This window comes from Rhinolophus hipposideros (genome assembly GCF_964194185.1).
Source record: "Rhinolophus hipposideros genome assembly, chromosome: 9".
Classification (NCBI taxonomy): Eukaryota; Metazoa; Chordata; class Mammalia; order Chiroptera; family Rhinolophidae; genus Rhinolophus; species Rhinolophus hipposideros.
The window spans coordinates 85,443,792-85,687,584 of NC_138055.1; the positions used below are offsets into that span (position 1 = coordinate 85,443,792).

Consider the following 243,793-nt stretch of genomic DNA (forward strand, 5'->3'; position numbering starts at 1 on the left):
CCTTCCTTCCTTCTTTCCTTCCTTCCTTCCTTCCTTCCTTCCTTCCTTCCTTCCTTCCTTCCTTCCTTCCTTCCTTCCTTCTTTCTTTCTTTCTTTCTTTCTTTTTTTTTGCTGTTCTGACTGGGTGTTTTCTGATACCTTGTCTTCCAAATCACTGATTTGATCCTCTGCTTCATCTAGTCTACTAGTGATTCTTTCTAGTGTATTCTTCATTTCAGTTATTGTATTCTTCACTTCAGACTGGTTCTTTTTTATGGTTTCTATGTCCTTTTCTACGCCTTGCTATCTCTTTCTTGAAGTTCTTACTAAGTTTCTTGAGCATCCTTATAATCATTGTTTTAAACTCTGTATCTGATAGGTTGCTTACCTCCATTTTGTTTTGTTCTTTTTCTGGAGTTTTCTTTTGTTCTTTCATTTGTGGCATATTTTTTAGTGTCCTCATTTTTGCTGTCTCTCTGTTTCTATGTGTTAGGTAGATCTGCGTTATCTCTTAGTCTTGGCTTGGTGGCCTTATGTAGTATGGGTCCTGTGGGGCCCTGGCACAGTCTCCCTGGTCACCTGCTCTGGGTGCTCCAGGAGTGTTCCTTGTGTGGGTTGTGTGTGCCCTCCTGTTATAGTTGAGCCATGATTGCTATTGGCGTGTCAGTGGGTGGGATTGATCCTCAGGCTGATTTGCTGTGGGTTTGGCCATGTATACAGCTTACAGGCTGCTGTGGGAGGGGCTTACCCCATTGAGTGGGATTCGCCCCAGCGGGCTCTGGTGCCTTTTGAGATGGCCCTTTGGGTGTGTCACTTGTGAAACTAATTGGGTGGTGCTCTGCTGTGGTCAGAAGCCAACCTCCAGTTATGTTGGTTCTGGGGCCTCTGGGGAGGGACTCCAGTGCAGGTCCAGGTCACTCACTGCCTGTGACCAGCCAGGGACCACGTGGTAGGAGCTACAAAGTGACCTTGGTTTATTCACTGCCTGTGCTAAACCTGGAAGCATGTGGGAGTGGCCATGCTAGGAACCAAGGACATCTGCCACCAGTACCAGGACTGGGGTAGCTCTGCAAAAAGCCAGGACACCCCGAGGCCTGCTGCCACCTGCTGGCTCCCTTATGATTCAGCCACTGATAAAATCTCAAGCGGTCACAAGTTGGGTGAGACAGTCTCATGGAGTCACTAGCATGGGAAGATTATATTCACCAGGTTAATGTAGATTCTGGTTTGGTGCCAGTGCTGAGCCTAGAGCTACTCAGTATAAGTCTCAGAGCACATCGAGGCTAGTCGCTGCCCACCTGGGGCCCACAGACTCCATAGTTTTCCAAAACAGAGTGCAATGTGGGGAGGGTTGGCTCCTGGCCAAAAGTGCTCTGGTGTTGGGGGGAGTTGGGTTGGGCAGGATCCCAGAGCAGCTCACCAGACCAATTAGATTCAGATTTGGCAGTGGGCATTGTGGGGAGGGCTCAATGCAGGAAAGATGGCACTTGCCTGCCAGCTGCATGGCAGAAGGAACCCACACAGGGAAAATGGCAATGTCCTCTAGCCCTCACTATAAAACCGTATACTTCAGGCTGCCCCCTGTGTACTTCTGATATCTCCTGAGTCACTGTCCCTCTGCCGGAGCCCAGAGTTAGTGTCTGCGAGTGAGTGCGGCTGTATGCAGGCTCTTTAAGAGGATTTCTGGGTTTCCTGCAGCCTTCCATCTCACCCAGATGGTTGGAATTCCCACTGTTTTTTACAGCCAAATATTGTACGGTATTGTCTTCCTGGCACCAGTACTCCCGTCTGGGGAGAGTGGTGTGGGGTTGGGATCCCTCACTCCTCTTGGGGAAACCTCCATGGCAAGATATCCCTCCTGATTCTCAACTGTCACTCAGTGGTTTGGGGCCAGTCTGTTTTGTGTCTCTGCCCCTCCTACCAGTCTTGACGTGGTTTCTTATTTATATCCTTAGTTATACAACTTCTATTCAGTCAGACATCAGATGGTTCTCAGGTGGATTCTTCTATAATTTAGTTGTAATTCTAATGTTTCGTGGAAAGAAGCAGACACAGTGTTTATCTACTTCACTGTCCTGGATCTCCTACCCACACTTATTATCTGCCTTTTTGATTATAGCTGTCTTGGTGGGTTTGAAGTGGTATCTCATTGTAGTTTTGATTGGCATTTTCTTGATGGTTCATGAAGTTGAGCATCTTTTTAATGTGTTTGACCATTTATATGGCTTCTTTGGAAAAATGCCTATTTAGATCTTTGGCCTATTTGTAATTGGTTTATTTGTCTTTTTAAAATTGAGTTGTAAAATTTAAAAAATATATTTCATATATAATTTCTTCATAGAGATATGAATTGCAAATATCTTCTTCCATTGTTTGGATTATCTTTTCAATTTCTTGATAGTGTCCTTTGAAGCACAAAAGTTGTAAATTTTGATGAAGTCCAGTTTATCTATTTTTTCCTTTTTTTGCTGTGCTTTTGGTATCATATCTAAGAAATCATTGCTTACCCTAGATCACGAAGATCTCCACCTATGTTTTTTTCTGAGAGTTTTATAGTTTTATCCCTTACATTTAAGAGGGTTTTGATCCATTTTCAATTAATCTTTGTAAATGGTGTGAGATAGAGGTTCTGCTTCATTCATGTGGATATCTAGTTTTTCCAGTACCATTTGTTAAAGAAATTATTCTTCCTTTATTCAATTGTTTAGACACCCTTGTTGAAAATCAATTGACTATAAATGTCAAGATTTGTTCCTGGTTCTCAGTTCTGTTCTATTCATCTGTCTTCCTTGTGACAATACCACACTGTCTTACATACTATGGCTTTATACTAAGTTTTGTAATTGGAAAGTGTGAGTTTTCCAACTTATTTTCTATTTTAAGATTGTTTTGGCTGTTATGGGTCCCTTGACTTTTCATATGAATGCTAGGATCAGCTTGTCAATATATGCAAAGAGGCCAGCTAGGGTTTTGAAAGGAATTACATTGAATCTGTGGATCAACTGGGAAAGTATTGCCTTCCTGACAACATTAAGTCTTTCAATCAATGAACATGGGATGTCTTTCCATTTATTTAGGTCTTCTTTAATTTCTTTTAGCAGTATTTTGTAACTTCCAGTGTATATACTTTGCCCTGTTTTTGTTAAGTTTATTCCTAACCATTTTATTCTTTTTGATGCTATTATAAACTAAACAGTTTTCTTAATTTCATTTTCATATTGCTTATTGCAAGTGTATAGAAATATAACTGACTTTCATATGTTAATCTTATATCTTATAACCTTGCTGAACTCATTTTTTAGTTCTAATAGTTTTTTAGTGGATTCCTTAAGATTTTATTTTATTTTTTTGAGGCTGAAGATGAACAATAATGAATGTCCTTAGGATTTTCTATGTAAAAGATCATGTCCTCTGTGAATAGAGATAGTTATACTTCTTCCTTTCCCACCCGAATGCCTTTTATTTCTCTTCTTGTCTAATTTCCTAACTCACTGCAGTACAGTGTTGAATACAGGTGGTAAGAGTAGACATCCTTGTCTTGTTCCTAGTCTTATGGAGGAAAAATCGGTCTTTTGCTATTGAGTATGATGCCACTGTGGATTTTTTAAATAGATACTCTTGTGTCAAATTGAGCAAGTTCTTTTCTATTTCTAGTTTGTGGAGAGTATTGTTTTGTCGTTTTATTCATGAAAGGGTGTTGGATTTTGTCAAATGCTTTCTGTGTTTTGGCATGTATGGTCATAAGGGATTTTGGTATGTAGTTCCCTTTTGTTGTTAAAATCCTTGTCTGGTTTTAGTTTCAGGGTCATACTGACCTCATCAAATGAGTTGGGAAGTGTTCTCTCCTTTTCTATTTATTTTTTGGAAAACTTTGTAAAGAGTCGGTGTTAATTCTTTAAATATCTGTAGAATTCACCAGTGAACCCATCTGCACCTGGGGGGTTTTCGTAGGTAGTTATAAAATTACTAATTGTTTTAAAACATAGGTTTTATTATTATTCAGGTCTGGTGATGCCATTAGGAGATGATTGCCATTGAAAAAGTTTGTTATAGCTCCCAAGTTTCCACACACACGGGGAAATAATAGGGTTTGTCAGGAGGCAAAGAGAGCTAGGGAAAAACAGCATCAAAAACTTTGTGTTTTTTCTGTGGGATGCAGTGTAAGCAAGTTTCTGTTTAGCTAATCTGAATAATTTCATCAGGCTCTGGGGCATAAGAGTTGTTTCTAGTTGCATAGTGTCTGGACCTAGGGTAGTTAAGGTGGGGGAATAGTGGCCCAGAGTGTAAGAGCCCAACAGAGGAGGTGGTGATGTGTGGGCTTTGGATTTGTTCGTTTGCATATGAAAGGTTCACTCATAGGTGAGTAGTTTTCTATGACTAGGAACTGGCTAATCCTGAAAGGAGCAGTCTCTCCTGGGACCATAAGACTCCAGATTTCAAAGCATCAGAAATACAAAAAATAAATATGATTAATACACAAATTCAATCTCTTTACTTGTTATAGGACTATTCAGAATTTCTATTTCTTCTTGAATTACTTTCAGTAGTTTGTGTCTGTAGAAATTGCTCCATTTCATCTAATTATCTAATTTGTTGACTTTTAGTTGTTCATAGTATTTCCTTATTATCCTTTTTACTTCTCTAATGTTGGCAGTAATGTCCCTGTTTTCACTCATAATTTGAGTAATTTAAGCCTTCTCTCTTTTTTCTTGGTTTTTTTAAAGAACCAACTTCTGGTATTATTGATTTTTCTCTGTTGTTTTTCTATTCTTTATTTTGTTAATTTTCACTGTAATCTTAATTATTTCCCTCTTTTAGCTTGGTTTAAATTTTAGTGTGCTTCTCTTTTTCCAATGTCTTAAGGTGTAAGGTTGGGTTATAGCGTTGGATTTCCCCCCCCCCTTGTCAATAAAAGTGTTTATAGCTGTAAATTCCCCTTTAAGCACTGCTTTCACTGCATCTTATAAATGTTGGTATGTTGGGCTTTCATTTTCATTCATCTCAAAGTATTTTCTAATTTCCCTTGTGATTTATTTTTGGACTGATTTGTTATTTAGAAATGTGCAGTTTAATTATCATCTATTTGTGGTTTTTTTTCTAAAATCTTTCTGTTGTAGTTTTATGATTTCATTCCATTATAGTCAGAAAACATACTTTGTATGATTTGAATCCTTTTTAAGTGTATTGAGACTAATAAAGCATCTATCCTGGAGAATGTTTCATTGTGTCTTTGAGGAGAATGTGTATTCTTCTGCTTTTGGATCAAGTGTTCTATAGATGTTTGTTAGGTGCAGTTGGTTTATAGTGTGCTTCAACTCTTCCATTTCCTTGTCGATTTTCTGCCTCATTCTATCAGTTATTGAAAGTAGAGGATTGAAGTCTCCAACTATTGTTTTTTGTTTTAAAGATTTTATTGGGGAAGGGGAACAGAACTTTATTGGGGAACAGTGTGTACTTCCAGGACTTTTTTCCACATCAAGTTGTTGTTCTTTCAGTCTTAGTTGTGGAGGGTGCAGCTCAGATCCAGGTCCAGTTGCCGTTGCTAGTTGCAGGGGGTGCAGCCCACTATCCCTTGCAGGAGTCGAGGAATTGAACTGGCAACCTTGTGGTTGAGAGGACGTGCTCCAACCAACTCAGCCATCTGGGAGGCAGCTCAGCTCAAGGTGCCGTGTTCAACTTTAGTTGCAGGGAGCATTTGCCGGACTCAAGGAATTGAACTGACAACCTTGTGGTTGACAGCCTGCGCTCCAACCAACTGAGCCATCCAGGAGGCAGCTTAGCTCAAGGTGCTGCGTTCAATCTTAGTTGCAGGGGGCGCTGCCCACCATCCCTTGTGGGACTCCAGGAGTTGGACCGGCAACCTTGTGATTGAGAGCCCACTGGCCCATGTGGGAATCGAACCTGCAGCCTTCAGAGTCAGGAGCATGGAGCTCCAACCACCTGAGCCACCGGGCCGGTCCCTCCAACTATTATTGTTGAATTGTCTGTTTCTTTGTTTAATTCTGTTATTTTTTGTTTTATGTGTTTTGGGGCTCCATTGTTGAGTGCAGAGGTGTGTTTATAACTATTATATCTTCCTGATGAACTGACCTTGTTATCATTATAAAGTGTCCCTCTTTAGCCCTAGGAACATTTTTACTGTTTGTTTTAAAATCTATTTTGTCTGATGTCAGTATTTCAACTCCAGGTTTCTTATTGTTGCCATTTGCATGGTATATCTTCTTCTTTTTTTTTTTTTTACTTCCAACTTATTCGTATCTTTGAATCTAAAATGTGTCTTTTGTAGACAGCATATATTTGGATCTTTTTTTTCTTATCCTGTCTGACAATCTCTTCTTTTTTATTGGATTGTTTAATCCATTTACATTTACTGTTATTATTGAAATAGTTGGGTTTATGTGTGCCATTTAACTTTCTTTCCTGTCTTATGTCTCCTTTGTTCCCCTAGCCTCCTTTGCTGCTTTCTTTTCTAGTGAACATTTTAATTCCTTTAGTGATTTTTTCACTGCAGTTTTTTGAGTTATTTTCTTAAATGTTGCTCTAAGACTCATCAAATATACCTTAGCTTATCAGAATAGGCTTCAGATTTATTCAAACTTAATTACAGTGAGATATAAAAGCTTTACTATCCTACATAGCTCTATTCCCTCTTAGCCCTTTTTGTGCTAGTATTATATTTACTCCCTTTTCTTCTTTCAACTTCTTTAAAAGATATAAAATTATATAAAATAATAATGATAATGTATCTGGGGGTTTGTACCACATATAGAATTGTATATACATACATAATGTATATATATACAATATATACTTATACATGAATATTTTATATAATTTTAGGAATTTTAAAGAAGTTGAGAGAAGAAAGGAAAACAAGTATGCATTTATAGACTTTGTTATATTAACCTTCTTGTTTACCCTTTTCAGTTTTCTTTTTTTTTTTTAATTAAATTTATTGGGGTGACAATTGTTAGTAAATTTACATAGATTTCAGGTGTACAATTCTGTATTACATCGTCTATAAATCCCATTGTGTGTTCACCACCCAGAGTCAGTTCTCCTTCCATCACCATATATTCGATCCCCTTTACCCTCATCACCCACCCAAGTTTTCTTCATTTGTTCCTATGGATGTGAGTTATCATCTGGTGTGATTTCCTTACGCCATTACAGCTTTGGTCCCACCCACATCCTTTCTGGTGTTATTGTCAAGTATGTTATATTTATGTATGTTATAGGCCTAATAATACAATTATATACATATCATTTTATACAATTGCTTTAAAAAATTTAAGAGGAGAAATATGCATTTATTCTCTCTCTTGTAATTACCTACAAAATTACCTTTCCTGGTGCTGTTTTGGTCTTTTTGTGTGTGAAATCAAGTTATTCTCTAGGGTCACGTGCTTTCAGCCTCAACAATTTTCTTTAGTGTTTCTTATAAGGTGAGCTATATTTTTTACACTTGATCTTAGCCAAAAGGCTGAGAAGCGATGAGAGCTATATTTTTTGCATTAAATCTTTGTTGTTGTTGCTGTTTTCAGTTACTAATGTACTATGTCATGCTTGTCAACCTTTCTTCAAACACATAACTTATTATGCCTACCTGATATTCCATGGCCAACATGTGTCTAACCATTCAACTTTTCATTGTTACAAAGAATGCTACCATAAACATCTTTGCATATATGTCTTCCTTAAAAGTATGCAATTAACCTGAGAATATACAGAGGGTGCCAAAAAATGTGTACACATTTTAAGAAAGGAAAAAAACGAATAAAATTGTAATTCTCAGTATGTATTGATAACAAAAAATGAATACAAATCCCGTTTGACTGCTGCAATTATAAGAGGTGCTCAAAGTGGTTCCCATCAATGTAATTTTAATACAGTTTTTTCCTTTCTTAAAACGTGTATACATTTTTTTGGCATCCTCTGTATTTATTTCTAAACCCATTCAGACAATCTAAAATCCCCCTTTATAGACCATTGCCATCTTTTTCCCAAACATAATCACTCTTATTGGCTTGGTGTATGTTCCTTTTCATATCTTTGTCTATTCATTGACACACAGAAAGAGGGAGAGAGAGAGAGAGATGTTTTTCTTTTGTTCGTTTTGATGCTAGTTTTAGTTTTACATCAATGGGATCATCCTGTATGTCCTATATGTCATCTTGTTTTCTTCACTTAACAACATGGCTGGGAGAGCTTTCCATGTCATAATTTGAATGCATTCTTTTCTAAACTGATACATAGCATTCCAGAGTCATTTAACAAACATTTGTCGTGTCCTTACTATGTTGCAAGTCCTGGGGATTAAGAGACTGTCTCATGGAGCTCAATTATTGTCACAGTATGGATGTACCAAAGTGCATCCCCATTTTGATGAAGATATAGGTCTCTTCCCAAAGACAGAGGTTTAGCAGAGAAATTACTGAGTCAAAATATATGGAAGTATAAAAGTATCTTGACACATAATGTAAAATTGCTTTCCAAAAAGGAGGACTAGTTTATATTCTCAAGTGGAATGTATGAGAGTAGTAGCTTGCTAATTTAGTAGATGGAAATTTTGTTTGCATTTTTTATATTGTTACTGAGATCAAATATTTTTTCATGTTTATTAGCCGACTGTATTTTTTTGTAGCTTGTTAAAAAAATTTTGGCCCAACTCTTAATAAGGTTTATTTTTGTGTTTTCTTATTTATTTGCATAAACATTTAATGTATTGTGATATTTTTATTTTGTAGTTTTTGTTGCAAATATTCTTTCCTACTTGTGTTTTGTATCTAATTTTTAATGGCTAATAGACAAAAAGATTTTATTTTTTAAAGGTTTTATTTTAATAAAGTCAAAGCATCCATATTTTTAACATCAAACTTTTTATCCACCTTAAAAAAAATTAGTGTACAGAGTGAGGAAGGATTTAACTTTAATATTTTCTCCCCCAAATTGTCCTCACATAAATTACTGGATGACTCTTTCATTGCCCATTGTATCTGATGCTTTGGAACTCTGTCCCCATTCATCCATGTGAGATCTTTCTCTGTATTTACATTTTTTACTTTCATCTTTGATCCCACTCCCATTTTTTTTTTTATGCTGTATAGCCATCTACCTTAATGTGTTTGATATAGGTCCTCAAATAATATGTGCATTCTTATAAATTGTATATTGTTTGTTTTGTGTGCTTAAAATGTACATTCCACAGATTGTTTTGTTTGTTACTTGATCAGGCTTGCTAGAGTTCTGTGTTTTGTTCATCTTTTCAAATAATCTGTCATTGGTTTATTAGTCTTCTCTGTTTTATTTCTGTCCCTACTTATGTCTTTCCCTTATATCTTTCACTGTGCTTATTCTTCAATAGTCATGATTCTCTCATTGAAGGAATGTGCTAAACATGTTACTATCCTAGGCTGCCATAACTATAACAAAGCACCATGAATGGGGTGGCTTGAAACAGCAGGAATTTATTCTCTCACTGTCCTGGAGGTGAAGTCTGAAATCAAGGTGTGGGCAGGGCCATGCTCCCTTGGAAGGCTCCAGGGAAGACTCCTTTCTATCTTTCGGTGGTTGCTGGTAATCTTTGGTGTTCTTTGGCTTATACTTGCATCACTCCAGTTTCTGCTTCTATCATCACATGGCCATATTCTCTCTGTGTCTGTATCCAAATTTCCTTCTTATAAGGACACCAGTCGTTGGATTAGGGCCCAACAAATCCAGTATGATTTTACTTTAGCAAAAGCCCATTTCCAAAGGTTTTGGCTGGGTATGAATTTTGGGGGGAAAAGAATTCTGAGAGAAACGATTGTCTTTATCTGAGTTTCTGTAACCATTCATTCTGCCTTCTGAAGAGAGAGTAACTGGAGGCTGAGAGTAGTGGTGAAAACACATGCTTGACTCTGACACGTAGATATAGACCTCTGGGTAGGCATCTTCTTGTCATTGAGCCTCAATGTTCTTATCTGGAAAATGGGACCATAATGCTGACCTCAAACTATTGTTGGAAGTTTATGAGATAACATATAGAGAGAGTTTTAAGCACTGTATTTGGCCTATAATAGAAATTTAATAAATTTTAATTCCTTCCCCCAAACCCTCCTTGATATTTCCATTTCCATTGGAAAGTTAAAAACATGGGGTGAGAGAATAAATGCTGCAATTTTCAGGGAATGTGAATGTCTTGACATTTCATTTACAATTCTTTTCCCGCTTATATCGCAGCTATGTTTCTTTAAGTTCTTGCAAGTCAGTAACACAATTTGCAATTAAAACTGGTGTATGAGTATCTAAAATTCAAAGACAACCAGTCAAGGATAACATGCCTCACTCTTTCACCCCTGTCCCTCTGCACTGTAGCCTAAGCCTTTTCCTTTCCCAAACTGTCTCCTTTTGTCATGTGCCCTGGTCTTAGAGTGTAAGCAGGTGGCGAGTAGAGGTAGTCCCCTTTGTGTAGAAACATTCATAGCTTATATTCCAAGAGTTACATAACAAATTTTCACTATTTGTTCCTCTTGTTCTTTCACCCTTCTTTTGCACATTTGTAAAACAGCTGCTACTGTGAATTCTCCCAGTACCCTTGTGAATATTGGGAACCATTCTGTTGTCAAAATCTTTGCAGCTGGTTCCTGGCTAGTATTTTGTAATTCACTCTGAAAAATTTAATAGCCCCTGGTTTTCCATGTCACTTGTGTTTTCTGTCTTCGATATAATTGTGAGTAAAGTTTGAGGCTTGATTGGGCCATCTAATCCCTTTTCCACATGTCTTTGAGAGGCCAGGAATTCAAATCCTTAAGGTTGATAGAAACCAACTATTTCATTCTTTTCTGTTTGTTATTATGACTTTCCTCAAAGATGCCATTATTTATTCCACTTCTAAGCATTGATTTGTCCATGAATTTGTGTGATTTATCCTTCCAGTATATGCAGGCATTTTCTAAATTTTCTTCTTTTTTTTATTTCTTTGTGAATGATTCTTAAAGAGTTTCAGACTATTGAATGGGCACCAGACTTGACTTTCATGGCAAAAGAAGAAAAAAAAAAAAAAAGAAAAAGAAAGGAAGAAAGAAAAAAAGAAGGAAAGAAAGGAAACAAAAAGTTGCCGACTGACATCTTATTGCAAACATTTTACTTTGCCATGAATAATAATGGTAATAAAAGAATACCATTTTCTATCATCGTTTCATAAAAGGAAACTTTAACATCAAAGAAAGCAAGGAAATATCCTGCAATAAAGGGTAGTCCTTTAAGTGGAATGCATTTAAAAAGAAAAACTTGCTACATTGTCCTTTTTCTCTTTTTGCCTGGGAGTGGTGAAAATTTCTACAAAGCCATGTGGGACTGCTGCCTTAAGACCTCCATCCATAGCTTCTTACCAGTTTGCTTTGAGCAATTTCTGTTATCTTTCTTTTGTCAAGGTTGTTCTTGCCTGGCACTGGCCCCTCCTGCTCCAGCAGCATTGAAAGACCTGTCCCTTCGGGAAGGCTTCACTGCCACACAGGAGAGCCTTTATCATCAATTCTGTTAGGCTGGGTGTCAAAGGAGCTGGTGGAAGTGAAAGCCCAGCAGAGGCGGCAGCTGTTAGCTCTGAGGAAACCAAGCAGCTGTTCGCTGTCATTCCAAAGCTGTCTCATCATTTATTGTGCACAAAGGTAGCTTTACAGTTCTTCACCCTTGTTCTTCTCACCCAGGCTACGAGCATCTCATGCCTTTCATCTTGGCGCCAGGACTCAAGGTCTTTGCCATTTGTCTTGCTTTCCTTCAGGGCTTTCTGTAAGTTTTTGTGTCATTGTCTGGAATGTGTTCCAATGTCAAACAAAATGCAGGTGCAAGAGTTGCCACCCTTTGGGTTTTGATCAGATTTTCTTTCTGAATTCCAAGCACAGCCTCTGAAATGGGGAGGAAGACGAAGTGTCTGGTGTGCCTGAGCTTTCCTCTCTACAGCCATTATTTTGTTTCCATGTACCCTTTCTCCCGAGAGCTGTTGGCCTCGTGCTGTCATTCGCTTTTCCTCCAAAGTGCAAGTAATGTGATAAAACTGCTGGCACTAAGGGGTTAGGAATGTAATTTCTTTCCTCCCAGAGGTTTTTATACACAATGAAGTGGAAAGAGAGCTCAGCTTTGGAGGCTGAAAGATTTAATTCCAGCCTTGGCTATACTTGTTGCTATGGGACTTGGACAATTGATATAATTTCTCTGAGACTCTATTTCTTCATTAACAAAATAAGAATGATAATAATATCAATCCTACAGGCTTGATGTAAAAATTAAATGAGATTGTGAGTGGTCAAAATGCTTTATAATCTGAAAAGAGTTTTGATTATTTGTTAGTCTTTCTCTTGGGTTGTAAATAATAAAAACCTACCTGAGCTAACTTGAGTAAGGATACTGGGTTTGACCAATTAAGTCCATCTAAGGCAAGATTGAGAAGTTATGGGAAACCAAGGGATTCTCTTTGTCCAGGTGATCTCTGGTGATCCTTGTAGTGTTCACCAATATCTGGTTCAGCTCTCCTTCACAGACAGAAAGTGAAGTTATATTTCCTAGTGCCTCTTGCTTCTAGGTGGAACTATATGACTGAGTTCTGGCCAATGGATCGTGGAAAGAAGTGACATATCCCTCTTCTAGGCCTGGTTACAAAATGTCCCATGTGATTTTTCATGTTCTCTTTCTTCAGTACTGGGATGGGATGGGATAATGCCAGGGAAATCTTGAAACCATGAGATTGTGGAGACAAGAGATGAGATGAAAGGAGCCTAGTCCTGAGTCACCACCTGGAGAGAGCTGCCCAGCCAAGAATATTACCGTTGGACTTTGCGTGAGGAAGAAATAAACTTGTATTTTGTTAAGTCACTGAGATTTGGGATTGTTTTTTATAACTGTTAGTCCACCCTAGTACAACATATCTTGAGCATACTGCTCCCTGCCCCCTGCTTCATTTATCTCTCTTGCTGCACACCAGCTTTCTCTGCCTTCTTAGTGATCGTGTTGGAAAATGGCCACCAGCAACCGCAACGAAGCTGACTTCTCTTCCATTCAAGACAACAGCTTAATTGCAACTCAAAATGCTTATTTCATAGTTCAAATCCCTTTGAGAGAACTGAGTTAAGTCCAGCTAGTATTGGGTGTTGATCCCTGAACTAATCAATATGTGATATCTGTGAGGAGAAGGAGGAGGAGCTATTTCTATAAAAAATGGTCTTTGGCAGCCAGCTTAAAGCATATTTACCACAGTGCTCCATACTTGCTGTTAACATTTTAAAAAAAGAGAAAAAAGGAACATGGGAAGAGTGGAGACAATTGTTTTCCTTATATACCTCCAAAAGAATGGTTTTTTAGTCATCAGGTAATGATTTACTTCTTGGGGCTGGGTAGCCTTTCCCGATTGCCCTCAATCTATATAGATTTCATGCAGCAATATTGTCCATCCAGTACTGGGAGGCACTGGGTTAGGAGCTGCATATTCTGGCTGGTGGGTCAAAGCAGACATGATGACCATGCTGATGTCAGGGATGAGGATCACTTCCTTGTGCCTTGGTCCTCCACGTGTGATGGGAAGTCCATAAAGTGACTGGGAATGTGCTGCAATAGATGGTAGACAAGAATAGGAGTTTGATTCTGCTGAAAGCACAGAATAAATATCACAAAACAAAAAAGTAGCCACAGAAATATCTGCTTTTCCATGTAAACAACTCTCCATATCATCGTTACATTACACTGCCTAAAAGATAAAAGTTAAGATTCTGAGCATAGCACCCAAGACCCTTTGAAAGCAGCTCTTCCTGCCTGATCTCCCAGTGGGTTTTCTTACATGTTCTATCCATCAGCCTCTAACCAGGTCAAACCATGAAAGGACCTGAAAGGACCATGTTCTCTAAAGCCTAGTTTTAGTGTATGCTTTCCCCTCTACCTGGAATATCCCTTCCCCCTCATGAACAAATAATCCCAGCAGATTTCAGGATTCAGCTCTAGCATACCTCCTGAGATTAACTACAGCCGCAGTTAGATTTAGGCCATGTCTCCTTCATGCTCTATGTTAACACTTAAATATACTTTTTTTTTAATAACATTTTTTCCTCTAATTGCAAGATCAGAAAATGTTAATGCTACAAACTTTGGAAACTCCAAATAAGCACACACACACACACACATACACCACATGTACATAGGCATATAATTTCCCCAAATTTTCAATTTTGTACTTGCTTTTCTCTCTTAACAATGTCATGACGACTTTCTTATTCATCTGCAGTATAATTTTTAAAAATTAAATTGATTGGGCTAACATTGATAAATAACATAAATTTCAGATGTACAACTTTATAATACAGCATCTGTATACTCTGTGTGCCTCCCACCTGAAGTCTAGTTTCTTTCTGTCTACTCTCTTTACCCCGTTAGTTCCCCAGCCCATCCCCGCTTCCCTTCTGGTAACCATTTTGTTGTCTGTTTCTATGAGTTTGGTTTTTTTTGGTTTGTTTGTTCAATTGTTGTTTTTTTGTTTTATATCTTAAATATGAGTGAAATCATACAATTCTTGTCCTTTACCTTCTGACTTACTTTATTTAGCATTATGCTATGAAGAGCCATCCATGTTGTTGCAAATGGCAATGTTTCATCTTTTTTATAGCTGAGTAGTATTTCATTGTGTGTATATATATATATATATATATATATATATATATATATATATATATATACACCACATCTTCTTTATCTAATTATGCGTTGAAGGATACTTAAGTTGTCTCCATGTCTTGGCTATTGTGACTAATGCTGCAATAAATGTAGGGATACATAAATCTTTATGAATAAGTGTTTTCAAATTTTTGGGGTAGCTACCCAGAAGTGGAATTGCTGCGTCATATGGTAGCTCTATGCTTCATTTTTTGAGGAACCTCCGTCCTGTTTTCCACAGTGGCTCCACCAATTTACATCCCCACCAGCAGTGTACGAGGGTTCCCCTTTCTCCACCGCCTCTCCAACACTTATTTCTTGTCTTATAACAGCCATTCTAACAGGTGTGAAGTGCTATCTCATTGTGATTTTTATTTGTATTTCCCTAATAGCTAGTGATGTGGAGCATCTTTTCATATATCTGTTGGCCATTAGTGTATCTTCCTTGGAAAAGTCCCTGTTCAGGTCGACAGCCCATTTTTTAATCAAATTGTTTGTTTTTTTACAATGTAATTTTTAATGAAAATGTAATCGTTTATGGATGTCCCATAATTTATTTAACCAAATTTTTTATTGAATGTTTATGACTTTCTATTTTTTAGTTATAGTACTAAATCATTCTGAGATGAATTATTGGATGTAAATCTTTGCATACCTCTCTTATTATTTCTTTGGGATAAAAAGCTAGAAATAGAGTTGCTGGGTTAAGGGAATGCAAACAAGATCCAAAGGCCAGAAAGCAAAGAGAGTGACTGTCTTAGTTCCCATTCTCAGAAAGAGAAAAACCTTCCCAGGAACCCCTCTTCTGCCTCATGGACAGAATTGCGTCATGTGCATATGCATAAACCAGGTACCATCAAGGGTAGCGAGGTTATGTGTTTGTTTTAGATCACCCAGATGTATCCTATCACAGCTAATACCTCAGAAAAATGACTTTTTGTTATTAAGAATGATTTGTTCTATAGGAACGAAGTTCCTTCCATAGTTACTACAGGGTATTAAAATGTTTAAAAGCCTTTTCTAATTCGACAGGTGAGAAATAGTTCCTTATTGTCATCTTTATTTGTATTTCTTTGACTACTGATGGATGTGAACATTTTTTCAAATATTTATTGGTCACTTTATTTCTTTTATGATTTGCTCAATCATATTTCATATATAACCCAAACACACACATCCTTTAAAAAGTGACTGTGTTTTATTTTCTGAACGCTACAGATCCCAAGGCAATGTCTGCCATATAGTCAGCTCAAAATAAAGGCTTTTAAGATGAATGAATGCTGACATGTACTTACACATGGTTTATGTTTGTTTTGTAGTAATAAGTAAGACTAGGTGGGAGAGCGGTTCACAGTGCAATTGACCTCTAGAGACTGGAAAGTTGTGTGGTATAAACTCAAGGAAGCCTGGGAACAGAATAAGAAGATTTTCCTATGACAAGTCAAGCAGTCGTGTCCAAAACTCAGCTTACATTTCTGTTAGTTCAATGTATTTTCCATTGGCTAGCTTTTAAATCAGTTTTTAACGCCCATTACAGTGCCATATTTCTTTAAGCCGAAAGAGCTTTGATGGACCATGGAGAAAAAAAATCCATTACCTGGAGGAAAAAAAAGCAACCCAGATATTAATTCTAAGATTGTCCATCTGGACAGTGATCCTTATGTTAATGAGTCCCTCTGTAATTCTCACCCAGTTTTATGAGAATGAATTTGCATTTAGGAGAAATTATCATGGTCTCTTAAGGCTAGATTTACATACAGAACTGTGAACAACAGCAAGAAATATATGACTATTGCTGAAGAATATGGTGAGTCATTGGTTTAAATCCTGAGGTTTGTGGGAACTGAATAAGTGTGTGTGTGTGTGTGTGTGTGTGTGTGTGTGTGTGTGTGTGTTCCTGAAAGCTTCTGTTGACAATGGGAGGCTTGGAAGTTTGCCTTATAAACCCAAGAGCTTGAAGTTCTAATGAGGAAAGGGCACAATTTTTTTATTTCACAACTAAAAAGAAAAAAGAAAATTTTTTTTTTAGGGACAAAAATTAAGAACTGCCTTTTATGGAGCCTTGAACAAATAAACTAGGTCTCGTTTTTTATGTGGTTAATAATGTCCATTAAGACAACAATGAATCAGCATCATCTCCAAAATAATGAATAATTGTCCACCCTTTGGTTCATCAATAGCCAACTACCTGGTTATGTTAACATAACCAACCTTCATGTGGAAACAGTTATTTAGATTTATAATTATTGATAATGGCATTAAATTGATTTTTACAATAATTTCTAAATCTGACTAAGAGTTTATGCTGTTGGTCGTTTTTTTTTTTTTTTTTTTTGTCTTTTTTTCCCCCCATAGGGAATGAACACACCAAATCGCTCTTTCTTTGCTTTACTGGGATTTTCCAATAAGTAAACATTGAAATGACTTTTGCATGGAGAAGTGGACCATTCAAGGGCTGTGCAATTGATTATGAAATTCTATAACTGATTGCAAAATTATAGAATCCTCCATCATCTAGACATGAGAGCAATCAATGACAAGCTGATGAGAATTTTGAAGCGAATTACAGTGTTAAGTGTTAAAACTCATTGGCACCCAAATGTGCGTGATGAGATTATAGGAATGTGCTAGTAAGGAAAAGGCCATACGATTCTGCCACAGTTATCCTCTCCCTGCCTCACGCAGACATGAGTCTCTGAGCATGGGTAGTAGGCCCCAGAGCCCACGTCTTGTCCACTCATTTTGTAGTAATGTTCACATGTAGAGTAGTATGTTTGGGCTGAGATTATGAACTGAATGTTTGTGTCTCGCCCCCATTCATATGTTGAAGCCCTAACATCCAGTATTTGGAGATGTCACCTTTGGGAGGTAATTAGGGTTAGGTTAAGTCATGAAGGTGGGCTGTCATGATGGGATTATAAGAAGAGAAAGAGACAACAGAGCTCTGCCTATGTCATATGAAGACACAACGAAAGGCAGCCAGGAAGAGAATTTTCACCAGGAATCACATTGGCCAGCACCTTGACCTTGGACTTAGCCTCCAGAATTGTGAGAAATCAATGTCTGTTGTTTAAGGCACCCAGTTTCTGGTATTTTGTTATGGCATCCTGTGCAGACTAACTCAAACTGAGATCTAGGTGTTGGAGAATTTGATAAACAAATTGGATTTCTCAGGAGTATTATCCCACAACTATACCTTTCCTTGTATTATTATAATTTCTTCCCTCATTTTTATTAGCGATCATATCACACTTCACCAGCAGTCATGAAATATGCAATTTGGCTTCATTACTCATTGCATAAGAATTTGTTAAGCATATAGTGAGCTACCTTGGCCTTATATTTTGGATAGGATACAAAGGTGAATAAATGCCTCTCGCTGCAACAGAGAATCTAATAATACTTTACACTTGAGTTGTAGAAAAAAATAACTGACAACAGGACTGAACTAGGTGCTGTGGGAACCAGGGAGTGAGACTTCCAGAGGGTTCTAGGAAGGCTTTCAAGAGTCTTGAGTTTTACTAAGTAATAAAAATGCATGTGAAAATTAGACTTAACACACTGATGTTATAGAGTGTAGATTATGAAACATATTAAACATACACAAAACACAGGAAATGCTGTAACAGATTTGCGTATATCTACTACCCAAATGTAATACAAGTAAGCTTTATTTAGATCTCCTCTTACTCTTTTTTTTTTTTAAGAAGGAAAATACAATAGTTACAGCTTAAATTCTACCCTTCATCCCTTTGTTGTTTTCCTTACCTGGAAGTAACATCTATCCTGAAATTGATGAGTATCACCATAAGTATGTTGGAACAGTTACTGCGTAGACAAGTATGTATATATAGAATTGTTATATGTATTTTTTAAGTGCACACTACAGTATTCTTCTAGAACTTGCCATCTTCATGTAAGCATATGTTTTTGAGGTTTATTCACCGCTGCATAAGTTGTTACCCTGCTTTTTATGGAGGGGCTATAAATCAGTATTGCAATAAGATTTCTTATACATATCTCATACGCACTTGAAAGGGTATTCTCTAGTTTAGATGCCTAGAAATGGAGCTCTTAAACTTCTTTAAAGAAACTCTCTGACTATATTTTAATCATTTCAGGAAGGTATTGTTCCAACCTAGGAAATTGCTTCATCACTTGAACACAAAGTGCAATGTGAACCTTGCCAGTAACAAAAGAAAATAACACAATTATTTGTTGGAGCCTCCTTTGTGCCAGGCACGCTTACATGTGATTTACGTGAATGTCTTCTTTTGCCGTTTTTGGTTTCACCTGTTCTTTTTCCTTTTTCATTTCAACGTTCTTTACATAACAAAAAGCTTTGTCCCTAGTTAAAGACTTTTCCATTTTAATGAAGTCCAACATCAATTTTTCTTTCATGGATCATGCTTTTTAAAAATTATTATTGTGGTATAAAACACATAATATAAAGTGGATGATCTTAAGCATTTTTAAGTGTGCAATGCAGTAGTGTTAACTATATGCAAATTGTTGTGGAACAGATCTTTAGAACTTTTCCATCTTGCAAAGCTGAAACTCTCTACCCATTGAACAAGAGTGCCCCATTTTCCCCTTCTGGTATCTGCATTCTACTTTCTGCCACTATGCATTTGACTACTTTGGATACAAGTAGAATCATACAGTATTTGTCCTTCTGTAACTGGCTTATTTCACTTAGCATAGCATCCTGAAAGTTCATCCATGTTGTAGTATATGACAGGATTTCCTTCTGTTTAAATGCTGAATATGACATTATATGTAAATACCACATTTTGTTTATCCATTCATCCATCATTGGACATTTGGATTGTTTACACCTCTTAGCTATTGTGAATAACGCCGCCATAAACATGGCTGTGCATGTATTTCTTCAACATCCTGTTTTCAGTTCTTTTGGCTATATACCAGAGGTGGGATGGATGGATCATGTGGTAGTTCTATTTTTACTTTTTTGAGGAACCTCCATATTGTTTTCCATAGCAGCTGAACCACTTTACATTTTCACCAATAGTGCACAATTGTTCCAATTTCTCTACATCCTCATCAGCACTTGTTATTTTCTGTTTTTCATTTGTTTGGTTTTTTTTGATAGTTGCCATCCTAATGGGTGTGAGGTGATATCTCACTGCAGTATTGCTTGGCATTTCCCTCATGATTAGTGACTGACTTTGAGCAGTTTTGCACATGCTTTTTAGTCATTTGCATGTCTTCCTTGGAGAAATGTGTATTCAAGTCTTTGCCCATTTTTTAATTGGGCTATTTATTTATTTCATTGTTGAGCTATTAGGAGTTCTTTATATATTCTGGATATTATCCCCTTATCAGTTACATGGCGTGCAACTATTTCTCCCATTCTGTAGGTTGCCTTTTCACTCTGTTGATTGTTTCCTTTTTGCATAGAAGAAATCCATTGTGTGTGTGTCAGAGTTCTCATTCCGTTGTATCCTAGGCAGTGTTGGATAATGTCAGGTATTTTATTCTTGTCCCTCACATTGTATAGACTCAGAAAGCCTCATGACTTGGGCAGAAATATTTCTAGAGACCAGGACTACTCATTCCCCACCCAGCACTCAGTAGTTCGTTTAAATATGAATCATGTATGCTCTTTTACTCCTACTTTCAACCACATTTTCCGAGATATTTTAAGATAATTGACAAAGTTGTGGGTCTGAAGTTTGGGTTTTGCCCTGATAATCCCCCTTACCCCAAGTCTGGTAGTGAGGAGATGCAGTCAGTCTTATCTTTCATTTCAAAAGCCTCCTGGAAAACATGACTACTTATTTTGTTGTGTTTTTCTAAGTGTGTATGGGAAATGGGGGCAGAGCGTTGGCTGTGACATTACGTACTGTTACTTGGAAGGTCTGGGGTACTCTAAGACAGGGCTAGAGACAAAATTCAAGGAATAGTTGAATCAAAAATGGTTCATCAAAATAGGCCCAAGTGTTATTAATGCCATCAAGGAAAACAGTTGTTTGGACAGAGATGGTAAACAATTCAAATCTGGAAGGTTGAGGTGGTTCTGCTATTATGAAAACCCAGAGTATGCTTTTATAGGTCAACATTCTTCTATGCAAATCATATATCACTCTACAGAACTCATTATTCAAAAATAATATAACAAAATAAAAATTACGTAACAACAAAAAAATATATATACTCCTTCCTTTACCTTTGTCTCAGAGGACTTCCTGTTGACTGAAAGGGTTGAAAGGATAGGTATTCACAAAAGTTTACAGGCATGAATTGAAGCTTAGGTCTTTTCACGGAGGAACCTGTGGCCTGGAATTAGGCCCTGTGTTTATGAATAATGCAGAGATATACCAGGGAAAAGGCAGCATGGTTAGTGGGTCTCAATCTGGCCACACTCCAGGAAGCTCTCTTTTCCTTAACCCAGACCTGGGTTTGTTTACTCACAAGCTAATTAACATTTAAGTCTTAGTGCCCTCATATGAAAATGAGGATAGTAATAATTCCGACTTCACAGGACTGGTGTGACTATTAAAAGAGAGAATGCATTTGAAGTGCCCAGCATATAGGAAGCGCTTGATAAATGCCACCTCTTCTTATGAGTTCTGAATTCTTAAAAGGCTTTTGGTGGAGTGATTTATAATTTAGTAGCTAATTGCATAGTGTCTTATGTAATTTGCTACGTTTCTTCTAAGTTAATTGGTATTTCTTACACATCATAGATCGTATAAAAGAGACAATGTCTTAATAATATCCAACTGCTCCTTTACAGTGTACAAATGTGTCCACAGATGTTCTTTTACACGTCGTTTGAGTCTCCCACTTGTGCAACCTACAATTGTACACGGATGAAGCACTCTACCATATGTGTTAAATGATTGATGGCTCTTCCTCACAAAGATGATTCCCTTCCAGAAGTGAATTCAATGACTGTGAATCGCGGAGCTTCACTTTGAAGAAAGTGAAGAACAGCGTATTGAAAAGAAGAACAGTGTATTTAAAAAGCATCCTAAAAGAAAACTTCTCACTTTGAGAATTGTTAGTCTGCTAGATGAAATAAAAATGATTATGAATCCTTTTCCGTGGAAGCAATCTGATAAAGTTAAAAAGTACCTGTGGCACACTGTTCCTTTTTGAAGAGGAAAACACAATACTGTAATGAATGGTACATGAAGCCTATTGCTAAGCAACAGAAACAGGTCTGGACTCCATAGGAGTAAAAATTCTTCTTTGTTCACTATGATGAAGAATTATTAAATGGAAATGCTTAATAGAATCTTACCTGCAACAATAACGCTCATTATTTTTCAAAGCACTAATCAGCAGTTGATAAATAATTTTCATGGGAATCTCTGACCATAGTTCACACTTCTGTTCTCTGAATGAAAGAGTTCAACAAAAAGACTTTGGATATTCATTTTTGTGGGAGGCATGGATCTGGCATCTGGATTAAAAGCCACCAGTCCTTGTGTTCTAGGTTTAATTCAGGATTATAAAAATTCATCTCAAGTAATTTCAATATTGGTTAATCGTGATGGAAATGTGTTTATCAGCATAATTTAAAACAATGGTCCCCATCCAGCATCACCTGGGAACCTGTTAGAAAGGCAAATTCCAGAGCCCCACCCCACGCCTTCTGAATCAGAAACTCTGTGTGGGGCCTGACGCTAAGCTTTCACCAACCCTCCTGGTGATTCTGATGCTTTTTAAAATCTGAGAATTTAGAAGATCAGGAACTGTGTGGGGTGCATACCATGTTTCCCCGAAAATAAGACCTCACCGGAAAGTAGGCCCTAGCATGATTTTTCAGGATGACATCCCCTGATCATAAGCCCTAATGTGCCTTTTGGAGCAAAGCTTATTATAAGACCCGGTCTTGTTTTCGGGGAAACTCGGTAAAAGTAGATAGTTGAAGAGTGCGGTTCAGTTTGGCATTACTGGAACATTTGGACCTCTGTTGAACTGTTGGCCCATTTTGAACTCAGAAAGTAACCATAGAGCAAAAAACATGTATAATGGATGAGATTCTTCAAGGCAAATTGGAGCCACCTATAAACACATTCCACCAGTTGCATCTGTGATAATCAAGTTTCGAAGAGCTCATTTATCAAGAATACATAGTAATCCCCTGGACCCCCAGATGTTAAGGTGAAATTATGTCCATTGCTTATTACGTGGGAAATTGGTAACTTGAAAAGTTTTAAACAAAATAAAATAAAGTCTAAAAAAATACATGTGCACCTCAATATCATAAACTTGGCATCATTTTGAAAGTTTGAAATCGTGTGTATTAACTCAGGCAAAATGACTGAAAAAGCCACTGCTCAGTCACATATTGAGAATGAAATTTGATAAATGATGTAATTTCATTCGATCATCTACTAGTCTACTCCGTGCCTCCTTTTTTTACCTTTGTGAAATAAAAGGCCATTTCTTAGCGCCTTTCCATTTCCTGAATTCTGCTATTGTATGATTCTCCACATTCTGTGAAATAGTTCATTTTTTTTTTCCAAGGAGATATCATGTGCACTAGCTCACCTGAATTACACAAGAACCCAATCCTTCTGCACAGTAAAAGAAATGTATAACTTTGGAGACCTGAATCTTAGAAAGCATGTAATAATCATTGTATCGGTTTGGCAGAAGGTTTAGACTTCTGGTAATTAACTAACTCGGGCAATGCTGTTTTGAATAATGTCTTGCTGTGCTCGCAGGATGTACATCATAGAATGCTCTTGTTTAGCCAAGCCTGGGTCTCCATGTGCTTCCAAAAGGAACATGGACATTGCCGCCTTCCAGGAGAGAGAGCCGTGAGCTCTGAGTTGCCCTGACCTTATTGTCCTGGGTGAATGTTCCCAGGGAACCTGGTCAATCTGAAGGGATCTTGGTACCCTTGGTATCTGGTATCTTGGTATCTGAAGGGATCAGCAGTAGTTAGGACTTAGGACTTTGCAATAAGACTTGTATTTGAATCTTGATTCTGCCATTTAGCAGGTTGTACCTACTTTATAAGGCTGTGCAAAGATTGAATAAAACTAAAAGAGGTGATATGTGTGAAGAACGTCCACAGTTCCTGGCATGTAGTAAATGTTCAAGAGTTGTTAACTTCAAAACATCGAATTAAAACTGTTGAGGGAAACTGGATAATTTAAATTGTGTCTCAGTGAATATGTTACTTTACCTAAAAACCTGTGTTGTTCTGCATTCTGCTTATTCTTCATATTCAAATGTGTCTTAGGGTTATTCATTTATTGATTTATTGCCTTCTTAATTCAAGAGCTATTTATTGAGCACCTATTTATTATGTGTCAGACTCTCTTACAGACATTGGAAATACAGCCGCCAACAATCAGGAAAGATCCCTGTTTTCATAACAGGCATTTTAATGGGGAGAGACAGAAAATACTCCCCTTCCCAATAAACAACAACAAAAAAACCCCAAACAAATAGAAAGGTAAGAAAATTAACTGGTAGTGATAAATGCTAAGAAAGAATGAAACAGAGTGATGTGATAGAGCCTGGGGAGCAATTTTAGGTCAGGTGTTCAAGGAAAACCTCTCTGGGGAGGTGACACTTAAGATGTTACCTGAACGACAAGGTAGAGCAAAGTTCTGGAATCTGAGAAAGATATGATGGTGATTTAGATGACGGTAGTGGTGGTTAGAATGGAGACATGATTGGGTAAGGAGATGTCGTAGAGATCAAATCAATAGGACTTACTGATGGATTGGATGGAAGGTGTGAGGGAAAGAGAGTCATTCTTTTTTTTTTTTTAAACTGCAATTACATTTTTTACTTTCTTTTTTGTTTTAGGAGGGCTCACCTCACAGTGGCCCATGAGGGGATCGAACCTGCAACCTTGGTGCTACCAGCACCGTGCTCTAACCAACTGAGCTAACCGAGCACCCAGAGAGAGTCATTCTTGACTCCTAGAGTTTTAGGCTTGGTGAGATGTTGGTACCATTCTATAGTAGTGGAGCAGGCTGGGGAGGAGTAGGCTGGGGTACGAAGAATCAGAGTCCAGATTTGGAAAGATTAAGTTTGAGTGGCCTATTGAACTTCAACTGGAGACGTCAAGTAGCCAACCAGATACATGAAGCCAGAGCTAAACATTTGGAAGATATTTTTGTCTTTAGGTAATATTTAATGGAATGGGCTGAATGAGAATATTGATAGAAAAGGAAAGAGTTCTAGGAGTATTTTTTAAATTTTCAGATACTTAACAAAACTTTATAGAAAAAAACACATTCTATCATCTATCTATCTATCTATCTACCTATCTATCTATCTATCTATCTATCTATCTATCTATCTATCTATCTATCTATCTATCTATCATCATCATCTATCATCTATCTAATCGATCTACCTACCTACCTATATCTCCTATAACGCTTATAAAAGTAGCCACATAAAAATGAATTGATAGGAATTTTTGACTTTCTCACATTCTTTAGTATACATAAATGGGGACCAAAAAAGAAATCTGGTTGTAATACATTGGCCTTATATGCATTTAATGACCCATGTTTTTGAGTGTCTACTGCCAGGCATCATATGAGGTACTGTGTGTAAAATGAAATAAATAGGATAGTCATGTTATTTATTGGTCAAACATATTTAATGAGTACATGCTATGTACGTAGTATTAGATCATTTGAGCAGAGACCACAAAAATGGAAAATCGATTCTCTGTTCCCAAGAGAAGGCAGTCTAAAACTGCCACGCAAAAAAGAACAAACCACTCAGAAGTCACAAGGGTAGTAGCTTTCCTTTTCCTTCTGCATATCTGAGGTTCTCAGACCATTAGGAGAAATGTATCTGGACCATGAATTTGGTGAGGTAAGCCACATTCAGTCTTTTCCATTCCCTTCTACTTCTGGGCAAGGGGAGCGCTTCTCTGGTGGAGAGAAGCTTGTTTCAGCCCATCTCATACTTCTAGCTGACTGGTACTCCAAGCATCTCAGCATTCATATTCTCATCATCCGGGGAGAAGAGACATAAAGAATCCATCAGCATCTTTAATGGCTAAGTTCTTTTCCCTACAAAATCAAACAGTCTCCCTTAAAAAGAGTTCTAATGCTTCAATATTAATATACACTATTTGTTCAAAATTCTATATTTCCTGTATAGCTGGTGGATGGATTGGCTATATGCCCACTTATCAGTGCAAATGAGAAGGAAGGGAAGTGCTCTGGTCTGGGATAATGGTTGTATTTGCTTTATTAAGATGCAGCTAAACCTTTGGTGGATTGTTGTCAGAGAGAACAGCCCAACCTCAATTATGCTGAAATAAAAAAAAAAAAATCATTATACTCAGTCGTCATTGTTTAATTTTTAAAAGGACTTTATTAAATAACCCCAAATAAAAGCTTAGTTCATTCAAATACCTGATACATTTACTGACAAGTCATCTGGCAGACCTACGATGACGTAGTTCTTGGAAGGAAACTCTTAGTAAGGTCCATGTGAAATTCTTTTCGTGGTCACTGTGGCTAATTGGTAATGGAAATAGTCAGGGGATTTTGTCGGGGGTGTCAGAATAACTTCTTTGTGCTTTATGATGTCAAACTCTGTGGTCTAAGTCAAATACTTGGCCACATGCTTAAACAGGTTCAAGCTCCTTTTGTTGTTGTTGTTCACTGAGAAACATTGGCCCCTTTCCCTGATAACAGAGCAACTTGCTTCTATGTTGCTTCGTGTAAACAAGAATGAAAGAAATACTAAATTTCTCGTCTCAAAATGTTAAGTTAATCCTCTTTACGTCTGCTATCCAACGTGTATAGATTTCTCTTCAATCAGTGATACAGTCTGTCCGCCCAGTAGCTCTTCAGCAGAGAATTTAGCTATTAAATTTTGCCATTTAAAATACTTAGGTTTGGTTGTTAGCTAGTCCTTGAGAGAGTTTAAATGGCATCCATTTTACTAGTTTCTTTCAATCACTGCATTTAGTTATACCACTCAGTACCTAGATTGGATTATTTTGTGCTTTATATTGGGTTAATATCAGCTATATACATGTAAAGAACATTTTAGTATCCTTTGTGAAGTAACACAGGAAAATCATAGTTTATTAATTGATCTGATGTTCCTTATATAAAGAATTACATGATAAATTCCTGCTCGAAACCAATGTCATTGAAATTTCAGTATCTTTGGATGACTCAGCATATTTTCTTTCTTTAAGAGATGGGAACTACACAACATAATTTTTTTTTTCCTTTTATTGTGAGTGCTGGGAAACAAAGAGCTTATTTCAGCATGTCCTAATATCTTTAGGTATCCTAATACGTTAAATCTTAACTAGTTTCTTATCCATCTTTTAAATGTGTATAGTACAGTTTTATAACAGCTGCAAGTTTTTTTGAAGAAGAATAGGAAAAGTCACCCCCTTAAAGAGGTTTTCTCTGCAGACTCAGTTGAAATCAGCTCCCTTCCCTTAGTCCCCTGACTGTTTTATCTTACCAAAGCACTCTTCCTTCATTGCATTCATAATTATTATTTTTGTTTTCTTGTTGATGTTTGCTTCCTCCTCTAGACTGTAAGCTCCATGAAGTCAGAGAACTTATCTCTCTTTTAGTGTGTTAGCCCTAGCTGATCCTAGCACATAATAAATGCTCAATAAAAACTTATTGATGTAAATTGCAATAATCCTAGTAGTATCAATCACTAAAGTTTTATAGCATAATACTTCAAACATCTAGAAATGTTGTTGGGGTGTTAAATTAGTACATGATAATTTGCATAATAATGTATTTGGCTCTTTTAAAAGATTTGCAATGTAGGTTTTTGTGAACCGTCCCAAGATTTTCACAATAAAAATTATTAACCAAAGATCAAAATGAGATACCAGAAAGCTGAAGGAATCATTAGAATTTATAACTTAGCAAAATTAAAATTAATTGGTACACATTTATTCCAGTAATATTATCCACAGCATAATATATTTATCAAGAGTTCTACAGAAACAAGGGACAGCATGGCTGCATATTCCACGCGTAGTTTTAGGATTTACAGTTGCAGGGGTAGATGTCTATATTTCCTTGGACAAACTCTGTTTTTATCTTTGTTGTGGGGTGAGAAGTACAGGGAAGGGAGGCTGTAGGGGATTCTTGTTGCCTGTCAAGAAAATAGCAAAGATGGAATGGTGTATAAGAAATTAGGTTCAGAGGTCTTCATAGCTTCCTGACAATAGGCAAGTCCTTCACCATCTTCCTTTTCTACTCTTTCTTTCCCTCCCTCCCTCCCTCCTTCCTTTTCTTCCTTTGTTGTCATCTCTCCTTAGTCTCCTCCAATCTGTGACAGCTTCTCAGTCTTTCCTGCTCTTTTATGACCTTGATATTTTTGAATAGCAATTGTCAGATATTTTGTGGAAGGTCTCTTACTCTGGGTTTGTCTGATGTATGCTTATGAAAAGACTGAGATTATGAATTTTGGGGAACAATACCACAGAGGTGATGTGCCCTTCTTGTCACATCATATTGGGGAACATCACTTGCTTTTGATGATGTTAGCCTTGATCACTTGATTTAGGTGGTGTCTGCCAGGTTTCTTTGCTATAATTTGTTTTTCTTTCTATACTCTATTGCTCAGAAGTGTGTGACTTTTCATCCCCAGCTTTTACTGAAGTATACTTGACAAATAAAAATTGTATATCTTTATGGTGTATAATGTGATGTTTTGATATACATATATATTGTGAAATGATTTCCACAACCAAGTTTATGAACACATCCATCATCTCACAGAGTTATCCTTTTTTTTTTTTTTTATGGTGAGAACATTTAAGATCTACTTTCTTAGAAAATTTCAAGTATACAGTATAGTATTGTTAATGATAGTCACCATGCTGAACATTAGATCTGCAAAATTGATTCATCCTGCATCACTTAAACTTTGTGCCCTTTGACCAATGTCTTCCCATTTAACCCACCTCGACCCCCAGACCTTGGCAACCACCATTATACTCTCTGCTTCTGTGTGTTTGACTTTTTAAGATTTTACATATAAGTGAGAGCATACAGTATTTGTCTTCCTGTGTCTGGCTTATTTCACTTAGCATAATGTCTTCCATGTTCATCCATGTTGTAGTGTATGACAGGATTTCCTTTTTTTTTTTTTTCAGGCTTTGCTGTTGTTTTTTAGTTAAGACTGATTAAAGAGCAGTTTAAGGTTCATAGCAAAATCAAACAGAAGGTATAGAGAATTCCCGTATACCATCTGCTACACACATTCATATCTTTCCCATTACAAACCCCCCCCACCTGAATGGTACATTTGTTACAATTAATGAACCTACATTATCACATCATAATCACCCCAAGTCCATAATTATCCTTAGAGTTTACTCTTAGTGTGTGTTCTGGGGATTTGCACAAATGAATAATGATATATATTCATCATTATGCTATCACACAGAGTATTTTCACTGCCCTAAAAATCCTCTGTACACCCTCCCTCTACTCATCTCCTACCACAACCCCCAGGCAACCACTGATCTTTTCACTGTCTCCATAGTTTTGTCTTTTCTAGAATGTCATACCAGTAGGATCATACAGTATGTAGACTTTTCATATTGTTTTCTTTCACTTAGTAATACACATTTAAGGTTTCCCCATATCTTTTCTTGCTTGATAGCTCATGTCTTTTTAGTGATGAATCATATTCCATTGTCTGGATGGACAACAGTATATTTATCCATCACCTACTGAAGGACATCTTGGTTGTTTCCAAGATCTGACAATTATGAATAAAGTTGCTAGAAACATCTGTGTTCAGGCGTTTGTGTGGATATAACTTGTCAACTCCTTTGGATAAATACCAAGGAGCATGACTGCTGGATCATATGATAAGAGTATATACAGATTTTAAAGAAATTGCCAAACTGTCTTCCAAAGTAGCTGTACCATTTCACATTCCCACCAGCAATGAGTAAGTTTCTATTGCTTCATGTCCTCACCAACCTTTGGTGTTGGAGTTCTTGATTTTGGCCATTCTAATAGATATTATTTCCTTCTTTTTTAAGACTGATACATATATTATATATGTATATAATTATAATTAATTAATTATATATGTGTATATATATATATGTATATATAATTTAAAAAGAAGGAAGTAACATCGATTAGAATGGCCAAAATCAAGAACTGCAACACCACAGGAATATATATATATATATATATATATATATATATATATATATATATATATATTTATAAAATGTATCCCTTCATCCATTGATGGACAATTAGGTTGCCCATTGTGTGTAATGCTGCAATGAACATGGGTGTGCAGATATCTCTTTGAGATACTGATTTCATTTTCTTTGTATCTATACCCAGAAGTTGATCATATGATAGTGCTATTTTTAATTTTTTGAGGAATCTCCATATTGCTTTATCAATAGAATTGTTTGACTTTGTTTTTGCTCAGGAGCTTAAGGGTTGTTTTATTTAGTTTCCAAACTTATGGGATTTATGGAAGCTATTTTTCTATTAAAATTTCTGATTTTGTTGTAAAATGGTAGAGTCCATAGGTTGTATGCTGTTGAGATTTTTTTTAATTTATTGGTTTCTTTGTGACTTAATTCACGACCTATTTCTGTGACTATTTCAAGTATGCTAAAAAAGAATCTGTTTTTCTCCACGACTTAATTTCCACATCTATGAAACAGGAAGACCCCAAAATATCCAACTCCTTTGATTTTTGTTTTGAAGGTTGCAAAACCAAAGACTAAATTGAAAGACAGCAAAACACTACACTCATTCTTTTTGCTTTTTGATTCTTTTGCACACTCACAATGGGTATATTTTGATGCAAGTAAACATGGTAAGGGAGAGATCAAAAGGAAAATATCTGTCTTCCTGAAAAGGGATTGGTTACCACTGGGTAACAGGTGCTTAATCCTCTGTGGGGGCATAATTCCAGCCTAGAGAGAGGGACTGGAGAGAGTGGAAGAGTAACCCCCTGCGATAGTGATTCTGCTCTATATTAGATTCCTTCAGGGCTTGCTGACTTTACATATTTATACAGTAAAAATGAACCTTTGGTGTGCTGCTCAGAAGTATCTTTGTATGCTAGGGTGGGTGGTAGTCCTGCAACAGGCTGACCGACAATATTTGGCTAGTCAGTTGGATAGCTAGCCTGGTCACTTAGGAGGCAGCATGAATGCTCATCTAAATTTGCCATAGGAAGAGGACTTTGACGGTGAAGGGCTTTACCTTATCGATTTAAGTCAGATCTTTAATGCCAACCTCTCAGCTCCTGCACTAACTCTTCTCATGCTGTCCCCCGCTCTCTTTTCTTCTGTTCATGAACTCTCATAGAACTCTCTGTTGGCTCCTCACCTACCCCTGGATGTCATCAACATCACTGTCTCCTTCTGGCTTCCAGGAGATCACAAGCCTTTCCAAATACAAGTCATCAAGAAGTGTTTTAAACTAGGTAGTTTTATATGGGTTTTTCTTGTGCTATTTGTTTAACTTTACTATATGTTTGAAAATTATCAAAGTTTACAGTTGGAAAAAATACACGTTTTTTTCTACCCCAAAAGTCAGTAACCTCAGTTGTTGGCAGTATCTGTACTTTATCTGGATGAAGAACAAGAATATTGCTAACATCTGCCCATATATAGAAAAGAAATCTTGTCCAATTCCAGAACAAATGAAGGGGGAGAGAGGAAGAGCATACCTGGAACGTAAAAATATCATCAGTGGGAGGAGGCACAGAATGATTTGACAATATTTTGGCTGTCATTAGAAGAACAGTCTCTTCACCATACAGGGCTGTGTAGTGTACAGTGTACAGGAAATAGAATGAAACCAGAGGGACCTGGTTAGAATTCAGGTTTTGCTGCATATTACCTGTGAGATTTGGGCTAAGACACTTGGCCACTTTGATCCACAGTCTTCACATATGTAAAATGCTAGTTATAATAATAATATTTGCCACCCATACAAAATATTGTCACTACTGGTATAGTAAAATGGTAGATTGGTATAATAACACTTTAAACTGGTTACAAAAATTAGAAGGTTTTGAGGAGTGAGATTTAGAATTACTCTCCATTGATTCACTTACAAAGATATTTTCATCTTCCATTAGAGGTGTTTGTTGTGAAAACCTCTATGGAAATAAGGACACTTAAGGTTTGTTTGTTTGTTTGTTTTTTGTTACTGTCAAGTAATTTTTAGTACATCTATGACTTTCTGTATATATCATCCAATTGACTTAGAAGTGAATCAATAAATGCATTTATCAACTGCCTCATTTCTTAAAGGAATTTGAGGAAGGAGCCTCAATTTGATATTCTTGTATCTGTCTATTTTTGGGTCATGAACTTCTCTTGCCTTCCAAATTAAAAATATGGTCTATTCAGCAGATCTGTCCCCAATATCAGTCACTCTCTCTTTTTAGCATATCTTTCTGTGCTTCAGAAGCTGGAAAACTCCAAATTACATGTCCCAGACACTCTTGATGCTAATGTTCTGCATACAAATTAAGTTTCACCAGTGGCATGCATCAGAATAAGATTTGCACGTTCTATTTTGATGCTGTTGGCAAATACAGCTGTGGAGACCTTGGTTTTTCTGCAGCTGTGTTCCGTGTCCAGTCTTTGTTGTGTCAGTGTTGAGAAGGCTAGAACTATGGAGTAGTGGCAGTTCCTGACTCTATCTTCCTAATTGTGGCCATGAGCCAGTTTGTCAGTGTTGTTGATGGAGTCATGCTTGGATGCCCAGACCTTCTCCAGCCTTTCCAAAGATTGTGAATGTCTCCAATTCCAATGACAAATACCTTTCTGTCTAGAGTAGCTAGCTGATTGCTGCAACTGAATCCTGAATAACTGACTTGTAAACACTTTGTGGGCAGAAATCTTGTTATATAAAGAAATTGAAGTCGGGCCCGGTTGGGAACCCCATAGTGGAGACCTCTCTGCATCCCCAGACTCACCTTTCCTTAACCTAAAGCTTAGTAATAAATTACCCCCTGCAGCTTGAGCCCAGAATGTCCCATCCCAGTTCCCTGTTTTAGAAAATTACCCTGAAGCTTATAATTAATACCCCATGCTTACTGATCACAATCTTTATGGCCTAGCATTCTTTCCAGGTTACTGTCATCACTGCTCCTCGGTTGATGAGCACGTGGGAAAGCCACATTGCCAGAGGGAAGGCTCCATGCAGACCCCCGGAACCATCATGGAGGAAGGCCCAGATTTTCCCTTAAACATCCCAGGCTGGTCTGAGAATGCTAAGGCAGTTTTGGAGGTGTTAACTCGCTGCCTTCTCAGACCACTGGTGCTCTGATAATAAACATTTGTTCTATGATCCAACTCCTGTGTTGGTCTGTTGTGTGGGGTGGCAGGCAGAGTCTTAGCTCCCGCTCCCCACATAAGAACGCAGGACATGGTGAGGCCCAAAAGGAGCACCCACGGAGCCATAGATAGGGGAATCATATCACTACATTCTCACTGGCGGCATCTGCCTCTCTGCAATCCGCTCTTGCTAGCCCCCATCTTCTCTGCTAGCGTAGCCACGGCAGTTATATTAGTGGCCAATGGCTTACAGGTTACAGCTGACGGCCAACTAGCCACAGCTGATGGCCATCTGTTCACAGTTGATGGCCACTTACTACCCGAGCCAGCACCTTTCTATGTGAGGCTGAGAGCCTGGAAACTGCTCTCTTGGGGCTCCGTCCCCACATGGTCTATTGGCTCAGTGCGGACAGCATGAACTCTGGACTCCTTTGGCCTCCAGTTTCAAAATCACCTTGCATTTTATGTGGAGGGAAACAGATGCTAAATAAATGATTAGGTAAAAGTTTTGGTAAGATGATGATACCTACTACAGATAAAAATAAAAGTTGGAAAAGGGGATGCCAGTGCAGGAGATGGCTATTTTTAAATAGAACGGTCACTTAAATTTTAAATAGAATGGTCAGGGAAGGCCTTGCTGATAAAGTGACTTTTCAGACCTATTATTTCAATTGTGTACTAGGCCGTGATGGAGTTACTGTGTTAAAATGCAATTATCCGATTACTTTTTTCCTTAGATAACCCCCTACGTGATGCTAGTATTTTTCAGCTCCAGGTGCCTAGATTGTTTACCCACAGCAACTATGGCGGAAAAGGCTTCAGTCCGACACTTGGCCCCAAATAAAGATGGTTACAGAACTTCCTGTGTTTGCCCTTAACAAAGATGGCGACAACACTTCCTGTTCACGGCTTTCGCCTTTAACAAAGATGGTGCTTATGGTGTAGGTTCCCTAACAGTCTGGATTCCGGTTGCAGGGTTTTTTTTGTTGTTCTTGTTGTTTTTTGGTTAAGATACGTGTTTGCAGACGTAAGTAACAGGAAACCAGAGGCTCCACATTCATCTTTTGTCGGAGGCCCCGCGCCGCGGCGTCTGCGGCCTGTGCTGGGCGTGGCTCCCCCGCACCCCTATCCCGCTCGGACCTCGCGGGCTGGGCCGGGTTGGGGCGGCGGCGGGGGTGCCCGCGGCCCGCTCTCCCCCCGGTCCGCTCTGAAGGTCGTTCCCAGCACCCTCTTTTAAGCGGGTCAGGTTGCCCCGAAAATCCCTTAGTTCGTCCTGTGCGTAATATTACAGGGCTGCAGCTGGCGAGGCAGGAAATACACACACGTTCCAAACGGGCTCTGGCTTCCAAACGTGCACGCCCTGCTCCTCCCCGACACCTGCCGGACCGCCGCGAGGGCTCCGGGGGGGGGGGGGGGGGAGGGGGAGGGCCGAGCAGGGGAGGGGAGGGGAGGGCGGGGGAGGGGAGGGGAGGGGAGGGAAGGGGAGGGGAGGGGAGGGGAGGGCGGGGGAGGGGAGGGGAGGGCGGGGGAGGGGAGGGGAGGGCGGGGGAGGGCCGGGCAGGGGAGGGGAGGGGAGGGCGGGGGCGGGGGAGGGGAGGGGAGGGCGGGGGAGGGGAGGGGAGGGAAGGGGAGGGGAGGGCGGGGGAGGGGAGGGGAGGGCGGGGGAGGGGAGGGGAGGGCGGGGGAGGGCCGGGCAGGGGAGGGGAGGGGAGGGGAGGGCGGGGGAGGGGAGGGGAGGGGAGGGAAGGGGAGGGGAGGGGAGGGCGGGGGAGGGGAGGGGAGGGCGGGGGAGGGGAGGGGAGGGCGGGGGAGGGCGGGCAGCACCGGGCTGCACCCCGCGCGCGGGAGCCCCGTGGCCTCCCCGGTCCCCCCTCCGCCGCGCGTTCCCCCCAGTCCGCCCACGACCTCCCCTCAGCTCCCTGGTTCACTGGTTTTGCCAATGTGCCTTCCAATCGTGCGTGGCTGCTGACCCGGACCCGCGTGTGCACATTTTTCTTTCAAAGAAAAAGAAGCCCATTAAATGTCCCGTACGTGTGTAGCCACCAGTGTCGTGATGGAGACCCTGAATTCTTACCGAGAAGGGATGGAGTCTGTGACTAAAAGGTTTACAGCAGACTGGGCACAAACACTTCAGTGTTTTTGGGAAGGTGATGGCGTATAGGCCTTTTCTCTTAGGGGTAAAAGATCCTTAAATGGATTTAGTATCCGCTGGTGTCTGTCCGCCATGCCCATTGCTGATGAGGTTCTGCAAACGCGCGTGTTCAGAAGCGCACCAGCATCTGCAGGGGTTGGGTAACTGATGAAGGCAGTGTTACAATTAAAAAACCAATATTTTTGCTCAAGTATCTTGAAATGTTGCTCTGTAATCCTTGGATAAAAGTTGCTTCTTAAGCAGGGTCTCTGACCCACTTTCCCCCCCAAATCTCTTTATAGAACAAGATATTGAGCTAAGATCCCATTGTGTGGAAAAGCAAAAACAGAAAAGATGATTCATGTTCAGTGTTATGTTCAGAAACATTTGAAATTAACTCGGCTGGGCTAAACACCATGGCCTGGCCGTCGGCTAAGGTTCAAAGCTATCCATGACCTTAAGGAGCTTGCATGGTAGGACCCTATCTTTAGGGGCTCACCAGTATTCCTGTAACCTGAGCTACAATTTTGTCTCTTTCCAGGGGGAAATGGAGGCTAGAGACAAGCAAGTGCTTCGCTCTCTTCGCTTGGACCTGGGTGCAGAGGTACTGGTGGACGGACTGGTTCTTCAGTATCTTTACCAGGAGGGGGTCCTGACTGAAAACCATGTGCAAGAAATCAAAGCTCAAGCCACAGGCCTCCGGAAAACAATGCTGCTGCTGGATATCCTACCTTCCAGAGGTCCTAAAGCGTTTGATGCATTCCTAGATTCCCTGCAGGAATTTCCCTGGGTAAGGGAGAAGCTGGAGAAGGCAAGAGAAGAAGCCATAACCCATCTGCCTGCAGGTAGGCCCCCAAGTGATCACTTCAAGCCAGCTCCAAAATGGTTGAACTATGGTCTTTGGATTGGAAATTGGGGTTTTAGGCTGGGAGGGGCTCAGCAGTTCCTGAAAGTGGATAAGGAGTTTGGGCTGAAGGCACATGGCGTTAGAGGGACAGGATGAGGAAGTGGAATTAGGAAGTGCAGGGAAGGAAGGAAGAGTGAAGCATAATTGAGAGGGTGAGGAGGGAGGTCACAGGGTACGTTTACAAATGCTTCCAGGGAAATTTGGCAAGTCACTTGGGAGGCATGTTCTCCTCTGAGAGCCAGGTCATATCTCAGCCCTTGGCATCAGGAGCCATTTGGAAAGTGCAGATGGGAAAGCAGGCATTAGGCCTTCTGATGACTGCTTCAAGGGGTGCCAGAGCTGCTGGCTGGGAAAGGTCAGATTTGTGAAGGACAAGGCTTCCTAAAGACAGCCTTTAGGAAGGCCGGCCTTGCACCTGTTCCTACATGGCCAAAGGGGATTGTTTGGAAGGCTGGCTGACTTTGTTTTTATAGGTTATTGATTTAAAGTTGTCCTTTTTTAGTTTGGTTTTATTCAGACACCCAGAGTACTTAATTTTGTAAGGACAGTAATTTGTGGAGGGTCTCATTTTAAGGAAAGTTGCAAGCTATGGAAAAGAGAAACGGTCCTCGTGCCATTAACTTGGCTGATAGCAGGAGGATGTGATATGGAATACTTGTTCCCTCTTAACAGCTCCCATGATGTACACTTTTCACAAATACTGAGCAGCATAGAACTGAACTGACAATTTGAAAGTTGACAGAGTTAGGAAGTCAACATTCTCTGGCGTTTGGATAGCAGTGATAGTTAGAACAACTCCAGGTCAGTGGTCCGACTGTGTTGTTGCTGTTTTTTAAATAACAGTATAACTGGTTAAAAAGCAAATACCAGTAATAAAAGACCACTTTTATTATTTTGGCCTCATGGACCTCATATTCTGAATGATTTTCCAGACCACATGTATTAAGTACTCATGATTAATTCTTCTATTTTTATTAATGACTGAATATCTAATCAGCATGAGATAATCCGTTAACTTAGAAAGGCCTAGTTAAATCCCAGTGGAAAAAGAAAACAATATTTTCATTTCCTAGCATGGCCAAATTACAGGCAAATGTATGTTTTAGGCTTTTTGAAGTACTGAAAATAGCTGGCCTTTTGAGAACCGCTGGAGTTCTCAGGTTTGATTGTCCTTACAAAATTAAATAGGTGTGTGAACTTGGCCAAATTAAAGTATTTAAGAGATTTCTACCACTTTGTTGAAAGCAGAATAAATAACATTGGGGAAAGAATTGGGGAAATGTTAAAAGAAAAATTAGGGTGTCCGATATCTTTTCCTGGTGTTTGACTTAGAAGTTCCTCTTGGCAACACAGAGCTGGAAGCAACAAAACAGACTAACTGAAAACCTGTTCCTACCAAAATATTTAGTTTTATAATCATTTTGGGTGATGGAAATAGTACTGTTGTTTGTTTTTAATCGAGGTGTGACCTCATTGTCATTTCTTCAGATGCATTCAAATAACAAGAAAAAATTATGATGGTTCTTACCAAATGGTGGAAGTTATAGAAGAGTTGGGGGAAAAATAGTGTTTTTTAAAAGTAAACAGAACGAAATAGTATAGAGTGGGGAAAAAATCGAGTGTATCTGTGTTGAAGTTTATAAAAATAATGTTTGTTAATTCTGTGGAAGTGGTCAAATGAAAGCTAGGTTGGCTACGGCACAAATTAAGTACTTTTAATTGTTTGTTGAGTAACACTGATATTGAAAAATATTCTGAAGAGTTTGATTAAAATATGTCTCTATATACCTTCCACAATGACAATTATATAAACTCACTTTTCAAATAGTCATTGTTAATTACTAAACATTTTAAATACGATTACAAAATATAAGTACGGTATGGACAATAATGGTGCGGTGAACACCCGTTTTCCCATCACTCAGTTAAAACAAAAATATTACTATTGTCTTTGACCTTCTGGGTGCTCCTCCGCAATCCTAGCTCACCCTGAATTGGGAGTTTCTCATTCCTTTCTTCACTTTGTGGTTTTCCACCTCATAAAAATCACTTTAAAAATCCATATACGTTATTGAAAATCCACTATACCATAAGTTTTAGCCATATATATATATATATATATACATATATATATATACACACACAGAGGGTACTCAAAAAATATATATACATTTTAAGAAAGGAACAAGTTGTGTTAAAATTACACTGGAGCTAACCACTTTGAGCACCTTTTGTAACTGCAGAAGTCAGACATGACTTGTATTTATCTCTTGTTATCGGTATATATTGAGTATTACAACTTTAACACAGTTTTTTTCCTTTCTTAAAATGTGTATACATTTTTGGGGCACCCTCTGTATGTAAGGGATGGAGGAAATAATATTATTTTAAAGGAGTTTTAGTTAATAGCCTTCTCTTATTTGAGACCTTAAACTTTTAAGTGTTTAATTAATTTGATGGCAGTATTTTAACTCTAAAATATGATTGGGATATAATTGGAAACCTATTTTTTTTTTTTTGAAAGTCCTGGAAAAAATATCAGAGTTGAAATGCCTTCAATTTAATGTCCCTGTGAAAAATGCAAATGGACCCAGAGGCCTATTTCCTAGGACCACAGTGCTTCTTCAGTTTTGTAATAGACTAATTTTAATAAGCTTTGATATGGTCCATTTCAATTTTTGTCAAGGCATTTTTGAATTTTGAAGAACTAGACTGTGGGAAAATGAGGATCTTTTTCCAAGAATGAGCTGATTTTATTTTATTAAAAAGTTTTCTTGTTTTGGTCTTCTCAGGGATTCTTGGTTTCCCTTTTGTTTGTTCTATTTTTGTATTTCTCTTGCAAATTTTGAGCTGCCTCAAAGACCTTATTTGGTGATTGATCCCACTTCTTTTTATTTATATTCTGGATTTAAACCTTTGATTCTCTCGGAATCTGCCTGCATGATTGGTCTCCCTATCTGTTAATTAAAAAAGTCTAAGATGTTAATGGAGAATTGATTTTGTATTTTTCTCACCCTGTAAGGACTCTTATATTTTAAAAGAGGAATTCTGGCAATAAAATGACTTAATCCAGTTTGGCACCATGGAAAGAACACTTGATGTGATGTCCCGTCCCCGCCAAGCTCACCTAGTAGACACTAAGTCAGCTGGAAATCTCTTGGGGCTCCTGTCCAGTCATGCAGGAGAGGAAGACAGTGCTGCGTTTGGTGACGGCAGAGTGTGCCTGCCTGCCTGCCTGCCCATTGCTCATGTGCCCTGGCTGCACTGACAGGCTCGCTGCAGCACCCGAATTATTCTGCATCTAGAAAGGAGGTTTATGGGCGGCCCAGTCTCACCAGCTGGGCCCAGGATTTCCTGTTCCTCTGTGTTGGCCCTGGCTGTAGGACTGGGTCTCTACCATGATTCTCATTTAACAGTCAGCCTGGCAGCCCAGCCGTTAACCCCAGTCTTCCTGTCGGCTTCGGAGTTATTTATTTATTTCTGTCCTGTAGATTCTGTCCCGCTTTGTGTTCTCTTAGCCACCGGCTCGGGTATCTGAGAACACAGCTGTGTATCTCCTGTGTTAGCCTCAGATGCCTCCATTCTTTAGCCTGTCGGAGTGCCTGTCCTGGGGCTGACATTTGCTTCGTCCTTGCCTGGGCTTGAGCTGGTTCTCACTATGGACCCTATGCCTGGACTCCTCAGCTGCCCTCACTGGAGCAGGATGCAGGGCTGGCATGTTTCCCCTCTACCCAGTGGCTCCGGGCTCAGCCTGTGCCTGTTGGAACCAGCGTTGCCTGACCATGTAGAGCCACGTCAGCCACTGACTCGACATGCACGCTGGCTCTCACGTGTATACTGGCTGCATCTTAGGTGACTGAGCAATCACGGCAAACATTTTAGGTATTGGAACAGGTTTATTGGAGAGATTTCTAGCCTGGGGTTTTCCAGTCTTACCGTGGCTTGACCCTGCTCTGCATAGAGGTTCCATGTTGATCTCAGTTTGTGTAGCTTGTGTTCTATGCAGGCACTTCCCCGTGGCTGGATGGAGTTCACGTCGTGGCACCGTGTGTTCTAGAGGGCATGGTAGGTGAGCAAGACCCCTCCTTGTGGTACAGGCAGAGTCTACAGTGAGCCCAGACTCCCGTCTATCTCCAGCATGGTGTCACACACTCCCTGAGGAGCGGCTAGGTGCCAGGCACTGGGTAATAAAGACGTGTGAAGGCCCTGCAGATCAACTGAGGGGTTCGTTTGTTCATTCCCCAATACTGAGTATTGCCCAGGTGCCAGACACGGGGTGCTAGGGATTACAGTAAACACAACCCCTACTCTTAGGAGTTCACTAGAGTCTACAGTCTGATGGGGACAGACAACAGGCACATGAATAAGTAACACAGTCATGTGCTGCGTGACAACCTTTTGGTCAAAGACAGACTGCACATGCCATGGTGGTCGCATAAGCTTATAATGGAGCTGAGAAATTCCTATTGCCTAGTGACATCAGAGCTGTCATGGCGTCATAATGCAGCACATTCCTCAGGTGTTTATGGTGGCGCTGGTGTGAATAAGCCACTGTGCTGCCAGTCCTACAAAAGGATAGCACACACAATTAATTATGTGCAGCACCTAATACTTGATAATGGTAATACATGACTGTGTTACTGGTTTATGTAGTTGCTATACTTTTGTCATTGTAGGGTGTACTGTTTCTACTTATTATCAGTCTGCTGTTACGCCGTGTGCTGTGTTATGCCGGCGGCAGCCTCCTGTCCCGTGTGTACCGCGTCTCTTGGTCACATCATTTTCTCTTGTGCCGGATTTAATCGTGTGTTTTGTACAGGAGCAGGCTGTACAGGCGTGTGGCCGAGGAGCGACAGGATGTACCCCACAGCCCAGCTGTGCAGTCGGCTGCACCGTCTAGGCGTGTGTTCCTGTGCTCTGTGACGTCCGCACAACGACAGAATCGCCTCACAACACATTCCTTGTCACTAAGTGGCGCGTGACTGTGCTATGAAGAAAAACATTGTGTGTGGTGGTGAGGAAGGGCTTCGCATATTATCAGGGACGGTCAGAGAAAGCTTCTCTGATGAGGGGATGTTCAGCAGAGACCTGAATTCTGTGACAGAGTGGATACAAGGAGGAGCATTTCAGATCGTGGGGGCCCCAGGTAACAGGGTGGCTACAGCCCAGGCCCATCTGGGTTAGGAACATTCCTCGTGGATAGGTGAATCACAATACACGTCAGTACAGGTGCAGTTGGAAACATTTGTTGTTGCGTTTCTCCAGATGGGAGATGTGTGCACAACCATTATCTTGGGTGGTTCTTTAAGTGATTTTCGATGATAGGTGGACATGAGATTGAATCACATGGTAAGAGAATTATTTCCTTTTTCTTTCTGTTTTAAGCCTGATAACATCCAGGTGAAAGCCTCTGTTTGGTACAAGTATTTCTGGAACATCTTGCTTGATACTTGCCAGCTTTTCTTTTTAACAGGAAAAGGTCCTCAGGCTTCTAACCTTCTGTGGAGAACAGTATTCAGCTAGAATTTTATTGTTTTGCTTTTTTGTGTGTGTCAATTGAACATGTTCCATTAATGGCAAGTAAAACTGTTTTCTGTTTATGAATTCCTTTAAAAACTCATTTATTTAAGTTAAAATGAGTCAGCATAAACAAAAACACAAAGAAAATAATAATGGTATGAGGAAATGGCAAAAAGCGTGAGGATGCTTTTCATGTATTTTCTCATTTTAAAAGAGTGATAGGAGTTTGGGGCAGGAAACATTGCCCTACTGGCATAGTTGGGGAAGGAAGGCACCAGCTCTAGTTTGGGTAGAAGATAGAGCCATATTCAGGGTATTTTGCTGTTTTGGTCATTCCGTTTATGCAGCATGGCTAGAAACCGGTTAAATTTATGAGTAGAATTTCCAGAATGACTTAATTTCAGGTTGTCTAAATTGCAAACACATTAATTTGCAAATGTAACAAAGCCAACAAAGTGGAGACATATCCTGATATTCCCAGACTTTTAGACTGGGAGGGATTTACAGATCATCTAATTTTTCTGAGAAAACTGAGTCTTCGGGAGATTAAGTCAACACCCATGATCACATAGCTAATTAATGTAATTTGTTGCCAGGACTGGAATTCAGGCCTCCTGACTCTTGATTTAGGACTTTTTCTGCTGTGCAATCTTGGCTTTGGGTTTGGAATGGAATTGTGTTATGCTGCAGTGTTAATAGTTGAAATAAGCTTTTCAAAAAACTGTACTAATGCTTTTTTTTTTTCATTTTAAGAGGAAAATTTTCAAGGGCTTTTAGAGATATTTTGGGATGTGATTTTACTAAAACATTTTATATTTATGAATGCCAATTTTAATCATTTAAAAGGAAAATTTGATAGTTCGGTACTGTGTTTTATCAAAAGTCCTTCCCCCAGCCCTTTCTGCAAGGCTGACATAAAGGAAAAACAGAAGAATTTAATTGAGTATTTATGGGACTGATGAAATAATGCATCTGTTGGCAGCTAATTGCAGCTCTTTCTAGGAATAGCAAACCATGTGACAGGCCTCTCCCCAGCAGGGATACATCCATTTCACTTTAAAAAAGTGGATTTATTGTTCTTTTCTCTTAGATTTTCTCACTGTGACATTTCTTTCCTCCCTCCTGGGGCTGTGCGGGTCACATGATTACATCAGTCACCTTATTGACCATTAAGGTTGATGTAGCTTCAACTCTGGCTTTAAAAAAACTACTGATCCCCAGGTTTTGTTCAGGCCAATACATGCAAAATATGTGGAGGTGGGGTCTGGGCAGTGGTAATAAAGTCACACACACACACACACACACACACGCACGAGCACACACACTCATGCACATGCACAAATGCCTTTCTTTCTAGATTACGTTAAAGGGCAGCCAGTGTCGAGAGCCTTGAGCTCTGACTCGCTGATCAGGCCCATGGCTCCTTTTCCACTTATAGTTCCCCAAGTATGGGCCTCTCAAAGCCGTGCGCTTGCTTGCAGATTTGTTCTTGTTTTGTGGGGAGGGAGAAATGGAGGGTGGAAGAGTGGTAGGAATGGAGATATAGAGAATATATAGTTTTGTTTTAAATCTGTAATCACAAATGTTTTTAATTCTCTGAATTTCTGGAACAGTGTCACTTAAGAATGTTCCAGAATCTTAGACCCCATGCAGGTGTGACTGTACTTCCAACCTTAAAATCCATTAGAACTCTATAGGCTAGATGTGCATAGAATAAGGCTAGATGTGCATAGAACAAAATTGATTGGTGGGTTTTGAATGAGCTGGTGAATTTTGATTGGGGGGTGGTATTAGTATCACTGCCTCTTCACATTGTTTGATAATTATAAACCATCCATAATACTTTGTGCTCTGTAGACCAAACTATGCTGAAATGGAGGCAGAACCTGCCCATGGAGAATGAGTTGGATGCTGTTTTCAGATACAAAGTGAGCTGAAGATGGCTTGAGGATGGATAGGGGGAGAGAGAAAAATGGCCAGTCGGGAAGATTGGGACTGGCTTAGTCTGTCGTTCTGGGTTGGTCAGGCAATCTCTCTGCCGGTGGTTTTTGTTTCTAATTTAAAATGAATTTTAGTCTTTTCTGTGTCTCACAAAGAACCTCAAATAACATCAGTAAAATAATAATCATAATACTTTTGGGGGGCTTCCTCTGTGCCGGGTGCTGCTCCAGTTCCTCGGCATGTAATCCTGAGAGTGGCTTGGCGAGGCAGGTGGCCTTATTACCCTTATTGCACAGATGAGAACACGGAGACACAGAGATGCTAAGTGACTCACTCGAGGCCAGCATGGTGGAGCCCAATTTGGAATCCAGGCACTTAGACTTGTAGCCTGCGAATTCACAGCCTATGAAAATACATTCTCAAAATTCGCTTTTCTCTGCTTCCCAATTCTGATAACCTGTGGCGGCCCCAGAGCCCGTCATTTACCAGCCCCCATTCTTCTTTCCTGTCTTTATTCCACTCTTTAGGAGCTTTTCTCTCTTTCTCTTTCCTGCCTGTTGTTGGAAGCCTAATTCCTGGCTGGTATCTCTCTCTCCATCATCTCTCTCTATCCTTTTTTTTGGCAGGTAAGGTCTAATGTGAGGCCATATGGGGCCAAGGAGCAGAGCCCCCGGGTTGCTCCCCTCCCAACGTACTATCTTGAGAGTAAAAAATGACGAAGTCTTCTCTGCTTTGATCAGGAGGTGGTCACTGTGTTGGCGCTCCTGATACTGGAAGCAGGTCCCACTTTTCGCAGCTTTTAAATCATGCTATCGAAAGCCATCAATTCCTGCAACCAGCTTTTCTGGTGCTGCAGCCTGAGAGTCTAACTGTAGGCTTAGCAAGATAGCTTTCTCTTTCTACGGGTTACAGTTCAAACTTGCAGGCTGCTGTTGTAGCTAGCTGCAGAATGTTTGCCTTTACTTAATTTTAATAGGCAGCTGTGTTTATACTTGCTCCCCAGTTTGAGCAGTAAGGAGTCTAAGTGTATGATTCTTTAGAGGACTTTTCCCCCAGAGAGAAAAAAGAGTACATTGTACTTTTCCAAACAGTAAATTTTAATTGAGGAGGAAATGTAACCTTTAGAAGAAGTTTGGGGCAGGTTTTATTCCTACGCTTTATTTTTGTGAATGTTATAAAAGAAATCTTAACTCCTCATCAGAAGTGCCAAGTTGACAATTCCTGGAAATGTTCATGTTCTATTTATGCTCAGCACCACAGCAGAGAAGTTGGTGACGCTGTTACCAAAATAATACCGCTGAGATGTAGTGAGTGGCAAATGAGAGGCTTGCAGTTTTAGAACCTAAATGTAAGACCTTGAAAACATCTCTCGTTCCACCATTTGTACGTAAGGTATGTGGGTGCTGAGCGGTTATGGTGAAGTTGTCACAGAGAATTCCAGATCAAGCAGAGCACATCTGCTGGGACTTGTCCTGTTATTAGAACTGTAGATTACAGCTTGGAGGGACCACAGAGACCCCCACTTTACAGATACGGAAACTAAGGCATGTAAGTCAGTCTACCAGCATGTATGTAGTCTCTTTGGTTAAAGCAGTAGACTACTTGCTAAGACAAGCAAAAGTAGGCATTTCTCTACTGTGTGCCAGGTAGTTCACAACTTTGAAGTTCCAGGGCTCAGTAAGGGCAGGGCTGAGGATGCACCTTGGGGGCTCTCTGGCCATTGGTGACCATCTCCCGCTGAGCTCCTCCACTCTGACTTCGCTCAAGATTCACAGTCTGATTGGCTTCGTCATGCTCCCTTCCCTTAGGATGGCACAGTCACCTGGAGTGGGGAAGGGACAGTTGCAAAAGGAAGAGGTGGAGGCTGATTAAGAGATGTCCGCTGTACTCTGTCACTCCTGTTCTTTTTATACTGAGCAGCTTCCACACTTGCGGACCTGGGAAGAAGTGCTAGCCCTTTAAGGAAGGACAACGGTCTTCATCTAATAAGCAAGGCCCAGGCTGAAGGTCAGAGATGGTGGCAGAAATGCAGGAGAGCAGCTTTTGGAGCAAGACAGGTCTTCTCAAACCTCTTCAAAATCAGAAGATATTGGGGAAAAATGGATTAAGAATGTTAAAGTAGAGTGGAAGTTAGAGAACTTGGATTGGGTTCTGGCCTTGAGGCGTTACATACATAAATTCACTTTATCCTCATTGGCCTTTGAGGTGGGTACTATTATTATCATTTGCATTTTCCAGGTGGAGGTATTAGATAGATTGCCCAAAGCGACACGACTTGGGTGGTAGCAGAGCGGAGGTGTGAACACGGACACTTCGGTGCTCCAGTCCGTGCTGCCAATCAGTAGGCTCTCCGATTCCTAGTGCCGATTCTTGTTTCTGATTGGAGTCACCTCGGCTAGCGATTGCTTCATTATTTTCTGACCCTTTCTTGCCTTGACTCTCATATTTAGCCAACATTTTTATTGTGTGTCTGAATGGTTTTTGTTTGTTTGTTTGTTTTTTAACAGTTTACCAAATGGGAGATAAAAAAAAAAATCCCAAAGAAGATAAATGTTTTCTAGGAAATGTGATTACATAAAATATTTTGAGTGAGATCGATATGGCAATTTTTGCTCATTGAGCCTTTAAACTTATTTCTTCCCTTTCGTTTTCTTTTTATTCTGAATCAATCGTTTGATGGTGCTATGGACAAATGTGTTTTTTCAGACCTCTCGTATTTGTTTGAGCCTTTTTATTTCTTCATATGCCAGTCGGGATCCATTCAGGAGACCAAAACCACACAGTAATTGGAATAAGAAAAATTTAACGTAAAGAATGATTAGCCAGCAAAAACTATATTTAACTACTAAAGGGGTAAAAGAGGAATACAGAGATAGCAAATGGAAGAAGGTGCGTTTTTCTAGGGCTGAAGGAGAGTGCAGGATGGAGGCACTAAAAGCTTGCAAGAGGCCCCTCCCCACCCCAGACCTCACTGGAAATGAAGTGACCGCACCTGAATACTCCTACACAGCCTGCTGGTGGCTGGTAAACTCGTCAGAGGGTGCAGGCTGGAGCTGGTCTGTAAGAGCAGCCCACTAGGTTGAGAAACTTGGTAGGGAATATAGGTGGACCAGAGCTGATCCTCAGAAAGCAGTTTGCTGAGTGGGAGAGAAATTCCCTGGGGAGTGAGCACCGCTGGGTGTCCCCAATGCCAGAGGCTGTGGCTGCACACTTCAGAGGGGATAAAGCATCCCAAACCAGAATGAAAAGCCCCTTCCTCCGCTGTGGCCTTGTGGTGTCCCTCTTTTGATGAAACTAACACTGAACCATCTGGCAGAAGAGAACTATTTACAGCGTCCAGCCCCAGTATCAAAGTACAGGAAACGGTGAATTTAGAGCTGAGAAATAATACATTGTTAATTGGTGCACCTCATCTGTAATGTGATGATAGTACATAATTCCCAAAGTAGTTCTGAGAACCTCATTTATTCATTCATTCATTTAACCAACACTTATTAATTTATCTACCATTGATAGCTGTTCTGCTAAGGCTCTGAGATTATGGTTGCCATTGTCTATTTTTTTCTTTGCAATTAGACTGTAATCTTCTCTAAGGCAGAGACTATCTTTGTCTCTATACCTGCGGAATGTAGCTAGCTAGCATAGTGCTAGATACTTGTTAGTCTTCACATGTTTATTGAATGAAGGAAGGAAGTAAAAACAGAGTCATATCCTCAAAGAGTTTAAATTGTAATTGGGGAAAGGTAGAGGCAAATAAATAAAATATAATATGGTATTCTGGTTATCTTTTGTTGTGTAACAAGCTGCTCCAAAACTTAGTGGCTTAAAATAACAATCATTTACTTTGCTCATGAATGTGCAGTTTGGTCAGGGCTCAAAAGAGACAGCTCATTTCTGCTCCACCTGCTGTCCCTTGGGGTGGCTGAACTGGAGCGAAAAGGATCCAGTTCCCAGAGAGGTCACTCACGTTTGTGGTACTTGGTGCTGCTCGTTGGTTCCTCTCCACCGAGGCCTTCCTGGAGGTGGCTGGGGTTTCCTCATAGCATAGTGGTTGGGTTTCAGAGTAGAAGCTGCCAGTTTCTTAGCGTCTGGACAGGGACACTGGCCTAGTGTTAATTTTTGCTGTATTGTTTTGGTTAAGCTGTCCCAAGGCCCAGATTCCAAGAGAAGAGATAGAGAGCTCACATTTCTTTGGGAGGTGTGTCCAATCATTTTGGAGCCTGCTAGCACTTATCAAAAGCAATGGTATAAAAATATATATGTTATCATAAATGGGAAATCAGCTGCCATACATGAAAGTGACTTGTAAATTAATAACAAATGTTTATTATTAGTATAACAAAAGAAATAGTTTTAAAAGTAAAATAGCTTTCTTTTTCTGAATATAAAAGCAACCCATATTTATTCTTTAAAAAAAAAGCTCTAAAAAGGTTATCAAGAAAATGGTAATCACTCATAATTTTATTACTCAGAGATAATTATGGTTTATAATAAATGGTGAAATGCGGTATTTGGGTTTTTACCATAGGAAATTCTATTTTAGAAGCTCTCTCTTTTCTGAACTCCAGTCAGTTTTAGAAAGTTATTTACTTGATGCTAGCACTTAAATCCAGAATTTCTTGTGATGTCAAATAAAGAATAAAAATTCAGATCATGTGTATATGTGTGTATATATATATATATATATATATATATATATATATATATTCTTCAGAGAGTACAACTTTCTGAATCAATGTGAAGTAATAGTCTTTTCAAATTATTACCAAGGCTAGTTGCTATTTCAGTTAGCAGAGGTTGGGGGAGGGGAGTATTGGACTTAAATGACCTTCTCCGAATGACTCTTAAGGAACTATGAGGAGTATTTTTCACTCTGCTTGGTTTTTTTTTTTTTCTGTTTATCTTACTGAGTATTCTATTTCAAAGTGTTTCACTAGATTATTATGTAATCTGATTTTTTCAGTGTCTCCTCTTTGTATGCTTTTTTAATATTACGATTCTAAATCTTTTCTCTTTATTGTTTTTCCTAAGCTATTAGATTATATAGGTAATTAAGTCTTTACCTGTGGCATTTTAAAATAAATTTATATCCTTTATATAGACTATATTTGTAAATATGTAAGTGTTCTGGATAGTAGATTAGATTCCCCCCCCCCCCGTACTTAGGAAGGCATTCCTAATGACTTTTTTCACCTAATCAGAGTGTATTTCAAAGAAACTGTTAAAACCTTTGGTAGAATAATCATATCCCATCCCTTTCATTCCTTATTACCAAGGTAAACACCATAAACCATTGTAGGAAATAGGACGTGCTGGGTAAGTCAGTGAAAAGAGCAGAGTATGAGAAACTCTAAAACTTTGCTTCCTGAAAGCATTTATCGAATGGCTGCTATGTGCCAGGAGTTAAACAGGTACAGAAACTAATAAGGTATAATCGCTGCCCTCACAGGTGCTCCAAATAAATGAGGTGATTTATGTAAAGTGCTTAGAACAGAGCCTGGCATATATTAACTGTTCACTGAATGTAGTTGTTGTCCTTATTGTCATTCGATGTAACTGAAGAGTGTGACACAGAGAGACATGTGAAAGGGGCAGTGATGGCTCCACTTGGCCTGTGGTAAGACAGTTTTGGGGAAGGCTTTAAAGAGCATGTGTCTGCCCAATGTTGAGCATTGAAGGGTAAGTAGGAGTTTACTAGGAAGGGGAAAAGGGAAGAGCAGTCTAGGCAGAGGAAAGAGAAAGTTCCACGGCATGGAGGCAATGGCTGTATGCTGTGTGCAACTGGTGTGTGTGGGGTGGGGTGGCAGCTAAGGCGGGGGCTTCAGGCCCAGGACTGCTCAGGGGCCCTGAGTGCCTGTGGAGGTCCAGCACGTGTTGGAGCACGACTGACGGGTTTCGAGAAAGGGGTTGACATGAGCAGACTTGCATTTAGAAAGCTCACTCTGACGGCATATGGATGGGGGAGCGCGCTGAAATGGGGCACGGAGCCCAGTTAGGAAGTTGCTGGAGTAATCCAGATGAAACATTGTGAGGATGAGGCACTGCAGCTGCGGGGAGAGCAAAGGGTTATGGTACCGAGAGATTTCGGAGGAAGGATTAATACTCCATCCTCAACGGGGAGGTATGGCCCTGTGGTGGCGAAAATTGGTTCTGGGGGGTGGCGTACAAAATCTTAACTATGACAATGGTCTGTGGCCTTCCAAAAGGGTCACATTTCATAAACAGGTATGTTGTGGCTTTAACATTTTATAGGTCGGGGTGCAATTAGGGAGAAAGTGTCAAAAAAGTCTTCTTAGGAAGACAAAAATGAAAGTAATGGTGAGAAGCACTAAGTTAAAAGGACTCACTGCTTGATTGAGCCCTGGGCTGAGGGAGAAGGAGGATTGTAGGCTGACGCCCAGATTTCTGGTTTGCAGAGCTATTCCAGTTCACCAAAACAGGGCACACAGGATGTATGGTTGGTGTGCAGGTTATGCTTGTTGAATTTAAGCTAATAATAACTCACATGTATTGAGCACTTATTGTGAGCCAGCCCCGTTAAGTGCTTACATTTACCAATAGTGTGAGGTAGATATTATTATTGGTCCCATTTTTCAGATGAGGAAGCTGAGACTCAGTCCAGAGCCACACAGCATTTTCTTCAGTGAAAATGCTTGGTAAGCATTTGGAGCTTTGGGTCCGGGCGTAGGATGAAGTCCTGCTTCTTCTACCTTTACCTGATGTGTAACCTCTGGTAGATTATTTTGTTTTGTTTTGTTTCCCCTCTAAATTTTAAGTTCTTCATGTTTAAAACAGAGCTGCTTCTTGCTCATCTCCAAGAGTAGTTGTTAAGGTTCAGTGACAGGCTACATGATTGGATCCTTTAAAACAGAAAGTGCTGTGTAACTGTCGGTGGCATTTTTAGCATTAAGTGGTACCCACAGGTACTCGATAAATGCCATTTTCCTCCCTTGCCTCACCGTTTGCCTTTCTGAGTTGCCTTACGCCCTCCCCTGCCCCCGAGGATTGACAGGGCAGAATGAGGGCCTCCCCTCGGCGCCCACCGTTTTTGGCACAACTACGTCCATGTCCTTTGACTCTTCCCCTCTCTTTAATCCCAGAAGATGACTCAGGCAACTTTTATTTCCTTGGTTTTCATGAATGCCCTGCCATCTAAACACAGTGCTTCACTTTTTAAGCTGTGGTCACTTGACTTATGCCCCTTACAGCTGTTTTTGCAGAGGTCATCGGTGACCTCTGGTTAAGTCCGTGGACCTTCTTAAGATTGCCACTTGTTGTCCTGGCAGCGTCTGATATCGGGATCACTCTCTCTTGCATCCTTGGTGTTGCCTCCTTCCTTGGTCGTGTTTTCCTCCTGCCTCTCTGTCTATTGTTTCTCAGCTGCTTCTTACTCTGCTTGCCTTCTGAATCCTTGTCTTCCTCCGAGTTGTGTTAGATCCTTCTTGGGCAGAGCCCACCTGTACCCATGGCTTGATGGCTGCCTCTCTGCTGACTGCTGCTCTATCTCCAGTCCAAATAGAGAGCTTCACTCTGGTCCTCTGTACCTTAACTCAACAAGGCCAAAATAAAACACCTCGTCTTTCACAAACCTCCCCCCCCTCAATTGATATCTCCAGCTCAAATCATATCTTCCTACATATTCTCCTACTCAAATAATCAGAAGAAACTTTTTTTTTCTTTTTTCAAAAAGCCCTTAGCCCAGACGCCTCTTTGTGGAAGCTTTGTGTGACCCCTCATGGCTGGTTGGGAAACTCCTGTGTTTCCAAAGCACCAAGGGCATATTTCTGTTACAGCACATCTATCTATACTATGGTAGAATTTTGTCCTCAAGTAGACTATGAGTTCACTGAGGGCAAGAATTTAGTTTTTTCCTTATATACTCTGAACTTACCAATAAATATTGGTTGAATGAATGAATCTGTGGTGGCCTTATTTGCTCCTCTTGCCTTTCTCTTACTCTCCAAGCATCTTAATTATTTATATCAGTTTGCTATAATAAAATACAATACAATAATAAAATAAGACTAGGTGACTTAAACCATAGCTACTTATATTCTCATAGTTCTGGTGGCTGGAAGGCCAAGATCAAGGTGTCACTGCATTTGGTTTCTTCTATGGCTTCCTTGGCCTCCTGCTGCGTTTTCACAGGGTCATCTGTCTGCGTGTGAACATCCCCAGTGTCTCCCCTGTGTCCTAATCCCCCCCCCCCCCTTTCATAAGGACACCAGTCGGATTGGATTAGTGCTACCCTTATGGCCTCATTTGCACTTAATTACTTTTGTAAGGACCCTCCATGGATCCAAATACAGTCACAGTACAATGTACTGAGCGTTAGGACATCAACATACGAATTTTGAGGAGGCATAATTCAGCCCATAACACTATTATCACTATTTTTTTAAACTTTGTCTTATTTAAAGCTTTTTCTTGAGAGCCAGCAATTAATCACTCCTTCATTTTTGACCTTCCACGAAAGTGATTTTTTGGCATTTTTTAGTGGTTGCTATTTGGTGTTTGCCGAATACCAGCCATTAGCCATTCAAACTTAAAACTGAATTTGTTCTGGTCTCTGTGCAAGGCAATTTCTAACATGTCTGGCTATTTTTATCAGCATTATTAGTAACTGTTTAGTAATGAAATATCACATGGGAAGGTATTTCTTACCTTCCTTATTGTTGAAAGTTCCAGTTGTGGAGGTACAGGTTAGCTACAAGAGTGGGTAGAGCCCAGCTCTGCCCGGGGCCAAATTATTTTAAAGATGAGGGAAATCGTAAGACTAAGGATCCGAGTCCCCTCTGAACTGATATTCACAAAGACTGCACAAAACAAAAGCAAAGTGACAATCTCTGCTCCCACCTCCCCCCAAAAACATGTGCATACCCCATGACTTCTAACACCAGAACTGTCTGCCTCCTGCTAAGAGATTAATTTTGTGCACATAGTAACCTTGGTTCTTAAATTCTGGGCTCCCCCGTGAATCTGCAAGATGATGGGGTTCAGCTTCCTTAGTTTAATCTACCAGGGCTAGGCATTAGCTGATCTCCCCTTTGCCCGTTTATTTCCCGCAAATGCCCTAGAAACTTGGCACCCTGCTTCTTTTTGAAACACCCCACCCCACCCCACTCCTTTAAGCTTTCAGTTCTTTTGCTTGGGTTTCTCTTCCTTCAGGCTCTACTTTTTAACATCTCATGGCCATCCCTTCTTCCTCTTTTATTCACCTTTTGTTCTTCTTTCTTTTCCCAACAGCCTTCTTCTTTCAGAAACAAGCTGAATGGTTTCTAAGCTAGTCTTGAGCTTTTGCTGCCACCCTGCCTTTGGTGTAAAGAAGGGTTTGGCAAACTGTGGTCAGTTCTGTGGGGGTTGAATTGGGTTCACTACCTGTTTTTATAAGGCCTGTGAGCTAAGAATGATTTTTACATTTTTAAAGGGTTGAAACACAAACCAAACGAAAGAAGAAGAATATTTCGTGACGTGAAAATTAAATGAAATTCACATTTCAGTGTCCAAGTAAATAAAGTTTTATTTATAAAGTAAATAAAGTTATATTGTAACACAGCCGTGCTTGTGTACATGTTGTCTATGGCTGCTTTCACACTCTACCGGCTGAGTCGAGGAGTTGCAATAGAGACTTTTATGACCTACAGAGCCTAAAAAATATTTATTATATGGCCTTTTAAAGAGCAAGTCTGGCCATTCTTCGTATAAAGAGTGAGAAAGGCCTGAAAATAGCTTTGCATGGCAGGAATCAGCTTTGTTTATCTTTCTTGGTGCTTAACAGAGTGCTGGATTAAAGCTAATGCTTGGTTCTGAAGTTGTTTTGAGAGTCAGAACTGGAGAGGCCTTTCTTCAGTGCAAACTTCCTGTGAAAGTATGTCATTATCTTTGCCATTTCTTTTGAATTTAATTTTGCCAGAAGAGATTTGTCATACCAGCGCCATTGAACCTTTTCTTTCATTTCTAAAATTGTACAAAAGAGAAAAAGATTAGGTAAACCAAACAGATGAACCTCCTTTGTGCTCTGCACATTCGCACGAGGATTTAATTTCAGCCTATCCTGTATCCTTACTCATGGTTTAGTCTCAGGATTTTTAAGTGTTGGGGCAATGAGATAATGTTAGCATTTGAGTACTAACCACAAAAGAAGTTAAGCAAGGTTTGCAGTTATGGGCCTTTGCTTTGTGTTCCCATCCATTAGGTATTTTGTGTATTTTTTATGCAACCCCCCGTCTTGTCTTTGTTTTCACCTCCTTTGAAGGAAATCATTTATCATTGAACCTCAAACCTCCTGACAAGTAATGACAAGCAAGGGTAAGAATTTCTTCCCCATTCCCCAAGATAACCGCTGTGCTCTTACTGGCTGTTACTCATGGTGCTCTTTCTGGCTGTTGTTCGTGGTGCTCTTTCCGACTGTATTAGGCTTCTCCACTCCCTCAAGCCTTTGCTAACAGTACATTTGGAGTGCTCACCCAGTGCTGTGGACTCTAAAAGGCATCAGAAGGATTACATCAGAAATAGAAGGACTCTTTGTCCTTCAAGGAATTTGTCGTCTATATGGCAGGAGGGGGGTGACGTGCATGTGAATTTCCGAACATTTAGCAGAGAAATACCAGAGAATGGACTTTAACCAGAGCATGCAGCATGGAGGAGTGGTCTTAATGGGGAGGTGGGTGAAGTGGGGTGCTCTGGGGTGACTCCGAGTTGTAGAAGAAGGCAATCACTCAGGATGGGGAAGCCCAGGCCAAGTAGGTGCTGATTTTTCCTCCTAGAACATTAAATCCATTATGGAAAATGGAGCGAGTTTTTCCTGCTAAATCCAGCTCCTCCTCAGGTCATCAGGATTCTCATCAATGACATTTTGTTTTCTGAGTTACCTACCTGCCTTTTACAAAGTAGATTCTTCAATGTGTGGGTTCCATGACGGGGAGGACAGCAAATAGATTGTTTGGCTCAAATGAAGAATCGATGTATTTAAAAAAAAGAAAAAAGGTAAGAGAGGAGATGAGTTGATGGATGCCCTTGGATTTGGGCTTGCTAGGTAGGGGAGTGACGTAAGGACGGTGGCCCGGGGACAGAGGAGAACATCCCTCTAGCTTCCACGCTGGCTTCATCCACTGCCCCATATCTTCCAGATTTTCCCAGGTATTAGTTGAGATACTTTCATTCCATTTCTCATCTCAGCTAAGAAAAGCCTTCCTGAATTGGCTTCAGGTTGGTGCTGCTGCTGCGCCTGAAAGTGATAGGCATTGGGGGAAACTGAGAAGCCTATATTCCAGGGGGTATTTGTAGCTCTGCATGGCATGAAGACACTCGACTCTGCAGTTTCTCTTGTGAGAGAGCTCAACCTGTTCTTTGACGCCTTCTTGGAGTCTTCTTGCCTCCAGGCTGCCCCCAGGTGCCTTGTTCCACTGTCCCCCCCCCCCCCGCCAGGGAATCTGTATCTCCACTTCCTTCCTCCCCTCCTCTGTACCCTATGAAACAAATAACTGTGGGGAGGAACTAACTCTTACCTACCCTCAAGTTCTTCTGGCTGGTCTAATAGTTCTATAGACATGAGACAGATTAGCAAGAGAAAATAACCAAATTTAATACATACATTTGTATGGGAACCCTACGTACATGAGAGTTGGTGTGGAGACAGAGCCAGGAGTGCAGTTTCCAGGCTCTTGGCCTCACGTGGAAAGAGTTGGCTCAGGTAGTAAATGGCCATCAACTGTGACTGGATGGCCATCAGCTGTGGCTAGTTGGCCGTCAGCTGTAATCAGTGAGCCATTGGCCACTAATGTAACTGCTGTGGCTACGCTAGCAGGAAAAATGGGGGCTAGCAAGAAGATAGTGGCTGAGCTAGCAAGAGCAGATTGCAGTTAGCAAGTGAGGTTGGTTGGCAGAGTAGTGGACGGCAGGTTGTGGATAGCGTGGCTCCTGCTTCCTGTGTCTCCAACCCAGCCGCCAGCGAGAATATGGTGGTATGAGTCCCCTATCTATGGCTCCATGGATGTTCCTTTTGGCCTCACCATGTCCTGCGTTCTTATGTGGGGAATGGGACCAGAGACCCCACATGCCACCCCACGTGACAGTTGGGAATCCAACCTACATGGGAGTCAGAAACCCCACATGCAGAGGTTCCGAGGTAGAAAGGAAGACTGAGGTAGGTAGGAGACATTCTGAGCTGGGATGAGGTAATGCACCTTGGGGGCTCAAAGGGTCTTTGTGGAATGATAAGAATAGACATTTAGTAAATAGAAGTTTGTCCTGCCCTATAGGTCGGTCAAAAGAAGTTATCTCTGATAATAGCTTATTATGGGCAAGGCCCCTATTTCAAGTTCTTCTAGGTAGTTAAAGGGAGGGGCAAAAGTATATACTGATCTTGCATCTAAAGTTGCCTTTAGCTCAGAGTAATCTACGTACCACTGAGGCACATCTTGGGCTGGCTCTTTCTGAACCCCCGCATAAGCAAACCAAAAAACTCACAACTCTTCACGCAAGCGCACCTCATGGGCCTGTACATGGAGACTCAGCGGTTGTTGGTCTTTAGGCATGATGGATAGTTCTTTGCAGGGCCATGAGAGCAGTGGTCCTGGATGAACAGGATAAACACAGCTGCTTTGAGGCCACTCAGCTTTGGTAAGCTCCATCCTGATTCATTTCACAAATGGCTTAAATCACTTACGCTGTTCCATTCAATCCACTTAGGACATGAAAGCATAGACATGTTAATTGTTTTAGAACAGTGTTTCACACCTACTATAGACTCCCAGAGCCAGTCAAATGCAGAGTTTGGCTCCAAGGTTGCTGACTGTGGCTGTGTGTACTTGTGGGCAGAAGTGCATCCAGCCAAAGATTCTTTCGACCTTCAAAAGGGACACAAAGGCAGTTTCTCTTTTCACTACAGAAAAGAGCTGCAAATCAGGGGTGCTTTTTAAAAAAGTACTTTTAATTTAAAGAACATTTGAGTAAAAATTGTGTTTCCCACTGGTTCTGTGTCCTTGAACACATTGTTTTGTTTTGTTTTTAGATAACTTTTTACTTTCTAATAAGACAAGAAGTTAAAAAAAAATAGTATAGAGAGTTCCCATGTACCCTTCACTCAGCTTCCCCCAGTGATATCTGACATAACGATAGTACTTTGTTAAAACCAGGAAATTGAGGTTAATGCAATACTATTAAATAAGACCTTATTGGGATATATTTTACGTGTTGGGGGTGTGTATGTGTGTGTGTTTAGTTATGAAATCCTATCACGTGTAGATTTGCATATACTTTTGATTTTTAATGCACACTTATGTTGAAATTATATTGCGCCTTTGTGTGAAAAATTAGTAACAGCAAAATAGCAAACTACAAATTATTCTGGAATCTCTGGATTAAAAGACTTCTGGATTAGGAAGTAGGAGGTCAGATTGTAATTCAGCTCTCCAATTGAAGAAGAAATAAGGGCGCTAAACCAAACAAATCTTGATTGCCCTTTGGTCCAGCTTAAAACCTAAGAGCCTTCCTTGGTTTTATCTTTCCTTGTTCCAGCCCTCCTCCCCGGTGTCTATTGTATTAGCAAGCCTCCTGAAATAGTCCCCAAATCTGTGGGCTTTTCTCCATCCTTTGCCAGGATTACTGCATTAGCCTCCACACCTACTCCCTTTACAATCCACTTTCCACACAGCCACCAAAACCGCCAATTAATAGTACAGACCAGGTTGTTATCCCTTTGCAAAAACCCTCCTCTGATGGCTTCCCGCTGCACTGAGAATAAAATCGGGGCTCCTCCCCAGAGCCCACGAGGCCCCTGTGATCTGAATGAAAGCTCCCCTGCTGCTCTCGTCACATTGCTCCCCTCCCCACTCACAGCTCCAGCCACAGTCAGCCAGGTTAGTGCCTACCGGTGCCTTTTGTTCTAGCTGGTCCCTCTGTCTGGTGTGCCCCGCTCCTGGGTTTGCTCTGTAATTAGCTCCCTCTGGTACTTTCGGTGTCAGGCCTCTGCAGTGCGGCTCCTCACTCAGTCCAAATCAGACACCTCCCGAGTCACCTTCCCTCATACTATCCTGTTTTATTTCTTCCACAGCATTCATTATCTGAGACTATCGTCTGCACTTGATTGGACTTGTTTGTTGCTTGTGCAGGGCCTTACCCTCCTTAGAATGGAGAAGGAAGGCCACCGCCACTGCCTGCTTCACCCTGCGCCCCTGGAGGACAGCACGGTGTCTGCCCCAGGGAAGGCACCAATGAGTATTTACCGAGTATATGTACTCATGGACCCGGTGAGGTTCTTGACATTGAAAAAATTACTTGGTTAAATGGAATAATTTGATGTTTAAAATTGTTAAATCCTTTCCATATTCGGGGCTCTGAGGACAACATTATGATTACATTCCTGTGTGCTACAGGTTCCCTTTTATGTAGGTACGTAGTAATACAAGGTCTTTTTCTGAGGCAGGTCCATTTCATATGAGAAAGGTAAGTCCCCTGGGACCTGGTGACAGTCTCCTCTCTGCCTAAACATGTCAGGCAGACCACCTTCGTCGTTTTGAAGACGTAAATTTGAAATACCTACGTTCATTTCCCCCATTAAATGTGCTATTTTTTACATCAGAGAAGACCACTGAGCAGGATTTGGCTTTCTCGGTTATACAGAAGGTGCAAGAAACTTAGTGTCAAGTGGTTTGACATTTAGCCAAACTAGCTTTTATTATTACCCTAGACACATTTCTTTTCTTTTGAATTTAACATGTAAGTAATGGCTCCCAGATCTGGAAGACACAAACTACAAATGTTCTTACTTAAGTGAAAAGAACACGATTTATGTCTTCTGCTTCATTTCTTAAATTCCTGTTAACTTCCATTTTATAGATTGTCAGAGCCACATACCCAAAATGTCATTGTATTTACTTTTGATTGTGTTACCAGATACTTGTGCCTTTTAAGCAATTTTAGAAATGTGATGCAGTGTAGGGATGTAAGTTCATGTGTTTTTAGATATGGGTTATGGTGATTTAATGACTTACTGCGTTTTAAGGAATGGTTTCTGTGAGAAAGAAATGGTTAGTGTTTCATTCAATATTCTCATCAGAGGTAAATACATTTCCTCTTCTCTAATTAAATGTTGCAGTTCTCTTTTGAAAAATACATGTAGCCATATAGCTTCCAGTGATACAAATGTTGACATTTCGGTTCCTTTTGTTAAGATCTTCTTGTTATTGCTAATGAAGTAATTTTCAAGGGGATATGTACTCATAAAGCTGGGGAGATGATATTTTCGCTTAAAGGCATTTTGCCATTTTCACATTTTTATGCCCCTAGCTTTTAGGGTGTTTTCTTAAGAAGTGGTTTTCTTTCGTTGATTTTTAAAAATTGTGTGCCAGTGGTGAGTGTGAATGCGTATTATGGAAAGTGTGTGATAGCATATGATTAGACATACTTCAAGGTAATAGTTTATCTGAACAAATTACACTCTAAAGCATTTACTACTAAAATTTGTTCTTTTTGTATCATCCCTCCCCACCTCCACCGGTCCACATAATGGTTCTATATTATTTTGGAGAGCCAAACGTGACGTGAAGTAGGTAGTGGCGGACAGAGGGAGTAGGAGGGGTATGAAATGAGCAGGCTGCTTTCCCAGACACCTGTCACTTGTAGGGTCTGAAATAACTGTTGTTGAGGAAAAGTATCTTCACACTGATGAGGATAAAAATGCCTGCCCATTTGGGGGAGCTTTTGTCTTCATAACAGAGCTGCTTTGTACAAACAAAAGGATGTTCTGAAGGAGAGGAAAATTCACAATTGAGTGTTTTTCATTTGGCTAGTAGCATCTGATTGAGAATAATTTCAGAAATTCCTACTGTTGCGTACAATGATTGCTCAGCAGTTGGATCTTTTTACCTGTATAATAGACGTGAACATTTCATTTGTTTTAAGTACCACCCATGTTTTTTAAGTAATGTAATAAATTGTTTTCTGGCCTGCAGGGTAACTGAGTGAAAATATGTGTAATTTGCCCAGTAGCATAATTCTGTGACCTGTATAATCCAGATAGGTGCTGTGGTTTTTGCACGGGATGAATTTCAGGTGACTTTTGTTGGCCTGTAATTTTATTAGTAAGATTGATTCAGGGTACTCGTTTAAAGTCACCTATCTGTCTTCCTCGTGTCCTCTGAATCAAATCTCTGGGCAGAGCAGTCACTGGACATAGGACAAACCCTGAACTTTGTGTATGTTTCATTTTTATAAGTAATTAGGGGAGAGGCACCCTTGTGAGGTGTGATGTTACATGGTAGTTTAAAATAATTTAAAAAAAATTCCTGTATATAACAAACTACTCTAAAACTTGACAGATTAAAACAGCTGTTTTATTTTGCTCATGATTTTGCAGATTAGCAATTCAGAAGGGGCTCAGCTGGGTGGTTTGCCTCTGATCCACGTGGTGGGAGCTGAGCAGTAGGGGCTGGAGGATCGACTTCTAAGATGCTTCTTCACTCCTATGGCTGGTTCCTAGGCTTAGATGGCTGACAGTTGATGTTGGGTAAGTTGCTCCGCTGGGGCTGGTGGTCAGAGCACTGACAGCTGGTCTTTCCATGTGCTTTTGTACTCACAGCATAGCAGCTGGGTATCCAGAGGAAGCATTCCCAAAGCTATGGATAGAAACTTTAAGGCTCAAGGCTTCTTATGACATAGCCCCGTAAGTCCCAGAACCCCACTTCTTAAATAAGTCACTGTGGTGAACCCAGACTCGAGGAGAGAGGAATTATCCACCACCTTTCCCTGGGGGAAGCAGCAAAGGATTGGACTCCATCTTTAATGGCTGGCAGTGGGATCCCATCAGGATAGCATTTATTTAATAGCCATTTATGCTTCTCCCAAGGTTCAAGTGGCTTAAAGTACAGATACTAATACATAGTTTCATGTAAGGAGACCCCATTCCAAGTGGCACAGCCTTCATTGGAACGAAAACTCTGTCGCAATCATGTGACGGATGGGAACTCTGAGAGCGGCGTGACTGTCATCTCAAAATATCTGAAAAGATGTCAGCCCTCTGAGTCATCCTGCAAACTAATTTGTCAGAAGAGTTCAAAGGAATCATAGATCTTACAACTGGAAAGGACCCAAAGGGATTACGTCATTATTATCACCTTCCAAAATGATTTATCGCACGCCACTTAGGTGCCAGGCCTTGGGAGTGCAGAGGAGAATATGACAGAGCTCCGGCCCTGTGTCTTGAGACATAGTTGAGGAAATAGGACTGAGGCATAAGCGATGAATGGAAACCCAGGGACTGTAGACGCGGAGGCTCATAAAAGGACAGGAGATACATGCGCAGGCGAAAGCGGTCGGTGGAGACATCTGGGGCTGGGTTGGGGGCTGGGAAAGGGTGTGAGGAGACAGGCTTCTCACCATACTGAAAACAAAACCCGAGGTGTTGGCCGTGACCTACAGGCCTCCGTGTGACCTGATCCCTGCTTCCTCTCGTCTCCGTTTCTACCTCCTTTTCCTCATTTACTGGCCTCCTTTGTTGACCGTGCATTCGCTCCTTCCTCTGCCTGGCATGCTCTTTCCCCAGATAGTCCCATGGCTTGCTTTCTCACTTCAGTTGACCTTCGTCAAATGTGCCCTCCTCCAGCCGTTTCTGACTACCCGCCCATCTGCTTCCCACCCCTCCTCACGGTTTATCTCTGTGAAGGCAGGGTCATTGTCTGCCTAGTTTAAGGTTTCCAAGCTGGAATTCCTACCCGTTCTCAGGAACTTTTTTCGCTTTCCCGTTCCCGAATCCCTAGAAAAGTTGGTCGGGAAATCGGGAAAATCGGCTCCTTGAATCCAGTAATACCCGCAATGGGAAATTTATTATTCTCAATGTATCTCTTAGACATTTTTCCTATTAATCCCTAGGGTTTCCAGGGTGGGGAGGGGAATTCCCACCCATTCTTGGGAATTTTTTCATTTTTCATTTTCCAAATTCCAAGAAAAGTTGGTCAGGAAATCGGGAAAATCTCCTCCTTGAACCCAGGTGGTTGGTAGTATCGGCCGTCACTTTGTGGAGGATTCATTGTGGAGAACAGAAAACAGTTTATATCTCGGGATTCGGGAATGGGGAGGTGAAACAAATTCCTGAGAACGGGCGGGAATTCCTGCCGGAAACCCTGGCCTAGTTCTTTAGTGCATCCTCAGCACCCAGAACAGTGTCTGGCAAATAGCTGGTGCCCAATAAAAGGTGGCTGAATGAATAAATAAGTGCATGTAGAACCTTGAAACGGGAGGGATTTAGCAACGTGGAGAGAGATGATATTGCTGGCTGCCTGCAAGCTCCAGTGAAAGAGCAGAAAAGCATACGCGATGCATTCCCAGATTATCTGTTTCAACACCCTGACCTCCGGTCCTCATTTTGAAACTTGGGTCCTTCAAACCCCCCTCTCTGTAGCTCCATGTGATTAGCATTCTAATAGGACTTGCATCGGGAGTGATTCATGTGGACCAAAAGAGCTGGGTCATGCCTGGTCTCAGTTGTCAGCGAATTTGCCATTCCTGAAAAGTACCCCGTACTGTACCACTTCTTTGTCTCAGTTCTTGTTCATATTTCTGTCTGGAATATTCTGCGTTTTGTCTTCATCTATTCAAATCTGCATGAATGATCCCTTTCCTCCATTGATTTGATTATCACATAAACCACATTCTTCTTCAACTGGAAATATTTGTGTACACATATACCTTTCCCTTGAACATAAAGTCTTAGAGGGCAGAGCCTGGGTCTAGTTCATCTTTTATTTACTTTTATTTACCATAAATAAAAGTACCATCTTTTATTACCATCTTTCATTTACCATAAGAGAGTCTTACTAAAAAGGTGTTAAATTTAGTTGAATATGAGAAATCAGACTCCTTTAGCTTGTAATGTAAAATGGATATATGTGACCAGAAATCAGAAGAGGCAATACTAAATTCCCAAAGAAATTAAACGATAATGAGGTATCTTCATCAGTGGGTTTTTTTGATTGGTTTGATCTGTTGACCTTCCTCAGATTACATTCATGATTTACAAAGGGACTGTAGAATCAACAACTCATACATTTTTATTTAAGTTATCTATTGCTACATAGCATTCTGTCTCAAAACTTGGTGGCTTAAAACAATAACAGTTTGTTATTCCTCACAATTTTGTGGGTTGGCTAGGATCAGCCGAATGGTTCTTCTGTACCATATGGTGAAGTGTCTAGTGTCACTAATACAGCAAATGCTTTCAGTTGCAGAGCTTGGCTGGGACTGGGAAGTGCAAGAAACCTTCACTCACATGTCTCCTGTTGGCTGTAGACTGTAGCACCTTTCTTCTCTACCATAGGCTACATTTCTTCCAGTATTTAGACCAGCCTCTTTCTAGCACGGTGGCTCAGTTGCTAGTGTATGAATTACGGAAGCTGCCACTTCTCTTGAGACCTAAATCTAGAACTGCCACAGGATAACTTCTCCCATCTTTTGTGAGTCAGAGGGAGTCAAAAGGCCAGACCATATTCAAAGGGAGAAGAAGTAAATTCTGTGTCTTGATGGGATGGGTAGCAGGTACGTGCAGGGATGAGAGGGGTTAATAGTGAAAATGTTTGCAGACAGCATGCTTAGATATTCATCAGTGTTTCTTTTCAATGAAAACTAAATCATCGTTAATTAACTCCCAGGACCTCAAGTATTACTTGAATCCTTTGGTTTTGAATTGAGAATTATTTATAGAGAGAAGTGCTATGTACATTTTGGGCTTAATCGAGCAGCAGTGGGAGATAATCACCGACTGTGTTGCCCTTGTTTTTTGCTTTCCTTGCCTTTAAATTGTTTGTACATGTTCCCCTTGTTTGAGTGGAGGTTGGAATCAGAAGCCAGACGATCTAAAAGGAGGTCCTAGGTTCTTCTCAGGTTCTTGTGTAGCCTAGAGCAAGTGACCCCATCAGCCCAGCAGGTAAGTACAGGCCAAGAAGCAAAAGGAAACAAGCCTGTTGCTCAGGGCTGATATTAAAATGTTAACAGATGGCAGAGGGAAGCCAGAAGTACTCACTCACTTGTTTGCCTTCCATCTTCTCTGTCCTGACTGGTTTCTCTGATGCCATTCTTGCCTCTACAGTTCATTTCCCCACAGCAACCAGAGGGTCTTAAAAATGTCAATTAGATGATGTCATTCCCCAGCTTAAAATACCCCTATGGGTTTCCATTGTACTTGTAATAAAATACGAGCTCCTTATCATAAATGGGCTCCTGTTCTTACCTCTCCACCTCTTCACTTCCTACTGCTGTCTCTTCCCTCTTTATGTTTCCGCCACAATTTATTTCTTTTTGTTCTTGGCACTCCCCGGGTTCCTCCTGCCAGGTTCAGCCCATCTTAGGCCTGTACACTTGCTGTCCCCTCACTCTGGAACATTCTGCCTGTCGATCTCTGTGTCTGGCTCTGCGTTCAAGGCCCAGCCCAGATGACCTCAGAGACGCCTTTCCTGATTGCCCAGACTGCATCAGGCCTCTCGCTCACAACTTTTCTCTTCTGTTCTTTCTAGCATTGTAATCAGTTTCTCAATTTTCTCGTGTATAAAATGGGGTTGATAATAATAGTATGTACTTCATAGAGTTGTTTTGAGGGTTAAATTATAATATTTACAACGGTATGTGGCATGATAAGCTCTTAAATGTTAGCTGTATTATTATCTCTCTTTACTACCTGAAATTGTCCTGCCTATTTATTTGCTTGTTTGTTAATTTTTATCCATCACTGGAGTGCTCTTTGAAAGCAGGGACTTTGTCTTATTCAGTGTCACCTGTCTTCCCATTGTGTTGGCATATATAGTAAATAGATCCTCAACAAGTCTTTTTAAAATGAGTGAATGAAAGGCAGGGATGGTCATCCTGAATGGGCCAGAAAAATCATTGGTAGCATGAAATGAAAGCTTCAGAAAGTTCAATAGATTGTACGAGATTGTTTAGTTGCTCAAAATGAGTTTCAGATTTTTGATCCAGAAGAACTGTATTCCAGGATACTGAAAAAATTTGGGGATCATTTGATAAGTTTTCATTTTATGGAATTTTGAAGAGTGGTAAAATGTTGGCATTATGAAGGTAGGTAAATGCAACCTGATTTTCAATAGTGAAGAAAATGTGTTCAAAAACCGTAGACTGGGAGGGGGCTTTATGCTACTTGTGGGCAGAGTTCTAGAAAGGATGGTTTCTGAATGCTTAGAAGAGTGTTGTTTAGTGGGAAAGTGGGGCATCCTTAGAGAAAAGAGGCCTGAAAAAAGAATTCTTTTTTTCTACTTACTTGGTGGCAGACTGGAGATGAGAATAAAGACCTCCTGATTCTGCTCCAACAGTGTTTTCAAACAGGAATCTTAGAGCTCCTCAAATTCTAAACAAAGTAAAATCTTTTTTGTGTGCTTTTGTTTTGAGGATAAGCTAAAAACAAAACAAAACAAAACAAAACAAAACAAAGCTATTTTTGAAGACAGTTCTCAGTTGGGGAGTATTGACTCCTGGAAATTCATGGGCATAGTCTCAGAGGTCCATGAAATACAATTCCCCCTTGTACTCCTTTAGAAAAGGTCCGTGCAGTATTGTAGGTTGAGAAACTTGGTACTAATATTTTGCCAATTTTTTCTGATTAATCAAACACTCCCTGTTGTCCGTCTACCGAAAACAGCATATGTTCTTCCATTAGACCTGTGCTGTCTAATGCAGCAGCTTCTGTACCACATATGACTGTTAAACAGTGAAAGTGTGACTACTCCAAATTGATATGTCCTGAAGTGGAAAGCACGTAGTGGATTTCAACTTAGTCAAAAAAAAAAAAAAAGGTAAAGTATCTCATCATTATTTGTTTCATTTTGGGTATCTGTTGAACTAATATTTTTGATATATTAAGTTATATAAAATTGTTATTAAAATTAATTCCACCTTTTTATAAAAATGTGGCCACTGGACTACTAGAAAATTGAAAACGACTTATCTGGCTTGCACTAGAACCTGTAGCCTCTCTCAGGAGGAAGGTTGAAGGACTTGGTGAGCCCCTGTGCAGACAGGCACGGCGATGTGACGGCTGCTTTCGCACGTTTGGATGGCTTCCATTCATAAAAGAGATGCTCTCTGTATTTTCTGTATTCTGTATTTCTCCGGAAGTAGAGGAAGACAAATAGATGGAAATGTCAGGTTGATATAAGAAAGACCTTTCTAAACTAGTCATCTAAAGATGGTATGGGCTTCTTCTAGAGGTAGTGAATTCCTATTATTATACATATTTCAAGCAGAGGCTAGATAGCTGCCTCTGGGTTATTTAGAGAGAGTTCAGATGTTTAAAATCAATTCTTCCAATTCTGAGATTCTCATCCTTTGAAGAAAACAGGCAGAGGGTTAATTTTATAGAACATGAAATAAATGGATTCTGGAGCTTACTTCACTCTGTGTGTTCTTTTTCTTTAAACTTTTTAATGACTATTTTTAGTTGAAGAGCTTTGCATTCTTGGTTTCAGAAAGCTGTCTGGTTCTCTAAGCCTAGTGAATTTGGTGAACAGTGTATCAGTTAGGAATATGCTTGGCAACAAGTGGAAAAAACAAACAAAAACACACAACCAAACTGACAATGGCAAAATAAGTAGAGATTTATTTTAATCATAGAACAAGGCTGCAGCTCAGCTGCTTCTGGCATTGGTTCATTGGCTCAAAGGCATCAGGGTGAGTGTCTGATATTGTCTCGGCGTTTCTTTTTCTTGTGGTAGCAAGATGGCTGCAGCTCCCAACACTGTATCTGTAAGGCTGGAAGATAAAGGGAAGAGGCTGTCACTTTTATCAGGAACAGCAGTAGTCTTCTTAGAATGCCCCAGCAGACCTCCACTTTCATTTTATTGGCCAGAATGGTCACACTGCCATTCTTTGTTGTAAGGGAAGCTGCAAAGTGAATGTTGGTTCCTCTGGTCTCTAGAATGGAGGTAATACAGCAAAAGGAGTTTGGGAGTAGTGGTTGTATTTTGAGTTCTTAGCCTAAAGAACAAGGTCTGCCACAAGTAGTGTTAGGTGTGACTGAGGGTACTATGCCCAAATCAAATTCAGGTGCTTTCGAGTCAAGAGAGAACATCATCCAATCCCCTCTTTTTATTTGAAAAAATTCTTTTACCTTCTGGTTTTAGGTGCTACTGACGATTGTTGCCTAGGTTGAATTTTGTTAAACAATACCTTCTTTTCAGAGATGAGAAAGCAGGATAAGAGAAGTTCAAGCCTTTGATTCTTACATAAATTACTTGTAGACGTCTCACTTTAGCCCATTTCACTTCTTTAAGTTCATTAACAAGGAGAGCATATTCCCCCCAATGATAGGGCACATTGAATACAATCAGTCCTATCTTGCATCTTTTTAACATAGATTTGGACATTTGTTTCACTACAAAGAAATTTTGAGTAGGTGTATGTACCGCGTTTCCCCAAAAATAAGACCTAGCCGTACAATCAGCTCTAATACATCTTTTGAAGCAAAAATTAATATAAGACCCAGTATCGTATCATATCATATATCGTCATGTCATGTCATATCCGGTCTTATATTATAGTAAAATAAGACCGGGTCTCATATGAATTTTTGCTCCAAAAGACTCATTAGAGCTGATTGTCCGGCTAGGTCTTATTTTTGGGGAAACACAGTAGCGTACATCTGGTAACGAACAGACTTACTGTTTTAATGTTCATGTCTCCATTAGAGCATTGTATTTCCCTATCAGCGTTTCCTGTGCTTCCCTTAAACCAGTGGCCCCTTGTTGGCAATGTTCAGCTGAGTTTCTCATTGTCATCAGCTGCTGCACATACTCCTTAGATATGCAGTTGCATGTTCTCAAACTGTTCTGTTTTGAAGAAAACAATATTGATTGATTAAAAAAAAAAGAAATCGAACCAGATGCCACCACTGCCTTTAAAGACTCAAGGCCCCCACCCCACTGTATCCCACCCAAGTCCTCCCTTGCAAATTCCTTGTGAGCTACTTTGGGAAGTGATGATGATGGCAGTACTGTGATAATGTTCGTAAGAGCCTGAAAATGGAGGGTTGGAAATGCATAAGAAATCCACATTTTGTTGAAGAGGAGACTTGAGATGAGGCTAGTCTGTTGTAACGGAAAGAATTTGATACACTAAACTGTAAGCGTCCCTTGTAGGTTGAGAAGCTGGAGACATTTGGCGTGCAAACATTTAGCGTGCAAAGAATTTGCATAGGAAAGGAGCTATGTGGCCTGTGCCTCCTCTGTCCTGTCCATTGTTGGGCCTTATAAATACCTCTCTCTCTTAACTCAAATACTTTTCCCTATGAAGTAGGTATTTGCCACATTTTGCAGAGAAGGAAGCCCAGAGAGATGAACTTTTCCAGGGTCTCAAAGCTAATACATCATGGCGCTGTCTATTCAAACCCAGGGCTCACTCTACCACCTGTGATTCTCTTACTGGTTTAACCTGAATGTTTGCAGAGTCAGCGGCTCTAATTGTTTTTCTGGTTAATGTTCTTGAACTGGCAGCAAGTAAATAATTTAGTTAGTTAATGACGCTCAACTTTGTTGGGCTTATTTATTTGAGACATTATTTATTTTGGACAATAAATATAATTTTACATTTAACTACATATATTTGATTTTTCTCAGGTCTTCCTTCCTTCCTTCCTTCCTTCCTTCCTTCCTTCCTTCCTTCCTTCCTTCCTTCCTTCCTTCCTTCCTTTCTTTTTTCCATCAGAGAACCAGGCTTTGCTAGTACTCTTTTCGGAGGGCTGCATCTCTTATCAGGCAGAAATATTATTCAGATGAATACATACCATGACAACTGAAGCATAAAGAAATAGTAGAAAGTTACATTATTTTTTTCCTGCTGTGAATCTTACCAGGTGGAAGTTTGGTTTTCATAGGAGGAAAGAACAGGTAGTGAACTTTCTGAATTGCGCATTTGAGATTAGAATAATAAACAAGACAGTATACTATAGCAGCCTAGTTAACAGAAAGGAATGGAGCTGTTGTTAGAGACTTAGGAAGGTGTGTTATAACTGAAAGAATAATCTTTGGCATGTGGCCATCTCCGTTTCACGATACCATGAAGAAACAGGAACTTTGGAATTATTCTTCTTTATGTTCCATTCCTGGATAATTACCAATTATACTCAGGTTTTGAAAGCTCCTTTTATTTTGTGATTGCATCTCTCAGCAACAGCTCTGATTATCCTGTTATGCAGTTTGTCTCATTTGTGATGCTTAGGTGGGAAAACTTTCAGCTGCGGCAGTTGGGATCACTATGATTGAGCATTTTGTGGTGCTTTCACTTGTTTTGCTGTTGAGCAAGCAGGGTGCAAGACAAGTGAATTCTTTCCAGATGTGCTTTTGAATAACTGGACATATCCCTGGGGCCTCTTCAGGAACAGTACAAGTGACTGTGTATACTCACCCCGTTCTTCCATGCACAGCTTCCTGTGGTCTGTGGAAAGGACTCTGCACTTGGGAGACGATTGCTCAGTTGGTGCTGAGCGAGGAGGCGGGGTGGCCATTCATCCATGCAGCAGATCTCTGGCTCTAGACGCTTTTAAAGCCCAGAAAGTGCTGTCACGTATTTCCACATGGGACAGTATGTTCTGGGAGAAAATGCTTCCATTTCATGCCTAAGACGGTAACAAGGCAAAGGAAAGCGAAACTGCTGTGTGTCTCCTGGGTAGTGAAGCTGTAATGACCCAACTTGACACGGATGGCCTTCCCCCGACATTACTGAGGAGAGGAGGGTACGGGAAATGTGGTTTCTCGACCTACAGTGCCCAGGCCCAGCTCAGTGACAGGCAGCCAGGATAGCTGAGCCAGCAAATCAAAGGGATTGGCTGTCATGTTCAGACATGAAAGACAGGGCACACTCAGCTCTAGATTAATGGCATTCATTAGTGGGAAAGGACTTAATGCAGCTTATAGATGTGCCTACTCATTGCCAGCCATGTTCAGGTGAGAAGTTGGGATCTACCTCAGGGGTCAGGGGTCAGCTCTTGAGGGAGGTTTTCCTGACGATACTCTACTCCTGGAGGAGGGCTCTGAGTTGTTCTCCTGGGCTCTCCCCTAACACAGAACTTCCCTCACTGTATTATGCTTCTGTGTTTCCTTGTTTATCTCCCTCTCTAGACGGTGAACCTTGAGGACAGGGGTAGTGTCATCACTGTTTGAATATTCAGTGCCTAGTACAAATTTGTGTTTAGTAGATGTTTGTTAAATAAATGAAATGGTGATGCTTAGCTTCTTTCTTCTACTTGGTATTCCATCCCTTCCAAGGAAAAAATTATACCAGTTATTCACAATTGGGAATTGGAACAAGTGAAACATGGTAGCATAAACATGAATAGACTTGAAAAGCATAGGCCATTGTAAAACATGTAGGAATTGGGCAGGACATATATGAAGAACATTTCCAAACTTATTTAAGGCACATAAATGAACATTTGAATGAATAGAGAAACATATCATGTTCATTGGTGAGAAGTATCAATATAGTAAATATATCAATGTCACTTTTGTCCACATTAATCTAAAATTTGATGCAATTCAAAAAAATTGCAATGAGATTATTGTTCTGTGGAATTTGATAAAATAATTCTAAAGTTCAGAAAAATACTGTTTGACACTAGTCAAGAATGAAAACCGGGAGATTTTATCTCGTCAACTATGAAAACATTATAAAATAAAGTAAGTAAAAACAAAATAGCATATAAAGTTAGAAAATAGAGGCCAGCATAAACGTAACAAAGACATCTGATAAAAAAGTATAGACTTCATTAACATCGATGCAAAAATTCTTAATAAAATACTAACAAGTTGAATGTAGCAAAATGGAAAAAGGAGAATACATCATTACCAAGTGGGGTTTATCCCAGAAATTCAAGATTGGTTTAGCATTCAAAAGTCAATGTCATTTATTATATTAATTATTTTAACAGAATAAAAGAAATTAGAATGGCATAGCTACAATAGGAAGGTTTGAATATATATGGAAACCTAATACAGGTTCACAGTTGTTTATTTGAAATACTTTTGGCCAGCTATGTTTTAGAATTCAGCAACATCTCATAGTTAAATTCATGTTTATTTCTACAGCAAAACAGATTAAAGTGACACTAAATGGAATAAATAAAGACTAGAAATAGCCTCAACATTAGCTCAGGTCAGGCTTTAAAAAAATAAACAAACAAAAAAAATTCTTTGCTTTCAGAACTTTATGATTTCAGAATCTCAGGTAAAGGATTACAAACTTTTTTATATCAAGGTGGCATTTCAAATCAATGATGAAAGGATTTCTGAAAGGTGTTGGGATTACATAGGATTTAAGAGAAAAAAAGATGAATTTAAGTCCTCACTTTATAGCAGAACTATTTCTGATGAAAGATTTTGCTGTTAAGTTTTTAAATCTATAAAAGTAATAGAATAAATTATATTCCCAATCTTTCTTTATAATCCTGTGGTACTGAAGATCTTTGTAAGCATATCAGTGGAAGAAACTATAGAATTAAAAAAAAAAAAAGTAAAAGAATTAACTACTATATAACAAAGAACACCATCCAATTAAAAACTGATGTTGGCAACATAAGGGTATATATAGCAGCCAAAGAGTTATTACCCATAGTTTATATTGTATATAATGAGCTCTTACAGATTAATAAACAAAAAGATGAATTCTCCAGCACAAAAATGGACCAAGGATATGAAAAGGCAGTTTGCAAGAAAAGAAATACAAAAATGGCTGACTGGACGAAAGGCTTTACACTTAATGCTTAAGAAAATACCGTGACAGGTGTAATTATTTACATTTTGCAATGAGGGGCGTCCAGTTTAGGGAGTTAAGGCAGCCTGTCCTAGGTCACACGCTTGGCAGGGCTTTTGTAACCCAGGACTGTTTGCCTCCACAGCTTAGCTCTTCAGTAGACACTGAGTTACTCCTCTATATTTCAGTACACTTAGGAAAAGAAAATGCAAATGAAAGCAATCTGAAGTTGCCATTTATTTTGTTTATCAGATTGGCAACCATTTAAAAAGAATATTCACTGCCAGGGAAGGTGGGGGTGTGGAGAAGCCTGCGCTCTTCTGTTGCTGGTGGGAGTGTCAGCTGGCAGGATCTTTCTGGAAGGCAATTTGGCAATATGTATCAGAAGCCACATCCTTTGACATAGTATTTCTACTTCTAGGAATTTGTCTGAAAGGACTACTTTGACAAATACTCCCGTGTACAAGGATGTTCAGTATTGTTTCTAAAAGCACAGGGTTGCAAGAAACTTTTATCCATTAATGAAAGATTGGTTAAATCAGTTATGGGAGAATTAAACAGGTAGAGCTATATTCATAATTTTTAAAATATGGTCCCTGATTTATTATTACATGGAAAAATAAAAAAAACAAAGCAGGTTGCAAAACAGTACATGTGGTGCAACTGTATAATTGAGAAACTCAGTGTTTATATCTGTATATGCCAATAAAAAAGTCGGACGTGATGTTGACAGTGGTGTCATTATAAGTGATTTGTGTTCTTCTTTACATTTTTCTGCAGAATTTATTGATTTAATTATTTTGAGTATTTTTATAAGTTTATTGGGGTGACAATTGTTAATAAAATTACATAGATTTCAGGTGTACAATTCTGTATTACATCATCTATAAATCCCATTGTGTGTTCACCACCCAGAGTCAGTTCTCCTTCCATCACCATATATTTGATCCCCCTTACCCTCATCTCCCTTCCCCCACTCCCCTTACCCTCAATAGTTCAGTAACCACTAAACTATTGTCTGTGTCTATATGAGTTTTTGTTTCTCATTTGTTTGTCTTGTTCTTTTGTTGTTTTGGTTTATATACCACATATCAGTGAAATCATAGGGTTCTCTGCTTTTTCAGTCTGACTTATTTCACTTAGCATTATAGTCTCAAGCTCCATCCATTTTGTCACAAATGCTCCTATATCATCTTTTCTTACTGCCAAATAGTATTCCATTGTGTATATATACCACAACTTCTTTATCCATTCATCTGTCGAAGGACATTTTGGATGTTTCCATGTCTTGGCCACCATAAACAAAGCTGCATTGAACATTGGAGTACACGTGTCTTTATGTATAAATGTTTTCAGATTTTTTCGGTAGATACCCAGGAGAGGGATTGCTGGGTCATACGGTAATTCTATTCGTAATTTTTTGAGAAACCACCACACTGCCTTCCATAGCGGCTGCACCAATCTACATTCCCACCAACAGTGTATGAGGGTTCCTTTTTCTCCACAGCCTCTCCAACACTTGTTACTATTTGTCTTGTTGATGATAGCCATTCTGACTGGGGTGAGGTGATATCTCATTGTGGTTTTTATTTGCATTTCTCTGATGATTAGCGATGTTGAGCATTTTTTCATATGTCTATTTGCCATTTGTATGTCCTCTTTGGAGAAATGTCTCTTCAGGTCCTCTGCCCATTTTTCAATTGGGTTGTTTGGTTTTTTGTTGTTGTGTTGCAAGAGTTCCTTGTATACTTTGGATTATAGCCCTTTATCAGAGGCACTGTTTGCAAAAATCTTCTCCCATTCAGTTGGTTGCCTCTTGATTTTGTCGATGGTTTCTTTTGCTATGCAGAAGCTTTTAAGTTTCATATAGTCCCATTCATTTATTTTAGCTTTTACTTCCCTTGCCTTTGGAGTCAAATTCATAAAATGCTCTTTGAACCCAAGGTCCATAAGTTTAGTACCTATGTTTTCTTCTATGCAGTGTATTGTGTCAGGTCTTATGCTTAAGTCTTTGATCTATTTTGAATTAATTTTGGTACATGGTGACAGATAGCAGTCCAGTTTTATTCTTTTGCACGTGGCTATTCTATTCTACCAGCACCATTTATTGAAGAGGCTGTTTTTCCTCCATTTATGTTTTTAGCTTCTTTGTCAAAAATTATCTGTCCATATTTATATGGTTTTATTTCTGGGTTCTCAATTCTATTCCATTGGTCTATGTGTCTGTTTTTCTGCCAATACCATGCTGTTTTGATTATTGTAGCCCTGTAATACAAGCTAAAGTCAGGGAGTGTGATACCTCCAGCATTGTTCCTTTTTCTTAAGATTGCTTTGGCTATTCGGGGTCTTTTGTGGTTCCAAACAAATCTGACGATTTTTTTGGTTCTATTTCTTTAAAAAATGCCATTGGGATTTTGATGTGGATTGCATTAAATCTGTATATTGCTTTGGGTAATATGGCCATTTTAACTATGTTGATTCTTCCAATCCATGAGCACGGAATGTCTTTCCATTTCTTTGTGTCTTCATCAGTTTCTTTCAAAAATCTCTTGAAGTTTTCAGCATATAGTCTTTCACATCCTTGGTTAATTTTATTCCTAGGTATTTTATTCATTTTGCTGCAATTGCAAAAGGAATTGTTTTTTTCATTTCTTTTTCTGACATTTCATTGTTGGTATGTGGGAATGCAATGGACTTTTGTATGTTGATTTTGTAGCCAGCAACTTTAGTGTATTCGTTGATTGTTTCTAATAGCTTTCTGGTGGAGTCTTTAGGGTTTTCTATATATAGCATCATGTCATCTGCAGAGAGTGACAATTTAACTTGTTCATTCCCAATTTGGACGCCTTTTGTTACTTTCTCTTGCCTGATTGCTCTGGCAAGGACTTCCAACACTATGTTGAAAAGCAGAAGTGATAGGGGACAGCCCTGTCATGTTCCTGAACATAGAGCAAAGGGCTTCAGTTTTTCACCATTAATTATGAGATTAGCTGAGGGTTTGTCATATATGGCCTTTATTATGTTGAGGTGTTTTCCTTCTATACCTATTTTATTAAGTGTTTTAATCATAAATGGATATATCTTGTCAAATGCTTTTTCTGCATCAATTGATAATAATGATATGATTTTTGTCCTTTATTTTGTGTATGTGATGTATCATATTGATGGATTTGCAGATGTTGAACTATCCTTGTGCCCTGGGGATGAACCCCACTTGGTAGTGATGAATAATCTTTTTAATGCATTGTTGTATTTGATTTGCTAGAATTTTGTTTAGGATTTTTGCATCAGTATTCATCAGAGATATTGGTCTGTAGTTTTCTTTTTTTGTGTTGTCCTTACCAGGTTTTGGTATCAGGGTAATGTTGGCCTCATAAAATGAGTTAGGGAGTACTGTCTCTTCTTCAATTTTTTGGCAGAGTTTGAGCAGGATTGGTATTAGATCCTCTTGGAAGGTTTGGTAGAATTCACTAGTGAAGCCATCTGGTCCCGGACTTTTACTTTTGGGAAGGTTTTGGATGACTGCTTCAAATTCTTTACTGGTGATTGGTCTGTTTAGATTTTCTAGTTCTTCATGGTTCAGCCTAGGAAGGCTATATGTTTCTAAGACCTTGTCCATTTCTTCTAGGTTATTGAATTTGGTGGCATATAGTCTTTCATAGTATTTTTGCATGATCCTTTGTATTTCTGTGGTGTCCGTGATAACTTCCCCTTTTTCATTCATTTCTGATATTGATAATTAGTGGCTTCTCTCTTTTTATCTTAGTGAGTGTAGCCAAGGGTTTGTCAATTTTGCTAATATTTTCAAAGAACCAGCTCTTTGTCACATTAATTTTTTGTATTGTCTTTTTGTTCTCTATTTCATTTAGTTCTGCTCTGATTTTTGTTATTTCCTTTCTTTTGCTGACCTTGGGTTTCATTCGTTCTTACTTTTCTAGTTCTTTAAGGTGTAACATGAGGTTATTTATTTGAGATTTTTCTTGTTTCTTGAGCTAGGCCTGTAATGATATAAATCCCCCTCTTAAAACTGCTTTTGCTGCATCCCCAAAATTTTGTTAGGATGTATTTTCATTGTCATTTGTTTCTATGTATCTTTTGATCTGTCCTCTAATTTCTTCTTTGACCCAGTCGTTCTTCAGAAGTATGTTGTTTAATCTCCATGTATTGGTGTTTTTTCTTGCTTTCTTTTTGCAGTTGATATCCAGTTTCAAAGCTTTGTGATCAGACATTATGCTGGATACGATTTCAATCTTCTTAAATTTGCTGAGGCTGATTTTATGTCCCAGTGTATGGTCTAACCTTGAGAATGTTCCATGTACACTGGAAAAAAAGGGTAGTCTGATGTTTTAGGATGAAGTACTCTATATATGTCAATTATGTCCATTTCATCTAATGTGTCATTTAGGGCTGCTATTTTGTTATTTATTTTCTGATCTATCCATAGTTGTCAATGATGTATTAAGTCCCCTAGTATAATTGTGTTTCGGTCAATTTCTCCCTTTAGTTCTGTTAGTAGTTGCTTGGTATATTTTGGTGCTCCCTGATTGGGGGCATAAATATTGATGACTGTTATGTCTTCTTGTTGTATAATCCCCTTTACCATTATGAAATGTCCATCTTTGTCTCTTATTACCTTTTTCACCCTGAAGTCTGTTTCATCTGATATCAGTATGGCTACACCTGATTTTCTCTGGATACCATTTGCTTGGAGTGTCAATTTCCACCCTTTCACTTTGCGTCTATGCTTGTCCTTGTAGCTGAGATGTGTCTCTTGGAGACAGCTTATAGTTGGGTTTAGTTTTTTGATCCAATCTGCTACTCTGTGCCTTTTTATTGGTGAGTACAGTCCATTTACATTTAGGGTAATTATTGATATGTGAGGATTTCCTGTCATTCTATCTTTAGTATTCTGGTAAGGCTGCGTCTCCATTGTTTCTTTGCCTTTTTGTTGTTGTCTACTATTTCTGTGTGGTGATATTCTATGATGTTTCCCTTTGTTTCTTCTTTTATTACAGTGTACATTTCAATTCTGGATTTTTTTGACTGCTTACCCTTAAGTTTATGTATAAGATAGTTTGATATTTAGAGTATTCAGTTTTCTTCAGCACGCTTACTTTCTCCATTCCCATATTCCGGTTCAGGCCTTTACTCTCCCCCTTTTTATGTTTTGGTTGCCACAAATTATCCCTGTTGATGGTGGTCGAATAGCCTCCTTTAGTATTTCTTGTAGTGCAGGTTGAGTATTAGAAAATTCCCTCAGCTTCTGTATGTCTGGAAAGGTCTTTATTCCTCCTTCATATCTAAAGGAGATCTTTGCTGGATATATTATTCTTGGCTCATAGTTTCTCTCTTTTAATAGTTTGAATATTTGGTTCTACTCCCTCCTGGCTTGTAGAATTCCTGCTGAAAAATCTGATGATAATCTAATGGGCTTTCCTTTGTAGGTTACTGTCTTCTTTTCCCTGGCTGCCTTGAGGATTCTTTCTTTGTTGTTGATTTTAGACAGATTCAATACAATGTGCCTTGGGGAAGGCCTGTTGGGATTGAGGTAATTAGGTGTTCTATTTGCTTCTTGGATTCGAGGATCCAGTTCTGTCCACAAGTTTGGGCAGTTCTCATTGACAATTTGTTTGAATATATTTTCTGTTCCCTTCTCTCTTTCTTCTCCTTCTGGTATGCCCATTATTCTTATATTGCTCTTTCTGATGGAGTCAGAAAGTTCTTGTAGAGTTCTTTCATTTCTTTTAAGTCTCAAGTCTCTTTCTTCTTCCATCTGTGTAATTTCCAGGTTTCTATCTTCGATGTCACTGATTCTTTCCTCCATCTGGTCAAGTCTACTACCTAAACTGGCTATTTCATTCTTCATTTCTTCTATTGAGTTCTTAATCTCCAGAAATTCTATTTGGTTCTTTTTTAAAATTTCAATCTCTTTTGTAAAATGCTCGTTTTGTTCTTTGATTGTGTTTCTGAGTTCATTAAACTGCCTTTCTGTGTTTTCTTGCATTTCTTGCTTCTCTCTATCATTTAAGTCATGTATTCCCATATCTTTAAGTTTCTTTTCGGGAGACTTTTCACTTTCTTTCTGAGCTGTCTTGTTGCCTTGGTTATTCATGGCAATTACTGATTTATTATTTCTCTTCTTAGACATCTACAGGAGTGGCTTCTGCAACAGGTTGATAGGAAGAGGTCTTTCTTTTGTTTTCCAGTAATTGTTGGTAGAATGTCTCATTTACTCTCCGACCGCAGCCTTTTTTTTTTCTCTCTCACATAGTAGTGCTATGTTTTCTCTGCACTATTCCAGCTTCTCACAGAATGGGTGGATTCCCTGGGAGATGGGTTTTTCCTCTGTTAATAGTTCGCCTGGGTCACAGGGCGCAGTGTCCGTGTGGGTATGCGGAGAGCTTTTGATGTCCCAAAGCTCTTCCTTCCTGCACCAGATTCAGAGCGGTATGTTTCAGCAGTTCTGTTCATTCCTGGAGGGATTCACCCAGATAGGTGGGGCCAGGGGTGGGGTGAGTCATGAGAGGTGGACAAGAGCAATGGCAGCGACCACCAACACAGCAGGTCCTACTTTCATAGCTCCCTCCCCTTTGCCGGAACTAGCTGGCATGTGAATCTGTGTCTGCGGTCCACAGTTCTCAGAACAGCAAATACTCGCTTCTTTTCATCTGACACTGCTACTGTTCTGCTTCTAGCACTGGGCAGGTGGGGACAGGGCGAGCTCTGGGAGAGTTGGGAGGGGGCGGCTAGTCTCAGTGCCTAAGGCTTCCGTTCTCTGCTTGGCAGTGAGGGCTTAAACCACTGTTTTCAGCCTTCTTCCCTCAGTCTTTGCTCCGAGGTCTGCCGTGAGCCTTGGGTTCAGCCGTGTTATGTGCTGCCCCGTCAGCCCTGTGGGCCATAAGCGGAGCCCTAGCAGTCCGAGTTCTTCCCTCTCCCGCAGCTGTGGTAGTTCCGGGATGCAGCGAGCTCGGATCACCGAGCTAGGTTGTGTCCTGCGCCCGCGCAGCTCTGTCTCTACACTTCTCCCTTCCCTCCTCCCCCGCTCGCGCGATTCTCCCACCTTTAGGTGAATTCAGTAGTGGACCTCTTCGTCTTGGCTGTCTGCTGTGCAAGGAGTCCTTTGTGGAGTTATAGTTTTTCAATTTGTTGTAAATTCCAGGGGACATTTACCGAGGTTCACCTCACGCCGCCATTTTGATGACAAGATATTGATTTAATATTAACCGTTCACATATGTGCTGATTTTTTAAAAGTGTTTAGAAGTACACATTATAATTTCCCCATATTGATGGAACATCCCAACTTGAATATTAAGCATAAAATTTGGGGATTTCATCCAGGTTTATATATTTACTTTTGTTAGGAAGTAGTTAGGTACCTCCTGTACTTAGATTTTATGTTTGAGAGTTGACATGGGCATAAGTTCACATGTACACATGATTCTCCACAATTGGTAATCAGAATGAATGAAACATGGGAGCATAGACTTGAATAGAGTTGAAAAATAAAGGCAATTATAAAATATGTAGGAATTGGGAGGGACATATATTTCCAAGAATTGCCAGGCTTCGTTTTCACTGATTGGGTGTAAAGTAATAGTTTGGCAGGTGTTTGGTTTACCATGCAGCCGGTGTGAAATTGACGTGAGTAAACTCAATCAGTATAAGGAAGTCCTTCAAGTTTGCCTGGTCAGTAGATCGACAAGGTCGGGTTATCCGAATGGGCTGACACTCTCTTAATTACAAATGGAATTAAAAGCGGTCTTAACAAATACAGCTAAGGAGTGCTGCCCAAGGGATCTCCTGCTTTAGAAAAGTATTATTTCTGATAGGGAGATAGTCATGTTGGGAGTATCTTAAAAGGCTTGATATAACCTAGAATTTCTTCCACTCAACATTGTTTTATGACAAGAATTTTGGACTAGATACCTAGTATACATTTTGGTTGTGTCTCTGAAGGTTTGGATGTACAGACAGGAGTACCATTTGATTGAACTGGTTGTTTAAGAAATAGATTTTTTAAATTGCTTACCAAATGAAAATAGAAAATACTTGTAGTGAAAATGCTGCTTGTAAATCTTCTGAAGGCTATGCGGGGCAACAGAGCAAGGTGACAATCACCGAGACAATGGTTGGGAATGGACTCTTAGAGACAATGTCTTATGCACTAGTTACTTTGAGTTATCTTTAAAGTGGTTTATTGATCCTGTTCTATTTTGACATTCTCTTTCAAAGGTGTACAAGTTACACTGATAGTATTTTAATAGTGGAATTCTTATGAAGCAGTGAAGAGGGTGCATTTTGGAGTCGGCAGACCTCTGTTAAAATTCAGCTTTACTATACAATAGTTTTTTTTAGCCTTTGGCAAGTTACCCAGTCTCCCTAACTTTCAGTTTCTTCATCTCAAAACTACCACGTTGCAGAGGTTGTTGAGATGATTTTTCTGAAGAGCTTAAGAGCATCTGGCACATAGTCAACGCTCAGGTTGCTCTCATCATATATGGTTCAGTCGCCTTTAGAATACTTTTATAACATGTGGCACAATGGGAAGACTGTGTGCTATTGTCTAACAGACTCAGAGTTGAACCCTGACTGCGTGCCTTAATAGCCCCTTAGTCTTGGGCAAGTCATTTATGCTCTGAACCTTAATTTTCTCCTCCATGAAATGCAGTCAGTAATGGTTACCTTGTCAGATGTCGTGAGGATTAGAGATATTATAACAGACCAAGTGTCAAACTCTTATGTTTCGAACAAAGTAGGTATTTAACAAATGGCTAATACTATCATTGCTATAAAGCTAATAACCATCAAAGAACATCTTAAGGCTTTTTATATTTTCCTTCTTATCTTTGTTTTTACCTTTAGTTGTAATTCTTTAAGAAATTGAGTACACATATCTAAGATGATGCAATGTAAGAAAAGTTTAAGAAGTTATACAAAAATTTACCATAATGCTACATTTGATAAACAAAAAGAATACGAATCTGAAGTGATAGATTATATTAGTAAAGACAAATGTGTACATAGGGCCTGGCTTTGCGGTGCTTGTCAGGGACCCATGTCTTAGGAAGAAGCGTGAAGGGCAGTGGTTTCATTTCTCACCATCACCTCCTCTCACTCACTACACTGAGGCAGTGGATGTCATGGGCTTCTGATCCTGTGCTGGCAGGCCAGCTGGCTGGTCCTCTGGGATGGCTGCTGGAGGTGGCGGTGCTGGCCCTGAGGGGAGGCCCGCTGGCTGGCAAGCATCTGTGATGTTGTGCTGTCAGTTCTGCTGTGGAGGTTGCCTCCCAGGTGGGCTTCATGCACACAAGCTGCGTCTTGCTTCATGTTTGCACAGTATGGTGATTGATGTGATCCATTCATCTGCCCATCCATTCCACTCCCCACCACCAGGTCTCTTTCCCTTCTTTCCATCTATCCTCTAGGTCAGGGGTTTCCAAACTTTTTTCAACGTTTTTCACCAAGGGCCATATGTGGTAAAATACACAAACAGCCGGGCCACTCCCTTGAGGTGAAGTACGTATTGCCTCACCTGGTTTATTTAAGTAAACTAAATATATTTTTGGAATTTGCTGCAGGCCAATTAATAATGTATTGCGGGCCGCAGTAGTCCCGCGGGCCGCAGTTGTCCTGTGGGCCGTAGTTGTCCCGCGGGCCGCAGTTGTCCTGTGGGCCGTAGTTGTCCCATGGGCCGCAGTTGTCCCGCGGGCCGCAGTTGTCCCGCGGGCCGCAGTTTTGACACCCCTGCTCTAGGTACTAGGTATAGCAGAAAAAAAACAGATAAAAATCCTTGCCTCAGGGAGCTTATTATTTTGAGATTCAGAGCATTTTCAAATGCATTATCTCATTTGTTTTTTACAAGTATGTGAATTATGAATTTTTTAGTGCTTTCATTTGTGGATGAGGAAATGGAGATATTTTGAGGTTAAATGAGCTACCCAGGGTGATAGTGTTAAGAATAGAATTCATTTTTTTCATTCTTAGTTTAGTACCCTTTCTATGACACTCTGTATTCTAAATATGTTTTCCATCATCAAAACACTTTTTCATACTATTTTTCTCTTAATACAACAATCATGGGTAGCCAAGGGAATTGGAAAGAACATCAAATGAGTTCAGTGGACCTGCTGTAACTTTTCAGTACATTCCCATTACTTTTTGGGTGAGATTTGAAATCAAAGACATAGTTGCCAAGGCTCTGTGTCATCTGGCTGTGCCACCTTCCCAGCTTTGTTGGGTCCCTCTCCCTCTTATTACCTGTCTTATAGACACGTTGGCTTTCTTTCTTCATTTCATTGTGTTCTTTTCAGCTTCAGGCCTTTGCATATGCTGTTCCCTCTGTTTGGAATGCTGTTCCCCTGCCTGTCCCTCCAGCCCTACCTTCATCAAGCTTTTCTCAACTTACAGATCTCAGCTTGCATGCCACTTGTGAGGGGAGGCCTTCCTCATCCCCCAGCCAAGGCCAGGTCCCTGTGCTGTATGTACTTTCTCACAGCAGCCTGTGGTTTTCTTTCATAGCATACCAACCCGAATTCAAATTCATGGATTTGTTTACTGCCTTTCTCCCATCTTGGAATGGTTAGAAGATAAGCTCCATGAGGACAGGAATCCTGGTTATCTCGTTCCCCCTACTGTTTCCCCAGCTAGCCCTGGGCCTTACATTAGATTTTATTAACATAAACATTTGTGAACAAATGAATGGATGAACACTAGCAGGACAGAAATGAGCATGGCATGAGCACGTTTAAATGCTATGGTTAGTGTAGTTCCATTTCCCTCTAGAATGTGATTCGAGCAATGAAGGCCATTTTTGAAATGGTGTAGGTTTGTCATGTTTTACTGATGTTTAAATAAGAAATGGAGAGCAATGATTAAGATTGGAAAGGTTAGTAAAGTGGCAGCAAAAAGTGACAAAAGGGGAAAACGAAACCCAATACAGAATCTGGGTGAAAAGAAAATAAATCAAGTTATTTGTTTTTGTGTCTCTTTCTCACTAAACTGTGAGCACTTTGAAGTCAAGTACCAGGACTTGTTCGTGTTTATATTCTCAGAGAGTTCTATACCTGGCTCATAGTAACTGTTGAATAAATGTCGAATGAATGATACACCTCTTACCTTTGAAACCGACTTTTTGTGTTCTTTTTAAAAAAAATTTATTAAATTTATTGGGGTGACATTGGTTAATAAAATTATGTAGGTTTCAAGCACACATCATCTATATATTGCATTGTGTGTTCACAATCAGGTTCTCCTTCCATCACCACCATTTATTTAATCACTTTTATCCTTCTCTGCCACACCCCTGCCTCCTCACCCACTGGTAACCACTAAGCTGTTGTCTGTGTCAATGAGTTTTTGTTTGTTTGTTGCTTTTAGTTTTATATCCCACATACAAGTGAAGTCATATGGTTCTCAACCTTTTTCTGTCTGACTTACTTCACTTAGCTTGATAATCTAAAGGCCCATCCATGTTGTTGCAAATGACACTATTTCATCTTTTCTTAGGGCAGAATAGTATTCTACTGTGTATATATACCACATCTTTATCCAGTCATCTATTGAAGGACACTTTGGTTCTTTCTATGTCTTGACTATTGTGAATAATGCTGCAGTGAACAGAAGGGTACATATATCTTCATAGTTAAATGTTTTCATATTTTTTGGGGTATATACCCAGAAGAGGGATTGTTGGGTCATATTTTCTGTGTTTCCCCGAAAATAAGACTTAGCCGGAAAGTCAGCTCTAATGCATCTTTTGGAGCAAAAATTAATATAAAACCGTCTTATTTTACTGTAATATAAGACCGGGTCTTATAATATGTGATATAATATAATGTAATGTAATGTAATGTAATGTAATATAATATAATATAATACCAGGTCTCATATTAATTTTTGCTCCAAAAGACACATTAGAACTGATTGTCCGACTATGTCTTATTTTTTGGGAAACAGGGTAATTCTCTGCTTAATTTTTTGATGAACCTCCATACTGTTTTCCATAGTGGCTATATCAATTTACATTCCCACCAACAGTGTATGAGGGTTCCTTTTTCTCCACAGCTTCTCCAACACTTGTCATTACTTGTCTTATTGATGATAGCCATTCTAACAGGTGTGAGGTGGTATCTCATTGTGGTTTTGATTTGCATTTCCCTAATACCATGTTTCCCCGAAAATAAGACCTAGCCAGACAATCAGCTCTAATGCATCTTTTGAAGCAAAAATTAATATAAGGCCTGGTCTTATTTTACTATAATATAAGACCAGTCTTATATAACATAACAACATAATAGAAGACCAAGTTTTATGTTAATTTTTGCTAATTGTCTGGCTAGGTCTTATTTTCGGGGAAACGGTAGCTAGTGAAGTTGAACATTTTTTCACATATCTGTTGGCCATTTGTTTGCCTTCTTAGGAGAAGTGTCTATTCAGGTCTTCTGCCCATTTTTTAATTGGACTGTTTGTTTTTCTATTGTTGCGTTGTATGAGTTCTTTATGTATTTTGGATATTAGCCCTTTATCAGATATGTTGTTTGCAAATATTTTCTCCCATTTGATTAGTTGCCTCTGTGTTTTGTTGATGGTTTCTTTTGCTGTACAGAAGCTTTTTAGTTTGATGTAGTCCCATTCATTTTCACTTTTACTTCCCTTGCTTTTGGGGTCAAATTTATAAAATCCTCTCTGAACGCAAGGTCCATGAGTTTAGTACCTATGCTTTAATCTGTGCCATTTATTGCTTCAGGTCTTATGTTTAGGTGTTTTATCCATTTTGAGTTAATTTTGGTATATGATGACAGCAGTCTAGTTTCATTCTTTTGCATGTGGCTTTCCAATTCTCACAGCACTACCCTGTTTCTCTGAGAATAAGATCAGCTGGACAATCAGCTCTAACGTGTCTTTTGGAGCAAAATTAATATAAGACCGGATCTTCTATTCTATTATATAAGACCTGGTCTTATAGTAAAATAAGACCAGGTATTGTATTGTATTATATTATATTATATTATATTATATTATATTATATTATATTATATCATATTATATTATGCTATAGTATAGTATAGTATACTAATATTATACCTGGTATTATATTATATTATTATAGTATAGTATAGTATAGTATAGTATGGTAAAATAAGACTGGGTCTTATATGAATTTTTGCTCCAAAAGACGCATTAAAGCTGATTGTCCAACTAGGTCTTATATTCGGGGAAACACAGTATATATTGAAGAGGCTTTCTTTTCTCCATAGTGTGTTTTTGGCTCCATTGTCAAAATTTATCTGCTTATATATGTGGGTTTATTTCTGGTTCTGAATTTTACTCCATTGGTCTGTGTATCTGTTTTCTTGCAATACCATACTGTTTTAATTATTGTCGCTTTGTAGTATATATTAAAGTCAGGGAGTGTGATACATCCAGCCTTGTGCTTTTTTCTTAGGATTCCTTTGGCTATTTGAGGCCTTTTGTGATTCCATACAAATCTGATGATTTTTTGTTCTGTTTCTTTAAAAAATGCCATTGGTATTTTGATGGGGATTGCATTAAATCTGTATATTGCTTTGGGTAATATGGAGATTTTAGCTATGTTGATTCTTCCAATCTATGAACACAGAATGTCTTTCCATTTCGTTGTGTCTTCTTCAATTTCTTTTAATAATGTCTTATAATTTTCAATGTACATAGTCCTTCACATCCTTTGTTAAATTTATTTCTAGGTACTTTATTCTTTTAGTTGCGATTGTAGAAGAAATTTTAAATTTCTTTTTCTAAAATTTCATTGTTAATAATAGGAAAGCAATGGATTTTTGAACATTAATTTTATATCATGCAACTTTACTGTATTTGTTTATTGTTTTTAATAAGTTTTTTGGTGGAATCTTTAGTGTTTTCTATATAAAGAATCATGTGATCTGCAAAAAGTGACAATTTAGCTTCTTCATTTCCAATTTGCATGTCTTTTATTTCTTTCTCTTGCCTGATTGCTCTGGCGAGGACTGCCAGTACTATTAAATGTTGGATAACAGTGGTGAGAGGGGACATCCCTGTCTTGTTCCTGATCTTAGAGGAAGAGCTTTCAGTTTTTCACCATTAAATGTGATATTAGCTGAGGGTTTGTTGTATATGGTCTTCATTATGTTGAGGTATTCTTTTTCTATACCCATTTTTTGAAAGTGTTTTAATCGTAAATTCATGTTCTATCTTGTCAGATGCTTTTTCTGCATCTGTTGATATGATCATATGCTTTTTATCCTCTATTTTGTTTATGTGGTGTTATCACATTGATCAATTTGTATATGTCGAGCCATCGTTATGCCCCTGGAATGAACCCTAGTTGATCATAATGTGTAATCTTTTTAATATATTGTTGTATTCTATTTGATGGTATTTTATTTAGGATTTTTACATCTGTATTCATCAGAGATATCGGTCTGTACTTTTTTTGTGTTATTTTTACCAGGTTTTGGTATCAGGGTAATGTTGGCCTCATAAAATAAGATAGGAAGTACTGCCTCTTCTTCAACTTTTTGGAAGAGTTTGAGGAGGATAGGTATTAAATCGTCTTTGAATGTTTGGTAGAATTCACTAGGGAATCCATCTGGTCCTGGACTTTTGCTTTTGGGGAGGTTTTGGATGATTGTTTCAATTTCCTTACTGTTGATTAGTCTATTTAGATTTTGCAGTTCTTCATGTTTCGTCTAGGAAGGGTGTGTATTTTTAAGAACTTGTCCATTTCTTCTGGGTTATTGATTTGGTGGCATATAGTCTTTCATAGTATTCTTGTATGATCCTTTGTATCTGTGGTATCCATCATAACTTCTCCTCTTTCATTTATGATTTTGCTTATTTGCCTCTTTTCTCTTTTTTCCCTAGTGAGTCCAGTTGGCAGTTTGTCACTTTTATTAGTCCTTTCAAAGAACCAGCTCTTTGTTGCATGAATTTTTTCTACTGTCTTCTTGTTCTTTAGTACTTTGATTCTGCTCTAAGTTTCATTATTTCTTTCCTTCTGCTGACTTTGGTTTCATTTGTTCTTGTTTTAGTTCTTTAAGATGTAACATTAGGCTGCATATTTGGGATATTTCTTATTTCTTGAGATAAGCCTGTAATAATATAAATTTTCCTCACAATACTGCTTTTGCAGTATCCTAATAATTTTGATATAATATATTTTCATTCTCATTTGTTTCTATGTATCTTTTGATCTCTTCTTTTATTTCTTTTTTGGCCCAGTCGTTCTTTAGTAGCATTTTGTTTAATCTCCATGTATTTGTGATTTTTTTCTTGCTTTCTTTTTGCAATTGATCTCCAATTTCAAAGCATTGTGGTCAGAGAATATGCTTGCTGTGATTTCAGTCCTCTAAAATTTTCTAGTTTTGTGTCCCAACATATGATCCATCCTTGAGAATGTTCCATGTGCATTAGAGAAGAATGTGTAGTCTGGTGTTGTGGGATGAAAGGCTCTGTAAACGTCAGTTATGTCCATTTGGTCTAATGTGTCTTTTAAGGGTTATATTTCCTTATTGATTTTCTGTTTGATTGACCTACCCATAGCTGTCAATGGTGTGTTTAGGTCCTCTACTATAATTGTATTTTTTGTCAGTTTCTCCCTTTCGTTCTGTTAGTAGTTGTTTCATATATTTTAGTGCTCCCTGATTGGGATCATATATATTGATAAGTGTTATTATGTCTTCTTGTTGTATTGTCCCTTTTATCATTATGAAATGTCCATCTTTGTCTCTTGTTACCTTTTTTATCCTGAAGTCTGTTTCGTCAGATATAAGCATGGTTGTACCTGTTTTTCTCTGGATGCCATTTGCTTGGAGTATCATTTCCCAACCTTTCCCAATATAAACTTTGAGTTTATATTTATACTTGCAGCTGAGCTATATCTCTTGATGGCAGCATATGGTTGGGTTTTTTTGTTTCATCCAGTGTGCTTCTCTGTGTCTTTTTATTGGTCAGTTCAGTCCATTTACATTTAGGCTGATTATTGCTATATGAGTGTTTCCTATAGCCATTTTATCTTTTGTTTTCTGGTAGCTCGGTGTCTCCATTGTTTGTTATCCTTTGTGTTTCTGTTACAGTTTGGTGGTATTCTATGATTTTTCCCCCCTCTGTTTCCTCTATTTTTATGTTCTGTGTCGTCGTTCTGGGCTTGTGTGTGTGTGTGTGTGTGTGTGTGTGTGTGTGTGTGTGTGTGTTTGAGTGGTTACCATTAAATTTATGTTAAAGAAAGTTTCGTACATACAGTAGTCCTTTTTCTTCAGCATACATCTTATTCTCCAATTCCCTTTTGCACATTCAGCCCTTTACTCCCTCCCCTTTTGTTTTTGTTGTCATACATTATCCCTGTTTATGCTGTGATTTCATTTCTGAGTTGCCGTAGCAAATTGTCTTCCTCTCTTTTTATTTTTTTATGTTTCTTTCTCCTTTACCCTTATGTTTAAGTGTATAGTGCCCTATTCTGTGTAGGGGTTGCCATATCCTGCTTCTGTCTGTTAGTAATCTTACTCATAATTTTGTATCCTTTTGTCTTTTTATTTCAGGTAGGATAGCCTCCTTCAGTATTTATTGTATTATAGGCTTTATAGAAAATTCCGTCAGCTTCTGTATATCTCTAAAGGTCTTTATTCCTCCTTCATATCTAAAGGATAGCTTTTCTGGATATATTATTCTTCGTTGGTAATTTATCTCTTTCAATAGTTTGAATATTTGATTCCACTTTCTCCTGGACTATAGAGTTTCTGCTAAAAAATCTGATGTTAATCTAATGGGCTTTGCTTAGTAGGTTACCATCTTCTTTTCCCTGGCTGTCTTGAGAATTCTTTCTTTGTCATTAATATTTGACAGTTTCAGTATAATGTGCCTTGGAGAAGGCCTTTTAAGATTCAAATAATTAAGTGGTCTGTTTGCTTTTGGATTCGAGGATCCAGTTCTTTCTATAGGTTTGGGAAGTTCTTATTGACGATTTTTTTTAATAGGCCCTCTGTGCCCTCTCTTCTTCATCTGGTATACTCATTATTCTTATATTATTCTTTCTAATGGAGTCAGATAGTTCTTGTAGAGTTCTTTCAATTCTTTTAACTCTCAACTTTCTCTCCTTCCATCTATGTCATTTCCAGATTTCTATCTTTGATATCATTAATTGTTTCCTCCATCTGGTCATCTCTGTTTCCTAAGCTTGATATTTCATTCTTCATGTCTTTTATTGAGTTCTTTAGTTCCAGAATTTCTATTTGATTCTTTTTTAAAATTTCAACCTCTTTGGTAAAGTATTTGTTTTGTTCATTGAATTTATGTCTGAGTTCACTAAACTGTCTATTTGAGTTTTTCTTGCACCTTGTTGAGTTTTTTTCAGAACTGCAATCTTGAATTCTCTGCCATTTAAGTCACATATTTCCATGTCTTTAAGTTTATTTTCTGGAGATTTGTCATGTTCTTACTGAGCTGCCTTGTTACCTTGGTTATTCATAGTATTTAATGGGTTATATCTCTTCCTGGGCATCTGTGGGAGTGAATTCTACAGAAGACTGATATGAAGAGGTCTTTCTTTTGTTTTCTAGTAGGTAGCCCTGGAGCATTTTATTTTCTCTTGCCCTTGTCCGTCTTTTCACAGTGGAAGAATTCCTGGGGAGGTGGGCATCTCCTCTGTGACCAGCTCACCTCTACCTCAGGGCACCACCCATGTGGGACAGTGTGGCAGGTGATGGGGTTCTGAGCCACTGAAACTCCTGTGCTGCCGCTGCAGCCAGAATGAGAGCTGTGTACTTCAGCAGCTCTGGGTGCCCCCGCTGGGATCAGCCACGAAAGGTCAGGGTGTGGTGGGCTAGGAGAGGCCCCTGTCTTTGTTTTACTGTCTTTGTTCTCTTCCAATTAATGGCGACTGCCAGACCACAGCTGCTTTGCCCCTATAGCTTCTCTCTTGTCACTGGAATTGGCTGCAGTGTGCGTTTGCCTCTCAGGAACTGTCTCTCCAGTTGTCAGGAGTACAGATACTCTGCTCTTTAATCTGACACTGCTACCGTTTTTTTGGGGGGAGGCCTGCTGCTAATACTGGGAGGGTATAGGGAAGGCGAGTTCTGGGAGGGTGGGGAAAGGCAGCCAGGTTCCATGGCTTTATTTTCTGCCTGGCAGTGAGAGCTTGTTAGACCACAGTTGTCACACTTTCTTATTTGGTCTTTGCCCTGGTGTCTCTGCCTCAATCAGTGGGTTTAGGCAGGATTGCTGGGGATACAGAGACTGCATCTTCATTCTCAATCCTCCCCTTTCCCGGGACTGCAGTGAGCTCTGGGCTGCATCCCGCAGCCCTGTCTTCACACTTCTTCCTTCCCTCCTCTCTTGTTTGCCCCAATTGGCACACCTTCAGATGTTTCAATGACGGATCTCTCCGACATGTTTATGTGTTGCATGGGGAATCCTTTGTTGAATTATAGCTGTTCAACTTGTAACTTGAAGAGGAGAGATCATGGGGGACCCCTTATGCCACCATGTTTCTGATATCACCCTGGGGATAGTATGATTTATGGAAAGAATATCGGATTTAGAACCGGAGAGACCTAGGTTTTAAAATGCATTGAAAATGAGAATAATTATGCCTATCAAGTGGGCTTGTTGGGAGGGTGGTGTGTGTATATATAAAGTGCTTAGCAAGGATCGGGCACATGTCATACGTCCTCAAAAGATTTTAGCTCCCTTTTTCTTCCTCTCTTCCTTTGGTCTAGTCCCAGAAAGACATTTAAGGAATATGATCCATAAATTGTTAAATAGAGAAAGAGAACCTCAAAGCAGAATCATGGCAGTGGAGCTGTGACGTGAATCAGTACATAGCACTTGTGTTAATGAGAGCAAGCGTGGCGCTGGGCGCTTCAGCAGTAGTGCAGTACATTGGGTAGGGACTGGGCAATGATGTTCCTATTGTGCTCGTCTGTGGTTAGTCTGGTACTTAAAAAGAGAGACCAAACTGATTTCTAAAGTTCTTAGGTTCAAAACTTTTCGTTTTGACCTCTATCATTTATGTTTTCCTCATCTTTATTTATAATGTCACCTAAGCCCAGCTTTTCCTCACATTATTTTTTCTACTAGTTTTATTCTGTTCTCCACAGCAAATTCTCTTTTATTTCCATCAATGCCAATTCAAATAGTTACGATAGGTAGATGGAGGGTGTGTTAGATGGTGATAGGTCCACTGATTCCCTTGAGTTCCACACTGATTTCTTTTTGGATGTGACTAGGTAGGCTAGTTATTCTCCAGTCCGCCAGCTGTCACTCCTTATCTATGATACATAGGACAGAGAATTGTGACCATTTTTTTCTTTTTTCTCTGAGGACAGAGGAAGAACAACTGCTTTCAGAATATAGCGTGACTGACTTAGGATCGACCAATAGGATCTATGTGAGCCGTGTAGTAGGCTTATTATGGTTAAAAGCTAGAAGTCATTTTATAGCCACATCAGTTTAGTTCCCTTTGAGAGCATCTATTTTGGGTCTAAAATATGCAAGGCACTGGAGATATAAAAACAACCAGTTCCTCCAGAGTTGGAACCCAGCAGGGCAGATAGACACGAACAAGCATGTACTGGTCTGCTATGGGCATAGGGACATGTACGAGCAACAAGGAAGCAGTGCGACAGGTCTGAGACAGGTGGGGACGGTGACATAGGGCACCTACTGAAGAATAAATGAGAGTTTGCTATGTGTAGAAGATTGAAGAGGCTATTGTAAGGAGAGGAATCAGTACGTGGAGAGAAGGAGACATGGACTAGCATGGTTTTTCCAGGGAATTCCAAGTAATTAAATATTGCTAGATTGTTAAGTATAAAGGCTGGCAGTGCCAGGGTGGGTTATGGAATCTTTTTCTTTGGAGTCTTAAAAGTCAAAATAAAGCAATCATGTTTGCTTATTATGGTTTGGGTAGTATTTATGCCAGAGGTAGAAACCTATACTAGATGTCTCAGATAAAAGTCAATGACTATTAGGTAAACATTGAAATTGTATTAATTAATTTAAAAGAAAGGACTCAAACTTTGCACTTTTCTATATTTGCTATTCTGGTAGGTACATTTTTCAAGTTACCTGACTAAGGCAGTCTATTGTATGGGATTCTGCTCCCTTCTAGTGAAACAAATGCCTTCATAAAAAGCAGTACAAATTCAGTGTCACCCTTCCCCAATGGGAAGGGTGGTTTCTTCTGGAGCAGAGGTGGTTGCTTGGGAATCAATTTAAGAGTCAGAGAAAATGGAGGGTGGCCTTTTCTTGTCTACTCTTGGCTGCCTAGGAGTGAAGTGGAATGTTGGGTTTTGTATACCTTTAAACTGTTGCCTGTTTCATGGCCTTCCCAGGCCAAGGAACTGGATAGTCAGTTTATAGTTCTAAGAACTGAAGCAGGACTGCTGTGCTTGCAGTTGCATGCTTTTTATGGAACAGGGAATGTTGTTTAGGGAATTTAGGCAGCTGGAACCTGCCGCCTTAGCAATTTGGACTAAGGAAGAATTTCAGAGTGAGAAAATAAAGCTCATTATATAATTTCATTTGGGCATTTAGGAGACTGAGAAGGGAGCGGATGAGGGTATTATGAAGACAAGCAGGAGAGTTTCACAAACAGCTCCTTCTCTACTCGTTTTTTACTATAAGAGCTGGATTTAACTGGGGTGATCACGTGGCCTATTTTGAAAAGGGCAGTCATATTCTTTTGCTATTTCTTAGCTGTTTTGTCAGTTGGAGCAAAACAACAGCTCTGCTCCTTTTTTGCAGGGTTAGAGGAAAAAGGAAGGGCTGGCAGAAGAGTGGGGTGTGGAACTAAAGGAGTGTGGAGAGCCCAAAAGTGTCAGCCTGTGGGGACAAGGACCTGAGGGAGGCCTGCTCGGCTTCAGGGATGCGGCCTGGAGCTCTGGCTTTGTGAAGCTTGTTGACAACCTCATCCTAATTTAGTCTTTTGTGGAATCTTCCATGAGATGCAGTCGCCAACTTCAGTCTTCCTAGAGAATAGAGTCTGCCGACTCTGTTATGACGTCTACCCAGAAGAGCTGGCAAAGCAGGTCCCCTCCTTAGAACCAGGATAACACTGACATGAAATGAAAAATCCTCTCCTTTAAGAAAACATACTGGGTTCCTCCCACCTGCCTCACACCACCCCTACTCCCACCCCCTGCAAAAGAAAACACTCAGCAAAAACTGAAATTGACATCACTGTGAACTTTGGTCATTCTTTTTTTGTCCTTAAAGTGTCAACCTTTTGTTTTATCTTCATAAACAACAGATATCTTATTTCTTTCCAGAAAAATCACAAAAGATAACAGGGACCACATTCAAACAGAATCAAAATCATTAGTAAGTCAGAGTCTGGCTTAAATAAAGAAAAAAGGAAAACAAAAAGAATGTGTCCTTTCGTTGGCTTTAAAATGTGTCTTAAGGGGAAATCATTTAAGTTACTGGTGGTTTCTTTCTTCATCATACTGACTTACGTTAGTAAAGCGGGATTTTGAAAGCATACAGGGTGTTCGGGAATAGAGACTTTTCTGGTTTTGTTCTTTTCCCTTCTTCTCACAGCAAAATATATAAGGATCTAACTGTAGAGTCACTTGACTGACTGACTCTGCCCAATGATCAGGATATAATACCGTGTTTCCCCGAAAACAGGACCTAGCCGGACCATCAGCTCTAACGCGTCCTTTGGAGCAAAAATTAACATAAGACCCGGTCTTATTTTAATATAATATAAGACTGGGTCTTATATAGTATAATATAAGACTGGGTATAATATATAACATAACATAACATGACACAACATAACATAACATAACATAACATAACATAAAATACAACATATAATACAATATAATATAATACAATATAATATAATACAATATAATATAATAAAAATATAATATAACATGTAATATAATACCAGGTCTTATATTAATTTTTGCTCCAAAAGAAGCACTAGAGCTGATTGTCCGGCTAGGTCTTATTTTTGGGGAAACACAGCAAGTGTGGTGCCACAGGGTGGGCAGCTGCCCTGATACAGAACCAGGCTGGCTGTGCGTACTTTCTTCCCATCTCTCTCCAACACTCAAATATGAAGACTGGGCAGTGATAATACAGTCTGTTCTTCAAAAAATGTGTACCCTGCTTATTTCCAACACAGATTCGAGGTTAGTACCCACTAATCATCACAGGATGTGTATGTTCAAAGTATATAACATGTATTATTTAAAACCTAATACAATGTGTTATTTAGGTTTTATTAAATTATCCTGTTTTTTAGGTATACTGATGGGTTAAATTGTCAGAACTACTGAGATTTAGATTATCTAGCTTTTATCGGTATTGAGAATTTCTTTAAAAAAGCTATTAAAATTAAATATCAATATCATATAGATCTTTCAAGGAAATATTATAAAAAGCATCAAGGCTATCTCCTACAGTTGGTGTTTTCTATTATCTTGCTTCTCAGAGTTATGACAATGTCACTGAATTTCAAGAATTCAGAAAGATAAATAAAAACAAAGCTTGTAGTTTTGAAATGGGGAAAGGGAAAGATCATGGAAGTTGCCTTCTGTTTTTAAAATATTCACCCTCATCTTAAACGTAGGAAACACCAATAAAATTATTTTTCATTTATTAAGCAAAGAAACTGAGCTTGTACTTTTGAATCAGTACAAAGACTGTATTTTATAGATAATAATTATTGTAGAGGCTACTAATGACAACTCTCTTGATTTATTGTAGATATGCCTTCAATTATCTTCATTGCCAGTCCCCTTTAATTATAAGAGGGCTTTCATGAAAACATTTTAATCATTTACTTTGAAGTATCTACTTGTGAAGTTTACTGATTTTTTTTTTTAGCATAAAATACAAACATGTTTATTTTAGGGTACAAATTATGAACTAAAACTTTACTGGGGGCATTTTGCTAAAGATACAAAAGTATATAAAAGATAAAATATATTTAACTAATACTGTACACATTTTTACAGCAGAGTATATGACATTTGGATTCAGAGTTTTACTCATCTGTTTAGTAATGATTAAAAAAATGCAGAGGTAGGCAAGGCACTTAATAAATATTTAACTTCTATAAGCTGAAATTAGGTAGATAGTGAAGCAGGAAAATTAGGGTAACTTTTTTATCAACATCTCAATATTTCTCCTTTTCTTTAACATTTCAGTTACGTTTGAAGAAATCCAAGAAATGAGATACTAATTAGCTATGTGAAAAGAATTCTGAGGATTATAAGCTATCGACTATTTTCTAAGGCCTGAAGACTTTCTTTCAAAAAATAATTTGGAGAGGGATTTTTAAATTTGCTAATCTTCCCTAATGTGTGGTTTACCAAAGGTTTTATTTTTAATAAAATTTTTAAAGAAGCTTTCTGAGTCGATTCATTTTTGTTTATAGTTTTTTGTTACTGTGATTAACACATGAAAATAAGATAGAATGGACTATATTGCTGTGAAAGCCATATTCTTAACGCCAGTACCTACCTAGAAAATGTAGGAGTCATAGTCATTTTGAAATTCTCTGGTCATTTTTTTTTAATGCCAGTGTTGACGAATAATATTGTGTGGCTATTATTCTTGTCACAGCAGTTTAGTTATTTTTGTATAACTATGTTTTTTTCCTAACAGAAATGTCTATTTATGATATCAAAAAAAGTATATGTATTTGATAATTTTGTTGTGTAGAATACTTAATACCTGTTAAAAGCTGTTTGACTTTCGGTTTTAAAACAGCTCTGTAGTTTGGTGAGTCCTGCAAAGATTCTGGCTTTCTCTGTGGCCTGCCAGCCAAATAATTTTTGCAGCATTTTTCTTTGCTTTCTTATAAACACTTAAAATTTTTACTTGCTTTTCCGTAAGTCCAACCATTAAATTAGAAAGCACTGAAGTTACTATGAAATTACCCTTTATTTTTTCATCTATCAGGGAGGAATGATAGATTTTGTGTATTCGCTGTGAGTTGTTAAAACAGAAATATTTAAGGCTGCTTTTCTTGTGGAGCTGTATACTTGTCTTATTACAGATGAAATGATTTTGTCTGACTGCCTTGCTTTAAAATAAGTTTTGTTGCTTTCACACTTAGGCAAAGATATTTAATTTTATTTTTGTTGAGAGTATCTTGTAATATACTTCTTCCCATTTCATATTCCTAAGTTTGGGATAAGTATAGAATCCTTTTAGCACTGCACGATAGTGTCTGATTTACTAGAAAGCATGACACATGTAACATAATGAATGGCTAAGGATTATGGAGTCCAGCCTTAAAATTGACCAAGAAAACAAAGTTAAAATATCAAGGAAGGTGCTACTACTAGTGAAAACTTTATTTTCTCTTTAACAGTCTGATATCTCATAGGAAGCCTTGGATCTTATTCTCAGCTATCAAAAACTGTTTAAATATGAAAGTAAAGATAACGTGAAAGTGTAACATATTCTGTACTTAAGGCTCACTGTTCCCAAGGTGTGTGTTTATTAATCTTGGCTTGAATTTACAGATAACATAATATGAGATTAATGAGCAGATAAGGTTGATGGGGTTTAGAAAGAGGAGGCTGATAAAATATTACCCGTAAGCCTTTCTGCTTCTGTTTTTGACTCTCTGGAAATGCTATTAGTTACTCTTTTGTGTTCTTATAGCAGTGGTCAAAGTAAATAGGCTTAGAAATAAAGCATATATTATTTTCTCCTTTGTAAAATAAGGGGGCTGCACCTTACTATTTTTAAGCAGTTTCCAGAGACATGAATCTCCGATTCTGAACTCTTATTACTCAGTAAGTGCTCCACCTTTCCCATCTGCCTGCCTTGCTTTTTTGTTATCTGATTTGCAAGTCAATGTTATGGAAAGTTCTCTATTGTAATGCAAAAAACCTCAGCTTCAGGTCCTTGCTGATATCAACAACCCGAAGACGCTATTCAAACCACCTTGGAAAGAAAAGTCTTTTTAAAAGATGGCAAACTTTGCTTTCATGTTAGCTCCAAATGAATTCTCGAGTAACATCTGGCGGAGCAGGGTAATTCAATCTATTTTAATGCAAAGATTTTCCAAGAAGGCAGGAAACAGTCAAGGGGAAAGCTTTTGGGCATCTGCTGTTTCGTTTCCAGATCCCTTGTGTTAATTTAATGTTTCTAGGGAACCGGGCTCTTATTTTTTTCTCAGAATCCCTTCTCTAGGAACTGGTGAGTGCTGTGGCGCTGTGCAAACAGCAGATAAGCCGAGAGTTTGGCTCGGGGCGCACCTCGGTCCTGTGCAGCCTTGTCTGGGAGGTGGCACGTCACCCTGCAACCCCAAGAGGCACCCGGGGTGTGATCTGCGGGTGACAGGGCAGTTTCCCTTTGTTCCCTACACATTACCAAAGGCGGCACCCGAGTGACAAAGGTATATTTGAAAGACGTGTTTATTTGCATTTGTCCAATTTGGCCTCAGTGAAAGGTAAATATGAAGTGATTGGCTCGTCCTCAGTCCACCAAAACCGGTGAAACTGCCAGTTTCAAGGAAAGCAAACCAAACACGAACCTGAGTGAAATATGAATCTTGCATAAACACTTGGATTTGTGTTTGGGAAAGAGAATACTGGGGAGATCAGCATTCCTTACAATAGCCTGCTGCCCATCTTCCATAAATTAGCAATCACAGGTTGCCAGGAAATTTGCTGTGTGATGAGCAGGTTCCCCTGCTTTTCTTTTCAAGGGGCAAACGGTACACACTAGTAGAGTCAGGTATGAACAAGTTGTGTTCTGCCTCATCCGAGCAGGTTAGTCAGCTCTCTCTCTCTCTGCCATGCTCCTCTTCCCCCTCAGAACCAGAAGGATTCATCCAAACTTCACTTTTGACAAGGAGTCCTGCAGAATCAGACATAAATGGCTGCTCTTTAAAACGGTTTCATTTTTGTGTATTCATAGCTGTTATTCCTGTTTAGAAACTTAGAATGCTAATAATTTATGTTGCTGTGAAAATTGTCCTGCTTACCTAATGTTAAAGTGTAATGAGTTCACGTGGCCTGTAGAATAACAGTAATTTAACTAGTACTCTGATAATGCCGGCGCTCGCGTAGCAGCCCATATAACTCTTACTAAGTTGATGGAATCACAAAATTTTGGAGTTAGAATAGAGTGTAAAGGTCATTTAGGCCAATTTTTCTTGGAATTGTAAGAATGTCTTATAACATTTCTGACTGCTTTTTGAAGCAGTCCGTTGCATTGCTGGAAAGCTCTAATTATTAGAATGTTACTCCTTATATTAAATTGAGTTCTCTGTGTAATTGTCCCTCTTGGTTCTTGTTCTTTCTTAAACAATAGAAACCTAAAATATTCTTATTCATATATTTTAGTGAGTGTGGTATATGCTTGAAGACCATGATAACATAAAAGATTAGATTCATAGTAATGATAACCACATTTTGGGCTCCAAATCCTTGCTTTATACCTTATGAAACTTCTTTTGAACTGCTTAGAAACAATGGCAGAATTTCCCATTTCAGGGTAGTACTTGAGATTAAACAATAAAATGTTATACTGGAAACATTTTTTATTTTAAAAATTCCCTTTGATGATTTCACACTTACATCCTAATTTTCAGTTCTATGTAATAAAAAATGTTCTATGCTTTAAATGAAACCATGAAGCAGAGATGAATGACTTTAACAGACTCAGAAGTGCTAATCTTTTGGTTCTTTTTTGCTTTGTATTAGTTTACTGTTGCTGCTGCAACAAATTACCACAAAGTTAGTGGCTTACAACAACATTCATTTATCATCTCGCCGTTTCTGTGGTCAGAGGTTTGGGCACAGTATCATCTTCTGGGTTTTCTGCTCCGGGCCTCACAAGGCCAATGTCAAGGTGTCAGCAGTCTGGAACTCTTATCTGGAGGTCCTGGGGGAGACTCCACTGCCAGGCTCACTGGCAGAATTCAGTTCCATGTGATTGTAGGACTGAGGTCCTGTTTCCGTGTTAGCTGTCAGCTAGGTGTCTTCCTCAGCTCAAAATTCCTTTGCTCCTCTTCCATCTTCAAAGCCAGCAATGGTGTGTGGAATCCTCATGCTTCAAATATCTCAGCCTTCCCTTACTGTTTTCGTTGGCTTTTAAAGGACTCATGTGATTATGTTGGGCCCACCTGGATAATCCAGGATAGTTTCTCTAAAGTCAACTGATTAGTAACCTTAACTACACGGCAAAGTCCCTTCACAGCAGTACCCAGGTTAGTGCTTGTTTGAATAACCAGGGGACGGTAATCTGTGAGGGAACATCTTTAGAATTCTGCTTACCACACCTTTCTAGGTACAGTTTTCCTGTGATGGTAATAGTTACAAGCCATCATTTTAAAGAGATTTTAAGCATCTTAATTCTCAAAATTTTTTAAGGTAAAATTAAAATTTAAAAGGCCAGGTAACATCAAATATTACTTACAAAGAATTTTTGGAGTTTAATAAAACAAACAATCATCTATAAGTTATTTTATTTAAAAACAAAACTTCTGCATGACAAAATCTTCCCCAATCTTCTTGTTTTGTTTTGGTGTTTCTTGCATCATAATAGGATATCATGAGATAGAAGTCAGTTTATAGAACCATATTATGTATACTACTAACATATTAGTGTACGACTAACAGTTGTATTTTGAAAAGAATTCCCTCTGCAATCTCATTTTAGCCTGGAGAGTTTCTGATATATTCAAATTGAAATCTACTAGAGTCCAATTTTGGAAAAGAAACAAGGTCCCCTTGACCTAGCTGCCACTTACTCATTCCTAGAGTGTTCCTGAATATGCAACTTCTTAGTTCTATGGCACATGTAAACCCCCTCTATACTTCTTGTCGAGCTGCATGGTTCTCACAGCTTGGGGCTGGCAGAGGGCAGGCTTACATTATGTGTCCTAATTTACTATTTATTACTTCTAATTTTTTCCTCCAGAAATTTTAACTAGACAGCTATTCAGAGGCATAGATTATACACAGGAAAACTCCAGTGCTTTGGAACTACTAAAAAGAAAATCAAAGGATAATCATCAGATGTAGCGGTAGAACAGAAAGTATTTGGCTCTTAGGGGAGTTTTATGAATACTCTTTTAGTACTTCCCCATCTTTTTTTCAGTAACTCTAGTGTCTTCCAGTAACTCCAGCAAGTGGGGAGGCCTGATGCGAGAAGTGGGGATCTCATAATCTCAGACCCAGATGTGGTGCCAATGGGAAGTAACTGCTGGTCTGGAGTTATGGGGTGGAGGGATAGGCAGCATGTGTGCTGAGACTAACTCGGCCTCCTCAGCCCTCCGGGTAATGTAATGATCAAATCTTAACCACATATGTTCTGTGATTGTATATGTTTGGAAGATACAACATAGTGAAGGTGCTTCTTTTGCTTTCCCTAATTTATGATATCATTCTCATGTCATGATGATAGTCATGGTCATTTGGTATAGAAGGTTTTAATTATGGCTCAGAGTCTGTGCAGTTAATCAAGTAGAATGATGTAGAGTTCTGTTATTACTGAAGTCTTTATAGCTGGAAGTAAGTGGATCCGTGCCAGGACATTATTAAGTCTCCAATTATTTATTTGTCCATACTCCACCTTATTACCAAAAGATTTTGAGGCAGTTTACACATGTACACACCCACCACCACCACCACCACGACCACCACATAAAATAAATAGATGAAGAAACGTGGCAAAAAGAAAATAAGGCCGGGAGAAAAATAACAAGGCTGGTTATGGTTGGGTTAGTGCAAAGACCATCTAGAATAAAATTCCGGACAAATGCTAGAATTAGGCTATACGTTTGGCTCTGGTTTTTCTAGCAGCCAAAAACAAAATGGGAGAAAAATAATCAGCTACAAGATTTATCACATTCATATGATGATTAGAAGAAGATTGGGATTTTCCTTCCGATAAAAAGGTTAATTTGAATTGCAACAGAAGTCACAAACCATAATTTTGGCAGAAACATAAATGAACAGAACAACAGAATGGAAGAAGTTCGCAGAGTTTCTAGTATTATTCTCTTTTCCTTGGTCCGTGTTCTAATATCCCAGGTCTCTCCTCAGCACACAGAGAGGCCCAAGAAGATTGGCCGTTCTTTTCAGAAGCTAAAGACTTCCCTGAAGTTTCTGTGGGAACGGGAAGCAGAATTTGACCATTTTTTTTGCAGGATGGAAACCTTTTATCATGAAGAGCTTTTCTTTATTTATACTTTTATATAGCTTCAACCCATAAATTAGTGGTGTTCCAAAAGTTCATTTTTAAGTTGCTTGTTTGAAATTAAGAATATATTTTCCCAAAGAAATGATGTTGTTTATGACCTAATTTCAGACTTGCGATGAAACCAAGGTTCAAAGAGGTTAAATCTGAATAAATACAGGTCTACAATTCTGTATTCAAAACCTTTGAGGCCAGAGTTTGCTGACTTTGGATTTCTTTTTTCTTTTTCTTTTTTTTTTTTTATTTTTGAGAACGATAATATTGTGCCTATACCAGCTATTACATAGCACTGCAGTGCGGTCTGGAGCAAGATCCTATAATCAAACACATTAATACTTCTTCAGTGAAACTGATGAATATTCACACTCAGTGGGATAAATAAAAACTATAAATAGCTTCATGTCAGTTCAGGTCGGGTTTTGCCGCCAAATAAATTCAGGCCCAATGAGTTCAGGTCAGGTCAGGTTTTGCTGCCAAATGAGTTATGAAAAAACTGGTTTTCAGAGCGTTTTGGATTTCAAATTAGTGGATCTCTATTATACTTTTTTTAAAAAAATAAAGCCACTGGTATTATAAACCCTAACCACAATGTAATGTTATTTTATGGAAAAATGTGTTGAATTCCAATTAGGGAAGCCAATAAGCCATCACTCTGTTGCAGCCCTGTAGCAAGAGTGAAGCTCCATCTTGGTGGAGTTAGGGCCGACGTGCAGGCCCATGTAACCTAGGAGAGGGCTCTTGGCAGGCAGGTGCTGGTGAAGGCACGGGCCAAGGGCAAGGGACTGGAAGACGCATTAGACAGGGAGGTGGGAGAGCAGAGATGGGGACTTTCTTTCCTGTCTCCTATTATTCATTTCTCTACTTTTTTTTTTTCCTACTTATTTTTTTTTTGTCTCCCTTTCTTTTTAACTTTTCCTTTCCGTCGAATGGTAGGGCAGGGAACAAGTCATTTTCCCTCCCCTCTACTCCCACCCTTTCCCAAAAACTGCCTGTAAAAACAACAGATGGTGCTAGAAATAATACAGGTTTTGAAGGTGGTTAAACCTATATGGATCTATATCTTGCCTCTGTTACCCTCTAGCTGTGTGACCTCAGGTGGTTTGCTCAGCTTGTAAGATGGAAAAACAAATCTGGTCTGCGTCGTAGGCTTGTTAAGAAGACTAGGTTACGTGAAAGTGCCTCTCATGGAATGGGTCTTCAGTAAATAGTAGTATCCTTCAGCATTGTTGTCCCCCTTTGTACCTTCTGCTAAGTCTTCTCCCCGTGACCACTGGCTGAGCAGCACTGAGCCAGGCCCCGGGTGGAGCAGCAGTGCATCTGTGAGAGGACAGGAGAAGCTTCTCGGTTGAAGAGTATGGCAGCTGTGATGGAGAAGTGGTATGCAAAGGCATAAGGCCCCAACGTGTGGGTATTTGTATCTGGCCTGACCCAGGCATCCAGTCCCCCTAGGGGCCTAATCCTGGCAACCCTAGGACTTGGAAGTTTCTGGACGAAGGAACCGTCTTCAAGCTCTTCTGGGAGTTAGGGCAGAACCAGCTATATTTGGGGCTTACCTGAAGCTATTTGTAGCCATGAGGGCTGATATTGCCCCACTGGCCAGGGCCTAACAGGAGTCATGGTAAGCCTTCCAAGAAGCCACTAGAAATTTCACGACTATTTTAGGGCTTTGCCATGGGCCGTGTTTGGTGGTAGCTAGCTCTTCATAGTGACTGTATGCATTATTTCGATAATAGTAAGTGCTTAGTGCATGCCAGGCATTGTTCTGGGAATGTAATGGTTAATGACATTGACAAGACCTGTGCTGTCATGGAAACACATGCTGGTACTATGTTAGAAAATAGTAGGGTGCAGGTGGGCCGGTGTGGGTGAGGGCTCCTTGAGATGGGGTAGTCAGGCCAAGATGACATTGAAGCTGAAACCGGAAGGAGAAGTAGGAGTTAGCCATGCCAGAAGCATCCTAGATAGAGGAAGCCCAGAGGTGGGGCTGACCTTGTATGTCCTCGGATCTGTGTTGTTGGAGCTTCATGACAAAGGGGAGAGGATGGGGTGGAGGGAAAGGCAGGCTGGGGCTAGACCTTGCTGAGCCTTTGAAGACCTGGATACGAGTGTGCATTTCATTCAAAGAACAAGAAGCCCCTGAAGGTTTTTAAGCAGGAAGGGTGTGGGAGGGCCTTGGTTTGCACAAGTCCACGTTGCCTCTCAGGCGGACGCCAGGCAATATTACAGACTGGTATAGTGCTAGTCTCCTTTGGAATAGTCTAGTTTTCCCTTGTTTTCAACTCAGATGTATATAATTTGAAGTCACCTGTCCTTCTTTGTTTTTTAGATTTTCTCTTCAAACCCAATGAACTGTCATCATAATTCAGCTTTTTGTGAAAGATGCATGACCAGTCATCTCTGTAATATTGAGCAATTCTCCTATTACCTGTTTTTTTGTTTGTTTGTTTGTTTCCTACTATGGATTTTGTCTGTTTATCTTCCAACACACCCATCTTTTGCTGCCAGCCTTGGCATGCTTTCTCTTTTAATCCTTTCTTTTTTCTTCTCTCAGTTTTACAATTGTGATAGATTTTTTTTTTTGTATGTTCATCCATTTCTTTTATGACTTTTGGGGCATTATCACTTGGTTACATGGAATTCCTCTATGGAACTCAGTTCAATGGAACAAACCAAACACATCTCCTTGTGCATAGTAGGTACTTAGTGAAGTTTTTGAGAGACATTGAACTTGCTCTCAAGTTATTCCACAAATATAAATCTTGCTTCTTTTGCTTTAAAAAAAAAGCATGAGCATAATTATAGAAAAAGTAGATTCTGAGTTGTTTACCATAACTACTTGCGATAGCATAGGAAGTCACTAAGTACAGATCACAAAAATCTCACCAATCACCTTCGGAAGTTCAGTGCTGGATGGTGTTTATTTCCTCAAAGAGCCGTTACCTACAATGAGGGCAGGCTGTCACCAGCTGATGCCTTGTAAAGCTCAGTTAAAGTCACTATTAACTGAAACCTACATTATGTGTTCTGCCCCATTAAAAACTGTTAAGAAAGGAAGATTGATACTGTATTTGAACAGATAACACGTTAAGAGAAGAACTAAGGAAATAAAACATTTATTTAGTACTTTTTGATAAATTGTTAACTTCTCAATTACTGCTTAAAGGAATCATAGTACCGACTTTTATCAAGGTTTTAGGATAAAGCTTTACAAACTTAATTAGAAATCCTCACCTTTGACTGCTCCTCTCAGGATAGCTCTGGAATTTGAACCTTCTTTCCAAAGCTTTATTCTCACCTTAAGTGTTTTTCATACTATAGTCATGTAAGGGTGTTTGTATACCTGGTTTGCTAGGAATAGTCCTGATTTATGCCTGTTTTCTCAATACCATTCATAAGAGGGCTCCTTTTCACTCCCAGAAATATCCCTGTTTTTATGATAAATTACATGGTCACCCTACTTTACTGTGACCAGATGTGGTTAAGACTTATTAACCGAAATCTTGTCTGCCTCCTTTGGTCTCTGTTCCCTTTTTTCCTTCCCTACATGTGGCAGAAGCCAAAAAAAAAAAAAAAAAAAAAAAAATAGCCAACAGCCAAATGAGTGTGTTTTCTCAATCAATCCTACTGTCATTTTCCCCTTTTATAAAGAATGGCCTCATTTATTTATTCATACATTATAATAGCTGGCATTTATTGACTACATACTGTGTTCCTGACATTGTTCTTTACTAGGATTAACTCCGTTTTCACAACAAACTTACAAAATAATACTATTATTATCTCCACTTTACAAGATTGGATAGACGAATGACTTGTCTTGGGTCACACAACATGGAGCATAGCTTTGAATCCAGTCAGCCTGACTTTACAGCCCATGCTGTTAGCTATCAGTTTATATGTATTGTTTATTAAAATATATGTAGTTGCTGGACCTCATATGAACTGATTGTTAACATCTAATAGTTCATTTGTCAGCTAGCAACTTAACAATATGAAGTTTTATATTCGCTATTGCTGCGTAACAAACTACCCCCACACCTAGTAACGTAACGACAATAAGCATCCATCTCACACAGCTTCTCTTGGTCAGGGATCAGAAGTGCCTTAGCTGGAAAGCCCTAGCTTGGGGTCTCTCATGACACATCAAGATGTTGGCTGTGGGGAGTGGCCGGATGGCTCAGTTGGTTAGAGCACGAGCTCTGAACAACGGGGTTGCTGGTTTGATTCCCACATGGGCCAGTGAGCTGCGCCCTCCACAACTAGATTGAAGACAATGAGCTGCCACTGAGCTTCTGAAGGGGTGGTTGGATGGCTCAGGTGGTTAGAACGCTAGCTCTTAACAACAAGGTTGCCGGTTCAATTCCCACATGGGATGGTGGGCTGTGCCCCCTGCAACTAAGATTGAAAACGGCAACTGGACTTGGAGCTGGGCTGTGCCCTCCACAACTAGATTGAAGGACAACGACTTGGAGCTGATGGGCCCTGGAGAAACACACTATCCCCCAATATTCCCCAATAAAATAAAATAAAAAAATATTCTGCTCTTTAAAAAAAAACAAAAAAAGATGTTGGCTGGGGCTGGAGCCATCTGAGCTCAAGGATCTGCTTCCACGATGGTGCACTCATATGGTGTAAAGGCCTAGAATTAAGATTTTTGATTGTAACGTAAGTGCCTGCCTGAGATTCCTAAGGCTTCCATTTCAAAGATATCCATCTTGAATAAACATATTTCTGGCTGAATAACACAACTACTAGCAAAACAACTAGATAATAAGCTAGGCCACTTCCCTCCCACCCCACTGAACACACACACACACACACCCGTGAACTTCCCCTTTTAGAAAGGGGAAAGCCCTGGGTACCCTAGATAACTGACCACCAGAGTGACCCTGCTACTCCCTTCCCATGCCCTAATTCCTCCTCTTACTCTTTATTAGTCACTAAAGAGTGAACCCATAAAACCCTAGGCGCCCCACCCTCAGACCCTAGTAAAGGCAGAGCCGAGGTCCTCACTTCCTTTCTCTCTCCCACTACGACCACAGTGTGTAGGTCTCGGGCATGCCACGTACGCTCCAGGACTTGTGAGTAATAAATCTTGCTGTTCAAAGTTGCCTGACGGTTTGCTGACGTGCATGCTGTGATCATAAGAACCACAAGGGCCAGTCCAGTGACAACATTGGTTTCAGTCCAGGAAATGTCTGCGGGGGCTCACCACCAGTAACACAGGGGCCCAAGCTGGCACCTCTGGCAGTCCTAGCTGCTAGCACCATTATCAGTAGGCTGAGAGACACAACTCACCTGGTGCTGGCTGTTGGCAGGTCTCACTTGCCCTTTGGGCCTCTCTGTGAGCTGCTTGAGTGTCTTCCGCCATGGAGGCAGCCTTCCCCCACAGCGAACAGTTTAAAGAGCAAGGTGGAAGCCACAGTGTTTTTTATGACAGTCTTGGAAGTCACACTCCTCCTTCATTTCAGCAATATCCTATTGGTTACACAGGCCACCCTGGGTCGGGTGGGGTGGAGTAGGGTGGGAGGGCTACACAGGGGTGTGCAAAAATCATGGGATCATTTTGCAGGCTGGCTATCACAAAAGTACTAATACGAGATGTGATCAGGTAATACGGAGATTGGTTAAATAACAAAAAATTTTTTTTTTAGTTACAGTAAAAGACACATTGCCATTAATCCCCCTGAAAATACTTCCCCTGGCTTCGAACACACTTATTGCTTTATTCTTGCCACTTTCTGAAGCACCTGGAAGTCCTCTTTCATGAGTGTCTTTAGTTTCGCTGCCGTGGCTGCCTCGATGTCCTGAATCATTTTGACTTTGGGGAAGAGCCAGAAGTCACATGGTGCCAGATCCAGTGAATAAGGTGGATGAGGACACACCGTAATGTTTTTATTTGACGGAAATTTCCATATAACAGAAGCAATGTGTGACACGGAGTGTTGTCACGATGGAGGATGATTTATGGCACGCTTTAAAACACACCTTCTCTCAACTGTAGCTCATACTTGACTGACTGCACCGAACAAGTTGAAACTTGTCACATACTATTATTAAGGGGTAACGCGCCGCTTCCTGTACTGAAGATCCCTGCCTTTCCGTTGGATGGCACTCGGCAGCAGCATTCACCATATGTTTTGATCACAATGGAAAGGCTCTATGTCACACATTGCTTCTGGTGTGGCAATTTCTGTCAAAAACATTGTGGTGTGTCCTCATCCTCCTTATTCACTGGATCTGGCACCTTGTGACTTCTGGGTCTTCCCCAGAGTCAAAATGACCATGAAAGGTAAACGTTTTGAATTGATTCAGGACATTGAGGCAGTCAGGACAGCGCAACTAAAGACACTCATGAAAGAGGACTTCCAGAACTGCTTCAGAAAGTGATGAGAATGAGGGGATAAATGTGGTCAAAGCGAGGGGGAGTATTTTGAGGGGGATTAATGGCAATGTGTCTTTTGTAATAATTTTTAAAATTTAAACATTCACTGTAGTTTTTGCTCACACCTTGACACCTTGTTGTATGTTATAAAACAAATAAGTTTTTAAGGCTTAACATTTTGAAACCTGAAAATTAGGTTTTATTTGTAGGACTCTCTTTCATGTTGTGGTTTTCTTTGGAGTCAGTTTGCTCTTACATTCTTTTACCCACAAATTAACAAAGTTTTTTTTTTTTTTTTAAAGTACATCCATATCTGCTGTTTTGCTCAGTTTCCATTGATAACAGATTTTTTTTTAACTTGCATTAAAAACTATGGTTACTATTAATGTGGTACAAACTGAACTGAGAAGGTCTATATACAGATGTGTGGCGACAAAGCAGCAGCTTCTGAACACCTGACAACCATAAACTGGGTGCACACAGGCACCTGCCTGTGAAGAAAGTAATGAGGAAACCTAAACAGGACGCTTTGGCCTTCTGCGGGCCGAGGGAGAAGGCAGGCTGTAACTGCCTGCAGTGTACTTGAACCCTTGAAAGCATCTTTACTTGCCATGTGGGGGCCAGGACTATTTTTGTGAGTCCTATTCCCACTGAACTCCAGTGGCGTGTAAAGCCAGGCTTCTGCTGGAGGTTTCCAGGTTGCATTCTAAAGTCCAGTCATCTTTCATTGATTCTTCCCACGTGCCTGCCTCAAGAGCTCCTAGTCAACAACCATGTATCCTCTCTGGTTGTATGTAGAAAAATGGATGACTGAGTCGATTAGGTTTGTCTAAAATAAGCGGGGACTTTGGGTAGCCGTGAGTCTCCTTTCCCATCTGTTGTATCTCAGGTTCTTCTCAGCAGTGTTCTGGAAGGTTGCGTTCACCTGACATGGGGTGTTAATGACTTGCAATGTTTCTTTCCAAATTTTGAAAGTATAGGGTACCACTACTAAAAGTATGCTAATTTGGGGGACCCCTTTCCTTTGCCCCATTCTCATCAGAGCTTGTGAAGGAGAAAACAATAGGATGTTCAACCAACCTCTCTGTTTCTGTGGGGAAGGAAGGATGAAAAGGAGGCGGAAGGGAAGGGAACATGTACTGGCGAGTGTCATATTCTGATAGTTTTGAAGATTCCTCTGGCTTTGGAGTGGAAACATGGATTATAGGCCATCAAGCCGGGAGCAGGGAGGACAGTCGAGAGGGCATGGCAGTGGTGCAAGCTGAGGGAGGATGTGGCTTGGACGAGAGTAGAAGGGGTACAGATAGCAACGGGTGATGGGACTCAGTGTGTACTGCAGACAGAGCCCACAGGAGCAGGGGCGAGGCCTGAGGAGACATTATGGGGCGTTGGTCCTATTTCAGGTTAGTGGTGTGTTGTGTGATGTGTTGGTTTAGTGATGTGCATCCTTACATTTGTTTTTTTTGCTCAGGAATTAAGGGTATCAGTTAAACATTGCTACTCTTATTATCATGGTTAGATTTGTTTCAAAAGGTATATTACCAAAGATAAAATGAAAACCAGTCTCCATCCTGTGGGCAAACAGTCCAAATGTTTGAAAATAGAATCTGGCTGTGAAATAGAATCTGGATCTATCGGAATGTAAGTTGACCAATGAACAGATTTTTCCCCCTCCCTTGCTATCCTTATTATGTTATTTATCACATACAGATAATTTGGGGGCTTTCTTATAGAAACACTACAGTTTTTAAGGAAATAAACACATATCTCCAAATCAGTAATTAACTATTTCCTGTAGCATACTGAGAAATGTAGCCTATAATTTGACTCATTTCTTTCAGTTACATTTTTTTGCAGTTCTTTTAGTTCATGGAAGCTTTGAATAAAATAATACCATCTCAGTGTTTCAGAGTTTTAAACGCAGTGGAGGGTAAGACATTTGAAATTATTCAAACTGTTTGATTTGTTATTAGTTTGAGTCACATGAAAATTTTATTAATTTTAGATTGGGTAGATCTTAGCCTGATACCACTTTATGTCAGTTTATATTCAAAGGCTTTGTTAAGGTCCTAGAGGTATACAGTTTAACCCCAACTGCTGAATCTTATTACAAGAAAGAACAGTTTGGAACCTTGAGGCTTAGACTATTCACAGCTGACGCTTATGAAATCAAATAAGTTCTCATAATCATTTTGCAGCCATTATTTGTTATGCTTTTTCGGTACCTGATTTCCTCTGAGCTATCCTTATACAGGTTTCCAGGAATTCAAGGGCTAAGAAACATTTTACCAAGAATTTGAAATGCCAAGACATTTAATTTTATGGGAGTGTAGTGTTTATTGATTTTCAAGTTTGAGGAGTAGAAAAGTGGAGAAGTGTATTGTGTTACACAACATGCTTTGTTAGAAATATGTTTACTTTTATTGCACATGATGTAACCAGAATAGGAAAAAAACACAGAAATACTAATTGTTGATACAATTTGCCTCATAGGTCGGTGCGGGGGGAGGGGGCATGGCGGAGGGGAGTATGGCATAAGAAGAGAAAAAAAATCTGTTACCAATTAGAGTAAAAGTTAAAAAGAGTTGCACAGATGAATGACCAATAATAAAACCTTCACCTAGCTTTCCTGAAAATTTGCAAACTTCTTTCATCTTTCTTTGCTTAGGTATTTGGTAAAGGAAAAAAATTCCTCTGCTTCTTTGGATGAAAAACGAACTCCATTATTTTGCTCTCTGAAGCTCATCTTTCATTTTAGTCACCAGAGGATACTGTTTGGCTATTTTGAAATCGTTTCTGTTTTCAACTTGCTCTTTGCCCGCTGAGAGCCTCTTCCCGTCTCATTCTTCTTTTCCTTTGCCCCACTGCTCACTTAGCTCCCACCTCTTTTCCTATAGCCAAGGAAGACTTGTTAACCAAAAATTTCTCTTCTATGAATCAACTGAAAAATCCCTTTGGTACGATTCATTGACAGGCAGCCCACGTCAGTCTGATCCCAGAGAAACAACAGGCTATACAGGAAAACACACAGTTCAACTCAACACAGACAGAAGTGGCCAAAGGAAAATGCGAGAACAACAAAGATTGTTCATTTGATTTCCAGGAATGAAAATGATTGGTAGTCTACTCTTTTCAAAATGAACTGATGCAGAGCTGACCGCCTTGTCAGTTATTTTCTTCTCATGCTGAGCAGTGACAGCTATCCTTGTGGAGTTTTCAAGGTCTGTCTGCTATTGTAGTTATGATGGACTAATCCAGCCCCAAGAGAAATGGGGAATACTAGTCACTTGTCAATCTAGGCCCCAAGAGAAGAACAGCACAAGGGTATGGGTCCAGTTGAAATGGGAAAGGAAAAAAAAAAGAACAGAAGAGAGGATAGGGAAAAACATGATAATGTTGGCCCAAAAATTATAGTTAGGAGAAAACCAGTACCTTACTAATCTGTGTGTTGTTAATCAATTATAAAGGAATTTTTCTCTAAGATTCATGTTCCCTCCAGACCCCTTCCTTTATCTCTCTTTTAGGGTTTCCTTCCCCTTTCCCCCTTTCCTTTGTTTTCTGTCTTCCTTCCGTCTTTCCTCTTTCTTGATCCTCCTTTCTTTTGTTCTTTCTTGAGCTTACTGTGGTAAGATGGTGATCAGAGATGATGAGGAGCAAACCCAGCTTGGTTGATGTCATACAGGGCAGTGGCCCATGAGGGTCTGAGAAAAATGACTTCCTCTGCTTGTGGAGACCACGAATTACATCTGACTTTGCATTCATTCATTCATTTACCCTGGTTTGCCAGGCATTCTGCCAGGAACTGAGAGGACAGTGTAACAGTGGTGACAATGCAGGTATGGTCACCATCTCCCAGGAGCATATATGCTAATGGAGAGACAGGAAAACAAGCATCTGAATAGTACACAGTTACAGGCTGTAAAGAGGGCTATGAAGAAAATAGTGACTCTTTGCAGTGGCAGAGCAGAGGGGGAAGCCGCCTTCCTAGAGCAGACTGGGAAGGCTCCTCGAGGAGGGCCATTTCAGGAGACACCTGAAGCATTTGAGGAAGCCAGTTTTGGGGGGAGCCTAGAGAAGTTTCCTGGTCAGAGGGAGTGTTCGGTGTAGAAGCCCCGAGGGGAAGAGTGGGCAGGAGGTCAGCAGGGCTGCAGCTAGCAGGACCCGAAGGAGTGTCCAAGACGAGACCCAAGTGGGGAGCGGGCCTGGAACTGTCAGGATTTGGGGTTGTGTTCCAGGTGCAGGAGAAAGCCTGTGAAAGGGAGTGTCTTGTGGGGTTTTATTTTTAAAGTCCAAGCTTTTTGATGTTTGGAGAATACGTTTTAAAGGACCAGAATAGAAGCATGGAAATGACAACACATTTTCTATACTACAGGAAAAAAATGGAATATTGGGAAGTTATGGGATTAGGAAGTATGTTGTGAATGGGGAGACATTTTTTCTGGGCTTTTAATTTTGACAAGCAGAGAGTTGGAGAGAAGGCAACTCTAGAGCAAGAGGCAGGCTGATCTAAGTATGGAGGGTGAGAGGTATGAAGAGAGTTTGGAAAAAGGCCAATCTACTTAGTATGACTGGAGGGGAAGGTGTATGTAAGGGGAGGGAAGTGTACCTTTTTGCCTGATACTACAAGGTCTTGAAAGCCAGGCCATATTTTTTGTTATTTGGCATATACAGAGGTTGCCAAAAAAATGTATACACATTTTAAGAAAGGAAAAGTGTATTAAAATTGTAACACTCAATATATACCGATATCAAAAGATGAATACAAGTCACGATTGACTTCTGCAATTACAAGAGGTGCTCAAGGTGGTTACCATCAGCGTCCAGACCCTTGTGATTACGGCAGACTATTGCTTGAGCAATGCTGACCAAAGTGTCCACTTGTATACATTTTTTGGCACCCCCGGTGTATATGGCTAATTGTTTATTTTATTTAGGCATGTTTTATTGGCTATGAGAAGTCTTCCTAATTCTTTTGTAGAAAGATTTGTTAGGTTAGCAGTTCCCATTGTCTATTTTCAGAGAATAAGATGTGTGAGATGTTTGGCTCTCTGTAATCACTGTCGTTTCATATCTCACCACTCGCAATGTACCAAACCAGAGTCTGCACATATAATGGTGGTTCCTCAGCTGGAGCTTACATGTAAGGATTCATGTCTCCCTTGGTTCATTCCTTCACGTGTTGGCCAAGCGTCCACTGAGCAGCAGCACTGTTGCAGGCACTGTTCAGCCTGGGTGAGTGTGAGGGGCTTCTCCTCTCCATGGGTCTCACTGTTTCCTACCAGTTCCTTTAGTGACAGTTGAGGGATGCTGTGCACGGTGGGAAAGTTTTCCCCAAGGTGAGGAAAGCCTCCCTGAGGAATTGACATTTGAGCTGTGATGATCAAGAGGAAGATTGGTTCAAACAGATGGACGTGCAGTGTAGGGCTCTAAGTAGGGATGAGCTCGGGGCATGTGAGAAGCGGAGAGAAAGCCACTGTGGTCAGGGTCCTGGGAACAAGGTGAGAAGAGGTGGGAGGTGAGACCCAGCTGGTCGGTGATGCTCTCGGCTCTGCCTGTACATTGCAGTCCCAGCCGGCTTAGGCCAAACTCCCGACCAGTTAAATCAGAAGCTCTGGTGGAACGCAGGCTTCAGCATTTTTAAAAAGCTCCCCAGGCGACTCTCATGTGAGTTCGGATTTATTCTGATTGTCCTGGGAAGCTTTTGGAGGGGAGGGCACAATCAGATTGTCATTTTTCAGAACACCACTTTGAGGCCCCATGTAATGTAAAGGGTAAGCTGGAGGAGAAAGGTAACGGGTTTCATTGGGAGGACCGGGTAGGAGGCTCTAGCAGTTGGACAAGAGATGATGGTGGCTTAGACTAAGGCGGCAGTGAGTGGGTCAGCACAGAGCCCGGCTGTGAATTACTGCCCAGGGTTGGCGAGAGCTCCCGTTTAGCAGATATTTGACAGGCTGTTTTTGTTTGTTTGGGAGAGGCTGAGTCGGTGTGGTTAAAGAACATGGACTCTGGATTTGAATCCTAGGTCTTCTACTTCCTAGTCTTGGGACTTGAGGCCAGTTAGACCCACAAAATGTGGAACAGAACAGAATGTCTGCCTCAAAGCTTCCCATGAATTAAGTGAGTACAAAGCACTTAGAACAGTGTTTAAGTGTCTAGCAACCCCAGTGAGACCAAAGGAAACATACTCTTGGCTGTTGTTATTACTTTTCTTAGTCCCACCCCATTTTCTAGTTTCTCTTCCTACTTTCTTCTTGCCTAGAATGATTGCTGTATCAGGGGCTTCCACAGAAAGAACAGCAGATTTACTGGCTCAGAAACCAAGATGTCCTGCTGCTTACTGTGACCTTCTTGTTGAAGGAGAGAAATAAACCCTATTTCTTTAGGTTTCTCTGTCATTCCGACAGCCCGGAAGCAGAGAGAAAGTAAGAGCTGTTAGAGAATTTTAAGGTCAGTATGGATAGCAGGTGGAGTGTGAGGGGCAGCCAGTGTTAAGAGGTGACACTGAAGGCACTTGCATGGCTGCAATTTTGAAGGGTCTCGTAAACCATAATACAGATTTAGGATTTTTTTTTTCTGGTGAGTGATTTTAATCAGGGGATCAGACATTTTGGTCAGGATTTTGGCTTAAAAAAGATCATTCTGGTGCTCTGGGAACAGTGACTCGGAAGTGACAAGACTAGAAGTAGGGAGATCTGTTCGAAGGCTATTCTAGCAACCCCAGTGAGTGGTGATCATGGCAGTGGGATGGAGGGGAGTGAGAGAATTCTGGGAATATTATAGGCTGATGAGAATAGGGCTTGATGTTGAGGAAGAGGGAGATGGCGGACGTAAGAGTAACTTCGGAGTTTCGGGTTTGTGTAACTGGATGGTGGTGTTCTTAGCTGACAAAGGGCATAGAGAGGACATGTTTCTTAGTCTTTCTTTGATTGATGGATTTAATAAAATAGACATCTTAGGGTTTCAAATATCACATTTCGTCATGCTTTTTCCATGTCTTCCCTTTTTTTCTTTCATTTTAATTTTTCATAGGAGGAGGGTTTGAGTCTCAATCGCTCAGGAAATTCACCTTCCTGCTAGGAAAAAGCCTGTGGTATCAAACAATTTACTTCCCGACTGTAGAATTTTTGGTATATAGTAATTATTATTATTACTGTTATTATTGTCTGCACAGAGTGGAATAGAGATTGTTATAGTATGTAAAAAATCATTATAGTATCTCTCCTAGTAATTTTTTTGATGCAGCTTTAGGTATGAGGAAATTATCTTCATGGAATTCAACTTTCTGTAAATGTGGTAAAGAAGATAAGTACCTCATATAAATGAAAGGCATCCATCCAATTTTGAATTATTTGGGAAAGAAATCCCCATGGAGAAATGAATTTAAGCGATCAATAAATTACCCCAATTCAGAAATTCAGAAATTGAGATACGGATGAGTGGATATTTTAAATCTTGAGTGTGGTTATACATTGGAAGTGTAAGACGTAGTCTGAGTCCAATCTAGGGAGCAAACAGGCTCAATATTTTTGAAATTATTAATGATTAGATTGTGAGCTTGATATGGTTGAAGATAAACATTTTAACACAAATTGCCTGCTGCTCGGGAGTAAAGGGCTGTTTTGAAGAGTTATTCGGAGAGAGGTCAAGAGGGAATTACTGATTTTCACTTTTGTTTTTAGTGAAGGTTTTTGTTAATAGTAATAATAATAATAATGCCTTATATTTGTATAGCACTTTCTAGGTTACACTGCTCTTTAAAATGCAGGATCCATTTAGCCCTCTGTGAAGTAGACAGGACAAATATTATCATCTCCATTTAGGGACAAGAAAAACGAGATTCAAGAAATTTCCCTCAGGTCCTCTGATCCTGGAGTGGTACTTCTTTTCCCAGTAAATAGCAGTCTTCCCCGTGCGTTGCTGTGATATCCACAGTGCGGCTGTGTTGGGGAGAGGTCTCCATGGGGGGAGGAGATGGTGGAGTGAGGAGGATTCCGGTGTGCTCTCCCAGGATTACATCAGAGGTTTGCAGTATAAAAAGCACAGCTCTGATCACACATGCAAACGGAGACAAAACAGGTGTTGGACTAAGCATGGCCGGCCAGTTCTCATTTGTTTTCTAGTAAAATTTGTTCTTTATTCCCATGTCTTACTCTGGCATTGTTCAGGAAAAGCATTAATTAGTGCCATTGGTTTAAGAAAAAAAAATGTGAAAATTACTTTGCATTGAGAATGTTTTATCTATCGACTTCTTTTCAGTGAATTAGTGAAAGACTGCTGTGTATGATTGTAGCAGAATGTCTTGGTCCAGAATGAGGAACTCCAACCAGAAATCCTTGGAGGCATAGTTCGAGGACCACTGATAAACATTTTGAAAGTGATGAAGTGGATACTCCTTGAAAAGGTAGTTTATTGCCTTCTGTAGAACATTTGTGTAGAATTTTTAATTATTCATATTTGAAAGAATAGCATTATACAAGAAACTTTATTTTTGAGGCAGTGTTGGTAAATATCTTATGAAAAACTCCAAACGTTGGCCTGTTCCACTTGTCATCCTTCATCTTCTGACAGGTTTTAGTGGCCATGTTACAGTCTCTGGTTGCATTTCAGACTTCTTTAGCCCAAGCCGCCCTGGTGCTTCTTGAGATTGTGGGGCCAAGCTTATTGGATCGGCCCTGCCATCCTTATTGGATCGGCCCTGCCATGCTGTCTTGTCCTAAGCCCTCCCCACCCCCTTTACTGTGTCTTTTGCTACACATGATTTACCCAAAAATGTGGATTCAGTCTTTTAACGATGAGGATGTAATAAGAGAATACTCGATGTAATTAAAAGTACTGCTTTTTCTAATTAAAACAAAAGCTAAAGACTCCCAATTGTTACCTTTAATACCACTTTTTTTTTTTGGAGTTGCCTATTGGGCCTATCATCTGATTTAAATGGTTCACTGCCTTTGTCCACTCTGGGACTTTTTTCTGGCTGCTGTCCTGCAATCCCTTTGCTAAGCTTGCAAAGATCTACTGGTTCTTTCCATTAATAGTTCTCATTCTACTTTTGGTCAAGTTTAAAACTGACTATAACGTGCAGCTTGTCCTGGTGAAGGTGGACGTGTCTCACTCTTAGCTATTATGCCCCCCTCTCAGAAGACAGATACTTTCTTTTTTTTCTTTTTCTTTTCTTTCTTTTTTTTTTTTTTAAGATTTTTATTGGGGGAAGGGGAACAGGACTTTATTGGGGAACAGTGTGTACTTCCAGGATTTTTTCGAAGTCAAGTCATTGTCCTTTCAATCTAAGTTGCAGGGGTCACAGCCCATCATCCCTTGCGGGAGTCGAGGAATCGAACCAGCAACCTTGTGGTTGAGCCCACTGGCCCATGTGGGAATCAAACCGCAGCCTTCGGAGTTAGGAACATGGAGCTCCAACTGCCTGAGCCACCCGGCTGGCCACCAGAAGACAGATACTTTCAGTGTAAATGTTACCAACTGTCCTTTGCCGTGGTTAGAGACTCTAGTCTTCTAGAATATAAGCTCTCTGAGGGCAGTGAACTTGTTTTGTTCATCACTGTCTTCCCAGTGCCCACAGCAATGCTGGCACATTGTAAAGGGAGACTGTAAAGGGAAACGAATAGAACTTTCCTGTTGGGGACTCACTGAAGACAGCGGCTCAGCTTAGAGATCTGTGCCTCAGGACCTGTGGTTGCAAGTGACAGACACAGAATGGGTGTGGGCACATTTCCATGATTTGCTCCCTCTCACTTGTACCAGCCCGAGAAAAGGGCCTCATCCATTCTGTCTAGTCCTAGGGAGAAAGCCCATTGCCTGTGTTCTCCAAAATATTAAATCTCACATTCACGATGAATCTGGTTTCTTCGGGTTTATCTACATGTGCCAATCTTCGGCTATATGCAGAAGGTCTCAACCTTTTGGTATAAATCATGTGGTATTTGGCTTTCTCTGACTGATTCATTCCACTTAGCATAATACCCTCTAGGTCTATCCATGTTGTCGCAAATAGCAAGTTTTCATTTCTTTTTTTTATTTTTTATGGCCGAGTAATACTCTACTGTGTGTATGTACCAATCTTCTTTATCCATTTGTCTATCCACAGACACTTAGGTAGCTTCCATATCTTGGCTATTGTAAATAATGCTGCTATGAACATAGGGGTGCCTATGCCTCTTCTAATTCGTATTTTCGGTTTCTTTGGGTAAATACCCAGAAATAGAATTACTGGGTCCTTCTTTGTCTCTTGTTATAGACTTTGTTTTTTAAGTCTATTTTGTCTGATATAAGTATTGCTACTTCGGTTTGTTTTCATTTCCATTTGCCTGAAATATCTTTTTCCATCCCTTTACTTTCAGTCTGTGTGTGTGTTTCTATCTGAAGTTAGTGTCTTGTAGGCAGCATATGTAAGGGTGTTGTTTTCTTATCCATTCAGCCACCCTGTCTTTTGATTGAAGTGTTTAATCCATTTATATTTAAAGTAATTATTAATAGTTATGTAGTTATTGCTATTTTATTATTCATATTTTTTATGTTTTTCTTCTTAAAGAAATCCCTTTAACATTTCTTGTAATACTGGTTTGGTGGTGATGCACTCTTTTTAGCTTTTTCTTTTCTGGGAAGATCTTATTCATTTTATAACTGGAAGTTTATTCCTTTCTACCAACCTCTCCTCTTTCCTTCCCCCCACCCCACCCTTCTGGCCCCAGGCAACCACCATTCAACTCTTTGTTTCAATGAGTTTGACTTTTTTTTTTTTTTTAAGATTCCACATATAACTGATACAAAGCAGTAGTTGTTTTTCTCTGACTGACTTATTTCATTTAACATAATGCCCTTCAGATTCATCCGTGTTGTGGCACATGACAGGATTTCTTTTGTAAGGCTTATAATAAAATATATACTATAAATATATATCATGTTTTATTTATCCATTCATCCATCAACAGACACTTAGGTTGTTTCCATATTTTTACTATTGTGAATAGTGCTACAGTGAATATGGGAGTGCAGATGTCTCTTAAAGACAGTGGTCTCATTTCCTTCAGATGTATATCCAAAAGTGGGAGTACTGGGTCATCTGGTATTTTATTTTTAATTTCTTGAGGAACCCCCATACTGTTTTCTATGGTGGCTGTACCAGCTTACATTACCACCAACAGAGTAAAAATGTTCTCGTTTATTTACAGCCTTGCCAACATTTACTATCTCTTGTCTTTTGGTAATAGACATCTAAACAGGTGTGAGGTGATATCTTATTGTGGTTTTGATTTGCATTATGCTGATGATTAGTGATGTTGAGCATCTTTTCATGTACCTGTTGGCCATTTGTGTGTCTTCTTTCGAAAAATGTCGATTAAGGTCCTTTGCCCATTTTTTAATTGGGATATTTGGTTTGTTTTATTATTGAGTTGTATGAGTTCCTCATATATTTTTGGATATTAACTCCTTATTGAATATAAGGTTTGCAATTTTTTTCTCCATGAAGTGTAGGTTGCCTTTTCATTTTGTTGACAGTTTCCTTTTCTGTGCAGAAACTTTTTAGTATGATGTAGTCCCACTTGTTTATTTTTCCTTTTATTGCTTTTGCTTTTGGTATAAAATCCAATAAACTTATTGCCAAGACCAATGTCAAGGAACTTACCCATTACTTTTCTTCTAGGAGTTTTGGGTCTTAGTTTAAGAGTTTAATCCATTTTGAGTTGATATTTGTATATGCTGTACAATGGTTTCATTCTTTGGCATGGGGCTGACCAGATTTCCTAGCATTATTTATTGAAGAGACTATTCTTTCTGCATTGTATGTTTTTGGCTCCTTTGTCAATAATTAATTTGCCATATATGTATGGGTTTATTTCTGGGCTCTCTGTTCTGTTTCATTGACCTAAGTGTCATAACAATACTATGATATGATCAAAGTATCATACTGTTTTGATCACTATAGTTTAGTAATATAGTCTGAAATCACGAAGTGTGATGCCCCCAGCTTTGTTCTTCATTCTTAAGATTGCTTTGGCTATTCAAGGTCTTTTGTGATTCCATACAAATTTTAGGTATATTTTCTGTTTCTGTGAAAAATGCCATTGGAATTGTGATATGGATTGCATTGAATCTGTAGATCTCTTTGGGTATTATGGACATTTCAACAATATTAATTCTTCTGGTCCATTAATACATATCTTTACATTTATTTGTGTCTTCTTCAGTTTCTTTCATCAAAGTCCTACAGTTTTTTCAGTGTATAGATCTTTCACTTACTTGGTTATATTTATTCCTATGTATTTTATTCTTTTTGATGCTATTTTAACTGGGATTGTTTTCTAAATTTCTCTTTCTGATAGTTGTTAGTGTATAGAAATGCAACTGATTTTTGTATATTGATTTTTGCCTGCTGTGTTATCATTTATTAGTTCTAACAGGTTTTTTGTTTGTTTTGTGTTTTCAGGTTTTGTATTGTATAATATGTCACCTGTAAACAGAGACAATTTTACTTGTTCTTTTCTCATTTTGGATGCTTTTTATTTCTTTTTCTTTCCCAAATGCTCTGGCTGGGACTTCCAGTACTTTGTTGAATAAAATTGGTGAAAGTGGTCATCCTTGCATGTTCCTGATCTTAGAGGAAACACTTTCAGCTTTTCACCATTGAGTATGATGTTAGTTGTGGACTTGTCTACATAGCTTTTATTATGTTGAGATTTCTTCTCTACCCAGTTTGTTGAGAGTTTTTATCATGAAAGGGTGTTGAATTTTGTCAAATTCTTTTTCTGCATCTATTGAGATGTCCGTATCATTTTTATCCTTCATTTTATTAATATGGTGTATCACATTTATTGATTTGCATATGTTGAACCATCCTGCATCCTAGGAATAAATCCCACTTGATCTTGATGTATGATCCATTTAATGTACCGTTGAATTCAGTTTGCTAATGTTTTGGTGAGTTTTCTTACATCTATGTTCATCAGGGATATTGACCTATAGTTGTCTTTTCTTGCAGTGTCCTTGTATGGCTTTGGTATCAAGGTAATTTGGTATCAAGGTTGCCTTGTAAAATCAGTTTGGAAATGTTTCCTCCTCTTCTATATTTTGGAAGAGTTTGAAAGGGATTGGCATTAATTCTCCTTTAAGTGTTTGGTAGAATTCACCAGTGAAATCATCTGGTCCTGGACTTTTCTTTCCTGGCAAGCTTTTGATTACGGATTCAGTCTCCTGCTCGTATTTTGTTTATTTAGGTTTTCTGTTTCTTTGTGATTCATTCTTAGTAGGTTGCATGTTCCTAGGAATTTATCCATTCTCCTAGGTAACCTTGGCATCTAATTGTCATAGTCATTTTTTATGATCCTTAGTGTTTTTATGTTATTGGTTGTAATGTCTTCTCTTTCATTTTTTTTTTTGCAGTTTTACTTTACTTATTTATTTATTTTTTATTAGTTTCAGGTGCACAAAACAATGTAATAGTTAGACATTTATCATTTATATCCCTCACACAGTGACAATGCCCTTCCCCCATCCACTATTCCTCCGACATCGCACACAGCCATTACATTTCCACTCTCTCTATTCCTAATGCTGTACTTCTTGTAACTATATACATATAAAATTGTAGTTGACATTCATTATTGTTCAGCTGCAGCTTCAGCTGTACAGAGCAGTGATCAGGCATCTACATCTTCCCTGAGGTGGTCACCCTAACGAGACAAGTATCCATCGGATATCCTACAAAATCTTTATAACATTATTGATTACATTCCCCAAATTGATTTTCGTAATCCCATGGCAATCTTGTGGTTACTAACTGTGCTTTTTAATCCCCTCACCTTCCCCTTTATCCCCACCCGCCCATCTAGCAACCCTCAGTTTTAACTCTGTCTCTGAGACTGTTTTTGATTAGTTCATTCATTTATTCTTTTCTTTAGAGTGAGATCACATGGTATTTGTCATTCTCTGTCTGACTTATTTCACTTAACATAATGTTCTGTAGGTCCATCCATGTTGTTGCAAATAGTAAGATTTCTTTCTTCTTTATGGCTGCGTAATCCATTGCATAAATGTACCACAGTTTCTTAATCCAGTCGTCTACCGATGGGCATTGTGTATAGTGCTGCAATAAACATAGGGGTGTATAAATTTTTTTCAACTAGAGTTTTGGATTTCTCCAGATAGATACCTACGAGTGGAATTGCTGGATCATACGGTAGTTCCATTTTCAGATTTTTGAGATGCCTCCACACTGTTTTCCATAGTGGCTATACCAATCTGCAAGCCCGCCAACACTGCACAAGGGTTGCCTTTTCTCCACATCCTCGTCAGCACTTGTTGTTTGTTGATTTATTGATGATAGCCATTTTGACTGGGGTGAGGTAGTATCTCATTGTGATTTTTATTTGCATTTCTCTGATGGTTAGTGGGGTTGAGCATTTCTTCATATGTCTGTTTGCCATCTGTTATGTCCTTTTTAGAAAAATGTTTCTTTGTGTCCTCTGCCCATTTTTAAATTGGATTGTTTGTTTTTTTGGAGTTGAGTTGAGTGAGTTTTTTAAAATAAATTTTGCATATTAACCCCTTATCGGATATATCGTTGGCAAATATCTTTTCCCATCTTCTCTTTCATTTTTGATTTTATACATTTGAGTCTTCTCATTTTTCTTAGTTAATCTAGCTAAAGATCTGTTAATTTGTTTATCTTTTTAGTAAACACTGTTTTTCAATTTTATCTTTTCAAGAACGGCTCTTAGTTTCTTTTTTTGTTTTGTTTTGTTATTTAGCCTCCATTTCTGTTCTGATCTTTGTTACTTTTTGATTTTGCATTTGATGTCTTCTTTGACCTGTTGGTTGTTCGGAACATGTTTAATCTCCACATAGTTGTGAATTTTCGTTTTTTTCTTGTAACTGATTTCTAATGTCAGTACCATTGTAGTCAGAAAAGATGATTGATGTAATTTTAGTCTTCTTAAGTTTAGTAAGACTTGTTTTGTAGCTTAACATATGATCTGTCCTGGAGATAGGTCATATCTATCTTTTGAGAAGAATGTGTATTATGTTCTGTTGGATGGAATGTTCTTTTATGTCTGTTAGGTCCTTCTAGTCTAACATATAGTTTAAGTCCAGTGCTTCCTTATTGATATTTTGTCTGGATGATCTATCCATTGTTGAAAGTGGGGTATGATGTCTCGTACTATTAGTATATTGCTGACATTTCTCACTTCAGATATGTTTATATTTGCTTTATATATTTAGGTGCTTCGATGTTGGGTGTTTAAACATTCACAATTGTTATATCCACTTGATGAATTGACTTATCATTATATGGTGACCTTCTTTGTCTTTTATAATTTTTGTCTTAAAGTGTATTTTGTCTGATATAATTATAGCTACTCCATCTTTTGTTTGGTTTACATTTGCATGGAATATCTTTTCTATCCGTTCACTTGTCTACCTGGATCCTTAAAGCTACAGTGAATCTCTTATAGGTAGCATATGGTTAAGTCATTATTTTTTTTAAAATCCATTTGGTCATTCTGTGTCTTTTGTTTGAATAATTTAGTCCATTTACATTTAAAGTAATTATTGATAAATATGGACTTACTACTGCCATTTAAAAAATTACTTTCTGGCAGTTTTATAGTTCCTTTCTTCCTTTCTTGCTTTCTTCCGTTGTGATTTGATGACTTTCTATAGTGATATGTTTAGATTCATTTCTCTTTATTTTTTGTGTATTTACTATAGGCTTTTGCTTAGTACATATGAAATGATAAAGAAACATGGTAAATGTTTAAATTTAAAAAAAATTATTACAGTAAAGGACACATTGCCGTTAGTTCTCAGAATACTCCCCCTCACTTCGAACACACTTATCCCATCGTTCTTGCCTCTTTCTGAAGCAGTTCTGGATGTTCTCTTTCGTGAGTGTCTTTAATTGTGCTGTCATGGCTTCCTGGATATCCTGAATCGATTAAAACATTTACCTTTCATGGTCATTTTGACTTTAGGAAGAGCCAGAAGTCACAGGATACCAGATCCAGTGAATAAGGTGGTTGAGGACACACTGTAATGTTTTTATTTGACAGAAATTTCCGTACCAGAAGCGATGTATGACATGGTTCGTTGTCATGATGGAAGATGAAACCATTTGCCCCTTTCATGTTAATGCATTGTTTGTGATCCATGATTTAGAGCACACTTTAAAACACACCTTCTCTCAACCATAGCTCACACGCGCCTGACTGCACAGACCAAGTTGAACTTGTCACACACTGTTACTAAGGTTCCACGTGCTGCTTTCCATATTGAAGATCCCTGCCTTTCCATTGGAATGCACTTGGCAGCATTCACTGTATGTTGTGATCACAACAGAAAGGCTCCATGTCACACATTCCTACTGGTATGGCAATTTCTGTCAAATGAAAACATTATGATGTGTCCTCATCAATGTTATTTACCGCATCTGCACCGTGTGACTTCTGGCTCTTCCCCAAAGTAAAGGTGATCAGGAAAGATAAACGTTTTGAATCAATTCACGACATTGAGGCAGCCACAACAGCGTAACTAAAGACACTCATGAAAAAGAACATCCAGAACTGCTTCAGAAAGTGGCAAGAATGATGGGATAAGTGTGTTCAAAGTGAGGGGGAGTATTTAATGGCCATATGTGTTTTACTGTAAAATAATTTTTTAAATTTAAACATTTACCATATTATTTGATCACACCTCATAAAACATCTTATATTTATAACAATCTGTTTTAAGCTGATAACAACTTAACTTCAGATGCATCCAAAAGCTCTACATTTTTACACTCCTCCTTCCCTCATATTTTGTGTGTTTTGACGGCACTCTTTACATATTTGTATATTGTATGTCTATTAACAAATTACTGTGGTTATAGTTACCTTTAATACTCTTTTAACCTTTATACTAGTGTTATAAGTGTCTTATCCACCATTGCAACATTAGAGTATTCTGAATTTAACTATGTGTTTACCTTTATCAGTGAATTTTATATTTTCATATGTTTTCCTGTTACTAACTATAATTAACATCCTTTTATTTTCCGCTTGAAGAATGCAGTTTAACTTTTCTTTTAAGGCCAGTCTAGTAGTGATGAACTCCTTCAGCTTTTGTTTGTCTGAAAAACTATTTCTCCTTTAATTCCAAAGGGCAGCCTTGCTGGGTAGAGTGTTCTTGGTTGGCAATTTTTTTTTCTTTCAGTACTTTGAATATATCATTCTACTCCTTTCTGGCCTACAAAATTTCTGCTGAAATATCTGCAGATAGTCTTATGGGGGTTCTCTTGTATGTAACAAGTTGCTTTTATCTTTCTGCTTTTAAGATTCTCTTTTTTTCTTTAATTTTTGATAATTTAATTATAATATGTTTCTGTATGGGTCTCTTTAGATTCATCTTGTTTGGTATATTTTGGGTTTCTTGTGTCTGGATGTCTGTTTCTTTCCTCAGGTTAGGGAAGTTTTCAGCCATTATTTCCTTGAATAAGCTTTCTTCTGTGACCCCTGTAATGTGATTATTGTTCCATTTGATGATGTCCCATGAGTCCTTTAAGGTATCTTTATTCTTTTTCATTGTTTTTGCTCCTCTGATTGGATGAATTCCACTGTTCTATCTTCAAGTTTGCTGACCCTTTCTTTCTGTTTGTTATAATCTGTTACTACCCTGTTTCCCCGAAAATAAGACCTAGCTGGACAATGATGTCCTAATGTGTCTTCTGGAGCAAAAATTAATATAAGAACCAGTGTTATATTGTATTATATTATGTTAAACACTGGGTATTATATTATATTATATTATACCTGGTCTTACATTATAGTAAAATAAGACATATTAATTTTTGCTCCAAAAGACTCATTAGGTCTTATTGTCTGGCTAGGTCTTATTTTCAGGGAAACATGGTAACTTCCTCTACTGAAGTTTTTAGTGTAGTTATTATGTTCCTTTTTAAAAATATATATATTGGGGAAGGGGAACAGTTCTCTATTGGAGAACAGTGTACACTTCCAGGACTTTTTTCCAAGTCAAGTTGCCGTCCCCCCAATCCCAGCCATGGAGGGTGCCATTCAGCCCCAAGCCACCGTCCCCCCAGTCCCAGGTGTGGAGGGCACAGCCCAGTTCCAGGTCTGGTTGCCGTTGCTAGTTGCAGGGGGCGCAGCCCACCATCCTGTGCGGGAGTCGAGCTGGCAACCTTGTGGTTGAGAGGATGCACTCTAACCAACCGAGCCATCTGGGAGTTCAGCGGCAGCTCAGCTCAAGATGCCGTGTTCAATCTTAGTTGCAGGGGGCATGGCCCACTGTCCCCTGTGGGACTTGAGGAATTGAATTGGCAACCTTGTGGCTGAGAGCCCACCAGCCCATGCGGGAACCGAACTGGCAGCCCTCGGAGCCAGGAGCATGGAGCTGCAACCGCGTGAGACACGGGGTCGGCTCAGTTATTATAATCTTAGCTCCATGATTTCTATTTGGTCCTTATTTATATTTTCTATCTCTGTGTTGAAATTCTCTCTTTGTTCATGCATTGCTCTCCTGACATCAGCATTTTTATAACCATATTTTGAACTATCAGGTAAATCACTTATTTACATTTAATTAAGATTGGTTTATGGAAATTTTTCTTATTCTTTGGTTTGTAATCTATTCCCTTGTTTCTTCATTATCCTTGATTTTCTGTGTTGATTTCTGTGACCTAAAACAGCTACCTCTCCAATTTTTGGCAGACTGGTTGATTGTTTTGTCAATCAACCTAGCCTAATCTCCTTGTTGGCTCTCAGACTTTTGTCATTGTCCAAGCTGCCATCTTTGTTCTTAGTGACTCCTAGTTGTTGAGTGTGTGTTAAGATCTGTTGGTATCCCAGAAGAGAGGATTTCAGTCAGCACCTAGATGAAGACTTATTAGAAGCTGAACCCTCAGGCAGTAGCTGGGAAAGTGTGTGGTTAAGCCTCTTCCAGGAAGAAACTGGGAGATAGGGATTTTTGCCTGTTCCTTCTGTGCTGAGGCCAGGTGTATAGCCATGGGCTCCAGCAGCTATTTAAAGCCTACTTCTTTGTTTTCTATAGTCCTGTGGGATTTGTGAATGCAAGCCCCATTGGCTATCAAAGCTGTGTGATCTGGAGGTTGTCTCTTGAGTCATCTGTAAAAGTTGGGGCACTAGATGTGGGGAGAAGTTTATTTCAGGGAAACATTAGTGATTTGGTTTTATTGTTGGAGCCAGAGGGAGAAGGAAGAGGAAATTCCCACTGGCTCTTTTGGACTCCAGGGAGGATTGCAGTCAGCCCCTATATGTATGCTAATTAGAAGCCAAATCCTCAGGCAGCAGTTTATTGCATATGCATTTAAATCCCTTCCAGGGAAAACTAGGATATGGGTATTCTTACCTCCTTCCTCTGCTCTGAGCCCTGGGGGTATAGCTGCAGTGAGTACTCAAGTAGCCATGTTAAGTTCTGTTTCTTCATTTGTTACAGTCCTGTGAGACTCATGAATGCAAGCCCTGTTTGTTATCAGAGCTAAGCAAGCTGAGGGCCCACCTCTCAGGTAGCAGCTACAAAAGCTGGGCTACCAGATGTGTATAAGCTCCTTCCAGAGTGATGCTGGTGACCTGGTTTTATTGTTGGGCTAGGCCAGAGGGAGAAGGTGGGGGAAGTGCCTGCCAGCTCCTCCAGGCTCCGAGATGTATTGCAGTCAGCCCTTCTATGCCTGCTAAATTAGAAGTTGGACCCTCAGGCAACAGCTTGTAAAGTATGCTCTCAGACCCCTTTCTAGGGAAAGACCGGGAGAGGGGAGTTTTTGCCCCCTCCCAATGCACTGAGCTCATGAGGTATACTTGGCGAGTGCTCATGTGCCCTTTAAGAACTGATTCTTTGTTTGCAATAGTCTTACGGGTCTGATGGACACAAGCCCCTTTGGCTTTCAGAACTAGGTGTTTGGGGGCCTGTCTCTTGAGTGGGAGTCTTAAAAGTTGGAGTCTAGATATGCTTTTTGAACTCTTCGTTTCTCAGGGAGAAGCTGGAGGTTTGAAGTTCTTTCCTGATTGTGTAGCACAGTGCTGGGGATGTGGTTGATGGTGAGAGTGTGTCCCAGCTTTTCCTATACATATTCAGTGTGGGTATTTTCTCATTCGCTCGATGTGTAGGAGTCACTCAGCTAGTTTCTGGATTTTTCAGAAGGTATTGCTCTGTGTGTAGCTATGCATTTAGTGAGTCCACGGGAGGAAGGAAGTTTAGGACCATTCTAGGTTGCCTTTTTGGTCCCTTTCTCCTGTTTTCATTTTTTTAAGTCAACACGCTTAGGCTTTTAGTCCTACATTATCACATTAATTCTCATAGCAACTATTTGCAGTACGTAATGTTATCCCCATTTTACTGAAAAGAGAGGAGACATGTTCAGGGATGTACAGGTATCAAATGACAGAGCTGCAGATTCAGTCTTGATGTGTTTGATTTAAAAACTTTAATCACATTTCATACTGTCTTAGAGGAGGGAAAGTTTCATGTTCTTTACTTCACCCAACTCCCACCATTATTCAGGAATATGTCGTAATGTAACCTATATCAGCTATTTAGGCCACGAAAAAATATGTGAGTAAAAGTCTTCTGAAGAAATACACACAAGCCAATTTAATTTAACATTACCAGAAACCCCTCTAATTAAGGTACATCTGTATTGACCGGACGTCATAGGAATGGTGGCAGCGGGGCACACTTTTTGAGTTTTCCTCCGGATCTTATCACAAACAGGACATACAACCCATCAAAGGACTCTCTACTCATCACGCAGAACAGCTAAGAGACTCGTGCAAAGATTACTTGAAGGTGCACAAATTGGGCGAGCAGGGGAAGAGGGAAGGGAGTGGAGTGGAAACGAGGTCCGCACCTGTGGCTGTGGGGACGCGACCCACATCTGTGGCTGTGGAATCGCGGCCCGAATCTGCGGCGGTGGAAACGCGGCCAGCATCCGCAGCTGCAGAGATGCAGGGGATCCCAGGATGGAACAGAGAACACAAAAGCCAGGAGGTGGACTCTTTCCCTACGTCCCACAGCTGATCTCTCCCACAGAGGGGGCAGCTAGTTGGGCCCTAGGTCGGACAAAGGACACAAACTCCATACCTGGGCCCCTCCACCCCGCTCTTTCAGTCCTACCCCCGCCCTTCCAAAGACTTAAACTGGCCCCTGAACTAAGGAGTAGTGTCAGATTACAGAGGAGCCTTAGTGCTCAGGCTCTGGGAAGACTGGCAGGCACCTCTGACCCAGGGAAGAAGCTGGGAAGAGTGTGATTTTTGCTGGGCTTGGAGAGAAGAGACTCCTCTAACCCCAGCCACCACCTTTACTGGCCTGAGGGAAGAGTGTGACACGGCTGGGTTGGGAGAGAGAAGACCCCTCCATCCCCAGCCCCCACCCTTTCTGGCCTGCCTAGGGCAGGGCAATTACATCTGCGGAGGCACTCCTAGGAATCATCAGTAAGCAGCAGACGCAGCTCCCGGCTTTCAGCAACTCAGAAATCTCCCACCTGTCACACACACACACACACACACACACACACACACAAACTCACACAGAAGAAGTGCCCTAAGACTCAGTAGAACTGGACACAGGGCTGGTGGTGCTACTCTCAGTGTGCATATGTGCAGGCAAGGGCAGAAACTGCACTGACTTTGTAAAAACTACCATCCAGACCCCTCAGCCCCACGCATCTAAATCTGCAGTTCCAAAGCCACTCTGGGCACCAGGTGACCGGCTCTGCCTGCACAATACGCAGGGGGCTCTTTGGTACAGCAGAGGACAACCTGGAGATTACTTGGTGGGCTTAAGCCAAGACTGGCACTGCTTTTTGTTTTGCTTTTTTTTGTTTGTTTTGTTTTGTCTTTATATCTTTGATATCTTTGCCTGTGTTGAGTGGGGGTTGTTGGTTGTTTTTACATGTGAACGTATTTGATTTTTTCTTTGTTGTTGTTGTTGTGCTTGGTGATCTCCTTTGTTCTGAAATTGCCCTACCAGGGCCCAGCATGAGAGGCACAAGATTAAAAATATCCAGAGGCCAACTCCGGACCAAACCAGAGTACTACCAGGTTTGACCTACAAGTCACACACCCAGAGAGAATTCTCTAGAGGCACAAGAGCCCATAGAGGCCAAACCACATTTAAGCGGTCAGCCCTCACGCAGCAGAAAACCCTGTGGTGGGCAGAGCCAAGTCTCACAACTAGTCAGCCTAGGAGTTAACCCCACCTACTCACAAGTAAAAAGCAATTAAAGATCTTCTCTAACAGGACAGTATACACAACACAAGTCACCTTTGGAGCATAGGCAGAGAAGAACTAAGTAGTGCAAGTCAAATATAAAGGACACATACTACATAAGATAACCCAGAAAGAAATAAGAACTCTAGATGTACCTAATACATCAAAGCAAACACAGAGAGTCAGCCAGAATGGGGAAACAAAGAAACATGTCCCAAATAAAAGAACAGAAGAAACCTCCAGAAGTGGAACTAAATGAAACAGAGGGAACCAACCTATCAGTGACAGAGTTCAGAACACTGGTGATAAGAATGTTTAAGGAGCTTAGAGACGACATAAAGAAGGATGTAGAGATCATAACGAACTAGTTAGAACTAAAGAACACAGTTACCGAAATAAGAATTCACTTGAAGGAATTAACAGCAGGTTAGATGAAGCAGAGGATCAAATCAGCGACTTAGAAGACAAGTTAGCAGAGATCACCCAAACAGAACAACAGAAAGGAAAAAGAATAAAAAAAAGTGAAGATGGTTTAAGAGACCTCTGGGATAACATCAAGCGCAACAACATGCACATCATAGAAATACCAGAAGGTGAGAGGAAGCAAGGGATTGAGAACATATTTGAAGTAACAATGTCTGAAAACTTCCCTAACCTGATGAAGGAAAGCAACATACAAGCCCAGGAAATGCAGAGAGTTCCAACCAGGATAAACCCAAACAGGTCCACACCAAGACACGTTATAGTTAAAATGGCAAAGCTTAAGGACAAAGAGAGAATTCTAAAAGCAGCAAGAGAAAGACAGAGGGTTACATACAAGGGAACTCCCATAAGACTATCAAATGACTTTTCTACAGAAACATTGAAGGCCAGGAGGGAGTGGCAGGAGATACTCAAAGTGATGGAAAACAAAGGCCTACAAACTAGATTGCTTTATCCAGCAAAGCTATCATTTAAAGTTGATGGAGAGATAAAGAGCTTCCCGGAAAAGAATAAGCTAAAGGAATTTATTACCACCAAGCCAGCATTGCAAGAAATACTAAAAGGACTTCTGTAAATAAAAGAAAGGTGAAAACAATCTAACTACAAATTTAATAATGGCAATAACTATGTACATATCAGTAATCACTTTAAATGTAAATGGATTAAATGGTCCAATCAAGAGACAGGGTGGCTGAGTGGATAAGAAAGCAAGACCCTTGTATATACTGTATACAAGAGACTCACCTCAGATCAAAAGACACACACAGGCTGAAAGTGAAGGGTTGGAGTAAGATATTTCATGCAAACGGAAATGAGAAAAAAGCTGGAGTTGCAATACTTATATCTGACAAAATAGACTTTAAAATGAAAAACATATTAAAAGATAAAGATGGGCACTATATAATAATAAAGGGATCGATCCGACAAGAGGACATAACCCTAGTAAACATCTATGCACCCAACATAGGAGCACCTAAATATATAAAACAGATATTGACTGACATAAAGACAGAGATCAACAGTAACACTATCATAGTAGGGGACTTCAACACACCTCTGACAACAAGGGACAGGTCTTCCAGACAGAAAATCAATATTGTAACAATGGCCTTAAATGACACATTGGATCACTTGGATTTAATAGGTATTTTCAGAGCATTTCACCCCAGTGCTACAGAATACACGTTCTTCTCAAGCGCACATGGAACATTTTGCAAGATAGACCATATGTTAGGCCACAAAACAAGTCTTAATAAATTTAAGAAAATTGAAATCATACCAGTTGTCTTCTCTGACCACAGTGCTATGAAATTAGAAATGAACTACAGGAAAAAAACAGGAAGACACACCAATTCATGGAGGCTGAATAACATGTTACTAAATAATGAATGGGTCAACCAGGAGATGAAGGAAGAAATCAAAAAATATCTTGAGACAAATGAAAATGAAACCACGACAACCCAAAATCTATGGGATGCTGCGAAAGCAGTCCTAAGAAGGAAATTCATAGCATTGCAGGCCTACCTAAAGAAACAAGAAACATCACTAATCAACAGTTTATCTTCACACTTAAGGGATCTGGAAAAAGAACAGCAAAATAAGCCCAAAGGGAGCACAAGAGATAATAAAGATCAGAGTGGAAATAAATGAAATAGAAACCAGAAAAACAATACAAAAGACCAATGAATCCAAGAGTTGTTTCTTAGAGAAGATAAACAAAATTGACAAACCTTTATCCAGACTCATTTAAAAAAAGAGACACAGGGCCCAAATTAATAAAATCAGAAATGAAAGAGGAGACATGAGAACACACTCCGCAGAAATACAAAAAATTTTAAGAAATTACTATGAGCAACTATATGCCAACAAATTTGACAATCTGGAAGAAATGGACAATTTTCTAGAGGCATACAACCTTCCAAGGCTAACTCAAGAAGAAACAGAAAACCTGAATATACTGATTACCATCAGGGAAATTGAATCAGTAATCAACAAGCTCCCAACAAACAAAAGCCCTGGACCAGATGGCTTTACAGGTGAATTTTACAAAACGTTCAAAAAAGAATTATCACCTATTCTCCTCAAGCTCTTCCCAAAAATCCAGAAGGAGGGAAGACTCCCAAACACTTTTTACGAAGCCACTATCATCCTGATCTCCAAATCAGACAAAGACACCACAAAAATAGAAAACTACAGCCCGATATCGCTAATGAACATAGATGCAAAAATCCTCAACAAAATATTAGCGAACAGAATTCAGCAATACATTAAAAAGATCATACACCATGATCAAGTGGGATTCATCCCTGGTATTCAGGGGTGGTTCAACATCAGCAAATCAATTAATGTGATACACCACATTAACAAAATGAAAAATAAAAATCACATGATCATATTAATAGATGCAGAAAAAGCATTTGATAAAATCCAACAGCCATTTATGATAAAAACCCTTAAGAAAGTGGGAATAGAAGGATCATATCTCAACATAATAGAGGCCATATATGATAAACCCACAGCTAACGTCATACTCAGTGGGGAAAAGCTAAAACCATTTCCCCTAAGATCAGAAACAAGGCAAGGTTGCCCACTTTCTCCACTTCTATTCAATATAGTGCTGGAAGCTCTATCCACAGCAATCAGACAAGAAAAAGAAATAAAAGGCATCCAAATTGGTAAGGAGGAAGTAAAATTGTCATTATAAGCAGATGATATGATACTATATAGAGAGAAACCTAAAGACTCCACCAATAAACTATTAGAACTGATAGATGAATTTAGTAAAGTAGCAGGATACAAAATTAATATTCAGAAATCAGTTGCATTTGTATATACCAATAATAAAACATCAGAAGGAGAAATTAAAAACGCAATCCCATTTACAATTGCTCCAAAGACTGTAAAATACCTGGGAATAAATTTAACCAAAGAAGTAAAAGATCTGTACTCAGAAAATTATAAGACACTGAAGAAAGAAATGAAGGAAGATACAAATAGATGGAAACACATTCCATGTTCATGGATAGGAAGAATTAATATAGTTAAAATGTCCATACTGCCTAAGGCAATATACATATTCAATGCAATTCCTATCAAACTACCAACGACGTTTTTCACAGAAATAGAACATATAATCCTAAAATTTATATGGGACCATAAAAGACCCTGGATCGCCTCAGCAATCTTGAGAAATAAGAACAAAGTGGGAGGTATAACAATACCTGACTTCTAATTATACTACAAGGCTACAGTAATCAAAACAGAATGGTACTGGCATAAAAACAGACACATAGATCAATGGAACAGAATAGAGAGTCCAGAAGTAAATCCATGCCTATATGGTCATTTAATCTACGACAATGGAAACAAGACTGTACGGTGGGGTAAAGACAGTCTATTCAATAAATGGTGCTGGGAAATCTGGACAGACAAATGCTAAAAAATGAAGCTGGACCACCTCCTTACACCATATACAGAAATAAGTTCAAAATGGCTTAAAGACTTAAATATAATATCTGAAACTATAAAATACCTAGAAGAAAATGTAGGAAGAAACTTCACAGACATTACCCAGAGTAAGATTTTTACTGATATATCCCCTCACGAGAGGGAAGTAAGAGAAAAAATAAACATGTGGGATGACATCAAACTAAAAAGTTTTTTAACAGCAAAGGAAACCGTCAATAAAACAAAAAGGGATCCTACTGAATGGGAAAAGATATTTGCCAATGATATATCTGATAAGGGATTAACATCACAAATTTATAAAAAACTCACTCAACTCAACTCCAAAAAACCAAACAATCCAATTAAAAAATGGGCAGAGGACACGAAGAGACATTTTTCTAAAAAGGACATACAGATGGCAAACAGACATCTGAAGAAATGCTCGACCTCACTAACCATCAGAGAAATGCAAATAAAAACCACAATGAGATACCACCTCACCCCAGTCAAAATGGCTACCATCAATAAATCAACAAACAACAAGAGCTGGCATGGATGTGGAGAAAAGGGAACGCTTGTGCACTCTTGGTGGAATTGGAGATTGGTGCAGCCACTATGGAAAACAGTATGGAGGTATCTCAAAAATCTGAAAATGGAACTACCTTATGATCCAGCAATTCCCACTCGTAGGTATCTATCTGGAGAAATCCAAAACTCAAATTCAAAAATCTGTATGCACTCCTATGTTTATTGTGGCACTATACACAATAGCCAAGACATGGAAACAACCGAAATGCCCATCAGTAGATGACTGGATTAAGAAACTGTGGTACATTTATACAATGGAGTATTACACAGCCATAAAGAAGAAAGAAATCTTACTATTTGCAACAACATGGATGGACCTAGAGAAGATTATGTTAAGTGAAATAAGTCAGACAAAGACAAATACCATATGATCTCACTTATATGCGGAATCTAAAGAAAAGAATAAGTGAATGAATTAATCAGAAACAGTTCTGGAGACAAAGAGGAAAAACTGAGGGTTGCTAGATGGACGGGGGTGGTGGGGATAAGAGGGAAGGTGAGGGGATTAGAAAACAGTCGGTAACCACAAGATGGCCACGGGGTTTTGAAAATTAATTTGGGGAACATAATCAATAATATTGTAAAGATTTTGTAGGGTATCCGATGGACACGTGTCCCATTTGGGAGACCACCTCAGGGATGATGTAGATGCCTGATCACTGCACTGTACACCCAAAGCTGAACAATAATGAATGCCAATTATAATTTTACATATATGTGTGTGTGTGTGTATACTTACAAGAAGGTGAGTACAGCATTAGGAATAGAGACAGTGGAAATGTAATGGCTCTGTGCGATGTCAGAAGGATAGTGGATGGAGGAGGGGGGTTCACACAGTGTGAGGGATATAAATGATAAACATCTAAGTATTACTTTGTCTTGTGCACCTGAATCTAATAAAAAAAAAATGAAAAAAAAATTCAAGACCCTGGGTATAAAAAGATCCTATATACAAGTTGAGAAAAATAGAGACAGACAGAGAGACCAAGAGTGAGAGGAAGAGTAAGAGTGAGAGGATGACGGAATGAATGAAAAGAAACAGGAACATACTAAGATAATTTCAGACTTTTCAACAGCGTTACTGGAAGCTAAAAGACAATGGAACAATGCTTTAAGTTATTTTCAACCTATAATTATATACTCAACCAAATTATCAATCAATTGGGAAGACATACAAGGTCCAAAAAACCTACTTACCATTTCACACTCTTTATTAGAACACATACTCTTTAAAGAACACTGCAGGATGTCCTTTACCAATGAAGAAATCCCTGAATACAGGACCCGGGAGATGCAAGACAGGAGAGAGGTGAAGACGTTCTCCTACATGCTCACAGTGCAGAACGCACAGAAGGCAACACATACAGAGTAGCACAGATGGGAAAGCACTGGGAGAGATTTCTAAAAAATAAAAACAAAACAAAACAAAAAACACAATAAAGAACAGTTGATGTGACTGGACCTTTTGAGAAGAGATTTCACACAGTTGCCAGAAAGTATGGAATTTAATTAATGTTTAATGTTAAGTACATAGAAAACTTAACATTCCTATACAAAAATGAAGTGATTATCAATCACAAGAGAATCAAAAGTGTATGGAAGGAAAAATAATCATATTTTACTAGAAATAGAAAGCTCACCCATGTATAGAATGTATATAGCTATAATAAGGTAAACAACCATACTGGTCTAACTGGAAGTAAGGTATAAGAACATTGAGAAAAGGAAGGATGTTAAATGCTCATTTCCACAGTGGGAAGCTGATTAATTATGCCTGAGTTGAGAAACCAAGAAGTCACAATTATTGAGAGAAATATGTTATTTAGAGAAATAGAATACTTAAATAAAAATAAGTCAGCTAGAAGAGGAGAAAGTGATTTTCTCTGAAAGGAGCAAATGGCAGAGCAGACACCTGGTTTTTACATAATCTGTAAAAACATTATTTTTATGCACATTATAACTTTGCACATAGAAATATAACTTTGATAAATATAGAAGTTTGAAAAAATCTTGTGCTCTACCTAGTTCATTCTCTATTCTTAGCTACCTGAAGATATAAATATTGAAATTGATAACTTCCATGTCAAAAATTCGCTAAAAGGTGACAGCAAATAGATTTGTTTTTTTCTTTTGAGAAGTAAATTTAGTGAGAATGATATAAATAAAAAGGAGACTGAATAAAGCATTGTTGACAGTGAAAGAAATTTTATGCCACAGCCCATTTATTTACACTAACACAAACCCTTTCATTTTTTTTAAAAGACTGATTTTCCATAGTTGATAAACATGGAAGACTATTACACTTTTCCGTTGGGGGAAATCAATAAAATTACCTTGTAGCAATTATTTAATAACTTTTATACTTTTATGATACAGAAAATCAGAACAGTGCCTTCTAAAATTGATATGTGCACAATCAATAACAAAATCTTTCTCAAACCAAAGTCATTCTCAGAATCAATTCACTTTTATCAGGATTATCAAAAACTGTGAAATTAAAAATAAACTATTGGGAGACCACCTCAGGGATGATGTAGATGCCTGATCACTGCACTGTACTCCTGAAGCTGAAGCTGAAGAATAATGGATGCCAACTACAATTATATATGTGTGTGTGTGTGTGTGTGTGTGTGTGTGTGTGTATGTATGTATATATATATATATGGTTACAAGAAGTGGAGTACAACATAAGGAATAGAGACAGTAGAAATGTAACAGCTGTACGCAATGTCAGAGGAGTAGTAGATGGGGGAAAGGGGTTATCACTGTGTGAGGGATATAAATGATAAATATCTAACTATTGCATTGTTTTGTACACCTGAAACTAAAAAAAATGTTTAAAAAAAGAATAAAATCATCCTGTCGTTAAAAAAAAAAGATACATCTGTGTTAACATTTTGGAGTATATCATTCCATATTATGCAAAGAATTAAGTACATACGTTAGAAGTGCTGTTAAGGCTAAATGCGTCCTGCTAACAAATTTCTCTAGTATACACAAAATCATGTGCTTGCTGACAGCCATTTGTATTTTTTCTTAGCCCTGTTTATGCCAGTTGAACTTATTATTGCAATTATGTAATCTAATTAAATATTACATAAAGCAATGAAATATGAGTATAAAAATAGACCTGTTTTCTCCACTAAAAGTAGGTTGAATGCTTTAGTAAAATGTGATCAAGACAAATCTCTAAAACAATTGCTCCAGAATTTAGAGTAGATAGGATAACGGTAAAAGATTTGAGAAGAAATGTTAAAAGTCATGAAAGATTCCACATTCACATTGCTTCACAAGTGTATGTAAATTTTTGTTCTATATTATCAAAACTGAAACTGAAAATAGAGAAGATGGATTAAAGATATGATTTATGCAGGAAAGATAATGTGGAATTTTAGTAAGCAAATATTCAAGTCCTTACTGTTAAATAAAAATTAAATGCTTTAGGGAGCAGTTAGTATGAATCCTTACTCTCAGTAGCCTTTGAAATTAAGCAATTAACTTCTGGTTCTAGATGTGTTAGATAAGAATGCTTCTACTCTTTATATCTGAAAAAGGAGAATTATTAAATATATAATTTACTAAGCTACTTTTTTTTAACTTAATACACCATGGACATATTTCCAAGCCAGTAAATACAGATTAACATATTTTATGGCAATATGACATATGTTCAGGAATATGCTCAAGTCCTAAGTGTGTAGCTGAGTGAATGATAACAAAGCAAACATATCCATGTAACCCACACCCAAGTCAAGAAACGACATTTCCATTACCCCCGAATCCCCCCAATGGCTTCTTCTTCCCTATCAGAGATAACTGCTATTTTGACTTGTTTTTAAATTTTATATAAAAGAAATGTACATAGTTTTTTGTTTTTGGTTTTTTTATTCAATATCTTTGTGTGATTCATCCATGTGTTTAACATATATTGTTTATGCTATTCATTATCACTGCTGAATATTTTTTCATCGAAACAACATGCCGACATATTTACTCACTCTGCTGTTTCCAGTTTGGGGCTTTTATGCAACTGGTGCTGTGAATGGTCTTGTAAATGGCTTTAGGGGTACATAGGCAGGTCTTAATTTTATGTTTGTAAGTCTATATGCCTAGGGGTGGAATTGGTGGGTCATAGGATATACTCATATTTGTCTTCAACTGTAGGGGATACTGCTAAAGTGTTTGCACCAATTTACACCCCATCATCAAATATATGTGAGTTTCTGTTGCTCCACATCTTTGACAATGCTTTGTATTGTCAGTTTTATTGGTTTTATCTAGTCTGGTAGGTGTGTGGTAGTATCTTGTGATTTTTCATTTTCATTTTCGAGGTTAACTAATGAGGTAGAATACTTTTTCATATATTTATTGGCCATTGGGGTATCTGATGGGGGTTTGAAATGATTGTTTAAGTTTCTTCCCCATCTTTCTATAGAATTGTCAGACTTTTTCTTCTTTACTCGTACTTCATGTAATCCAGGTATAAGTTCCTTTTAGTTACGTGTGTTAAAAATATCTTCTCCCACTTGGTGGCTTGCTTTTGTTACTCTTTTAAGAAAGGTTAATGTAAGTTCCTAATTTTAATCTAATTCAACTTCACAATTTTCCCTTTATTGTTAGTGTTTTTTGAGTCCTATTTAAGAAATCTTTGTTTACTCACAACCCGAGGTAATGAAGGTATACTCCTATGTTACCTTCTATCAACTTTGTTATTTTACCTTTCACAGTTAGATCTACAATTCACATGGAATCAATTTATGTGTTTGGTGAGAATTTAGGATTAAGTTGCATTTTATTCCACATTGGTATCCAGTTGATTAAGCAGCATTTTTCAAAAGGACCATTTATTCCCCTTTGTCTGCAGTGCCACTTTCATAAATCAAGTATCCATATATGCACAGATTCAGTTCTAGACTCTGTTCTTTTCCATTGGTGTATTTCCCTTGTGTTAATATATGCTTTGATTACTATAGCTTAATAAACTGAAGACTATGTCTTCTTCATACCAATTCCTGATGATGTTATTTGGCCCTTTGCATTTCCAAATAAAGCTTAGAACTAGTTTTTCAGTTTCTACAAATATACACAGAAACACACTAAGACTTGCAGGGATTTTGATCAAGATTGCTTTGGGTCTGTAAATCAGTTGCTTTGACAATCAAATCTCTACACTTGACATCTTTGCAATATTGAGCCTTTCAGTTCATGTGCATAGAATATCTTCCCTTTTGAGTCCTCTTCAATTTGTTCAGTGTTTTATATTTTAATCATTTAGGTTTAACATAGTTCTTTTCAGTCTTGTGGGTAACATATCCAAATTTATTTAATCAAAAAACATATATTGTAAACTTAGATTGTTTTTATTTTTTTCATTGCTATAAACAAATCACCATGAACATTTACATATATACATTTTCTAGTACCTTTCTTCCTCCTTAGAATTAATTCCTGATACTGGAATTTCTGAGTCTAGCTATAGCACGCACTTTTAGTTTTCCCTAAGAATGTATCATTTTAAACTCTCACTCACATTTATTATAGATTCTACTTTTGCTAACCTAGAGAATTAGTGATTTTTTTTTAGTATTTTTCAATTTGATGGGAAAAATAATAACTCATTGTTAATTTCAATTTACATTTTTATTATTGGTGTGATTGAGTAGGGTTTCATTTGATCTCTTACAATTCTTTTGTGAATAGCCAGTTCATGGCTTCTGCTTATTTTCTATCAGTGTTTTTATCTTTTTCTTATTAATTAATTACAGATAAAAGTCCTTTGTCACATATATTTACAAAACAAATCTGTACAATAAATGAATTAACCAGTGTTCTTTTGTTACTAGAATACGCCATTGCAGAAGAGCATGAAAAGAAAATCCTGATTAGCTTATTCGAATTGTGGTTATTCACCAAATATTTATGTCAGTCATATGCTTATTAATAGCATAGCAATAACTCTCTTGGTAGCAGGGACTATCAGCAACTAGAGAAAATAGAAGAAAGATAATATAATAAAATGGGAAAATTATTGAAATTAAAGCCAGAAGCCTGGGTTCTAGACCTGTCCCCACCACTCTTTACCTCTGTGATCTTGGTTAATTCACGTACAGTGGGCACATTTCCATCCTGTATCTCATATACATAGGAATATATTCCGGACGAGTCCCCAAATGATGTAGATGATGTTGGATCTGCTGGCAGTTTCTGGGTGTAGCCCGGGATCATGTCTCGTGAGACCGAAGAATGGAAACAAGGACCCAGGAGAGGCAAAGAGTTTTAAAAAGAGGATAATATATTGAAAGCAAAGAGTCAGAGCTCCTGAGCAGGAGGGGGGCCCGAAGTGACTGAGGCAGAAGCTGTTACTTTTATACCCTCCCTTGCCTGCTTGGGGAAGGGGAACTGTTTGAAGAAGGGAACTGATTGAAGAAGGGAACTGGCGCCTTCTAATGAAATTCATCTACCAGGTTCTGCTTGCCCATCCTAAAGGAATTAGCAAAGTAGCCTACCCTGATCTATCAGATCAGCTCCCTTTGTCAGGCCAAAAGGAATTTTATGATTAAACTCAAGGCCTTGTTACATTTTGTCCTGGAGAGAAGGAGTGATTTCAAAACCTGGAGTTTTAGGATATGGCTGTCTTTGTTTATTCCACCAGGGACTTCCCTGTCTACCTAGAGTCGTACTAGCTAACCTATCTCAATAGGGCAAAGACGAGATCATATATGAAAAAAGTATTGCAAATAGTAGAAGCTACACAATTCAAATTACAATGCTAATAAGTACGGTATAAGGATAGCAAATGGAATGTACTTTATTAAAACCATCATCTTTTGAGGTAACGTAATTTATAAACTATTCAGCCTAACATCTGAGTCTCTGGTTTGTGGGTTGGTATTAACTTGCATGACTCCTTTAAAAAGAAATGGTTTGTTGATAAAAATTTCAAGCTGATGTCTTTGTGACAGTTCAGTGTGTGTTTGTGGTATATTGACAGAAGCCAGGTCACTTGGCTTCTGTCTCCAACATTGACAGCCTTTGTGAGCTCATTAACCATCATTCTGGTAAAAGCTGTTTTGATCTGTGATGAGGGCACTGTATTAAAAGGGCATTGATGTTGAAAATCTGTATTTTGGTCCTTTCATTAAAATGCACTCTTCACAGAGTACCAATATGAATTTGCATGGCAAAGGATAGTGTTTTGTTTTTAACTTTTAAAACCAGGTAATTTAATTATGTCTCTGCCACAGCCTTTTATATTCTTCTGCAAAGGAACTCTATCTCCTTTTGACACCTCATATTGCAAGCTGGTCTTATCCTCAGAATTAATTAGCATGCAAATACTTGTCTAGAGACTTGGAAACACTGCTTTTTCCATTAGCATTTAAATGTCACTCTTAATGATATCAGACTAACTCTTAAGGGAAAATGGAAATGGTATCGTCATCTACTGATTATTTCCTAGAGCATGTTATTGGTTTTTCTGATTATCTGGTCTTAGCAGGAGCTTGAATCTTCTACTGTTCACAGGCTAACTGAGTGGATCCCAGACCTTACTTGACGCGGAAAAGCTGGGCTGTGGCCTCCCTTTGCCTATGGTCTCTAAACAGGCCTATGGGCTGTCCCTTGCACTGCTTCTCAGCAGTTAAGTTTATGCAGGAGCAGCACCTGCAGGAACTGTGAGCAACAGTGAAGGTCTCCAGGAGCAAGGAGGGAGGAATAGAGGGCTTTGGTAGTGATCTTGTGGTAAAGAATAAAGAAGGTGAACTTTGGAGTTAAATATTCATAGGTTTGAATCTCACCGGTGCCACTCTGAAGCTGTGTGACTTGAGCAGCTTCCCTTCTTTGATACTCAATGTCCTCATCAGTAAAATATAAATACCAGGGGTTCCAAAAAAATGTATACACATTTTAAGAGATGTTATCTATGTATTACTTTTTGAAGTTGAATTGAATTACGGTAGCAATGTGTAGTATGACGTTTGCTCAAAAGGTGGCGTTAACCAAATAAATGCTAGTGTCACTCATTGTATTTCAATTTTAATACAGTTTTTTTCCTTTCTTAAAATGTATATACATTTTTTGGCACCCTCTGCAGTAATATCTACCACTCAGTTTGTTGGGCAGGTTAAAGGAGATAATGTGTGTAAAGTCAGAGTAAGCTGTCTGCTATCACCAAGGACCCCCAAATGCCAGTGGTTTAACTTAGGTGACTTCTGGCTGGGGATGGGGAGGGCTCTGCTCCGTGCAGACCTTCAGTGGCCCAGATTTATTTCCTCCAGGGGCCCTGCCGTTAACCAAGGCCTAGGAAGTCCTCATTGGATCGTCTGTCTCTGGCTGACAGGTGAGGGAAGAGCATGAGCGTGTGGATTGCACAGGTGGTGTTATGGGTCCGACTGGAGGTGGTACAGATGACCTCTGCTCATGTCCCTCTGGCCAGAGCTCAATTCCATAGGCATGCCTACTTTCAGGTGAGCCGGGGAAGTATGTGTCGTAGGAGGAGAACAAGATGGGTTTGTTTGGTGAACACATAGTCCTCTGCTGCTAGCATCCAGTAATATTTGAGTAAATGAAAGAAAGAAAAAATGAATGGATTCTTTGTTCATTTTCCTTTCTGTGGACTCCTAGAGTGTTAACAGCTGATAGGGAACGTTAGAAGTGATCAAGTTTTACCCTGCTTTTTATAGATGAGGAGCCTGAGGACCCGAGGGAATTTAGTGACTGTTGTGCGGGGGCGGCCTGCGGGGCCCCTGGTCCCGCTCCCCACATAAGAACGCAGGACATGGTGAGGCCAAAAAGGAACACCCCCGGAGCCACAGGTAGGGGAGTCACGCCACTATAGTCTCACTGGTGTCGGGGTGAGACACATGCAGCAGTAGCCACACGACCCACAGTCCGCCGTTCACTTCTCTGCCTGCCAACCAACCAACCAATCAATGCAGCCCTGCAGTTACATCAGTAGCCAATTGGCTAACCGGTTACAGCTGATGGCCAGCCAATCACAGTTGATGGTCATTCACCACCGGAGCTGGCAACTTTCCACGCGAGGCCGGGAGCCTGGAAACTGCTCTCTGGGACTCTGTCCCCACAGTGACCTACGCAAGATCTTCCTGCTGTTAGTGGCAGGACTAGAGAATCTGAATTCGCTTCTCCCAGGTACTGCTGTTCATTCTGTGTTTAATTATTTGAATCATCATTCTTTATTTTCTGCCATAGAGTTGCCCTTGCCTTTTGGCATGTGAAGATGGGAAGTTTTAAAACATGTTTATCTGGTCATTATAGGTAGACTTCAGTTTTCTTTGGAAGGAGGAACTTGATATTTGAGGGTAGTGGGACAGGTGCCTTCAGGGGCTGGAGTCTCCGCTGCCTTGTTATTTGGTGCTGAGAGTGAGAATTAAACTTCACTCAGCCACTCACATGTTTAAGCACCCTTTCCCTAGCCCCTTCTGTATGTAACAGATTATACGAGGTGATGTGAACACAGCAGTGATTCAGACAGAAACATTCACAGACTAAGAAAGGTGTGCAATATTTAAACAATAATTGCTACATAAAGTGAGAGTGCAGTGGAAGCAGTAAGCGGGAAGTGACCAGCTGTTGGGGTGCTGAGGGCGAAGGAGAAAGGGAAGCTTCTGGAGGAAGTGCGTCTTGGAACTGGATCTTAAAGAATGGCTTAGAATTTGCTGGGAATTTGATCTGCTCTGAAACATAGGTACTTGTGTATTAATGTCATTGGTTCTAGATGATGTTGGCTGGCGGTAACTATTCATTGAGAAAAATGGAGAAAGAAAACCAAACAGACAAAAAACCAAAACCATGATCAAATCTGTCATAAATTAGCGTTTAGTACTCACATTTACCATTCACCTGTCATTTTGTTGAGTTTTTACCAGTCAATAATTACGTAAAATGGGTAAAGTTCAGTCATCATCAACAGGTATTTTATTGTGAGCCAACAAGTTCTTGACACCACCCTTCTAGAACCAGTGGGCTTTGCATACTTTTTGGTTAGGTGCAGACCCTTAAAAGAATTTGTAGAGGCAAGGGTAAGATGCATGAGATACCAGAGAACTACGAATCAGGACGCAAAGGGACACAGACACACACAGACACACACACGCACACACACACACACGCAGAGGATCCACGAATACCTAGATAGGTTCGTATCTGGGGGTTTGATTTTCAGAACGTTTTCTCTGAGAAGTACTATTTAGAGCCTAGATGTGTAGGGTTGTTGGAAATACTTGGGAGTTGGCATCTCAGGTGTCAGGCTTGTCTGATGTCTGTCCTCCCGTAGTGTCATATTGCCTGTCTGGGAATGCGGGCGGGGGAAGTCAGATTCCCAAGAGGTTTGTAGAATCAGGGTTGCCCCAGATGAGGTGGGAAGCCCAAGGTGTTTGTTTTCAGCACCCCCAGCTCGTTTTTGGAGTGTGTCTTCTCTCCTTGGCATTTATTTTCTCACACCCTCCCGTAACATATTCACAGTAGAGTGCTATGAGAATTTGTATTGTTTTAAAATACACATTTTAAATTCTAAAAGCATTCTTATAGTGATAAGTTGTACAAAAAGGATATAATATGCAGAGTAATTGTCCCTCTCCCCTCAAACCTTTGCTATTCATCTTTAAAATAGTATCTTTCTAGATATTTTATGTGGCCATACATGCATACACAGATATATCCTTTTTTATACAAGTGGGCTCATTTAATATATGCATTTTCTATAACTTGCTTCTTGAATTAATAATTCATACAACTACATAATTCTACCTTATGTTTTTAATTAACAGGCTAGTTGTCCCTGTACTGCTTCTACATGATTCTTATTGAACAGTATTTAAGTTTGCTTTCCTAATCCTTTGCTATTTATTACACACTATGCTGCAGAGGACATGTTTATCACCATCTGCAAACTTGTAGAGGAATTATTTGTAGAAACTTGCAATGGCGTTCCCAGGTCAAAGAGTACATTTATTTAAAAGTTTGATAGATATTGGTGAACTGTTCTCCAACTGTACTTACTTTCATTCTATCCATGATATATGTAAATTCCTTTTTCCCAAGTATTTTTTGATCCTGGACTTAGGGCCAAAGAAGAAGAGACAAAGAGGAGAGAGCCTGCTAAAAATAAGTGGTGAACAAGAGAAATGAAAACGTATGTTCACAAAAAACTTATACACAGCAGCATTATTCATAACAGACAAAAAGTGGAAACAATTCAAATGTTCATCAAGTATTGAATGAATAAACAAATTGTGGCATATATGTATGTAAACCAAAATTAATTTTAGACTGTAATAAAGAATAGAAAGCATTTATTTGAGCAAAAGCATTTATTTGCAGCCAGGGAGACAGATTCAGGTAGCAACCTAAATTGTGTTCCCTTAAGACAAAGGGAGGTTGCTTTTTATAGTGAAAATTTCCACCCAGGTTCCCAATTAGGTCCCTTTTACTTAAATGAGGTATCCAAATTTGTATACTTCTGATTGGTCTGAATTGCACAGTCCTGATTGGTAGTCATTATGTGTCCCGATTGGTTGTGATGGAGCAGTTCTGATTGGATGAGTAGGTCTTTGTCTATTGGTTGAAAGACAAAACCAGAACTCCCTTATAATATTTGACTCAGTGGTGGGAATGAGCAGGGCATAGTGTGGGAAGCCAAGAGTTCCATGTGAGGATCTTCCTGGTGTACAAAGTACATAAGAAACCCCTGTCAGCAAATGGCTGCTAGGCTCTTAGAATTTGTAAAATTTGGGTCCTCAGTTGACCATGGGAGTCCATCTCAGCAGGTAAATTCCTTCTCGGGGTTCATATCAAATGAATCTTTCTTCTTGGAGTCCACACATACAGTGGAGTATTATTCAGCAACAAAAGAAATGAAGTACTGATGCATGTTCTAATGTGGGTAAACCTTGAAAGCATTATGCTAAGTGAAAGAAGGCATACAAACACTGCACATATTTATATGAAATGTCCAGAATAGTCAAATCCATAGAGATAGGAAGTATATTAGTGGTTACTTAGGGCTGGGGAAGTGGAGGAAGGAGGGATTTGGGAAGTGACTGATAATAGGTACAGCGTTTCTTTTTGGGGTGATGAAAATATTCTAAAATTAGATTGTGGTGATGGTTGCACAATTCTGTGAGTACACTAAAAACCATTGAGTTGAATACTTTAAATGGGTGAACTTTATGGTCCGTGAATTATGTGAAAACTGTTGTGAAAAATGAGTAATGGCAGAATGCATAGAATGGGATAGAAAGGATGAAGATGTGGCCATTCTCAGGTGTTTGGGGGGCAGGCAGGAAGGCAACGCCATAGCAGTGAGGCGGAGAATGTGGGTGTGGAAGGCATTCTTCTGGGTGACCTGAGCTGAGTACCGAGGTGGCTGGGGTAGCCGGCTGCAGAGGTGGGTGGTGGATGTTTTCTTCCCAGAAGAAGGGAGACAAGAGGCAGTTAATGCCATGTTCTAGTCAGAGCAAGAATGGGGTCAGCACACTGAATCACTGCTCCTTGTCCTCATCCAGCCCTTCGAATACACAGGAGATACTGTTCTCCTGGAAGGAGTCATACTTTCCTTTGCTGACCTAGAAATGCCTGCTGTGCTCTAGCATTTGGAAAAGGACGGTCAGAAAGAGGAAGCTGAGCTCAGCTGCTGAGTCAAGGAGAAGGTGAGGAAGACCTAGGGTCACAAGGGACCGTGAGGCCCTCCTTTGTGAATAAGAGCCAGTAGTCAGTTTTAAAGTTAGCCGTTAAGCTTTTTCTGTACAGTGGCAGTGACTGTTCTTCTGGAATGTGTTTGCTAGTGAATATCATGATAAGAACATTTTAAAAGGAAGTTATGATTATAAGTGGCCTCTGAGTTGTGCTGATAACATTCAGCTCAAGGGAAAGGGTTAATCTTGCAGTAAACACTGAGCATTAAAGGGAAATCAACACACCTTTTTGCGGAAGCCCAGTTTTCCTTGTGCTTGTGGCTTTTTGAACACACTCTGTCCTCCCTCTGATTCCCCATTATCGGGGCTCTGTAGCACAGATTAAACTGTAACATCCAAACCCTTCCTAATTACTTTCAGGTCCAAGATTTTTTAGCATCAAAAAGAATTGAGGTAGGTCTCCATGGATCTATTTTGAAGGTTAATTGTTTTTTTGGGGGCTACTACTTGTTTACCAGCAGTTTACTTTGGAAGCCCAGAACAACACATATGCAGGTCAGTATTGACCTAATGGCAAAATTATTATCTATCAAGTAAAAATCTTTTTATTTGTCCCTGTATTTGATTCACTAGCCTGAAGATGCTTTATTCTTAAAAAACTTCGCTTAAGAATATACAATGGATATTAAACTAGTAGTCTTTGTGATTGAGTAGGATATAAACAGGAATCTGACTCACTTTTAAACCTTTCCAGGAAATAACTTTTCCTCTGATTTTATTTTAACTTGCTAAAGAACCTTTAGCACTGAGAGAAAATTTGGTTGATGATTCAGAGGGAAAGGAGGGAAAGGAAGGGAGTGATTCTGGCACATACTCACCAGTTGAATAACAAGTGGTGGATATTTTTATATTTATTGCTATTCTTAGCCTAAGGCTTGTAGTTAACTAGGGAGTAACTAAACTCAGTTATACTTACCAGACTTAGAGATTTTATTTTGAATATGTCAATACCTAGGCCTTTGGGAAAACTTCAGTGTGTTGAAATGATGGTTGATGAAATGCAAACCCTCTCTCATGGAATTCCCTCTCATTCAACAAATGATGAATAAAATTTTAGCAGATCAAACTGCAAGTTAATTAAAATTGTTCTTTGTTTCTGGATATTAGCTAAATCTTAACTATTACACACAGCCACACAGGATTTTGGTTTGGTTTTGCTTTGTTTTACTGTTAGGGGTGTTTTTCTTAAATACATTTTAAAAGTAATTAGTATGGCCTGTATTAGAATTTCTTTTTGTGTTGTTTTTATGTTAGAATTCTGGAGGTAGCTGTGAATTCACAGGAGGACTCAAGAATGCAAGAGAGTGTATGTCAATTGTATCTCAATTAAAAAAATTTAAAGTCCCAAATAAATAACCAAAAGAATGTAAGAGCAAGGTGTTACCACCACTTAACTGAGTTGGGGTTGTAAACTTTCATCCTTTGCCAGCCCCTTACCAATTGTGACTGTGAACTGTCATGACTTTACTTCAAAGCATAGTTTGTTCTCAGCGGTGGAGCCAAAACATTTTAATTATGCCTGAACTATTATAGGTTAGTGCAGACAAATGAGTAAGAGTCTTACTTTGCTGGTTGATGATATTGCACATAGTTAGATTCGGCTAAATGTCAAAATTGCCCGAAGCCCAGATATGTGACGAGGACTTGAACTTGCTCAGTGTCTGATACATGTTTCCGTCCATGGAAAGCAAAAGACTTCGTGTCACTTTCTTTTTTTAAACCACAGATTGAGGAAGCAATGAGATGGAAAGTCTGCTCTGAACTCACTTCTTACCAATTAGAAAACCTGTTTATTGAAGTAGAACTGACTAAAACTTGGGGAGGGTGTAACCATGATAGAATTGTTTTTATAACTGAGAAAAAAGGGAAAGTTGAGCATCACCCCTATAGTAATAGTGACATTAGGGAAATATATTTTACAGAACGTATAGGTATTTTTCATTGTCCAGAGACTTGGAAAGAGAAGACTGTACAAAAGAGAGAAAGAAAGAAAATTCTGAAAGCAAAGTTACATTTTTTTTTTTTTTTGGATGAGGAAGAAAAAAGGGAGGAACCATTAAGAACAAGGAAGGTTTTGATGGGCGTGGGTATTAAGAGAATCAGTACAGAAGACTAAAAGACAATCATGTGGTCAAGGACAAATTCAGAAGAGTGGCATAAAAATCAGTAAGAAAGTACCTGTAAAGCTCAAGTTCAGACTGAGCTGAGGCTGGAGAGAATGCTAGACAACAAACAGATAAGGGCTCTTTAAAGCTGTTTTCAAAACTAGAAGAACAAGTAAAGGCTAAGCTCATTGCTTGAGGCTGATGGAAAAATATTAATACAAAGAAAAGCAGACCTACTTAACTATCTGGCTTCTCCCTTTCTCTATCAAAGAGAGTGATCTTCAAACTGGAATGTGTAAAGTAAACATGGTTAAGAATAAATTGAAGCTTACAAGATTGGTGATGATAATAATTGTTGCAACTACAGTTTGTTGAGTTTCTTCTCGGGACCGAGTACTAGGAAAAAGAATTGAGTTACATTTTTTTCTAGTGCTTACAGCCGTTATGCATATAGATACAGTCATCAATCCCATTTTATAGACTAGGGCACTGAGGCTCAGGAAGATTTTTTTTTTTTGGAAATGGTTTTTTGTTGTTGTTTATTTTATTGTTTTAAATTTTATTGGGGAATATTGGGGAAAAGGGTGTTTCTCCAGGGCCCATCAGATCCAAGTCGTCCTTCAGTCTAGTTGTGGAGGGCGCAGCTCAGCTCCAAGTGCAGTTGCTGTTTTCAGTCTTTAGTTGCAGGGGGTGCAGCCCACCATCCCATGCGGGAATTGAACCTGCAACCCTGTTCAGAGCTCATGCTCTAACCAACTGAGCCATCCGGCTGCCCCTCTGGCAGCTCAGCAGCAGCTCGTTGTCTCCAGTCTAGTTGTGGAGGGAGCAGCTCACTGGCCCATGTGGGAATTGAACCTGCAACCCTGTTGTTCAGAGCTCGCGCTCTAACCAACTGAGCCATCTGGCCGCCCTGAGGCTCAGGAAGATTTAATAACAGACCTCAAGTTACACAGCCGGTAAGTGATGGCTAGGAGTAATATCCCGGGCTGACTTGCTTCAAAGTCCGACTCTTGCCTGGACACCCTGACTCGGATGCCTGTCAGCACCTAGCTATTTTAAATTGGAGTATGTCTTTCAGCTTCAATTGTGGTGTTAGACACATAAACAAACGAACAAAAACCCAGTAGAGGTTATTGAAGAGCCACAGTAATCTCAAGGAAAATAACGAAAATAGAATATCAAAATAATAGAAAAACAAAGACTGTCTTGGTTTCTTTTTTGAAGGTTGGTCTTGGACTATGTAGATGGAACAGAGAGCTTGATGTCGGTCCACGGCACACTTGAGATTACGTTATACAAGTGAATCGTTGTAAATGAAAGTAAGGGTCCTTGGGACGCAGCACAGGTACACAAAGCATCCCAAGTTAGACTTCCTCCTTCCTTCTTATTGAACTGGTAACTCTATCATGTGTCAGATGATCCCACATGGCTTATAAACAAGTTGAATTAATTGAGGCTCAGTAGGACAGATTCATGTTTGGTTGAACTACTTTAGACAGGTTCTGTTGAAATTAAAATGCCATGTTGATAGCATTCACCCTATCTGTCCATATAGCAACTCTATATAAACAGGAAATGACATTTTTTTGGCCTGCATTGTACGTGGTAAAACCCTGGTGGTTCCTGGTATTTCCAAGTGCTTATGAATGACCTATGTCAGCATTCCTCAAACTGTTTTCTAAGAACTCTAAAGATGCTGGAAAAAGTAAGAGGTATCATCTGATGAAAGCACAGTTTTAGAATTGCTGATCTGTGTAATAACTTCTGAGGCTTTGGCAGGGATACACATCAAGCTCATTGAGCTGTGATTTAGGGATTTAAACTTCCTTTCTTTTCAAAATCTGGACAGGACTGTTTGCCTTTTCTTTGATTCCTCAGAGTATCTTTGTAGTCTTTATACATCTTTATACAGTACCTGCCTATCAATTCATTTGGCATCCTAGAATATAATGTACCTCGGCGTGGTGACATGAAGTCCTTTAAAGGAATTAGACATGGTATGTGTTGTGTCTGATATTTTAAGGTAGGAGCAGTCCTTTGAAGACACAAATAGAGAGATTTAACATCAATATAATAAAGTGCTAATAATTTGAAAGGTTCAAATAGAGATGGTATATTTGTCTGTTAGAGATACAAAGAAGAGAGTCATACATTGGATGGCATGTTAGAGAAGATGACCTTCTGAGTGTACGACTCTATGATTGCAGGCATTTCTGTTTCACACGTAGTCAGAAATAGGATAGCTTTTGGGTACTGTCAAAATCTTGGAAATCAAAGACTATTTTGTTGTGGTCCCATTAGTATCCAAGAAAAAGCATGTGCAATCTCAGGTTCTGAAGTGTAATTGCTGCCTTGGCTTTTCAAATGGGATGGGTGGCTGGACAATTAGGGACCTTTTCGTTTATTACAGTGAAATGATTGGTTACCACCACTGCCGCTCTTACAATTGCACTATTCTAGGTGGTTTTCTTTTTACTGATCTTCAAAGAAGGGAAATCAGGTTCTGGTTAGGCACCTTGTTTGCACGACTGTGTTGAGATTCAAACTTTGCAGAAGTTTGAAATAAAATGGAATTATCTAGCCCTATCGGTAGGTTATAAGCAGTGCTTATGAGATTTTTGCCAGGATAAAGAGCTACAGTCAGTATTCACTTTTTCAAAACAAGTAGTGGCACTTTGAAAATAGCTCATTTCCCCACAGTAATGAATAAATTACCTAAAGTAATGGGTGAGCAGGATGGCATTTTATTGTTGAAACAAAACATTGCCAGGAGTTATAACTGGTATGCAGAACCAGACTTTGGGCGAACATCAGCATATAACAGGGAACAGTTTTATGATGGCCAGTGCACACGTGGTGCCTGATACTACAAAACAAACAAGGGACTGATAAAATATGACTGTTGCTGAATGAATTGCATGAAGAGTAATGTCGGAGTAACCATCATAAGGTCTTGCCTGACTATAGAATTGTGAGATATTGATTATGATGATATAAACAGTTATGAAATCTTACACGTATAGGATTTTGTCACTTTTACCTCCCTGTTCCAAAGCATTTCATAGCAGTGATCAGACTGTGTTGTAAAAATGTGTTTGTCTTTCCTAGTAGACTGTAAGCTTTTGAGGTAATTATGGAGTGTGTCTTAGTTACCGTCATGCTGTACTTACCGTGTTTCCCTGAAAATAAGACCTAGCCAGACAATCAGCTCTAATGTGTCTTTTGGAGCAAAAATTAATATAAGTATATAATATAATGTAATGTAATATAGTATATGTAATATATATACTATAATAACATAATATAGTAAAGGGTCTTATATTACTTTTGCTCCAAAAGACGCATTAGAGCTGATTGTCCGTTTTCGGGGAAACAATTTGGCTCCTGACCGCTGCATGTAGCCTCTAGGCTGATGATCACAGAGCTCCACAGCCATTGTGAAGGTCCCTTCCCCTACATCTCCTCAACTGCGTTCTTCCTAGTGAGGCTCTGCGGCTGGAACAAATGTTTGTTGAATGAACAAAGGATGGAATGAGTGAACAGCAAACTATTTTGGTGATGTACTGGCAGAACCTATGGAAACAGGACTGACCATTCCGGACACTGGCACCCTATTGTGCACGTGGCAAATGTAGCATGGCAGGCGCGTCTCTCCTCGCCTGTTGTGATGTTGTCCCCGATGTGCCTCCCTTTCCTGCCATTTTGGAAGCCCTCCCTGCCAGTCTCCGCATCCTAGGAAGCAGCAGCTAGCACGGGGTTTCCCTCCCTTCCTTCCGGCCTTCCTTCCTTTCTTTCCTCCCTCCCTCCTTCTTTCTCTCTTTCTTTTTTCTCTTTTCTTCCCTCCCTCCATCCCTGCCTCCTCTCTCTCTCTCTCTCTCAATTTCTCTCTCTTTCGCTCTCTCTCTTTTTCTTTCTTTGTCTCAATATTTTTGGAATATCTCACATATGCCAAGCACTGTGCTAGTGCTTTTGCATATATTATGTATTTAATAATATATAATGCTTTCAGTTTAAAAAAATCTTATTTTCCTGGTGTAGAAACAGACACAGAGCTACTACCTTGCACATGGTTACACAGAAATAAACTGGAAGTGCCAGGGATCAACCCAAGTGTCCCTGGTTCCAAATCTCATGTCCCTTCCATTACACATCAGGCAGCCTCCCTGGCTTGGGCCTCGTCTCTGCTCTTTTACTTCTCTCTAACATCCCTGCCCTCCCTCACCTGCTGTTCCCTCACCCAAATCACAGATTGGAGGTGGGGGGAATCCTTGGCATACCTCTTTTCAAAGGAGACTGAATTGTGCTCATGTTATCTAATGTCCCAGTGTTCAGCCCTGTTTAACCTTTTGGTTACAACCAGGTCATTCCCACTTTGCTTATCATCCCTTAGTCTTTGTCTCTCCTGTTTCTTCCCAGAACACGTCTGAACACCATGGAAGAATTGATCTTTCTGCCAGGCCAACAGTGCCATTCTCCTCCCATATACTCTATAGTAACCCTCCCTCTTTTCTTCTAGAAAGGCAGCATTGATGGGAGGTTGAGATCGTGGGCTCTAGGGTCAGAATGCTAGGCTTCAAATCCTGACTTTTGCTGCTTCCTGTCGGTGTGACCTTGGATAAGTGACCTCTGGGTCTCCATTTCCTCACCTGAAAAGTGAAGATGAGAAAGAATAGCACAAGCATCACACAGGATTACTGATTTCATCCACATAAAAGCCCTTAATGTAAAAAGCCCAGAATAAAACCCCCAATAACTGTTAAGTATTATTTTGAATAAAGCAAAGCCTCACTCACAGTGTGACTCATCCATAAACTGCTTAGGTTTTCCTCCCGCTTTGCTTCCCATTCATTCCTACTTTCCCTCTGGCCTCCCAGCTTTTGCCGGTTCCTGCAGTTTTTGACGGCAAATCCACTGTCGGTCCCCAGGCCTGCGCCTTACCTTCCCCTCCATACCACTGCGTGGGCTGGGCTCACCTTCACTGTCCACATCTGTCAGCTGGCCTCCTTTGTGGAGCTGTGAGAACCTTCAGAAATCCCCCTGCCTTTAGGAAACCTTTCTTACTAATGGGGAGGTGTGACTAATCCTCCTGCTTGTACCTTCTTTGAATATACAGCTTTACCCCCACACAACACAGTGGTATGCAGGCCTGTTTGTGAAAAGATATCATTTGATTTCACCATTGACTCTGTACCTGAATGTGTGTTTACATCTAAACACATTGAGAAAAGGGTACTGTTCTCTGCTGGCGCCTGTTCCGAGCCCACAGCTCACAGAGAATAGAGGCTGTGACATCATAGGCCCCTAGCACTGTGTCACCTGGCCATCTGTGAATAATACATTCTTGATTTGGAGAAGAGGCTATTTAAATTAATTTTCCACCAAAAACCTAACCCCTGACATGCATTCTGAAAATGGATGTTTAATGCTTTACTCAGATCCAACAGTTGAAAGGTCATCTAAAGCTATTTCATCTTACATTAGTGGTATTTTAATTTCTCTGAAGCCTCAATAACTGTTGAGTAAAGACATTTTCTCCAGAATAGATGTCTTCTCACCCATCCAGCCATCCCCTTCTCCTGAAAGCTTTCATATTTACTCTTGCATATTGTTTGGCTGTAGCTTGTACTTCAAGTTTTGTGTTGGAGGAATGACTTTCACAATCAGATGGTAGGAACTGTTCTGGATCCTTCAGAAAAAATTGCCACTGAATAGTGCAGTTTTTTTTGCATGACAAAAATTATAGTGGTTTTGCCTGTCATTTAAAAAAATGAACAGTCTCTGAACCTGTCTGGATTTATTGGCTTTACAGAGCCAGACTGAAAGTACACCATGCACCAAATTATGGCAGAACAAATTCTCCTTTAGAACATTAATGGTGGGTTGGACTTTTTCGTTCTTTCTTTGTCTGTCTCATTACTGGCAATGATTTCTGAAGCATCAAGCATTTTCCACCTTAGTATAAAGTAAATCAAAGGCAGACTCTTCGTGGCCTTGAGCTATTTCTTCTCGCTGTGTGGGACCAAATCCTTGTCATGACTGCCTGGTGGTGTCCTAGAGAAAGGTGGGTATTCCTGAAGAGCACTGTGTATTTTGAATGTTGACTGGCCAGGTCTGTTTACATGAACCTGCAAAAATGAATCAGTGAAGGAATGCAGGCATTTAAGGAAAAACAATAGGCCTTTATTCGTTTTTAAGACTGAAGGTAGGAATAGGGTATTTGTTATCGTAGAAGGCGGGGAGATGGGTTGAGGAGGTGTGCTTCCTATTGCTAGATGGTAATATTTAAATTTTACTTTGCTTTGTTATATATAATTGAATTTTAACCTCACAGCAGCCCTGTGAAGTTGGTAGGGAAGGTATCTATTATCTCCAACATACAAAGAATCATTTCTAAAGAAACCAGGCCTGGTCGTGTTGGTTCAGATCTCGCGCCGGAACCCAGATGTCACTCTTCCGATTATAAGTACAGCACTTTCCCCACGAGGTCAGGGAGTCTCAGACTTGACTGTCCAGAAGGCCTAGGGTTGGGGTTCGAAATTCACGTTTATGTCACACTCCGGGAGACTACTTGTGATGCAGGTGTGTATGGCACTGTAGTTAAAAAACAAAAACAAAAACCCACTCTATGCCATATTGTACCTTAGGTTTCAACTTCTTTTTAATTCAGTGTAATGCATTGAAAATATCATTTTTAAGATGGCATGTTTAACCTATGAGAGGACTGAAAAGTTCACCTAAATGTTGTGCCAAAAATCCAAAATGATGCAGGCCCAAGTTTATTTATTACAACATTGCTTGTAATAGCGGAAGACTGGAAACCTTCCAAATATCCATCAATAAAGAAATGGTTGAATTCCCAAATGGTACATTCATAAAGAGGAATAATGTGCAGTTGTAAGAATGAATGAAGAAATTCTCTACATTTTGCCATGAAGTAATCTTTAAGATCTATTGTTAAGTGATAAAAGTAAAGTGGAAAAAAAGTGTTTACTTGCAGCATAAGAAAGAGGATAATACAAACACACACACACACACACACACACACACACACACCCCTATACTTCAGGGTAAGTTCTTTATAGAGAATTACAACTAATAAGTGCAGAAGGATGCTAGAAATAGAAAACCACTATTTTGCAACATCTCATGAAATAATGGAGCTAGGCAGCAACCATTAATGGGTGCTAAAATCATTAGGTGAAATTGGAACTTTCTAATGAAGAATCCACCTGACAACACTCGACCCCACTGATCAATGTCAGCATCACTAACCGAACATTATATTCCTCCTGATGGGAACTGATAGAAAAGAAATAGCACCACCTGTGAAGTATTCTTGCCCATACCCCCTCCCCACAAATTTGAATCTCAGTAGGCTTCCATAGCTATTTACCAGTTTACAGGAAATATAGGAGACCACCACAAGAGTACAAATCTGCCAAGTCCTGAATGTGGGAAGTTCTACAAAACAAATGACTAGAAAATTTCTCTAGAAAAATAAATGTTGTGGGGAAAAGAAGGAGGTGGGAAGTGTTAAAAGTTTAAAGGCTTAAGAAACCAGTAAACCAAATGCGCTGTATGAACCTTGTTTGGAACTTGATTTGAATGAACGGACAAACTTTATTAGAAGCACTTACTGTTGAATTGATACGATGCCTGAGATTTTCTTTAAAAGTATTCTGTCAAAAGAGGTAGAGTATATTTAGGGAAATTGATGAAATCAGAATGGTAAAATGTAATCATTGTTGAGGCTTGGTGATGTGTCCATGGGGGTTGTTTCCACTTTTCTCTCTACTTTATTGAATATAGCAAATTTACATAATAAAAAAGAAGTTGTGTTATTTTAGGGGCAGGATCCTAGTAAAAGGCCTGGATTATAGTCACTGTTTGTATAACTCAGGGGGAGTCAGGACTATTCACTCCCTTTTCTCCTCCTACCCTTCTTTTTTACATTACTCCTATTCCTTCTATTTCTTCAAAACTTGTTTACTGAACCGCAGTTTTCACCAGGCACTATTCTCGTACTACCAGTCTTATAAGATGTAGATACTCTTATTATTCTCACTACAGATGAGGAAACTGAATTGTAGAGGGATTAAAAAGTTTCTTGGCCACAAACCCACCTCTGCCTATCACCCCAATTTAAGCTCTCACGATTAATTTCTGCTATTTTCCAGTAGTATTCCTTTCATTTTATGGTTTTTTAAATTTTGTTTATGGATACGTTTTTAACAATGTGTAAATAAGAATAAATTAATTGAAATAGCATTTATAAAGTCCTTATGTGTGAGAAAGATGCAAAATCTCTTTCTTACTGTAATTACAAAGACATAATCAGAGGCAAAACAGTAATGAGAGTGAATGCGTGGCAACTTTCTTTCTACTCATGGAAAAGTAAAACTCTGTAAATTGTCATTTTAAGCCACAAAATAACATTTATTTATGCTGTTCTTCAACAGAATATATTTGCCCTTTTTCATTTCCTTTTTACTAGAAATGGAGACCAAAGAAACATGTATAAAATATTTTTAGGACTACCACAATAAAGAGATCCTTTAAAACCAGCAAAAGAAACAAATAAAACACTGAATTTTCCCCCAGGCCACTGCTTTCCTTTCTTGCAAAACTATTTTGGCATTTGTCAAACCCAGGTATACCAGAGGGTGTGTGTGGCCGTGTCACTGTCATCTGTTATGTGTGCTGCTCAGGATGTCACCAGTCAGGGAATAACAGCAAACCACATGGCTGAGTGTCTGCTGCAGGGTGTGTGTGACTCATCCCCTCTGCTTTACAAGATTTACTGTGACTTTCTGAAACACCTGCAGTGCAGTACATTATGGCAGTCCCACAGAGTGATTTATACCCTAGAGATGTCTGACGGGAGCCTTAGAAAATTATACAAATGGGTCTGACATTGTTGTTTCCTTCAAGAATCAAAGCATCAAATGTATTCAAGCTCAATGACAAAATTTTACTCATACTCACGGCATGCCAGTGAGGGCATCAAAATGGACAAATAATAAATATTGTTACTATTTAGTGAATCTTACTGTATGCCAGGAGCTGTGCTAAGCCCTTTACGTATCTAATTACTTACATTTAACTCTCTCAGCAATACCATGTTATAGCTGAGGGGGCTGAAGCACAGAGAGGTTAAGTGAATTGCCCAAGGTTGCACAGCTAGGAAGTGGCAGAACTGGTCTCTGCACCGAAGCCTTCTGAGTCCAGAGCCTCTGCTCTGTAACTACTGTGCAATCCAGTCCCAGAGCACTAGCAGAAAGATGTGAACACCCAGTAATCCGCACTGCCATGTTGTTTCTCTGTGGTCTTGCAAAGAACCTGAAAAACCTTTGCTATGTGCCAGGGCTCCATTTTTCAGTTTTGTAGATGTCTGGAGCCCACCTGAAGATGAAGAGATCGCTAAAGCACACAGAGCAAGTCTTTCATATTTGATATTAGATGCACAGAATTGATACTAGAACACAGAGTCCCAGAGTGGTTCACTGTCCCGTGGGAAAGCCAGTTGGCCTCGCAAGACAGAGGGCATAAGAATGGATATTCATGGAAGACTATGAGACGGTATTCAGTCAGAAGTGAAATGTAAACAAATGGCGACAAAATATTATTTTGGTATAAATAAAAAATCTGTCCTGCTTAATAAAGGGGTTTCTATTCCTTATCAACTTATCAGAAAAACATGGAACCTACTTACTTTGACATCCTCTTCAGGCCCAACTGATTATTAATGTGATGTCCCTTCTTTAAAAGAATTATATTTTCACAAATGCTGTTTCTGGCTTTAGTCACATATAGAAACACTGGAATGAGTCCAACATGATGTGTTGTTGTTTTTTTTTTTAATAGGAACTACAGTAGCATATTTGATAATGCCTATGCTACAAACACCTCTAAAAATAATTTGCAAGCTGTTTCTTCAGTATCTTTTCATGGTCTAGGAGAGAAAGTTTTAAAATTTAAATTTGATAAGCTTACTTCCTTTGGGAGTAAGGAGGAGAAACATCGCTAGTTTATATGCTTTCGTATTTATGTAATACTTGAGAATGATTCAAACTGATTTTCTGTGGCTAACATCAGAATTGAAAATAAAAACTGTGTCTCCTCCAGAGGGTTGTAGGCTAGAGTCTCCCACTGGTACGTATGACCTGGTACATCATCTTCAAGGACGCTCCTTGGGGGTTTCCTTCATAGCACCTGCCCCTCAGTATTCAGCCACAACTGCTGCGGCAGCTCCTGGGAGAGCAGGAAAGAGGCACGACTTTTCATGGGAGACCTTTGGTGAAGGAGGAAAACAGATGTGAAGTCTTTTTAGTACTAGCAACGCTTATTGGAAGTGCAAGCTCATGACAGTAATTTCACAGGGTATTTGGGGGGCATAGTGGCTCCTCACTTAACCGGTCATTAACTCAGACATACGTATGGTGGCTACCAGTGGGAAGCTGGGTAGCAGAGCAGACAAGAGTAAGAACATTCGAGATGTAGTCCTGTAGCTCATGACCACGTAACAGTCTTTTAACTCTTTGGCCTTAGACTTTTCTTTAAAGGGCTTAGACCTGATCTCAGTTGTTATTTTGTGCTGCAAACAAGTGGTATGATTCTGAATTCCTGTGGGATATCCAGATAAGATGGGAAATGTGGAACATTTGCTTTGGTTTTTGCCTGAAGAGAAAGTACTGGAGAGGCAGCATGGCATAACTGAGTCACATGGAGTCACAGACTCAGTGCGTTACCTGCTGGGCGTGTGTAGGCACATGAGTGAGTGAGTTTCGTGTAGGGGAAGTACACATCTGTATCTTATGTAAAACCTCGTATTTTTAAACACTGGCTAGTCATTTCATTTTTATCAAAGCACTGTTTGTTGTAGGCCACATATAGGCCTTCGGCTTTAGATGTCTTGCATATACTCTGTGTTGTAGAGGTAAAGGACAATTTCAGATTTTGACAAATCTGGTTTGGAACCTTAGCTCTGCCCTCAAATAACTGTGTAAACGTGTACATCTGTAGTCAGTTTCTCAAAGTTCCAAGTTTCTTTGTAGAAATAAGAACGGTACTACCTCTTTTGTTGGATTTCCTAACGATGACACATTCCATGGTACTCAATACATAGTAGGCACATTCTCAATATTCATGTCATTTTCTTTGCTATGGTTATAGATCTATAATTTTTTTCATTTTTATCTTGATGGCCAGTGGCTCAAAATTTAGAAAAGAATGGTAGGTGCCAGTGCTTTCTCATAGATTCTAAAATCTCGTCGACTTCCATTTCAGTTGTTTAAAAATAAAGATTTTATCTTTAAGAGACACCATTTGGAGGGATAAACTTTCTGTTGCCAGTGGATATAGGAGGTAGTAACATCAAATAGATCGTCGGTTGCTATCAGAAAACCACCTTTGACAAGGAGGGACACAGGCTGCATTTCCTCCTTAGGTAACAAGTCTAGGGGCTAAGGCCCGATGGTTACCCCCCAGTTTGATCAGTCCAAGGGAAATCTGTTTTGCAGAGCATTTTGTTACATGCCCTACTATGTGCAGGGCACTGTGCCAGGGGGATGGTATAAAGATGACCAAGACATAATGGAGTTGTTACATACAAGACTGTCTTGCCTCTTTAGATTACAGTTTGTGCAGAATTATGCATGACTTCACCTTGAAAGCTGCACACATCTTCCAATAATGTGGCTGTTGTTCAAGACATCTTTGCAGTCTCGTTTTGGAATTTGCCTTTAGAGAGGTTGGCACGTGTTGCTGAAGATTTTTTACACTTTTGGTATTCATTCTTAGCTGGTGGATTTGATTGCGGGGACTGGCCAAGAACTGTTCCCCACCAGGTGATAATCAAATTGGCTAAGGAAAGTTTTGGTTAAAAATGAGCCAGGAGCACAAAGTAATATAACAGATTTCCTTATATGTCACATGAACTGATTGTAGAGATAAAGGCAGTTCCAGAAGAGTCATTCTGCAAGTGTTTTGTCTGAAACCAGTATCACTGGATATATTCATAGCTTCCCAATAGGGTTGCTTTGAAAGGGTGGGATGCTCATTTGTCCATATGTTATGGTATGTCTGCTTAAGGAGCCTTGTGCTGCCCTCTTAGTAAACCCAGTTGTTTGTTTATTTTTTTCTTTTAAATGTTAACGGCATTCTATCACGCTCAGGGATAGATTTCCCCCAGGAAAACAAAACAAATTAGACCCACTCTCAGAAGATTTTAATGGAAAGGAATACATGTTTATGCCAAGTTCTTTCAAACGACCTGCAGAGCAAAGGATCGCCTCCTTGTTGACTGATTACTCTACCATCATGGAGGGACAAATACCTTTTCCATCAGCGTGGTAACGTGAGGACTACAGAGTTTTGTGGTGAGGCCGGTTGTCCTTATTCATCCATGCCACAAATGCCTTTCGAGGACTACTGTGTGCCACGCACTGTCAGGCACGTGAGATGCTGAAGCGATGACACAAGCATGCTCCACCTCCGGGAAGCCCGGCAGGCAGGCGTACAAACCTACCGACCCCGTTGCTGGACTGGATGTAGTAGTGATAGTGCCCATTAGCCTCCTCTTTCATGAAAGGATTATTCGGAGTTCCGTGAAGCGGCAAGCTTCTCCGGTGCATTTGAAACATGGTTCAGCTTCAGGCCACTGGAATGTACATGTACTCTTGAGGAAACGTATCTCTGCCACAGCACCTGGTCACCATATGTGTACTCCCTGACGTCTGAGGACAGATGTCCGGGCACCACTTTACCAAACACGTTACGGAGCTCTTGTCAGAGTGACGTTCTTGATTCTCAAGGGAGGCTGTGAGGTTGTCGTCCATTTCATCACACCTTGAGGATCCAGTCTGGGGAAGAAGAAACAAGCAAGGGCTCTGGAATCAGAAGACATACTTTCCAGTCTCAGCTCTGCTCTCTACTAATCACTTGACCTGTAGAAGCCTCGATTACCGAACCTTCCAAGGGGGACCAGTAACACTGTTTGAGCCCCAGCATTGTGGGGGATGTGGGCGACGGGGTGTGTGACAGATTTGGGGGCTGTGGATGTTGTCTTGTTGCCATCGCTGACCTCCTGATGAAGGAGACATGGCTGCGCTGAGGTGGAAGCGTCTCTGTTTCCCCTGGACTTCCGTAGCTCTTTGTTTCCCAGCTCTTACCTCTTACCTCTTCCTTCTTTGGGTTGTTTGTATATCTTCAGTCGTCAAGCTTTTCAAGGTCAGACACTGTGGTGGTGAGGTTCCCGAACTCTCCCCAAGCCTTTCTCTTTCCCACTTCCTGTGTCGACTGGCAGAATCTTCTAATTCCCAGAGTTGCCAAAGTTTGTCGCTTAGATTAGAGGCAAGGTTCAGGTTTGTCCCCAAGCAGAGGCTAAGAAGTGCTTGATGTAGTCATTTATTTTCAGAATGTGACTAGTTTATCTCCAGAAGATTACCTGGGAAAGGTGGCATTCCGTCTTTCCTGAGGGGCCTGTGCATGCCCCCGTGATACAGCAGGTTCTGTGAGAGCATGAAGGAACCAAAAGAACGGGCATTCGACTTCCAATCATTTATAATTTTAGAGATTGAACATAGGGCGATTGTTTAGTTTAGAATATATAGGGAAAGACTAAGAAACATGTGCAAAACAATAATGTTAAGTACAGACTTTAGTTTTTGGTTAAAAAAATTCTTTTAAATTCTATGGGTTTAAAAATCGAAAGCAGATCACTGGTTGCCCAGGATGAATGGGTAAGGTGTGGAGAGAAGGAGAGACGACAAAGGTGCAGGCAGAGATTTTGGAGGATGGTGGATTCGTATATTATTTGTCTTGGTTGTGGTGATTATTTCATGGATGTATACATATACCAAATTGTATGAAATTCCGTACTTAAAATATATGCAGTTTATTGTATGTGAAGTATCCCTGAATTAAGCTACTAAAAATTGTATAGCTTCTGTCACGTGGGGCCGGCATGCGGGTTCTGTGATCCCGCTCCCCACATAAGAACGCAGGACATGGTGAGGCCAAAAAGGAACACCCACGGAGCCATAGGTAGGGGACTCAGACGACCATAGTCTCGCTGGCGGCTGGGTTGGAGACAGGAAGCAGGAGCCACACTATCCACAACCTGCCGTCCACTTCTCTCTGCCAACCCACCTCACTTGCTAGCTGCAATCCACTCTTGCTAGCTCAGCCACCATCTTCTTGCTAGCCCCCATTTTTCCTGCTAGCGTAGCCACAGCAGTTATATCACTGGCCAATGGCTCACTGGTTACAGCTAGCCACACTGATGGCCATCCAGTCACAATTGATAGCCATTTACTACCTGAGCCAGCACCTTTCCATGTGAGGCTGAGAGCCTGGAAACTGCTCTCCTGGCTCTGTCCCACCGCTTCATTATTCTGGAAGGAGGGAAATTTTCGAAAAGATGTTTGCTGTAGAAAATATCATTCTAGAAAGAAAAACCAAACACAGTCCAAGTTATTTGGTTTTTTGTTCTTCCTCCACAAATTCTTTGTTTTGAGCCCTCTAATTGGGGATCTCAGAATACGCAAAAGTAGTCTGAACGCTTAGCAGGTCACGTTGTAATCTAGGTAGTAGATACGGTTTCAGAAAATTGTAGCATATGTTGCTTCTGTAAAGTGAATACAAGCCCCTCCCCCACCCTTGGGGGGAGTTTGTCACTTAATGGAATTTTATGGGAACTCCTAAACACTGTGGCCTCTGGCCCGAGATCCCAGAGCCGAGGATGCTGTCAGCTCTGTTACTCAAGATCACAAAATTATAACCCATTTGAAAACTATCCTGTGGAACCCAATGCCAGGAAGAGCTTTGCTTCTGTAGGTAGAAACAGTGTATTTGTCATCCTTTCTGAAACTGTAATGGATGCTGCTCCTTCCTTCTTTTTGGCTCCCAAGGTGAACTTAAAGCTTAACTGTAGCAACCGTAGTCTTCATTCTTGTGTTTATATGTTCACTGGTCTTGAATTTCTATTTTATTTATATTTGTCTGGCTTAAACTCTATAGTTTTTGAATATTGATAGCTTTATATTTTCTTTATTTTTATTTAAACAATTTATTTAAACTAAAAAAAAACAAAAAAACAAAGCAGTTCACATATGTCTCCTCCCTTCACCCCCCACCTCTGGCAACTACCAATCTGTTCTCTGTATGAACTTGGTTTTGTTTGCTTGTTTTGTTTTGTTTTAGATGCTATATATAAGAGTGATCATACGGTATTTGTCTTTCTCTGTCTGAATTACTTCACATAGCATAATGCCCTTGGGGTCCATCCATGCTGTCACAAATGGCAGGATTTCATTGTTTTTTATTCTACTGTGTATATCTATCACATTTTTTTTATTCGTTCATACATCAGTGGACACGTAGGTTGTTTCCATATCTTGGCTATTGTAAAGAATCCTGAAATGAACATGGGGGTAAATATATCTTTTTGAATTAGTGCTTTTGTTTTCTTCAGATAAATACCCAGAAGTAGAATTGCTGTATCATATGGTAATTCTATTCTTAATCTATTGTGGAAACTTAATACTATTTTCCATAGTGTCTGCACCAATTTACATTCCCACCAAGAATGCACAAGGGTTCCCTTTTCTCCACATCCTCTCTAACACGTTATTTCTTGTCTTTTTTATACTGGTCATTATAACAGTTGTGATTTGAATCTCACTGTTGTTTTGATTTGCATTTTCCTACCGATTAATGATGTTGAGCATCTTTTCATGTACCTGTTGGCCTTCTGTATGTCTCTTTGGCAAAATGTCTACTCAGATCTTTTGCCTATTTTTAAAATCAGATTGCTTTGCTTTTTTGCTACTGAGTTGTGTGAGTTCTTTATATAATTTGGATATTAGCCCCTTATCAGATATATGATTTGCCTTTTCATTTTGTTGATGATTTCCTTTGCTGTGCAGAAGCTTTTTAGTATAACGTAATGCCACTTATTTATTTACCAAGATGTATGTCAAGAAGCTTACCACCTATGTTTTCTTCTAGAAGTTATGGTTTTTGGACTTACATTCAAGTCTTTCTTTAATCTGTTTTGAGTTAATTGTTGTGTATGATGTAAGATACTGCACATGGCTGTCCAGTTTTTCCAACACCATTTATTGAAGATATTGTCCTTTCTCCATTATATTTTTGGCTCCTTTCACATAAGTTAATTGACTGCATATGCATGGGTTTATTTCTCAGCTCTCTATTCTTTTTCATTGATCTAGTATCTGTTTTTATGCCAGTACCATATTATTTTAATTAGTAGAGCTTTGTAATATAGTTTGAAATCAGGGAGCCTAATGCTTCCAGCTTTGTTCATCTTTCTCAAGAAGGCTTTAGCTATTCTTGTTATTTTTGTGGTTCCATTAAGATTATTTGTTATATTTTTTGAAAAATGCCATTGGAATTTTGATAGGGATTGCATGAATCTGTACATTATTTTGGGTACTATGGACATTTTAACAATCAATATTGAATCTTCCAATCCATGAGCATGAAATACCTTTCCATTTATCTCTGTCTTTTGAAATTTCTTTCATTAATGTCTTACAGTTTTCAATATACAGGTTTTTCATTTCCTTGGTCAAATTTATTCCTAGGTATTTTATTCTTTCTTTTTTTTCTTTTTTTAAATTTATTGGGATGACAATTGTTAGTAAAATTACATAGATTTCAGGTGTACGATTCTGTATTACATCATCTATAAATCCCATTGTGTCAGTTCTCCACCCAGAGTCAATTCTCCTTCCATCACCATATATTTGATGCCCCTTACCATCATCTCCCACCCCCCTCTCCCCGTACCCTCTGGTAACCACTAAACTATTGTCTCTGTCTGTGAGTTTTTATTTCTCATTTGTTTGTCTTGTTCTTTTGTTGTTTTTGGTTTATATACCACATATCAGTGAAATCATAGGTTTCTCTGCTTTTTCTGTCTTACTTATTTGGCTTATAGCATTCTAGTCTCAAGCTCCATCCATGTTGTCACAAATGTTCCTATATCATCTTTTCTTACTGCCGAATAGTATTCCATTGTGTATACATACCACAACTTCTTTATCCATTCATCTATCAAAGGACATTTGGTTGTTTCCATGTCTTGGCCACCGTAAACAAAGCTGCAATGAACATTGGAGCACACATGTCTTTAAGTATAAATGTTTTCAGATTTTTGGGGTAGATACCCAGGAGAGTGATGGCTGTGTCATATGGTAATTCTATTCGTAATTTTTTGAGGAACCTCCACACTGCCTTCCATGACGGCAGCAACAGTCTGCATTCCCACCAACAGTGTATGAGGGTTCCTTTTTCTCCACAGCCTCTCGAACACTTGTTGCTATTTGTCTTGTTGATGATAGCCATTCTGACTGGGGTGAGATGATATCTCATTGTGGTTTTTATTTGCATTTCTCTGATGATTAGTGATGCTGAGCATTTTTTCATATGTTTATTTGCCATTTGTATATCCTCTTTGGAGAAATGTCTCTTCAGGTCCTCTGCCCATTTTTCAATTGGGTTGTTTGGTTTTTTGTTGTTGAGTTGCATGAGTTCCTTGTATATTTTGGATATTAGCCCCTTACCGGAGGCCCTGTTTGCAAAAATCTTCTCCCATTCAGTTGGTTGCCTCTTTATTTTGTCGATGGTTTCTTTTGCTGTGCAGAAACTTTTAAGTTTCATGTAGTCCCATTTGTTTATTTTAGCTTTTACTTCCATTGCCTTTGGAGTCAAATTCATAAAATGCTCTTTGAACCCAAGGTCCATAAGTTTAGTACCTATGTTTTCTTCTATGCAGTTTATTGTGTCAGGTCTTATATTTAAGTCTTTGATCCATTTTGAATTAATTTTGGTACATGGTGACAGATAACAGTCCAGTTTCATTCTTTTGCACGTGGCTATTCAATTCGCCCAGCACCATTTATTGAAGAGGCTGTCTTTTCTCCATTGTATGTTTTTTGCTTTTTTTGTCAAAAATTATCTGTCCATATTTACATGGTTTTATTTCTGGGTTCTCAATTCTATTCCATTGGTCTATGTGTCTGTTTTTCTGCCAATACCATGCTGTTTTGATTATTGTAGCCCTGTAGTACAAGCAAAAATCAGGCAGTGTGATACCTCCAGTATTGTTCTTCTTTCTTAAGATTGCTTTGGCTATTCAGGGTGTTTTGTGTTTCCAAACAAATCTGACGATTTTTTTGTTCTATTTCTTTAAAAAATGCCATTGGGACTTTGATGGGGATTGCATTAAATCTGTATATGGCTTTGGGTAATATGGCCATTTTAACTATGTTGATTCTTCCAATCCATGAGCACGGAATGTCTTTCCATTTCTTTGTGTCTTCTTCAATTTCTTTCAAAAATGTCTTATAGTTTTCAGCATATAGGTCCTTCACATCCTTGGTTAAGTTTATTCCTAGGTATTTTATTCGTTTTGCTGCAATTGCAAAAGGAATTGTTTTTTGTATTTCTTTTTCTGAGATTTCATTGTTAGTATATAGGAATGCAATGGACTTTTGTACGTTGATTTTGTAGCCGGCAACTTTACTGTATTCGTTGATTGTTTCTAATAGCTGTTTGGTGAAGTCTTTAGGGTTTTCTATATATAGCATCATGTCATCTGCAAAGAGTGATAATTTAACTTCTTCATTCCCAATTTGGATGCCTTTTATTTCTTTCTCTTGTCTGATTGCTCTGGCAAGGACTTCCAACAATATGCTGAAAAGCAGAAGTGATAGGGGACAGCCCTGTCGTGTTCCTAAACGTAGAGCAAAGGGCTTCAGTTTTTCACCATTAATTATGAGATTAGCTGAGGGCTTGTCATATATGGCCTTTATTATGTTAAGGTATTTTCCTTCTATACCTATTTTATTAAGTGTTTTAATCATAAATGGATGTATCTTGTCAAATGCTTTTTCTGCATCAATTGATATAATCATATGATTCTTGGCCTTTATTTTGTTTATGTGATGTATCACATTGATGGGTTTGCGGATGTTGAACCATCCTTGTGCCCCGGGGATGAACCCCACTTGGTTGTGGTGAATAATCTTTTTAATGCATTGTTGTATTCGATTTGCTAGAATTTTGTTTAGGATTTTTGCATCAGTATTCATCAGAGATATTGGTCTGTAGTTTTCTTTTTTTGTGTTGTCCTTACCAGGTTTTGGTATCAGGGTAATGTTGGCCTCATAAAATGAGTTAGGGAGTACTGTCTCTTCTTCAATTTTTTGGAAGAGTTTGAGCAGGATTGGTATTATATCCTCTTTGAACGTTTGGTAGAATTCACTGGTGAAGCCATCTGGTCCCGGACTTTTGCTTTTGGGAAGGTTTTGGATGACTGATTCAATTTCGTTACTGGTAATCGGTCTGTTTAGATTTTCTACTTCTTCATGGTTCAGCCTTGGAAGGCTATATGTTTCTAAGAACTTGTCCATTTCTTCTAGGTTATTGAATTTGGTGGCATGTAGTCCTTCATAGTATTCTTGGATGATCCTTTGTATTTCTGTGGTGTCCGTGATAACTTCCCCTTTTTTATTTCTGATTTTGTTAATTAGTGCTTCTCTCTTTTTAGTGAGTCTAGCCAAGGGTTTGTCAATTTTGCTAATCTTTTCAAAGAACCAGCTCTTTGTCCCATTAATTTTTTCTATTGTCTTTTTGTACTCTATTTCATTTAGTTCTGTTCTGATTTTTGTTATTTCCTTTCTTCGTGTTTCACTTGTTCTTCTTTTTCTAGTTCTTTAAGGTGTAACATGAGGTTATTTATTTGGGATTTTTCTTGTTTCTTGAGATAGGCCTGTAATGATATAAATTTCCCTCTTAAAACTGCTTTCGCGGCATCCTAAAAATTTTGGTAGGATGTATTTTCATTGTCATTTGTTTCTATGTATCTTTTGATCTCTCCTCTAATTTCTTCTTGGACCCAGTCGTTCTTTAAAAGTATGTTGTTTAATCTCCGTGTGTTTGTGTGTTTTTCCTGCTTTCTTTTGCAGTTGATAACCAACTTCAAAGCTTTGTGATCAGAGAATATGCTTGGTATGATTTCAATCTTCTTAAATTTGCTGAGGCTGATTTTGTGTCCCAATATATGGTCTATCCTTGAGAATGTTCCATGTACACTAGAAAAGAATGTATAGTCTGATGTTTTAGGATGAAGTGCTCTATATATGTCAATTATGTCCATTTCATCTAATGTGTCGTTTAGGGCTGCGATTTCGTTATTTGTCTTCTGTTTGGATGATCTATCCATAGCTGTCAATGATGTATTTAAGTCCCCTAGTATAATTGTGTTTTGGTCAATTTCTCCCTTTAGTTCTGTTAGTAGTTGCTTGGTGTATTTTGGTGCTCCCTGATTGGGGGCATAAATATTGATGACTGTTATGTCTTCTTGTTGTTAGTCCCCTTACCATTATGAAATGTCCATCTTTGTGTCTTATTACGTTTTTCAACCTGAAGTCTGTTTCATCTGATATCAGTATGGCTACACCTGATTTTCTCTGGGTACCATTTGCTTGTAGTGTCAATTTCTACCCTTTCACTTTGAGTCTATGCTTGTCCTTGTAGCTGAGATGTGTCTCTTGGAGACAGCATATGGTTGGGTTTAATTTTTTGATCCAATCTGCTACTCTGTGCCTTTTTATTGGTGAATTCAGTCCATTTACATTTAGGGTGATTATTGATACGTGAGGATTTGCTGTTATTCTATCTTTAGTTTTCTGGTAAGGCTGTGTTTCCATTGTTTCTTTGCCTTCTTGTTGTCTATTATTTCTGTGTGGTAGTATTCTATGATATTTCCCTCTGTTTCTTCTTTTATTACAGTATCTGTTTCAGTTCTGGATTTTTTTTTTTTTGAGTGGTTACCCTTAAGTTTATGTAAAAGCAAGTTTGATATTTAGAGTATTCCATTTTCTTCAGCACGCTTACTCTCTCCATTCCCATATTCCGGTTCAGGCCTTTACTCTCCCCCTTTTTATGTATTGGTTGCCACAAATTGTCCCTTTTGATGGTGGTCGAATAGTCTCCTTTAGTATTTCTTGTAGAGCAGGTCATGTATTAGAAAATACCCTCAGCTCTGGTATGTCTGGAAAGGTCTTTATTCCTCCTTCATATCTAAAGAATATCTTTGCTGGATATATTATTCTTGGCTCATAATTTCTCTCTTTCAATAGTTTGAATATTTGGTTCCACTCCCTCCTGGCTTGTAGAGTTTCTGCTGAAAAATCTGATGATAATCTAATGGGCTTTCCTTTGTAGGTTACTGTCTTCTTTTCCCTGGCTGCCTTAAGGATTCTTTCTTTGTCGTTGATTTTAGACAGTTTCAATACAATATGCCTTGGGGAAGGCCTGTTGGGATTGAGGTAATTAGGTGTTCTATTTGCTTTTTGGATTCGAGGATCCAGTTCTTTCCACAAGTTTGGGAAGTTCTCATTGACGATTTGTTTGAATATATTTTCTGTTCCCTTCTCTCTTTCTTCTCCTTCTGGTATGCCCATTATTCTTATATTGCTCTTTTTGATGGAGTCAGAAAGTTCTTGTAGAGTTCTTTCATTTTTTTAAGTCTCAAGTCTCTTTCTTCTTCCATCTGTGTAAATTCCAGGTTTCTATCTTCGATGTCACTGATTCTTTCCTCCATCTGGTCAAGTCTACTCCCTAAGCTGGCTATTTTATTCTTCGTTTCTTCTGTTGAGTTCTTAATCTCCAGAAATTCTATTTGGTTCTTTTTTAAAATTTCAGAAATGCTCATGTTATTCTTTGATTGTGTTTCTGAGTTTATTAAACTGCCTTTCTGTGTTTTCTTCCATCTTGTTGAGTTTTTTCAGAACTGCAATCTTGAATTCTCTGTTATTTAAGTCACTTATTTCCACATTTTTGTGTTCCTTTTCGGAAGACTTTTCACTTTCTTTCTGAGCTGTCTTGTTGTCTTGGTTATTCATGGCAATTACTGATTTATTATTTCTCTTCTTAGATATCTACAGGAGTGGCTTCTGCAACATGTTGATTTGAAGAGGGATTCCCTGGGAGACGGGCTTCTCCTCTGTTAATAGTTCACCTGGGTCACAGGGCGCAGTGTCCTTGTGGGTTTGTGGAGAGCTGTTGATGTGCCAAAAGCTCTTCCTGCACCAGATTCAGAGCCCATATGTTTCAGCAGTTCTATTTACTCCTGCAAGGATCCACCCAGATAGTTGGGACCAAGGGTGGGGTGGGTTGTGAGAGGTGGACCAGAGCAATGGCGGCGACCACCACCATAGCCTGTCCTGCTTCCACAGCTCCCTCCCCTTTTCCGGAACTAGCTGGGCTGTGAATCTGTGTCTGAGGTCCACATTTCTCAGAACAGCAAATATTTTGTTATTTTGATGTGACACTGCTACTGTTCTGCTTGTAGCACCGGGCAGGTGGGGGCGGGGCAAGCTCTGGGAGGATAGGGAGGAGGCGGCAGTCTCAGTGCCTAAGGCTTCCGTTCTCTGCTCGGCAGTGAGGGCTTAAACCACCATTTTCAGCCTTCTTCCCTCAGTCTTTTCTCCGAAGTCTCTGCTGTGAGCGTTAAGTTCAGTCATGTTATATGCTGCCCCCTTTGCCCTGTGGGCCATAAGCAGAGCCCTAGCAGTCCGAGTTCTTTCCTTTCCCTCAGCTACGGCAGTTCCAGGATCCAGCGAGCTCAGAGCACTGAGCTAGGTCTGCATCCTGCGGCCACGCGGCTCCGTCTCGGAACTTCTCCCTTCCCTCCTCCCCCTCACGCACGATTCGCCCACCTTTAGGTGAATTCAGTAATGGGGCTCTTCATCTTGCCTGTCTGCTGTGCAAGGAGTCCTTTGTGGAGTTATTGTTGTTCGATTAGTTGTAAATTCCAGGGGAGCGTTACAGAGGCTCACCTCACGCCGCCATTTTGATGACGTCTCGCTAGGTATTTTATTTTTATTGATGCAATTGCAAATTGCGTTGTTTTCTTTATTTCTCTTTCAGATAGTTCATTATTAATGTATAGAAACACAACAACTTTTTTGGGTATTGATTTTGAATCCTGCAACTTTAAAGAATCCATTTATCAGTTGTAACTGTTTTACTAGGTAACTAAGAATTTGACAAAATTCAACATCCATTTATCATAAAAACTCTCAACAAAGTGGGTATAGAGAGAACAAACCTCAACATAATAAAGGCTGTATATGACCAGCCCACAGCTAACATCATACTCAATGAGAAACACTCGAAAGCCTTTCCTCTAAGATGATGTACAAGACAAGGGTCTCCACTCTTGCCACTTTTACTCAACATGGTATTGGAGTCCTTGTGAGAGGGATTAGGAGAAAAAAAGAAATAAACCATCCAAAGTTGAATGTTATGGAAAAGAAGACATAAAACTGTCTATTTGCATATGACATGGCATTTCTATATATAGAAAACCCTAAACATTCCAGCTTTATATGTTCTTGATGGAAATTCCCTAAAATCCTTTCTACTTGTAATGAGTCAAAGAATGAAATCTGTGGTTTATTCCACTGATTTTTCTTTGGTCAAGAGATACTTGTGCTAGAAAAATGAAAGATTATGGTTGATTTGAAAAACCAATGTGATTCTTTAGGTTTTAAGCATAATCAGTCCTCAGTTTTGCCCCTGACTTTAGGAACTGACTCTCTAGGTCTTAAATTTTGACTAGATGTGAATTTCTTATGAGCAATAATCATATTTAAACCTTTCCCCAAAAGAAATCACTTCAGTACTAGTGATTATTGGTTATTAGCATCTCCCCCAAAAAGTAAAGTGTTACATACACACACACACACACACACACACACACACACACACACAGACACACACTTTTTAGTCATACAAATGGATAACCCCATTTTCTTTCCCCGTTCACTCAAGCATTGGTGTCTCTGCTACTACAGGAGCTATTGTGGCAAAAAAAAATTAAACGAAATACATTGTTTTAAAATATATACAGAAGGTGCCAAAAAATGTGTACACATTTTTAAAAAGGAAAAAAACTATTAAAATTGTAATACTCAATATACGAGTTCTGACAATTAAGTTTGTGAACTTTTGCAAGGATGTTGTTAATCTTTTTTGATATCAGAGAGATTATTTATTAAGATTATTCAGTTAACCAAGTTTACTGTTTGGAAGTTCTGAAAAGTCTGCGTGAAAAAGTGAGACGACCTGAACTTTTCACCAACAATTCATGGCTCTTGCATCACAACAATGCACCAGCTCACACGACACTGTCTGTGAGGGAGTTTTTAGCCAGTAAACAAATAACTGTATTGGAACACCCTCCCTACTCACCTGACCTGGCCCCCAATGACTTCTTTGTTTACCCGAAGATAATGGAAATATTGAAAGGAAGACATTTTGATGACATTCAGGACATCAAGGGCAATACAATAACTGCTCTGATGGCCCTTCCAGAAAAAGAGTTCCAAAATGGCTCTGAAGGGTGGACTCGACAGTGGCATCAGTGCATAACTTCCCAAGGGGAGTACTTGGAAGGTGACCGTAGTGATATTCAGCAATGAGGTGTGTAGCACTTTTTCTAGGATGAGTTTGTGAATTTAATTGTCTGAGTTCGGTACTAATTTTGGTAATTCTCAATAACTTACTTAATACTGTGTTTCCCCGAAAATAAGACCTAGCCAGACAATCAGCTCTAATGCGTCTTTTGGAGCAAAAATTAATATAAGACCCGGTATCATATCATATATCATATCGTGTATCGTATCATATCATATCATATCATATTATATCATATCATATCATATCATATCATATCATATCATACCCGGTCTTATAGTAAAATAAGACTGGGTCTTATATTAATTTTTGCTCCAAAAGATGCATTAGAGCTGATTGTCCGGCTAGGTCTTATTTTCAGGGAAACACAGTAAGTTGTGCTACATATGCATGCACAAAAACAATGCCTCCCCCCCAAAAAGGCAAACAAAATACCACAAACTTGGACTTTTTCCCTCATTCCAAGCAATGGAAGGACTTGGGTTTTTAGCCTCAGCTCGCTGCTCACCGGTAAGCCCCTCATAGCCCATCAGTGGGCTGTGGGTCATAGTTTGAGAAGGTCTTAAAAGAAAAATAAGTTTCACACCTTCTGCTGGAGTTAGTCTGTTCAAGTGATGGAGCTGGAATTTCCTCATGAGTGCATTATATAACGGGCCTTTTGTTTTCCTTATAACAAATACTATTTCTCACTTAAAAGCAAAACAAAACAAAACAAAACAAAAACAGTCTTAAATTGAAATAATGTCTGGGATTTGCTTCAAAATAACCCTGTGGGTGGAGAATTGAAATGAGTGGAGGAATAGATGAAGGAATGGTGATGAAGAGTTGAAAACTGTCAATGCTGAATGACACAGGGGATTCATTATACTGTTCTCTCTACTTTTCTATGTCTTTAAAATAAAAAGTTGGCAAAAACAACAGGAAAACCTTACTCGACTCCTATCCAACTTCCTTCATTTCGCTGCTCTCCTTTCCTAGCAGAGCTTTTGGAAAGAACTCTCTATGTACCTCGTTTCTACTTTCTCATCCTCCACTCTCTGTTCAACCCACTTCATGTGGGTGTCATCCCAACCAGTCCACTGAAAGTACTTGTGTCAAGAGTACCTCTGACATCCATCTTGCCATATACAGTAGTAGTTAATGGTGGTTAATTCTTTTTTCTTCTGTTACTTGACTTTCGGCAACATTTGATGTCATAGGTCACTTTTTCCTTTCTTGGAATAATTTATTGGCTGATGTCAACCCACACTTTCTCGTCTTTTTCTATACCTCACTGGGTGTTCTTCCTGCCCCTCCTTACCTCTGGCTACTAGAAAGCATCCAATGCTTGATCCTTGAACTTCTCTATACTCTTTCTTTGGGTCACCTCACTGGGTTCTATTGCTTTACATATAATTTGCCAACTTACGTCTTTAACCCTGACTTCCAGACTTCAGCATCTGAGAGGCATCTCAGTGTACCCAAATCAGAACTCTTAATCTCATTCCTACTTTCTCCATCAGACCTGCCCCTCCCTGGATCCCCATCTCAGTAAAAAACCCCGTTATGCACCCAATTGCTTGAGCCCCAAACCTAAGCATCACCATGAGTGCATCCCCCCCCCCCCATCTCCCACATGTAGTCTATCACTATGACCTATTGAAATACCTCCAGATTTACCCAAATCCATCTGCTTCTTTCATCTCCTCTGCTACCACCCCAGTCCAAACTCTGACGTCTTTCACTGGACTCCCATATCACCTCCTAACGTGTTGCTATTTCTATGCTCATCCCTGCAGTTTACTAGAGAGAACAACCAGCATGGCCTTTTAAAACATAAATGTTTTAAAATCCTCCATTGGCTTCCTATTGCACTTGGAAGAAAATTCAAGCTCCTTTATAAAGGAGCTCCTACCTCCATCTGTCCCTTATCTCCTGACTCTCTCCCATGGCTCATACGTCAGTCACACTGGTCCCTGTTCTGTTCTTTAGATATACCAGTGGGTGTCTTGCCTCAAGGTTTTGGCATTTCTCTTTTCTCTTGCTGGTACATAGAGATCACTCTAGAAGGTTGGTTTCCTCTCATTATTTAGGTCTCAGCTCAGGTCACCTCCCCAGAGAGGTTTCCCTGACCACCCTACCTAAAGTGCCCACGTAACTCCAGGTCACACTCTAGCCCATAGCCTGTTTTATTGAATTTATATAATAATATGCATGTGTTTGTGTATTTGTATCCTCGTTTATTGCCCCAGCCTGTAAACTCCCAAAGAGCAGGTTCCGTGTCTGTCTTGTGTAGTACTGTATCCTCAGTACCTAGAACAATCTCTGGGATATATAGGAGGTTAACACTCATTGCACGAATGAACAAATGAATGATTTTTGTTTCTGGGTCAGGATCAAAGAGCTTTGCTCCCAAGGGCTGATCTCTACAGACTTACCCTGTACCTCCCCCGATCTCCACACCTTGCTCATTCGGACTCTGGGCTTGTATACTGTGTAAAAGCTTGTTCAACATTCTTAAATAGCTTGAAGAAATATATACTTTGGGGTCTTTGACTAATTTACCGATTTCTAAGACAGACAGTAGTATTTCGTGGTGCCTTGCATCTTTTCTTCTCCAGCAGTATATTTGACATTCACACCATTCATTTGCAGAACTAGGACCCTTCCCAGTTTGAGCAAAGAGCAGCAGAGATCCACTAGCCCCATTGTTCTTTGATCTAAGACATACTCGTTTCTTCTTATCTTTCTCTGTCTATTTTTAGTTAAACAATTTGCTCCTCTTTTCCCTTCTTCTGTTTTTCTGTTTCTTTAGCAAACAACTCATAGATTTCCACTTTAGTGAGATCCACTGCTAAACAGCCCCTCTTCCAGGCTTATTTATATAACTCAAATTCTGAATTTAATGTGAAAATTAAGCAGCCTTGTGCAAAATAGCTAGGTCAAGTGCAAGGTTATCAATTTGACTGTCAGGCTGAGCCAGGCCAGGGCTAACCCAGAGATTTGAACACATTCTAGACTTCTCTGAGGAGAGCATAAGGAAATTCCTGGCCAAATTCTTTGTCGTGTCTCAGAGTAGATCAGTACTTCAAGAATCTGCTAGACTGGATATAAGTTGAAATCACCATATGTTATCTATTTATCTAATGGGTGAAATAATAGCTATCTGTGTCTACCTGATGGAGTGGTTGGGAAGAGTTTTTTTTTGTTGTTGTTTTTTAATTTTTTATTGGGGGATATTGGGGAACAGTGTGTTTCTCCAGGGCCCATCAGCTCCAAGTCGTTGTCCTTCAATCTAGTTGTAGAGGGCGCAGCTCAGCTCCAAGTCCAGTCGCCGTTTTCAATCTTTAGTTGCAGGGGGTGCAGCCCACCATCCCATGGGGGGATTGAACCGGTGACCTTGTTGTTAAGAGCTCATGCTCTAACCAACTGAGCCATCTGGTTTTCCCGAGTTTTTTCTTTTTCTTAAGAACTGTTGGGCTCTTTCTCAAAGAATTTTACCTTAAGGAAAAACTTTATATAAAGCTAAGCCATAGGTATATTTTTTCCTGTCACAGCTAACAGTTTTATTATTGGCATTCTTTGCGTATAGGTAGAAATATGTCCTTTTGCCAAGATCATTCTTTATGAATTACCATATAAAAGTCCTCTGAATAATACCATGTTTCCCCCAAAATAAGACCCAGCCAGACCATCAGCTCTAATGCATCTTTTGAAGCAAAAATTAACATAAGACCTGGTCTTATTTTACTATAATATAAGTTCTGGTATAATATAATATAATACAATGTAATGTAATGTAATGTCATTAATATAATATAATACCTGGTCTTATATTAATTTTTGCTCCAAAAGACACATTAGAGCTGATGGTCTGGCTAGGTCTTATTTTCCGGGAAACAGAGTACTTATTCCTTATAAATTAAGTATTTACTTTTAGGTCAATGAAAACATTTCCATGGGGGTCAGACTTTTCCTTGTCAAAGGTGTAATTTTTCTCAGGAGTTTTTACTTGAAGCCCATTTCCCTAGGCCCTAGGGTTAACCGGGTCTCGTTGACATAACTACTCTTCCTTTTGTTGGTTCTTACCCCCCTGCTTGTTTAGAACTCCAGCCCTCTGCAGACCTCCCTTTCCTCCCAGAAGCAGCTGAGGCCAGGGCCACGTGACCTATGCTGGCTCCACCTCCGCTCCTTGCACTGGCCACTGCTGGCTGCATCCTCTTGGCACAGCCCCTGCTTCTACTGGGATCACCTCCTCTTACATACAAATGTTCAGAGCTGGGGGAAAAGGAAATGCTATCATCCAAACACGTGGTATCAGAGCTTGTTCTATGAAGGAAATAATCGAATATAGGGCTCGAAGGGCTGGATGTTGGCAAAGCGACTGTGCATGAGCCAAGGGAAAGCTTTTATTGGTTGTTCAGAGTGAGGGGAATACATGCAAGAACAAAAGAGAGAGGTGGCTGGAGGAGGGACAGGGCGCCAGCTGAGTGCAGAATAATGTGGGGAGGCTCTTCAGGCGGCTGTCCCTTGTGGTCCCCCAACTACCCTGTGAGGTCTGCTCTGCTGGTGGATGCCCCGCGTGGAGTGGATTTCGGGGTGGGGGGCAGGGCGAGGAGTGACCTCGGAGATGCAGACATTCACATGTCAGCCGATGCAGTCAGGGTACTAATTCTGTGTGTCATGTGTGCTTGGAGTACGTATATGTCTGCAATTGTATTGAACATTTCTTTATTGCACAAAGAGCACTGTAACAATACACAACTATGTTCCAAGAGCAATATCAAAAATCAAGACAAAGGAACACATTCAGCCAAGCGAGTCCCCATTGTCTAGCAGACAGGTGGCCGGGGCTCAGCTGTGTGAGTAGAAAGTCCCATAGGAGGCAGTTCCTGGCTTAAAGCAACTTCGAGGACTGAGCCTCCATCCCAGCGCCCTATGATTCAGCTCTTTCTACTTTTCCATTCTAGTACCCTGTTTCCCCCCAAATAAGACCAGGTCTTATACCATGTTTCCTCAAAAATAAGACTGGATCTTATATTAATTTTTGCCCCAAAAGACGCATTAGGGCGTATTTTCAGGGGATGTCTTATTTTTTCATGTACAACAATCTACATTTATTCAAATACAGTGATGTCATCTTCTTCTGGAACATCGTCATAAGTACTAAATGTGTCTGTCTGGGTGACGATCTTAACTGGGGCTTATTTTTAGTGTAGGGCTTATTTTTGGGGAAACACGGTAGCATTTTAAGGCTTTAGGTAATTTGTTAAGGGGACCAGTGAAGTTTCTACTCAAGTTCAGAAACGATCTCTTTGCACATTATTTAATCCCACTTGAAGCGTCATCTCTCCTTAAGCTTCGTCTGAGACCCTTCCCGTGAGACCCTTCAGTTGCTCCCTGGTCCTGTGGTACTTTGTACATTTATTCGTTTTTTACAGTTGACACATAATTTGTAATTGGTTACATGTATTTTTCTTTGTTTCCCAGAAGGTTATACCTTTCTTGAAGGCAGGAAACTGTTTTTCTGTGTTTGTGTCTCCCCAGAAATATTTGCTGAATAGATACTGTTGGGGACATGAGTAAAGGTATACTAGAAGCAGAAATGTTTTTATTTTTTGTGTTTTCCTGGAATGAAGGGTAAGTGAAGAGGCATAGTGAGAAATAAGATGGATGGAATAACAACAGCAGCTATGTCAGTCAATGTTCTGAGCATTACATATATTAACTCTTTCAACCCTTCTAACAGCCCTATGAGATAGCAATTATTATCATCCCTCCTCATATTATCGGGGGAGAAACTGAGACAGAGAGGTCAGGTGACTTGCTCAAAGCCATGCAGCTACCGTGTTTCCCCGAAAATAAGATCAGGTCTTATATGAATTTTTGCTCTAAAAGACGCATTAGGGCTTATGTTCAGGGGATGTCATCCTGAAAAATCATGCTAGGGCTTATTTTCCAGTTAGGTCTTATTTTGGGGGAAACATGGTAGTAGGTAGCCATCAGGAACTGGACTCTGGAGGCTGTGCTCTTAACCATCATTCTTCCTCTGTAAGCTTGGATCCGGAACATGTGAAATCTGCCTGTCCCAGCTGTTACTATGGCTGCACTCTTTCTAAAGAGCTAATTTGAATCATGTGGCTGGCTCCTTTTCTAAGTGTGCCCCTACTCAACTCTCAGACAGCAGGACAGGCCTAGGCCTAGAGAGCAGGTGAGTTTAAGTCTAGGAATGCTAAGGAATTTCTCTCTGCAGCCCTGGGAAAATTCATCCAAGCTAGCCACCACCCTACTCCAGGTCTTACTGTAACCTGCTTCTGTGGCCATCAGAGCCCTGCCTGCTTACAGCCCGTGGAGGAGAAAGGGACTCCAGGAACAGAGTTCTAGAATAGGTGACAGAGAGGGTGAGAGAAGGGCTGGGGGTGGGAGAGGCATGCGTTCTTACCAGTCTGTGGTTTTGTTTCCTCATCTTAAGATGAGGAACTTGAACGTTTAATTCTTCCTCAAATTGCAGTCCAAGAACCGAGGGGATCCAAAAGTTCTGTGAGAACTAGGTATTTTTTATCTAAATGTTAAATTAATATAACCTTTTTTGGGTATGACCTTCTAATGGACTCCTGCCTCTTGATTTTAGGACCTAACATTTGATATCTTGCAAGCAAACATTTCCTGAAGTAGTTATTTACCCTTCTACATGGGAAGTCCCTGTTGTTCCCCTCCCCTCCCCAGCTACTCATGACCCACAGCATTTAACTGTGAGCGTGTCCAGGCTGCTACTTCCTTTTGCAATGGAAATTTTCCTCTGAAAGATGTTTTATGGAGTAAATCTTTAGTGTCTTAAGTTATTTAATAAATTGAGTCTTTGACTTTGGATCATGAGAGCAAAATAAAGGTGTGAAATAATGACTGACTCTTTTGTTCTACATTCCTGAGAAAAATACAGGTTAATCTGTTTAACTCTGTGAATCAAAATTACACACCAAGAAAAGGCCAAATCAGAATGTCTTTGCTGCAGGAACAGACGTTTTGCAGCAGGTCAATAAACAATTGCTTTAAAACAGCCTGTGCCACGGCCCCCGGTGCCATATTTACGCGTGAGGGGACGTAATGCATGGAGCCTCCCTCTGAACATACAATTCATTAGTAGAAAGTACTATAACAAGTAGTCAGCTCTCTTTTCATTAAACTTAAAATTTTTCTTTTATTTATTTTGGGTTACATTATTAAAGTAGGTGGATCGTCTGTCTTGTATAATTTTGCACATTCTGGATTCGGGTGATTTTATTCTTGTGGTGGTGCTTAATATGTTTTTCTGTCCCCTGTATTTCCTGTAAGCTGGTAGTTAGACCTAGAGGCTTGATTAGATTCAGGCTAAATCTTTGAGGCGGGAATACTTCATAGGTGGTTGCTGTATGCTTTGAAATGTATCCCATCAGGAGGCGCATAAAGCTTGGCAGTCCCATTTGTAACCCACCAAGGAGGCCCACCTCCCTGCCTGTTCCCTGCCCATTGTTGTTTGTGAGCAAGAAGAGAAATGTCTACTGTATTTGAGCCTATCTTAACAAATACGGTTTCTCTCTTAAAGCCATTCCACATCCACCTTTTGGCAGGAAGCATCTAAAACCATCCAAAAAGCTGTAAGTGCCTTGCCAATAAGCTGTTAGCGAGTCTTAATTCAAGAGATCTGTCTCTCCTGGCATTCTGAGAAGCAGAAGTCTCAAGTTACTTCCAGCTGAAATGGAAAACAAACAAAACAAAACAAGAATTCATCTGAGGTTGGCAGAATAATACCACCACCCCTCTAAGGCTCTGTCGTCTTAATCTTTACGACCTGCGAATATGTGACCTTACATGGCAAAAGGGACTTCCCATATGTGATGAAGGGTATTGGTTTTGATATGAAGGTGAAACTGGAGGCCAAACGAGGCTGGGGCTCATGCTGCCTGTGCTGCTCAGCCAACAGACCGACACACGAGTTGGGTCATAGAATAAGCGGTTATTAGCAGAGCACCAGTGGTCAGAGAAGGCAGCGGGTTAACACCTCCAAAAACTGCCTTAGCATTCTCACCAGCTTGGGGTATTTAAGGGAAAATCTGGGCATTCCTCTAAAGGCTATGTGACAGTTCCGGGGGTCTGCATGGAGCCTTCCCGCTGGCGATGTGGCTCTCCAAAGTGGTCATCAACCCAGGAGCAGTGATGACAGTAACCTGGAAAAAATGGTAAGCCATAGAGATTGTGATCAGTAAGCATAGGGTATTGTGATCAGTAAGCAAGCATGAATTTCAGGGTAATTATCTAAAGCAGGAAACTGGGACAGGGGACATTCCAAGCTCAAACCACAGGGAGGGGATCAATCGTTAAGCTCTAGGGCAGGGAAGGGCAAGGCCAGGGACATTGCAAGTCCTCTTTTGTGGGGGGTCCCAACCGGTCCCTGTTTCAATTGGATTATCCTGGACTATCTAGGTGAACTCAATCTAATCACATGAAAAACATGGGAAAGGGAGGCAGCAGAGTGGGTCACAGAGATGTGATGTAAGAATTTGACTCACTGTTGCCATCTTTGAAGATGCCGGAAGGAGCCATGAGCCACGGAATGCAGGCAGTCTCTAGAAGCTGGAAAAGGCAAAGGAACAGGATCCCTCCTAGTGCTTCCAAAAATAAAGCCTTGCTGATGTCTTGATTTTAGCTCCATGAGACCCATGTCTGACTTCTGACCTTTGTAACTGTAAGATCAGAAACCATAAGCAAATGTTGTTTTAAATCACTAAGTCTGTGGTCATTTGCTGTATCAATAGAATTCCACAAAACACACACACACACACATACACACAGAGGGTGCCAAAAAAACGTATACACATTTTAAGAAAGGAGAACTGTATTAAAATTGTAATACTCAATATATACCGATAACAAACGGTGAATACAGGTCACGTTTGACTTCCTCAATTACAAGAGGTGCTCAAAGTGGTCACCATCAGCGTCCAGACACTTCTGATTATGGAGAACTACTGCTTGAGCAACGTTGACCAAAGTGTGCACTATACATTTTTTTGGCACCCACGGTATATTTAATAAAAGTGCTTTTTCTGGAATTCTATTGAAAAAAAAAATATATATATATATTTGTACAGTAGGCACATTTAAAAGTCCTTAATGCCCAGAATCTATCGCTGGGAACTTGTGTGCTTAATTAATGCGTTTTTATAAGAGTGATGTCAGTGCAGATGTTCTTTAGTAGCTGAAACATATTCAGGCTGTTGAAATGATGCCATGCAAGGGAAAATGGGAACATTTAGTCAGTCATTCGTGTGATTCCAAATATCTAAACGTTGGGATTATATAGTGGGTGTAGACCAGCTACGTCTGAGGGGGACTTTTCAGTTTCTGTCTGGCAAGTGCTGACATGTCCAGACAATGTGAGATCGGCGGGAACTAAAGAAGTCCCCGTGTCTCAGGAGAACAATGAAATGGGGCCCTGGACGTCTGCTGGAGTCACGGTGCATTCGTTGGGTTGAGCCGCTGTGGTCAGGCCCTTGGGCAAGCGACACAATTAAGACTTTGTTTCCTTCTAAGTCACCACCCCTCCTCTACTGTTGAAATGTAGCCAGCTGCTTCATCTCTCAATTAGGGTGCCACCCTTCAAATTCACACCAAGCAAAACAGTGGGAAAATAAAATCTTATGGCCAGACAGAGGGGATGGGGAATGAGAGAAGAAGGGGAGTCAACCCATAATTAGGAACCGAAAGTGGAGGGAGAGACTCGTGGATTCAGATCTCATCTTACTTGGGGTGTACTAGGTGTTTGACTTTGCATTAACCTCCCTGATCCTTAACTTTCCAGAACTCTAGAAGGTGATTAATAATACCTGTTGCATAAAGGTGGCTAGAAGTAGTAAGTGGAAGTTCTAGGTGATTAGTAAGCCAAGTATAACAGCTACTACTTTCAAGATTTCTCAGAGTACATTCAAGTTGCTTTTGTTTTAAGCATAGTGAAGAAGAGCTCGATAAGCCTTTTCTGAGTTGGGCACCAGTTATCTTACTGTGCTAAATGTTCTTAAACCTACAGTAACTTCCTTGCTATAGCTATAATGTAATTCTGAAGATCAGATCACGTCATCTTTGTACATCGCCATATGAGGTTTCTCTTACCACTCACGGAATCCTGTAATAGAGATTTCAGCCTTACACTGGAGTCAGTTGGGGTCCAAAAGCTATTTCTTGGTTGTTTTTTTCCTTAACATAAATGTTATGTAACAAGAAATGGGAAATCATTAGACAAAGTGTAAAAATTACTTTAAAAGGGTACATACAGTTTAAATCATTTTTTAAATTAAAAAATGTAATGAATTATTTTAATAATTTTGTTTGTTTATTAAAAAGATTTTATATTACCTTATAGTCAATTTCCCTTTTTCTTTTTTTGAGCTAGTTCTCAGACTCTGGTTGTCCTTCTTTCCTACCCAGTACCTTCTGATTATGGAGAACTACTGAGTCATTCAGTAAAATAAAAAAACCACAGTGGTTTTTCTGTGCGTGTGTGTAGGGGGGGTGTCCAAAAAAACCCCAGCTAACTAATGCAGGAAAACCCCCGCACAAATTCCCAAAGAAATATATATTAGCAAGACTGCTAGAAATCCACCTTCATTTATTATATGAAATTAGAACACTGAAAGCATTTCCTACTGCCCCCACCCACCTTGTATCCTTGGCAGCAGCTGGCTTCTTGGTCATGAACAGTGTGTATGTAGCAAGTGCCTTTATAATGACATGTCTGTCAGAGGGAAAGAGGAGAACAGGGATCATCATAATGCTGGAAGGGCTCAGTTCCTCTGGAACCTCCCAGAGATGCTAGGCTGGGCAAAGTACCCTGAGCCCCAGGAGGGCGCTTCTCAGGTCTGATAAAGGACAAAACGCCGTGCACGAGTTAGATGTGTGTGGTGGCAGTGCACTGATGATGAGTGGAGTAGGTGTGTCAGCATACGAGGTCTGACAGTGACATACGAGGTATGACAGTGAAGTTCGCAAACTTCTTGCAATCATGTCGTTCACCTTTTCTGATATCACAGGGATTATTCATTATAAATTTGTACCATCTAGACAAACAGTTAACCAAGTTTACTGTTTGGAAGTGCTGTAAAGGTTGCATGAAAAAGTTAGATGACCTGAACTTTTCGCCGACAATTTATGGCTCTTGCATCACGACAAGGCACCAGCTCACAGGGCACTGTCTGTGAGGGAGCTTTTAGCCAGTAAACAAATAACTGTATTGGAACACCCTCCCTACTCACCTGATCTGGCCCCCAGTGACTTCTTTCTTTACCCGAAATATTGAAAGGAAGACATTTTGATGACATTCGGGACATCAAGGGTAATGTGATGACAGCTCTGATGGCCATTCCAGATAAGGAGTTCCAAAATTGCTTTGAAGGGTGGACTAGGCACAGGCGTCAGTGCATAGCTTCCCAAGGGGAGGACTTCGAGGGTGACCGTAGGGATATTCAGCAATGAGGCATGTAGCACTTTGTCTGGGATGAGTTCACAAACTTAATTGTCCGACCTCGACCTCGTATTTTCTTGCTCTGGGAAATTTTACACGTGCACCTCTGTTTGTTTTCAGTGACCGAAAATGTCAGTTACCATCAGACAGGTGTAGCTGACCTTTTTTAAAAAACAAAGGAGGTGGATTGACATACTGTTCCTTTTTGTTTCTCCGGTGGTTTGGAAGCTAACAAAGTATCTTCTACCCACTGGATGAGCCTCTTCTCTTCTGCTCCCCCTAATCCCCACATCTTGTGTATTCTTGCTGAGAAACGCTATGAATGCAAAGCATAGTGTTTCCTTCATCCCAGGGTATAACATGTAATGTGTGTAAGAGATCAAGGTGAGACTTTTGGATTGTTGCCAGTGTTACCATGGAGACCAGATTATTTTTTAAATACTGGTTAGTACCTGAATATAGTCATCTAACACTCTCTTCCATCCAAAATGAAATGTAAAACAAGACGTATTTTGCTTAAGTGCTGGAAGTCAGAGGGGGGCGCTGTCCATGTGTCCGAAACTTGAAGGAGTTTCTGCTACATGCCGTATCAGTGGTTCCAGAGAACTCAGTTTTTGCAAGGTATACCCTAGAAGGATTTTAAAAAATGATATGCTTTCTCGTGTTTTTTAAGTTGATATCTAAATGTTGTCATCATTTTTAAAATACAAGGTCGGACAATTAAGTTCGTGAACTCGTCCTAGAAAAGTGCTACATACCTCATGGCTGAATATCACTACGGTCACCTTCGAAGTCTTCCCCTTGGGAAGCTATGCACTGACGCCAGCGCCTAGTCCACTCTTCAAAGCAATTTTGGAACTCTTTTTCTAGAACGGCCATCAGAGCTGTCGTCATATTACACTTGATGTCCTGAATGTCATCAAAATGTCTTCCTTTCAATATTTCCTTTATCTTTGGAGAGAAACAGTGCTGTGGGAGCTGGTGCACTGTCGTGATGCAAGAGCCATGAATTGTTGGCGAAAAGTTCAGGCCGTCTAACGTTTTCGCGCAGCCTTTTCAGCACTTCCAAATAGTAGACTTGGTTATCTGTTTGTCCAGTTGGTACAAATTCATAATGAATAATCCATCCCTCTGATATCAAAAAAGGTTAGCAACATCATTGCAACAAGTTTGTGAACTTCATTGTCTGACTTTGTCGGAGGTACAAAATATTACACATTTCATCAGTTGAAAGGAGGTGAAGATTATGTGTGAAATAAATGATTTCATGACATGATTTGATAAAATGGGTTTAATGACTTTATGCAGTAACATTAAATCTGAAAGAAATCATTTAAAAACTTATATGTAGACCTTGTCTAACACATCTTGAAAATTTCAGTGATTCCATTTTTTTTAAAAAAAAAAAAAACAACAAAACATTACACTTACTTTAAAAATACTCCACATCACTAATGTGTGACTTGACTGTGAATTCCAAACTTCCCAGCGGTGGCCAAGCTCATCCTTACAAACCTGTTTACAGGATAGGGAGAGACAGAAAGGCCTGACGTTCCCCCAAACTCATATTTTGAATTATTTAGTACAGCACACCATAGTAAGATTTGAGATATATGAATAGTATTACTTTATTTATTTATTTATTTATTTTTTAGAGTGATAGAAAGAATACTGTTAATGCCAAAACTCTCTCAGGCAATTTTAGAAAAGAGAACATATGGAAGTCGACAATATAGGAACTCATTTCCCTAAAACTGTGCCTTCAGAAAGTCCATTTGAAGACTGCTGGGCTGGAGACTGTTGGAATAGGTATGCTGGAATAGATCATGGACCCGATGAATACTTTGTAGTAGGAGGAACCTGGAGCGGGTGGATAAGACAGACTAGGGAAAGCATGGGGACACCCTACTTAGGTCAGTTAGATACTCTGGTCAGGTCCGCATGAGGGTGCGCTGAGGCTCATTCTGGGTTCCCTCCATCAGAAGGCGACAGATGAGCTGGAGGAGCTTCTCTCAAAGGAGCAGATCTCAGGCTCCTCATTACTTGTGGCCTCAAGACCCCTCATTTCCTTCAGGCTGCTGGATGAAGGAAGGTAAGCAGCCCTCTAGCTGAAGTCTGAGGCATTTATTCAGTACCTACTATGTGCAAAGCATTGCCCCAGGTACCAAAGGTAATCAAGACAGATAAAGTTTTATATTTGTGAAGCTGGGGGGGCAGGGAGATGGAGAGACAAAGGAAATGAAGGAATCTGTGAGAACATGTGATATAGAGATAAACGCTATGATGAAAATCACCTGAGCGGTATGACGGGCGGAGGTACTCCAGCTTGGCTGGTCAAAGTGGCTTCTCAGAGGAAGTGGCGTTTAAGTTGAGACTGAGTCATCCACATAAAAATCTATCTCTACATCCCAAATTAGCAAATATTTATTGGGTGCCTGATACATGCCAGCCACTGTTGAGGCCCTTCTTTTCCATTGGAAAATAGGCAAAGACCTTTGTCAGGGAATCTTATATTCTGACGCAGAAGGAGGACAAGTAAATTTTATGGTGTGCTAGACGGTGGTGAATATTATATAAAAAGCAAAGGCATAGAATAGTTTAAGGGAAATAGGTAGTATGCGGACAGGATATAAGTTTAATTAGGGTGGTTGGGGTAGACATCACAGAGCCAGTGACCTGTGAGTGTAGACTTGAATGACGTCACATAGGGGGAGAGCTAGAGTGAAGGCCCTGGGATGGAAACATGGCTGACACATGTGTAAAGAACAGCAGAGTAAGTAGGGGTTTGGGGTAGGACAGGAGATCAGAGATGTCACCAGAGGCCAGGCCATCTAGGTCTCATAGGCCACTGGGAGGGTTTTGGTTTTCACTCTGAGCGAAATGGGGAACCATCGCAGGGATTTGAGTTAACTTAGGTTTGAAGCGTATCACTCAGACTGCTGTGTGGAGAGAGCCTGTCTGGGAGTAAGAGTGGACTAGGGAGCCCTGTAGGAGGCCGAGTAATACAGGTGCAGGAGGAAGATGGTTTGGACCAGGTGATAATAGTGGAGGTGGTGAGCAGTGATTGGATTCTGGACGGATTTCGAAGGTAGAGCCAGCATGATCTCTTGTCGGATTGGAATGGGATGTGGGAGGAAGAGAAGAGACAAGTACGATTTCAAGGTTTGGTCGGAGTAACTGGAAGGTGGGACGGTGTCAGTTGAGATGGGAAGGCTGTAGTAGAGCTGGTTTTGGTTCAAGATTGGGGGAAAGCATCCAGGCAGAAGGAAAAAATTATTCTTTCATTGGTACTTTAAAAAATGTTACTGGATTTTATGCATTAAAAAACAAACAAACATAGAGCTTAAATTGTACATGATTTTCAAAATGGGGAAGTGGTAGAAATAGGGTAAAGAGAGGCAAAGGAGATAGAGGGGAAAAAGGCGGTCGACAGATACTGTTTTGCTCAGGAGAGTATATAAATATACTCTAGCTATGTATTAAAAGTTCTAATTTAAATTTATCAGTAGAATAAAAGTAAAATATGTAACTTTTCCATGGAGTGAAAAAGTGCCATAAACTTATTTCACTACAAATAAGGAAGGAAAAGAAAAAAGTGACAAGAAAATATGGTATGTAAAAAACTTTGTGGAGGGAGGAAGAACATACAGATAATGAATAGAATCAATTCCCCCTTTACAAGATAGAGAATATCTGATTGGAGATTTCCCCCCACCTTTTACCCCCAATAAAATTGCAATGGTTTAGGCAGAGAACTGCCTGAAGCAAAATTAGAAAGAAAGGTTAAAAATAAATATTGATCCACATAACAACCTGCACACAGGTGTTTCTAACAGCTTTATTCATAATTGCCAAATCTTGGAAGCAACCAAGATGTCCTTCAGTAGGTGATGGATAAATAAACTGTGGTCCATTAAATACTGGAATATTATTTAGTGCTAAAAAGAAATGAACTATCAAGCCATGAATAGACATTAAGGAACCTCAAATGCTTATTGCTAAGTGAAAGAAGCCAATCTGAAAATGCTATACACTGTACAACCATATGTCAACCATAGGACAAGTAAACTATATGGTGTGCTAGAAGGTGGTGAATATTATACAAAAAGCAAAGGTGTAGAATAGTTTAAGGGAAATGACATTCTGGAAAAGGCAACTCTATGGAGACGATAAAAAGATCATTGGTTGCCAGGGATGGTGGTGTAGGGAGAGATGAATGAGCAGAGCACAGAGGATTTTGAGGCCAGTGAAAACGCTGTGTATGATAGTATAATGATGGATATGCCATTATATTTTTGTCCAAACTCATAGAATATAAAACACAGAGTGAACACTAAGGTGTAATAGGAACTTTGGGTGATTGTGATGTGTCAATGTAGGTTCATCCCTGATTAAAAAAATATGTATAATTTTGGTGAGTGATGTTGACAATGGGGGAGGCTATGTGTGTGTGTGTGGGGTGGGGGTACACGAGAAATTTTTATACCTTACTCTCAGTTTTGTTATAAACCTAAAACTGCTCTAAAAATTAAGTAAAACTTAACAATAACAATAATGATAAAGAATTAGAAGAAACATACCAAGGCAAACAAAAGTGATAACAAGTATAACAATATTAGAAATAAGCAAAATAGAGTTCAAGGTGAAAGTATCCAATATAACAGAGTGATATTTCATGTTGATGAAATGTACAGTATACATAGAAGTGCTAAGAGATACACTGTGAATCTAATAATATTACATCAAAATATAGAAAGATAATGAAGACATACATATACAAGGAGAAGTTGTTAGATTTCTACTTTACCAAGCAAACCACTTTAAGAATTGAGAGCTTAATTTTACAACCCACTGGCAAAGAAAACCACAACCAATTTCTAAAGAAGAAATCATACAGGCCACATATATAATAACAATACAAAAATTAATTAATTAAAAATTTTAAATTACTAAAGGAGAGCTAAAATGGGCGAAAACAATATTTTAAGTAATTTTAAGATAACAAGCAAATAAAACCTGAAATCACCGAACAACAATAAGAGAACTACACATCAAACCCCAAGGAGATTCAGCCATTGAAGTTAGCCCAGAGAGACAAATTTATAACCTTAAATACATTTATTTAGAAAAGAGGACAAATAGAACATAAATGAACTTAGCATTCAATTCAGGAGTCCAGGAAAAGCCAAAACAAAACACCCAGGACAATAAATCCTAAAATGGTAGAAGGAAGAGAATTAAAAATATCCATAAGCAGAAATTAATCGAATGGATACAGATATCAGTACACTTGGTCAATAAAGCCAAAAGTTAGTTCTTCAGAAAGATAAATAAAACAGGCAAGACTTTAGCAAGCTTTATCATGTAAAAGAAGCAAGAACAAAAATAGGAATTTTGGGAATGACACATGAGATATAATGAGAGATATAGTTTTTTTTCTTTTTTTACCTTTTAATATCCTTTTATGTGTAGCTTTATGCAAAGAATTGGAACACCTAACTGAAATGGATATTTCTAGGAAAATATCAGTTGACAAGTTGACTAGAGAAGAGGAAGCAAATTTGAATAGCCCAATATTTAATATTACATCACTAAAAAATGCTAGAAGGATCAAAGACAAAAATGAAACCACAAAAGAACTAAGAAAAAAATGTAAATGAGTATATTTATAGTTTTGGTAAGGGAAAAAGGCCTTTACAAGCATGATACAAAACCAGGAAGTCATAAAAGTGAAAAAGTAATTTATATAAATATCTAAAGCTTCTTTTTAGTAAAACAACTATAAGCAAAATAAAAATAAACAAATTAGGAAGAAATATCTAACACAAATGGCAAAAGCCTAATATCCTTAACATAAGTGCTAATATAACAATATCCTGAAGAATTCATCATTTTAAATTAGGGTAGTAGTAGCACAGATTGTGAGATCTAGTTGGATCATTGTGCATATTTTGAGCGTAGATCCAGGTGGTTTTTATGATTGATTAGAAATGAGGAGAAATAAGGAATCAAGAAAATCTTAGCCAGAGAAAATGGGTGGAGGGCAGAGGAGTTTTGTGTTAAGAACTAGATTTGGGGTGCAGAGTAGGGACAAAGAAATAAATCTAATTTGGTTATATTACATTTGAGAGTCTCATTTGACATTCCAGTGAGAATGTCCAGTATATAATTAAATACATGAAACTCAGGTAAGAGATCTTGGCTGGAGATTTAAATTTGAGTCATTAGCAAATGAGTGAGTGATGTTTGGAGCCAGGGGCATGGATGATGATATAATAATAATAATGAATAATACTAATAATAGCAGCTAACATTTGTTGAGTGCCTAATAAGAGTCAAAACTTGGGTAAGTTTTATCTCATGTGCTGTTGGAGGTGCTGTGGCATGGGGAATACTGGCAATTTGATATCTTGATACTATTGGTTTTGGGCTTGGGAAGAGAGAGGTAGAGGCTAGGGCTTATGGTGATTAAAGAGATAGGGCAACCTGTTTCTCCAAAGAGTTTTGAGGCGTTCAGGCAGAGAGGACTTAGAACTTGATAGGACTCTTTAATTTGAAGACTCATGACTTTCTTCCAAGTAAGAGAATTTAAAAAATAGTATTCCTTTGACTATTTCTTGTCTTCCATTCCTTCCTTCCTCTTCTGACTACTGTTAGATGGGTAGTAGAACTAACTTCTGAATCTATGCTTCATGTCTCTCAGCTTTCCTTTCATATCGTCCATCTTTGTCATTTTGAGCATCATTCTGCTGGAATGGATGGAGAATCCTTTGGCAGTCCTCCAACTCTCCAATTTTCTGCTTCAACTGTGCTATTTGTTTTATTTTGATAATCATTTTTTTATTCTTAAGATTTCTTATTTATCATTTTTTATGAATCTCATATTTTTGAGTCTTGTTGATAACCTTTTATACTTATTTTAACTTAAAGATACTAAGTATACTAAACTTATCAAATATTTTAATTTTTTGTTATTTTAAAGGCTATTTAACCTTAAATTTAAAAGCCATGGAGACTGCATTACAGTGACAAAACTTAAAGGCAAGTAGCAGAAAATACTATCTACTATGGAATTTAATTCAGATTTTGTGGTAGTTTTGTTTGTAGAACTCAGGAAGAAATGGTAAAAACAAAACAAAACAAAACAAAAAAGAGTACCTATATCCTAAGCTGGATTAAATATAGCAAATTCCATTTTATTCGCTCAGGAAACAAGAAGAAAATTGAAAATCAAGTTATACCAAACAGTTCTGACAAACACAGAACACCGTGAGGTTAAGTCATTGTATAACAAGTAGATGACAGAGAAAATGTTTTTGCCCTTGGGAAAGTAGGTATTTAACTGATAGTGGTCAAACTTGTGTTTCCCATCTAAGTTTGATGTACTCCAAGAAGTCAGTGGCTAAGTCTTAAAGCAGTATCGTTTTTCCCCCACCAATTTTAGTAACTTCAGTGTTTAGAATTTGGTGTTTAGAAGTTTGGAAACTTGAATGTTTCTCTGAAATTTTCTGTTGGAGTCATTAAAGTTGGATTTTGCAACTTCAATTTTTACTGTAAAATTTTTTGGCATAAATTTGATGCTTCCCATCATCTTAAGAAATATGATTACTAGCCATTGTCCTAGACAATACAACTTATTTAATGAGGCTCTTTGATTTGTGTTAGTATGGAAGAAATATAATTTCTGAGGCCTGCATTCTTCCTTGGGAGAAGCTGGAGTATAAGTGAAGTTGGTTGGGTCTTAGGAACCAGAGTGATAGAACCCATTCAAAACAGCTTGGAGCTCAAAGAACCACAGAATTGAACACAGCCATAGTTTTTTAGAGGGCACAGGGGATCAACATGGGGAAACCAAGATCATTCAAAAGCACAAAGAGCAGAAGCAGCCCAGAGTTTGGACATGGTAAAAACTGGAATGGAATAGACAGGATCTGGAGCCAGGGAAAGAGAGAGCTGGGGTGCAGGGGTGCGTTGAAAAAATCAAACTGACTCTTGCCTTTAGTGACCTTTGAGCATGGATGTGTGAGCTGGTCATCCTTGCTTAACAGTACAAGTGTGCTGTGTTAAAAAATGAGGAATTAAGACACATACACATGAGCTGTTTATTTCTACTCTATGTAAATAGAGCACTCTCCCTAAATACTTTCATTTTGCTTTGTTTTGTTTTTACCATAATAGGTCTCAGAAACTTTTGTAGTCTGTTGTTGTCATTCAATAAAATGAAGATAATCTAAGGAAGTACATATTTACTATCTAAAGATGTTTTCTGAATTTGATACAATACAGTGCACAGTCTTTAGGACTGAAAATATCATCTCTTCAGCACCTGGATTCTCAATAGGCTATAGCCTCATAATTTGCAAACAAAGTTTTAAAAGCTCAGTGTTACCAATGATATTTGGCTATTTTCCAAATTTCATCATGCAACTAGAGTAATTCACAAAACTCAGAAAGGAATTTGAAATATATCTAATATAATTAATTATCTAATACAATTATCTAATGTATCTAATATAACATATATCTAATATAATTAATTGTATTTATAAATTTATAAATTAACTTTGTCATTTTATTAATCATTCATTTCTGCCAAAAGTTCGTAAGAGAGGGGAGGAAAAAATTGGAAATAGCCAATGTAGATAAATTATTCAAGAAGTTTAGTCACAAAGGGAAGGGAGAGTGTAAGTATTGGGAATTGGCCAGTGTAAGTATTCAGTTCCTTGGGGGAATTAACATTGTGACATACCATGTTTCCCCAAAACTAAGACCTAGCCGGGCCATCAGCTCTAATGCATCTTTTGAAGCAAAAATTAATATAAAACCTGGTCTTGTTTTAATATAATATAAGACCAGGTATAATATAGTATAATATAATATAATACCGGGTCTTATATTAATTTTTGCTCCAAAAGACTCATTAGGGCCGATGGTCTGGCTAGGTCTTATTTTCGGAGAAACACGGTAGTAGATTTGTTTGATTTCAATATCTCTTGAAATTATCCGTTTACCCTTTAATCCAATACGGTTCCCACCCAGTATCTCAAAGAGGTCAGTGAGACTAGAAGGCAAGTGATACTCTTTTGGTCTGCTCTGCATTGTACGAGGTGTGATCAAAGAATATGATGAATGTTTAAATTAAAAAGTATATATTACAGTAAAAGACACATTGCCATTAATCCTTTTCAAAACACCCTCCCTTTGAACACACTTATCCCATCATTCTTGCCACTTTCTGAAGCAGTTCTGGAAGTCCTCTTTCGTGAGCATCTTTAGTTGCGTTGTCCTGGCTGCCTCGATGTCCTGAATTGATACAAAACGTTTACCTTTCATGGTCATTTTGACTTTGGGGGAAGAGCCAGAAGTCACAAGGTGCCAGATCTGATGAGGACACACTGTAATGTTTTTATTTGACAGAAATTGCTGTACTAGAAGCATTGTGTGACATGGAGCCTTCCCGTTGTGATCACAAAATACGGAGAATGCTGCTTCCAATTGCCATCCAACAGAAGGGCAGGGGTCTTCAATATGGGAAATGGCACATCAAACCTTAGTAACAGTGTGTGACAAGTTTCAACTTATTCGGTGCAGTCAGTTGGGTATGAGCTACGATTGAGAGAAGGTGTGTTTTAAAGTGTGACTTAAAAAAAAAAAAATCATCCTCCATTGTGACAATGCTCCGTGTTACACATCGCTTCTGGTATGGCAATTTCTGTCAAATAAAAACATTACGGTGTGTCCTCATCCACCTTATTAACTGGATCTGACACCGTGTGACTTCTGCCTCTTCCCCAAAATCAGAATGATTCAGGACATCGAGGCAGCCACAACAGCACAACTAAAGACACAAAAGAGGACTTCCAGGTGCTTCAGAAAGTGGCAAGAACGATGGGATAAGTGTGTTTGAAATGAGGGGGAGTATTTTAAGGGAGGTTAATGGCAATGTGTCTTTTACTGTAACAAATTTTTTTTTTTATTTAAACACTCACCATATTGTTTGATCACACTTTGTATATTATCAGTCCAGCTCTTTGTGACTTTAGTTAATACATTTCTAGTCCCTGATCACCTCCCAGTGAAGCGATGCCATTGAGTAGTTAAATACAATCAATACCCCAGTGCTTTTCTAGGGTTTCTCTGAAGAACCCCTATCTCAGCCTGACCTGGAGGGTGTGGGAAGGTAAACTGCAGTCGCTCACCTCAAGCACAAAATCTTTGTGAAGGCTTCATTTTATCGTAAATCTTTTTGCAAATGTTGACTTCTGTAATATATTCATATGTGGTTTAATATAAAAATGTTCATCATGTAATAAAATCAACCCTCGAGGAAAATGCACCATGTTTATCCTGTTGTCTTGCTTACTGCTTGTGCCCCAGGGAGTGGTTCTGTCGCTGGTCGCTAAAGGGGATGTCCAAGAAAGGACTCAACCTGGGGCTCGGGTATCCGGTTCTTGTCTCTACTCAAGAAAGACTTCAAGGGCAAGGCACATTTATTAAAACAAAAGTATACACTAGAGAAGGAAGTATGGGTGAATTTGGAGGTCTAGTCATGCTGAGGAAATCCTGATCAGGGGTTTTTATCCCTCCTGGGGGCAGGAGTTGGGGATGTGTCATTGACATAGGTTACCTGTCTCTTCCGTCTCCTCCCAGTAGATGGGACCCTCAGTTTCCCGCTTTTTCTTCCCTATTTGGTTTCTTCGGAACTGTCATGGTGTCAGGTGCATGATGGGTATCACAGTAACTGCAATGTAAATGACCTTATAATGACATTATAATTAGCTAAAGGTCAGATCCTGATCATGGATACTGACTCTGCCAGAGGAAACTCGTTCTGGTTTTTCTCTAGCTGCAGGTGCTGAATACAGTTTCTTTTGAAACTAATGAGGTCCCTCACATTGTATTCTGGAGAGGGTGGTCAATTCCCTAGACTACTAATCCTGCCTAAATTCTGCCTCAGTAGAGGAACGTGGATATCCTGGAAAGAATACTGGATTGGGGGTGGAGATATTTGGGTCTAGCCTATCTTTGCGATGTTAGCTCTGTGAACTTGGGAAAATCATTTAAACCTATTGGTCTTGTCAACTGATAGTTGTTAGCATCAATTCAACACTAGTAGAAATCCCCAATTTGGGGTACAGTGAAGAAGGAAACTTTATTCAGTGCAAACATTTCAATTGTGGAACAACAGCACAGCTATGAGGCAGTCCTGGGGTGAGGTCGTTCTCCAGCTAGACAGCTCTGCTCTGCTTTGCTCTGCCTGCCTCCTCTGCTCCTTTCTGTTTCATACTGGTCTGCTGTGCTCTGCGCTGGTCTGCTCCAGCTGGGGCAATGCAGTCTCTAGTCTTAGGTAGAAAGGGAAAGTACACTCTCTGAGCCAGAGGTGAGCTAGCTTATATTGAGAGAAGTCCCAGCCTCTGGTCCCTGATTGGTCCATTCTCATGCAAATGAGGACTCCAAATCCTTGCAGTTTGAATGGTCCAAAAGGCACTGTCCTGATTGGTCAGAATGGAGTTGCTCTGATTGGCCGATGAAGATGCTGATGCGGCTATAGCTGTGCAGCTCCAATTAGATGGGGAAAGTCTCGTCCTTTTGGTTGAAATACTGTTTCAGGAACTCCTTTATAAGGGTTGGTTCAGACCCCTGAACACAGTGCAGGCAGGCAGCTCAGTGCAGGCTTCTCACTGGTTTGTGTGCGAGGCTCCTGTGTAGAAATGGCTGCTGGACTCTGGATGTTTTTGTTTGTTTGTTGTTGTTGTTGTTTTGAGCCCAGTTACTCACTAGGAACCCTCCTTTGTAGGTACCTTCTTTCTCAGATTCCATAGTCTCCATTTTTTTTTATATTAATTGGGGGGGGGGTGAGCAATCAGGCTGGATAATCACAAAGTCCTTTCCTTCTATCGTTCTAATATATGACAAAGAATCTTGAATGCCAGACTGAGAATTCTGTAGAGCCCAAGTGGTTGTACTTTATAGATCGTAAGGTCCAGTGTGTACAACTTACTGCCCTTACTCTCTTTAATATTTCATAATTACAGAAAGCATTTTTGACTATTGAATGAACAAAGAGTGGGCATTTTGGCATCGTTGGTCTACACATTCTTCTTTCCCTTTCCTACCTAGATGGAAATATGAATTTAATACGAATTAAATCCATAGCCCTTTCTTGGCAAATAAAGACATGGGCATAAGATTTCCGTGGATTAATCTGTTCTTATAGTCAGCAGTCTCATCCTTTCCCCTCAACTTGCGTCCTCCCTGATAGAAATCTAGCCACTTCTACAAGTGGCAGCCAAATAAATATTCTCCTACAACGTCAGCCACCAGCTGAAAACTTACATAAACTTTTTAAGGAAATGACGGTCTGCAAAGGGTGGTGCCTCTAGGCTCGTCCAAGTTGCTGTGTAAAGCACACTCCCTAACTTAACCAGATGGTATTATCCACGAGAACAAGCATCCCTGTTCTTCCTAAGCTTTTTAAGCTATTTCTCCAGGCCATACCAAATTGTGTTTCCTCTTGAAGTAGGACATTCTGTGCCCTATTTGACTAATGTAGCTGGAATTGTTGGAAGGAGAAGAAAGAGAAAGAACGGATATGCTTTAAGAATAGGGAATTTCACTAGACTCTTTGCACAATACAGTATATCTGATATGTATATTATTGTGTGGCAAATATGATTCCCACTTTCCAGGTAGTGGAGTGGTCTCCATATCATGCCTCAAGGTCATGCTAAGTAAGTCACGGGCTCGGGCTCAAAGCTGCTCCTATCAGTTAACCTAGGCTGGCCACGTCTCTGCTCCTTCCAGCCATCACTGCCTGCCACTGCTCTCCAACACCTGTGCTGTATGTGGTAGTCAGGGAACTGAGATACAAATGTAGTTGGATTTCTGCCCTGGTCAAGAAGGAGGATATCTCAGATCACCCCTCCAGAATGCAATGCAAAACTCCCCTGTCATGAGCTAACAATCTAGAAACATTTTAAGTGACTAAATCCCTTAGTTAGCTTACAGATGTGAGTCTATGAGAGTTATCTTAAATTCCGGCAAAACAATTTACAAGTGGCAGCCAGTGACCGATGTGGGGGCTTTTGGTTAGTACCGTATTTGCATTACTGAAAATGCTTTTCTGGGGAGGATAATGCAAAGTTTAATGTTACCAACCTGTCTTTGCCTGCAGCTGGAGTTGTATTGAGGCATAAGTACCTAGAATGCTTGTTCTCTGCTATATGCACAGGCCTTATGTAGCCCCTCCCTGGAGTGGTGGCCCAGGAGTTGGGGGAGAATGACTGTGGTTTGGGGGACAGGGAGGAAAGCTAGAAGGCTGTGCAATAGGACATTCCCTGAGTCTGGCTTGAGACTCAGGAGAGAGGCATAAATACACGTGATGGAGACTGACAGCGTACACAGGCGCCCTTGAAGGAGCCTGCCTGGCTCAGAGACACCAACTGGGCAGTGTCGTGGAGAGATGACCAGCTTTAAGGCCAGACCAATTCAAATTGTAATCCCAGACTTAGCCCTTACTCGGCTGTGTGACTTTTGGCAAGTTATTTAACCTCTTGGAATCTCAGTTTTCTCTCCTGAGTTGCAGGGGTAAAATATACATTCAAGGGCTGCTGAAAGATTGAACGATGAGAAAGCAAAATAGTAAGGCCACTTTGGGAGGCAGCCGGGCACTTTCTTTAAAAGCTAAATATAGTCTTACCATATGATCCAGAAGTCTAGGTCCTCGGTATTTTCCCAAATGAGTTATAAACTTAAGTCCACACAAAAACCTGTGCATGGATTTTCTAGTGGCTTTATTTATAACTGCCAAAAGTTAGAAGCAACCAAGGTGCCCTTCGACAGCTGAATGGATAAAGTGTGGCACATCTGTGTGAGGGAATATTATTCACTGATAAAAGGAAATGAGTCAGACTCAATGGAGGAAACTTACGTGCATATTACTAAGTGAAGGACGCCAGTCTGAAAAGGCTACAGACTGTAGGATTCCATCTGTATGACATTCTGGAAAATGCAAACAGTAAAAAGATCAGTGGTTGTCAGGGTTTTGGGGTGAGGAGCTGAGGGAGAGATAGGTAAAGCACAGGGGATTTTTAGGGCAGTGAAACTATTCTGTATGAGATTGTAATGGTGGACACATGGCATTATGCATTTATCAAAATCCATAGGATTTACCAAATAATACAAAGAGTAAAGCCTAATATAAACTATGGACTTTAATAAACAAAGTTTTCTAAAAACATCAAGTAGCGTGATGTATATAAACTACCAAAACAACTAACCAGTTCATGCTAGGCTCTAATAAATAATAAATGTTATTATTTTTATTCTTACTCTAAGTTCCAATAACGTCATTGAGACATAGTTTCTGTTTGCGTTAGATTTATTTGTTTTAATTCAAGTGGTATTATTATTTAAAAATTAAAAGTGATATTATCATTTAAAAGAATTAGTTTTCCTTCGTAAGCATGAATTAGTTCAAAGAAATGTAATATTTTCTCCCCTGCTGTCTGTCTTATGCAAAGTTAATAATAATTTCTTGCCAAATCCGAGGAAAGCAAACTGGTTCAAACATGAGTTTCATTGAGTTTTATTTCAGTCCATGATTTACAGTTGGTGTAAAACTTGGGTCTGGACTTGGTTAGTTATAAGGCCATTGCAATATACAGCATCTTGAGTTGATTTTGCCATATCCTGTATTGTTATGTAAAATGCTAACTTTAATTAAGAATTGCTCAAATACAATATCCTTATTTGTCCTGCATGAAGTTTCTCCTCTTTTGTATATGTGTGTGTGTATGTGTGTGTGTTTCAAATTTGTGTGAGAAGAATAAGCAGGAACTTTAAATTTAAGTGACACATTTTAAGTGATAGAAAAATTACATCACAAAGCATTAAAATTGTGCACAGGAAGCTTTGCCGACATCTGATAGATTAAAAGGGGTGGTATAATTAAATAAGAACTAACACCTACTCTATAGCTGGAAATCGAGTGTGTCAGAATCCCTTTCCTTTTTTCACTAGACGCTAAGAATCTAGCCATGCAAAATGTCCAAAGCAGCCAAATGCCACAGAACTTGAATCCATTGTGACAATGCAGAAGTTGTCAAGAACATGCAATACATACTCTTTGGGCTTTTACAAAGCACTAAAAGCTAAATGGCACATTTATGTCTTTATCCTCTACCTCTTGCTTGGCAGCTTTTCTTGGCTCATTTCAGAGACATGGAATTCCAAGTAATCAGAGTAAGTTGGGACAGAAACTTCCTCTCTCTTTCCTTTCTTTTTCTTTCACCTATCTGTGCCCATATACTTTCTCTCACATTCACGTTATCCATGCTGTTGGAGAAATTAATGATTACTGTAGCTGGTTTCTTTCATCCCACCTCTGTAACTATTTTAGATTCAGGTCACTGACTCATTTACTGGGATCTCTGACAGATGATCTCAAAACCAAGGGACCTCAGTGGCCGAGTGCCAGCAACAAGGGGCGCTTGCTAGCGTGACATGGGCTTGGCCCGGGTTCTGTGGACATTGGGGAACCACTGGCTTGAGGAAGAATATGGAGCTGAGCCAGGGAAAGGGGCAGGATGAGCTTAGAGCTGTCCAGGAAATGGGAAGAACATATTTTGGTGGGGAAAAAAGGTGTTTCTGGGGAATCTGAGAACAGAATTGAGTCCATAGCAGGCCAGAACCACCCTGTACCTTACCTGCTGAGATGTCACAGAAAAGAAGTTGACTTGGAGCCAGAGAATATTGCCCTGCAGACCAAACACTTCAATTGAGAGGTGTGGCCAGGTAAGGCAAAGCAAGGGCCGGAGCCACTTGGTTGTCACCTTGGTTGTCACCTTGGTTGTCAGGTGGTGGCCGTGCGCATTTCTCACTCTGCGGAGGCAGTGCCAGCCACAACACTTAAACCATACCTTGGTGCTGGCTGTAGACATATTGTTTTCCCATAACTACTGTCATTCAAACAGGATCAAGTTTCCTAGCATGAGAAGATTGTTCCCACTGAGTACACACATGGTCTGCCGTGAGCGAGGTGAGGCAAATCCCCAGAAAAGCTGGACGGAGTCTCCATTCCGAGATAAGTAGTTTGGGGGTGGGGGGAGCTGGAGAGGACCCGACTTCACCTTCTGTTGATGTAGGTTTGGAATGAAATGAGTGGAATCCACATTCCCCACAAAGTAAACAAGGTTCAAATGGGATTACCCAGTAGGAATCCAGTCCAACTGTAATTTAAGTTGTTCGAGGGATCTAAATATTTAATCTACCCTCATGAATCCTAGAATCATGTGTAAGCAGTAATGACCGAAAGTAAACACTGCTGTTGGAGTCAGAAGTGTTGCAACTAGTATAACTTCTGCTCTGACGTCCTAGAATCTTTGGAGAACACTAAAGGAAACAAGCCTAAAAACACGGAGCTGGCAGCCAGAGGTCTGGCTTCTCCAGCTGCGCCCTCCTCTAACTCTCTGAGCCTCCAGGCCTGTTTTGTCGAGTAAGGACATGGGCCGAGCATCTCAGAGGACAAGTCACTCTTATAATTTGAAACACAACAGAACCAATAGGGATGCAGGAAATCAGCTGCATAAATTGTGAAGCCTAAGTTTACGGCTCCATTCCTTCTGGGATAGTGTATATACACAACTTTTTCTTCAAAATAGAAAATCTAAACTTACCATTACTATATCTAATATCTGTGCTCCTCACATTTTATTCAAATCATGCCATTTGATTAAAAGATCTAACCTGTCAGGGGTTCCCTATGGAGCTTAGAATCACCCCCTTGGTGCTTTTTAGCGATCTCTGTGTTGGGGGGTGCTTTCCAGATGTCCTGATGGTTGGGGATGGAGTGCTGGTGACGTTCGATGGGCAGGGGCAGAGTTGCTGACTACGCTCTGGATAATCCCGCAAAGAATTGTCCCACAACCTGTATGGCTTTCATACATCCTGTCAGATATTCAAAGAATCCAACTTTGATTTACATATAAGTATAATGTTTTTCACATGTTTAAAAATATGCACAGGATTCTCTAGGAATATGTATACATAATATGTAACAAGATTATACCTTGTTCTGCTTAGAACTTTACCAAGAGTTATTCATCGTTTCAGAAAAATCAAATCACCAATAGCAAACACTAATGATGTTTGTGTCACCAAAACAACACACTTGTATAGTCTACATTGTAGCTGTTTCATTCATGGCGCTTCTACAGGTGTGTGAATCTGAGTCTTCACTGCCCTTTTGGACGGTTATGTAGAGTATTTATATACTGAAATACATATTATTTTGTAGATGTTCTTTTCAGTTCTCCTTTGTAGTACAATCTGCACATTATATTAATTTTTAAAATGTGTATAGATTATATTATATTATTGTATATCAGATTAGTAAATATAGTTCTATGAAATGTTACGAAAATGCACTGTATCTGGATTGGATTGAAAACCACTGGACTAGAGGATCCTATGGCCCAAGGTCCCTTTTAGCTTTAAAATTCTCTCGGTCTGTGAGATTATTTAGTCTAATGCCTTCATTTTTACAGGTGAGTAAAATGGAAACCCATTAAGTCTTTCACATGCTGCGTTCCACAAATATTTATTGACTGTGTCCTAAGGGTGTGGGTACATGGCTGAGTACCGTGCACAAAAGTAGGATCCCTGTCTTCAAGGAGTTTCCGGTCTAGTAGCCCAAATGAGATCTATACCATGGAATAAAACACAGAAAATCCCGTAACTGATTAGCAGCTCAGCTGCATCTGGAACCCAACATTGCTCTGAGCTCTGGTTTTCTGTGCCTCCTGCTCCAGGGGCCTGAGGGAGAGACCTGGCGTCCTATCACCAGAAATCTTTGTGTCTGTGATCATTGGGTGGGTGGGGAATATACCACCAACCAAAAGAACATGATCTTAGTTTACTCTCTACTTTCTTTTGCAGAATAACAAAGGCCCAGGAGTAGCTAGTTAGCTCCCTACCCGAATCAGTGCTGGCTCATGTGATGAGTAAGAATTGCCTATGAGGAAAGAAATGGTGAGAGAGGAAAGAGCACAGAAGGCTGATTCTCCAGCAGTGTCATCTAACAGAAATATAATGCAAGCCACAGTGTGAGCCGCGTATATGTAATTCAAAATTTTCTACATTTCAAAAAGGAAAAAGAACACGCCAAATTAGTCTGAATAATATATTTCATTTAACCCAATATATTCAAAATAGTATCATAATTGCAACATGAAAGGAGTAGCAAATAATTTTTAATGAAGTATTTGACACTTTTTTTCGTATTAGGTTCAAAATCTGCCGTGCGCTTCATACTTCCAGCACACTTTAATTCATAGGAGGCTACTGGCTATCTTCATGACCTCAGCCCTTTTTCTGTCTCTTCCCAGGTCACCTGTCGAGGCACTCCCATCCAAACTTCTCTCATGATATGCAGTGATTGCCAGTCTAGAGGGTGCCTCAATCTGTGTGAAACGACTATGGATAGGGAATGAGGGTACCCACCCACTCCCTGCACTTGAGTCAGAGGCTTTAAAAATATGGGAGGGTTTCTGTGAAGTCTTCCTTGCACAGCTTAGTGTGCTCAGGTACCAGCTGCAGAAGGAACAGTGATAATCTGGAATGAGAGGTCTGGATGTGGAGAAGAAGTTGGGTGCCAGGAATGCAAGGGCTCAGCACTATGGAACTTCACTATTTTTAAAATCATTCCTTTTCTTATTTGATCCTCACCTTCTCGTTTAGCTCTTTTATGAATGCATGTACGAAGAGACTTGGAGCAGGTGACTTTCTAAGGTCCTTCCCTGTCTACGTACTGCCTCCTCATTGGGAAGGAGGTCTATCCAAGCTTCAGACCTGGTCCTTCAGGCACTGCAACTTCCAGCCAGAACTCCCTGCCGTGGCTCTGAAGTATTTGCAATGTGTTTTCAGAACACCCGAGAGCTGTGCTCAGGTGTGTGTGTATGTGCTGCATGGAGTGAGGGGGTGTGGGCAGGGAATGTGGAGTCTGGCGGGACAGATGCTTTGCATATAGCGCCCATTTGAGGTAGATGCCATACTTATCCTCGTTTTCCTCGGAAGGAGATGGAGGCAAAAGACGTTAAGTAACTTCCCCAGGTCCTAGTAGCTATCATCACTGCATTCTTTATGGCTGCCTGGCAGCATTTCCTTTCTTGGCAGAAACCTGCCTGCCCCTTCTCATTCATCCTTCTTTCCCCACATCTTCTTCTCCCCCTTCCCTCATGCCTCCACCACAAATGTGCTGCGGGTCAGTGAGGAGCACCTCTTCCTAAAACAAGTTGGAGGCTTCTAATCCCACTATCCGTGACCCTCAGACTTCTAAATTGGTTTTCCAGTCGATGGCTCAGATTCTTCTTCCGGAAGCTGAAGCTGGGAATGTGAGACATTCAACTTTAGTCAGGTCATTATTTAGCCCCATCAGGGATCCAACCAGCCTGTCCTCTCCTGGGGATCCAGAACAGGGAGCTGCTGCTATTGCTGTGCTGCTGCTACAGATACAGCCTTAGCTTCTCGTAGGAATAAAAGCTTCCCAAGACCAGAAAGAGGCTGTCTGGCCCCTGCGACAGCGCCTTGCAGGTGGGCAGTGCCTTGTTGGGACCCCTCTTTTCCAGGTCTACTCCTCAACTTTGTGGTTCAAGGGATTCTTGGAGCCAGAGCAGAGGAAGCTGGGAAAAACAGATTCATGATAACCAATTTTATAAGAGACTGATGTATAAATTAGAAGACCTGTTTATTAACGTGTTGGAAAAAAATTCCTCCTAAGAGGTGTCAACCTAAAAATGAAAGGCCAAAGTGAGAGGCAACCAGCATTTATTTGAGATCAAAAAGAACAGCTATTAGGGACGTGCTGATTCAAGCAGAAACCCAAACAGTGTTCTGATTAGGAGACAAAGGCAAAGGGTATTTGTGAGAAAGGGAAAGGGGGCAACTACATCAGTAGAAAAAAGGCATTTCTATTGGTACAGATAAGCTAGTGTGGTGACACTAATTCTAAACAATGTTTTAAATTTTCAGTCCAGTAATCATCAGTCCAGTAGTCATAATATCTGCTTTCTTGTTATCCTTGCAAATAGTTCTTTGGAACACAGTGTTGCTTTAGGCTCAGTCCAAAGGTTATTTTGCCCTGTTTTAACATTCCAAAGGTTTGAGGCATAAGACATATAAGGCAGTTAGTTCCTCTGGGATGGCAGCTCCAGCTCCATTTTAAAGTGGCTCCATTTGTATTATTTTTTACAGAGAACACAAATATTTATGTTTGCAGGTCAGCATATTTTTCTCTTCACAGAAAACCTTGTGTGAGGAGCCAGACTTTTATCAGAAGGTTGTCTAACACACCTGGAATCAGCACTGGGGGCGTTAGGTTATTGTTGAAAAATTAAGTGTTTGTTGTAGAAGAGGACATTATTGTGAGACGGCACCTAGTGAGAAAGGTCAGCCTCCCTCCTGGCCTCCCCTACCACCGCTCCCCAGAGGCAGCCGATTACCAGTTTCTTCCTTATCTTAGATTGTCAGAGGCCTGCAGCTCCTGACAGGGGTGTACCTGCCACGTAGGCCAGGTAACTGACCTCTTCTGGTTAGATTTCCTTTCTGGACCAACTTTTTTCTTGACACATTAGAGGGCAGGAGTTGGGACAAACAAGCAGTGGGGATGACAGAGGCCAGCTGGGAGGAGAGGCATGCCAGGCTTTGCTGAATTAGATAAATGTGCTCTCTCCAGATGGGAGGGTGTGCAGTGGGGAGAGGATAAGCCAGGAGCTACCTAGTAACAGCAGAAAGGAGTGTTCCCAGGCCACTGGCAGGGAGTGGATGGTGGGCCTTCTCTGACCCCTCCCAGACCCTGGGGAACAGGGCAAGAAGGAAAACCACAGAGTGAGTGACAAAGAGGAGCTCTGCCCCACTGTCTTGAAGAGGAAACAACTTGGCCCCGAAAGGATACCCCAAAAAGATCAGACAAGATCAAAACACTGTGAGAGATGGCCTGGCCCCAGAGCAGCCGTCATACAGGGTGTGGCCAAGGTAAGGTGCCTTCCAGCTTCAATACTGGGACCTGGGGACATGGCTGGAGAAAGTCTGCAGCAAGAAGGAACAATTAGCCAATTCGTGATGTTGACATTCGTAGCCACCAGATAAGGCGGGTTCCCTTAATTAGGGCTGTGACAGGTAAAAGTATGTTCCCAGCTGACTCCTGGTATCCACGTGGGCAGACCTGTTATATCCCAATGGGGTTTGGCCCCGTCTGTGTATGAGGGCTCACTGTGTGTGCATTCTTGGCAGCTTTGTAAAGGCTTCAGAAGGAATAAACATAGGGCCTGATTCCTGCCCTTCACCTTGAAGAGAAGACTCATTCATTCATACTTGTGGTCCAAGCTAACAAACTTTGGTTGTTCAAGAGGAAGAAAATAAAGTTAATGGGGGTGAGGGTCGGATGTCTAGAAACCAGTTCATGTGAGACAAATAAAACAAATGAGGGATCTGGAAGCCAGTTCAAGTGAAGAAGCAGGTATTAGTGTGGAAGAGGGGACTAAAAGGAGCCGAGAGCATCGTGTCAGACATTTGAAGAGGTAGTGAAACTTAGTGGGTGGTGCTTAGAAGTCAGGTGGCCTGAGTTCAAATTCTAGTTAGGCACTTAGGACCTGCGTGGAGCTGGGCGGGTTATTTGACCTCTCTGCCTCACTGTCCTTATTTAAGAAAGTGAGGATAATATGATACATATCTCAGGGCTGTTGTGAGAATCGAGCAGGTTTGTACATGGTAAGCACGCGTAGTGCCGGACAGGGCAAGCCCTAAGTATTTGCTACTGTGCATATGAAGGCAGGGAGCAGATAGGAGTTGCACCAAGTGACCAAAGTAGAATCAGTGGAAAATCTACATCAATATATACCAGGGGTACCACAAAAATGTATACAAGTGGATGCTTTGGTCAGTGTTGCTCAAGCAGTAGTTCGCCGTAATCAGAAGTGTCTGGATGCTAATGGTAACACTTTGAGCACCTCTTATAATTGCAGAAACCAAATGTGACTTGTATTCATCTTTTGTTGTTGGTGTATATTGAGTATTACAATTTTAATAGATTTTTCCTTTCTTAAAATATGTATACGTTTTTTGGGGGGCACTCTGTAGATTAAGTTCTTTTAATATCAGAGTTACCCAACAGGGGACTGTGAAAAATAGTGAGCAAAGACAACTCTAGAGTTGGAACAGATTTGTTCTCTAACCCAGGCCCATTTGAGTGTTGCATACCTAGTCATCTGCGTGACATTTCCACTTGGATATCTCCCAGGCATCTCACACATGACATGTTCAGAACTCATTTCTGGATTCTGCTTCTTCCTGCTCTTCCTTCAGCATTCTCTGTTTTAGTACCAGTGGTAGCCATGCCACCCAGTCAGGGTAGACGCATGACAGTCATCTTTGATAACTCCATCTGTCTTGTCCTCATATTTAATCAGTCACCGACAGATGACCATTCCACCTCTTCAGTATCTTTGGAACCATCTCCTTTTCTCCACAGCCATTGCTTCTGTTCTAGTTCAAGGAATCATCTAGTAACTTTCCCCTCTAGTAACTTTCTAACTGACCTTCACCTTTTACCTCCACCTGAAGGCCAGAAAGCCCACAGAGCACTTTGCTGTAGACAAAGGATGCTGCCCATGTGGGAAGATGCCACTGGGGCCAGGCCTTCCTTCGCTAGCACACTGGGGCCAGATTTCACCCCTGAGTTGCTGACTTGGCTAATGCCCTTGTACTTCAACACCTGCCCAAGCATATGCACTGGCCCTTTCCAGTTCATTCTCCCAACAGCAGCCATAGGGATCTGATTAACATTTAAATTGGATCGTGCCACACATCTCTCTCCTATCGCACTACCCCCAGTCTTTCATGGCTTCCTGTTGCCCTTGAGCTCCTGATCACGTTTAAGCTCCATCTACGGTGATGTATTAATGTCAGTCACATTAATGTTTTAATTATATTAATAGCCATTAATTAGGCAGAAGGTTTTGCTATAAAAACTAGCCCCGGGGTAAGTCATAGAATATTAGCGCTGTGGAGAGCTTAGAGCAGGGGCCGTAGACCGAATACTTAAGTGTCGTAGCCAGCCTGCAGACACATTTTGTTCGGCCCACACAGTATTTAAAAAAGTTTCAATTAGTTGGCACTATTTAAAATCGAGATTTCACCTAAAATATAGATTCTTGGCTTCTCCTCAAAGAAAATGTGGAGATGTTGGGCCCTCCTCTTCCCAGAGCGCCCGTTGGCTGGTGTTGAGCCGCGGCTGTGCCCTCTAGCTGGACCGTGTGCCCTCCTGTGCTCCCAGCCCCATGCTTCCTGGTTTATACCCATTGACATTCCCCATCATGCCCCCGTAGACACTTGCATTTGCGGCCCCTAAGCTCGTTCAGCCCCTTAATTTCAGGTGAGGAAGCGGAGGCTAGAAAGGTGGCTCATGAACCATCCATGGCTACTGCTGCTTCTACTGAATAGCAGCCTCACAGCTGAAGACCGAAAGGAAACACATTATGCAACTTGGTTAATTCTTCTTCCTGCTATGATTGCTGGTTGTTTTGCTTATGTCTGTGGTCACATGAAAATGAAAACATACACTTTGGAAGTCCAAGATGGTGTTCTATGAATATCACCTATTCTGCATGAAACTGTAGCGCAATTAAGAAAAGTGGAGAAATAAGGAGGATTGAAAATGACAGGGAAAATAAACCTTATCGTGTTGCAGAAAGCTGGGAGGTCAGCTGGGTTGCCACCTTTTCGGGGACATAGAAATTGAGATGTACACAGCAGTGAGTCAATGACAGGAAAAGGACTTGAGAACGACTCTTTGGGCTTCGTGCCCTGTACCATGCAAATTACTACGGAGAGATCAATCACTGCAAAAAGGGAAATTTGCAATTTACCTTGGTAAACAATGGCTTTGACCAATCAAGAGGAACTGGAATGAAACACAGCCTCAGAGCCTTGAGTCAGAAGGGAAATGTCTTCCTGTGTTCTTTGGAAAAGGAGGCCACATCAGGCCATAGGGAAATTAGCCTTAACAACTACCAGCGACTCCTGTACTCCATCTTCCTCATACCGGTGTCTGGTTGCCAGGAAGCTGAGACAACACTGCTCCGAGCCATGAGCGATTCTAGTCATCGTCCTCACGCCAACTTTGGGCCCTGTCTTTATTAGCTATAGAAAGGCAGGCTGTTTATGAAGCAAAGAAGTGACAGGACAGGTTCCCAGAGGAAAGCCATGGGAGGGAGCTGGGTGTTAGCTGCATTCACCTTTTCGGCTTCATCTCCATTGTATTATTCTGTTTTGTTTCCCATTGGAATCTGAAACTGTTTAATGATACTTAGTAAGGTAGTACTTCTTTTATCTGTATTCAAGTGTATCTAATAACTTCTGCATACATTAACACTCTTATGATTAAGGCAATGTAATTAGAATGTTTTATCAGCAAGAGAAATATTTTCCTCTAGACATAGATGTCAAAATCAAATTCTCTCTTTCAAATCTCTGAGTCATTGCTCAACAGTGGAGATCAGGTTTATGATTTCATAGACTGTCATTTCCTTATGATGGCAGACTAATGAATATGATGATTTATGAAAATGAAATGTACTCATTTGAGAATAGACTCACACTGTTGATTTTATTTCTAGACTCCCTGGGGCTTTTATCTGTCCCTCCTTCCCCTTAAAGAATATACCAAAAGAGTGAGTAATGGATCAATAACTAATACCATTGCTCTCTACTTCCTTCCTTTAGACAAAAGTCATTTTCAAAATTCAGACTACAAAGACTTCCATTGATGATGTATTTCTATTAATTGGTTGGATCAACAGGAATAGAAAGCTGTCTTTCTTTTTCTTTTAAGAATTCTCTGCCACCAAGTTCTTTCAGCTAAAGAACGTTTGTTCGTTGTAATAGTTCAGGCATTTACTTTATTCATTTGAAGTGAGAATCCATCGCCATGCTTGTCTTTGTCAAACTTTGTCTTTTTAAAAGTGAGGTCTTTTACTTGCTGGTGGTTCATGCGGAAGTGGAGATAATGATTGTGTCAAGAGTGCAGGAAGAGTCTAGGAGTAGGTAATGGATATGGGGTGCGGAGTGGGGAATTGTCAGAGGAGAAAGAAAGAGAGCTATTGGAATGGAGTGGTCCAAAGAGACTGTGTGATAAGGGGCTCCCATCCTAAAATCCAGCTGCCCAAGTCTGGGAAATTATCAAATAGCAGAGAGTCCGCCCTGGAAGCAGCTTGGGAGCAAAGTGCTCTGTACAGTGAAAGTGCTGAGTTGTGGAGAACACAGTGATCTACTCCGACAAAATAATGAAATAGATGGCGTTTCCCCAGTGAATGGAAATTTGCTTTTTACTGTGTTCCAAAACACTGGCTCCAGTTTGGTGTGTGTTGTGTTTTTATTTGTAATACCCTGCATTGATGGTTCCTGGAAACTCTCCGGCGAGTCTGTGAGTTTGGTGTAAGCTCTATGGCGGCCTTACTCCCACCTCTAGGTCACTGTTATGACACACCCCCAGGTCTCATTTTCAGTGTCTCGGCATACTTTCCAATGCTTCCAGTAATTGATTGTGCAAAACACAAAACCAAAAGCAGATGGGACATGTGTAGATAAGCTGTTTTGTTTTTCATCCCTATAATTTCCTAGGTTTGATAGCAGTTCAATTTTCTAACCATAAAAGCTGTTTCTATGCTCTTTGGAGCGCGCACTCATGAAATGCTGCCAGTAAGTAGGCTAAAAGAATATTACATGCGGTTTTTTGTTCTTCTGAGTTTTTTCTCCTTTCTTTTTGAAAGAAGTACCTTGCTGCTGGAGAAGGAAATTCCAAAAAAATTATTTTAAATGTATTTGTCAGAGTTCAGATTACTCCTGGAACTGTTGTGTTAACACAGGGATACTTTAAAATGACATGTCATAGCTGAAACCCGAGCCCTAGCCTTTTGCTGAGCGGTCCTGAAGGTACCCACTCTGGGAAGTCACAGGGTTCATTTACCAAAATTTTAGGTGCTGGTTGTGCTGTGTGTATCTCCTGCATGGGGTGGGGTGGGGAGTAGTTGTTCTGTGACTAGAAATAGGAAGTAAGGAAGTAAAAGCTGCCACTAGACAACATAGAACCTGTCCGTGGGAAATGGTAGCACGTTCCAGGGGGTGTCCCTTTGGGCCCACCCCTTTTTATCAATTAAATTGGTCACATCTTTTCAGTCACGTAGACATGACAGGAGTGGTTTTCTAAGGGGCTTGTTTTAAACCAATCGTGCAAATAGAGTTTTGTTGTTGGCATTATTTATTAAAGTACACCTAACCCCAAACTGTTTGGCCAGAGCTATTTCCCTCCAGGATCTTCAGGCTGTAAAATGAATAAATTAGTCTCTGTAGGAATGCTCTTGCTATGTTGGCTCCAGGCTCAAACATTGAATAGTTGTCTCTGGGTATCTGCACAATTTGGGAACTGTATTTGAACCAGCATGAAATTACTGTCCAATAATGCTCTTTCTCTCTCAGGGATTTGTCGACACTCATGTAAACATTCAGAGACATAGATGATCTAGTCATCCATGAGCATAGAGAGAGACTCATCGGAAAAGCACAGACTCTGAAGCAGGTAGAGCTCGGTTCGAAACCAGGCTATCACTTGTTAGGCTGAGTGATGTGGGACAAGTCATTCAACTTCTCTTAATACTAATATCTTCTTTACAAAAAGAATAGGATGATAACACTTACCCCATGGCAATGGCTTTAAGAGTAAAAGTATTGCCTTTGTCTTCCCTTCTCCTGTTTTAAAGTGACACAAGGAGGGAACATGCTTACATGAGAACTCTTTGAAACCAAACAGGGCTGTTTGAAACTATTTATAAGCTTTGGGCAGGCATTTGTGATGTCAGTCATACAGTGGAGAAGGAAATGACTTAACTTGCTGCTCTTCTCTATTACCCACCCCTATTAGCTAGAAGGGAAATTTAAGGTGCAGCCCTTTCTCGACCCCTTCCTGGTAAAGAAAGAGCCACCACACCAAGGAGGAGTGAACAGTGCGTCTCTCCCTACCTCTCAGACCCTTCGTTGCCCAGGACCCCACCTCTACAGGACGGTGGGCATAGCAGTAATACGACCCGTCCCCTCTCTCCCTCCTCCTCAAATCTGCCTGATGGTTTTGTTTTACCCATTAGTAAACGTACAGATCCTTTTAAATGAACAAAAAGTGAAGCAAATGCATCCCCAGAGTCCAACCAGTATTTATGGAGCCCTGTGCTTTTATTTTTTGTTCTGCCTGCAAAGTACATACATAGAAGGGCTAAAATGTCTTCAGGAAAATCTGAAAGCCAGCAACTTAGTAACAGGCTTGACACCTGCCTCTAACAGGAACTTCTGAAGCCAGAGATATTCTTTGTAACTGAGGTCCATCTGTTGCACAGATTTTTAATTCAGATATTCTTCTCAAGCCAAGCTGAGAGAGCAGCCAATTTTGTGGAAAGATCTCTTTAATAAGAAACGAATAAAACTATCAATGCTAAATAAAATAGACCGCTGTGAAACTTGGGTTAAGTCCCATAGGGAAGAGTATGTGAGATTAACTGCATTATATAACACGACTGCCTTTAATAGCTGGCATGGTTCTTTTTGTTGTTCTAAGGGAGAAGCAGCCAAGGCGGGGGCCAAAGCACATGATATTATTTTAAAGTACTGCAGCCTCTGGAATTTTTCCTCGGAGAGATGTCCAGAATCAGAGTTTTACTTTGATTTATGGTTGCTTTAAATGTTTAACACTTTTTACATTTTCAAAGCTACATCCTCTGCTTCCAGCATCCTAGGGCTGTGTTCTGTTGCTTTGAAAAGTTGCTTTGAAAAAATTCATTTTCAAATGGCAAGTTTTAAAATTATGCAAAGAGAAGGTTTTACAGTACAGGGTGTTTGAGTGATTTTAAGTGGATAAAAGGGATAAAGCTGTAAAGGCAGGCCCTGGAGGCCTTTTCTCGGGTGCTTGTGATGACCCAACAGAGAAGGGATAGCGGCGGAGAAAAGGATTTTCAAAGTAGCAGCACATTCCCTCAGCAAACAGCACCGGGCCAGACCCTCCTGAGATCTCAGAGATGTCGCCATCAGGTGTGGGTGACCAGCAAGCAGTTAGGTTGAGCCATGTGTAGCCCTCATTTTTAAGATCAGAAATGATATAGAACTGTGGCAGTTTCGTGTGGCTCAGCTTAATAATTAGATGAAAACTAGGCTATATTGCAAGTATATTGCAGTGGGGCCAACATGCAGTGCTGTGGGAAAATGTGGGCAAGAGGACCTAACACAGTGACGTGATTGAGGCCAGGGGACAAGAAAGGGACGCCACCGCTGAGTGTTGTTTTTTGTTGTGTTGTGTTGTTTTTTTTTTTTAAATAAACTATTTATTGAGGTATCATTGGTATGCAATAAACGGCATATATTCTCAGTGTACAATTTGATAAGTTTTGACACATGTATACAGCCATGAATCCATTACTACAATCAAATAATGAACATATCCATCACCCCACAGTTTCCTCGTACCCCTTTGTAATTCCTTCTTCTTGTCATCCCCATCCCCAGGCAGACATTGATCTGCTTTCTGTCATTATACATTAATGTCATTTCCTATTATAGAATTTTATACAGAGTTATTCAGTGCTGTGTTTTGTCTGGCTTCTTTCACTCTGCATAATTGTTTTTAGGTTTATTCATGTTGAAGTGTGTTTCGATATTTCGTTCCATAGATACACCACAGGTTTTGCTTGTTTGTTTTTTTCCATTCACCTGTTGATGAAACCTGTGTTGTTGGCTATCACAATAAAGCTACTGTGAACATTCACGTACAAGTCCTTGTTTGGTCATAGGCTGTTTTCTCTTGGTATACACGTAGGAGGGGAATGGCTGTTTTGTGCGGTAGGTGAATGTTTCACTTCGTAAGAGACTGCCAACCTGTTTTCTAAAGTGGTTGTCCCATGTTGTTTTCCCACCAACAGTGTAGAAGAGTTTCAGTTTCTTCACATCCTTGCCAACACTGCCCATCAGTCTTCTTAATTTTTACCACTCTAATAAGTCTATAGTCGTATCTCACTGTGGTTTTAATTTGCATTTCTCAGTTGACTAATAATGTTGGGCGTCTTCTCATGTGTTCATTTGCCATCCACATATCTTTTTAACTGAAATGTGTCTTCAAATCTTTGCCTATTTTTAAATTGAGTCGTTTGTTTACTTACTAAGATTTGATAATTCTTTGTATATAACTATACGTAAGTGCTTTATAAGATACATGATTTACAAATATTTTCTTCTAGTCTGTAAGTTTGTCTTTTCATTCTTTTAGCAGTGTCTTTCAAAGAGCAGTTTTATATTTTGATGACATCCATTTATCAATTTGTTCTTTTATGGACCATGCTTTTGGTGTTGTTTTTAAGAAAACTGCCTAAGTTGAGGTTGCAAATGTTTTTTTCACCTGTTGTTTTCTTTCAGAAGTTTTGTAGTTGTAGGTTTTATATTTGGGTCAGTGATCCGTTTGTATGTGACATGAGATAAGGATTGAAGTTCTCTCTTTTCTGTGTGTGGCCATGGGGAGTCAGCTGTTTCAGCCGCATTTGTTGGAAAGACTACCCTTCCTCCACTGAATTGCCTATGCACCTTGGTTGAAAATCAGTTTTCCATATAGGTGTACATCTATTTCTGGACTTAATTTCAGTTTCATTGGTCTATGTGTCTATCATTTCACTGATATCACACTCTCTTCATTTCTTTAGCTTTAGAGTAAGTCTTGCAATCAGGTAGTGTGATTTCTTCAGTTTTGTTCTTTTTCAAAATGATTTTGGCTCTTCTACTTCCTTCATATCTCCTTATAAATTTTAGGAGTAGCTTGTCAATATTGACTTGAAACTGTGCTGGAATTTTGATTGAACGTGGTTTTGGTTGAGAGTTTGGGGCATTCGTGAGGATGTGTCCATGGCAGGGAAGTATTCAAACATCACTTTTTATATCTGAACAACTGGAATTTTTAAGACCAATGCAGCACTTAAAAAATTTTCCACAGCCTTCCTTTCAAGTTTATTGAAAACCCACCTGTGCAAAATGGTGTTGTTCAATGCCAAAGGACACACAAAAAATAAAATGTTCTAATTCTGGTCTTTGTTTCTTATGATTCCACTCCCTACCCCACCTTTTGTTTTTCATCTCCTCCTAGAGGGAGAAAGAGAGTGAAGACAGTTCTCTCAGGCAGCCTTTCACCTCTGGGAAAAGATGGCAGGTACTTGGGAGGGTCTGTGCTTTCTTGAGTAAGAAAGGTCCTTTTTGCTATGTTCTCTTCCTTTCCCGACATGGCTGGAGGCTCATTCACCAAGTGTTAGACTGTTGTACTCTATATAATTTTCTCTCATTACTTGTGAGTCATTACTTGACTCACAAGTTGAACACCTGTAGGGCCCCAGAGGACCTGGACATGGGAAAGCAGCCCGGTGACTGGACTTTCGCGTGCATTGTGGGAGAGAGTGGAAGTTGGGGGTTACCCAGCATGAGGATGACTCTGGTAAGCTGACAGGCAAAGCCACAAATCTGGAATTTTGTGAAACCACCCAGTTTTCAAATGCTGTCTCTCTAGTTTTTGGAATGGCACAGGCCAAATTAAACACATCTGTGGGCCAAATTTAGTCCACTGGTACCAGTGTGCTGCCTGTGATGGATGAGCTCTGTTATGTGCTTTCAGGGTCAGCTCTTTCATCAGCTCCCTAAAAATGAATTTCAACAATTGCTTATTGAGACTCAGTATATGATGAGTTGGGAATGAGGGTAGGGAAGACTTTCTCTGGCTCTGGACTTAAGGGGGCTCCTGCTCCAATGTGGGGCTTAGTGGCATAGAGAGGCATTCCAGTGCCACCTGCTATTCACTGCTGAATCTGGTCCTTCCCAGTAGCCTCACTGTCACTCATTTCAGGCTTTAAAGAAAGGCCTGGTTGATTATGCTTGGAGGAATCCTGGAAGGCTTCTCCAAGGAGGTGACATGTGGGCTAATTATTATACACAGAGTAGAAATTAGCCAGCTGAGTGTCCACTAGAACAGTGTTCATCAAACTTCTCGTCACTGACCATTAGTGGAACTTGAAATCAATTTAGTGGTTGCCAATCAGGATTTAAATTAAATAAAATAGGATAGCATATAGTAAAGGCACATATTTTTTGTTTTGCTAAAAGTTTTCTTTCAGTGTCACACACACATACATACGTGCATGTGCTTCTAATACACGCATATTTTTAAAATAAATTTTTGGTTGAAAAACATAGTCTGGAAAAGTTTTCATTTTTGAGGAAGTAAACAAGGAGATTAAAAGAATACTTAGTAAGGATGATCCTGTTATTTCTGAGATCCTTTTATAAATGTGCCTCCAAATTGTTAACTCCAGCTACTTACTTGCAACTATAACCAGGTCTGAATACCTGCTCGGACAGGCATCTCCTGATCACCGTCTTCCGAGCTCCGTGACCAATTAATTGTGAGAGTGAACAAGTGACTTTAATTCCTAAGTAATTTTTTCCCCTTTATTGGTAAACTAAACAAATTGGTTTAAACAGATAGTTTTCAAGCCCTAAGTTCCACGGAACTTAGACAGACTGCACACAGTTTACGTAAACAGCTAAATTTGTCCACTGCTGTATCATTAGCACTAAAAATTACCTGGGAACATAGTAGGTTTCAATTAATATTTGCTGAATTAATGTATCTAGCCACAGAGTGCCAGTACATTTTATGTGAAATCAGGCATCTTTGAATTAGTTGATAAAAATTATTACCGAAGTCTCACTTGAGGCACAAAATTTGAAATAATGCAAATCCTAGAAAATTAAGATTTTTGCCAAGAATCACAAAATTCACAAAGCCAAGTGGAATTCTCTTCTGAGCTTAGCTCTTGCCTCACAGCAGTGTTGCTGTGCTTTGCCAGGTCAGTCTCGCGCCATGCGAGATCTGAGCGCATCCCCTCAGAAAATGCACCTGCTCCACGTACGTTTTAGAACTAAAGTCTTAAAAGGTACTTCTCGGGAGTTGTGATTTCCCAGGCGTGTGCTAGGTCCTCACGATGAACACGACAGACACAGTCTCTGCATGCTAGAGCTCATAGCTCACCGTGGGAGATGCCAAATGCTTCCGCACCGAGTACACATGTGCTCGCAGGTTAACGTCTCTGGGCAGACCCTGCATTCAGGCTTTGCCTGCCTCTGTGTGCATGTAATATGCAGTCAGCTCATTGATTTGGAACGGGTCTCTCTGACTAATGCGAATTCTGGGAGACTGTCATCTCCCTCGTTCTGTAGTCCAAACTAATATGTTTGGGAATAAGATTGCACTTGGGTTTTCTTTTGTTTTTGTATTTTTGTTTTTTATTTTTGCAAGGATCAGATTGCATTTGCAGTCAATTAAAGCATATGAACCTTTTCTCCTAGAGTGCGTTTAAGACAAGTGGAAAACAATCTGAGTCTTTCTGATAGATTTTTTTTAAGGTTGGTGGGATGTCACTTTTATCCCCAAACAAATTAAATCTTATCAGTATCATTCCATCAATCTATCCACATTATTTTGATTCTTGATTATGTCAGTCACCATACATATTGTCCCGTCCAGTTGTGGGAAGGCATCAAATTAAAAGCCTGCCTTCTGTCTCTCTCCCTAGGTTGCTGATAAGCTAACTGAAAGTTTTATTTTTAAGATTATTGTTGTGTCTTGGCTTTGAAAGATCTTGCGTGGCAAATTTATGTGACCTCCGACCTTTTTTATTTCTTTGGTCTTATTGCCAAGCCACTAAACCCAGCTGAACGCCATCAAAGGAATATACTTTTGATGCCTGTAAGCACTCCTTAATGGTAACATTATCCCTCTTCTAAGCAGGTTGAGGACTTATAAAGGAAAACTTAAATCTATGACAGTTGTTATTTTATATTTTAATACGCAATCAAAGCCTCTTGAACTAATTCTCTCTTTGCTCCTTACTGTCCACAAACCAGCAGCAAAGATACACTGTCAAGGGACCGTGAGGCCACTTGTTTTTTTTAGTCAGGGTAGATAGAGTTTAAACTTTTATGTATTTGATCTTGCAGACTAAAATTAAGTTACAAATATATTTTTTTAATATTCTGAAAATTTGGAGAACAATCATTTGGGGGAAATACTGTGATTAAAGGGTTCGTTGTTCGTATTTAGAAAATGGGAAGGCTCAAAACTTTGTGTCCATATAATATAACTTCCATATAAAGGACTCTTTAATGCCTGTGAAAAAACCAGTGTTGTTCATTAATGTTAAGAATTTACATTAGTCATCTGTTCACTCTGAGTAACTGACAAGGCACTTTGGAATGTTGTCTTTCAACAACTACACTGATTTTAACTTCACAACGTAGTTTTTAAGTACATGTTTCAATAAACCAAGTGATTTTTGCCATCTGCCAATGAATTTCTGGCTTAGAAATATTAGAAACAGGGCCACGTTATGACTTTCATTGGTTGGAGGCATGGGGGCTTTTGTAAGCCCCTTCTTCTATAAAAAATATTAAAAATTACAGTTTGTGACTATGTTGGTATAAAGATGAATACATAATATTATGTATTTAAACATTGTCTTTGACCTAAAATTTATTTGTCTTCTGAATTAAAAAGATATTAAAATATTTTCATGGCCCCCTCCAAAAAACTATTGTGGGCTCTCGGCACCGTCCCTACAGTGTCTGATGGATGTCAGTTCTGATTAGAAGTTTTTTTCCTTTTCAATTTATTAATTGTACCTTTGTATTTAATATTCATATTTTTTAAATGGGAAAAACCAACTCCATTTTCACAGAGCACTTCTATTAAACTCAATAAACAACTGAGTATTTGGTAGGAATAACTTGTATCACCCCTGATGTATATCAACTATTCTAAGTAAGATATAAAAGTCTTTTAAAAATTTGGTAAAATAGAAACGTATGTCCTTTATATAGCTGATTCAAACCAGCTACATACATGGTCTGAAGCTATCAGCATTTACCCATTTTGTAATTTCAAACAGTGTATAATGTCATGAAATAGCACATTTTCTCCACCTTTAATCCTCCTTCCTTTCCTATAGCAATGTAAAAATGTGTTTCTCTTTTACCATCCAATACTTTTAAGGCTTAATAATATAAGGTCAAATATTATTTCTAATTTATTCATATTCTAATAATGAATCTACTGTGTATCAAAATGCTATATCTTTTTGTAAAGAATCCAAGGAATACAAAAAAGCAAAAAGAAAAAGATTATGAATCCTATCACTCAGAAATAAACCTCATTAAGTGAACACTTTGTTCGATATCTCTCTAAGCATATGGATGGATGGATGGATGGTTGGATGAATGGAAACACTTTCATAAATGTGGGATCATATGATACATGCTAATTTTTTAAATTTGAAAGCCATTACACTTAATTTTATTTGAATTTTACTGGGGAAAAAGAAAGTGAAAATTAAGAAATCACTGAACTTTGAACATGTTTTCAAAGTTCAGTAACAAATTTTTAACAGTAACAAATGTTACTTTTTTTTCTTTGAGGTTAAGGAAAGAGGTGATGAAGAACTTGATGTTTTTGGTTTTGGTTTTGGTTTTTCTTTTTCTCCAAATGTGTTTCTTAGCAGACATGATTGCTGTTCACCTAGTTCTCTCCCTCTTCTGGGATATAGGAGAATTCTGTTTCCTCACTCCCTTCAAGGTAGGTGTGACCTTGTGATTTGGCTTTAGCCACAAAATGTGAGCAGAAGTGACCAGTGTCACTCATGGGTGGATGGAATTAATTGCCAGATCCCCAGTCTCTTCCTTTCTTTCCCTGTCTTGGTAAGCATGGATGCCCATGCAAATGTGGAGCAGCATGACATCAGTGTGGCGTAAAATACAGAACCAGCCCCGGGGAGAGGCTGCCCTGCAGAGCTGTGTGGGCGGGTTTGCAGTGAGCAAGACACGAACTCATGTTCTGTCAAGTTACTGAGGCTCAGGGCTCATTTCCTGCCATACGTCACTTAGCTTATCCTGACTGCGGCCATCTCCATGTCAGACAGTAGTGATTTCTTCCTGCCGTGATAAATGAGATCATAGGCATCTCACTCTTTTTCCTTTCTTCCCTCTAGATTTTGGTTAGTTACAATGGTATTTTCACACACTCAAGGTATATAATATATACATTCTATTCTATAATCTAGCCTTGATTTTGAGTAGTCATATTATTATTTTCATAAAATCGAGATATATAACATTGTGTTATGCTCAGTTGTTTAAAATTAGTTTTTTATTTAGGTAAATTCACTGTCCAGTAATGATCTTTTTACTGTGGCTTTCCTATTTTGATAACAAGAAGCAGGTTTGGGGAGACAGTCTGCTGGGGGAGCATTTCACCCCAGGACGGAGAGATATTTTGTCATTTGAATTGTTGGTACATAGTGATAGAAAAAGCAGACTGATTTTCAGTGGTTTGTTTCTGTTTTTAAAATTATCTATAAACAATGCATCCATTATTGCCTGCATCTGAAGGGAACCATTTCCCCCTACCCACCCTTGGTGTGTATGCCACTGCTGATTTTTTAAATTTTATTTATTGCACTGACCAGATTGTCAAGATTTTTAAATGATGGATTCTTAAGTTGTTTTCATGTTCAAGAATATCTACCGATTACTTTTGTGTTTGAAAATCATCTTGGCTAGGAATAATGTTCAGAGACTATACTTTATTCCCCTTAGATTTTGGAGGAATTGCTTCATTATCTTTTGCATTTAAAATAGTGTTGAAAATTTTGACTGGCTTACTCCTTCTTGTAGGCAACTTGCTTTTTCTGCTTGAAGAATCAGTTTTTGGAACGAGAAATTCAACTATTTAGCCAGAATGTGTCTCACAGTTCATTATTCTACTTCAATTTTTCCTAAAACGGAGTATGTTCTTTCAACTTAGAGATTCTGATACTTATTCATTTTAGGGATGTATTTTTGTATTAGATCTTCAAATACTTTGGGTGGATAGTCTACTTCAGGGGTGCCCATTATTAACCTTTCAATGGACTGGATTTTTCTCTCCTCTATATCTGTCATCTTTCTCTAATTGCTTTAAATTCTGCCTTCTATGTCTGATTACCTCAAAACTTTCAAAATAATTTTATTTTGAGTCATGTTAATTCTATTCCTTGGTGTTTCTAATTTATTTATTAGTTACATGATGTGTTCTTTTGGCCCTAAATTTATCATTTTAGCATGACAGGCTTCTTTTTAAATTTTATTTGGTTATTTGATTATCTCACTGTTAAGCTCTTGTTTTACAAAAAAAATATTCATTTTTCTATTAATGCTCTTAAGTTGTTCTATGACAAAATACTTCCCCTTATTCCTTGGGGATTGTGGATTTTTTGGTCAGTTTTTTTCCACATAATGTTCCCTTTTTAAATCACTTGTTATTAGTGACTAAGAAATTAGTATGTTACTCAGTTACCATGCCATTTCATTCCCTCTTGCTCATGTTCTAATTTTGCTCAGCCTTTGGTGCTCTGACACACTGGGGTGATTTATCTTTGTCACCCTTCTGAACCCCTGTTTGTGGCCCTCTGAGGACTGGGCATGTCCTGTTCTGTCCACTTTCTTCAGCTTAAAGGGCACATGTCGGTGGAGGAGTCGGGGCAGAGAAGTGAGCTGGGCTGAGTGGTTTCTGTGTGGGCCACGTGGCAAAGGGCCACGTGAGCCCTTTCGTCTCTCCTGAGACCTGGGGAAGGTCTTATCACGTCTGCCAGTGAGTGTCCATCCTCATTGTTCACATTTCTGATCTCCCTATCCCTCCATGTAGCACTCGCCATCCCCAATCTACCGAAGTCAGAAGAGAAAAATCATAGGAAAAGCCACTTAATTCATTAGCCCTCTCCTAATTTGGGGATATCAGAATGGAGTTTTATTGAATATCGATACAGCTTCGGGGAGGTAGGAATTGGAGGGTGGTTTTGCCATCTTTCTTGGTTGGCTTCTTTTTTATTACCTTTTGTTCATTTCCGTGGTATTGGGGAGTGGAGACTCTGGGGCAGGCCTCACTCTGCCATATTTACCCAGACACCATCTTGGAGTCTATGTTTCTAAGTCTCTTCAAATTAAACACGGATGTGTGAGGGAGGAGTTCACTGTGTCCTAGTTATCACAGAAGGTGAGTAGCTGCCTACCCTTAACCTTGGCGGTATTTTGTTCCTATGAAGTTGCCCCCCTTTTTTATTTTCTGTCCATTCCCAGATTATGCAGTATAATTTCTTTGGTTTTTAACTGCTAAGTAAACGAAACGTGGGAACATTTGGTAACACTGGCCATGGAGAGCAGAGTTAAATGAATATGTTAATTGTAATGGACCATTCCTTTTAATTTGTTCTTTTGTCCAATAGTATCCATTTATGTAGTGAGTGCCTACTGTGTGCTAGGCACTGTTGGTGCGTGGGATACATCACTGAGCAAAACCGACAAAGCTCCCCTGCCTGTGAGTCGCTTATATTCCAGCAGGGGTGACACGGGTGTGTGGGATGGGGGCAGTCAGCAACAACAAATATAGCACACCCATACAATATATAGCATGTTACAAGGTGGTCTGTGGATAAGAAGGGTCATAGAGGAAAATGAGAGTCATGACTGAGAATAGGGTGGTCAGAGCGGGCTCTACTGAGATGTCACCTTTAATGGAGGAAGTCAGCAGAAGAATGGTCCACGGAGAGGGACCAGCTAATGCCGGGCCCCCAGGTTCCAGCCTGGCGGGTATGTTCAAGGAGCAGGATGGATGACAGACTAATGGAGTTGGGTCAGGTCCATGAGTGTATGTGAGGAAAATGAATGACCTAGCAACTTGAACTTTTAAAAATTGTTATACTGTTTTGAAAAAATTCACTGTGCCAATATTCACTTCATTGTTTTTTGCTATGGGAGGATAATTTTCCATGAGTGATCTTTAAAAAGCAGAAACAAATAAGCAAAAAGCCATTACAAAAGCACGTCTTGGTTTTGTCATAGAATACATGTGGGAAAAAGTGATACGACAATAAATGAGTAATTGTTGATTAATAAGAAGTCAGAAAACATAAGATCTGTAGAAAACAAAATTGTTTTTTAAAAAGATAGTATGTAACATGTCATATCTAAACAAAGGCTGGAAGTCATCTTGATACAGGAGCGTTAGCATGTCCCTCGGTAGACAGGGAGGTCCCTGGTGGAATAAACAAAGACAGCCATAGCCTAAAACTTCAGGTTTTGAAATCACTCCTTCGCTCCAGGACAAAAGGCCTTGAGGTTAATCATAAAATTCCTTTTAGCCTGGCAAATGGAGCAAATCTGATAGATAAGAGAGGGTTACTTTGCTAATCCCTTCAGGATGGGCAAGCAGAACAAACCTGGTAGACGAATTTCATTAGAAGGCGCCAGTTCCCTTCTTCAAACAGCTCCCCTTCCCCAAATAGGCAAGGGAAGGTATAAAAGTAAGAGCTGTTGCCTCAGTCACGGGCCACCACCATTCAGGGCCCCCTCCCACTCGGGAGCTCGGACTCTTTGCCTTCAATAAACTATCCTCTTCTTAAAACTCTTTGCCTCTCCTGGGTCCATTTTTCCATTCTTCGGTCTCACGAGACACGATCCCGGCCCACACCCAGAAACTGCCGGCAGATCCAACATCATCTACATCATTTGGGGACTCACAGGAAAAATATTTCTACATCAGTCTGGCTTTACCTTTTACAAATGAGAAAACAATCTGAAAGAGGCTACATGACTTATCCCAGGTTACATGACTAGCTGGTGGCAGGTTCAAATTTAGATGGTACCCGGGCGTGCTAATTCTTAGCCCAGAGCTGTGTCCAGCCTACCTCCTACCTTTTAATTCAGGGAGAACTCAATTACTGCCGGCAATTTTGTTGTTGACCTTCTATGTACTTGATAGTCAAATCAAGTTTTCCATTACAGTAAGTATGATTTGCTTGTGTTTTGCAACACGGCCCTGTTATTTGGAGTAGGCTATCACTTCATCATCCTGGAAATCGATTTTAGAAAGACCAGTTTATTTCTCCACCTCTCTGTGAGGACCAGATTGTTCTCTGTGATCATCTATCAGAACAAGGGGTTCGAATTAGTTTTCTTTTCAAAGTGCTTTTCTTTCATTTCCAGGCAGCCAGTCCCTGACCCAGAGGGATTTCTCTGCCAGCCATTGCCCTCAGAGACCAAGGTTACCCTGTGGGCCCTGGAGGTGGTGGGTCAGGTTAGCTTTCTCAGCCTGGCAGCCACCCCCCACCCATTCCCTTTCCTCCCGTAACCGACTCTTCTGTCTGATAGATACTCTTTTATTTGTGTGTGTTTTTGTAAATGGCGTTATTTTGAACATGTATTTAGAAATTTGCGTTGATACAGATTTCATTGTTTTTCTTGCATGTTTGATTTAGCCATTCTTTCCAACTCTGTGTGGTATTCCCTATGTGCTCATTCATATTTATCTGTTCCCCTAGTAGTAAGCTCTTAGATACTTCCAGCTCCTTTCTTCCCACAGTTTACCTGGTGTAGTACAACCTCATACAGGACCCCTCATGAATCTGTATGAGAATTTTTCTGGAATATATAAACCCCAGACAGGATCACTGAGTTATAAGGTGTGTGTACATTTGCTAACACAAATAATGTAACTTTGCACAGACAGCCTTATACATGTCCCTTATGGCTTTTTGGGTTTTTTTTCAGAATTTTTTTTTGGATACGTACACCCAGGAGCAAGATTGTGTGCTATGTTTAATTTTACCTCCGCTGCCAGAGTTCTCTCTAGAATGGCTGCCCAGTCTTCATTCCCACCAGCAGTGAATAAAGTTCATTAAATCTCTGCATTTCAGCCACAACTTGGTATTGTCTAGATTTCTATGCACATCAAGTGATTTGTCACTGTTGTTTACACTTTGATTAAATTTCTGCCTTTGAGCATCTGTTTATATGCCTGCTTTTGTGTTTCCTCTCATTTGAGTCACCTAACCATGCCCGTGTCTTCCTTCCTGTGGAGGGTCTTATCTTTAACTCTTAATTTCAGGAGGACCTTGTACATCTATGTATAGTATTCACGCATTTCTTTTCTAATTCTGCTATGTCAGTGTGGATCATGGTCTCCTTTGCTGAGCAGACATCTTTAGTTTTGATGTAAAAAAATTTATCTTTTGGGTATTGATTTAAAAAGTCACTTCTCACTACAGGTCATAAAGATAATCCTACATTGTTTTCCATTAACTTTATAGTTTTACCTTTTATATTTGGGTTTTTATCCACGTGGATTCTGTCACTGTTTATGGTGTGAAGTAAAAGTTCAGTTTTATTTTTCTCTACGTAATTAGCTAGTTTTCCCCAGTTTGGAAAAAACCTCTCCTTCCCCCAGTATGAAATTTTAAATATCATTACAAGAATTGTTATCTTTGTATTATAATAATGTCATCCCACCCAACATAAGAATGACTCTCCATTTATTCATATCTTGCTTTGTGTGTCTAAATAAAGGTTTTAAATTGGCCCCATAGAGACCTTATGTGATCTTTGCATTATTTAATTTCAAGATCTCTTTTGATTTTCATTGCTTATTTTATTTTTTGTTATATCTTGTATTTGATATTGCTAGAATGTAGAAATGCTTTTTTATTTTTTGTTTTAAATTGGTCTTTTGTGTGGAAATTTTGCTCAGCCCTCTTATTTGTTCTAATGGGATATATATATATATATATATATATATATATATATATATATTTTTTTTTTTTTTTTTCCCCAAAAGGTGCTTTAATTGATGAGACCTCAAGTGCTGTTTTCTAGCTTGAATTTTTGGATAGTAAACAGTCCATGGGGACCACACACAAACACTATGACAGAAGAGTTGTTACATTAAGTCTTTTGATGGGACTTGATTGTGGTGAAGCTTTATGACATGTTTGAGCAACGCACTGAAGGGGATCCCATCTGAGTTAATACTTTGTCCAACCACTGTAGGGGTCCATTCAGATGAAGTTCAATCCAACAAGGAGTGCTCGTTACCGTCTGCCTTCGGTATTCTGCTCCCCACCCTTTCACAAAACTCATTCTTATGGTGCACGTTCTAGTTAGCTGATACACGGCTTCAAAACCCTGATTAACAGACTGAGCCAGAAGAGCAGCAAATTCCTGGTTGTTGAAGATCTTCAGATTACAGCCTGGTAGAATTTTACACACTGTTGCAGGGTGCCAGCCGTATCTCTGATTACAATTGGGGCTCTGCACAAAGATTGCACTATCACTTAGGCACTCAGCAAAAACTTCTAATGGGCTATATATTGATCCTGGTCTTTTTCCATGTATTAGATCATAGAGTCTGAAAATAGTGATAGTTGTATCGCTTCCCTTCAAATGCTAATACCTAATTTCTTTTTTTAATTAATTAATTTATATTAGTTTCAGGTGTACAAAACAATGCAATAGTGAGACATTTCACCCCTGACAAAGTGACAACCCCCCACCCCCAATCTATTGCCCCTCTGACATTGTATATATCTATTACAGTTCCATTGACTCTATTCCCTATGCTATACTCCATATCCCATGACTGTATATATAAAATTATAGTTGACATACAATATTATTCAGCTTCAGCTTCAGGTGTACAGTGCAGTGGTCAGGCATCTACACCGTCCATGAAGTGGTCTCCCTAATAAGACATGTGCCCATCTGACACCCTACACAATCTTTACAACATTATTGATTATATTGCCCAAACTGTCTTTCACATCCCCAAGGCAATATTGTTACCAATTTGTGCTGTCTAATCCCTTCCCTTTCTCCCTCATCCCCACCCCCCTCCTTCCTAGCAATCATCAGTTTTTCCTCTATATGATCTCACTTATATATGGAATCTAAAGATCTGAATAAATGGGCAAAGTAAACAGAAATAGTCTCAGAGATATAGAGGAAAAACCTAATTTCTTCTTCATTCTTTATAACATTGGTTGGGACCTGCCTCCACTATTGTATTCTACAGTAATGGTAATATGATTGTGGATATCTGTGTCTTGTTCCCATTCTTAAAGGGAATACATTTTAAAGTTATCCGTTAAATCAAATGCTTATTGAAGACTTTCACGATCTTTGCCAAGTTAAAAACTTCCCCATATTCCTAATTTTTAAAGAAATATTTTTTTTTAAAAAATCATAAATAAGTGTCAGATTTTATCAAATACTTTTTTTTGCATCTATTAAGATAATGACTTTTGTCTTTAGACTATGATGTGTTGAATTAATTGATAGATTTTTATGATGTTGAAATTATTCCAACCCTGGGATAAATTCTTCTTGTTCACCATCTATTATTTTAAACAGATTTTTTTTTTACTCAATTAATTAATATTTAGGATTTTTGCATCTAAAATTATAACTGAAATGAGCCAGTGATTTTTCTATTTTTTTCTTATATTCTCCTTAACCTGTTTGGGATAAAAAGTAGAGTAACCTCATAAAATGGGCTATACAGCTTTTGTTCTTTTGCTATTTTCTGGAAAAAACTTACATAAAGTAGTAAATTAAATGTCCCATGAACATTTGGTAGAGCTCACCTGTAAACGCAACTGGGCCGAGGGCTCTTTAGCAAGGGAGGGCTTTGATTGCCACTAATACTTTGGTTTATTCAAGTTTTCTATTCTTTCCTGCACCGATTTTGACATTTTATATATTCCTAGTAATGTGTCATTTTATCTACATTTTAAAAATTTATTAGTATACTTGCAAGTGCTTATAGATTGTTGCTCAGCACATTTTCACTTCTCCCGCCCCGTGAGAAGATTTAATTCTCTGTCCTATTAGTCTTGGATTTGGTCACATGTCTTGCTTTAGTCAATGGAACATGAGTGGACTTAACCTGAGCAGAAGCCTTAAATGTCCTCAAGCAGGGGTTAGCCTTTCACTCCTAAAAAGTGGCCTCACTGGAGGGGAAAAGTCTCTTAGCTCAACTTTCTTTTTTGTTTTGGTCCAGCAACCCTGAAGCATATGACACTTCCATCAGTGATAACTCACAGCCGCAGTGACCTGGGGAGGCTGATATATTACCAAGCTCCCCAAAGGAATGTGTATAGTTTTTTAAAGTGTTACCCCATGGCCAACTGTGTCACTCTTACAAAGAATTCATATGTGCTTACAGCATCTCCAGTTATATCGCACAATAACTGAAGTTATAGTTAAAAGACCTTTCTGTTTTTCTAGATCTCTGACTGCAGGTTTATCTGACACACCTAGCAGTTGTTTCCATGTCTCCTGGGCCTTTCCTTTCCTCTATGGCCTTCAGTCTCTGAGCTGTGCTCTTGAACCCTGTAGAGATCTTTCAGGTCACCATTAAGGCAGCTGCATATCCCAGGATGCAGGACACAAGGGGAACGTAGACGGGACACGGGCCCGTGGACTCTCCCTACTCAGAGTACCACCTCCAGCCACGGGAGACCAGAGCATGCTGTCTGCACAGAGATCTGTTGGAAGAGGTTGGGAAACTCGACTTGGGGGAAGATTTTGTTTGTATGATCCATTACTGAAAAAGTGTGCATTGTGTTCCATTTTATGCTCGGCAAGGAGCTAATGGCAGGCAAAGGAGGGTGCGGAAGTAGAAGTCTCTGCCCATAGAGCTGGAGAGACAACAATGTTGTATAAGAGACACAGGAAAGTCATGTGAATCGTTTAGACCTGACTCTACATGCTGTAGGAATTGGAAAGGAGACTTTTTAGGTTTGAGGCCAGAGCAGCCATTGACCAGCATGAGTGAGGAAGGAAGAGTTAGTTGGAGAAGGAGGGGCGAATGCTGTGCTGCTTTCATTCCTGTAATGACCACAAAGATGGGGGCTGAAGCAGGGAAAGTCAGTGTGGAGGATGGGGGATATGGAGACTGGGAGTGTTCATCCCTTCCAATGGGTCCTTGGCTTCACGGTGGTAGAAGCGTTGGTCAGAGAACGTCGAGCCTTTTGGAACAGGTGAGCTTTAACTTCACTGAGAACGCGATGAAAGGATTGCGTGAAAGATTTAGGATCTGTTGAAGGGAGAACGTTTTGTCAGTATAAAAGGATTTCACTCCTTGCTTAGGATTTTAAAAACTAGGTTGGATATTCTTATGTCATAGTATCTGGTGGTTCCTAACCAGGGGGAGTACTGCCTCACCCTGTGGTGTGTGGACCCGTGTGCTCAGGCTGGGCTGAGGGATGGTACGAGCACTTAGTAGGTGCCTGTCCATGATGCTGTGCACTGGGGACAGCCCCGCACAGTGGAGAGTCCTGCCCAAAATGGCAGTGGCACACTTATTGAGAAACACTGGACTTCCCAAACTTCAGTCATTTGGCTTCTACTTGTACAATTTTTTCCAAGTCTTGGTACCACCTGTACCACTACCTTAATGCTTTGATTAAAATTTGCTTTTTATTTTAAAATTGATTTTTCTTTTTTACTTTTTGGTCAGTCTTTATCTGCTTTTTTATTTACTTATCTTAATCCTTGCAATCATGAGTTTGAAAAGCTATTTGTACTTTTCTAATCGTATTAAAATAGATACATGACTATTCTAATACAGACTGTTCACCCATGGGCCACCGGACGTGCACACCACTAGTGGTATACACACCAAGCTTTGAGAAGCAGTGGCCAGACGGTCACAGTGGATTAATTTATAGCTTGGCCTGATTTTATGTAGTATGTCCATGGGAGTTGACACGAAAGCCTTAGGACTCTCATTTTTAACTAACCTCACATTCAGCAGCATTCACAAGCGAGAAGCGCCTCGTGAGGATGCTTTTCCAAATAGAGATGAGACTGCACAAGCAGCTGTTACTGTCTCTTTCTGTGTGTACCTAAGCTCTTCTTGGAAGGGCCCGATGTTCTCTAGGCTGGGGGTGCTTGTGTGCCCCTGATCTCTGTCCAGCCTGCGTCCACAGACGACTGGCCATCTCCTAGTTATGTGGAAGGATTCACAAAGCATATGTGACCCCAACAGTGTGGAGGATGAGAGCAAATACTGTTCTCACTTCCAGTTAGTTGGCTCAGAGCATGTGCTGCATTAATAGTTGGCCCATAGTCAGAATGATGACAGAATGCAGCCCAGTCACAGAGGCTCCATCCCCAACACCAATGAGCGGAACTTAAAATCAGTTAAAATAAAAACATTCATCAGCAGCAACCAAACAAATGAAAAAACGATCACAGCTTTAGGCCATGTGCTTTGAAAAGCTGCAGGCATTGAAGAAAACACCCCGCCCTGGCCCCTCAGCAACAAGACTTGGAAGGGAAGGTGAGAGGACAAAGTCCTCAGGATTCCTGGTAAAGCAGAAAAGTTTGGAAAGATGCTGGCTGAGGAGGTGAGTACACAGCCTCCATATGTGTGGGCAGTCACCCTCTGCAGAGACAGGAAGGTCACTCAGAGCAGGCCGTCTCCCAGGCTCCGTGCTGAGTTACGGGAACGAGACCACAGGAGTGAGCGCACCCTGGCTGGGCAGAGTGGGATCTGGTGTAAGATACTGAATTCGCTTCCAAAGAGACGGCAGGGTCTGGGACATCCAGCAAAGGCAGGCCTACTGAGTCCTACGGCGGCGCCTCAGTGGCAGACATTACACAGACAGCAACAGCTCAGGGGAGAAGACAGCTGGTCCCCTAGAAAGTGAACAGAGTGTCAAGGATCCATCAACTTACTATAAGGAGCAAGTAAAAGTTTTGGACAGAGATACTCACACATAAGTATGTACAAGATGAAGAGAAGTGTCACGACAGCTATGTGAAAATGCTACAGCAGAAGAAGGAAAGGAACACAGCTTACAAACAAACAAACAAACATATAACCAATCTGGTCTGAGAGAAAAGCCAATCCAAGAAAACTCAACTTCACAAGTATTTCATGCTACTGTGTTTCCCCGAAAATAAGACCTAACCAGACCATCAGCTCTAATGCGTTTTTTGGAGCAAAAATTAATATAGGACCCGATAATATAATAATATAATATAATATAATATAATTTAATATAATATAATATAATATAACTTAATATAACCGAGTCTTATATTAAAATAAGACCAGGTCTTATATTAATATTTGCTCCGAAAGATGTATTAGAGCTGATGGTCTGGCTAGGTCTTATTTTCAGGGAAACACGGTATAGAAGAGCTTGGTATCTATTCAGTAGAAATAAAAACTCAATGTAATTATGATAAAACAATGAGATACTTTCTAAATTTTTACTTTTAATTGTGATATAATATATATAAAATTTGTCATCTTTTCTATTTTTAAGTGTAGAGTTCAGTAGTGTTAAGTGCATTTACATTGTTGTGCCACCGACCTCCAGAACCCTTTTCATCTTGTAAAACTGAAACTGTACCCATTAAACAACTCCCCATTTCTCCCTCCTCGAGCCCCTGCCAACCATCATTCTTCTTTCCATTTCAATGAATTTGACTACTCTAGTACCTCATATGAGTGGAACCATAGAGTGTCTGTCCTTTCAAGACTGACTTATTTCACTAAGCATAGTGTCCTCGAGGTTCATACCTATCGTAGCATGGGTCAGAATTGTTTTCCTTGTTAAGACTGCACAATATGCTAAAATATAATATACCGTGTTTTGTTTATCCATTCATCCCTTGGTAGACACTTGGGTTGCTTCCATTTTTTGGTTATTGTGAATAATGCTGCTATGAACATGGGTATACAAGTATCTCTTCACGTCTTTGCTTCAGTTCCTTTAGGTATATAACCCAGAAGTACAGTTGCTGGATTGTATGGTAATTCCATTTTCAATTGAACAGCCGTACTGTTTCCATAGCAGCTGTACCATTTTACCTTTCTCACCAACATCTTCACAACACTTGTTATTTTCCACATCTTCACAACACTTGTTATTTTCTTTTAAATAATTTCTTTTATTTTTCAATTATAGTTGACATGCAATATTGTATTAGTTTTGGGCGTACAACATAGTGATTAGACATTATATAACTTACGAAATGATCCCCCCAATAAGTCTAGTGCCCATTTGACACTGTTCATAATTATTGCAATACTGTTGACTATATTCCTTATGCTGTACTTTACATCCCCACGACTGCTTTTATAACTGCCAATTTGTAAATCTTAATCCTGTCCCCTTTTTCATCCACTCCCCCAACCCATATCCCATCTGGCAACCATCAAAATGTTCTCTGTATCTATGAGTTTGTTTTGGTTTTATTTGTTTATTTTGGTTTTTAGATTCCACATATAAGTGAAATCATATGGTATTTACCTTTCTCTGTCTGACTTATTTCACTTAGCATAATACCTTCTTGGTCCATCCATGTTTTGCAAATGGCAAGAGTTTGTCCTTTTTTATAGCTGAGTAATATTCCATTGTATCTATGCGCCACTTCTTCTTTGTCCATTCGTCTATCAATGGACAATGGTTGCTTCCATATTTTAGCCACTGTGAATAATGCTGCAATGAACACAGGGATGCTGATGTCTTTTCTGATTAGTGTTTTGGGCTTCTTTGGATACACATCCAGAAGTGGGATTACTAGATCCTTCTTTGCCTCTTATTATATAACCTTTGTTTTAAAATCTATTTTGTCTGATATAAATATTGCTACTCCAGATTTTTTTCGTTTCCCATTTACCTGAAGTATCTTTTTCCATTCCTTTACTTTCAGTCTGTGTGTGTCTTTCAACCTGAACTCTCAAGTTAGCAGCATGCAAGTATGTATTGGTCTTGTTAGCTTATCCATTCAGCCACCTTATGTCTTCTGATTGCAGTATTTAATCCATTTATATTTGAATTAATTGTCGATATGTATGTAGTTATTGTCATTTTATTATTCATATTTTTTATTTTTTTCTTCGTCTTAAAGAATTCCCTTTAACATTTCTTGTAATACTGGTTTGATGGTGATGAACTCCTTTAGCTTTTTCTTATCTGGGAAGACCTTATTAATTTTATAACTGGAGGTTTATTCCCTTTCATCAATCTCTCCTCTTTCCTCCCACACCCCATCCCCTGGCAAACACCATTCTACTCTCTGTTTCAATGAGTTTGACCGGAAGTCTACTTTCTTTTTCTTTTTTTCTTTTTAAAAATCCATCTTAATGGGTGTGAGGTGGAATGCGATTTTTAAAAGATAGATTGAAGAGCCAAAAAAAAGAAAAAAGAAAAAAATTGAGAATAAAAACACAATACGGGATTTGAACCAGGAAAAAAAGACAAAAACAAACAAAAAACCAGAACAGACTTAACCAAAGGTCAAATGACTGGCATGAGGAAAGGCATGAGATAATCACAGGGAGTTAAAGCAGTGAGAGAGAAAATGACTGTCGTGGAGGATAGGCAAAGCCATACAGCATATGAAGCAGAAAAAGAATGCAAAGATATAAGACAGGAAGATTTTTTTCTGAAAGGAAGGAAGAACTAAATCTTTGTTCAGAAAGTCATGCAGATGCCTGGAAAAGCATATAGAAAATGACCAAGCTCTACCTGGTCTAAAGTTTCAGTACAATAAACTCCAGACAGAAAGAGTAATTTACATAAAATGGGAACGGTCCAGTTGGTATCAGAATTCTCCACACCAACATTCTCTACCATGAAATATGAGCAAGGTCTACAAACTTGTAAGAGGAATAAAAGTATTTAAATCATATAAAATTATATTCATAATTTAAAAGTACAATATTAAAATAATGTAATATGACATTTTTAAAATAAATATTAAGTTATTATCCAGCAGTGAAGGCAATAAGCAACCTTGATCTGAAAGAACTCAAGGAAAATAGTAACCATGAACATTTCTTGAGAAGAACCACCCTATGATTAAATCGATCTCAAAACTCAAATCAGAATAACAGACTCAGAAGTGGAAATGCCATGGTTAAAAAAACAGTGGCAACAACAAAAAACACTGGTGAACATTCAAACCATTATAATGTAGTTTTAAAACTGAACAGCTGGGGAGTTTATTGTTACAGAAGAATATAAATGTTATGCACGTGGCAAAGTAAAAATGATGTAAGTGACAAAAGTCAAGAGGTGTGAGGAAAGGGAGGGAGATATAAAGTGTTCATTGTGAGTATTAATATAAAAACGTGCAGTTTACGTCTTAAATTTTCACGCATTTTTTTCTCAGTGTTGAATTCTGTGTGTGTGTGTGTGTGTGTGTGTGTGTGTGTGTGTTTTAAGTATTTAACTACAGGTCAGAAAGCCATTTAGTTGACTTATTTTTCTTCTGTTATAGTCAAACAAAATTAAATAACTCTAAGAAAAAAGCTGTTATATTGTTCTTCCAACAGTGTATGTGCATAAAGACATGTCCCAAAATGGTGTTCACCAACTGTAAATACAATGGTGGGATATTGGATAGCGTGTTTTCTTCTTTATATTAATATGTTTTTGTGTTGCTTGATTTTTTTAATGAGCCTGTATTTTTATAAAAGCGATAAAATCATTACTGTTAATATAAAATACTGGTTAGTAATATCATCATTATTTTGATTGCTTCTTAGTTCAGAATCCTTGACAATGATTTTACAACTCATGGCTAAGGTATTGGCAGCAGCCTAGAGGCCAAAGGCACGTGCCGTGGGAAGCATCAGCTCTTCTAATAGGATGCCTTTTGCCTTCTTATTGAATTCATAAATCAAAAACAGTGAGCTGGTGAGTGTGAGGTGGGGTTGACTGGAATTCCTGTGATGCTGGTGACAGGAAGTGTGTAGAACAGTGTGCTATCATACCCATGTCTGAACCAGGAATATCAAGACCTCATTTCTAGTCCCGGCCTACCAATAACCAGCACCATAATGTAGACATTTGGAGTCCTTCTCAATCTCTGCACTTTGCTGCAGTGAATTTCTTTCACTTGAATGTGCCGTGTTCTTCTGCCTCAGGGCCTTCGCAGATGCAGTTCCTGCTGCACAGGGTGTACTCCTTTCCTTTCCCAGCACTGGGCTCCTTCCCATGTTCAGGGCTTAGCTTTAACCCCCTTCCTCTGGAAGGCCTTCTGTGTAACTGCTGACCCTTCTCATTGGATATGCTGGGAACACGGACCGTCATCACTCAAGGTCAGACTTCCTCAGCCGGCTGACCTCCGCGAGACTGGAATCCAGTTTAGGATTTCACGGTCAGGTTCTCCCACTCTGTTACTGCAGCACATGCTTTGTCTTCTGGCTCTGGGCTGTGCCCGGACGGTGACTCTCCTCCTGTGGCCCGTGCTGGGACAGTGAACTCAGCTTTCCTCTCCACCTGCTACCTCATGGCCTCTAAGTTTTGTTTTTTCTCAGTGGGCCTTCTGGCTCCTGCTTCTGTTAGAAGCTACAGCCTTTCTTGATGATATTCAAGTTGATCAGGAACGAGTAGCTGTTTTGTTGAACATGTTACCCCCAAGCACTAGCCATTCCTGCGGGAGAGGCATCCCTGTGCCCACAGGCCGTTGCGGGAGGGGCTGGGGGCCGCACAGGCATCCTCCGACTCCCCCAGAGTCCCCTGCCTGGCCTCTCTGTTAAAAGCGATAGAAGTGAAAAAAAGCATGTTACAAAGCACTATGTACGATGTAATCCTACGTGTATGTTTTATATATGAAAGACTAAAATCGATCAAATTATTATTAGTTGGTTTCTCTAATGGGATTAGTTGGTTTTATTTTCTTGTTTTCGAATTTTCTATAATAAACATTTTCATAGTTGCTGAAAGGTATTTCTTAAGCCCCTGTATATGGCTTTGTACTGATCAGCTCCTAAGCAGACTAGGAAAAGTTGGCCCTGATATTGGAGGTGTACGTCGTCCTCCCTGCGCTTTTGTTTGTTTTCTGCCCCCATCTGAAGAAGTGTTTGCTTCCTCTTTTCACTTTAGTGTCCTTCTCCTCCACAGATGACGGCATAGCTGGAATCCCTCCGCACGTCCTCAACAGCTCCCCATCGGACCGGCAGATTAACCAGCTGGCCCAGAGGCTGGGCCCCGAGTGGGAGCCCGTGGTGCTCTCCCTGGGGCTGTCCCAGACCGATATCTACCGCTGTAAAGCCAACCACCCCCACAACGTGCAGTCGCAGATGGTGGAGGCCTTCATCCGCTGGAGGCAGCGCTTCGGGAAGGAGGCCACGTTCCAGAACTTGCACCGGGGCCTCCGGACGGCGGAGGCCGACCCGTCAGTGCTGCAGCACATGTTGGAATGATGGTGCCGCCTTCCACCCGCTGCGGGTGCGTCCCCAACTCGCGTGTGCCAAGGGCGGGTAGTCCTTTGGGGGAGCTCTGTCTGTGTGTTTTCTTTTTAACGATCCTTAGATGAAAGGGGAAAATAGAATTTGCACAGGACATGACCTGAAAGATTACCTGAAAGGCCAGATTACTCAGATTTCCCACACTGCCTTGACAATTCATCGTTTGTAATTGCTAGAAGATTGCATTGTTTTAATTGTTCAGGTTTTAATTGTGTAGTTACCTTTTAGTAGACTGGTAAATCATAGTGGCTAAAAAAAAAAACCCCTGTGGTATCATATTACATGCAGGTGTCCTGTACATAAAGCATCCACTTTTCCTCAACTGTGGACTTTGGTATTAATGACGATGATAATAAAAAGTGAATTACTATGATGATGTGGCACTTTCATAAGAAAGCATTGTTGTTTTTTTTCTCATTCTCATATTGCATAGATTAAGGGTGTAAAATTACAGTGGTTGTTTGTTTGAAATGGAATTGATAGCAACAGGAAAATGGTTGCTTTCGTCAGTCAAGATAAAAAGCCCAGGCAGGGTGTCTGCGTTAAATCTAAGACACTAAAGCTCCCTGCAAAGACCCGGTCAAGTACCAGCGTGTGTATGCCTGAGCCCTTCGTCTGTTAAAGATTGCTTAAGAAAATCCTGTGCCATTTATTTATAGGATTTAGTATCGGGGACAAAAGGAGGCATGGCCTTTCCATTAAAGCCCTAATGATCAAAATGTTATGCCTTTTTTAAAAAAAAACAAACATTGACTGGTTGTTTTTAATGGGGAATATTGGGGAACAGTTTTTCTCCAGGGCCCATCAGCTCCAAGTCGTTGTCCTTCAGTCTAATTGTGGAGGGCGCAGCTCAGCTCTAAGTCCAGTCGCCGTTTTCAATCTTAGTTGCAGGTGGCTCAGCCCACCATCCCATGTGGGAATTGAACCGGCAACCTTGTGATTGAGAGCTCACACTGTAACTAACTGAGCCGTTCAGCTGCCCCTCTGGCAGCTCGTTGTCTTCAATCTAGTTGTGGAGGGTGCAGGCTCACTGGCCCATGTGGGAATCGAACCGGCGACCCTATGGTTCAGAGCTTGCGCTCTAACCAACTGGGCCATCCAGCCAACCTGAAGTGTTAATGCTTTTAAGGAGTGTGATTTGGTCTTCTGTCCTTTTATTACTAAAAGGACACATGGTATTTGTCAAATGCTTTACTGTTTTCAAGCCTTTTCATATATGTGCTCTCATTTGGATCTCACAAAAATTTTATAAAGTAGTTGGGCAAGGGAAGTGAGCCTCCTTCTGTGGCAAGATTAAGTGATTTGCCCGGTGGAATGAGCTAGAATGTGTGCTTTGGAGCACTGTTCCTGCGTGCCCTCTCCCACGGCTCCAAGCTGCTTCTCCTCCTCTCTTAAAAGCTATTTGAAGGAGCTTGAGTCCTGCTCTCCTCCTGCTAGCAGCATTGCCTTGGGGAAGTTACTTCACTTCTCTAAGCCTCTCGGTTTCCTCATGTGTAGAATGAGGAAATGATTGTCCCCACCTCCAAGAATTTTGTGATGATAAAAGGAATACTATCTGCCAAGGGCCCATCTAGTGCCTGGCCTGTGGTCACCTCCGGGGACATGGTAGCTGTTGCGTTGCTGCTGTGGCGAGGCTGACCCTGGATGCAGTCCACAGACGAAGCCGAGGGAATAGTGGCTAACGCCTAGGGCACGGCAGGGGAAAACGCAATTACCATGTTTCTTGCCGAGCTTTAAAATGGGGTGTGATTTTATTAACTCTACAATGGGTCCAATCAAGAAAGAGACAGGTGATCTGCCCTTCTCAATAATCGGAGGATTATAGTCCTAACTCAGGATTTTTCAAAAGGAAAAAAATTCTACTTTTTACCTCTCTCCATTCCCGTGTCAAGTGTATAGAGTGGTAGAGTTGAACTGAAGAGGGTGCTCAAAAAGGTGACAGTGGTGTGTTGACGGCATCCTTTTAGATGTCTATATTCCCTTTACTAGAAAAGATCAGTTATTTTATGGTTCAACCATGAATTCAGGATGGTCTACAGGCTTCATCAGCTCCCTTTTCTATTTTGTAGCCCCGCCATTAATTCATTATCTTGTAAAATTCTCCTACTTTGGCCCCATCACTGCATCTAGTGATAGACTGTACTTCTACGGCCTCTTTAATAAACTGCTTTTCGTTTTGAACCTTGGACTTGTTACATGGCTATTCATCCCCCAGGGGTGGCTTTGGCTTTTGTTCTCACCACATTTATGGAGGAGTGAGTATAGCTGGGCTCTGCTGCGTCTGACTGGCATTTTAGAAGTGGGTCTGATGATTAGCTAGGTCATCTTCCTGCCATTTTTAAGGAATTGGTCATGCACAAAGACACTTCTATGCTCTGTCAGCAGTGAAGAAAATTCATGATGAACTTGCTCATGATAGGCTGCCAGGCCCATTAGAGAGCTCTGACTTGTTGCCCTGAATGAGCGGGGAGTCTCCACGGCCAAGTGGCAGCCACACCTGCTCACATTCTTGCAGATTTGCAGAACAGAAGAACAGAGCGTACGGATCACTGCCTCATTTCTACCTCAGCTGCAGACAGTGATGCTATGTGACATCTGCCTCCCTCCCAAGAGAAGCAGGTGGGTATTGTGCCTGCAAGGAGCCTATGTATTTTCACATGGGAGAAGATTCTACAATTCCAGGGACTGTCTACCCCCAATAAAATTCTCAGTTAGTGCAGTGATGTGGCTGAATGCTTGCCTGCACTGACCAAAACATGGTTTAAGAAAAGTCTTGTTCCGCGTTGGTTCGGGGTATATGTTTTTATATGTGTATACATATGCGAGTGCATGAGTATGCTTCCAAACTTTTTAAAAACTATAACTTTCATTAAATTTCCTAGTACAAAAATGGTACATGTTTATTATAGTAGTTTGAAAAAATGCCAATGAGCAAAATGAAAAAAAATAAGAGCTATCCCTCCTCCCATCTTCCAAAGACGAATGCTCATTGAAGAAACAGTCCTGGTCTCCTTCTGCTGGCAGTATTGCCTCGGGGAAGTTTCTCCCCTTCTCTGAGCCTCCGTCCCAACCGCGTCCGCCTCTGTCTGTCAGATGTTTTCGTATGCCCGTATAGTCTTTTTATAACAAAAGTTACCCGATTCGATTGTACAGATTGTTTTACAATTGGCTTCTTTCATTTAACATTATTTTCATGTCATTAAAGATTGCTCTACACCAGTGATTGTCAACGTCCTTTGTGTTTGGAGAACACTTTCAAGTCCTATAATTTCTGGCAGCATATTTGAAGAAATTAGAAGACACTAGCTACTCAGTCTAACTCATGTCTTTCGCTGTCAGTCTAACTGATAGTCTAACTGTCAGTCTAACTCATGTCTAACTCATGTCTTTCGCTGCCAAACATGTTTGCCTGACCCCCCTTTACAACTACCATGTTTCTCCGAAAATAAGATTGGGTTTTATATTACTTTTTGCTCCAAAAGACGCATTAGGGCTTATGTTCAGGGGATGTCATCCTTCAAAATCATGCTAGGGCTTATTTTCCAGTTAGGACTTATTTTCTGGTAAACACGGTGCGTCCTTCCTTGAGTAGAGCCGTTTACTGCCTCTGTGGTGTACTTTTATATCCTCAAAAAGCAAAGCTCAGCACATTCCCATAAATATTCTTCCTACAGCATCATGCCCTCTGCACTGCACTGTGTAACCCACTCAGCTCGGTGCTCCAGTTCTGCAAGAGCGTGTGTTCTAGGCAGCAGTAACATTGTACCTGTTGATCCAAATTTGGGGGCACACTGAATTTGATCGTTGGTGGTGGTGGCTTACCTTCCAGAATATGCATCTGCCTTCATTGTGAACCACTTCCTGACGTACCTTAAATGGCTTCTTTAGGTGGTTTTTTTTTCACTTTTTCGCCATCACAAACAGTGATGTAAAAAAAGTCCTTGTTGTTGAATCTTGACATTCACCAGACATTAGAGTGAACTGGATCACTCTTTTGTTCAGCTCCGAACATATTTAAATTTTGTCATCAATTAGCTTTTATTATATAGAAAATCACCCCAGCGTGTAGTGGCTGAAAACTTAGCTCCCAATTCTGGGAGCCCACTGGACTGCTCTGATCTTGGCTAACCCAGCTGATCTCTGCTGGGCTCGCCTGCATCTGCAGTGGGCTGGTTAAGGCTGGGTGATCTAGGTGGCCTCAGTGGCATGCCTGGCAAGTGGCATGTTGTTGCCTGGGGCAACAGAGGTGTCTAGGTCACACCCCTCTGCTCATAACGTGTGCCCCGCCTTTCTCACTCGGCAGTGGTGGCAGTCGTCCCATGGACCGCAAGACATCAAGCCCCAGTGTGCAAAGCGCTTTTCAAGCCTCTGCTTGCACCCTTTGGCTAATAGTCTATTGGCCAAAGCGCGTCCCAAGGCCCGCCCCGTCAGTGTGGCAGGGCTCTAGCCTAGGGCTTAGAGACAGGGAGCGGAATAACTTGGGTCCATTTTTTGAGATACACCACAACCGAGGTTTTAACATTGACGTTTCTGGGCTCTATTGAAAACCAAAATGTGGCTGTTCTGGATCTCCCTCGTCACATTGCAGTCACGGGCAGCCCATTCCAGCGTGGCGCCTTCCCAGCCATCTTCGAAAAGCACCTTCCCAGCTCCACGTCCGCTTAGCCTGATTTACATGTGTCACCTCCAGCCCTGAAGATTCTTAGGATACACTCCTACAAGTGGAATTGGTCAGTTTAAAGTTACATGTGTTTTTCAAAAACTACTTTGACTTTCCATAACTTAAAAAAAACTTATTTTAAAAACTACTTTCTCTCAGGCTACATGTAGGGGGTTGGATTTGAATGCCAGGTAGTTCTACCAGACTTCGTGGGTCACTATGGAAGTGGCTGCTGGGACGCACGCACACACCTGAGGCAGTAGGGTGAGTCTGTCTCTATCCTTTTCTCTGGGGAATTCCACAGAAATTGGTAGATTTGGAAAGAGACTCCTCCAGTTATTCAGCAGACCTTTAGTGAGAAGCGACTAGCAAGCCAGTCACTCTGCTGAGTGGGAAGGCAAAAAGATGACCAATAAAGACACAGCCCCAATCCTCCAGGAACTCCCTGATTGGCCACGAGTCTGACGCAGATCACTAATCACAACAATGCGACGAGGTGTAGGCCTGCGTACTGAGTCTTTGGGAACACAGAGGAGAAATGGTTAACTAATTCTGGCTTCATCAGAGGTGGGGCACGTGGAATATTCCCATAAAGGTGGGCAAGTTACTCCACCTTTTATGTGCCTCTTTCCTCATGTAAAATGTGTACAATAACACATATCCCACAAGATAAAAGTGTAGAACAGTGCTTGGCACAGAAAAATGTTTTGCTAAATCGTTGAACTGAATTATTTTGGCCATCAGAATTTTTGTAATATTCTTCATCCTCCCAGGGCCCTGGGAAATGTGAGGGTTAGAATCACCTTTTCCTGCTGTGATTTGTGGTATCGACGTATGAGGGACAGGGTCCTTCAGTACTTTCAGCAGGACTCTACACATAAGGGGTATAAACTGGTAGGCACACTTCAGAGCATATTCAGAGTTGGGATGGGATTCGGATCTAACATTTGGTTCTCATTAAATGAATCCCAACAGTCATCGAACAAATTCTTGCTGATTGCAAAACAATCAGCAAGCTACCAACTTGTGCAAACTCCCAGAGATACAAAGATAAATAAGATATGGTCCCTGCCTGGTAGGATATTAGCCTGTTGGGGAGACAAACGTAACAGCCAGCAGTTATGATTCTGTGTGGCCAGCACGGAGGAGAGAGCAGGTTAAGCTGGCCACGGAGGAGGTGAACTGTAATTGAGCGTTTGTAAATTCTGCCCAAGTTAGCATGTTGGTCCCTGTGGGGGCATTAATGCATATGGACACCAGAATTCCACTACATTTATTTGACATCCAGTTTGACAAATGGCACTTCTTGCCGTGGGTCCACAAGGTACCTCCCAGGTGCTATCTCAAAGCAATTTAGAAACTAAGAGAATCTTACTGATAGACTAAGTGGCCAATATTATCCCATTCTATACATCAAGACAACATGACATTGAGAAGTATGTGGTTCATTCCTCTACCGTGGAATCAGATCAGATTTCAGGTTTTAAATACCAAGCATATTTTGGAGTTCTTTGTGTCATCCCCAGCCCTTAGTTTTTCCTCTAAACGGCCCACAGATTAAAATTAGATGTTGCTGGCATACAGGGAATGTTTCTAATGTAATAACTGCCTGTTTATTTCTTGGAACTATAAACAGCTTAGAAGAACAGGGATGTCTATCTTGTTGACATTTACTAGTTTTATAGGAAAATTACTCTTACAAAGATACAGTTCAGTGAACCATTTAAGCCTTGTCTGTTGAAATTATGCAAAATATATGGCAGTAATTCTGGAAGCTATTATTAATTCAAAAAATAGACTATGAAATTCAGGTCTGAGTACTTGAAAAGAAATAAAAAGGACCCAACAATTTCATAATAATATGTTTCTACTTCATTTTCAAGGTCTGTCTGTAGCCACTGCTGTTTTTGATGTCAAATTATATTCTTAATGTAGAATATTTATGGAAAATATCTGCCACGGTCTGAATGTTTATGGCCCCCCAAAATTCATTTTTGAAATCCTAACCCCTAACGGTGAGGCTATGAGGAGATGAGGTTTTGGGAGGTGATTAGATCATAAGGGGGGAGCCCTCACGAAGAGACCCCACCGAGCTCCCAAGCCCCTTCTACCATGTGAGGGCTCAGCCAGAAGGCTTCAGCTATGAACCAGAAGAGAGCCTTCACAGGCTGAACAGGACCGTGCTGGCACCTTGATCCTGAACTTCCCAGCCTCCAGAACTGTGGGCAATAAGTTTTTGTTCTTTATAAACTACCTAGTCTGTGGTGTTTTATTATAGCCCAAACAGACCAAAGCAATATCAAATGGGTTGGATTTGATCAAATAATTACTAGTCTTTTCTCTTGTCAGCTTCTAGATGGATTGATTGAATCAGGACTTGACTGATTCCAAGGTCTTTGGTATGCCTTATCGGCTCATGCTGATCCTAGGAGAAGACTGAGTACCTGCAAATGAAGTAAGTGAGCCCATGCATAGTCTGGTGGTAAGCTTGGTGCTCCTGGTCACGTCGTGGCCAAGGATGTGGGGAATGTGTCTGGAGAATATATTTCTTTGAAGGCCTAGGGTATCTGTAATAAGTAGTACTTCTTATTCATTCAGGGGGCATGGATCCCTTTAATAATGTGAAAAATCGGTGGCACCATTCTTTAGAAAAATGGACGTGTGCATGCGCGCGCGGACGAGTATGTAATTTTTAGGGGATTCGCAGTATACCTGAATCCAATATACTCACCTCAAGAATCCTTTCTATAGATTATAAGTGGGACCCTGGCACCAGACTGCATTGGCATTTAGGCTTGACTCGTCGTTTTTTTTTTTTTTTGATTTTGAAGAGTATTTGGAGGTGTTGTGTCCAACATTAGAATGGAACTGTTTCTTTTGGATTGCAGTAGGGTGTAAATCCTGGTATGAAGAGATAGCCAGGTATTAGAATAAAGGAGAAGCCATTTGTCTGAACCCTGGTCTTTATATGGCTGGTCACAAATCATTTATCCTATGGGAGGGCAGGCTGGGATCCTCCTGGGTCCACCTCTTGGAAAGGTAAGAACTTGCAGACGTGAAATGTATGGCAATCTCTAGCTTCTAGGAGCTTCTTGTCTCCACCTCATCTCTTTAGAACAAGGGATCCTAGAGAGGGAAGGGCTGAGACTTTTGTGCTCTATCTGGGGATAATTGATTTCAGGAAGAAGTTATATAGAGCCACATCTACTTTATACACTGTGAAATAATTTCCAACCATATATTTTTGTCCATCTGCTTGAGTCAAGTTTCTGTCTGTTTCTGGAAGTAGTAATTATTCTCTGCTCTGAAACTGAGCTCCATGATGGCTTTCTGCTGAGGGAGAGAGCCTTTGGTTGTCTGTTGTCTATTATAAGCATTCTTTTATTACTATTGTTAGCTGCAGATTTTCCAATGAACACTATCTTTGAGGCTAAAAATAAACCCTTCAACACAAATCTCCTCTTTATGAACGTGTGAAAGACAAAATACACCAGTCAGTTATGGATATAATTTTATTCACGCTGTTGCAATATGAAGAATATTTATTAATGG

At 39.8% G+C, this 243,793-nt stretch overlaps 1 protein-coding gene across 4 annotated transcripts; it reads left to right on the top strand.

Annotated features, from left to right (window-relative positions):
* Window positions 1–33,823: 33,823 nt before the first annotated feature.
* On the top strand, window positions 33,824–238,497 carry CRADD (CARD and death domain containing adaptor protein). Of its 4 annotated transcripts, XM_081061175.1 has the most exons (4): window positions 33,849–33,980; window positions 35,626–35,929; window positions 235,235–235,561; window positions 238,097–238,497. In XM_081061175.1, exons 2-3 carry the CDS (start codon window positions 35,632–35,634, stop codon window positions 235,534–235,536), a joined length of 600 nt encoding a protein of 199 aa, XP_080917301.1. In that variant the 5' UTR covers window positions 33,849–33,980; window positions 35,626–35,631; the 3' UTR covers window positions 235,537–235,561; window positions 238,097–238,497. The 4 variants fall into 4 exon arrangements, with proteins under 4 accessions (XP_080917302.1, XP_080917301.1, XP_080917300.1 ...); XM_081061176.1 differs by lacking the exon at window positions 238,097–238,497 and having other exon boundaries at window positions 33,824–33,894; window positions 235,235–235,954; XM_081061174.1 differs by lacking the exon at window positions 238,097–238,497 and having other exon boundaries at window positions 235,235–235,954.
* Window positions 238,498–243,793: the final 5,296 nt, after the last annotated feature.

What these genes read in the sequence shown, in the direction of transcription:
- CRADD (XM_081061176.1), top strand. Translation starts at nt 35,632, where the DNA reads ATGGAGGCTAGAGACAAGCAAGTGCTTCGCTCTCTTCGCTTGGACCTG. An exon ending in CATAACCCATCTGCCTGCAG is followed by an intron (nt 35,930 to 235,234) that starts GTAGGCCCCCAA and finishes TCTCCTCCACAG; the next exon opens with ATGACGGCATAGCTGGAATC.